This window comes from Chroicocephalus ridibundus, chromosome 3 (genome assembly GCF_963924245.1).
Source record: "Chroicocephalus ridibundus chromosome 3, bChrRid1.1, whole genome shotgun sequence".
Taxonomy (NCBI): Eukaryota; Metazoa; Chordata; class Aves; order Charadriiformes; family Laridae; genus Chroicocephalus; species Chroicocephalus ridibundus.
In genome coordinates this window covers 105,483,137-105,771,494 of record NC_086286.1, presented here as the reverse complement: position 1 = coordinate 105,771,494, position 288,358 = coordinate 105,483,137, and positions in this window count along the sequence as shown.

The following is a 288,358-nucleotide window of genomic DNA, read 5'->3' as shown; positions in this document are numbered from 1 at the left end:
AATTTCAGCACAATGCAGGATAATCAAAAGCCTTTCTGTTCATAACTGTATTGCTTAAGACCATTTTCTCATTCTCATTGCATTTCAATGTGGCTTGCACTGAAAATAACAAATATTACCCAGGAGAGATCAACAGGTCTTTCATACTAAATTAAAATAAAGTTTAATAAAATATTAATACCCAAAGCTAAGTGAGAGAAAAATTTTTATAGTTCATTTAGTGCTTTCAAAAAATTAAGAATTTCTATAAAAAATTGTGATTCTGTATCAGTCAAGAGTTCACTTTGATTACCAGGTAACAAGACCAGCAAAAAAGAGCTGAAGACTTTCAGCTAAGGGGTTAATTTTAAACATACACATAGATACACATAGCAGTTTATACTTAGAAAGATACAAGGAAAAAGCAAAACCCCCAAACCTTTCATTCGCTTTAAAGAAAGTGTCAACGTCTACTATGTTTCAGCTAGCATCCTTATCCTTAACATGTTTTTACTAGTACAAGTGTGGTGGATTGATCCTGGCTGGATGCCAGGTACCCACCAAAGTATCTCTATCATTTTTCCAACTCAACTGGTCGAGGGAGAGAAAATATAACAAAAGGCTTGTGGGTCAAAATAGGGACAGGGAGAGATCACTCGCCAATTATTGTCACAGGCAGAACAGGCTCAACCTGGGGAAATTAGTTTAATTTATTACCAATCAAGCCAGAGTAAGATAATGAGAAATAAACCCAAATCTCAAAATACCTTCCCCCCACTCCTCCCTTCTTCCTGGGCTTAACTTGACTCACAATTTTCTCTCCCTCTTCCCCCTGAGAGGCACAGAGGGACGGGGAATGGGGGTTGAGGTTAGTTCACATGTCGTTTCTGACGCTCCTTCCTCCTCAGGGGAAGGACTGCTCACACTCCTCCCCTGCTCCAGTGTGGGATCCCTCCCATGGGAGACAGTTCTCCATTAACTTCTCTAACACGAATCCTTCCCACAGGCTGCAGTTCTTCACAAACTGCTCCAGCGTGGGTACTTTCCAAGGGGTGCAGTCCTTCAGGAACAGACTGCTCCAGCGTGGGTCTTCCACGGGGTCACAAGTCCTGCCAGCAAACCTTCTCCAGCATGGGCTTCCCACAAAGGCACAGCCTCCTTCGGCCATCCACCTTCTCCGGCACTGGGTCCTCCATGGGCTGCAGGTGGCTCTCTGCTCCACCACCAACCTCCATGGGCTGCAGGAGGACAGCCTGCCTCACCATGGTCTTCACCAGGGGCTGCAGGGGAATCTCTGCTCCAGCACCTGGAGCACCTCCTCCCCCTCCTTCTTCACTGACCTTGGTGTCTGCAGAGTTGTTTCTCTCATATTCTCACTCCTCTCTCCGGCTGCAATTGCAACTTTCCCCCCTTCTTAAATATGCTATCACAGAGGTTATACCACTGCCTCTGATTGACTTGTCCTTTGCCAGTGACAGGTTTGACTTGAAGATGGCTGGCATTGGCTCTATCAGATACAGGGAAAGGTTTTAACATCTTCTCACAGAAGCTACCCCTGTAGACCCCCAGCTACCAAAACCTTGCCACGCAAACTCAATACATTCCAACCCTTGCCTCTGAATCGCATATTTAAGAATTACCATTAAAATCCACATTCATCATACAATCTTCACAAACTTCATTCACATCAACAAACAAGAATTCCCCACACCAAAATCAAAAGAACAGCACATCAGGAGCAAGAAGACAAACAATATTCCAATAAACTAGTTCTGCCGGGCACAGGTTAATTCTCCATATGGCTAACTCAGATGTCTGTGCAGTGTTCCTGGATGAACAGTTTTGGAGATCAGAGGCAAGTACTCGAATATCCTGAGACAGAGGCAGGCAAGTCTAGCCTCGTTTGCTAGTTCAGTGTCGGTGCCTGTGGCAGAGCTGATAGGGAGTGAGGAGGATCCCTGATGAAAGGGCGGCAGTTACGCAGCCAGACTTCATGAAGCATGGGATATCGCCTTTAAAAATGTCACTGTGGGTAAAATTCAAATTAAAATGGCAGTCCAAATGGAACATGGCCAAACTTAAATCACAGTACACTGTAATTTTAGCATAAGATAATTGCATGACACTGGGGTTGCTTGTATGCAAAATTTTTAGTGCACACAGCATTCACCTAGGAAGGGAAATGCACCCCTCAAATTGGCTGAAGAAATGTGGATCCCGTTGTTGTGATTCCAAATCACAAGATTGCCATTTATTTTGGGAGAAGGATAGTTTCTATGCTTTTTTTTTTTGATGCTGTATATATGCATACAAGAATCTTCTGGCCGGGAGGAGGGCAAGAAAGATGAAATGACCAAAAATGTATTCCTGTGTAATAATGAACTATACTTTTTATATAAAAAATTCACCCTTGGGTGGAGGGGCACCACAAAGAATCCTCAAGGACATATCCCTTGTCTTTTCTCCTTCATTTCAATCTCTGTAGAACTCTGCAAGTATGTCCACATGAAGTAATAGAAAATTCAAGTAATAGAAAATTATCTTGCTCATACAATTATTTCCAAGCTAGTTTCATTCAACTTTAACTCAGGTGTCTCTGCATAGTACTCTGATGTACCTTATTGCTAAGAACTGGGGCGTCCTGTCTCCAGATAACAGGACCTTTCTCCTCCAAGGCTGGGGACCTGGACTCCCGTTCCAGTCTTTCTCACCATTGATCCTTTAACCAGTGCTCTAAAGAGTGACGTTCAGTGAAATGTTTCTCTTATGCAAATAACATTTGCAGACAATATCTATGTCAGTCAATGTTTTCGAGAGGCCCTTCCTTTGTTACTATGGAAGAAGCTAAGCTTGCACTCTCATATACTACCTCCCAGTGTAAATATATTACTATGTTAACCATTGTTACCAAATTAGGTCAACAGACCAACCTCATTGTATTTGTACGACTACCTTACCTATGTTTCATACTGTTTGTTTTAAGGATTGTAATTAGATCTAGAATTCAATAAATCCATTTACTGTATTACTTAGTATTATTTCAGCTCAGATTTTTACATTAGCCCATAGCAATTGGCCATATCCATATTTATCAATTTTTGTTCTCTTTTAGGTTCTGAACAAAATTGGAACAGGTACCAGAAGCAGCGCTGAAAAAAACATGTCCCCATAAATTGTCTTCCTTATCATGCTAAAATAATTCAACTAATATGGTGCCAAGGTTGATACAGGAAGTTATGGAGCATCTCAGTAAAGTTGGACTTCAGTCCCATTTTTTTCCTCTGATGATTATAGAAGTATTTCCCTCTAGTGGGTCTTTTTGCATGAGATGCTACAGCTGCATCATGTCTAACTAGAAATAATTATTGAGACAAGAAGATTGCACTGAAAAACTAGGTCAGAAATGAGATGACTACAAATATGGTCACAGTTGGATTTCTACATATTGGTTATATAACCGAGATGTTTTTGGGGAAGATTTTCAAAGAAACTGGAAGAAACTGCTTCAGACAGGGGCTGGAAACCTGGTTGTGGGAAAGATGAGAATGCCAAATATCTGCAGTTTAATCTTGTCTCTACCTATCAGAAACTTAACCTGGTGTTGGTGAGGGATATATCTAGCCCCAAAATCTGGGCATAATAAATGATACACGCAAATATCCTTGTGTACATGTATCCTTGTGTATGTACATGCATACACACAGAGCCATGTAGAGAAGATTTTCTGGGAAAGGGAGGTTTGGATCACTTACAAGAGTGCAGAAAGGAAAATAGCGGGGATTAGTCTCACAGGGAGGAAAGAACTGGAAATTTTTCCAGAGCGTAAGGGTAGAAGAGCAAATGCTGCATCTCCTGAAGCCTTAACCCCTCATTTCTCTGTTCATTATACAAGAGCATACATATTGTTTGAACCATATACTCTGAAACAGATGCTCAACTGGAGGACAAATAGGCTTCTACAACAGCACTGCAGAAGATAGAACAAGGTCAATATTTAATGCCTTCAGGAATTAATTGCTGAACTCATTTGCAGTATAAATGATTTCCTGTGATGTTGGTCCTTTGATCTTTCCCTATCCACTACAAATTAAGGCTCAACAAATTTCAGTTCTTAGGAGTATGTCTACCCTTTGTCATTCACCCTGTTTTCGTTCCACTTCCATTCATAAGGAAAAAGTAAAATGTCTCTCCAGAGACACTGACTCTTCAGGTGAGGTTTCACCCAATGCCTTTTACACCAAAAACATCAGACTAATTTGCTTGGGCACACAAACAGAGAGATGAAGACATATATAAAACAAACCAGTTAGCACAGTTACCCAACATTAGTCAGAAAGCCTCTCAGCTTCAATTAGTGGAATTTTATAATGTATTGCACAGTGTGAAACACTTATTATATCACATCCAAAATGGACAAAAAGCTGACTTTTTGTAAATTTTAAACAAATTGCATGAAGTACATACTGAGTATGTGGTTTACAGACTATTAGATAACAAAGAAAATCTGGCTATTAGTACATAACAAATTCACAGTAAGGGTGAAAGTGTATCAATGTTTAATGAGAAATTGCTGTTATAACCTGTGTTTTTACTGATGCTCCTCACAGTTAAGCAACAGCGCACCAACTACATTACTAAGTGATATGTGAAGGGCCACAGCCTGATTGCACTGGCCTCAGTTAAAGACTGGGTAATCAATTCCAAATTCCAATGGTTCATGTAGACATCATAAGCCAGGAATTGCATTGCTCCAATATGATACCACAACCTTAAAGGGTAGAATCAAATGTAGTTTTGAAAACAGGTAGCATGCTTAGCAACATAAATAAAATAACACACTTCTGATTTGACAGAAAAGCACACTTGAACTTAACACACCGAGAATCGGACACACGGAGTACAGGTTTAGCTTAGCATTTTTCTTTTTTATGGTAAATAATTCAGTGGTAAGAAAGCCTCAGAATTTTAGAGCTGCTGATGATTAGGAAACCATTTAGTCTCATTTTTGCAGAAAGACAAAGTTTTGGGCTTAATTTTCCCAGGATTTTTGAAAATATAAATTTATAATCGCAGAAAATTCAACAATGCAGGTCCGTTTTTGCTCAGTTTTTGGTGTCACATTTATTGAGTATCTGATGCCCAGAAACACAGTTTATTCGGGCATATGCCAGTAAATTGTGTATCATAATGCTTTAATTAATCGATTAACTTAATGAAGGGACCTGTAGGTATAAAATTTATTTATTCATGTATAAGTACTTTTATGATGAAAGGCTTTGATAAAAATGGAAGAGAAAGGGAAAACTGATATAGTATATATTTTGGATTAGAAGTAACAGATTAAACTTAACAGGAGCTGTAAAAAACTCATGCTCTATACTTCATACTCTAGGAATGGTGGGAGTTGTTTTCAATCGCTGTATCGATATAAGCAGCAGAACAACTTGGAAATGGGTTAACATCTGTCATTCACCCTTGTTTTATTTAGAGACTGGTCTTAAGCCAGTCCTAAAAATTTATGTCTTTCATAAGACCCATCAGGTTTAACTACCTCTTGCTGTGATTCATGAAACGCTTGCTTTCTGCTGTTCTTTTAAAGAATAAAATGATTTTGACTTACTGCTTGTTTACGCTGTGTCTTTCCTCGATGTAATTCCTGTATGAATTACAGATAGGTAAAGCCAGGAAAACATAGTGCTGTATTTTGTCCACTGTATTGAATAAATGGACACATGTTAGGTTTGAGAAAGCAGCGCAGTTCTGATGTAAATTTCTAGACTTGGCACTGGGAATAAGACTGTACAGGCAAGAAGAGAATCACATATTCATCTTTCTCACTGAACAGCAGGAAAGAAGTATGTCACAGGAACAATACCAGCAGCTGCTTGAAACTTTAAAATTATATGTGGAAAAATAAAAACATGCAGAATGCTAATTGCTTCAAAACCTTGTTTAAAACAGTAAGAATGTTGACTTTTTCAATCTAACCACTCCAGTTGGGCTACAGTTGTTGGTAATAGGTCAGCTGTGAAAATTTTAGGAACCAAATTTATAACAGAAAACAAAAAAAGGGAGGTTGTAATCAAATAGGAGTCTATTTGAAGACATATTTAAATGTTTTAATGCATCTTACATTAAGATTTACAGTGCAATGCCACTTAAAAAAATCCAACCGAATGAATTGTTGCGGCATGTGTCTTCCCCCCACCACCAATGCCCAATTAAAAGTAACTTGATCCTGGATAAGTTTTGCGACATTCAGGAGATGCTGCATCATTCAGACAAAAAACTAATTCAGTAAGCTATGCCTGGTTTGGACCCGAGCTTTGAGAAAAAACAATAGTTTGTTCATATTTTTCAGATCCATATGTAGTGCTACACCATAAGGAAAGCTTAAAGAAGCTATATCTACAAAAGTAGTGTAATTAAATATGTTCTGGTAAGCATTACTGAAATGGCATCTTTGGAATTATAATGCTAATCACTGTAAAAGTTTACTTTAGAGCAATTTTGCAAAAGAACCAAATCCCATATTTACCTAATCTTCTATTTAAACTTTGCAGAAATAACTAGAATCTACTACTTAATTATCATTGAGCTATTCCCCATCTTAGCTGTCCTACTGTAAAGCTTTAATATTTTCTTACAAAAATGAAGTTGACCCTTTTTAATAAGCTTCTTTTCAAAGATCAAATATATCTGTTATATTTTCTCAATTTCTCTGATTCTGCTACCCGTGCTTAAGTACATATGAATGATAAATTCTGTTTATTTTATATTGATTTTGACACTGAAAGAGTCCCACCTTTCTTTATCTTAAAACATTCAGAAAGCTCTGCTTATTTCTGTTTCTCCCAATATGCACAGCCTTATTATTTCAATAGTACAATATTTTCAGGCTGATCGTGCCATTCAGTTTAGATATGTTCTATCTAATGTGTAAATCCTTCTCTTCAGTTTGCTTAGAGGCAGAGAAAAAACAATAAAACTGTGCTCCTTTATAAGTTTTCTTTTAACTCAGATGGCACAGAAAAGTAGCTATAATCTCAATTTTTTTTAAGGACTGTCTACTATTTTATTCTCATTCTACATAGAGGACATCAACTGCAATTATCCATACTTAATATACTTTAATTCATTCCAAGTTTTCTTTTGTAACAAACAAAATGAGTCCTTCAAAATGGAAAGTGAGGCATGGAATAGGTGGCAGTGTACATAATAGTTCTACTGTCCCATCACACACTGTCAGCTTCACTTGCAACCTACCCATCTTGCGGATCCTTTGTGGATGCTTCGGAAACAGCTTTCTCGGATCCAGGCTTTACCAGGGGTGGCAGCAGCACCATGAGGCCAACTAGATCCTGGGGAAAGCAAAGCAGAGGTTTGAGCTATGCCATGTGTCCCTCTTTTCCGGCATTCGCTGAAGTGTGGATGAGGCAGATGAGTTAAGGTGTTTGTAAAGAGCTGAAGTGCAAAGGGATAGCTCTGGGACAGCTTTCATGCTGTGATGTATTTCTGCTGATATGCAGGATGGATATGACTCATTCGCCCCAACAGACTCAAAGCTTTCCTAGAATAGACATTGACCTCTCTGGTCCCAGACAGGTCAGGTACTTTTAGGCTACTTTCTGAAACATACAGAAATATAGCCTTAAAAAACAAACAAGCAAAATATCCCAAATCTTGCAGATTCCCTCCTACCCCTTCCCAAGGACAGATGTTTAACCTGCTTGATGTACAAAGCCATGTGCAGTAGTTGTGGTAGAGATATTGAGTGCCAGCTAGGAAATTTATTTCACAAAGCTTATTGATTTCCGCAGACAAATCTCTTGAAATACCTTAGTCTCTACAAATCATACTGGCTCTGGGAATTTCTGGCTTTAGGTTATAGTCCCATGCAATCTAAAAATCCCAGTCCTATTTAGGGGAGGTTCTGCAGCAAAACACATTCATTCAATTTGAAGTTAACAGAGGTAATCTTAAATCCCTTAACTGAAGTGAAACCATTCCTGATTTATACAAGTACAAATGAAATAAGAATCAAACTTTAAATAATGAATAAATAATAAAATAATTTAATAATTATTCATCAGAGAAGTAAGGAATATGTTAAAAGGAGAAAAAGTCCAGCCATGTAAAGTACATGGCAACTTTGTGAAAAATAACCTGCCCCTGAGTCTAAATAGCATAGGTGAAAAGACAAGCTCTTGTGTGCTTGGAAAGAACATATTCTGTCCTCTCGATCTTGCTCTGATCTGTCAATTTCAGAAGTTTTATGTCCTCACTCATTCTGAAGGTATTATACACTGTATAGAGATTGGTGACAGGTGGTGTCCCACAGGGTCCATATTGGAACCAGTACTGTTCAATATCTTCATCAATGGCAAAGACAGTAGGATCGAGTGCACCCTCAGCAATTTTGTGGACGACACCAAGCTGAGTGGTGCTGTTGACATGCCTGAGGGACGAGAAGACAACCAGAGGAACCTGGACAAGCTCAAGAAATGGCCTCATGTGAACATCGTAGGGTTCAACAAGACCAAGTGCAGGGTCCTGCACCTGGGTTGGGGCAACCCCCGGTATCAATACAGGCTGGGGGATGAAGGGATTGAGAACAGCACTGCTGAGAAGGACTTGGGGGTACTGATTGAGGAAAAACAGGATACAAGCCAACAATGTGTGCTTGCAGCCCAGAAGGCCAACGGTATCCTGGGCTGCATCAAAAGAAGCATGGCCAGCAGGCTGAGGGAGGTGATTCTGCCCCTCTACTCCGCTCTTGTGAGACCCCACCTGGAGTACTGCATCCAGCTCTGGAGCCCTCAGCACAAAAAAGACATGGACTTGTTGGAGCAAATCCAGAGGAGGGACAGAAAAATGTCCAGAGGGCTGAAACATCCCTCCTATGTGAACAGGCTGAGAGAGTTGGGGTTATTCAGCCTGGAGAAGAAAACCTTAATGTGTTATTTCTGTACATAAATAGGACTTACAAGAAAGATGGGGACAAACTTTTTAGCAGGGCCTGTTATGCTATGACAAAGGCTAATGGTTTTAAACTAAAAGGCGCTAGATTTAGACTAGATATAAGGAAGAAAGATTTTAAATGAGGGTGGTGAAACACTGGCACAGGTTGCCCAGGGAGGTGGTAGATGCTCCATCCCTGCAAACATTCAAGGTCAGGTTGGACAGACTCTTAGCAACTTGATTTAGTTGAAGGTGTCACTGTGTGTGTGGGAGGGAGACTAGGTGACATTTAAAGGTCCCTTCCAACCCAAACTATTCTGTTCTACGATCTGTATTATATAGGTCCACAAAAATCCAAATCATTATAAAGAGATAATTTATAAAAAAATCCATCACTCTCTAGCTTTTAGTCACAGATCATCCACTTTCAAGCTTTGCTATCCATATTGTTATATTTTTGCATTGAATGAAATTAATTACTGGTGGTAAAGTGAAAAATTACATAGTAACCTATAAGAAGGCGTCTTTTAAAAGAGGGTGAAGACTTTTCTTTGTTTTACATATGACATAACTGTGGATTTAAACTTCTGTGTCTAAACCCATCTGAATGGAACATGAGGGTTTACAGCACCAAATACACCAGATGTATGGATTGTCTGCAGTTTCCCAATAGGCACTGACAAAGTTTGACTGAGGGCAAAACTGGCAGATGGCAGGGGACAAGTAAAGATCTCTTTGTGAAATTGAAAGAATTGGGAAAAGTGAGAATATATATTGGGTTTTGCCATATTATTTATAAAATAATGTTTTAACTTCATCAGAACATCTGTCAACTGGGAATACACTGTTACAAGAGCCATCAAATGAGTTCCCCAAATACTGACTAGAATTATGTCTCTCTTTGTGAAATATTCATCGTTGGGTAGAAGTTCAGGAACTCACCTTTGATCCACTAGCATAATACCTTTGAGGCTTTATATTGACTTGCAGGAGAACTGGAAACAGATTTATTATTTAAATGTGTATTTAACACAAGTAATGATTCATCTTATAAAGAGAATTTCAAACTAAATATTACGGTATACGAAAATACCTCGCAAACAAAGACCTTTTCTGTTGATCAGTAGATGGCAAGCTTGCTACATCCAACTTTCTGAAAATGTTCTGCCAGCATTTACAATACAACTGTTATGTTGTATTATTATTTCTGACATATATAAAGTCATAGTATTTAATTTGTTTAATAAATGATTTTTGTGTAAGATTCTCTATATAGATGATATATCTTTTAAAAATAATCTAAGGAAAAAAATTATAATTGATATTACATGTGCTTACTTCCCTCAGCTAGTTTTTATCTTAGATGACTACATGCTTTAAATCTTTAAGGTTTTAATTTTTGTTTGCAAAAATACCTATTTTATTGATGCTAAGGTATCTCTCAGTGTTTGTACAGTTTCTGTATTTTAGCATTTGTCTTTCTATCAGAAGCTTTTCCCGCAGCTCTTTATAGGTATTGCAATACACAGCTAGTAATCAGGATTATTTTTAATACTTATGACTGTAAACCACAAAATAGCAATAGGAATATGTTTGGTTTATTGTATATCTGCAATCATTCTTTTATGTTCTAGGCATCTATCTTATTTAATAGTGTACTGATCATATTTTTATAGTCAGGGATTGTTAGGTAGATGTAATGTGGCTAAAGGGAGAAAACTAAATAAATAAAGTAGATAATATGAATATAAGAGAGTGCAAGGAGAATTAAATTCTTAAAGAAATGAATAAACAGGATTAAGGGAGATGACAAGCAGACAGAGAAATCACAATTTTTAATTGTCTGGGGCCAAATTGTACATCGAGTTAGTTCTTCCCATACTCTTCAATAGGTAGTCTTGTTTGCTGTCTTGAATATTACAAAATGAGTGTGAGGAATCTGTATTGACTGTAAGTGACAGAAATTGTTTTCTAATATTAGCAGGGGGTTGTTGCAAGGTTGGCACTGAAGTTCATTTACACAGCTTTAGGAACAGAGCGATACATTGCTACTACCGGACCTTGGGACTTCATGTAGCTCTGCAGGAGGGAACTAAACGCTGGTTTTTTGGATTTGAGCTTTTTTTGGCTTGGTTTGTTTATGTGTCTGTGTGTGTTTTGTTGTGTTTGTTTTGTTTGGCTTTTTTAAAGGAGAAATTTCAGTAAATATTTAATACAAAAAAATTTAAACCAATTGCTTTAGGGTGATAGGAAAACAGTAAAAAAATATTACTTTCAATAATAGTATCATCTAAGTCATAAAGGCTTATTTCAGGTACGTATTATGAACAAGGATGAAGAATGGAAAACAGTATGGAAGTCAAGGGCTAAACATCTCAATGGCCATGGAAGGGAAAGTGGGGTTTCTGCTGTTTTTCTTATTAGGTCCTGCAAACCAGTGAAGTTGTCCTTGTGCATTTAGTCCTAGAGATAACTGAGCCTAAAGGGGAGACCAAATCATTCTGACTAACGAGCTTATTTACAAACAGACATGTTTCACAGAAGTTTTTTAAAACCAAGACAAACACTTGTTTGCATTGAAAATATGGGATGAATTTTAATATATTATGTTGATTCTTTGGCTGAAGTAAGCTAAAGCTGTTAACTTTATTGTTGCAAAACTGATTGCATTCTCACTCTTTCACTACAAGGTATGTCTGCTAGCCCATCTTTTGTGGTTAACACAGTCTGAGATGACAGAATCTCCATTTTTTTGATAGGTACCTCATCAACGAGGTGGGCATCAACCACACATCTAATCTATGGGCCCAATAAGTGGGCAAACACAGAATAATATTTTTCATCATAGTATGAAATGTATTTATTATAGTATTAAAAAGTCAGGGAACTGAAAAATAGTAAAGTACAAGGAAAACAGAACAATATACATACACACATGCAAACAGGTTTGAAATTCCATAAGGTCTGAACATAAAAGAGACTTCACAATAAAAAGCTACAAGTTATAGCTTGTTAATACGCCTTCACAGTAGATCTGAAAGTTTTTTTGTGGTTTGTTTTTTTTTTCCCCCAAGTGTGCTCTTTTACAATGCAACATTAAAAAAATTTCCATGGTATTGCAGCTGTACTATAGCAGTAATCAGTATATCAGAGAGAAATTATCACTTCTACTGCAGAGGTGGAAATAGAATAATAGCCTCAGTGACCTTTTGTAGGTCTTTCTTGTTACTTTCTAGTTACTCTTCTTCACTGAAACAGGGTTGTCTATTCTTTCTTTATTTTACATAAAACAAATACAAGCAGAAATTAAAAGGCATTGGTTTCCTATCAGTACATACCCATAGTATACAATGTGCAGAAATATGTTTAATAATAATCTATTTTATATCCATTTTTTCCTTATGAAATGCAAACACTTAACAGTGAAGTTCCATACCTGATATACAAGCAATTTGCAAAAAACACAGAAGTTTTCCGTCAAAGCCTTCTGCTAAACACAAACAAAAATTTTTATAAAGGTCATAACGATCATGATATAATTTTGAAAACCACACACACAACAAACAACAGATCGATTCTTAGAAGAGGATTATGTAAAATAAGCAAATTTGTTCACATAGACACACAAATACAGTTTCTAAGATGAAAATTTTAGAAGTTTAATTCTATGTAGTTTTTTTCCATGCCCTAACATATGTAAGGTCCACTGGGGACGAATTGCTGATTAGTTTATATTTGTTTACCTCCAGTAATTTCTGTGTAGTTTCAGACTTCTTCTGACCCATGCTAATAAATGAAAGCTATTTTGTATAACACAATTAGGCAAGACTGGGAAATGTTTCATAGGATAAATTTAGAAAAAATAGTCATTTTCAGATATATTTTTGAATTTTAGTTGCTATAGTAACAACAGATTTCTTCTTTGCTGTACATTTCTTTACCGTATACTCAGAGCTCTACGTGACAAAACAACAATTTTACAGTCTACAATTTAGTCTCAAGAAAAAGATTTTCCCCCTCTGGGAGAACATGATTAGACTGGAGCTTACAGAGCTGCTAAAAGTTTGGGGTCTGTCAGCATTTCTGACTTAATTTCAGGGGTTTATGACCTACTTGTAAAACTTCTTTATGGAAGGAAGCTTAGCAGAGTTGTCTGCTTCTGGAAACATTCTTTAGTGGTTTTAATCAAAATTTTTAAAATCCATTTCACAGCTTAATTTATAGGCAAATTAAAAAATAGTAGACTAGAGTAGTGACTTCTGATATCAGTTGTACTAGCTCGTAACTTCATTTTTTTTTGTGTGTGTGAATGAGATAAAAAGCTGATGGAGTGAACAAGAAGGACAGCATCAATAAAACAAAGGAACTGATGGAACTGAGCTGGTGAAAACTGAATAACTTCCTCTGAGCATCACAAATCTTTTCAAATCTTCACATATATATTATAGCACACCTACCTATTTGGGTAACAATGTCAACGGTACATACTAGTATATATAATATATATTATATTAAGCTGTAAGAGTTTAAGATTTGTTTTCAAAAGTAAATCAGACATTTAGTTCTTTCACGCGTAAGTAGGTTCTTGTTTCTTATTCAAATTATTAGCGGGTTAGTGCTAAAATACATATGAACATTTGGGCTGAAGATACATATAAACACTTAACAGTACACACAAAGGTTCAGAATTTCCACTGACACTGATGACAACACATGATCTCATCTGGTTTGGTGCATCTGAAATTTTAACCACATCTATTTGCATTGCTAAGAGTACAGATGTTTTCCAAATCCATCCTAACAGGCCAACCACTCGTATTCAATTTGATGTCTGAAATTTTTTAGCACTAATAAATTGTTTAAATCCGGGAAATCAGTCTAGATAAACCAAAGCTAATATGACCAAAGCTAAATATGACCAAATCTAAATATGACATCTCCAGAATTGAAGCACAAGGATGGGCGCTCCTACATGATCAGCTGCACTCCTTTGGGAGTGCAACATTTTGGGCTGAGACGAGCAACAGGCTGCTACAAGGGGTGGTTCCCCTAAAGTAGTAAAAGTTATCTAAATATAATGTGAGCATATCTTAAATTCTTAAATCACTTCTAAACCCTAGAAAATATACTTTTCATTCTCAACTCTTATTTTCTTTGTAAAGAGAAAGGATATGCTTACATAAACAGACTTACTCTGGTGGTTAATTTTTCAATTTAAGAATGATTTCATTAAGAGATTAAGTGTTTTTGAAGAAAACCTCGGGGTCTACAAGCAGTCGGCTCATATGACATACATTTCTTACTACAGACTCTTCTCTACCAACAGTGGTAATTCAAAAGGGAGAAAGACTTCTTCTGTAGCCTGTTTTACACTATATCTGGGTATTAGGGAAAATCTTTTTCTATACACAGCTAAATCCAAAGCAATTTCTGACTGACAAGACTTTACACAAACTAAATATGTTACCCTACTTCTATAAACTGAAGGTAGAATATGACCTCAACCTCTAAAATCTGGTCTACAGAGAGTCTCTGTCCTGCTTTTTTATTGGAAAACAAAAACAGGAGTCTGAATAACACAGCATCTCAAGTGACTACCACTTTTGAGCAGGTATTTAGTCACACCTATTGAGGGTTCAAACCCCTCAAGAGTGGCAAAGTCTAACAGTAAAAAAGTACTGACGTTAGTCAGAGATGGCAGCACAAGATCAGTCAGGAGCATATATCTTCACAGCTGCACTCAGTGAGTCCTTTACCTGGATCATGGCTCCTAGGCACACTAATAGCAAAAATAGTAGCTTGTGCTCAGATGTGTTAAGCATATGCATAGTGGGGAAAAAAAAAAAAAAAAGCTAGCAAATTGAAAATTTGGTAGCAGGAGTTATTCTGTGTGATATTCATGTTATTTCTCTCATCGAAATATTCTGTTTTCAATGAGGTTTTTAGAGTTCACACTTCAGTGAAGTGAAAGGGACATAGGAGATATGAGTTTCCTGCTTTGCTACTGTTGTTTGAATAGGAGGCTATTCATTAGTGCTTTACTAATGGTTGTGATGGCTGTGTCTTTGCAGTGGAAAAGGTCATCCTATTATAAAAACAGCAGGCACAGCATTTCCTGAACAGCATTGCACACAGCCAAATCTACCATCAGAGGACTCACCAATTTTTTCCATCTGCTGTTTTCTTCTTTTTTTATGAAATCCTGACTTTTTTGCATTATTGTGTTAGAAGTTTCAACCAGACATATACAAACTCTAAAACCTTGTTCCTGTTGAGACCCCCTGATCAGATCAGTAGAGGGAACATGCAGGAATTTCACAATAATAAACCTTTGATCTGAGTGCTGATGGACACTATCAGCTGCTTATGATAATTTTTAATGGATGCAAGCGCTGCTTGCTTAGCACAGTTTCAAGCACCCTTGTGCTGCTTTGATATGCCAAGGAAGAGATGGGGTCAAGTCACAGTAATTTGCCTCTAGCTTGATTAAAGGGCTGCAGAGACATGACTTCATCTGATATAGCTCAGGAACCCTCTGAGACCCAAACACTCTCACAGGAGAGAGAAGGGCACAAAACCACTTCCTCTCCATCTTCATAAATAATACAGGTTGCATTCTTCCTAATTCTACTGCCGCATGAAGGCCATCACGAGCTAGTTCTTTGAAAGCACCGTAATATATGTAGAATATGAGCAATTAAATGTAATTTAAGTTATCTGGAAACCTTGATTCAATGTTTCTCTATTCTTTTCTTACAGTTATTTTTTTTCTAGTTTGATTAAGAAATGGAATTTACTATAGGAAGAGAACTGTAGAAAAGATACACAACGCTAGTCACAGAAAACAAAAGATAGGAAGGAAAACATTTTTCCTCATTCCTATAAAACATCCCTGTAAGATAGTTTGGTTATTGACCATTGCCCTTAAGGCAGTGTTCTAGTCTGGAATGTGAAGGTGAAAAAAACATCTGGGGGTTCTCTGTCAGTGACTTCAGTCTTTCAGCATCACATTTTCTCAGCTTTCCTTTTTCTTTTCTTTTTTATTTTTTTCCCTTGTGAATGCCAGCTTCAATAACTAAATTGCCCTTATGCTTCTAGAGACAATTTAAGGTTTTACCTGGTCACAGATTAACAACATCAGTGGAAATTTTGCAGTCCAAAGGGTAGCCTTGATTACAGTAGGGCAGGCTCACCAGAGGTTAATATCAATAGCTATGCTGCATAAATGCACGTGAGGTCACCATTTAGCCTGGAGAATCTCAAACCTAGTGTAACATTCCAATAGCATAAACCAGAAATCATCAAATAATATTGCACTGTTAGAAAACTTCAGTAAGCTGAGATTCTAGTCTCATATGCCTGACAGGTGGTAAGAGAAGAAAAGAAGCTGACCCCAGGCTATGTTTGCTGAAATGACAGTTAGGAAAAAAAGAAGCCTACTTTTAGAGGAAAAGAAAAATCATAATAAATTGTAAATCCAACCAATGACATACAGCATATTTTGAATAAAACAATTAACCTTTGAAGTCGCTGTCAAGGAATGTCTGTTTCACTCACCTCAGGCTAAGAGAATGGCCTTCCTTCACTCATCCAGTACCTTGCAGGTTGCAACACAGCCACCCACATTACAATTTTTGTTCTTCAAGGAAAGGCTCTCCCATACTTCTTAGTTGGGAACAGGTAGTGGCAATGAGATGTACAGGATGAGAAATCAATGTTGTGGAATAGTGGACTTGTTCCAAGCAGATTTCTTGCAAGTGAAGCTAACTGTAGTGTAAAAAGTCCCTAGGTCCTACAGAGAAGGATGGGAGCTATGAGATGGGTAAAGTATTAGTCTAGGAAATTTGTGCTCAGCGGAACTGGGTTTTTGAAGGACCGTGGTGGCATGGTCTAAATGGCACAAATATAGGCCAATGCTGGTGGACTTTCTGTGTTTAGAAAAGCCCCTATAACTGGTTTAAAACAAACTTGTAGAGAAAGCAAAGCCTCCAGAATTGTGCAGACCCACCATTGTGAATATTTCCTCATGTTATCATTTCCTACATGAGGACCACTTTGAGGGCTCTAAATGCATAAGTGATTCATTCAACAACTTGAAGAATTTTTAGTACTGAAAAACAGCATTGAAGATCCTCACAAAAATGATCTTATGTTAATTCTATCAAACATGTCTAAACTAGTGTGCTCTAATGGTACATACACTGCACAAGCGCTTGGAGGAAAAGGGTCTGTAGCTAGCTCTGACATCAATTCATGACAAGGCAGTGACTTTTTCTTTCCGTGCTCCACAATCAAATGAAAATTTTTATGCTGTTGAGACCACAACATGGTGACAGACTTCTTCTAATTTGATAAATTTTCTTATCAAAGGATCATATGTAATGAGGAAAATGATGAATTCTGGAGTCTGTCAGTGTTTGCAGATGGTCCAGATTCACCTATCAGATGATGACCCAGACAGCTGCAGAAAATGATTCTCCATAAGTATGGAGGAAGAAATTATACAGAAATATTTTTTGTCAGTAGCATGAAATTTATATGTACAGGAGTCACTCTGAAGATATAACTATACCCCAGATGTTTCACCTTTCAGCATTATTCTGTCCTCCTCCCAAGCGATTTGATTTCCTGCAGTACTTCATTGATCTGTTTAAATAAACTTTCTAGTCTCTACAAGAGCTGGAAAAGAGTTTGCGTTCCTCCAATAGAAATAGACCTTTTGTGGTAGGAAAAAAAACCACCCTAGTTTATTTCTTACAAAGGCTACAGAACTTGAATTTGAAAATCCCGTTGGCCTGATGCTCCCACTTTTGTGAAGGTCAGACTTCATCTCTTACCTTGGGTTGTATTTGCTTCCCTACATTGGGGTGTTACACAATAGTTTGTTGGAGAGTTCTTGCCTATCAAGCCAGAGATTTCATCTACATCTTCCGATTTCTCAGTGCTGCCCTGTGTGTTGTCCAGTACTTCTTAAGCGGGCAACATTTAGTCAGTCCTTTGAATATAGGACTTCTTTTACCACCGGCTAACAAAACAAGAAATCTTCTATTTCTTGTTTTGTTGTATCATAAGTTTTCATTCTTATCTATACTGCAGCCCCTCTAAAACAAAGGAGTGTAAAGCATCCATACAGCTTAAACTTTTTTAGTCTTAAGAGTACAGAACTCCTGCAAATTAGGAACAGAAGGTGTATAGCACCTCACTCTAACCTGCTCACATAATTCACTGTTCTGTTTTCAAAACATTTACCAAATAACTGTGTGCTATTCTAAAGCTTGGTTCCAACTTCCCCAGTAGCATTTTCATTAATTTTTTTTATTATTATTCTTAATGAAAGGAAACATGTTCATGATGTTTTTAATGAATATATTCTGTTTGAGACCAACCACATTTAATGGACCAGTTTCCCCACAGAACTTAGACAGAAGTGGGGTTATTGCCTTCCAATTTTGAACCATCATAGAGCACTGGTACAACCTAGACATCAAACTGATCAGACCACTGTGCATTTAAGGTTCCTCATAGCTACCATTTACAGTGCAGGGAATTTATGATCCAAAAGAAGAGTATCAAATGATTTTTGGTTTTGTTGTTTTGATGGCTCAAAGGCAGAATACCTCTTCTCCTTGACTACCTAAAGAGCTTTATTTTTCCTTCCAGCTAAATCTAAACTGATACAGAATCTGGACAATCCATCTTATTCCATTCATTTAAAATGTTATGCTGATCTAAAAGGTAGGCATACAGTAATGGCTTGAATTAGTAAACTCCTGAAGGCTAAATTCCACATTTTACCACTATGTAGCATATAGCATAGCTATAATAATCTATATTATTCTTTAATGAAATTTGTGTACCTGACGGAAAATCCATTGAAGAAACTGATATTAATCCTACTAGAATGGGTCTAACATAGAGTATAAAACTTTTAAATAGTGCTGAAAGAATACACTTTAAAAAGTGACATCTCTAAATAGGTAAACAAACAAATGTCTGAAATCAAAAATTGTGTTTGTTTCCAAATAGAGGAAGGCTGCAGGAAATGAGAAAAAGCAGAAAAGAAAATGCTTATAAATATCAGGGGAAAGCAATACCTCATTCTGTATAACAGTGACCTCTTACTCTTTCTGAAGAGATTATCTGTAGCAACAGGATAATTGTTTTAGTAGAGCTTACTACTATTTAGCAAAGAATGGCCCTTAACAAAATGAAAACAATGTATAAAATATGAAAGTAAAATTCAGTTATTGGTTAGGGGGCAGGAAGAGAAAAGTAATGTGATGGTACCACAAACCATGTTTCATAGTGCAATTCAAACATTATTATTAAGTAAATGGTTATTTATCACAAACCATGAGTTCACCTGACTACCGTGTACATTGAAGAGCTAGTATGTCACTACATGTGGAACTAACCACTCAGCTAAAGCCATGGCATTTAATAGTATGTCAGAAGCTTAGGCTCAGATCTTTAGGGAAAAGTTCTCTGTTCTTTGTATAAACATGAGTCGGTGTCCTATTTTTGCTGCTGTTTCCTCTTAGCACTTTATCCTAAACCATATTAACCCAGTATATATCTGTGATGTGAGAGTAATGTAGCAGTATTGTAATTAGCTATAGTAATTAAAATTCAGCATTTCGCAGAAATGGTTGACCGTGTTTTGCATACTGTACATTTTATTCTTTACTTGTTATTTCAGCCAGCTATTTGACACACACTAAATTTCCCTGCAAAAGCATTTTCTCTTTGCAGATTGAAAGATAGAAGGTTTTATAAAAGGCTGTCAGCGTTGAAAGCTCAGTAGATGTAGGGAACTGCTAATTGTATAATATGGTGCTGCAAAGCTAGTTAATTTCCTTAATGAATGCCATAAAGTACTTTTCAAAAAGGATCAAAACAGGAAATCATGTTGAGTGACCCTTATTTGGAAATCACTTCTGAGGCAAACAGGAAATATATGTACAGACTTGGTATCTGACTCTTCAAATGCTGACGTTCACCCCCAGCTTTCTGCAAGTCCACTGGCAGAGAAAGGGAAGTTCCACTGACAGGAGAAGTAATGGCTGTGTTACTCCATGTGAAGTATGGTTACAGCAGAGTGATGCACCCTGCCCATGGTAGTCTTGAGGCACCTGTGGAAGGATGAATATTTGCACCCCAATACTTCATTACTTACAGGCCTGGGGGGCTGCAATGGAGTCCTGGGCTGTGCATAGTTTGGGTGAGACCCTGAAGGGGCTGTATGGGGACAGTCATGCCCATTACTGTTCTCAGGGACCTGACAGCGTACATCCTGAGACCTCCACCTCTTACATTAGCTCTCTTCAAAGAAAAGACTTAAGTCTACCATTTCCACCAGAACGATAATTTAAAAAACATATAGTATGAGGAAGTTTCAGATGCTGAGTTCCTATTTAACAAAGTGCCTAAGTTTCCTCGTTCCATGCATGGAGAACTTGACTGCCTAACTCTGTATACAAACACTGGAGCCAGAGAGGAAACTTTAAGACATTTGCAATTAAAATATAACAATGACACTTTGGGATCTTGTAATTATGCCAAAAGGACGTAAATCTTCTAATTATTATAAAAATGCTTCTCCAGTCTATAGACTTAGTTACTGGCTTCGGGATCTGATATACAGACACATATTTTTGGGGGGGAAGGAAAGTAGTTATTAGAAATCTAATCTAATACAAAGGAACCATTTATTCAATGGCATATCAAAATATGTTATTTTTATTCTCAGGATAATAATTTCTTATTTAGTTGTACTATACATGTACCCTTTCATAACAGTTATTCACAATATATGTTCATGAAATACAAGATATCCCTATTGTATTGGTATTGAAAATAATCTACAAGTAAACAGAGCTGAAAATACTCTAACAGAGTATTATTCTCTGTATTATGTCAAAATACTGGGATTTTTTTTTAAGTTAAATATTAACCTATAAATTAGTGCAACAAATAAAGTAGAGCAAAATTATAAGTTAAAAGTCCTTTTGATTGCCTTCTCATTACCCCAACATGTGCCTTTTTCCCCCCAGCATAATTAATGGGTAGGCTTTTACCCCAATTCTCTGTCTTGCTCTTCGCCTAGCCTCATTGCATTCTAAAATTCATCAGAACCATGACTGGAAGCGGAAGGAAGCTGGTGGCGATGGTCAAAGTTCATCAGCGAGTCACAGAACTTTACTGAGCTGTTGAAATGCCTACAAAGGTAAATGAAGTTGCATATCAAATACAAACTTTGCTTTTTTTATATCTTCAAATAATGAAAGAAAAAATCATCAGCCAAATCAGAGGATTTACCTTTTGAGACAACTCAAATGTAATTACTCATCTAGAGAAAAAAAAGAAAAGCTGTACAAATTATATTTTGAGGGTAAGTCATTGAAATCATGGAACATAAGGATTTGGGTTTTTTCTTATGAAAATCATTGTTAATACTTAAAGCAAAAGAATAACTATTTTGGATGGATTATATATAACTGTAGGAAAATCACACCCACAATGTAAGCATTCCTGAGTTATTTTGCACTTGGTAGACTCATATGTTTTATTTTATAACCTGACAGTAGCACACTGACAGTAAACTCCTAAGAAGGTTCAAAGGTAAGCTTAAGTATCATTCAACATATTTTTTCCAACATGCCAGAATTACACAAACATTTTAGTCTAATAACAGTTTAGTGTCATTGTAAAATCTATGTTTTATGATAATGCGCATTTCACGCTCCCTTTCTGTCATAAAAAATTGAATGAATATAACTCTCTAGTGGTCAGTAGATTTGCTGAAAACCCATTTAGAAAAAGAAATTTAAGTGGTCTCGCTATAGTATTTCATTAAATACTACCTAATTACCCGAGTGTTTTCTTTTCTTTTGAATATCCGCTATTTCATTTTCTAATATAATTAAAGATGATTCAGAATGTAGTAAAGGATACGGGAATTTTGTGAGGTAAAATAAAATCTGGTGAAACTCAACTGAATTCAAGATTTAGGTCAGGGGTGAATTTGGATTAATAGATTGACTAGATAAAGCAACTGAAGCAAATGTTCTCCAAAAATATAAATGTGCCATACAGAAGAGGAGAAAGCTAGTTCTTCTGCTCCTGAAACCCAGGGACTCCACAATAAGAGACAAGGAAACATTGCAGCAGACATGAGGGAGCGCCTTCCCCATCAACTTTTCTCCCACTGTCCCTCATTAGTAAGAGGTCCCAACGTTTATTTTACATCACAAAACATAAAGTATAATATTTCTTTTAGATGGTTATTAGCAGTGACTGTAACCCCTAAAAATAACCACCCTTCTTAGATTCTTACTATGTTTAAGTTCTGTGGATTTTAAGTGCTAACATATCCACTGTCAATAATCATCTTTGAACTGCTGTTGCATTACACATTTCCTTTTTTTTTTTTTTTTAAAGGTGTGACCCATGGAGAGGTCAGCGCAATACACCTCATAGTGGCTAAATCCTTGTCTTCATGAAAACAAATGCATTGTGTTCCCTAAACTGTTCTTTAGTCTCTTACATACAATCCGTCCATGCATACACCTTTTCTTCGCTCTTGGTTACTGCCTTTCTCAAATCAAAAGCCTTGGCAGTAAGCTCTATGCTTCCTTCAGATACAGCGTTTTCAGGACCTTTTTTCACCAGTGACGTCACCATTTGCTCATACTGTTATGGCATCAGAATTGTGACACATGAATGTTTCATATTCTTACGCCATTAGCGCTGCAGATGTTATTTTTCCTATTCTTCAGTACTTAATTATGGCAATCTGAGGAACTCCTTAAGTTTTTGGAACTCCTATTTATGAGTGTTAGCTGTTAGTGGAGCTAAAGTGTAAACAAGAAGCAAAGGTATGTTCAAAATCATTCAAATGACACTATTCTGTGAGGGCATGGAATACTCCTGGTAATGGATGATATGGAACTTGCAAAGCCACGTGTGCTGGAATGGGTAGCACTGTTTTTTTGCAAGTGAGTGGCCGACAGCAGCTGGAACATTAGGGAACTGGAAGAAGGGTTATATAATCAATTAAGTTTCAATTGACTATATCTCAAGGAGTTCACAATTAAACGCCACAAAAAGCTACAGAAGTCAGCTGTGGGGAAGTTGATGAAATTGTATTAGACTTCCAGTGGGTTCTGAAGACCCTTTTTTCATTTGCATTTTGCTTGAATATTTGTGGATGTGATCCAGAATAGGAAAAAAAGAACCTGAAAAACAAACTGCTACACTCCCTCAGTTGTGTAAGGGTTCGTGAGAGGTTATAACAGATGACATCCCTAGAAGGACTTATTCGGCAGTAAGGTTTCGCAAGTTCAGTCATGAAACTAATGTCTGAACAAAATATTTTTTAAAAAATCATCTGCAGAGAGCAAAACTTTTCCTCTGAGATTTGATTAAATGCCCAAAATCTCAGCTGTTTTCAGACACAAACCTACTATAGTCTCATATAGGTTCTGATTTTAATAGGAAAAGCTCACAAACCTTTAAAAGTCATCCTTATCTAAGTAAGAGTTCTACAGAGGGGAGCCAAAATCTATGTTTTTGGTATCTCAGAAACAATGTTTTACAAGTACTGAAGGGAGGGGAGGGCGTGGGGGCAGAGAAGAGAGTAGAAAGGCAGAAAGCAAGTAATTTAGCTCTTTCTTATACTTTTCTCACTCCATTTAAAACTTGTTGTTAGGTTAGGTCCTTGTTTGAAAATGTCTTGATTCAAGCATGTCTCATCTCTGGCTGAAAACATTGTTATAGATTCTCAAAAACAGAATTTGCAAAAGAAATCAGTTGTTTAATTATAGTGTTTGCATCTTGAGTTATGGGTTCCTGTCCAGATTGCCTCATTTGCCTGACAAGTTTTAGCCTCCCTTCCTATCTCTTATTGCATCTAACGTAGTTTGGCACTGGGAATACTTTGTAGATAGCCCGCAGAAATAACATTTCTTCCCATTACCCAGATGGGTTATTCAGTAAGTATAGCACAAGTGACCTTGTCACTCCTGTATTTTCAAATGCTCTTTTCATCTGAGCATGAATCAAAAGTCTCTCTATTCTTCCAAATATAATCACAGAATCACAGAAACTTCAGAGTTGGAAGGGACCTCTAGAGATCATCTAGTCCAACTCCCCTGCTAAAGCAGGATTGCCCAGAGCACATCCCTCAGGACTGCACCCAGGAGGGTCTTGAAAATCTCCAGAGAAGGGGACTCCACAACCTCCCTGGGCAGCCTGTTCCAGTGCTCTGTCACCCTCACCGTAAAGAAGATAAAGATAAAGATAATAAAGATATCTTTGTCTTAGATTCTGAGCACAATTCAGACAATAATAAGAGAAACATATTTTGATTATTTATTCCAGAATCCAAGTTCAGAATTCGAACTAATGCCTATCTAAGACCAATAAGTTTCAGTGAAGTACTGCAATGGGAACTAGATTTAACAATATTTCAGTAGAAGCACTTCCACCTGGTAGTCACAAGTGATTACGTCTCAGATAAATTCTCTTAAAAGAAATATAGAAAAAAAAAGTAGTAAATTTTTAGTGACGTTTGAAAAATTTTTATCCTAGACAAAATGGAAAATTTTAAACTGGTAAATTAGGTACTTTGAAGTAAACACACAAGAGCTATTAATCAAACCAAATACATTTTCTAAAGGAATTTAAATATCTATATCATATGTATATGATATTACTGATATATTTTATTTGTATTAGAGTAGCATTCCAAGGAAGCTTAAGTGTGAAAATGTCGTCGTACTACATGATCAACAAACATATAGTAGAAGATGACCCCCAAATTTAATTTCTTTTCTTCTTGTAGTATGCATAAGATCCTTCCAATAGTTTTGTTTGAAAACCTTAGGTGGGATCCTCTGAAGAATGTAATATACTGACTACAGGTATACATCTATATCTGAGCAATCTGAATAGACTCCCTTTACTCTCTAGAGAGAAAAGATGTTTTCCACTACATGATTTATCTCAGTCTACAGTTAACACCTAAAATAGGTCCGTTCAAATCTGCCCTGAATATGTCTGTTTCTCTCCACTGACTATAAAACAAATCCAGGCTGAGTAATTCAAAAGCATATGCACACCTTTTAGGCAGTTAAGTGAAATGAATCCCATACCTTTAGTCAGATTTAAGGTAATTAGGCAGATGATGTCTCTGGTGCATCAGCTGTGCTTAATCTTGCTGTGGTAATCTAAAGTGTAGCCCCTCCTGTCTGTTTCAGATTTTTGCCTTTACGATGTAATCTGCAGAAGGGAATGTCTGCTCACCCCCTGCTGCTCTGTCAGCGGTGCAGGAATAATTTCCCTTTGCCAATTCCACAGCCCAAGACCACCCCAGCCATTTGACTTGCAACCGTGCAAATAAAGGGTACCTTGTCTGCTGAAGATTAATAATTAAGACTTTTTCTTTGTTGTTTTTCATACTGGAAATCAGCATTCTCCGTGTGATCTGGCAGATTTTACTGTTGTTACCACTGATACCATATTCCATTTTAAATTTCTAAAACCGAGAGGCTATAAGGAGGTATTTATAAGTAAGCACATAATGGTACTGTAGCTCAGGCCTCTCTGCTACCCGGTCAGAGGTATTTTACTATGATGTGTGACATTTTTCCCTGAGTATTTTCTGAAGAAATAAGAGCCAAGAGAAATTTAGTGATACGTTTCCAACATTTACATTAATATTGTAATGATGCTTTATATTTTACAGTCTGGAGTACTTTAGGTTTAAAACCAACGGAACTGCACTGATAAGGCAGATGTGCTGTCACTGCAAGGGCAGGCCAGGTTCATTGGTACTTACTAAAGGAATTACACTGGCTGACAAACAAAAATATGCATCGGATTAATCAGGATGGTGTTATTCACTTTCTTTATGTTAAGGAATATTTTTAAGTACATCTGATAAGAAATTGAACTGGGTCCCAACCAGTGAAATATTGTCAGAATTTCAACATCTCTTACTGGACTGCTTGGAGTCGTATGAATTATTTGTCCTTTACTTATTTAAGACTATCTTTTCCCTTTTTCAGTATCTTTTAAATTTTCAGACATAGACTATAAGGATGCATCTTACTCAGCTTAAGTATAGACTGTTCCCTTATGTTCTCTGAACTGTTTTGCAGCTAATTTTATGAAAGTCTTTCATCCCTTCCCAATATACCGCTGTATATTGGTTGTAATTCACTTTTATTAGAAACTTTGGCAGTAAATTGTGCCTCTCGGGTCTGGCATTCTTTTTTAGGACTCCCTGCAACAGTCACTTCATGGGTTTTTTTATATTCCTTATTAGCATTAATTCAGTACTGACCAGTTGGGCCCCTCCAGAAGCACTTGGCTGTCACTGTACTAGAACCTACATAAGTAGGTAAATATGGACATGTTTGGCTATGCATTGTCTATTTCAGTGAGCTCTCCCCAGACAAAGACTGGTGTGGTTCAGGAGGATAATACAGATCACAGCCACCTTCTAGCCAGCAACATAGACAAAACTTTTCTCTGGGAAGAAAGTGTTTAACAGCATAGATAAAGAGTCACGAGCCAGAGAAAGAGCTTAAGTTTTCATGGCATTGATAAATTAACCTGATACTCTGTTATGGATATGGAGACAGTGGTTTCCACATGATGATGCTATGGCACTGCTGGATGTGAACTGAATCACTGAGGAACCTGAAGAAACGCTCTGGGACTACATTATGCAGATGAAGAGATAAGTTAGTGTGAAGAAAAGCAAGATCTGATAACGATTATTTTTCTGGGATTCTGTACTACCTTAAAGTACATCTTCTGCTAGCTGCTTTGTGTTGAGTCATACCTCAGCTTGGACCCAAGTTGTCTGTCCTCTCTGGCTTGGCTAACTTGTTCAACGATAATTCACAGTTGACTATACTTTGTAGTAATATACCTGGTTTTAATATTTGAAAGAAAGCTCTTCAATATAGCACTGCAAGAACAGGGTGTTTAATGACAAATCAGTGCACATGTGATTTTGTGTGATTTGCCAGACATGCATTTATAACATCCCTACTAATTTAATGCACTACATTGTCACCTATTTACAATAGATTGACACGCAGTAAAGCAGAGGATACCAACTGCTTGCTTCTACCTAATAGCCCTGTCACAAACAGGGACATTAAAAAAAAACATACCCTCTAGAAGGGCGTATTTTTCCTGCTGCATTCTGTATTACACTATAATTTCAGGAAGACATATTTCAGTTTACAGGGTTGAACACTGACTACTTTTAATACAGTGTTTATTTACAATATTATAAATAGTGTGAAGTACTATAGAAAACTCATTCAACCAATACAATACAAAGCATATATTTTATGTACCTCTTGAGTCAGCTACGGTAAAATAAGATTCGTAGGCCAGGATTCCTCTGACCAAATGTGCATATACGTTATCCAGAGATCTCCTCTGTGTAAATTGCACTAGGCCAGGTCTGTAGTCAAGGGAGAAAGCTAGGCATTTCTAATGTGTGATTTATAGGAGCCATACAAAAAGTGTCCTTTAAAGTGCGATGAATCTTACAGAAGTGCTTTGTTCTAACCACAGAGGGCAGAAGCAGTTTAGATAACCACCTCAAATACAAACAAATCAGATTAGAGACCCTTAGATTTCAACAGATGAAACCTGCACATTATTTTGTATTCAGTTCTGTGCACTGGCTTCCATTTCGCTGGGCACAAAATGAAAATATTTAAGATTTTAAATTCTGCTCAAAACAATTAATACATTGATTTTAAAATATAAATAAAAAGCAAAGAATGTCACGCAATAAAAGCACATTGGGTGGTTACACAAGGCAGGACAGTAGGGTCTAGACTGGCAGTAGAAGGGGAAGGAAAGGGAAGCATGGGAGAATGTGGTATTTAAGAATGAGTTACTCTACACTGTGTTCCATCAAATATGTTTGTACCTGACAGGAAAAGCATTGCATCACGGCTGTAATTTTTAATGCATGTTTGTGTGTGATGCTATACAGTATTGAAGACAGTTCATTATGAAAACATGAACAACAACAACCGCTGTAGTTTGAAGATCATTTTGTTGACAAGTAAATCATTTTAGTAGTCTAAGCTTTTCTTTTTGGAATTATAAAAGCATAATCAGAGCTGTTCAACACATTACAAATGAGACAAATTGCCTGCAAAAAGACATGCAATGATTGTTTATTTGACAGGGAGGTATTGGAAACAAGAAAGGCCAAAAGAAACTTAGGGGATAATTTAGGTGTGCAGGCAGAGCGCAAAACCAGATAATCTTTAATTCATCTGTGATGATTCTCAACAGTATAGTTAAGTGAACTCCTTTTTGGTATTGATTTTAAGACATGCATGATTTCTCTAAGGAGCAAGAAACTTTGTAACGTAATCTAAAGTTTGTAGAGGAAAAGTCAAACTTCTAATTCTAAATGTATCTAAATAAGTGTATCTAAATAAGGCATCGTATTAATATTCCAGAAACTTTCTTTGACACATATTTATTGCATATATAATTGATCCAAGGAGCCTTGCAACTCTAAAAGATGCACAGACCAAAGGACAGATCCAGTACATAATTTAAGTCATTAGGTGGCCACATTCCAAACAATGCATGTGGAGAGTTACATTGTTCAGAATGAGATCCACAATAAACAGTAATTGACAACTGTAGAGGTAACTGGACTTTATAAAGAGACACTGAGTACGAATATCTTGATTCTCATCCTCTAACATATCTTGTTCTTGTATATCTAGCTAACTGCCAGGAGGCACTACTTCCTTCAATTGATGTAGTTAAAAGCAGGGAGTAGTGGTTAAATTATTTCCTTAAAATGAGGACCAAAAGGGTAATTCTTGTGTTTTTAAATTCATCTTTTGCAGGCTTTTGTTTCTTAAACTCACCTTCTCAATACTTATCTCACCACATGGATGGTTTTTTGCACTGAACTTCACAATTCTCAAAAGGCTGCCCAAATCATAAATCTCTAGAGTTTGAGGGTAAAAGCGGACTGAGAGGGTAGAATAAAAGGGAATTTGGACTTGTAGTTTTCTCCTTTTTATGCTATTTCATATCGGAGAATATGATTAATAATCCGCTGGACCAAAGGCAAGAACAGAAAACTTTAACCTTGTGATTAGGACCTAATGTGGGATTCCAGACTTAATTTTTTCTTCAATCATTTTTGGTATATGCTGCATTTAACAGCTGCTGCATCAAGTGCTCCAGCTTACCTCTAAGGTAACTATCCAAATCAAAAATCCTAGTGTAACTCGAATTTCCTCGTGCAAAATAGAACACTCTTCACAGGAGAGTTGAATAAACGAATCACATTTTCTTTTATGTCAGAATAACTGCTCCTGCAAATATGTGAGATTAGCAGACATATATCTGAAATTTCATGAGACTTTAACATTTCCGTTTTGGTAAGCAAGCTAGAAAAACATTATTTAGATGAAATAACCTTATACTGGGTACAAAGTCCATAAGTATGGAGTGAAGGCACAAGTCAGGATGAACCTAGATTATCCTCCTATCCTCCAAAAAATTTCATATTAGAGCTGTGCCTTTACTGATGGCTCTGTGTGCTGCATATTTCTCTGAGCTGTACTCTACAAGTTCTTTAGAAAGTCTGACAGTAGCATTGAAGGAACAGACAAGAACAGCATGATATGTGTAAGGTTCATGAAAAACAAGGCTTTTCCCAGTGTAGCACCTGGGAACGATATAGCAGTTAAATAAATTTTATAAAAGTAATGTAAAATTTCAGTGTTGGCATTATGAGTTTAGTAATCTAAACATTGTACAAGGTGAAGTTTTAATTTGTTGGAATAAATCTAAATAGTGTATACATTAGTTACAGTGTTGTCCTGGTTTGAGGTAAAACAGAACCAACTTTCTGCTCAGTAACTTTACTTCTTAGCAAGGCCTCTTCTAACTCTGAAATTAACAGCATATTGTGCAGAAAACTGTTCTCAGAGTGATAAGACCAATGTTTACAGTCAGTGCCAAGGAATGGTACACAGAGAGGCTCTTGCTTATACTTACTGCTATAACAACCAACATCAGCTAATTTTGTTATTTTGCCCATTGGAGGGTCAGAAACGGAAAAGTGTAGAGGCATCCCACCTGCAGGGAGGAGCGGTCAGGACAGGTGACCTAAAATTGACCAACAGGGGTATTCCATCCTATCTGCATCATGCTCAGTATAAAAGCTAAGGGATCAAAGGGTCAGCTTTTTTTCTTCGGTGGCTAGTGTCAGACAAGGACTCTGTCTGTTCATCTGCCTTTGATCCCGATCCATGCGTTTCTAACTCCAGCTTTGGAACCTAGTTCCCACCTGCCACTGAGTCCAGTCTGGGACTTCCCCAGTGCCTGCCAGTGATGTCATCCTTGGAACTTGATACAGTTTTGTATATATTGCATCTGTTTCGTTATTTCCGTTTTATTTTACTATTAATATTTCATTCAAGTAATTTAGTTCCTCCTAAACTTGTAAATCTCTTTCTCCCTCCTTCTCGTCTCCGTGTGCGAGAGGTGGGGGGAGAGCATCTGTTGCCATTCTTTGGCCAATTTGGCCAAAGCCATGAGAAGTGTGCTATAAACTCCAAGAATAATCTGCCGTTTCATAGCTACCAAAAACATTTGTATAACTGAACAAGAATTTAGCTTTTTTTCTAACTTAACTATAGGTTGCATTCAATGCTATAGAATTTAAGTCTTTCTGGTCTTGCAGTAGGCCCTATGGCTAACATCTGCACCATGTTTAGCCTGTCAGTCTCACATGCGTAAGTCTTTTTTTTGTAAGATTTTTTTTTGTTATTGGTGGCTATTTTTATATATTTGTCTATGTATTTAAGTTAGACAGAGTTGATGAAATGTGTCTTGTACTTGGAGAAGCAAAGATGTATCCTGAAGAAATGTAGTTTTTAATTATGGACAGATCTTGCAAATAGTCTGTCTTCTAGATTTTTTACTATTTTGTTTGAAAACTTCTGTTGTGCCAGAAGACGACAGTATCAGCGTCAGTCTTTACTTCAAAACCACAGAAAGTCCTTGACTGTGCTAATCCCCAAACAGTGAAGATGAAATTGAGATAAAGAATTTGACTAAAAATTCTGGTCCAGAAAGTGATTTGACAGAAGGTTTCAGGAATCTATTGTCTCCTGTATTGTTGAAGAAATGCTCTGCTACATTCCAGCCCAGCTACAGTTTTTCAAAGCATTGTGCATGATAAAGAATATTAAATAAAATTGAGCATTTGCTATATAAGAATTACTCTGCAAAACATTGATGGGACAAAAACAATTTTAAGTGCTACTGAGTTGGATTTAATGTTTTGTCCCAGTGCAAATCTAGATTTCATTGTAGTTGGAATATTAGCTTTAATTATATGTAATGTTAACTCTAGCTTAATGCGTCGTATGCTTTTAAGAAACTAAAAGCTTGTTTCTGGGCAGTAGTTGCCTACAGTCAAAATATCCAAGGCAGATGTTTTCCCTTTCATCTAGACTGCTGAGTGCTTAAAAGAAAATTGTATCCTGTTCTGGGCAGGAGAGATCCTAGTTATTCATGACTCTCTTCTAATAACAAGATCTTTGAGTCAGACTTGCATCTTTTAGGCAGTGAATCTTGCAAGTGTTCAATATATCTTGATTAATGAATGTTCTGAGCTCTGGAAATGCAGGTGAGTTGTTGCTTACTGGATATAAATAGAATGGATCCATGATGTTCGAGAAGATAATAATTCCCATCGCGTTCAGCTCAGCCTTCAGTTCTGTTGCAGACTGTAGGCAGTCAGGATTGATGAAGCAATATACACCTCTCTGTAGCTCTCTGGAGTTGGATTTGGCTGCTCTAATGGAAGAGATGAGGAAAATTCTCTTAGCCTGCAGAACAGTTTTGGTGTGAACTTTGACAAATTCATTATAATTCTTATTGCCCTTATTAGCTTCCAGATTTTTTCTAGCAGTACTTGAGCTTTCACCTCTCCCTCTTTATCCTGCCTACGGTGTCATAATAGTGCATGCTGCTGTGTATGCTATCAACAAAATGGGGTAGATGGAGGCAAAACTTGTAAATGAAGGAGGCTAGTGCATAATTATAATGATTGATTGGATTGTCAGGTCTTCATCCAGTGAGTGAAATTTTTGAATCTGAGACCAAATTTTGATGGGATTGGACTACTGGCTTGTTAAGAGTCCTTCAGAAGTCATTTGACTAAACTAGTAGAAACTGATGGAGCCTCAACTATGGAGTTGGCTCAGATTCATTGTTCTTTCTTGAGAGCTCAGGGTTTTGTTTTGGCTCAACAACCCAAAAAAGTCTATGGCTTTAGTGTCCTTGATTTTGACATTTGGGTTCAAACTCAGCCCACTGGCTTAACCATAAATGATGTCTAGAAATCCTAATGAGGTAAAGGAAGAGATGGCTTTAATGTTTTCCTTCGCACGACCTTGCCACTTTTAGATTCTCTTTAGAAAAAAAACTGTAGTATTTCCACACAAGTTTATGGCCATAAAGCTGTATGTGTGGTTATACTGAATGCAGAATAAGGAAAGATACACAATTTAAATATAGATAACTTTTGTGTTCATTACTACACTGCAACAGATAAAATGTCAGTAACAATAACAAACAAACAAAAAAAGATAAAACAGCTATCACAAAGATTTTTGACCAATGAAAAGCCATTCATATGTGCTAACTGTAAGCCATTGTAAGTTTAGTTCATTTTTTTCCTTTAGAGACAATGTTGCCAATCCCATTTTGCACTTATACACATTTCCTAGTTATTAAAAAAGAATATATGTATGCAAATTATATTCTTCCCAGTTGGCAGGATACAATGCATAATGTATTATCAGCTTAGCATTCAATTAATACCATCATTTACAACCCATTGGAAATAGACAATGCTAACAAGTTATTATGTGTTGAAGTAACAACAAACTGCCTGAGGTGTAACTGAAAATGAAACAATGTGTTAAAAAATACTTACCAGCATTCTGTAAATAAGCATGATGTAGAAAACAATTGCTTTGAAATGGAAAGTAGTCAAGTAGTCCAAACATTCTAAGATTTGGTGAACATAACTGTTCCAGAATTTACCGGAAGCTGGTGTTCAAGACCAGATCCTTCTTCCAGTATAGCGTTATGCCATCTTTACTGAAGACATTGCTAAAGCAGGGTCAGTCTCTAACCAGAACAATCTTGGTATTGGCTCAATGATACACCATGCAAGAAAGTCTATGGCTTTAATGTCCCTGATTTTTGAAGTCTGGGATCAAGCTCAGCCCACTGCCTCAACCGTAAATGATATGTAGAAATCCTAATGAGGCAAAGGAAGAGATGGACTTGGTGTTTTTCTTCTCATGTCCTCGCCATTAGTAGTGTTTCTTTACAATTTGTTAGGATGTTACCAGAATTAGCCATGATTATAAATCAAAATCTCAAATAATCTTACTAATTTTGTAGTGGCATTACAGACTGGAATCTGTTTAGAGGTTTGTAAAGATATATTGGAAATTTCTTGATCACCTTGTTTTTTCAATGAAGACGATTACATCATTGTGTTTATATAATTTATTTTATGCTTTATAATTTATATACCTTTTCAAAAGTTGCACTTTCAAACAACTTGTATGTTAATAATACAATAGACTCCAGGTGACTCTAATCCATTAATTAATATGCTTGGAAGAAAGAGAAAAGGAGTGGATCAGCAGGCAAGAAAGTACAGGTAATTGTTCAAAAGAACAAACAAACTTAAGGTGTTGGCTCAGCTTCAATCTTGATTGCACAAGATAGAACATATTGAGCAGGCTCCAGCCTTGGTTTACCTATGCAACTATATAAGAGATGAGCTATAGAACTATTTAAGTCAAGTCAGGAACATAAATAGTTGTAATTAAAGCTCCTATAAATCATTACAAAGAAGGATAAAGAGAAAACAGAGATCCATTGCTTAATGACAAAGGTGAACTAATGATTCATGATATAAGGAAGACTGAAGCAATTGTGACTGTTAGCTAACTTGATAGGGCATAAAGGAACAACAAAATAACAGAAACACAGGTCCAAATAGGAAACTAATAAATTAAAGAATGCTTACTTAATTTAAATATTCTAAGTCAGTATGACCAGTTTAAATTCACCTTAAAGTTTTGAAAGAACTATCTGAAACAATTTGATGTATTAATGATTTTAAAAAATGCAGGGAGGATTTACAAGGTTATACAATGTAGGAAAATTTTAAAGAAAAAAAGGCATACCAAGGAAGTATAAATTAGTAGGTGATTTGCAGTATAAGGGAAGGTACTGGAATATATTCTTAAGTAATGAATTTATAAGAATTACATAAGAAAAATCCAAAATGGATAAACAGAGAATAAATTATATCATACCAATCCAATTCTTCTAGTTGACAGAGTTGCTAGCCTTGTATATGTGAAAGAAACATTAGATGTGATATGTCTTGACACAGCTTTTGAGATAAACTATTCTCTTATTCTCAAGAGCAAACTAAGAAGCCATGGTCCAGATAGAATTAGAAATAAATTTAAAACTTTAGTAAAGACTACTTACCAATAACTCAATGTCAAACTGGGAGGGTATTTTAAACAAAATCCCACTGGGACTTTTCCTGAGTACTGTTCAATAATTTCACTAACGACTTGGATGATGGAGTACACAGCACACTTCTATAGTCTTGCTACAACATCTCCTTGTGAAGCAAAGCAGCATGAGAATTCAGTATCAATACAAATAAGTTCTGTAAAGGCAAGTTTATGTTCTACACTTAGAGCAGAAAATTTTCAAAGTATAAATGCAAAGTAGTGCTTAAATGGCTAAGCAGTCATACTATAGTAAAAAAGTGATCTGAAGTTATAGTGGGCCACAAATTGAAGAGGTATCAGCAATTTGATGCCAATAAAAAAGGTAGACAAAATTCTGAAATGTATTAGCAAGAATGTCATAAATAAGGCATGAGATAATTATTCTACTCATTTTGATACTGAAAAAGGCTTGAGGAGAGTCTGATAACCACTTTGGGGCAAAATACTTTAAGAAAGGTGTAAAACAAATTGGAAAGCCCAGGGAGAGTGACAAAAGTACTTTATCATTTTAATTTTCAGCAAGAGTGATTTAGGTGTCATGAAAAATGTTTTAATTCCAAAGACAGTAATGCACTGGAATATTTTACCTACATAGAAGTTGTAAAGTACCTTTTGCTGAAGATTTTCAGAGACATATCTGTGGGTCAGGGGTCTACTGAACATAGTCTGAAAAGGTGACAATGAAGAAGAAAACCTCTTGAGGGTTCTGTATTTCCATGATTCTACAATATTTTTACTTACTGTCATCTTCCCCCTACTTCTGAAATGTCCATGCTTCAGTGATGTTTTCTAGTGTTTAAAAACTTTATAGAGTTTTTTGATGACATCTGCTTTAGATTTTCATCATGTCTATGATATTCTGTATAACGTAGGACATAAAGCTACACCAGTGATTCCTATATGATACGTACTTTGTTTCTAAAATTTATTTGAATAATAATGCCATCAGCAGGTTGATTTTATGCATTTAACCAATACTTTACACCACTTCTATTCTGTACACCAATGCACCTCCATCAAGGCCACCTCCAGCCTTTTGAGCTACTTCAAGTGTATCTGATTTATATAATGAAGAAGTACAAAATAATGCTACATCATAGACTGGTCTAAAGCTCCAGACAGAGAACAAGTAGTCTCAAGTTAGAGACAGGTTCAAAATACTGTCTCAAACAGTTCTTCTGAAATAAGACCATTACCTTTAAAAGTGTTTCTCAGCTTTCTAGTGTGAATGAAGGTCTGCTCTGTTTTAACCTGGGCCAGGAGGAACTCCCTGTAGGAGGAGAAGCAATCTAATTGACTGAGGAATAATTTGAGATACTATAGGGTGAGGCAGAAGCATCTACAGCCATGTTACAAGAGGATTTAGTTGAAGCAAAGTTTGAGAGTCTGGTAAGAACTGGGCAGAGTTCATTGCAAACCAAAAAGTTGCAAACTTGACTGAAACAAATGTTGGATGCCACAACCCACCAGAAAGGGAAAGAAAAAAAAAAAAAGAGGGCAATTGTTTATGATTCTTTTTGTTTGATCCTTGTCTAGTTATTTTGAGTTTTCAATCAAGAGATACCTAAGAAAAAGAATGGGAGTACATGACATGTTGCATCCACTGAAACCTCATATTCTCCCAACTGTTTTTGGTCAGGCAATTTCCTGACCTGTTATCATTTGTGTATTTAGCAACCACCATTGGATGTCTCTTTCGTGTTCTTACCAAGTCACTCTCTGAATCCTTATTTAAAAATGCTATTTAAAATTATTCTAGTTTATATTCTAATAAAATCTAGGGGGTTTTATGAGCTCAAAGACCTTTTAGTTTTATTTTTGGTGGCATAAATTTCACCATCACAAATTATCATGACATTTTCATGGTCCTGTGCACTAAGCAAAGGAAATATAGCCAGAGACAGTTAAGTATCAAGTAAGAAAAGTAGACACTCATAACGGTGACAACTGGAAATTCATAGCTATTACAGATGAAGATGGGGTCATCTGAACTATCTAAACTATCTTTTCACTAGTGAAAGATTGTCCGTGATATTATATTTTCTATTATTATGTGTGGGCTTATTCTAAAGAACAGAGTATTTCATTTTCCTACCACATCTTGTGTCTTTTTCCTTATTGTAATGGACTTCCTAAGAGGTTGTTGATTACTAGTCCAAAGCTGTATAATTTTAATCATTGGCATATTTCTTGCTTACTTCTCTAAGTCCCTGAGAACCCTCAATCTACGAAAAAAATTAATTTGGGGTATAGCACTTTTCTATTTACTTTCCCACAGGCTAAAACTGGAGAGAAAGACTAAGAGAAAAAGGAATTTAAACACCCCAACTTCTTTACGTTGTGGTTTATTTTCATTTATTTTGTTTTCTGCATAGAAGGAAATAAAAAATACATGAAATAGGATGGTTAAGGGAATATGGTTATGTGGTGGGACACTGAACACAATCTTCTGAATTTGCTTCATTTTTGTGACAAATAATTACTGAACAGTAACATCTGTTTGGCTGTGAATGCAATAAAGGTAATCTTGCTCAAAATTATATCAAGATGAATTAAAATCAGGCACATGCTTATTGAAGGACATTTTGAAAGTTGAGTGTTTTGTTGAACTTTTTTTTTTTTTCTCATTGGGTTGAGCTCAAAGGGCAATAATAAATTTGTCTTGGACAGAGTGACATGCAGTTCAGCCCTGCCATCCACTACTGTGAACATGACACTGCTAGAGGAGGAAACTTGGTATTGAGATCATCTTATGCTGACATACAGCAAGTAGATAATGGTCTTTCTGCTGCCTGATGGAGTTTGGGATTAAGAAGACAATTAGTTTGTGGAAGCTTGGTCATGATGAAGCAGATGTGGTTTTAAGTGGGCTTGAGGAAGCCATGCATAATAAACTGAAATTGGTAGCAAAGCTTTTCTGTTAAATAAAAGTGGGGCCCTAAGGGGTCTCTGGGACCATTAGCTGGATGACAGTGAATAATATGCAATGGTAGCATAGTATATGCACTAGAATGTGTATACAAGTATGAAATATTCACAACATAGAAGTAAATATGCTGATTGAATTAGCATCATAAGACCTCTTATTTTAGCCACTGCACTAGGATGGAGGCCAGGAAATGCAGTGAGAATAACAGACTTTTGGAAAACGTGATCTGTAGGGAAAGAGTGAAACATTGTTTGTCCTGCTGAAAGGAAGTCTGGCTAGGTCACAGTGATAGAAAAGGTAGCTACAAAGAGGAAGGAACTAACCTGTTTTCATGTCCACTGCTAACAGAAGGAAAAGAAAGAAGACAAAAAATATAAAACTGTTAGTTTTCATTATTTAAGGCTTTTAAGAACAGGTTAAGACAAGTACCTGTCCAGATTCATGTAAGCATGGTCATTTCTACCGGAAAATTAAAGGATGGACTAGCTGACTTTTTGAAGTATTCTGTTCCTCCCAGACATATTTGTCCATGATTTCTAAGGATATATCTGCCTCTTAAATGACAACATTTACCTGCTTTTTGTTCCAAAATTGGTTATCTAGGCCTCCTGTTGTACACCTGCCAGTGGAAGAGACATTTTCATCTACTGTAGTACGTGAGTCTATAAAAACAAAATGGTTTTTCTGTATATCCCTGAAAACCCAATAAAGGAATGACAATGTATTTGTACATGCACTCTACTCTAAAATCTTAATGAATTTTCATGGATTAAGGTGTAAATTTCACAGCTAGGATTTTTTCACCTAGGAAAGGTCCAGCAAAACTGACTTTGATAATTCTTCACTTATTTATTAGCACATACATGACCCAAATAACATAACATTTTCTCCTCAAATTTCCTTATAGCAATAAATATTTTGCTAAAAGTAGAGAATACATTTCACTAACTGGAGGTGGATTCTTCAAAATAAATCACAGTATGTGCTCTTGAGGAGACAGCCCTACAAGAATGTAGTTTTAGTACTCTTAATCTAAAAGTACTCTTAATCTAAAAAATCTTTAGTACTTATTTCTCTGTACTTTTGAGGTATGTTCCATTTAATAAAGATGAGTTAGGAATAATATTTCTATGCAGTCCATTACTGAATTTTGTAGCCACAGTTCTGCATATTATGAACGCATCATAAATTCCCTTTATCTTCTTTTATCATCAATAATTCTAGTCTATTTTTACGCTAATTTGATATGACATGAGACACTTTCATTGAAATTATATTCATACACCATCAAAAAGACCAGGTGGTCTTCTAATTGTCTCTTTATTCCTCTAGAGGGAAGGCCTTTTTTGAAAAGTTATGCACATATCCAGGCAATGTGAGAAAACCCTTTGCAACAGGATGCTTTATTGGTACATCTTAAGTAGCCAGTCTATGATTCTATTTGCTTTAAAAATATTCTTTCCATTTAAAAAATTGATCCTTTGACCACGCTCATTAATATTTTCTTTATACTCTGAACGGAATTTCATTCTGTCTTAATCATATCACTGCTTGGGAATGATGGCTTTGCTGAGACCATCTGTTCAATCTTTTGCTAAAGTTATAATTTCATTGGCAGCATCTCTGAATGATAGTGCCTAATATGAATGTGTAGTGGACTCAACAACAAAAAATTATCCAAATGATGTAGTTTTGATTTTTAATCTGATTTGAACACCTTATACTTTGGGTTATTATCCTAAATTGCACAAAGGCCAAGTGAGATATCATGTATTGCTTAAAATTAATTTCAAAAAACTCAATCTTGTTCATGAAAAATTGTTGACAGAGAAGTCAAAGCAATTTTAAAGGTAATATTTAAGCAGAACTGTTTAGTTTTTTTCAGTCGTCCTTCATGACATGTAGTGAACATGCATGCACTTACACAAACAAACTTCTATGTCATCTTTTCAAGAAATTAAATGGTTTGCTCCACTGCTAACCTTTCATTTCTGAAAGTTTGGGTAACAAATTCTTTCTGACTGGTGTCTTGCTCTTGTTTTGAAGCCAATGTGGCCCACTCCTTATCGTAATGCCAAGAGCATTTTTAAATTTGAACTGAAATTCTAGATGAAACTAGTGTAGGTGTTTCAGAATTCCTCAGCAATGAAACAGATGAGTAGGCTATATGACTTGGCTTTCAGGATGACTAACTCTGGACTGAAGAAGAATGGGACAGACAGGACAGACCAACATGAGAAGAGAACCGCGTGCTGTTTCTGATCCATAGATAAAAGAGAGAAACCAGACCAAATGTGAGCAGCAGTGTCACTACAGACTTCACAACACATATTATTCAGCTGTTTTGCTGCTGTGAGAGGTATTAGCATAGTCAGCATGGTTAAAGCACAACATCCACAAACTGATATATGGTACAGTACATGGATGAAATAATTCTCTTCTCTATCCTTCTTTTCTATCAATTTTACATTACGTTATTTAACTATAGATTTAACTTTTTTTTGAGGCCTTTTCTAAGCAGACACCATAATGTAAGTAATTTCCTAGTTTCATGCAGATGCACGCTTAATGCAGGATTTTTTTCTGTAGAGACAGTTTCTTCTCAAATCCTCTAAGTTTTGCCTCTGCAGCCTCCTTAAAATGAAAGAGTAATGAGTATCATCACTCAAAATAATGCAAATTTTATATAAAATTATTACTGTAATTTTAATCAGAATTACAAAAGCAAAACAGAGTTCTTTTATTCTAGAAATGATATAGAAACACATTATTTTTTGTTGTTTAAAAAAGAGAAAAAGAAAGAAAAGGGAAGAAATAGAGAATGAGATTGAGAAGGGTTAGAGGGTGGGAGGAAGAAAGTAAAGAAGGAAGGAAGGAAGAGACTGTTCAGCTTTCTTTCATTGTAATGGATAACTTATTTTTTTCCCATCATATTCTAAAATTTTTTTAGTATTAATATCTAAAATAAGAGGAAAACAGATTTGGTTATTCCATATAACAAGTACCAGAATGATATGTAACAGTATATTCATTACATAAACATCAGAATTCGTCACAGTTTTTCAAAAGGAGTTAAACATTTAATTAAATTTTCATTATAGTTGACAAGGCACAGACTTTGAGAACTTAATGTAATATGTGATATTCTAATTACTATTGCAATAGCAATGAATTATACATGTAACTGTATTTCAGGTGGCTGTTTCCTACTGCTATACTTATAATCCATGTAGTAGCATTTGTATTACATAAGAAGAACTTGTACTGTTAACCTGGTGTGTTTTATATAAAAGGAAGATATTACTGAGTGGTAAAAGCGTAGTACTGACCACTAAGAAAACATACCGTACATCATGTGCTTTACCCTAGGATAATTAAGCTCAATATGTGCCTCTTTCTTGAGATAACACATAAGAATATACAAAACTTTTGGACCAGGAAAAGACCATCTGAACTAGCTTTACTACTTCTTATGTATATATCTTGTTTAGTGCTAATTGCATTATTTATTGTAAAACTTTTGTTTAGAATATATATTCTGCCTTCTTGTCCATAAAGAGATCTCAATCTTTACAAATATATACATTGTATCATAGAATCATAGAATGGTTAGAGTTGGAAGAGACCTTAAAATCATCTACTTCCAACCCCACTGCCACAGGCAGGGACACCTCCCACTAGACCAGGCTGCTCAAAGCCCCATCCAGCCTGGCCTTGAACACTTCCAGGGATGGGGCAGCCACAGCTTCTCTGGGCAACCTGTTCCAGTGCCTCACCGCCCTCACAGTAAAGAATTTCTTCCTGATATCTAATCTAAATCTCCCCTCTTTCAGTTTAAAACTGTTACCCCTCATCCTATTGCTCTACTACCTGATAAAGAGTCCCTCCCCATCTTTCCTGTAGGCCCCTTTAAGTACTAGAAGGCTGCTATAAGGTTATGTGAAGATGTTTAATGGTGTATTTTAATCTACAGGTTAGTCACTAACTATCTGTTAAGACAAAAAAAAAAAAAAAAGAGAGACAGCTTCTGAAAATACTTACCTGTAGAAAGGCCACTTCAGAAAAGAGCATCTTTTGCTCATGAGAACATCACCTTAGCCAGATTCCATCACAGTCTCCAATTTGTGGAGACCTGAAATAGGTCCATCTGGTTGGGACTCTCAGAAGCCCTGTCAGAGAAGAAAATTCAATGGTATACCTCTGCAAATAGATAACAAATATGATTTTGACTACTATTAACAATGTGAGAATCAGGTAGAAGAGATAAACAGGCAGCCAAGCAAATGATTCGTGCCTTGAAGGTACAAGTACAGAGTGCAGCTGCTACTTCGTAACAGAGCTGGTTCACATGGGACAGTAGGGAATGGAATTGCAGCTTCTTGTAATCAATGCAATGCAGTTTCTTGAATTTATATTCCTATGAGAGCTGTGAAGAATTTATTTTTAAAGTAAAACTTTAAAATATGTAACAAAAAGCGTAATTCTCAAAATAAATAAGACCAATCTTTACCACATGAATTAAAAACTGTTGTAAACTGCACAGGAGAGTTATTCTACTCTGTTTGGATAGAAGAGGGTGGTGCATTTTCACACAGTTTGAGATAAACCTAGTGCTGGAAAGGCCCCAACCCATCCACATTTTCACAAACTTGGAGCAGCGATGAATCAGTGCTGACCTTGGATCAGCTACCTCCCCTCTAACTGACACCAGTCCTCCAGCCTTTCCTGATACGCAACACATTGCAAAAGAACCACAACTGGCACCAAAGCAATGATTGCAGACAAATTCCCAGGCTTCTTACTTGTTAAATGTCAACAGTAGGACAGGTGCTGTCCTTCAGATGGTATGAGAACAAATACTGCAGTTATGAGAGCACGTTCTGATCACAAGATTTGAATTATTTGAATGTTATTTGAACAAAATAAAGCAAGCAAAAATACTCCAAACTTTTAACAGTGAAATATTAAATTAAATTAAACAGATGAAATACCTTTTGCAGTTGTAATTTTGTCCCTAGTACAATGTTCCAATGATTTTGGTTAAAAATTTGCTCATTGTTTCTAACCTTAACTAGTTCAGCCTCCTTTTCCAACCTTTTTTCCATAGATTAAAATGTGTCTAAGACAGCAGTGGAAGAATGGATCTGGCAAAAATCCAGTCCTTGGTAATCTGACTAATTTCCTGGATGCAGATAACACTGGAGGTGAAGACATCTCAGAAACCTTATGCATTGACATCGGAGAACCTGCAAGACTCACCTCTGCTGCTAATTCTCAGCATACAATGAGAACCCACCTTTAATGCTTCATAAAGGACACATCCAGCTAGAACAGGACTGAAGCCACGTGCCAGACTGCCCTGTACACCAAAGAGAGAGCATGTGCTGCACGCAACTACGCTGCTTAAAGAAGGAACCATGTCTTTACAGTCATCTTAGCCTTTCTCCACCATTTTAAGTTCTTCAGGCTCACATAGGCTACAGTTTATCCCTTTGCATTTGTCCTGCTTTGAGGTAAAACAGAATGAGTTTTCTTTTCAGTAATTTTACTTAGCAGCTAAACCTCTTCTAACTAACTGAACTCTTTGAAAGCAACGGTGTATTTTTCAGATAGTAGTCTGCTTCCAGAGTGATAAAGCCTTGTTTGTAATTAATACCAAGGAATGGTATGCAGAGAGGCTCTTGATTATACTTATTGCTATAACAACCAAGGTCAGCTAACTCTGTTATTTGCCCCATTGGAGGCTCAGAAGCGGAAAAGAGTAGAGGGGTCTCACCTGTGGGGAGGAGTAGACAGGACAAAACTAACCAACCAGCGGGGTATTCCATCCTATCTGCCTCATGCTCAGTATACAAGATGAGAGATCAAAGGCGTCACTCTCTTTCTTCAATGGCCAGTGTCTGAGGAGGACTCTGTCTGTTCGTCTGCCTTTGATGCCAATCCATGTGTTCCTGAATAGAGATCTGGAATCCAGTTCCTATCCATCACTGACTCCAGTTTGGGACTTTCCCAGTGCCTGCCGATGACATGATCGTCATCCTGGGAGCTTGATACACTTTTGTATATATTTCATTATTTTCTTATTAATATTATTATATTTTCTTTTTATTATTTTATTATTAATATTTAATTAAAGTAGCTTAGTTTCTTTTAAACACATAAATCTGTACTTCTCTCATTCTTCTCTCACTTGGGGGAGAAGTTAGAGAGCACCTGTCATCTGTTTTAGTGGCCAGGCCAGCCCAAACCATGACAGCACTACACATAAACAACTAGTTTTATATACAGACTGAAGTTGAATCTGACTGAAAATACTTTCTTATTGATTCCTACTAATTGTCCAAGACAGGAGGGAAACTTTCTTGTTTATTTGAACCAAATACATTTTGACCTGCTTTTCCAATGCTCTTTGCAACACATTATTCTGAGTAGCATATTTTTGGTCCTACATCACATTTCTCCCTAGATATTTTTTTTTAGAAGAAAAAAAATGTCTAGTGGAAAACAAAATTCCTCTTTTCAAAATAATTTAGTTTGTTACCTAGTAAAATATAAATGATTGGCAGAGATGGTATAATCCCATCGTCATTTACAAAGTAACTGAGTTTGCTGGTCTATTATATAGCTTTGCTACTCTTGTATGCTTTTTAAACTGTCTGTGAGAGTAATTGGTAGACAGAATGTTATGGAATGATAACCTCTACATATACTTGAAAATCCTGTTAGAAACAATATGATAGATGACAGAGTCCTTGAATTCTGTTTCTGCCTATTAGTCTATACTACTGACCCTTTCCTAGTTAGTTCTTTTCATACTCCAGGGAGAAAATCAATATTTATCACGTTCCACATGAAATCTAATGTAAACAAGACCTTGGAAATGATAGCTCTTTGTGCCTTACACATTTCTTAATATCTGAAAACTGCATTTAGGGGAAAATAGCCGCCAGAGATTTAAACTTACTTGCATAAGTAATTTTGAGGTAGTTTTCTTTAGCCTGTGAGTTTATTACCATTAGAGCAATGTGAAGATTAGTTAGTTATCTTTGCAGGTGCTCACACAGAGGTTTTCTTTGAATCAGAGATAAGTTACTTCACACACATAGATTTCCAGTTGAGCTTAAAGTCTGTTTGAAACCCAGTTCTCCAAGGCTAATGAGAACAAGTCATTTTCAGATTTAGTTTCATGAGTGCCTGGAAAGGACTATGTGGTAGAATAATCCAGTTCTTTAGGACAGAACTGTTGCAGTATATGTTACCTTGGTTTCTCTAAAGAATTTGATTTTGTATTATATCCGTGTGTGTCTAAATTATATTCCATTCTTAGTGCTTCCATTAGCCACCAAGTGGCTAGGGAAAAAGAAAAAGCTGTGTTGATCAATTACTTGGTTCTGATTTTTGTTCATATTTGTTTATTTTTCAGTCTTTCTTTGACAGAATGGAAATTAACAGCTAGACTAAGATATCAAGTTGGAAAACTGTACTCTTCTCTACTGAATTGTCTTGCTTTGGGTTAAGTAGATCACGACCATACATGTGGTTAGTAAGGAATTCTTTCCTAGGTCAAAATGGCAGGTTTTTTACTTCTGTCTTTTTTGACGGTCTTTTCCTTATAGCCTCAGAACTCATTCATTTCCATTTCCTATTTGGAAATGTCACATCACTAAATCTCTTTTACTATAGGGACCTCCTGAGACAATTGTAACTTTGATGCTTTCAATCCCCTTTGTTTGGAAATCTGGTACCAGCACTGCACACCAATGTCTATAATTAAATCCTACCTCAGGTGTTTCTTAATAAAAGTCAATGGAATTTAGTCTTCTGCATTTTTTTAAAAAATAGGAATTAGCTTCCAAATATACATTAAATTTTTTACCTGTAATAAATCGCCTACCTAGTGTTGTACTTTGCAATCCCAACCTCTTATCTGAAGCTTGTTTCATTATGCATGAATTGAGACGATTCTCCTTTGTTTTGGCATTTAAAAGTTAATATTGTACATAGTTTTATGAATACACATTAATCTATCTGGGGTTTTTTTTTAAAAAAAAAGTAGTTAAGAAAAAAATTAGACTAGGCAAAAGTTTTTTTGATTAGAGTAGAGATTATACCTATTCTGAAATACGATACTTACAAATACCCCAGATGCAGAGGTAGGTAGCTCAGGAAGACCACAAAATGAGATGGAAAATAGTAACAGTTTGAGAATACTAGTTGCCATGAATTTAAAAATTCCCAGCTCCACAAAGAGTACAGAAGACATCTGTCATTGCTAGGCGATAGACAGAAAGGTTATTTTTAAAAGTTGAAATCATACTTGGCAGAAAAAACGGCTCAGAAAAAAATCAATTCCAGATAAATATAGAAACTCCTCAAATGAATATTTAGGGAAAGATTACTAATAGATAAGTCCCTTATCTAATTATTAAAGCTTACTCTATGAAGGATTTTAGACATGTCTTTAGAAGATCTGCTAAAGGGATTCCATATACATCCTGGACAGTGTATTTCATAAATTGTCCTTACTTGTTCTTCAGTTCCAAATATTTGGGCTGATGGCAGCTCTATCCACATTTCTGACAATGTTAAGAGCTTGCACACAACAATTAGATTATGGTCTTTTACTACAATCAATTAGTTGTGGTAATCAATTTGTCAAGGATGATGCTTTTTAACACCTACTCCTCAGCATTACCTAACCATCCATCTACGTGGCTGGGTTTCCTCTACTTACAACAGTTCAACAGTCAAGTCAACGAATTGTTTGTGCATTGCTTTTTAAAATAAGCAAATATTGTTGTAAATAAGGAAACATCTGAGGCTTTTAAAATTATTATTTTCTGGTTTAACAAACTTAAATTGTCATAATTCAGGATTTGAACGAGAGTTACGCAATATTTTATGTAGGGAATTCTTGGGATCCATCACAGTCATCATCTCCATTTGGGAGTGTTAAAAAAAGTCATAATCTTTTTCTAAGGTAATGCATCATTTACAGCAATTTCTGGTTTCCTGTGAAACACATTAGATTTGTGTTTGTGACAGGTTAAAATGGATTCCATCAGTTTTCTGATATGACAAATAAATCCTCTTGATGCTTCTTTATATTTTGTTTTGTAATTTCCAACACACGGAACCTGCCCTTTATTTATTTATTTTTAACTTCTCCTTTTACTATCACTGTTCTAGTGCCCTGAATGGACTTATAACTTGAATGATGGCAAACAATTTTTATGTGTTTTTAAATTCAGATAAAAATTGTTGATGTGGTACTTCATTTCCTTAAAAGAAACTTAATTTTACAAAAATCAGCTATCAGAACAGTTGTTCTTATCAGAACAGTTGGCACTTAATATATGTTATTTATTGATATTTGAACTTACATTGATTAGGTTGAAAGGGTGTTGTCCTTGTGGTCTTATTTTGAGGTTAAATGGAATAAGACATTTGATTTTTGCATCAATTTTTGCTATGAATTTTCCCTATCCTTACACTAATTCCATTTCTTTACACAATGTATTTTACTTCTTTTTGCATCAGAGTTGAAGAAACTTTACAATTATGTTATCATTGCCACAGATTCTGTCAGAATGATATCACATATTATTGGAGGTGCCAATTTAAATGTAAAAAATCTTCACACCTCTAAATTTGTTGTCATAAGTATTGTACTTATTTTTCATCTAATATTCCACAAAAAAAAAAAAGACCACAAGTACTTTCTGACAGCATCTTATTCCTTTATTTTGAGAATAACGTTTTTTTAAAATTAGTTTAGTCTTTCAATGAGCTATTAAATCGTCATGCTAAGCAATTCATATAAGCAGTCCCTAGCTGTTCAATATTAATTGTGCAAATCTATTGTCAAAGTCTTCCTATAACTTTTTACTGCATTTGACTGATAATATTTATGTGTGTTCTGAGTTTGTGTGAACAAGCAAAGCAAAAGGGCTCCTCTCTGGAAGCAGGGAGGAGAAGGTACTCTCTCTCGGGCTGCTATTGGGCTGCTAAAGGAGGAGAACATGCCAGAGGCTGCAGAGGGGCAGAGAGTAGGCAGCCACAGCACAGACATACTAGCAATATGCACATCCTAACCCCCACAAGAGACTATGCAAAGTTCATCACATAATAGAAGGTCATTGAACTGAATGGAAGCAATGATTCACCGAGAAGAATACAATAGGCAGGAGAACATTTGTTTATAAATCATTTTTCTTTACATCCATGACCCTTTGAACTTTGTCTATTTTTAAATTTAACATTTCTAATTTATAATGTAAAAAATCTTACTTTTGGTTTTTAGGATTTTGTTATGAAGTCCAAGGCAGATCCATCACAGATATTTCACTAACCAAGATCCTGTTACAAAGCTGTTTTACTCTTTTTGACTCAAGACATTATGACCTAAAGATCTATTTTTAATTGCATTATAATATTTATTTTCTTCTAAGGGGATTTCTTGAAAGGAAATTAAATTTGATTGAGACAACAGTAGAGTTTTCATATCTGACATATGTGACCACTGAGAAAATAAGCATAGCGGTAGGTGAAGATTAACCTCCTATGGCTCAAGGCTGATTGTACTGTCCCTGGTAAATGAAACTTCATCTTTTTGATTCGTATCTGTCACAGATTTCAATTGTTGATTCAGATATCATATAGTGTATCTGTGACAGACACGAACAATAGTGTCGCACTCATCACAGCAGTTTGACAACTCATCATTCTGGAAAACAAGAAGAAGAAAGAGAATCTTTGCTTTTTAGGATTAAAAGGAGGGGGGATTAATTTCCCCTGAAAAGAACCAAGTTGCAGGAAGCATCAAGTAATACCTTTGATTCCTATTGTTTTTTCTTATTTTGTGGATTGCAATCCTTGTGAGGGATTCAAAATCTTGAATAGTTCTAGTATTTTTGATACAGCCTGTTTCTTCAAATTTTTTCTCTATAACATTGAGATGATAGTCCTATCCTTTCTAGGTTACTGTGGTACCAAATTAATTAACACAGATTTTAAATTATTTATGTTTAAGGAGTGAATGCTTTCACAACATCAACAACCAGAGTTGCAGCTCCTTATTTTTTATTATGTCTACTGCACTATCGTGATATTTTTCATGATTTCCTAAACGATTTTTACATTTCAACTTTATTTGACACATTGTATCCATTGACTGTAGGTATTAAAATCCTCCATTCAACTAAAAATCAACACACAGACTTGCTACCTAAAGTAATTTCTGTTCTGTCTCTGTACCCAGTTTGCTTTGTAATCAATGCACAATGAGGGAATCTGCATTACTAGAGTCTCTCATGGACTCTTAGTCTGGCATACATGAACAGTTTCACATATGAATCAAATATGATATCTCTCCTACAGTCCTTCTGAGGCCTTAGGATTTCTCTCAAGCTCTTCTGGTCCAACAGAATTTGTTTAACAACATTGACCACCAAAGTCAGTGAACTGTAATGGTTTTGAAGTAAGTATTGCCTATTAAATTCTTGTTTTCCATATTTTCATTTTGTAGGAGTAGAAGCAAATACTGTGCTTTTCACCATAAAGGGACACAGACTGGTCATAGTACCCTGATAATCTGTGGCTTTACTGAGACTGAAAATTCTGAAACTCCTAGTTCTTTAGGCTTTTACAGATAAAATGACATTTGCATTAACAACATAAATTGCCAAGTTTGCCATAGCATTCATAATTTGGTCAAGGACCAATTGCCTGTCTTCACCTATGTTTAGTTACCCAGTGACAAATATTGCTGTTAAAATGTTCCCTGGTGTAATCTACTCTACCTGTTCTTTCCCACAGTTTTCTTCACTTTCTGAATGTATATTCAACTCAGAATAAACTGTTATTTTCTGGTCCTGACTTTTGTCTTTTCCTTAGAAGATGGTTTCATCCATTTCCTTATGTCTTGGATCGTGATTTTCCTCTGTGTTCTCTTCCAGTTCTAGATGCCTTCAGAAATATCAACAGATGTTTCAACAGAAACAAAACCAACAACAGAATATTTCAGTTGTACCATGTAGTCCAACTACCTGACCACTTCAGGGCTGACCAAAAGTTAAAGCATATTATTAAGGGCATTGTCCAAATACCTCTTAAACACTGACAGGCTTGGGGCATCAATCAACTCTCTAGGAAGCCTGTTCCAGTGTTTGACCACCCACTCATTAAAGAAATGCCTCCTAATGTCATGTCTAAACCTCCTCTGATGAATCTTTGAACCATTCCCACGTGTCAGCTAACAGTATTAGCATTCATCTCCAGTATTAGCATTAACTGCTGCTAATGGTCTTTTAAAAAAATTTGTATGACAGTCTAATTAATAGCAGTATATAAAAATAAGATCATTGTATAGTAGTTGTACTGAAAAATAGTTCCTAATATCTCCACAGCTGCTTCTCATAGGTGTGAAGGCTCTCAGTCAATTTTTGCTTCACATTCAGCATATTGGAATAAGGTTTTCTCCTTTGGTGAGGCAGTCAAATTTGTTATGGTATTGTACAGGAAATATCCATCAACCTTCATCATCCTCATTTTTTCCTTTGCTGTTATTGGAAAAAGAATAGGGGAAAAAATCAATTTTGTGATCACCATTTGGGAATCACAGAATCACAAAATCACAGAATTGTAGGGGTTGGAAGCTAACGTACCATTTCTCTTACAGAATGAGGAGTTCCTTTCTTCAGCATTCATAGGAAATACCTCCCTGTTTTAACTGATTAGTTACATTTGTTTGACTGTTTAACTTACATCGTTCTCTGTACAGTTGCTCATATATCTTCGATTCTTTCTCTACCAAGTTCCTGTTCAAGTTGTTAATATTTCTTTCATAACTTGTTTTCCTTATGTCTGTAAATGAAGAGAGAATAAGATCTTGCAGCACACTAAGTTATTTTCATTTATGATTGTCTTCAGTACTCTAGTGATGATACAGTTCTGCCTCAGTCTAGTTGGGATTATGGAACTAGGCTTTTTTAAAAGAGTTGGACTGTTGACTGTTTACTGCTGGACTAATTTAGCAGCATCACCTACAGGTTTTCTTTCTTGCTTTCTGGACTATTTCCTACAAACATTCTTCAAAGCATCTTTGTCTGAGTTCCACTGCTGAAGAATATATACTTATGTATCTCCTGGAGGTTTCTTCCCACTTCCTATAGTATGTGACACCTTCCATATTTAAAGTTAATATTGTATTGCGCAGTACTCAACTCAGATGTGCGTTGTGAAAAATAAATGTCACTAAATCCTCTCAAAAAACATAACTCAGGCTACTGGGTAAAGTTTAGACTTGAATTTCATAGATGAGACAGATACACAACTTTATAGAAAGCACATTCAGGTCAGTGATTATAAATAGCCAAAATTGGGGTCATTTATAATTCATCATGACGATATAAATCAGCATAATGATTCATATGCACATTTCCCAGATTTTCAACATCTGTTGCTTAATATTTCATGATCATTAGTCAGCATGGCTCATCAGTTGGGTTTCCAGCATTTACTGTAGCTGATTGGTCAAATAAATAACTTTGTTTACTCCGTTCAATTTGGCGCATTGCTTTGACCACTATGAAAAAGCAAACATATGCTTTGTTTTAGTATTCAGTTTAGCGTAATGGAATAATTCTTGCTTTGGACAAGGTACTTACCAAGTTACAGTATTCCTTTAAATGGCCTTGAATTCATTTACCATTGTTTCATCTAGAACTTTATGACCTAAAATGGGCTTCTGCTGACTCTCTGTGGAAGTTCTCTCTCAAAATGTAATTTAATTAGAGATGGCTTTCCAGCGGGATAAAGTATGTTGCCTTTTGCCTTTATAGCAGGCACCTCAAAACCCTGAAATCTCTTGTCTATGTATTTTTTAGGACTTTTAAGTTTTCTTCTTGGGTGACATTTGTATCAACTTCAAGTGAAGCTGGTATGCAGATGTCTCCAAGGTTTCTTGTACAACTGTAACAAATGGGATAGGCTTTGAACTGTGTGAAACCACCACTGTAAGGCAGGGCAAATGATGAGCTTAACACAGTATCTCAGATCTTGATACTTCTGTGTAGGTGCATTGAGACAGACAAACACTCTGAAATGAAAATTAAATAATATGTCATTCCAGATTTAATTTTTTTGTGATATTTAAATTTTGATTCTTAAATGTAGAATCACAGAATAATAGAACCATTTAGGTTGGAAAAGACCCTTAAGGTCATTGAGTACAACTGTAAACCTAACACTGTCAAGTCCACCAAATCTCTAATACTACTTTCTGCATTATATAGATCAGAGTGAAAAGCAAACATCATATTAACAGGCTTTTGAGGTTTCCAACCACTTTTCATCCTCCAAAGTCTTTACTGAATTTAGCTAACTTCTCTCTAGTCTCAGGTATTTTTTATCTTCATTTCTGCCACAGTATGATTGTTCTGATTGTTATCCATAGCAACATTCACCATAACAGCTACCATTTTCCCCAAAGGGATAAGTGTACATTAGATTTCTCTAAAGATCAGTTCTAGGTTGGATCTGTCTTTCACCACTGCACAACTGACTGAGTTTCTAAGATCAGTGGCTACATTCTTCAAATTTAGCAAAACTAACAAAATATATCTGAGGTTGCATTTACTGTAATGGGAAATTCCCACTCAATTCTATTCCTTTATAAAACATAAATGTTCTTTGATAATAATGAAGATGGCTAAAAATTGCCATCCTCAAACCTAAATATGAAAAGATCGCTGACTTGTAAAGGTCATAAGATAGTTCTATTAGGGAACATATAGAGTTACTTATTGTTTATTCAAAGTCTAACCTCATATTTATGGTGTGTAAAAGCAAAACAAAATCAATTAAAATATGAAGAAAGCAGCACCTACTCATATCTGAAAATTTCAGCAGGGAATTTTAAAGCTTTTATTATTTTCGTTGTACAGCACAATAAGACTTGGTTTGAGCTGTAGTTTTTCGTTTTTTTCTCTCATTTGTGACTCCTCATTTCTCAGTAAATGAACAGACACACATTATTATGCTAGGTCCTTTGTATTATTTGGACCCTAAAATGAATTGCTTTAATCTCTAAAAAGAAGTAATAAAGTATTGCTATTACTTAATATTTAGAAAGAGGCAGAATCTGCTTTGTATTTTACAGAGGTAAACTCCTCTTGACAATGTGAGTATAATTAATCAGTCACAGAAAATTAAGCACTTGGATCACTGTCATACAGTGATTTTTAATGGAAGTCACTAAGAAACCAGTTATTTTTTTTGTAGAAAATGAAAAATAATGTATAGCTATTTTAATCTTGTGATTATATTCTAGTTTTGCCTTTAAAAAAGAGAGAAAAATTCTGCTAAAAATACTAAATCTTAATAGTGACCTGGTATTTAAATGAAAAATGGAAAAATGTTTTAATAAATTTTAGAAGAGGAAGTATATTTCTTGGTGGAACAATGTGTTTTGTGAGAATACGTTCAAGAATATTTCATAAACTTCTAGCAATTTCGCTGGCATATGTCCTGGTATGAACTGCATATATTCATAGTTTGGGAAGCATACTATAGAAATATTGCGGTCCTGTATGCAGTTCTACTGGTTTAACTGAACTTCTTGTGACTTAGGGATCCACTTATGCTACTGTAACTTAAATTTTGGGAACTGGTTCACTAGTATCTGTGATGTAATCTGAAAGCAAAATATGGTTTAATTATCCACAGACCCTCTGTTCAGTTTATCTCCCAAAAGAAAGGAATAGTACAGCCACTTTCTCCACCTCACCAAGGTCCATAAATCAATAAAATCAAGACTATTTAGCAAAATATAATCCACTTTGCAGTGATACTTAATTTTCTTATATATTTTAACCAATTTTAAGACATGTTCACATGTACAGTTTTAGCTGTTACCATAAGAGCCCCAAAACTATCACCATCTCCTTATACCTAGTACCTGCTTGATTTTTCTCCCAAATGAATGCTGTACCAAACTGTCGTAAAAATTTATTATGTGATTGCTCTGAAACTGTTGTAGTCAGAATGAACAGAATGGGTTAGCTCTAACATTATGCCTTCACCGCCACATTATTACTGAAATGTTTGAGAGGCCTCAGAATCATAATAGAGATGGCAGAGTGAAAAGGGCAGATGCAACAAGCAGGAAGGGAGTGAAAAAGGCAGAAGTCAAGTCCTTTGCAGCCAACTGAAAACCAAGGCCAACTAGAAGAGATGTTGAAGTTGTAAATGTCAGTCCCAGGTGTACCATGAACTGATGCACCAAAAAGCATAGATTTTATTCTCACCTTGGAGTCATGTTCAGAAAAAAATGAGGTTTTTTTCCTCATTCGGGCATTTTTTCTTTTTACACTTTTAATTCCTGACTTGGAATCCTGAGCTAGTTATTGGCTTCCAGAGCTGAGAGCAAATAAAAATGGACATGTACTCAGTAGGTTGTAATATATGACTATGGAGAAAATGTTTCTGTGAGTAATGAATTCCCTTTTCTCCCAGTCTGACAGGAAAATCTGCTCTATAAACCTTTGTTCCTCAGCCTGCCAGTAGCTGAGACAGTAAATATCTGTCAAAGACAAAGTATCTGAAACTAATTGCACATAACTCTAAATCTTTGTTTTCTCCACAACACATTTAAATTTGTACCTTAAAAAAAAAAACTCCAACCTTTTCCCCAACCTGTATGCTTTACTGCAGAGCAGAAAGGATATCTTAGAAGCTGTCAGTTCTAGCTCTCTAAAATATATACAAACATACTATTTGATAATATAGAAACTTTAGAAATAAACACCACCCCTGTTCCAGAAAGTCTGGCTAGGGAAAATACACAGCAGTTGTGAACATAAGAATATAACAGCTCTTACTTAAAGTTTCATTTTTCTCATTAAGAAATAAATTTATTTGGGAAGGAGAGAGATATAGATGTTATTGGATGTTTTCCTTATCCCACAATAATTGTATTTTTTTCCAAATCATATCTATAGTACAAACAGGGGATTTTTACTTTGTTCAAATATGAGACAGTGGTCACCGCTGTAAGGCAAAAACCTTGTTTGGGAAATTTTAAGTCCTGAGTTGGACTCAAAGGTATTCTGTACCCTGTCTGCAACAGAAGATAAAGGAACAAAGGCAGCTCTTGGGCTAGACAAAACAAGAATTACCAAGTAGAAAAAGAAGTCATTACCTCCAGATGTATCTTGCGTCATTCTTACTCAAAATCTGAAATTCGGTTTGTGGCTTAGAAAAGCTATTTACAAATTGGAAAGCGTTCACAAAAGATGTGCAGGAATTATTTGAAGTCTTGCAGATCTACCTTACAGAAAAAGCTAAAAGGAGTCCAAACCACTCAGCTTGAATATATGTTATTAATTGGTAGCTTGATCACAATCTGTAATTACCTGCTTAGGAAGATTTCTGATATTAGACAGAACTTTAACCTATCACACAAAAGAACAGCAATATAAATGGGATGGAATATAGCTTAAAACCCTACCTCAGTTTAAAAATAAAGTGTGTATTTTAAATCATGAAGATATGTAAGCACTTGCTAGTAATGGGGTATATTCTCCATCACACAAAGTCTTTATATTCATCCTTCTAAAAGTTGGTCTCAAAAAGAAGTTATGGATGCAGGAATTATTGCTCAGAAAAGTTTTGCCTGTGTTATGCAGCAAGTCAGCCTCAATGATCGTGTGCTCATTTAGGCTTCAAACATTTTGAGGTTCAAACATAAAAGGAGGTAAAGTGACATTTCTTTTTTTCACTTTTAATTTATTACTAAAGGACTGTCTTTTAGCACACTACTTTACCATTTTTTCCTCCTGTATTTTTTCCTTCTGTCTCAACCATAAAAACTACTTTGCTTTGACAAAAAACTGGTAATGAGGATCTAATGTGGAAATTAGAAAAATCACAAATTACTTCAGCAAATGTGAGCGATTAATTCAATGGAAAGCATATAAAGAAGCTGGAGCGAAAATGTTTTAGTCCTTTCTTAATTTACACATATTCCACTTTTCCAAAACGTAAATGAGAATATCAACTTACCTCTACGGCGTCATCACAGCAGACTCCAGATGGCTTATAATAACTTTAGCATTAGTATGGCTGCTACCTCCCATACCACTAGCTACTCAAAAAAACTGAAGTTTTATATTCGTTAGTAATTCTTTTCATAGGTAATACAGACATTATAAAGCCCTTCTTCTGCATCTTTCTCTATTAAATTTTCGTAAATGACTGATCATTCTAGCTTTTTTCTGTAACGCAAATACAATCTCACTGCCATTTCAATGGCATTTAGGATGTATTTGTGCTATCACAGAAATATCAAGTTGACCTTTCCATATGGTATTTCAAGTATATCTCAGATTTCTCTTACACAGTTTTAGACTTTGTTAGGCACAAGGGCTATGCTTACGACTAACCACATGTTAATTAATTGTGTTGGTATATATTGCTCACAGATTCAGCTCGTATTTTTATTGCTTAGTAGCATTCCTTATCCAAGAATGTATCTTTAAATATGGACAGGGCTGGCGAACGTTATAGCTCTTTTGCTTAAGAGCAGGCATTAAAAGAATTACCAACCTGCAAGATGAGGCTGAAGTAAGACTTCAGATAGGCAGTGTGATTGTTTTTATGTGTATGCAATCACTGAAGAATTGGGATTATTTTTAATTAAGCTGTACCTCTGTAATAAATAAAATAGAGTTGGAGTAAGCATTCAAACACTGGGCCACAAGTATCCATCTCTCTTTTCTTTGATTCCTGTAGTGTTTGCAAAATTTGTATTTTGGGCATATTAATGCATACATGTGCATAAATAAATTGATTGCATATCTAATTCTTGTCACTATTTTTTTCCTTTTAATGCAAGCAATCTCAATCTGCAATGGAAGCACGTTAGCTCTTTGGGATATAATAGGAGTTCAGAAGACCAGGCTGTTCTAAAATTAGTCTGTATCAATAATGATTTAAAAGCCAAATTTGACTGAGTAGAATACCGTTCACATTCCCTTTGACAGGTGGGATGAACAGTGGTAAAGCCACAGAGCAATACTACAAAAGCCTGTAAGCATAGCAAAGGTAAGTGTGTTAATTTTCCTCCAGAAAATTATTTTATTTTGAAATAATATTTTAAAGATTCAAATGAAAAGATTATTTTTTTTCCTCCATCAACAGAGTGCATTTTAATGCAAAATCATCTTAATATTTAGGTATTAAAACCAGATAGGTCTGACTGATTTTCTGATACTTTCACTCACATGTGAAAATAAGTAGAATCAAGTTGTATAGTTTATATAAAATACTTGGTTTTTTCCTGTCCATTGGGCTGTTGATTTCTGTCTAGTATTAATACCTCTAAGGAAGGATCCTTTTTCCTCTTTCTGTCTTCTTTTGGGAGTTTCAGTAAGTGAGCTTTTCACTTATCTGAAAATTTTTTAAACGGATTCCTAATACAAAATAGAAAATGCATCTATAAATAATGGAAGGAGGTAGATCATTGATTTACAACAAAATAAATGACAGTACTAGATGTATATTGACTCCTAGATTTGTAATTGGGTCTATTAATAATAGATGTTAGTATTAGATTAAGGATGGGTTATATAAATAATGCAAACATGTATTAGAAGAAAGTGCAATAAAACTTAGAACTGGAATTTCCACATATGTAGAAGTCACGAATCTGCAGAACTGGGGATAAGACTGCCAGGGAATTTGTGAAGTTGCAGAGCAGACACACCTGAAAGTCTCATTTTAGACTTTGCATTTTCTGTGCCTTTCTGCTCATAAGACTAACTGTGTGATTATTCTACTCTAATTTTTATTTGACTGAATTTTCATTTGCTATTAAATTATCAGTGAACAGTCAACAACATGGCACCTTAAAAGCTCACACTGATGATACCGTATGGTGCAGGGGTCTCTATACCTTTCAAAACCTGGCCCTTATGCACAACTTAAGATTCCTGGCATAAAAGCTGTTAGCTGAAACTGTTTTGCCTTGAGTTGGATTGGGGAGTGCTGCCTAATTCTGAATGTGCTGCAAGGATGTTTCTCCAGATTAAAAAAAATAATTCTCATTTTCACCTGTGTTCCATATTCTGTTGTGTCTACCTTCCAGACCTTCTTTGATTCACATCAGTTCCTTGTCTCTATGTAGTTTCTTGCTATAGCCCTATGGTATGTACTCCTCACTCTTGTGGAGCGAACAGTTCTCATACAGGAGGGAGAGGCAACGGAATCATCAAAGGAATTACGTCCTCTTGCTTCTATGCTGGACTCCAGTTCTTTATTCTTTGAAAACAAAGATAAGATGTTATTGAAAGAAAAGGGTTTGTTTGTGGTTTTCCAATTTTGTTTGGTTGTGCTTTGGTTTGGTTGGGTTTTTTTCATTTTTTCTAGGGGGAAGAAGGAGGTATCTTAATCTTGTATCCGTGCTCCTGCTACTACTGTGATTGTTTTCTTCTCAAATTTTTTTGCCTATTCCTGGACAGACCCTACTTTGTCATGGATATTCCTACAAGTTTGCTACAAGAAAATGTTGTTGGTCTTTTTTGATGATGAAATATGGCAATGAATGTAAAAAGGAAACCAAAACCCGATTTTCCCAAAGTTACTTCTCATCTCCTTCCTATTTTTCCTGTGCTCTAAATATTCAGTAGAACACCTGGATGAATTGTTGAAGCTTCTAAATGTAATAACTTTGAGAGATTTGAAGCAAACTTTTTGTACACAGGCTTATGAATACCATATTATAGTGCATAGTGTCCTCAGTAACCCCATAGATAAAAAACACAAAAGAATTACAGGTCACTTTTGTATTCACTCTGGAAAATTTTGCCTTTATACATGAAATTGAGTTTTGGAGATATCCTGTTGTTGTGGTTTAACTCCAGCTGGCAGCTAGGACCACGCAGATGCTCGCTCAATTCTACCCCTCCTTTTCTCCCCAAAAGGTAGGGAGAAGAGGGAGAAAGGGAGGGGAAAGGAAAAAACCACAACCAAACTCATGAGCTGAGATAAAGATAGTTTAATAGAACAATAACAGAAAAGGAAAAGAATAAATAAAATAATAATAATAGTAGTAAAAGAATATACAAGATAAAGTAATACAATACAACCTGTTAAATTGGTTGCCCAGCTCATCCCAAGCAGTGATCATGGACTCCCATCCCCCAGACAACCCAACCCCCATTTAGGTACTAAGCATGATGTCTATAACATGGAATATTTTGTTTGCCAGATTGTTCTGTCTATGCTCCCTCTCAGCTTCTATGGGAAGCTTAAAAAAGTCCTTGACCAATATAAATATCACCTGGGAACAACTAAAATAATTTGCATTACTGACATTCCTTTCATGCCAAATCTGAAACACAGCAGCCACTAGAAAGAAAATTAACTCTATCGTAGCTGAAACTAGGACACCTGTGAACTATAATGCACATTGAAACATTTGAAAGGATCCTTCAGTTATATCTTTTACCTTATTTTACTCTTCAGAAGATGAAACGAGCACTTCAAGGTGATGCAATCTATTCCTTATTAGCAGTAAACAACCTCAAAAAGCCTGGAAGAGGGCTAATCTAGGCAAGACTTCAGGAAAAAAGAAGTGTAGAAAGACGTTCCAAGTTGCAAACTGTGGAGAAATACCTGAATAAATAAAATAGCACTTATTTCATAAATTGAGTCCATTTCATAGACTTATTTTTTTTCATGTTTCTTTTTCATAATCTCAGGGCTCTTGAGACTGTCTAAAGGAAAAATCAGTATGTTATGGTGGACTGGGTTCCTTTCACTGATTCAAACACAGCAACTGTGCTTCCCCTTCCTATGTTTTCCAGTACATTTTTGTTTTGTACAATTACATCATCATTCCCTGTTTTCCTTGCCCTTTCCTAAGATTTTCCCCCACTATTTTTTTCTTTCTTATCACTTCTTTCCCCCCCCCGCTCTGTTTCTTCTTGCCTTCTATATTTCTTCTTGAAGAAGGTGTGTAAAACACATTCACTAACTGATACTGATGCCTTTCTGTTGCTGAATTTTCATTTACTTTGTAAGAACAAAGAACAAGGAGGTAATCAAATAAAAAAGAGCCATTCAAGTGACAGATGCTGTAAGGAACAAAAGAATAGAAAACAAACATATATAATTGGGGTGGGACCTCTTGTTCTTTCCCCACCTTTTGTTCTACAAATCCAAATCTAGGATCAAAGTCTGCCCTGCCAATGTAACCCACCTGAAATGAGTTAGATTTCTTTGGCAGACACCATAGTAAGACAAGAATCAGAAGTTGAGTATTTAAAAGGTTGTTAAAGAACACTAATTGTCAACTTTGTAAAAACAGTGAGACTTGACAAAACAATCCTCTTGAAACCAGAAGGAGTGGAAAGAGGAGATACTAGTTGCTAAGAAAATAAACCTGTAGAAATACAGAGCACTTAGCAAAAAAGTGTGAAATATCTGAACCAGTAAAATCAAGTAATTACATTTAACAGCTAGTCATCCCCTGAAGGCCAGCATGTGGCCTGAACGTAAATGCAGAGCAGGTGGCAGAGTAGAGAGTGTAGCCCATGTGGTAACTTAAAGGAGAGCTCTCCTGCATGTTGTGCCTACAAGATATATACCATTCACTCATGCAGAGACACCTGAACTAACAATGAATGATTTAGCTGAGCTACCAGAAAAAGCACTAACTTTCCATTCAGAATAATTAGGACTGATGGAAAAGAAGGCACACTCACCTGCGCAGAATAGCAAATAGTGGAACACTCCCATATAGCAGCTTTAAACATGGACATTTTTTTTTCTTCTCCTACACATATGCATTTATTTTTATTTCCTTGGTGTATAAGCATGGTCTTCTGATGAAGAACACAATGTAAGACTCCATCTATACAGCAGGGAAGAAAGTCAGTCCAATTGTTTTAGTTATGAGAAACCTGCATCCAAAACATTACTTCAGAAGCTAGCTTTAGATTGTTAGAGGATGAGGAAAATCAGTCTATTTCCCCTGATTATTTAATATTCCCATATACGAAATCAGGGCTGTTAAAAAATACCGGGAAAATATACCAATATGGAAGTAACTAAGTTTAAGAGGGTATTCTAGTAGTATTATTGACATAGAGATTTCTGCCAGGAAAGACAGAAATTATATTCACTCAGCAAAAAACATTCACCAAACATCGATAGCATTTTGTTCTACTCTGACATGAATCAGAAATAGCATACATATACCTGTGAAGTTAGTTGCATCATTTTCTTAAAACATAGAATCCATTAGAGGTGCATTGTTTTTTATTTCAGAAGTTTGTGTTGGAGTTGTTTAAAATTGTGCGCTCGTTCTTAAAAATAAGCACTACACTTTCAGATGACAATAAGGCATGAACTATGGTACACACTTGCTAAACTCTTGAAATTCAGAGTAGTCACATATTAATGCACTTTGTGCATAATCCTCTTCATGCGAGGGAAGAAAAACACAGTTGTTTATTTCTTTCCTTCCCAATAATGCAGGTATAAAACTTTCAGCCTAGGAGATACAGAACATTGTCCTTAATGAAACTACATTGGTTCCTGTGCAGTTATTTCCAATTCACACAAGAATAAGTGAGATCAGACTGGGATTTTTAGAATACTTACTTATACTTTGCACATCTATAACAGAAGCAGCAACAGTGTCCTCATAATGAAAGTTGCAATGAGACTAGCACTTTAAGTAGGATATATTTACACAGTCTGAAATATTCATGTTTCTGATTGGAACATGACAAGACTATAATGGAGTTTAACATACCAGTGAAAGATTAGATTAAATAAAGCTGGAGGTAGCCATAAACATCATTCCCTAATTCAAGAGCAATGCAAATAGGAAAGTAAGATTTTTGTCACCTTTGTTTAGGAGTTTATATTAAGAGTTAAGACAAGGCTTTTGAATGGCTAGGTCTTCCAGGTGTGAATGATATTCAGCTTTATGTGCTCACACTTATTAAAATATGTCACCTGATGTCACAGTAATGTCTGCCAACCTGAAACAAAGTATAATGAGATGGATGTATAATGAATACTGATGATTGTAAACTGTATATAAATAGTTTACTAGATTAATTAAGTGGACATATATTTTGTGACACTCCCTTGTTCGTAAAAGTATTGTAAGTAAAATTTATATTTTTACCACGGATGTGCTTGTTAGTAAAACTGTCCTCTGCAGATTATGAAGTAATTCAGTTCAGTGTGAGTAACTCAGCTTTAGTAATTAATATAAAAGTGTTATCTGTCTATGCCGTGGCATAGATGCTGCTCTCTGAGACAGGTCAGGAATAATGACACAGGCTGATGATAAGGCTTCAAAATAGTTCTCAAGGAACCTCAAGGAATAAGGCTACCCACTGTGGTGGTGTGGCTATTGCTGTTACAGCTAGATGCTATCTGTTCCCTAGATTATATGTACAGGGACTAACCGGCTGATATGTGAACTTCAAGCCTTAACTGACGTCACACTTTGGCCTCTACCTTTTATGTTTTTCTTTTCATTTTTTTGTACTAACTTCAGAGCAAAAAACCCAGAATTCTGGCCATCTGTCTGGGATTTCCAAATGGCTAGTGGTCCAGTTAGGGTGGAAACTGTCAGTCTTTCAGACCACACTACTGATGGTCCAGAAATACAAGATGAGTGGCTCCAAGCTAAATCAACAGTAGTCCATTTGTGAAGATTCACTCTGTATGAGTCAAATGCATCCAGAACATACTGACCATGTATGTGCTTGATCTGCTCACTGGCAGCAAAACAGGCATCAAGACATCTGAGTTTCTACCTGGGTTCAGATCCACCAAGCAGCACACACAAGAGAAGTCCAATATACCTAGACATGACAGACTCAAAGTATGGAGTTGCAATCAGTCTGATGTGTCCAGAACTGTTATGACATACTGTGCTTTACACAGATCAATTGTTTGGTAAGGTCTGCAAAAGCAGCCTTAAGTTTGAAAGTTACCAGATGGCACTATGGCGGGGTCCTGCTCCTTAAGAACAGACCAGTCAGCCACTTGCAGAAATCTGGCCTGCTTTTTTAATTTCAGAATATTGTCAGGTCTGTCGTTACACCTAGTAGGGCCCTGCAAAAGTCTATCTAGGACTAAAGTAATGGACTAGGAGTGGTACTAACCATTTCTTCATTTGAATATCCCTCTGATCATCTCCGAGGCAGCTAACATTTCTTAGGGTTATATTTTTATGCAAATAACAATTTACCTTTAGAAAACTGTATAGCCATAAGGTATGTAAATACTGTCAAATTTAAGTACCATAGCATACTCAAGTTTTCCAGTGCACTGTATTTCCTCCTTTCCTATTCAATAGCAGGTTTCTACTTATTCTGAAACTAATTCCATCTGCTTTAGTTCTTACTCTTGTTTTTCATATTGTATTTTCTACTGAGGATTCAGTATTTCATGTATGTTCAGATATCCTCCAGATATTGTGTGTATTTCACTCCTTGTCTCTCTCTTCCACCATTTATTTCTTCTGAGTCCTCACTATTCCTCTTTGGCTATGCTTTTTCTGTTTTGTGGATCATGAGCCAAAAAGCAGATTAAGCTAATGTGTAAGCGAAATCATATCTGATCTGGTGGCCTTCTACAATGGAATGACTGCATTGGTAAATAAGAGAAGAGCAACTGATGTCATCTATCTGGACTTCAGCAAGGCCTTTGATATGGTACCTCACAATGTTCTTGCTGCTAAACTGGAGAGATGTGGGTTTGATAGGTAAAATTTTAGATGGATAAGGAATTGACAGTCTACGGCTCAATGTCCAAATGGAAACCAGCAGAGGGTGGTGTACTTCAAGGGTCCATACGGGGACCAATACTATTTAATATCTTCATTAACAACATATGTAGTGGGATACTACATATCCCACTACAAGTGGGATACAACTACTACAACCCTCAGCAAGTTTACAGGTGACACCAAGCTGAGTGGTGAGGTTGATATATGCTAGAAGGAAGGGATGCCATCCAGAGGAACCTTGACAGGCTTGAGCAGTTGGCCCAGGTGAACCTCATGAAGTTCAACAAGGCCAAGTGCAATATCCTACACCTGGGTTGGGGCAATCCTCAATATCATAGAATCATAGAATCATAGAATTGTTGAGGTTGGAAGGGACCTTTAAGATCATCGAGTCCAACCTTTAACCTACCCTGACAAAAGCCACTTCTAAACCATGTCCCTCAGTGCCCCATCTACCCTTTTTTTAAACACCTCCAGAGATGGTGAATCCACCACCTCCCTGGGCAGCCTATTCCAATGTTTAATAACCCTTTCAGTGAAAAAATGTCTCCTAATATCTAATCTAAACCTCCCCTGACGTAACTTGAACCCGTTTCCCCTTGTCCTATCACTTGTCACCAGGGAGAAGAGGTCAGCCCCCATCTCTCTACAACCTCCTTTCAGGTAGTTGTAGAGGGTGATAAGGTCTCCCCTCAGCCTCCTCTTTTCCAGGCTAAACAACCCTAGCTCCCTCAGTCGTTCTTCATAAGGTTTGTCCTCCAGGCCCCTCACCAGCTTTGTAGCCCTTCTCTGGACACGCTCCAACACCTCAATGTCCCTCTTGTAGCGAGGGGCCCAAAACTGAACACAGTACTCGAGGTGGGGCCTCACCAGTGCCGAGTACAGGGGGATGATCACTTCCCTAGTCCGGCTCACCACACTATTCCTGATACAGGCTAGGATGCTGTTGGCCTTCTTGGCCACCTGGGCACACTGCTGGCTCATATTCAGCCGGCTGTCAACCAACACTCCCAAGTCCTTTTCTGTCGAGCTGCTTTCAAGCCACTCTGCCCCAATCCTGTAGCGCTGCATGGGGTTGTTGTGACCCAAGTGCAGGACCCGGCACTTGGCCTTGTTGAACCTCATACCATTGGTCTCAGCCCATCGGTCCAGCCTGTCCAGATCCCTCTGCAGAGCCAACCTACCCTCAAGCAGATCAACACGCCCGCCCAGTTTAGTGTCATCTGCGAACTTACTGAGGGTGCATTCAATCCCTTCATCCTGATCATTGATAAAGATATTAAAGAGAACCGGCCCCAGCACCGAACCCTGGGGGACACCACTTGTGACTGGACACCAACTGGATTTAACTCCATTTACCACCACTCTCTGGGCACGGCCATCCAGCCAGTTTTTTACCCAGCGAAGAGTACACCTGTCCAGGCCATGAGCAGCCAGTTTCTCCAGGAGAATGCTGTGGGAAACAGTGACAAAAGCTTTGCAAAAATCCAAGTAGATAACATCCACAGCTTTTCCCTCATCCACTAAGTGGGTCACCTTATCATAGAAGGATATTAGGTTTGATAGGCATGACCTGCCCTTCACAAACCCATGCTGACTGGGCCTGATCACCCTGTTCTCCGGCATGTGCCGTGTAATGGCACTGAGGAGGATCTGTTCCATGACCTTCCCAGGCACCGAGGTCAGACTGACTGGCCTGTAGTTCCCCGGGTCCTCCTTCCGGCCCTTCTTGTGGATGGGTGTCACATTTGCTAACCTCCAGTCAGCTGGGACCTCCCCGGTTGTCCAGGACTGCTCATAAATGATACCAAGTGGCCTGGCGAGCACCTCCGCCAGCTCTTTCAATACCCTTGGGTGGATCCCATCCGGCCCCATAGATTTGTGCACCTCCAGGTGCTGAAGCAGGTCCCTCACCATTTCCCTTTGGATTAGAGGGGCTTCATTCTGCTCCCCATCCCTGTCTTCTAGTTCAGGGGTCTGGGTGCTCAGGGAACAACTGGTCCTACTGCTGAAGACTGAGGCAAAGACTTCATTAAGTACCTCAGCCTTTTCCTCATCCTTGGTCACTATGTTGCCGGCCCCATCTACTAGAGGACAGAGATAATCCTTAGTCCTCTTCCTATTGCTAATATATTTATAGAAGCTTTTTTTGTTGTCCTTGACAACAGAAGCCAGGTTTAGCTCCAGCTGGGCTTTGGCCCTCCTGATTTTTTCCCTACATAGCTTAACTACCTCTTTGTAGTCGTCTTGAGTGGCCTGCCCTTCCTTCCAGAGGCCATAGATCCTCTTTTTTTCCCGAAGTTGCAACACTAGCTCCCTGTTTAGCCAGGCCGGCCTTTTTCCCCGACGGCTTGTCTTCTGGCACATGGGGACAGCCTGCTCCTGCGCCTTTAAGACTTCCTTCTTGAAAATCATCCAGGCTTCCTGGGCTCCTTTGCCCTGGAGGACTGCCTCCCAGGGGACTTTGTCAACCAGGCTCCTGAAAAGCCCAAAGTCCGCCCTCCGGAAGTCCAAGGTAGCAGTTCTGCTGACAAAAAACTTCATATAACATATTATGGGGGCTCGTCCGGGATACAGACTGGGTGATGAGTTGTTTGAGAACAAATTGAATTGCTGGATGTGAGCCAGCAATTTGTGCTTGCAGTCCATGAAAACCAATCTTATCCTGTGCTGTGTAAAAAGAAGTGTGAACAGCAGGCTGAAGGAGACGATTGACTCTCATAAGACTCCACCTGGAGTACTGCATCCTGCTCTGGGGCCCCCAGCATAAGAAAGGTATGGCCTTTTAGAGCAGGTCCAGGGGATGGCCACAAAAATGATGACAGGGCTGCAACACCGCTCCTCTAAAGAAAGGCTGAGAGTTGGTGTTGTTCAACCCAGAGAATAAAAGGCTCTGGGCAGACCTTATTGTGTCCTTTCAATATATAAAGTGGGCTTATAAGACAAAGAATTTTTACCAAAGCCTGTAATGATAGGACAAGAGACAACAGTTTTAAACTGAATGAGGGTCGACTTAGATTGGATATGAGGAAGAAATCTTTTGTAATGAGGTTAGTGAGACACCAGAAGAAGACTCCCTGAGAAGCTGTGGATACCCCATCATTTACAGTGTTCAAGGTCTGGTTGGATGGGGCTTTGAGAAACCGGATCTACTGGAAGATGTCCCTGCCCATGGCAGAGGAGTTGGACTAGATGATCTTTGAAGGTCCCTTCCAACCCAAACTCTTCTATGATTCTTTGATTCTATTAAATTATTATATATTGTTTTTATTTTATTGACATTAATATGAAATCTGTCTCTCAATCTCTATGTGCTATAGTAACTTAGTAAAAGGATCTCCATCCTCACAGTTATCTTGTTATAACCACAGCAATGCCAACTATCTAAGCTCACCATTAAATAATTCTTGATGTTTCAGAGTAGCCCCAAGGCATTAGGCATCTAAATCCTATTTAATTTAATGAGATATGCATGCCTAAAATCTTCAGTATTATTTAAAATCCCCACTTGAGAAAAAATTTGGGTTTTCTTAAAACCACAGCTCACCAGGTTCAGACCTTCACAATGTCCCAGAGAACCAGATGTGGAAGCAGAACTTCAGTGTCATAAGCCCCTTATATAATCGGATCACATACACAGGTCACATTCTCAAGGCTGATGATGCTCAGGTGATAAAACTGAGGAAAAAGGTTACAAGGCGACTAAAACAAAAGCCTAAATTATGTCTGCCTAAAGTCATAGAGAAACAGAAGCAGAACTCATGAGTTTCACTCCAGTGTTATTAATGGCAGGACACCCAAATATGTGCTTAAGCATCTTCTGTAAGACACACAGAAAACACAAAGTTACAAGATACGTTTAAATTTTACACATGAGAGAAGTGTGTGGTGTTCCTATTGAATCAAATAGTAGTTGCACCTCCGACTACAACAAGGAGGTAACGCTACTTTTGCATGATAAACCTTGAATGTGTACACACATATAAAGCATCAGTATGAAAGGCGCTGAATAAAATAAATGTAATAGCCCAAGAAATCAAACAATATGAAAGAATTCCAAAGCGAAAGCTCAGAGAATGTTTATAGTCTTCTGCTCATAGCTGAGAATGCCAAATTTTGATGCACACTTTCAGCTTTAACAAATGAAAGATTGATATTGTGAAGCTGATTGTTATTCTAGTCACCATTGTCCTTGTTGATTTTAGCTAGAACTCTCTTCTGCTGTCAAGATCAGTTTATATTCAAGTGTGTCATAGTATCTAGTGACAAATGCAGACAGCACTGAGATATGGTCAGTATAATTTGCAAGCAGTGACCTTGATTAAAGATTTGTCAGACTGTCTACTTACTTATTAAATTCCTTTTCTAGTCCCGTTTCAAGTTAAAATAATATTAAGAATGGTTAATCCAACAAGTAACATTTTTATGGGTATGATGTATATGCCCTTAGATTAGATTGATTTTAGTTTACATAGTACTGTGAATTTCTCTGCCTAAATCAGTAGCAAAATAGCCCGGATTGAATTGTTCTAGTTCTTCCCTACAGCCTTCTTTTTCAAGTATCCTGTATGTTTATGAAAGACTCAGGATCGACACAACTGTGAAATGAAATCTACTATTTATTTTCCGGACATAAAAAATAGAAGTTGGGCAGTGACAGTCAAAGTCTCTGCACACAAGCCAGGCACTGTCTTAACTTTCTCTCCAAGGGGCCAGCTCTGCAACTGCAAGTGTGTTTACCCTCCAACTCATTTACTCTTTGGGTCTTTTCGTGGAACCTGCCAACTAGGTTGTCAGTTCCCTGTTGTCTCTTACTGTAATGTTGACACCTCTGCATCAAACAAGGCATGAGTCATTCATTTAGTATGTTAATTTACAAGTATCATTTGTCAAATCTGAAACACCTGTATTCCAAGTTATGCTTCATACATCTAAATGAAGTAGTTATAGTATCTTTATTAAACTTTGCATTGTATTTTGTATATAAATACATATACATAACTACAGGCTGCCCAGAGAGGTGGTGGAGTTCCCGTGCGCGTTCCTGTGCAACCTGCTGTAGGTGACCCTGCTCTGGCAGGAGGTTGGACTAGATGATCTCCAGAGGTCCCTTCCAACCCCTACCAATCTGTGATTCTGTTATTCTGTGATTACATATATGCAATACATATACACATACATATATCCATAATAGATATATACATGTATGTATACATATATCTAACATATATAGCCAAGTAGTGTTAATGAAAATAAATGCTAATTGTTTGTATAGAAAATTCCTTGTGCAAAACTGAGCATAAACAATATAATACACACAGCAGCCATCACGTTTTCATTGTGGTTTATGTGGTCCTGTAGAGGATGCTTTATTTGTGAATTTATTCATTACTAGGATAAGGCAGAGCAAATAGATAAGGGTATAGTCCTGGACATGTATCATGTTACATTTGAACTGCAAAGCAGCACTGCTCTATGTGTCATATTTTCAAAAAATAAATTTACTACATAAAGAAATGTTATTCAAAGTTTGCAAATACTAGGTCAGATCCCAAAATGTATAAATCAGTGAAGCAGTGATGGAACTCCAATGACTTTTGCCAATTATTACTTATACCATCTAACTTACTTATACCAGTAAGTCTATAACTTACTAAATCTAAAAACCCAAATGATTTTGCTATATACGTCCATTTAAATATGCATGGTTCAGCTAACATTATAATACATTTTCTTGTTACCCTTTCACTTCACACCACTTAGCTGGCAATAATAGATTAAAGGATGACTGTAGAGAAAGTCACTAGACCAAATGACTCAAACAGTGATCAAGTGTTTAATTTAAAAGTTAGAGTCCGTTTACAAAAAAGGATACGGGAAAGAAGCATTTTTCATGGAATGTTTGATTGGTGAAATACAGTATTTTGTATAATATCTTTAGTAAAGCCTACATTCTAAACAAGGAACCAAAATCACTTCAGACAGGCATTGCATTAAGAATATGAGGGGGGGAGAAATTAAGATGCAGACGCAAAGGAGAAAATATTTTTACTGTGGCTTTTCAACAAAGGTGAGTTGTTGGTAGGATTGATAGTTAAAGACAGGTTCGTAAAAGCGAGAAACTATTTAACATAACTGAAAAGGAGAAAAGGTCTAATACATCATGTGATGAATGGCTATCATCACAACAGAAACACATACCCAAATTGTTTCATAATTTATGGCCCTTGTCTTAAGTAAGACAGAATTTGTTCCTCCCTTCCTTACATATGCTAAAGCAATTAACTTTGGAGTTACCTATGAGTTACTTAGGTAACTTGTATCATCAAAGAGATCTGTTCAATAAGTTTTGTAGAGTTCTTCATAGCATATTTTGAAGGAGAGGGGTGAGAGATAACAAAAATGTTATTGGAGTAGAGCTGTCAAAACCTATGAAAACAGTAGATGTGGGCTCCATTTTCTTCAGGATCACTATGGTAAATTCTCTTTCATCTATATGTTAAATGATGACTTCATCACCTCCATAGTGCCTGTTATCTCCTCTTCACTTAGCTCCACACGATGTAGGACCCACAAAGAAGATAGCCTGCCATCTGAAGCACGTAGGGAATACAACCATCCTCGTCCTTACTCTAGTTTTACAGATCCTTCTCAGTCACAAGCATGCAGCCCATATGCACAGTTGTTTTGCTGATTTTTATGTTTTTCTCTCTCTCTTAGAAGAGCTATGTAATAGAAGCCAGTGCAACTCTTTAGAAATAGTTTCCTCCAATCAGTCTTGGCTTCTCCTGTATATTTTGTGAACAAAGAAGCTGGTGGATGATAAATTCAAACACTAATAAGCAGACCTAGACAGCCAAACTGTACTAAGATCTAGAGAGCATGCACTGAAACACTCTCTGAGAAATGCTTCCTTTACTAACATGATAAGGACTCTCTGTTCAGCTAGTTCCAGTAATACTTTTTTGGCAATCTACAATTATTACAGACACCTTTAAGTGTGAAATTGTGGCTTTCAGACTTCCAGTTTGACATGTCTAGTTTCCCTACAGCTTAAACACCCTATGAATGTAATAAAGTATATGAGCTAAAATTCAATGAAAATTACTCTATAAAGGCGCCCAGGCTAAAATACTGCCCTTCGCTTTGTAAAGGCATTAGATGTACATACCCTGGTGTCTTTTTCCAGAATTTGTGTTTCACTGCATTTCTGTTTATTACTTTAGATATTATTTGCACAGAGGGACGTTATCTTTTCAGGGGAAGATGGAGTGAATCCTGCATGAAGAATGAATGAATTACTTTCATTTTAGTTTGATAGAGTCTATGGAGATTCAGGATATTGTCTATGATGGATATATCCAAGGAAATAATTTGCAGCTGTGGTAGTGCATGAAAGGTCATGATTCAGGACAAAAACTAAAAACAAAATGCCACACTAGCTTGAATGAAGTGTAGTGAAAAGAAACAAAGAAAGAAGTTCCAGGTCTGAATGATGACAAATGCTATTACTTCTCGAGACAATGTGATGGCAGAATGTCATATTCATTGGCTTTACCTTCTTTAAAGTTTTACTAATTCTGACTGCTGTTGTGTCGTATGGAGCTGCACATAAAGTCTTCCATGGAAAACTGAAAATATGTATAGTTTTGTTTCTTTTCTCCATCTAATTAATAAACACAGCTTTATATAGATATTGATGCATATTTCAAATTACTTTAAAATAATGTACTTGGTGGTTGATATTTTTTCTCATGTATTGGTACCAATCAAAATGAAGAAAACAGTGGCTTTCACTCTTCCTGGTATTTTAGTTTTCAACACCGAAGGCTACCTTTCCAGTTGTAGACTCTTTATTTTACCTAATTCTTACTATGTAAGCAAAGTGCAATGAATACATATCGGGTTTTTAGTGAGCATTGTAGCAGTCCCATAAACACCCATTTCTGAGCCATTCAAGATATGTTTAGGAGACTGAAAGCATACAGGCTGCTCCAAACAAAATGGTGTGAAAAGGATTCAAACGAAGATTGTGGACTCTGAATCTAAAACATGCTAAATCAGGTAGGACCCGAGAAACCTTGCACAAACCTACCTGCTACTACAAGAAGCAAATACACTTTATAGTGTGGAACTCTTAGATTAACAGCATGGAACTCTTAGAGTAACAACTTTTGCACTGCTGTGGGAGTCCAGGGTTTCAAAACCCTCTGCGGGGCTGGGCTGCCTCTGCTCAAGACCAGCTCTGATGCGGTGCAGCCATGCAACATGTAATCAGGCTGCTGTGAACAGACCTGTAGGAAGCTTTGTCAGCTCCTCCTTCACCCAAGAGCTGTACTTAAGCTCAGGCCTCACCCTTGATCCCTGTGCTACGGGAGTCATAGTCTGTTCTATGTGGGAGTCATGCTTGTGCTTGGCCACATACCCCACTGGTCCTCATCCTGACCCATTGACTTGTCTTCCTGGCTTGACCTTGGACCTGTCTCATCTCTGTGGACTTGCCTGGCAATCACTGGACTGCGTCTGACCCGTGATACCGTCACTGCTCTGTTCTCCTTGCTGGCTGAATCAGCAAGGTCATGGCCCTGCCAGCCTTGCTGCCGCTCTCTCCTCTCTTCTCACCTTCCCTTGAGTATCAGTCCAGTCTTGCTGCTGTTGGACACAGTGCCTGACACCATGAGTTACAATTGAATTAACATTTCACTGTTCATTATTATTGGCATCTGTCGTTTACAAGTCATGTACCAACCCAACTCTATTTGTCAGAAAAGAGAAGTTTGTGTAATATGTTGGCAATACAGGTAGGACTACACGAGGAAAAGCTCTTATCTCTGCCACAGTATACATTTTTAGCTCTGTATGGCAGCAATCATATGAAGATGGGCTATATACTGTTTTCTTCAACGTCAGAGCAAATACACCTTATTTCCACACTGTGAAATTGCCCTAGTGATACACGCGTGACATTTCATTTCTGGAATATCATCTACCTGGCTAGTTTCAGCTGGTACATCACATTGGCCTCACATTCCTGGAGCTGCATTTTTGGCAGCTATAAGCGGAAATTGTACTTGGATATAAGAAGGTGAGTAGCGTGTCTGATTGTATATGTGTGCAGATACACCTGCATTCTGGACTACTTAATCAAAAATGTTCAAGAGGATTTCATTTGGACGTTGGACCATGTATGTATCAATAGTAACCAGGAAAACCTGCATGCTTTGGGTTTTGTTTGTTAGTGCCCCTTGATCACGCCTTGTATCAGTGTAATTCATTACATTTGAGTAGATGGAGACTGAGCTGTATACTTAGGTGAAAAAGTGCTGTACCTGCCCTCTTGACATAGAATCATAGAATCATAGAGTGGTTCGGGTTGAAAGGGACATTAAAGATCATGTAGTTCCAACCCCCTGCATGGGCAGGGACACCTCCTACTAGACCAGGTTGCTCAAAGCTCCATCCAGCTTGGCCTTGAACGCTTCCGAGGATGGGGCCTCCACAACTTGGCAACCTGTTCCAGTGCCTCACCACCCTCACAGTAAAGAATTTCTTCTTGATATCTAATCTAAATCTCCCCTCTTTCAGTTTAAAACTGTTACCTCTCGTCCTATCGCTCCACTCCCTGATAAAGAGTCCCTCCCCAGCTTTCCTGTAGGCCCCCTTTAGGTATGCTAGATCATGCTTCCTATGAAACATTATGAATTATAAGTATTTCTTAAGATCACAGGGGTCTGGACAGTTAGATAAGCTAAGAATGCTTATATATTTATCAATATCAAATTGACCCTTCTAGTCTCTATGCTTGTCCAGCATACACTACTAAGGGGTTTTTTGCTATTTATTTTTCTTCTGGTATATTTTGCTACTAATAAACTGTATATTTTGTGTCTCTACCATGTCCATCAGTTAGATAACATAGTGAGAAAGGTGTGTTTAGAATAAATTTCAATTCAAAAATTAGTGTAGAATTTTCAAATTATTCTCCTTGTACTGACTTTGCTGTTATGAAATAGTAACAGGCAAATAGCCACATTTCCATAGGATATTACTGTTTTGAAAGTAGCTATCATCTTTCTGTGTGCTTTATTCTGTAGAGTAACATCTGCTTACCTCCTAGAACATGTCACTCTTGTACCAAAACCCAGCTGTTATGTAGCTCTCCTTACAGCAGATTTTAGATGTTTTTTTATTTTCCTTAAAAAGATTTAGGGATTAAAAGATATCTGGCCAAATTATAATCGTTATGTAGTTTTCTCTCTCTTACACATCTCAGATCTTCATTGGACAGCTGCCCAGATGCAAGCAAGCAAACAAACAAACAAACAAAATTCATTATATTGGCAATAAACATCTTGTAATCTGAATAATAAATCAAAAAGGCAGAGCTGATATGAATAGATAGAGTGCATTATTTACTTACCATAATGCCGTACTTCTAATGGATCTGCAAAGACTAAACAGAGCAGCATGAACAGGTGGTATTAAATATTAACCTTGACGAATACTGTCTGCAGCGGGAAAACCAACAGCAGCTTTTACTCTGAACTTTTTTTCTCAGAAGTGATATCTGAAGTTAGATCGCAGAAATAGCATATGTCATGTCTTGTCATGTGATCAGACTCAAGTCATTGCATGTCCATATTTCTGCATTACAAAAAAAATAACGAAAAAGCAACAGATTAGATATAACTGCTTTTTTAAAGTCATGTGCTGATGCTATGTTTTTACACTTTAATTTTTGAAATATAATTCAGCAGAACCATTAACATAACAAGCAGGAGTTATCATGCCTTTCCCTCACCAAGTAACAAGCAGCCTTTCTCAGTCAGGGCTGGTGGTATTTTGAAAAAAAAAAAACCCAAACCCACAACTGAATCCATCAAACCAGAGAGGAAGTATTCTTTTAGAGCCAATAGGAGAAATCAACTACTGGCCTTGAAGTCCCAGTTTTTTAGAAGATAAACAGTACTAGCAAATCATCCCAGATGCCTTGATTGGAATTGGTTCAATGTCATCACAGTCTAGCAAAGAATGGAATTTACCTCCTCTATAAGGGAGACAGTCTGCACAATGTTTCAAATGTAACCCAGTGTTAAATTACTGTTGTATTCTTTAGCTAGCACTGCAAATAAGGCTGGAAAAAAAAATAAATCCCTAATAATGCTAAAATCTAGGCTTCTCAATTTAGACCAAATTTATCTGAGACTCAAAATCTCCTGTGTTTCATTTTAGCTTGAGCAGAAAATGAAATAGAGAGTTGGAGCAAAGTCTTTACAGTTACAGTTGAGGAACAGGAGTGAGAAAACAGAATAACCAGGCATCAGGCAACCAGGCAAACAGCAAACATATGGATAAGTTACTGGTGAATGTTTTCTATAGGCCAGGAGCAAGGGTCAGACATCCTTATTCATAAAGTTGAATCTTCTTGCAGGCATCTAATGTAAATGACTGTACAATCCTCCTGTCTTGCTTTATGGATATGGGAGTAATTATATATATTTTGTCTACATAATGTTGCACTGCAGGTGTATTCCAAATATACAATACTTAAAGCTTGACAGCCTACAGGCGCTGCTGTCTAATGCATTATCTTCTATTCTGCTCTGCCTCCCAGAAAAGATACTGCTTTCAACATATACATTTCTTACCCTATGGCTTTCATTATAATTTGAAAAACTCTTCTTCAGGCTGAATTGATTCTTTGTGCTACAGCACCCAGTTACATGAAGTTTTCATGTAACGTACAGTTACATGATTTTCCCCACAGTGACTCAGGAGTTTCTCAAAGACAACTCTTCCACCTCTTCAGATCACTGAAACTCAGCTACACAGAAAAAAAACCCAAACACCTCCCCCCACCCCCAGTTTTTTTTAAAATACCTTTCCTTTTTTTTTTTTTAAATAGAATTTGAAATGCTGAGTTAAGGGCTAAGTATAATAGAGAGAGAATGAGGAACTGTAGAATCCAGTAGGCAGAGACCTCTGTGTGTGTGCCAACTTGTCAGGCATAAGATGTTCAGCAAAGAGGGATAAGCAAAATGTTATTGCTTTCACAGAGTATGTACGTATCTACTGCCTTGAAACATGTTAATGAGGATTCTCAACTTTAAAACACCTGACTCTGTGTACTCAGCGGACTTGTAATAGCACACCTACCAGCTGGCTCAGTTTGTTATATTAAAGAAACAGAACAAGACAGAGAAAAGACAAGAACGCTGTTGACGTGGTTGAACTGTGGAACAATCCTGTGGGATGAAAGAGTCTTTCCTTCTGATCTCTACTTCATGGATTTATTATAGATTTTGCATTAAAGAAGGTGCGGGGGGAACGGGGACTGGATAAAATGCATAAAGTTGGGGATGGAGAGGACCCAGAAAGCAGATTGTCTGGTCCCTGTGCTGAGTTGTAACCACTGGGTTACTAGATCAAAGGAACGTGTGATTGGGCTGGATGATTTTCAATCATAAATGTGGTTGTTCTGCTTTCTGCTCAGAACACTGCAGCGGGGCTGGCTTGCAAGCATTACAGCTGCATCATACTCCAGGAGGCAGACGTGAGGGAGTGTGAACAACATTAAGTTCTACTAGGCATCAGTTAAACTCACAGCAATTCTGGATATCCATGTTTGAACAAAACTTAGGTGTTAAGACAACTCTATAGGCAGTATTTTAGGTATCTGTGTCCTCTCAGATCAATGTGGAGACAAGTGAATTTGTATTAAAATATAATGTAGGTTGTACTTTAATCACTACTGTGGCTTTATATGACTGGTTCAACGTCTTTTAAACAGTAATGTAAGTGTAGTATAAGATAGCATTATCCTGATGCAGTAGGACAGAAATACCTTAGTCAGCTGAAATAATTCCCAATGAAGTCTTTACTAGTAGTGCCTGGAATTTCAGAGGGATGGTAGCATCTTTGTTGCATCAAAGCCTTTAAAAAGGTAAATTAACAGTTTCACAACTATATAATCCAATAATTATTGCAAACTATTGCAAACTATTATCCCTTATAAATGTTTTTTTCTTTTTCCGTAGCCCAGACACATACCCATAAGATGGAACTGAGTACATCAAAATGGAATACATTACCAATAGCAAAAGGATTATTCAATATGATCAATATTGTGGCATGAAACTCCGGGGCAGAGCATTTTGAATTTGATCCTGTAGTCTTACTCCCTGCAAAACATGCATTGACTTCAAAGGTGGTTTTGCTTGAGGAAGGACTGCTAAAAATCAAGCTCTTGAAAAGGAAATATAAATGGCATATAATTCAACATGCAATGAAGGTTTTTTTCTTTTTAAGGTTCAGAAAACAGAAATGGTAATGGTGTTACCAACACCTTAGGCTACGTCCTCTTTCTGTTACTACAGGCAATATCGGAGGGCAGAGGAAACAGTGTTTATACTAAAATTCTGGTATGGCATCAGCAATAATATTCTGTAATAGAAGAGAGAGAACTGCATGTGCAAATGTCTTAGGTATGTTTGAATCAATCTGAAGAAAGATATCCAAACTATACTGTGAATAAGTATTAGTGATGAAGAAAAAAAAAAAAACACAAGTCAAAAATTCTTCAATTTATTGGTCTTCTACAGAATCAGGTAAGTTATGCTTTTCCCCACAATGATGACGGAAAATAGAGGGAAAGAACCAAATAATATTTGTAAATACTGCATGGTCAGGTCTCCAAAACACTTCATTAAAACTACATGAAGGTTATTATAAATGCAATTGTTGAAGAGGCAGCTTATACTTAATAAAAGAAGTTTAAATACAGATATTGGCAGACAGTCAGTTATTGTTTGGCTGCTTGTATGAGAACAGCTCTTGAAGGATCTCCTTAAGTTCCCATGGCTTCTGACCACACTTATAAGATGCACTCATGCTTGCAGATATTCAGTGCTCTAAGTGGAACAGTGGGAGACAAGCCTGAATCATATTCCTTATTTAATTTGAAGCAGGAGCTGACAGTAACCTTTTACATATACCTTCTTGAGAAGCAAGCACTGAAGCCTAAAGTTCTTTTAGCTTTAGTGACAGCTTTTTGGTATGTCTTAACAGTACCCCTCATGCTATGCTAATGCACAGCTTGACAAAGGGTCTACAGCTTAAATGTGATGGTTTTTTCAGTCTTGTTGGTACAGTTTTCTATTCATCAACTGAATAGTAGAGTGTTTGCTAAATTTTTTTTCTCCTATTGTCCAGAGCTGCTACAGACTAGTTCAGATGCTGGCATTTTCTTCAAGATGCTAGCAGATTGATGGTAGTTTTCATTAGGATCCCAAAGGAAAACACAAGTGTTACAAACATGTAAATTCATTAAGATTTTCTTTTTTGATTACTTGCAATTATAAGCTGCAGACTTTGCTGTGCTGCTAAAAGATAGGAACTCTAAAAGTTCTTAAAGAGACATGAAAGGAACTGGAAACATAACCAAAATAAAATTGTACTATTACACCAGAAGTAATATTTTCTGGCGTTAGCTAACAACAGAAAAAAATTTCTTATATTCATTCCCTGTATTTCTTTTTGTTTGTGAGATTAACCACCACCATTAGCGAAAATATAGTCTCCTCAAATTAAAAATATTTTTCAGACAAAAACACTGTAAACAAAATATTTAAATATTTAGAAATAATCCAGATATAACACTTCCATATTCTAGCTAATTCTTTTGCCTTTCTATTCGTTTTGTTAATTTTCCCGCCCCTTTCTCTTAAAGAATATATTTGAACACAACATTTTTGATGCTATTATATTGTTCTGGGTACTTCATTGCCAATCTTATAACAATGAACAGATTATTGTGAATCATTAGGAAAGTTTAGAAACATCTTTAATACAGTACAGGAGCACATAGGTTTAGAAATCATGCCAGCGTTTGATAGAGTCCGAATAATCTGCTTTAAGAATTCACTGTTAATTTATAGTGTTTCTGTTTCAACTATATGTCCTGTGCCAAAACCAATAAAAAAAACCAATGGAAATTGTATTTATTTCTTGTCTTCAGCAATGCTGTAGACAACAGGATGGAATGCAACCTCCCCACATTTGAAGATAAGACCAAATTGCTGTGAATGACTTGTACACTGGAAGAGGGCTGACATCCACAGGTACCTCAAAAGTCTGGAGAAATGGAGCAACAAGAACTTAATACAGTTCAACAATGACAAATATGAAGTCTTACACTATGGACCTCATGCAACATCGTAGGCTGGAAACAGACTCATTAGGCAGCAGCTCTGTGGAAAGTGTCCTGATGGAGAATAAGCTGAATATCAGTGCTAATGCACCCTTACCTTGAAGGCTAACAACTTATTGGCTGCATTAGCAAAAGCATAGCCAAGGGACGTGCTTATTCCCCTGTGCTGCACTCTTTAGGCTGGATGTGGAATACTTTGTCTAATTTGAAGACTCTTAGCACAAGAAAGACAAATCAACTGGAGTGAGTCCAGTGGAGAGCTGCCAGGATGGTCAGGGTCCTGGAGCACCTGACACATGAGTAGAGGCTGTGGGAAATGGACTTGATCAGCCTGCAGAAGGCTAAAGAGAAATTTAGTTACAGTCTTCAACTATATAATTGATAATAGGGGAGAAGATGGAGCCAGACTCTTCTCAGTGATGTGGAGCAAAATAAGAAGACATAACTGTCATAGGCAAAGGAAAATCCTTTGACAGCAAAGGAAATTCCTTTGTAATGTGTGAGGTCAAGCACTGGAACAGAGTGTGAAGAGATGTGCCATCTCCATTCCTGAAAATTTTCAAAACTTAGCTAGGCATGTCCCTGAGAAATCTGATTCAGCTTTGAAGGTAACCATGCTTTGAGTAAGGAGTTGGACCAGACAGCCTCCAGAGCTTCCCTTCAAACTGAAGATATCCTATGATTCTGTTATTTAGAAAACTATTTAATGCTAGATAGGTTGTAAAAGAAGGACCAAAGTAGAAAAAGAAAGTTCATAGATTTAGTAAGACTGGAAGAATCATTCAATCAGCTTGTCTGACTGTCTATTCTTAATTACCACAGTGAAATATATTTCACTCAGTAACAGTCACTTTACCAATAACTTGTCATTAACTAAAGCATTTTTTGTACTTGGCAGTAGCATACCTTTGTGGTAAATACAACAGAGGCATTTCAAGAAAAATCCACACTGGTGAGTGGATGCACTGTAAACAATTGATAAATTGATAAAAGCTTTGCAAAACAAACAAAAAAAAATGCAGGGAATATTTAACCCATTATTTTGCTTTCCACTTTGGTCTTTTCAAAGGATTTTTCCATTTCACCTCTTTCCATTTGATTGGAAAAAAGAGTGAGTTTCCATTGTACTGCGTGTAATCAAAAAGAGTAAAATATTGGAAGTAGGGATAATTTAGACGTCCAGACTACGGTGCAGTATCTGTGTTCTGTAATTCATTATATCTGCTATAATCATGCTATTTTCTCATGTATTTTGCAGTGGCCTCAGTTCTATAAGAAAATGTGTATCTATTCCTTCCATATCTTCATAATTACTCCACAGTTTTCTTCACATTTATGTCAAGGTGAAGCAGCTGTGCTACATCAAAGGGCACATGAAATTTTTAAGGAAAATATTACTTTCCAACCTCTTACTTACTTTCCTACTAATGCTTGTAAAACATACAGTAAATGTGTGTTGATTTTCCACATACTTTTTGAAGATTACATCATCTTTTACTGTCTTTCAAAACTTTTTATGTATATTACTATTTGCAGGAATCATTACTAATAGTACTAATGAAAATTATTGCTTCTATGTTTGCTGGATGGGAATCTAAGGGATAAACAGGACTGACATCACAGACTTATTAAAAAATTTAAGAAACATACGATAAGTGAGTTGTAACATGTAAGCAAGATTAAATAAATTCTGTTATGATATCATTAAATGTACTAAGGGGAAAAATATATTTGGAAGGAAAAGATGAAGGAAAAGGCAGGAAATGAAGCAGATCAGAAAAGAAATTTAATTTCTGAGTTTCCTGGCACTAGGCAGTTTATATGTAAAAATCTATGTTCCGTTAACAATCTTTTGCACTGTAATGTCTTATGCTGTTTTATGGTTATGAAAGAGAGAGAAGAGAATGACAGAATGAGCACAGCCAAGTTTTGCCTATATGACAGTATTACTTTTCTGTGTTAATTCTAGCAGCTTAAACTGTGTTTGAACTCTTGAGGGTGGACAAGTAAGGGAATGGGTTGTTAAACTTAGGATTTACATCATAAGCTACAAAATATATGCATTTTAAATTAGCTAATGATGTAAGCACAATTAATCAAATGAAATCCCCTGAGATAATTTGTGAAGTCTAAATCAAAGGGAGTGTTTGAACTGAATGATTTATACTGGAGGTATGATTGCTCTTGTTTAACTTATTGTTGGTCATTAGTGAGAGGAAGTCATTAATGACTGGAAAGGCAAACGGTTTCTATGGTACCTGGTAGGAATATTTCCTGCCTTTTCGGTTTTCATCTCTCCACCTTGAATTATTTTTATAGTCGTGATCTTTTTTTAATTATAAAATCATACTAAATTGCTAGAAATTACTGCACAACAAGCGGAAGGGAGATTCTCACTCTACTGCTATGGCAGCATACAGATGCTTTTATTCACATCAAGTTTAGGTCCTACTTTGATGAATTTCCACTGCACTAAAGCATCCATTAAAATATTAATTAAATGCACAGTGGGAAGTCTTGGCTTGACTTTAGGCATGAGCAACCATAATTCCTTATGGCTAACTCCCAGACTTTATCAGTTATGATAAATTAAATTTACAGTAATAGGTCAACAAAGGGAAGTCCGATGCATAAGCCACAGGACAAATTTGTGTTCCTCTTTTTCTGCAGCTCAGGAGACATGTAGGTTGCCAAGAGGAGGAAGTTCTTGGCAGTTATCAGAGTTGTTAAAGAACAGGTTAAAGACGCAATGGATCTGTAATCCAGGCTTAAACTTCTAGGGTGTAGGATATCAAGAAAACTCTACACTATCATTTTCCAACACAGCATTGACATTTAATGTACATGAGGTATTTGTGGCACAATATTCTGTTCATAGTTTTCTGCTGTGTTCATCAACAAAAATATTAGTTGCATAATTTACTTCAGTTATTCATGATGTATCTCTCCTATTAAGTCATAACTGTATTTTTGACCAGTGTTAATGAGAAAGAAACAGAGAAGGCTGAAAGCTTTCCTGCTGTTATCATCAGCTGGCAGCCTTCTAACAGAAATACTCATTTCACAAGGTGCTGATTTAAAATAAATTAACATTGAAAGATCTTCCTCACAGGAAATCTAGGGGAAAATCCTGAAACTCTAATACAGGGAACAGGATGCCCTTTTTTGCTTCCTCCCTCATGTATGATTAGAGAACTGTGACTTTCCAGTAAAGGCTGGGGACCAGCTGTGGTACGACAAAGGACTGACAGAAGCCATTGAGTCTTGTGGGGCAAAAATGAAAACCTGATTTGGCAGAAAAAGAAGATTTCTAATAAAGCTTTACATGAGAGCTGATCAGAAGCTATCAAGAAATTTACACCACAAGGAAAATGTAATTTTTGAAGAAGAAACATGAAAATTAGATGAAATGCAGATGTTACATGGAGGCTTCAGGTATGTATGTGCCCATACAGACGATGTCATGATGGACGTAGGCCTTAACTATTGTAATTGGTTAAAGTAGTAATTGGGAGCAGCTGCCAGGGAACATTCACTGAGTTAATAAAGCTGTTAATAAAACCAAATTACACTACCTTTCTGTATCTTGTCTCTCGTTGCGTATGTCCAGAAAGTTGCATGCTATAGAGCGAGACTGGCAATTAAGTTATATTTATATAGTGTCTTTATATTTTTACAGTCTTTTTATACTTATCAGAACAGTACTCAGGTTTTTTTTCAGTGAGAATATATATATACACATATGTACTTAAATACATATATGCGTATTTACCTGTCTATAAGAGTTTAGGCACTACTATGTTCTGAACACGTTGCACAAAAGTATTCTTCTAAGTGTTTACTGTTTGGAGATTAAAGAGTAACAACTATTTCATATATATCTTTGATGTTTTCTTATTCTAATAAAAATGCATACATACAGTCATGACTTTGTGTAGGAAATACACATAGATCTATGAACTCCATGTAAATTATTGTTCCTCTGCTCTTTGCTTTGATTGCCTCTAACATGTAACTTTAATAAATTTTCTCAACAAAGAGATGATCGAAATTACCTTTCTCAAAGCTTATGTCAGTATACTTTTCTCTATGAATAACAACCTACAGAGTACAGGAGGTTAAGAATAATCAGATTCATTTTTCCTTGTCTTCCCAGGCCCTCTCATCAGTTTAGCTTCCAAGAATTTTACTTGCTTAGCTTGTTCAGGCATTCAGTTAAACCTTCGCTGTGAAGACTTTGTTTCCTTTTCCAGGAATGATTGATATTTTAGACTCATAGTCTGGATTTCCCCTTTAGGGCACTTTTTAATTCGATATTGGGCTACTATTGCCTTCAGCTCTTCCGAGTCTGCCACCTCGCTGACATTATGATTTGCTGTTGTCTAGTGTTCCTGCCTGTGACTGATACCGTTATAGTTAACATCCTGGGTTGGTACATAACAGCAACTCTTACGCATGCCCATTTCTTCTCTTTCTTTCTTTATTTTTATGATTATTATTCCTCTGAACATGCATTTAAATTTCAAAGGTTTCTGCTCATCTGTTAGGCAGAATCCCACTGCTTACTGCTGAATTTTTCTTTACCTATATGTTTACTGCAACAGCATGGTTTATTCTTTCATTACCTAATTTGATTCTGCCTCGCGATTTGACATGTTCTATCATTAATATAAGCCCACGTCTGAATTCCAATTGCTCGTCACTGCCTATGGGTACCAGTATACCAGCTGGGTGGATGACTTTGTTGATTCTGCGTAGCTAAGAGTATGAGATATTTCGTATACTACTCCCACTTGGTGGGAATCAACAGTTGATTTGGCAGGCAAAGGAGAAATCTAGTAATAAACTTTTACTTGACAGCTGTTCAGAAGCTATCAAGGAATCTTATACCGCAGGATGAAGAAATATTTTTTGAAGCAGAAACCTGACAACTAGGTGAAATGCAGCTACGCTACATGGAGTTTTCAGATGAGTTTGTCTTCACTGCCAACAAAAATTTATTTATAGAATATCAGGGCCCCAAACAGCCCCTACTTACAAAGGGAGACTGTCTGGCTGCGTGAATGCATGATGCGATATGGAATCCAAGCTACTTAAAAAGGGAGGTGTTACTACCCCCATAGCCCTTCAATAAATAGCAGACATTTCATTTTAAACAAGTTTAAAATACAAGCTAAACCTCCTTTTTTTTCATAAGTAATTCTACAGCAGTTATGTAGCGTGTTACAGCCTCAACAGCATATCATCTCAACAGCAAACCTAACCCAGACTTTATTTTATAGATTAGCACAAACTAAGCTTTGAGACATATGCAGATACTGGTTTAAAGTATGACACGTACATATGCCTGTACAATCCTTTCTCCCTCTCTTCCTTCCTTCCTACCTGAAATCCATTGCTGACCGAAGTGTTTACACACAGTCTCCAACCCTACAAACCCTGTGCAGACGCTGACCTTCCTTGCTGGACAGCAATTCCTGTGATCAGTGTACTTGGTTTTAGCCAGCCGCAGTAGCCTCTTCCCCTTCGTCAAGAGGGGCATGATAATGCCCAGGTATGGGGAAATAAATGTATGCTGACTGTCTTTGCCTTATACTTTGCAAAACTTCAAAACTTTTTTCAGGTCTAGGAGCATGATCCAGAATTCAGTAAAAAAAGTCCTAGGTTGCACTGAAATTCTAGTTATTCTGGTGTCCATAGGGTTGACAAGCTTTGATTCTTTTCTCTGCTAATGGGAAGGAAAGAGATCTTATCTTGGGTGTGGTCCTGGTGAATTAATTTGTACTGTCAGAAAAAAATGCTGTGTTCTTCTCCAGTGAAATAAAGAAAATTGTATTAGACATAATACAGTAAAAAAAGTACCCCAAAATACCTCAAAATCTTCCATGCATTTTTTGCGCTTTGATTCGTGAAGTTTCCAGCCACATATTTCTAAGCCAAAACGTGTATCAGTATATTTAAGATCAGCTGTACTACATTATACACAGTTCATATGTAACATATAGTGTTTATGTTCATACATAGCAATGATGAAAATGATGCTTTGCTAAAATAAGATGTATTAGACACAAAAGATCCAATTTTTTACCTCTTGCACATTAATGCAAATTCCAGATACTTTCAGCAATTTGAATAGATATAAATCCATAGAAAGGAACTTTAGAATCTGTTGCTTAATCCATATACTGAAACTGTGTGCATTTGTGATGTGTGCTTGTGCCTACAGGTCTAAAGCATATGGAGTAATCCTACAGCCTCTGCAGCCTTCATTTGTTGGAGGAGTCTGAAGTTTTCCATGAGGAAGTCTAGTGATATATTGCTAAATTCCAGGTGACTTATGACATTAATATATGCGTCTTCTTACTTCAGAAACAGGTTTTTTTCTGCAGGATTCTTGAGAGACTTTTCAGTCTGAGAAGTAAGAATTGGATAGGACTGTATGTCACTGACAGAACCAGATAGAAAGTAGTAATAAGACAAACAGCATTTTAATTTTTACCAGACTGAAATTGAAACTGTCAATTTATTGCATTTCAAGATTTATAATCGAGACAAGCACACTTGAAAACAGTTTATATTATGCCCTACAGAATTCAGCTTAAAAAAAATAATGCTATCACATTATAATTTCTAGTGACATTTAATTACAAGAGTCAGACTGTTGTGTATTGATCACAGGCTTTGCATAGCTCAGATACCATTTTGTTGAAGTTTTTTCTTATTTCTAGTATTAATTTCTTGCAGAGATAATTATATGTTTTGCCACTAGAAAAATCCTTCTTTTGACGGTTTAGATAAACACAAGTATTAAATAGCATCATAGAATAATTTGTAAAAGTTATGCCATTGTTTCTCCTCTCATTTCCAGTGGCAACCAGGAAATAATGAGAGTGGAAATCCAAAGAGGTTATCTAACCCATTCTCTTTCCCTAAGTTAGGTTGAGCCATTACCATTAGGACTCTGTCTAACCTGATCCTACAAATCCACAGTGAGATGTCACAGGCTACTTAGAAGACTCCTCCTTCATAACTCACTATCCCTTTAGAACGGTTTTCCTAATGTTTAAACTTAACCTTATTTTTACAGCGTAAATCCATTACTTTTGCCCACCTCACCCATGGGAACATTGCAAGTCTTAATTTGGAACCATTTCTTGCCTCTCCTCATTGGTCAACGCCTCTACCATTTTCTTCTGCTTAAAATACTGACAGAAACGTAGGACTCAGTTCAGTACTTTACACATATATACCTCATGCTAAGTGCCCTATAGTATCCTAACTGGCCTTCAGCTACAGAAGAAGCACACAGCTTGCGTAATATCTGCAGACCATGTACATGGTGTTTGGCTGTCACAAAGCGTTCAACTGGCATTATCTGTCAAGGCATGGGCAATTGAACTGAACCCCTTAAGTAGCCTAACAAGGTGCCTTTCCCTGAATTTGACTTTTTTGTCCACAAAACTAATGAAGCACTACCTTGTGCCTTCACCTCACACTGATTTTATGCTGTAGGACATTGAATTGCTGGAAGAGAGCAGTCTAGCTCAATTTATTTTCCAGATGGGCTTAAGATACTTTCTCACCAATAAGAACACTGCATCCTCTGAAGATTGCAGCATCAGGAAATGACATAACCTGAAGGAATCCTGTCACTTTGTGTGACACCTGGTTGCATTAAACAAGCTTTCCCAGTAGGCTGAAAAGCACAAGGCTGATTTATGTTTGGCTAGAAGAGATGGAGAAAGCAAAAAAGTATGAGTGAGTTGTAATTTCTGTGTTCAAATCCAATAATCTGAAGATTTTTATCCTATCACTCTTTCAGAAACTACTCCACACTTACAAGTGCGCAGTGCCATACCTGTTCTTTAGTCATAAACAGTAAATAATGTTGTGAATTTCCAGTGTGAGCATTTCTTTAAAGTGAGAAAAGATCAGAATTTTAATAAAGCTGACACTTTTGCAGACGGCTTTTAGATCACATCATTTTAATTCAGGATGTAATTTCTGATTCACTAGTAAACAGAGAAAAGATTAAAAGCATTTTAAAAAGGATGATAAAGCTCTGAAAAAAATATTCTTTTTCAAATCTTAAATTCAAGTTATTCTTGGAATTAAGTTATTTTCCCTCAAATATACAGAAGTAATCTACATTTATTTATTTTCTTGAAAGCATTTATTAAATTTCTTAGTAATGCTTCTTTAGCTCTATACGATTGAAGAAATTATACATTATTTTCTTTGTTTTTAAGCTGAAAGGAAAAGATCTAAAGAAAAAGAAGCTTCAGAACATGGACAAATAACAAAAGTATTTAGTTCAAAGGAATATACATATATATATACACACATGTATATATTTAACTTTATCTTAATACAGTTCATTTGTGTTTCTATATCATATTAACTACAAAGCAGGTTTTGATCATTTATGACTGCTGAGGTTAATGCATTTAGTTAAAGCTAAGAATTCATTTTCATAGCAGAATGTGACTATTCAGGCATATCTTTTGTTCATTTTACATTTGTTTTAGTGTATCTGAAGTTTTTAGTGTAGCTTCTGAAAGTTAATATGTCTGCTCTCCATTACAGAATGGAGATTGATTGATTGAAAGGCAAGGGAAAATAAAGTAGAAAGTAATCCTTTAAATGACTATCTGAATTTTATGAAGCTCCATTCCACCATTCTGGTGGAATAGTATAAACTGGATCTTAATGGACAAGGTTGAGGGTGAAATGGATTTCATACAGTGCATGAAGAACTACTGAGGGGTTTTCTCCACAAAACTTAGTAGCTCAAATTTTGTTTCAGAACAGGTAACACAGAGGCTGAAAGCATACATTTCTGAAATCATGGCAAAGTTTCTGCCCTGGAATAAGCCAAAGAGAATAGTTGGAAATGTTTGTTTTTCTGCTAATGTTCTGTCATAATTAATGTTTGCACCATGTTTTGAAGAGGAAAACCACAACACAAGGTATTAAGACTGTCTTTGCCAGAATGTGAAATTTCTGTTATACCACCTTTCTCTATTACCGAGGTCATAACTCAGCTGACTAGAATTTTGGCCAGACCACTGGATTCTGATCTCTGCTAGACCTGAGATGCAGATGACCTTTTAAGAGCAACCAATGTGAGACTTTCTCACAGCATGATAAGAAGCAACCCACATCCCTGTCTATCCTACAGTGACCTAAAGCCTTTTGTTGTTATGCACGTGCTAAGTGAATTAGATTCACTGGCTAATCCAAAGTGTTGTCTGTTCAATAGTAATGTAAAATGAACAGTAATTAAGCACATTCTAATCTCATTTGATAACTCCCGCAAGTTTTCTCCCTAAGAACAGTTTTGTGTTGACAACATAAAATGAAAAGTTGCACATGGATAATTTTTGATCGAGAAATTGAAGAGAAACTTTTAATTCTTTAGGGTCTGGTTCTAACACACTTATTCATATTGAATAGTTCCTTAAACTGTAAATAAGCTCAGTAGGACACTTATGCCCCCATTTAATTTTAAAATCAATACCCATGTACATTTTAAAAGCAATTAGTGAGCAGTAGTTTGTGATTGATTATTAAAAGGCAAGGGAAAATAAAGTAGAAAGTAATTCTTTAACTGACTATCTGAATTTTGTTAAAACTCCAATCATTACTTATCATAAGATTTTCTTATTGCAGAGGAAAAGAAAAGATTAAAGTGCTGCTCTTTTGCTGTCTTAGAGAATTAGAACACTGGGGAAACAGGGAAATTACGATAAACATAATAAAAAAAAAGAAAGAGGGTAAGAAGGAAAGAGATAGAAAGAACTAATTTTTAAATAACATTGTTAGTTCATTACCTGTACAAATAAAGAGTTACTAATGTATATTATAACGTGAGCACAGGATTAAGACTAACATGTAATGAGTTTCTGAGCTATAGCATCGTTTGTAGACATGATTTACATCTTCAAATTAAGCAGACCTCTTTGGTGAAATTCATTCTCTTTGCAGAAAGTCTGAACATTTGCTCTGAATGTGAATAGGCTACGTATTCAAACTTCATAGGTATACAAACTTCTCTAAATTTCTACTTGTTTATAACTTCAGTTTATAACTGAAATAGTGGTGTGTGATACAGCCACGGTGTTCCTGAACTCCTTCCACATTACTCTCTCCATCTAATTTATCTAAGGTTATCAGTATTATCTTTCTTGTGTTTAACTGGAGTATTTACACATCGCACAACAACTTCACCACTTTTTTCACTTAGCATATAGGTAAACCCCAACTTATATGGGAGCCTACTTTTCTGTAAAACAGGACCAACAGCTGTTTAAAATTCATCTCACATCAGTTATGTAAGCAGACAAGACAGGATCTTAAAGGTCTAAAAATAAAATAAATTAGCTTGCCTTTTTTCATGCTTTTCCAGGTTGAGTTCAGCTTTTACTACTACTTTATCAGTTCAACTCCTCCACCTTTTGAAATAACACTAACCCTACAATTACATTTCTATGCCCTGACTCCTCAAACACTATCTTCCTCTCACCTTCCATTATTTGTCTTCAAAACCATGAAACTCTAGCTGCCAGGGCTCTAAGAGCAGCATCAGTCTGCCAGCTCTCTCTTTCCTTCCCAAGAGTTTCATCTGTGCTCAAGGTCAGCTTAATATGATACGGCTGCGTAACCTGGGATCAGACTGTGGGGGAGACAACTGTGTGAGAGCTGTATAAGCCCTGTCTAGGGCCTCCTCACCTCCCTTGGGAGGCACGGTTAAGCTCAAACTGTCGCCCTTATTCTTTCTCTGTGTTTCTATGGTCTGTGTGTTTCTATGCCTGGACAAGTACCTTGCTGATTTTGTAATTTTGACTTGCTGCTTTGACTTCCCAGTTTGTTCTCAGACCTACCTTACTATTATGGACTTGCCTGGCTATTATTGGGCTATGCCTCATTCATGTTGCTGTGTCTAGACATGCTTAACTTTGCTCAGGCGCTGTGGGACTGCATCCTTCGGTGGTGAAGACACTGCTCCTGCCTCCCTCATTGTGACCCTTTGCTCCCAGTTGGCCTTCCTTGAGAAGCAGTCTGTCCTTGCTGCTCCCTGACACTACCATGCCTACATTTCTCCAGTGTGATGCCTTAACTCTCCGCTCTGCTGTTGTAAATTCCAACAGCACCTCTCTCCTTCACTTCTGCTATCATTTTGTCATTGTTTTGTTGTCATCATCTCTTTATCTTGCACTTTTCCCCCCTCTCTACTAATGCCCTGTATTTCATTGCCTAGTTTGAGATTTACCTGGACAAGTATGACATAGACATGTTTCACTTCTTCTAGCCGTAGAGCAAGACTCACAAATCTGATTCCAAATCTGAGGATGTATTTAATGACAGGAAAAACATCTTGGTGCACAATTTAATTAATCTGTAACTTCTTAAAGTCAATATTAACACAGCAATACTATGATACCTTCTAATAGGCAAGATATAGTAATCGGGATTTACACTACTGGAAATAGCTCTGCAAAGTACTAACTAGCAGAAAATGTGTACAGAAAGCTTAGGTTCATAGCTCTGTGAAAGATTACTTTGCAATGTATTTGACTTACAAAAATGCTTCTAGTGTGAAGAAAAAGTAGAAAAGTAGAAATCAGCTGCAACGGATAGTTGCAAGGGTGTTTTCTTTTTTTCTTTTTTAAGGATATTTGTTGCAAAATTTTGAAGATTCAAATATTTTTACAGGAAATGGGAGAATGGGAAAAAAAAACCAACAAAACCAACAAACTTGTAAAAGAGAGCACAGCTTTTTCTATGGCTGTCAAGAATTTTGAGGTAGTGTATAATTAGATAGTGACAAGTATCCTAGGCAGATACTTAGCCACGTATTTGCTCAAATCCTTGCTGTTTTCTGCATGCATCCAAAAATCAAGTGTTGCAATGATGAATGTGGCAAAGACTAATTTTTAGGTAGCAGACCCCCCATAGTTGAAATCAAGACCTTAATTAAATATCTAAACTACACGGGAGAAATTGGCTCTCTCAAATCTGTGTTTACAGTGCTGGGTGCGTGCACAGGCAAAGATGTATATCTTGCCTGTTGAATATTGATTTAATGTAATATGATTTTAGGAGACACTGAGATTTAATTTGGAGAAAACTCTTTCAGTGGGCACTAAAGGTCTGTTTTGTATAACTAGTATGCTAAGTTATCTTTAAATTTTTTTTTTTTTAAATGGGCATAGTGTTAAAGTTTTAAACAACGAATTACTAGGTAGAACACTTATCTGTGATGTAGATCTGCTGACAATTCTGCCTTCTTGTGGGATTGAAAAGCGACAGTCTCATTTTCTTGAAGTTTTTTCATCTTTAGGTTACATATTATAGTAAGGATATAGATTTTGACTGAATTTGTTCTACTTTGTATGAAAAAACTGAAAACTAATTTGGTCAGAGAAGGAGCACAAGGCTGAACATGACAGTGTCTAGTAGCTACAGTGATCCCCTGAAAGATGGGAACAAGACGGTCCAATTTGTGTTCCACAGCCTGATTACAAATCTTGTGTGAATAGGTCTTTGTGCAAAATACACGTCCAGTTTTGTGCATAGGAGTCAGCATCCATTATGCAGTCCAGTCACTTCCCTGGCCACCAGTATAGGGAATGACAGAGTCAATCCATCCAGCTTTAGTCATGAACACCTGCTGAGTTGTTCAGTCTGTAAGATCCGTGTAGGCGACATAATGTTTTAGAGAGTTCAGCAGCAAAACTGCCTGATCACGTGTAGGCATTCACACCTGTAATGCAACATACCCTTTTCTCAGTTGTGTAAACATGATACTGAAGCCACACTGGAAATCACCTTGAGGAACTAATCTTATTTTCATAAATAAAGGAGCAATAGGCTGTGCAGGAACAAGTGACTAGTCTTTATAGGAGGGACTTTATAGGAATGGGACTCTGCAAGGCTGTTTTGCTGCTGAAGTCCCTTGGGTCATTATATCATGGTTCGAGATGCTTCAGGTACAAACACAAGTGAAAATTCAGGTTCCTGGGCAACCTTAACTATGAAAGATAAGAGGATTACAGGATTTGAGTCCTTTCAGGTTGCAAAAAGTGGGATTTTGAACACTGGTGTCTTGGGTTTAGGATCCACGTTTTAATTTGGTTCACCAGAAATGCAATTTAACTCAAAAAACTAGAACTTCTCAGAAGCTTGATATACCAAGCTTCATTCAGGTTTTCCCTTAGTGTGAAGTACTTATTCTAAAGTTAGAGAACTGGTAAGATTTTGCTAAAGATTATATTTGGAATCTTTTGTTAGTTGCAGTAACACCAAACCTCATTAACAGGTCTTGGAATTTGGTAATTCCTATAGGTTTCAAAAACAGAAAAATAATTTTCTTCTTTTTTTGTAAACTCCCCATTCTTCTGCTTTTTTATCCTTCAATTCTCCTGCAAACCTTTATTCAGTAAGCATTCCAACATGGCATGAAAAGATATTTAGATATGCTCATCTTTCAATTTTCTAATGGAATCCTTGACCTCCTGCCATTACAATTACAAATTGAAGGAAATGGTTATGATTAATTGTAACTGGTCATAGTTTTTGAAATATGGTTGACTATCTAACAAATAAATGACGCAGGAAACATGTTGCTGTTTAGTCTAAATGGAAAAAAAAGTATGCAGAAATTAACGCTTAAGCAGTCTTAGTACAGTAGTGATAATGATTATGTTACTTGTAGTATGAACTGATAGGTTCTGATTATACTATGAAACTCTTCTAAACGGTGTATCTGAGGATCACCTGGAACAGCTCTAGGGGTACCTGGGGTGGGGGCTGCATCTCTGAGTGGGGCATTCAGGCACCCATGCCTGCCCTGAGGCCTCTGGGCTCCTTTGTGCTCATGGAAATGAGCCTTTAATTACCTAACCTTTCACTGTGTACCTGTCAACATGGTCACAAACTGGTGACCTGGTGAAATTACTCATCAAAGCTAGGGTTGCAGGAAACCATATTTAGCATGAGCTTAGTTAACAAACACTTAAAATGTCCTTAGTGGTTGAAACTAAATGTCCATTCAGCTTAAAAATTCTAGTGTCATCATCAACTTCAGTAAATAATAAAAATATAGGAAAGAATATAAAAATACAGTATAAACAGAGTATATCTTCCTTTTTTTGGGGAGAACCAGAGGTCGCGCTCGGACCATGATATGAATGGATGTTGTTTACCTAGACTTCAGTAAAGCCTTTGACACCCTTTCCCACAGCATTCTCCTGGAGAAACTGGCTGCTCATGGCCTGGATGGGTGTACTCCTTGCTGGGTAAAAAACCGGCTGGATGGCTGGGCCCAAAGAGTGGTGGTGGAGTAAAACCCAGTTGGCAGCAGGTCACAAGTGGTGTTCCCCAGGACTTAGTACTGGGGCCAGTTCTGTTTAATATCTTTATCAATGACCTGGATGAGGGGATCAAGTGCACCCCTCAGTAAGTTTGCAGGCAACACCAAGTTGGGCAGGAGTGTTGGTCTGCCTGAGGGTAGGATGGCTCTAAAGAGGGACCTGGACAGGCTGGATCGATGGGCCAAGGCCGACTGTATGAGGTTCAACAAGGCCAAATGCCAGGTCCTGCACTTGGGTCACAACAACCCCATGCAGTGTTACAGGCTTGGGGAAGAGTGGCTGGAGAGCTGCCCAGCAGAAAGGACCTGGAAGTGTTGTTAGATGGCTGCCTGAATACGAGCCAGCAGTGTGCTGAGGTGGCTAAGGCGGCCCAACAGCAGTCCAGCCTGTATCAGGAACAGTGGCCAGTATGACTAAGGAAGTGATTGTCCTGCTGTACTGAGCACTGGTGAGGTCCCGCCTTGAGTACCGTGTCCAGTTTTGGGCCCCTCACTACAAGAAAGACATTGAGGTGCTGGAGCAGGGTACCGAAGCTGGTGAAGGGTCCACAGCACCAGTCTCATGAGGAGCAGCTGAGGGAACTGGGATTGTTTAGCCTAGAGAAAAGGAGGCTGAAGGGAGACCTTATCGCTCTCTACAGCTACCTGAAAGGAGGCTGTAGAGAGGTGGGGGTCTGTGTCTTTTCCTAGGTAACAAGTGATAGGATGAGAAGAAATGGCCTCAAGTTTTAAACTTTCTACCCACTCAATTTACTGGATGCCCCATAGCTGTTATAAACAGATGTCATATTTGCCCTTGCTTACATCTTTGCCAGGCTAGGGTGAGTAACTCGAGTTCTGCACCATCTTTCTTCACATTTCTGACCATATTTCGTACCCATATTTAATTTCTCTTTCCCTTTTGTTGCGTGAGAACTGAACTACAGAAAATATTGCATGAGTGAATGCATTAAGGGTCAATGCACTGGTTTAAAGATGTTTTCTGTTTTATGGCTCCCCCTTTGACCAGGTCAAGAGAGTAATTTGGTCTCTGTGCCAGTTTTATAACAGCTATGTTTTAAAGCAAACAACAGAGGAATCTGATACAACATGTTTCCTGGTGGTAGCATAAATAATTGAACTGACATTGACGAACTTATTTCATATATGTTATAAATCAGTTGGATAAAGTTCACAATTGCCTTCTTACAATTATGTGTGGGTATATTAGATAGCTGTAACTCTTTTGTCTTTAAGTATTACGAATAGCAGCAGACCTAGTGACAACTGAGAGCACTGCCTTTGAATCCCTAAATTTCTAGGAGAAAACGATTCAGCTTCTCTTGAATTTTGTCTCCATTGGTGTAGCTGACAGGTCTTCATAATGAATACTTTTGTATGCTTTGTACTTTTATTCTTTATTCTTATTTGTAATATATAATGTATATAACACACACATCAAAAAATTTTCTGCATACATTTAATATTTCTAAATATACATATTGTACTGTATTAACATACAGCTATAATTATACATATTAATGTACACACAAGTATACATTTTTTAACATTTTGGAGTTGACAAGTCCGACCATAACATATATTATAAAAAGATACATTTTTAATAATAAACCAAAATCCAGATGTGTCAGTTTTTCAGAGCTACAGTGTCTTTGTTTAATCAGTTTACAAGGGTCCGTACTAAGCAGCAGTTACTATGGAAACCTGAAAAGACTGGAACTCAAATAAATGTGTTGCTTAATAGTATGATGCTGAAGACTGATATTCAAAGTGACAAACGTGGTGTCTAGTGATCAAGAGAACCATCTAAATTAAAGACAAAGCAATCGGCAAAAAATAATCTTCACTTCCCCCTTCTGCCCCCCCAACAAAGCAGAAGGACCAAAGGAATAACTGAAAAGCTGCGTCTTATAGGGAGGAATAATATTGTGCTCTCAGTAAAGAAAAACAAATCGCTAACAATATCCCATAGGGTATTTGGACATCATGTAGCTGTGAGAAAGGAAATGTTCAGCATGCAAAATGTGGACAGAGCTCTTGGAGAAGAGTTGCAATGACAGTATTGTATGAAGGGAGAAAGAATTTAACATGTCTATACATTCACCACCAGAGATACTAAAATAGCTTGTCCTTTAATGCCAGATGTTCAGGACTGGCACTTGACTCTATGGCTCTATTTCAGTTGACACTGAGTATGCAGCTGCTTGATTTCTTCCATGATTAGCTAAGGCTGAGGCTTAAAGGGGGCTACCTGTCAGAAACGCCATCCAGATAGCAAGAAATAGTGATGGCAGGTTGCAGTGAATGCACAAGGCGATTTGAAGAAGTGACACAGGCTCACTTGACTGAAGGAGCAGAATGATATTATTACCTGCATGTGTCATCTAGGTCTCTTATGCCTTTCATTACTTTGTGTACCTGAACAGCTCTGCTGCAATACATAAAAAGGTGTAATTTTAAAATAAAACAAAACAAAACGTAAGCAACCTGTTATTTTATTCCTTTATCGAGTGAGATTCTGGAATTTTGAGCTTACTGAATATTTCCATTTTCTATTGTTCTTGTTTCTGTAGAAATAAATAAATAATATTGCCCACTTTCTCCTATGTAGGACAAACTCTCTTTGAACAGAAAAGAAAAAAAACCAAACTACTTTAATTCCTCTACCTCTAAAGGAAAATGTTGGGGATTCTGCTTTCCTAAGCCATAAATGTCAGAAATCCCCTAGGAAAATTTGAGAGGATTATCTAGCATGTATAAAAAGTTTACAAAGCCACACAAGTTTGATAATAATTTCATAAATAGATTTAACTCTTATGGTCCCAGGTACAAGGTGCTGCTTCAGAATTGTTCAATTTATAACTCAGTTGAACTAGATCTTCAGCATCCCTCAGCACTTGAATTCTTTTTTCTGTTGATACTCTTGCAGCTATTTAATAAGATATACTTTTTTGCATTGGACTACTGGATTTCTGCCTGGGGCATTGTTTTATTATTATGTAGGGTCTAAACATTAAGACATAATTGCTTTATTCTGATCCTTCACCAGAAATGATCCCTCTCTCTTTTTCTTCTCTATTTTATTATGTCAAATCATTCCAGCTGGGAATGCAAATGGTTCTCCAAAGTTAAAAAGAAAAGAGATTCAGATAAACAAACAGGAGAAGACATTTTTATAGCTTGTGATTTTGATGTTAGCTCATTGTTTCATTGCAAATAACCCTGAAAAGACATAATTCTTTTTGTGAATAACAGAGTGAAGAATGTTAGAAAGACGAATCCTACCCACTGATCTTAATATGGCATTTCAAATCTATAAAGGTGACTCCTCAAAGACTGTCATGTTTGACAGATGAGGGATATAGTTTAGGAAAATTTCACCTCTCAATTGTGTATGAAATTAAATTTACATTCAAATTAATCTGCACAGGTACTGTATCCATTATCTGCCATCATTATCCATTTAGCCTTCTTGTAACTTTGACATGAGAAACAGTCCTACTTTGTAATTCATCATTGTTGGGACAAAACCTGCAGCTTTGTTCTCCATCTGTATTAAACTTGAATTTTGAAGATCTAATCCCCTGGGATTCCATTTTGCCCTATTTTGTACTTTCTTTATCTTTTAAATGTCCATTTCTATATCATTTCACCTAAACAAGCTAGAATTAAGAGTGGTAATCCCAAAAAAAATCACAGCAGGGACTGATTTATACACACTGTAGACCTCATCCAGTATATTTAACATGTTTATTATTCTGTCTTATTGTGAAAAAAAAAACAGCATATGTTTTATTGTATCTTGTAATCCACCTTCAATGGCTCACTATACGTCCACTACTAAAACTTACTATTTTTTCTATTATAAGTAGCAAGTAGGAGGGAAAATGCTTGAGTGTGAAAAGAAAAAAAAAGGATATTCCTTATAAAACTGATCCCTCATCACTCACAGGATACTCAATTATCTGCCTGGTTTGTGACAACGTAAGTCAAATCATTGCAGAAATAACAGTGAGATAATTCCCATTGCTTGCAATTTACTAATTCAGCTAAATACGGCAACTTTTTTGCTTCTACATATCTTATTCTGACCCACCGGCTCTTATTCTTGATTATACTTCGTTCTGATCATAAGATCAAGCTGTCCATCACGACAGGTGAATGCTTTTAGTAATACATCTAAGCAGAGGGAAGGATTCTTTTTTTCTCCTGTTGCAAACATTCCTTTCTAAAATACGTGAACAGAAAACATTGTATATGTTACTGAAACAAGTCAAATGTTTCATGTTACTAGCCTGTTAATGAGATAATGTTTCTTATTAGAGAGAGATAATATTTTTGTAATTAATTTTGTTCTTGAACCATACTGACTTTTGCCAAATTTCTGGCATATGTGTCATCAACATAATCTTTTCAGGCATTGACTAACGCAGAAATGGAAACTTTTATTTCTTAAGGTGATGAGCTAAAGAATGATTCTGTCAACTCTTCCAGCCTATTTCTTTGAATAAACTTGCAAAATCCTTTTACCTGAATCAGTAGAAACAAGTAAAATTAAGTGAATTCATAAGAAATGAAAATTTCTCTTGAAAAAAAAAAAAGAAAAGAGAACATTGATATTTATTAAATTTCTTTTAATAAAAATTCACTTTTTGGTCAATAAAGGTTAAATAACAGAACTATGAGTACATTTAAATATCTGACAACAGAGCACAGTCATTATAGATGTTGTACATAAAATAACAAGGTGATACAATGGAATGGTTAATGTGATTATAGAAACCAAACATTTTTAGGATGCACTACAATAAGTAGGACAAAATAAAAAAAAAATCAAAAATATGAAGGAATAAAACCGTATTCACACTTTTGTTTTGAAACTACAAAAGAACCTAAGTGAAATGAGGGGAGGAAGAGTGGCCTCCATTTTAGGAAGAAAAATGAGCAAAAACTTAGAATCATGATATAAGCCTGCCATGAGTCTCTCAATATCTAATTTAACAGGAAATGTAATTTTAAAATCTAACCCAAAATATATTTATAGATACTTTTTCAAGAGCACTGAAAAAGAGCAAGAACTTCTGCAAGTAGCCTGTGCAGAAGACAGAAGTAACTTCTGCAGAATACAGGTTAATTTTCAAACATCTTAAGCAGCATGCAGGAGAGCCGATTTAAAAAAAAAAAAAAAAAAAGATATACTAGTCCAAAAGCCTGAACCTACTATTTAAACTAAAACAACTTTTCAGAACAAAAGGAAAAAAAACATCTTGAGAAGAAAAGTAATGTATGTGTGTAGCATAGCAAGAAAAAACACTGTACCAACCCACACAATTTCAATACAGTTGGAAAATAAATGTACAAAAGTTTTAAGGAAGAAAACACAGTATAAAAGTTGGACTTGAACTGAGAATTTTTCATCTAAAATAGTTTTGTTTTCTCATACATTTAAAATGATCAATGGAAATTTCATGTCATAAACTTTCATGAGTATCCATTCATATAGAAGTTTTATAGCCATGCTATTGTGAAAGCAGAACGTGAAACATTTTACTGAAAAATATCACAAATTCCAATCCAAGACCACAGGGGTTGTATAGAAAACCAAGGTTCTCTTGGAAAAGATCTGTATCTGTGGTATAGGTTCACAGATGAAATAATACAACTGCAGGTCTACAGGGGTAATCTTTTATTGGGGCCCTTGATCTTGTCATGTCATTACGGGTTCTTACAAAAAAAGGGGTTATGCTGTTCAGTGTGTGAATAAGCAAAACAGGATTGAAGTCCACCCACCCGTATAAAGAAAAATTTATAAAATAAATATTAGAAATTTTGTTATACAAAACAAATTATCCAACATTGCACTGAACATGCATCATTCAAAATTTTGCCACTTACGATATCCTGTACTCAGTGAGATATTAAAATTAATTTTAAGTTATGGTTGTGCATTTTCAGATTTCCACATTCCATATTCATGCATCTGCCAAGAATTAAAACATTATGCATCTTATAAAACAGATATCACAGAAAATTTTATATCGGTAGTAAATACATTTCAAATAATATTGTATAATATGTACTTTATAAAATATATTTTCAAACCATCTTCTTGAGAATGAAGAACAGGAACATTTTGGTATTGAGAATTTGTTCATGCTGTCAGCTGTTTCAGCAGTGCTTACCTAGAGGTGGTTTTAAAATTTCATTTTTATTGAAAATTAGACAGTTTTATACTTACCAATTAAGCTTTTAAAATAATAATGAAAATGTAAAGATGCTGCAAATAAGTCATATTTAAGCATTCTGCCTGTATGAATATTCTTCAATACAATTATGTTTAATTTCAACTTTCCTTTTTAAAAGATCATGGTAGCTATTTTGCAGGTGTGAAATATGATGTCCCAGTCACGACAACTGCTAAAGGCTTTTTTAATATTCACACACGCACTTCTTGGGTGCATTTAGAAACACATCTTGCAGCTTTGCAACCAGGACCTCAAAATACAGTTATATGCAAACAAGTAAAATTTCATTCCTACATGGAATTCAAGTGAATATAGCTGAGTCCACACTGAAGCTCACTCTTATACATCCAATTGCAGTGGTATAGTCTGGACACTCTCTTGCATGTTTTCTCCATAAACAGACTCAGTAAGGACCCTATGCCAAGGACATTTGCATAGAAATTTCAACACAGCAATGACCAAATGAGTCTCTGTATTATACAGATAAAAAGTATGTCCATTCATTTAAGATATTTTAATAATTAGATTTATTCACACACATCATTTCTAGAGTATTTTCTGGTAGGTTTTGATACCACAGGGATAAGACGTAAGATAATAATCTTTTATTCTGTTAGTTGCTTATCCTTCTTTACAACACTGCTTTCTGTTCTCTCACATTTATTTTAACACTCAATTAATGCTTAAGTTTTAATAAGTCATTGCTTAATTCAATGACTGTCTGACATGCATGTAACATATGCAAGCATGGGACTTCTGTTCCTCCCATTGTGTCTCCTCACTAAAGCTAGATTTTCTCCGAAATAACTGAGTGGATCACATTACTTTATCTGAAAAAGTATTTGGTTCAGAAAAAAGATAATCAAAATATCAAACATCAAATCAAAGAATAAAATTATCAAGAAAGTTAAAACATCACTGTAAAAAATGCAAGTATGTGCAAACTCACATCTATTCTGATTCTCGAAATAAATTGAAAATCTTTATCTAACGTCAAATTCTGAAAATGGTGCTTCTCATTCTGGCTTTTTACTGTCTTCTTCAGAGGTTGATGAAGTTCAGATACATTTTCTATTTAAATATGGAAAAATCACTGAGAAACCAAATAAATATTGCTTATAATTTTATTTCGATGCTTTTAAATAAATATTGATCACCACTTCTTCGGATAACAGTAGCTGTCCAACAGTAGTCTAAGTAGCTTCATAATAGACAGGTAATTGCACTTCTAGCATTGGAAAAAGTCTTAACCCCAAATTAGTCTAGCAAATGGAACTTGGATGTACTTAAGAGTGAACAGCAAAAGCACTGTCTTCAAAAGAGCAAAGGGTCATCAGAGAAATATACTGTATTTTATTTTAATCTTACTAAAACAAAATTCACTCATTTTAGTGCTAGGTACATTAATTTTGTACAAGATAGATAGCAAAATTATCAGTAATATACCATAGTGGTGAGTCCAAGAACTTTCAGGGTAATAGCTATGAAAGAATGAGTGGCACTGAGCCGTGTATTATCCACTTGTGGTGTGGAAAGAGCATAACTTCTGTGCAACAATGTGACTTAGCACAGCTCAGCCCTTGAGTACAAATTCTCGTTGGAGGCTGCTCAGCCCAAGAGGTTTTTGAGGAGTTATGTCCTAGAAGCGGTCAGCTTACCTACCTTCCTTCAGCAAAAGCTGGAAATAGTATTATTGTTATACAAATACATAATGGAAATAAACTGCAAAGGGAAAGAGTGTTCATGTTGCTGGAAGAATAAAAAAAGACCAAAGAAGAATTAATATAAACTGAAATAGAAGGTGGAAATGAAAAGTTTTGAATCATATGTTTGAAAGTAATGAACCCTGCCAGGAGCCATAAGCTTTAAAAATAAAACCAAACTGAGAAAACCATAGAAACATCTTAAATAACACTTCTATAGAGCTTCATCATCCTATAAAAGAGACCAATCTAGTTTTCTGTGACAGGAAAGGGCCAGAGCTGACCACCCTGGAGGATTTTATAATCCTTTGTTTTTCTGAAATACAATGTAAATCTCAAAGTGGGAGAGAGACCAAACACTAAGTACCACACAAACATGGCATTTCACTCCCCTAGAAGGTATTTTCTATAGCTATGTACCTCTAAGCAATAAGAGTGTCTAAATCACATACTTTGACACTGTTAAAGTACTTGAAAGAGGAAAAGTTAGCGAGAATGAAACACGAGATGTGCTGTATGAAGGTCCAGAAGGGCTGACTTGCTGATTCTTCTCTCCACTACAGTGCACATGAAAATTTAAGTGCCTGTGTACAGTACAGTGAGAAGTAAGCCATTGGAATGATCACTCTCCAAGATCTCTTCAAATATAACAAAGAAAAATCATAGGAAAATGCTGAAGACAAGGACATACTTTCAATCACAGTAAGTACTAGTACTATTATCCCTCTGCTGAGCAAAGATTCACAGTTCTGAATCCTCTGAAATAGTCATCTATGCTGTTCTTTTGATAAACTAAGCCATCTCTCCATTTTTGCAAAGGCAGTAGATTAGAGCCTCTGACACGAAAGTGAGAAAGACGTACCCTGGGATTCAGTTGCTTAAATATAAGCATCTTTTGCCATTTGGTTTATCTCACCAGCTCCTCAGCTTCTTCTCCAGGAGAATATGCATATCCTATAAAGCCTGTGACATACCAGACAGAGGTATGTGAATATCTCAGATAGCCTGGAGCATCTCCAAGGACTCCAGATGCCTACTTTAGGCACCTGAAATCCCATACATAGAATTTCCTGCCCTCTCCATGGAAATTTAAGCCAGCATCTCTCAACTCCAGTAACATGCCCTTGAAATCAATTTAGAACATGAACAGCAAGAGCAGGGAAAATGAGACAGAATGAAGTATCACCACAGCACGGGAAGGGCAGTAACTGCCCCGAGGACGTGAACCAGGCTTTGTTGATGGCAGTAGCAGGCTCCAGTGACAGCACGGTGACCATCAGACAAGTGAAGGTAGTGAGTCAGATCTGTTTCTCTGCAGCAAGTCCAACCAGGAACAGCAGAAGATGGGACGAGACACAAACACACACACACACACACACACACAAAACCCTACAGCATAGCTCAGGCAGGGACCAAGGGCCACAGGCTGAGATGAATTGAGGCTCCGGAACCCATGGGCAAAGGGTAGGGGAAGGCGCCAGGGGAGGCTGGTAAGGGACATTAGAGTTTATTAGTGTCCTCAATGGGCACTAGTTGACATCTTCTGTGTACATGAGCAGAGACAGAGACTCTCCACTCTCCTTTCTGCAGCCATGCCCATGTACACAGGGAAATCGGGTTTGGTTAGACCACCAGTGGAGGCATGGCTCTCGAGTTTTAAGACATTCAGTGGAGGAAGAGAGAATTCAATTATACTTCTAGAAAAGTTCAGGAAGAGAAAAACATTCATGTAAAGATGAGATTAATTGTTTTTGAATGGACAGAAACTTCTCCAAGCCAGGCAATTCTCCTTTCACAGTAAATTGATGGATCTGGTTCTAATGCACGAAGCTGAAACAGCTTTTTACTTTTCACATAATTAAGGAGAATGACAAAGAAGCAGCAACTAACTATGGAGAGATTTATATGTTTCACCTGTGAATAGCAAGTTATTCTCTACATTATTTTGTGAAGTATCAATATTTTTATTTTGAAGATAGAAATGCAGCAGTGCATAAAGGTTAAGGTCAACTTTTGAAACTTAGTGGATTGCTATCCACTTGGGCCATGGAAGGTCACACGATGTGTCACTGACAGAACTGGAGTGATGCCTGGGTTTCCTAAATTCCAGTCATGTCCTCCAGCCACTGGTTCACGTTTAATTTTTTATAGTATTTAAATGATCATGTAAGATGTAGTTTGCTGTTTATGCTTATTCTCTTTCTTTTTTTTTTAATCTGAGACACACAAACTTTAAAAAGCACACAGCGTTTATACGCTTATATATACACTTGAATATATACATTTGCAGTAGTTCTTACATTAGCAGAAGAGCAAGCTGAAAAGAGCTTTTACTGCAAGAAATATTTAAGTACTGTAGAAATGGATCTTACCGCACACTGGGAAGATAAATTTCCTGAACTTAAGGAAACTCACTAGTAAGATGATCATTGCACACAAAACATACAGCCTTTAAGATATAGATATTGTCATAGTCACTATGAAAACTAGTCATTCAGGTAAAACTGTAAAAACAGTAGTGATGACAAGCTAATTTAAATAATTATTTTTTAATTTAACAATGAACAAAATTGTGATATTGAAAGTAATGCATCAAGTGAGTATAGAATTAGCCACCACTAGGACTTCTGTGTTTGCTAAAATACTTGCGATGAGAGCAAGTTAAAATGGCAAGGAAGGAACACAGTAAGATTAAGAACAGTTCTCTTTTTTCTTCCCCTACCTCTCTTGAGAATGTGAAAGGATAGTGAAAAAGAAACGTGTTCAAAAATAGCTCAAAAGAAATATGACATGAATATTTTCTTACTGAATGACGCATGACAAGATAATGGAGCTAGAATACCATCAAGCCCAGGATTCACTGTCAACTAGAGCTCATTGTAACTTACAAAATTTCACTTTGCTGTGACTATAGGGAATAAGTTTTCCTGATCTTATGAGAACACAGAGAACTTCACAGACAGCACAGGAAAAAACCACCCCTCTGTTACTGTCAATATATGAAAATATAGATAGGGACTAAATAAACTGAATTTGGCTTCTCTATTATTCACAGGGGGATAGCTTCAAGGTAAATTGATATTTACTGGGATTTTTTCTTGATTTCCACAACAACTGGACATATTAATGTTAAACTGCCTTTAACATTCTAAGGTAATTGGAAGTTTCTCAATTTTGATGATTTAGTGTCAGATTTGCACATTTCTGGATTGCTTGTTAATAACACTGTGAACAAGTTCACACATGGGTAGGCAATCACATTTGAAAAGAGCACCAGGAAATTAAGAAAAGCCCACTAGAACTGACTTGCTGATGAGCACGCTGTAAACACATTGCCTTGTATCCCAGAGTGCATGACTCTCAGGCCATTGCTTGCTAAGACTGTGTACCGGGGAATGACAGGCCTGCAAAAGTACTGGGATATTTTTCATTGATCTGTTGGGGAAGATCAGCCTCTGTACTTGAGATTAGTCACTGTCCCAGGGAACAGCCTTATAAGAACTTCCATGGGACACCAAGGTCCATGCCACCATTTATATCTCAGAACTGTAAGAACAATTTATTATTTTCATTTTCCTTCTGTGTATCAACAGTGACAGTGGTATCAAATACCAATGGCACAGATATACCAGAGCTATATTCGGCAAAAGAAAACATTTTTGTTCAGCACGGACCATAGTGGCAAGTGCACACAGACATGGAGTCAAAAAAAGGCTTAGGTGGTATGTGAAGAATTCTCATAATGATTATAGCGAGTAGCCAGGTATGGTATGCAGCAGCAGATTGCGGAAAAGACTGATGACTTGTTGGAGAACGTCTTCCAACAATGTGTAGGGAAGGGAATAGAGGACTGGGGAGGCAATACCGATGGAGACACTATAGGAGAGTGTTGAAATGCAAAATGAGAGTACCAAGTAACACTGAGATGCAGGTACATGGAAGAGCCAATACTTTTACTTCTACTACAGAGCTGACAGTTAGTGCAGGTCTGAAAAGATCAAAATTAACTTGAAAATTATACTCAACATTAATAAGCTACCAGCCTGCACTTTAGTCCTGATGGTAGAAGTTTATGTGGTAAGAATGGTCTCTGTTCATGTAGACTATGTCTACATCAATAAAATAAAACATTCAAGGACCATTCTCTTTCCTTGAGACCTTGTGGCATGGCATGGCTTGTGTGCACACAGCTGAACACTCTCACCATGCAGAACAGGTAGTCTGCATCCACATAGACAATTGGGGACCGTCCCTGGCACATGCTTCCTCCTGAGCCATGCCTGGATAGTGCCCAGAAAAGTTAGCTGGCCCAATCCAAAAGAGAACAGGGAATGTGCTAACAATTTTACAGTATAAATGACTGTAGGTCTGTTGCGGATGAGAGATGCACTTCACTCATAGAGAGAAGCAGCAATACATTTATTGATATAAAACAGGGATTTAACAAAGTTTGATAGTAAATGTGACAGTGTTTTAACAAGATCCAAGATGGCAAGGCAGACTCAGTTACTTACTGCATAGAGGACATGGTCAGACAGAACTGTCAGGGGGACTGTCCTGTTGAGTCAAGGTTTCAGAAAGGACTCCCTTGCTTTCTAAACCCCTCAGAGCAGAGTCTAGGTGAGTCTGGACCCAATCCTAGTCCAAGACTTGGTCAACGCTTTATGTACAAAGGATTATATACGCACAATCAATTCTTTATATTGCTTAGCTAAGATTTCAAAGTTTAGCATGCTATTAGTCACTTACTGAGGATCTGTTGCAGCAAGGAATCTCTGAATCTCAAGAAGTAACCTTGAGCAGGTGTCCCTACTCAAGGAGAGATCCTGGTATGCAGCCCACTGCCATTCAGGAGAGCTCAAAGGGCTGTTGGGCTGTTCACTATTTATGGGTGTAAAATAGAGGTCCAGTCCTCTAAAATGTAGTCATATTTGCATATTGACCACAGTACCACTATTGCTCAAGTTAGCCCTTGGCAATTGTGTTGTTATTTGTCTCCCAGAAACCAAGCAGAGCCCCAGACGCCACCATCACAACTAGATGTACCCATTATGACCACCACGGGTGGTCATCATTTGGGCAGGGTTACAGGAGATAAAGATCAGGTTGGCACCTGGGGAGGGTGAGCACAGTGTCACAAGGTCACTGGTCAGATGCATGCCCTTATCTGTTTCATTATCTAGCCATCAGAATGAAAACAGAATGTAGTTTAGGATTAGCTTTCAATGGGGATTTGACCTGACAGAACCAAACACATTTGGAGATTATAGTCCCTTTAAAATGAATGCAAGCACCAAACCTGGCTCACTGAAATTGGTGAGACAATTTCTTTAAGAAGAACGTTGTAGTTATCAAAGGCAATCCAGCTGTCAGTTCTTTCCAATGCCTGCTAGCAAATATAGTACTAATTTATGATATGTTACTGTCTATTTTGTGAATATAATGCACAACTCTCACAATGCTCAGGCGAATTCAGATTTTTCTCTCTGACCACAGAGAACACTGGCTCACTCTGCAGTATTAAACAAGTTTCCAGTACAATCAGTACTGTGAGATTTGTAAATCAGTATGCTAGGCATTATAAATGTCCTGGTTGCAACGCAAGATTTCACTTGTGTATTTTCTCTTTCATGCCCTTCATGTGACTGTTAATACTCAGACAAATTGCTCATCCAGCAGCAGACATACTCCTGAATTAGAACCAGACGGAGTCCGCAATCACTCAGTACAGTGCAATACCTCTGATTGTTTTGCTTCCTTTCTAAAAGGGCCTCATCTGTAACAAATCTGGCCAATTCCATGTATTCCCAGTGGGAGCAATTAAGACATCTCATCATCAAAGTTTGACTTCTTTGGAACTGGGTTCAGTGGGATGATACTAAGCTCCCAAATCTTCTTGAAAGAGTTTTGTGGCATACGGAACATTAATTTGTTATATTTGGCTGTTTGCTACTCAGCAGCTGCAGCTGTTCGCTATGGTGTTCATTACTGTCAGTTCTGATTCCTCTTTTCAAGTTCATCACATTGTCTCTGAGTGTCTACCAAATTTGGCCTAACAGAGTGCATATTAGTATTCTGGTGGTCTAAGCTACCCAGGTGATGAACAGTAAAATACTAATCCGATATATCTGACAAGTATTTTCCAATGTGACCCTCAGGACTACAAGATTGAAAGCAGAGCATGATTTAGAACTGTAAACTCTTGTATACAAGTATTGCACAAATGATGAAAAGCATGGATTATGACCATGCCTTAGGTGATGCAGTATCTTCTTTCACATAGTTACTGCTTGTTGTAAATATCAGTAATAGATTATTTGCTGTTTCCATCTAAAATTACACTGCATCGTTATCATAAATGAGGGAAAATCTAATAACTCCAGGTCACAAAATCTGCCTTGGATCTGAAACACTAAAGCAGCTTTAATAACCACCACGTTGTAATATACACAGGCAGGATGTAGGCTTTTTATATGACAGTAGTGTACTAAAGGAAAAGCATTCACAATAGCCTGTCCCTGGACAAGTCATTATCAGGTATCAAAAAAATTCAAACAAAACAGTGACAATCCCATAGCTACAGTTGCTGCTCTTTAAAACTTCTTGAAGAATTAAGTAAATGTTTAAAGTGAAAGACTCTGTCCAATTCCTTTGCAGGTAGGAGCATCACTCGACCGGTAATCTTTCCCTAAAGATTATGAAGACATAGAGTGTTTATCCATTTCCAAGGAAAGTTAGTGAGATGACACAGGGTCAGTTGAGAGTCATAGTACAAGTTGACCAGAACATTCAAAAATTGTCCAAATTATTTATATTTTGCTGGCAGTTGAGCTCTGCTGTCTAAACAGCTCAAGAGGATGTAAAAAAAATGAGATTAAATCTCTTAGCTTGTTGATCATGTTGAAAAAAATAGGACAGGTGACAGGGGCTGTGCACCTACTATGGGAGAAGGAAGAATGGTTTCCAAGAGTAGATGTAAGATGATGGGCCAGTATATAACGGCAGTGGTTTCAAAACTTATCATTTCATTGCAAATATGTATGCAAGTATATGTTGAAGAACAACCCCAAATTACCGTTAAAGAGGACTTGCTATGATGCTTAGGAAACGGAAATGCTACGTGACATGATTTAAAGGAAACTCTGAATGTCAGCAGGTGGGAGTTTGATTGTGCCTGCAGAACTACTTATAACAGAACTTTTTACCACAGAAATTATAAGAACATATATGTTCTTATGACCAACGTAAATCAGAACAAAAGCATATTTTGAAAGGATCTTGCCACTAGCAATATGCAGATTTGTATTCTGTGAACTCATCCAGGTTCACTGTACCTCACGTGAAATTTACCATACAGTACACCTTCAGTCAAGAAGCTCCATAGTTTCTTGATATATTAAGGACCATTTCTTTAACTTTTTCTGATCTGGGTTCTTATTAACTTTGTCTGATACCTTCTAGGTCTCATATGAAAAGGGTGAACAATCAATCCCAAACCATCCTCTCCATGTCATTCATGATTTGACACATTCATATCTGTCATATTTTTACTAGTGTATCATAAATATGTTTTCTATCACATCTCCACCTAAACTATCCCTTTTCCTAAATTCCAAGAAAAATCACTACCCTGTGTGGTCATACTCTTTGCAGGAGTAATTCCGTGCCCTTGTTCCCCTTCATAACTTGCCCATGAACCTGTTTTGGTTCTTTCCCCATTCAGCCACATGTTTTACTATTCAGTAATAGGGTTGTTAGAACAGCTAGACCTTATGTCAAAAATCCTGGTCTCGGTGCAAGTGAAATTCTCAGCACAGTTCCTTCAATAAAGCTTTTAGCCTGAATGAACAGAGCAGAATTAGATTTTGAAGTATTTGGAGAAGGAAATTCATTTCTCTTTAGTAAAGAAAAAACATGGAAAATGGAGCCATGAGGGGTTTTTTTCCCACACTAGTCATGTATGCTTGATTCTGTTGTACATATAACTAAGGTTTTAAAAGACTAATAAAAAAATTAATTGGTCTTATCTAAACATAAAGAAAATGTGTTTATTTCATTTATGGTTACTAGGCTAAGACTTAAAAATTAATAATCTTGCTACTAATTTTGATCCAATGCACACTATTTAAGTTAAATACAAATCATATAAGATATTTTTATTATAAAATTCAGATTTTTCTATATAGAAATTAAAGCTCATTTTGAGATGAATACTGGGCATATTTTCCTTTTAAGGATAACCATTTTCCTTCTCTCTTCCTTTGTTTTAAGGAACATCACATATTTCATCTGTGTGTCCCGTCAGCAAGGGAAGGGTTGAAATGGATAGGGTGCACACAAAGATTTCTTTTGATGGGATGGAATCTTGTTGAAGACACCTAGCCTTTGGCTCTTCTGACAATTTTCTCAGGAGAAAATTTCATATTTCCCCATTCTACATCAAAAACAAGGGTTGTGGCCAACTCAAATCAGTTCATCACTCTGGTTCATTATGGGACAAATAATTTTACCAACATGGAGAAGATGGCATAGAGCTATAGGCTGTAAAGGTTAGCAGAATGAGGGGAAAGAAAACCAACGTAAGCCAGCTTTCTAGACAGGAGAAATATATGCAAAGTCACAGCCTTAGAAACTAACCACAAGGCTCAAAAAAGAGAAAAGTGTTTTCATTTCAGGTTGTCTTGAGACTAGAGTGAATTACACAACTAAAATAAACATTTTGAAAGTTCAAGACTTTTTATGTAAAACTGCGAAGCAAATCAGAGCTTCTGTTTTTTGCATTTGTAAGCTGGGTAAGTGAATGTTAAACACAGGAAGAAACTAACATACTTCACAGGGTACACAGAATAAATGCTTGCCATATATTGCCTCTAATAAGTTTTACTTCTAAGGATGTCTGAGTACTATTTACAGGGCAGAGTTTTGAAACCAGGTGATCATCCATCAGTGTCTTGAATTTCTCCCAAGAAACCTTATTAAAGCTTTCTGAAAAATTTTATTCAGGCTTAACACTCAGCAAACAGATAACTGTGGTCCTTAGGAACTTTGCTGTGTTTTATTTTTGTATTTTTTGAGAAGATTGCAGAAGGACTGCTGGCTGGTGGAAATGGGCCTTTAAAGTTTGGAGGAGAACTAAGTGTGAGTTTCAGAGAAGAACTGAGGTGGGAACTGAGGCTTTATCAAAAATCATCTTGGATCCTACAACGAGACTTCTGCTTGAATACTGAGAAATCTGGTCAGTGACAAAGAGATGGAAATCAGTAAAACAAGATGTAAGGGCATTCATTCCCAAGGGAGACTTCTGAAGGATCAACTCTCATCTGTATTAGCTAAAGACTGTTTTATTTCTCCAGGCTGACTTGTGTACCAGACCTCATGTCATACAACAATAATATATATAGCAGCTTCAAACCAAGAGGTTTTTGGATTTGTTTTGGGGTGTTTTTTGGGTTTTTTTGGTTGGGTTTTTTTTTGTTTGTTTTTAAAAAGTGTTGTGCAGAAATAACTACATCAACCCTGCAATGCCAAAAGGCAAATTTGGAAAGTAGCTAGCAGTTAGTCTATCTGCATAAATTGCAGAATGTATTACTGCACATAGTCAAACTCATGTCTAAAAGTTATTTTATTTTGCAACACGGACACTTTGAGGCCCAGACATCAACAGGTAAGTATGCAGTACAGTGCATAGCTATTTAACACTGAATTTAACAAACGCTTATGTTAATATGAGTGTATTGTCATTTTGTTAATACGATCGTATTGGTTACATCTTTACTCTGAAAATGGCAGTGGCTGTGATGTTTGTGGAAGCATTCCTGGTAAAACAATAGAGATCCAGTAAAGACTGAGCAGACACATGGTTTTATATGGGTGAGTAAACATAGTAATGGCTGTCCAAACATGCTGCAGTTTATGAGGAAGAAGTTTCTCATTGCTTATGATAGACTTGCAGCTGTAAGACAGAATGCAACCAGGGCAAAACAAAACAAAAATTATTTTAACGTGGGGTCTAGGAATACGAGGAATACGAGAATGTTTTTTAGATAAGAAATGTGGAAACACGAAAAAGAAAAAGCAGACTGCAGTACTGCAGTGGAAGCAACAAATGAGTATCATTGCATTACCCATAGTCATTCACACAGATAATTTGATTATAACAGCAAATTGAGTAATGTTGCTTTCCAGAATTCACTCTTAGCTGAAGTGAAACCTCTTGGTAACACTAAAGCTTTATGTGTCGCTAGCAGTTTACTACATTTTCTTTCAACTGAAGAGACAATTAAGTCTCAGTCATAAAAGGGCATATTTTTTTATATGGCACTAATACCTCAAAACACAGAAATTCCAAAATGTTTCAAAGTCATTTGTTACTGTACAGTCATAGGACAGAAATCCATTTTCTACCTGATAGTTTTCAAAATAGAAATGAAAATTATTATAGAAATACCTGAGAAAGTAAAAAGATCCCAAAAACAAATGATATGAAATTTAATTATATCACTTGCAGAAGATAATGCTGTGCTTGCTACTAAATGTAAAATTAGTGATTTTCTTCTAGCTAATTTCCCCAACTTTTTATAGACTGTATCAAAGAGCAAAATATACTACTGATAATTCACCGTTTTACCTTGAAGACTGTGTAAAAAATATTATAAATCTTTGTCCTTTTCTGCAAAAAGCATTTATAATTTCTCATTATTTCATTTCTCCATCTTTGAACATAAAGGAGTACTGAAGTATGTTCCTAAAAGATGAATGCTTATACCCTGTTAAAACATCTAAAAATGTGGTTTTTCAGCAGATCGGCATTACTTCTGAATATCAGATGAGGAATATAAAATGAAAATTTTTAATTTCTCTGAGAATAGCAAATGGTGGCAACAGCTTCAAAGACTGAATATTGTGACTATTTTTCCTAAGTCTTTTGCAGGACTCAAAATGTTTGTTCTTTGTATTTTTTTTTATCATTTTGTGATATACAATTAAAGTCAAATAAAGGAGAGTAGAAGATTTTTATACGTACTAGGCTTTATAAAATAATTTCCCTGAAGGGTGTGTTGCAACAAAGAATTGTTAATCAAATTTTATAGTAATAAATGTACCTCTTCTCCTAGGGTAGCAGAAGAAATGAAAGGGAATTTCATTCGGTGTTGTGTTTTATTTTTCAAAAAATCTGATATCTCATCTTTATTGCGGTAAACAAAAATTACAATAATGTAATTCAGCCACCCTAACAAAATCCATCAATATTTTGAATACTCTAGCATTAAGAATTATAAAATAAATACTTAAGTACTAAGTGAAGTCTTGAAACTTGACAAAAAGACGGATAAGGATATGTTTGTATAAGAAATGCTGTGAACTGGGAGATGCGTTCATGTTTCCACAGTCTTATACGAGGAAAAGTTCTACCTTCAGAATCCAGTTGTTGATAATAGTGGCATTGATTACTTCTGAGGTAGTGGTGGAAAGAGCATTTTCTTTGTCAAAGTTTAAAAAACTTGCTAACTATTGATTCTGTTAAAGCTGAGTTTCACATTAATCTGGAGTCACACAAATTGATTAAAAAATGTTTCTATTGAAATGCATTAAAACTGATAATAAATACAGTTGAAAACAATTTATTCATGTATATAACTGAATGTAAATTTAACAACACCAGAAATGCATAGAAGAAAAAGTAGTATGTGACACAAAGGGTAAAGGTGTCTTATTAAAATGCACTTAAATTACAGCATTTTCCTTATTTTACAAGTCTTATTTCAGCTAAGCTTGCCCTTAGCTAAGGGAAGTCAAAGCAGTGGATAAACATAGTAAAATCTTGTAAAATGGGAGATAAAAACAGTGTTACGGCACAAAGACTGCCTGAAAAAGGAACTAAGATACACCATCTATAAGGACTCCTCACATCTGTGATTGCTGGGGTAGGGAGGAGTGCAGTCACAACAGAAGTTGTCCATCAGTACAGTGCTTTCTCAAGTGCAAGTGGAAGCCAGAGAACTGACAGAAAACTGAGAATATGCTAACATCTGAAAATGCTAAAAATAACAACATTTGAGGTTTTTTTTCACTTCAGTTTTTGAGAAAAAGGAACATGGAGAAACTTGGCCCTGATACTAGGAGCTACTTGACATAAGTTAATGAACTGTGGGTGTTGTTGATACAAGAAATTTAGCACAATTCCCATAGTATTATAATATTTTATTATTATGTCTATTGAAAATTTACTGAGGTAGAATTCCTCAGGCTATTTGCTAGCATTGCTTTGAGTGACTAACAAAGTGCAAGGTTAAACTGCAATAACAATAACCACAATAATAAGATCATAAGTAGTGATATAAATGTAAATGAGTATTTCCAATATTCTGTAAGAAAAAGGTAGTGTTTAATTCATTCGTGCTCCAGTCTTTGCTGGAGACAGCTGACACACTGCTGTTAGCTTATATCTCCATTTCTGTCTAGTAGACCTGTGACTGTGTGGTAATAATTTCAGACTAACTAGTTAGAGATGAACCTACCAAAGTCACAAATATTCAGTTAGGTCTCCTTCAACCTACAGTTACCTAGGGAAATAACTCAACTTGACGAGCACCTTGAATTTAATGCTGTGGTATTGCTAAACTACTTTTTTACTCATGCCAAGGCGATCAGAGGCACTTTATTAACCCAAAAGGAGAGCTACACAGTAAAATTTAAAGTCTGTACTAGCAAGAAAACATTAAAAAAAGAAAAGACTTCTTCTTAAAGGCCCAGGAGCAGGCTGTGCCCAAGTGTCACAAGTCTAAAGGGCAGGGAAAATGGCCAGTCTGGATGAATAAGGAACTTCTGATGGGATTTAGGAATAAAAGGAGGGTTTACAACCTTTGGAAAAAGGGACAGGCAACTCAGGAGGAGTACAGAGATCTCGTTAGGTTATACAGAGAGAAAATCAGGAAGGCAAAAGCCCAGCTGGAGCTCAACTTGGCCACTAACATTCAGGACAACAAAAAAAGTTTTTATAAATACATCAACAAAAAGAAAGCCAGGGAGAACCTCCATCCCTTACTGGATGCTGGGGGGAAAGTTGCAACCAATGATGAGGAGAAGGCTGAGATAGTGAATGCCTACTTTGCCTCCAATAGTCAGACCAGCTATCCCCAGGGTGCTCAGCCTCCTAAGCTGGGAGATAAGGATGGAGAGCAGAACAACCCACCCATAATCCAGGAGGAAGTAGTCAATGATCTGCTTCTGCACCTAGACGCACACAAGTCTATGGGGCCGGATGGGATTCAGCCAAGACTGCTCAGGGAGCTGGCGGGAGAGCTCACCAAGCCTCTTTCCATCATTTATCAACAATCTTGGTCAACAGGGGAGGTACCAGATGACTGGAGGGTGGCTAATGTGACGCCCATCTAGAATAAGGGTCGGAAGGAGGATCCGGGAAACTACAGGCCTGTCAGCCTGACCTCGGTACCAGGAAAGATCATGGAGAGGATCATCTTGAGTGAGCTCTCACGGCAAATGCAGGGCAGCCGAGGGTTCAGGGCCAGCCAGCATGGGTTTAGGAAGGGGAGGTCCTGCTTAACCAACCTGATCTCTTTCTGTGACCATGTGACCCGCCTTCTGGATGCGGGGAAGGCTGTGGACATTGTCTATCTGGACTTCGGTAAGGCCTTTGACACCGTCCCCCACAGCATTCTCCTGGAGAAGCTGGTGAATCATGGCATAGACAAGTGTACTCTTCACTGGGTAAAAAAACTGGCTGGATGGCCGTGCCCAGAGAGTTGTGATTAATGGGGTGACATCCTCTTGGCGGCCGGTCACCAGTGGTGTCCCTCAGGGCTCAGTTTTTGGGCCGGTTTTGTTCAATATCTTTATCACTGATCTGGATGAGGGGGTTGAGTGCAGCCTCAGTAAGTTTGCAGATGACACCAAACTAGGTGGGAGTGTTGATCTGCTTGAGGGTAGGAAGGCTTTACAGAGGGACCTGGACAGGCTGGATTGATGGGCCAAGGCCAACTGTATGAGGTTTAATAAGGCCAAGTGCCAGGTCCTGCATTTTGGTCACAACAACCCCAAGCAACGCTACAGGCTTGGGGAAGAGTGGCTGGAAAGCTGCCCAGCAGAAAAGGATCTGGGGGTGCTGGTGGACGGCCAGCTTAACATGAGCCAGCAGTGTGCCCAGGTGGCCAAGAAGGCAAACAGCATTCTGGCTTGTATCAGGAATAGCGTGGCCAGCAGGAGTAGGGAAGTGATCGTGCCTCTGTACTCGGCACTGGTGAGGCCTCACCTCGAGTCCTGTGTTCAGTTCTGGGCCCCTCTGTACAAGAGGGACATTGAGGTGCTGGAGCATTTCCAGAGGAGAGCTACCAGGCTGGTGAGGGGTCTGGAGACCAGGTCATATGAGGAGAGGCTGAGGGAGCTGGGCATGTTTAGCTTGGAGAAGAGGAGGCTGAGGGGAGACCTCATTGCCCTCTACAACTACCTGAAAGGAGGTTGGAGAGAGGTGGGTGTTGGCCTCTTCTCCCAGGTGAATAATGACAGGACCAGAAGAAATGGTCTGAAGTTGCGGCAGAGGAGGTTTAGATTAGATATTAGGAAGAATTACTTTACTGAAAGAGTGGTCAGGCACTGGAACAGCCTGCCCAGGGAGGTGGTTGAGTCACCATCCCTAGAGGTATTTAAGAAACATCTAGATTTGGCACTTCAGGGCATGCTCTAGTGGCAGAGATTGTAGGTTGTTTGTTTGTGGTGTTTTGTGGTGGTTGTTTCTTTTCATTTTTGTTTTTGGTTTTTGTGTGTGTGTGTATGTTTGGACTCGATGATCTCAAAGGTCCTTTCCAACCATGAAGATTCTATGATTCTATAATCACAGAATTTCTCAGGTTGGAAGGGGCCTGTGGGTCACCTATGCCAAGTTGGCCAGGACTGCGTTCAGTCATGTTTTGAGTGTCTCCAACGATGGAGACTCAACAACCTTACTAGGCAAACTGTTTCCAGTGCTCAACCACCCTCACAGTGAAAAAAAAATAGGCTTTTTTTCTATTCAGATGGAATTTCATGTGCTTTAATTTGTATCCATTGTATCCATATCCTCTTGTCCCATCAGTGGGCACTACTGAGAAGAGTCAGGGTCTCTTTTCCTTATTCCCTGCTGTCCTGGTTCCGGTGGGGATAGGGTTAATTTTCCCTGGTATTCCATGCCGTGTGAGCCACGCCCACCCTGGGCTGCCGGGGGAGGGGGCAGGAAGTTGCTGCTTAAAAGCGGGCTGGGGCGTCCCGGGTCCGGCCGGTTGGCGAGCGGAGCGGCGGGGAGCGGCGGTTCCGTAATCGCGTTTGTATATTCCCCTATCCGTGTTGTTGTTGTTGTTGTTGTTGTTTGCCTGTTCCCTTTGCTGTTCTGTTAAACTGCCTTTGTCCCAACCCAAGAGTCTTGCCTTTTCTTACGATCCTTCCTGTATTAGGAAGGCACGTGCGAGCGGCACGTGGTTCTTTGTTGCCATCTGAGGCTAAACCACGACACCTGCCATCTGGAATTTGTACACATTGATAAGATCTCCCAAGCCTTCTTTTCTCCAGGCTAAACAGTCCCAGCTCGGTCAGCCTCTCCTCATGTCACCAATGCTCTACTCCCTTAGTCATCTTTGGGGCCCTTTGCTGGATTTGTTTAGTATGTCCATACCTTTCTTATACATTCTTTCCCCACTTATATCTTACTTTATTTCCTGTAGCAAAGTTTTGCTGCCTGGTTGTCCTTTAGAATCCTTCTAGGAATGATTCATTTCTGATTCCAGGCAGCAGAGACACAGTGGAAAGTTGGGAAAATTGTCCAAATAGGCATGGCCAGCTCTTTGCTTGAGGCCTGAAATCAGTAATTAAGTTTCCTGAACCCTACAGGGACACTCAGAGGAGATAAGGCCATTACAGGGAATGTAAATTAATTCTCCAAGTTGTTCATCATAGAAGAAACTGTTGAGGTTCTCAAGCATGACATTTTTGGGAGGTACTGGGGAGGTTAGTATATGACTTAGCAGAGGATCTGGCTGAAATAAAAGTTACTGTGGAAGTGTTGTGGTACAAAAGACTGATCAAACAGTAAGAATTCAGTAGGACCAAAGATAGTTTTGAACCTCTCGCTTTAAAATTCCCTTTATGTCTGAAAATTGGAGGACAACAAATGTGACACTAATCTTAAGAAAAGCCTGAGGTCTACAGCAAAGTAACTAGAGGCTTGTAAAGACTAGTGGACACCTGCATAAATTCAACTCATATTTGGGAAAAGCTACCAAGGTTTCTGTGATAGGAAGTCCTGCTTCAGAAAATTCTTGAAGCTCTTTAAAGAGGTCAATAAACATGTGGATATGGATGATAGGAGTCTCTCATGAGGCAGACTGTGATAGTAGTGAGATCAGATAGACTATGATAGTAGTGAGATCATGAGATAGACTAGATGAGATAGTAGTCTCTCATCAAGTGCTTTAAGAAAATTAAACAGCCATAGGAAAGGAGAAACCAGAAAAAAAGGAATATCATAGTTGTCATAACATTGCATCTGCATTCACTGGCATGCTTATGGCACCACTGCTTATCTTTCTACCTTCTTTAGAGGGAAGGAACTGCCCCTCCATGTGTCTTTAATCCACATTTCAGAAGTACTGAAGTTTTTATAATTTAAAAAGGACTTTCACTAAGAGACAGAAAAGATGCATGCAGAAATCAGCGAAACCCACAATGTATGATACTTATTCTAGGACATTATTTTTTATTTATAAGGCGAGAAAAAAAAAGTCAAGTAAGCTGGAAAAATGCATAAAGCAGGAATCACACAAAAAGTTTTAGGTTTCTGATAATTTCCAGCTGAAAAGTACTTTTTAATCTTCTCTTTCAGGTATATAGTGAGACATTTTTATTTCAGGCAAAGGGGTTCTAGGTGAAGATAACTTCTTTGCTAGTGACAAATATTCTGGGCACGTTGGCTATTCAAAGCAGAGGTGATCAAAAAGTGATCAAACTAGATAGAGACTGCATAGCTTTTAAAAAGTAATTGTGTCATTACCATGCAAATCCTTGCAATTTTGTCACTTAGTTGAACCACTCAGCCAATTAGATTGGTAGGAAATATATAAGTATTGAGAAACAGCTATACAGTGATTTTGTAAAAAACAGTAATACAGCATAGAGGCTAACATACTCGGGAAAGCCAGCGATGCTAAGAATCTGTACCCAAAAAGTAACAGAAAGACTGATGCAGCTCAGTTTCAGAATATTTAAAACGAATCATTAGTATGACGTGCAGAGTTAATAATTAGTGAGATAAAGCCCCCTCTTTTCTACTGGTTTTGCCTCTTTTTTTTTTTTTCCGCCCTTCAAAATTGAAAGATTGTCTGAAGAGTGAATGGTAGTTTAAAGATTTATCCCAATTCTGTTTGAAGTGTATGCTTGAGTAGGGTGTTTAAGCACCATGTACATGGAGCCAAATACTGCAAGGTATCTGTGATGGAATTCATCTCACCTAACTGTAGACATCTGCAGTGTAGGCATCTACACCTGAACTATTTGGATACTCCTTACAGTCAATAAAGGGAAATAGGCCCTTTTAAGACACAATTTTATCTGATCTAATTTAGGCATCCACATCAAGGTGAGAGGAATTGACTTCCCAAGGTTACTGTTTCATTTGCACAGATGATAAAGAGTTTGCTGGTGAACACACAGTACACCCTAATGCACACCTGGTTTGGGGATGATACAGACACTTGGTCCCCCAGCAGCCGGCGCCAGACACAAAGGCTAGTTGACACAGTTAGTTGAGATATACATGGCTATATTGTAAATATCTGAAGTGAGGTGGTTAATTAATCCCCTTATTTACTTTGTAACTGTTAAAGGACGTTAAGAGCATGGCCACCACCTCCAGCAAACCTGACACAGGACTCCCTCCTGCCCGGCCACTGGACTCCAGTCCTGGTGTCCTGAGGTCTCTGCCTAGGCTGAGGGACACGGCTCTTGCTTTCCCATTTGCAGGTTCATCCAGTAGGAAAGCTGAGCACGCATCACAGAGACACAAACACGCAGAGGACAGTGGCATGGCCGGTCATACAGATGGTCACAGAGAAGGCACTGCATCAATAGCACCTACCTATAGGACTCACACCAGACATAAGCACGGACAGTCAAGTCCCTTCCTCCTCTTGGGCTGGCAGAGACTGAAGATCACTAGTGCAGGCACACATATGACACACTCTAGGTTCACAAGTACACATACAGTTGTGGAACCCACAAGTATGGCCACAGCCCCTCTGTAGGCCCAGTACCCTTGCCCAGACCCTCCTACCCACCCCAAAGGTCCTCTACTCGCAGTCTGGTCCAGCTTGGTGCTCACTGCAAACAGACATATATACTCACACACTTGTCCCATGGGCACCAGACACCCAAGGGTCCCCCTGATTACCACCAGCGACCCTCTGTCCACCTGATATCCCTGTCCACACTTAGTGTCTCCTACTTGCTGGTGAATCCAGCTAGAGTTTACTGGTGAATACACACCACACCCCCACGCACACCCAGTTTAGGAGTGATACAGATACTCGCTTCCCTGGCAGCTAGAATCAGGCACATGGGCTGTGGCCCATAGTCCCACTCCACTGGTGCTGAGCACCTCGCTCATGCTGCTCTCTCCCAGGAGATGGTTTTTGGGACACACACACAATTCCCCCACAGTGGCTGGAGGTTAAAGGCTCCCACACACTCCTGTCACTGGCACCGGCACCCCACTAACTCCTGTAGCTGACACCACAGGCCAGGGGCACCTACACCCCCAGTCTGAGTCCAGTAGCTGGCACCCAGTCCATGCACACTATTCCCCCCAGTAGTTGCCACTCACTCCTTGCAACACTCACGCACACAGAGGGTGAGATTATACAGCAAGAGATAACTAAGGAAGATTTAATAAGAAGACAGGACAGACTGCAGTGACCAAGGACAGTGCTCAGTTAGACAAGCATACTGACCAGCTCTATTTTACATGCAACTAGTCCCTTTTATACCCTATTCTGATTGTTCTCCTCTTTGTTCCTTGCCCTGCACATTGGCTTTACCTTGGCTCTCATGATACCCCTCCTGGAGTGCTGCGTCCAGCGCTGGAGCCCCCAACATAAGAAGTATGTGGACCCGATGAAGCGAGTCCAGAGGAGGGCCACAAAGATGACAAAGTGCTGGAGCAACTCTCCTATGAAGATGCAGGCTGAGAGAGTTGGGGTTGTTCAGCCTGGAGAACACTCCAGGGAGGCCTTATTGCAGCCTTCCAGGACCTAAAGGGGGCCTACAGAAAAGCTCGGGAAGGAATCTTTATCAGGGAGTGTAGTGATAGGACAAGGGGTAATGGTTTTAAACTGAAAGAGGGTAGGTTTAGATTATAAATTAGGAAAAAGTTCTTTACTGTGAGGGTGGTGAGGCACTGGAACAGGTTGCCCAGAGAAGTTGTGGAGGTGTTCAAGGCCAGGTTGGATGGGGCTTGGAGCAACCTGGTCTAGTGGGAGGTGTCGCTGGCAATGGCAGGGGGGTTGGAACTAGATGATCTTTAAGGTCCCTTCTAACCTGAACCATTCTATGATTCTATAGTGTCACTGACCCCATCTCTAACAGCCTGCACCCTCAGGTTTCCATCCTTATGAATTGCAATGTCCAGGTTTGCCTGCAGTTTTTGATTGCCCCTAAATTCATACGGCTGACCAGGTTTGTTTCTTGTCTTTGTTTCTGATATGTTTGTCTGGTAGGTTTGTGTCTCTATGCATATTTAGTTTATGGCTTCCACCTTTTCCTCAATATGCTATTTGAGGGAGTCCTTCATCAGACAATCCTAATGAAATAAAAATTCCCATATTCCACGTACACTTGTCAGTAACCAGGTTTGGTTCTCATTACTACCTCCTTTATTTGTCTATCAATCAGATTTGTGTTTCTATATATTCTTGTTTATGGCTCCTTGACCAGATACCCTTAAAGAAGCAGACACTCTCTCCTTCCACATACCCTTACACTAATATTATGATTAGTTAAATCATTTGATTCCAACATGTCTTGCATGATGTCATTCAATAAAACTGGGAAAAATCAAACAGCTTACTAGCATTTACTACTACACAGCGATAAAATTTGAAAACCATTGTACTTAACAGTATGCTTCAAATTCTATATGGTTTCATATTTTGTATGATTAGGCTGAAGTAGAGCCTGAAGTTTTGAGAGCCACTCAACACTTATTAAGGAACTCCCTTTGCAGTATCTGCTCCTCTATGGCAAGAAAGAATCAGAGATTTCAACGTTTTAAGGTACATAGTTTAGATAGAATTATGGTTTCCTTGGCATTATGCATCTTTCAGCACCAGTCAAAAAACTGACAGAAGCAGATAGAAATACAATCTGCAAAAATGTGACCATGTTGTGGTTTGGGCTGGGTTAGCCAATGACAAGACAACTGGCGCTTTCCCCAACCTCTCGCTCCAAGGTGAGGAAGAAGAGAGATAGAGTTACAAGTTTAGAAAAAAAACATAAACTACTCTAATGAAAAAAAAAAATAAAATAAAAAAAAGGATATAATGAAACAGATACAAGGTAAATAAATATATACAAAACCAGATCAAGTTCCTAGGAGTATGGCAGGCACTGGGAAAGTTCCAGACTGAACTCAGTGACAAATGGGAACTAGAACACACTGACTGGAATCAAAAGGCAGATGAGCTGACAGGGCCCTCCTCAGACATCAGTCATTGAAGAAAGAGAGCCATTGAAGAAGATCCAAAAAAGAAGCACCCTTGGGAAAGGGTCCCTGGAGAGCAGCCAACCTGACCCCTTTGATCCCTCAGCCTTTAGACTGTGCATGGCAGATGGGATGGAACACCCGATTGGTCACTTTGGGTCACCTGACCTGTCCACAGATGTAACTCTTCCACAGGGTAAACGACCAAGTCAGCGGACCCTGGTTGCCATGGCAACAAGTGTGAGCAAGAGCCTTTTGCAATGAACAGAAAGTTGGCTCTGCTCCACCCCAAACCGGGACAGACCATCCCCATTCAATGACCCATTGGAACGACGGTGTTACCAGGAACTGCGAGGCATATGCTTTCCCATACATGTATGGAACATGGGACGCATATGTCCCATACACATACGTAACGTATGTGTTCCATACAGGGAAACGTACAGATGTAGTGCACAGTAACCTATAGGTTTTTACGTCTGGAAAATTTAATGATGGATGATAATAGTCTTCTTATGGAAAGATGAGCATATGAGACTTCATAGAGATTTGTGTAAGAATATTTTAAAGAACATATCACGTCCAATAAATATTTTTTCCCACTTGTTAACATTGCTGTGCTTGTCTTTTTATGTTTAATCCTTTCTTTGTTTCAAAATAATACTTTATGGTTATTACATAGTGAAGGCTGATTAAAGCTGTTCATGATAAACAAGGGGCAGAGCCAATGACCTGTAATACATTTCAATTCCCTCAGCTGTAATCCATCAGTTCCTATTAGCAGTATTTGGATATCTTCTGAATGAGTATGTGGATACATGTAATTACAGGTTTTGATAGTGAAGAAATATTTTCAAAGGCAATATATGAAATGCCAGCCAAAGACTGTAGAATACTAACATAATATTTCTTTATTTTCAGGAACTTTTGCGCTGGTTCTCATTGGGATAGCACATTTTTATTACACAAAAAATCTGTAGTGAGTGTAGTCCTTAAAACTTCGAGATAGTTCACAGCTTAAGGATACTTTCTAAACACAGAAAACTATCTTAGAAGAAGGAACTGAAGTAAAAACTCAGTGGTCCTCATACATTTGGTAAGGGAAAAGTGCTGCTGGAAAATCATAGCAATGTTAAAATGAGGCAACCCTGTGGGAGAAACACAAAGCAAACCAAACAAGAAAAAATAAAAACAAGGAAACCCACACATAATGTATTATTTTTAAAACAGGTATTTTACAGAAGAGAGAACTAATTACTTCTGGACAGCCTGGATTCCAAAATCAGTAGGCAACCTACTTCATATGAACCTGCTTAAAAGTCGCAAAGATGTGAAAGAGCGTAAGAACTTCAGAGGAGCTGATCTGGTTTATTCTCTTACTGATGCTGGATCATGAGTCCAGAGTATTAGTGCAAAGGTCACTAACCCATATCTGGAGTGAGCTTTCGGGAGAGATGACTTTTTGTCACATTAATGATCCACATTTTCTTATAGTTATCAATTCTGTGAAAATACATTATTTAAATCATTAAAGCCTCAAACAGACTTTGAGCCAAATTAGCTTCAAATAGCATAAGCAATATGAGAATGAGTATCTTTGCCTCTAAAGGTACACTCACACTTTGTGTTATTCTTGGATGTGATTCTATGTTTTAAGTTTTTATCTGACATTTTGTGAAATTTTAGATTTCCCAGTCTGGGCACTCCACCGGCTTCCAAACTCCCCAGCTGTCCTAGGGTCAGTGGTCGGACTGTGTTGGCTCTGGGACCATTCTTAACTTGCCTCTGTCTGTGTCTTTCCACTTTCTCCCTTGTAGTGGCACTAACAGTCCCATGGTTCTTTGCTTAATCAGATCTGTATATTAATCTTTCTGAAAATTAAATCCACAGAAGTGCTTGTTCTTCAGCTAAATTCTGTGCAGCTCCCCCCACTGAGCTTGAGGAGGGCAGGATCACTTCTTGCAACAAGATGGTTGTACACTGTGGGCAGGGAGAAGTGGGACTTCCTTTTTCAGCAGCAGCAGCCAAAACCCAGTTTTGAAACTGATCCATTTCACAGCATTCTTTGTACACTGTGATGCTTGCAGAAATGATGGAGCTGTGGAGAGAGAAGCCAGAAACAGCTGGAAATGAGGTGCCAGTGTCTGTGAGGAGCTGGTGTCCAACACCTGATACAGATCATATAATTACAGTGGTATATTTTGAGGCAACAAAATGAATTCTACCCCAAGTGCATTGCTTGCTCTCAATAATGTGCGATAAGAACTAAACAGTATTCCTGCTCAAAATGAAATGTCAAGAATTGAACAGAATGTGAAGAGATGGCAACTCATTGTATGAAAATTACTCAGTTAATGCAATTAACCACTAATATTAAATGCACAGGTTAGCATGGAGAAGTTTTCACTGCTTTTGCTTTGACAGGTAAGTTCTAAAGATGATACAAAATAGTATGTAAAATAATCAACATTGAATTCTATTTTATGTCATAAAGTGAGAATAAACTACACAGCCAAAAATGCATATTTTAATTTGTAATAGTTAGCCCACACTTTAAAAACACTGATTTAAAAATCCTCATTGGTATCTACCATTAACTATACATTCTTTGAAAACAAGCAAATGATTTGTTTATTTTTATACATTTGTGACAATAAAATACTTAAAACTATTAAAATCAAATAATTTCCTCAAATTTATTTTGTATTGTATATTTAGAGGCAGGAGTAGTGTTGAGAGATTGACAACACACTTCACCTTATACAGGGAGAGGTAATTATCCCTTGTCGATTAGACACTAAATCACCGAGCTACAAGCAGCTGGTGATGCATAACCATCATTATAATTTCAGACTGTTGTACCATTTCTCCTAGTTTTATTTAGCAGTTTTAAAGGCAGGATAAGATATTTTTATGGCAGGAAATTTAGCGAACATGTGGAAATAAAAAAAAAAAAGGTAGAAGAAAGAGTACTATAATTTTAAACTGGGATGATGGTTATGCACCACCAGCTGTTTATAGTTCAGTGATTGAGAATCTAATTGACAAGGAATAATTATTGCCTCTCTAAACAGGGTGAAGAGTGCTTTTGCTGTGATAAGGTTGGAGAATGGCCATATGAGGAAGGACCAAAATGTTTGACAGAAATAATTTTGTCTTTTCCTTCTGTTTAATAACTTTAACATTTGAGGCTAAATTCTGTTCTGGATTGTATCTGTATATCTCCACTGATGTCAGTGGGTTTGCCTTTGCGTAATGGAATTTGGAAAAGTGAAGTGACTTTGTGTGGATAATTGAAGCAGACTGCTACACTCGCAATGTGTTTGCATGGTGGTCTCGCGTCCCAATCAGATGCAGACCTTATTCTGTAACTATGTTTAAACCAGAGAAATTCTGCATAAGTCAATACAAAGACAGAAAGACCTACGACATTATGTGCCACTCTTTTCCCTTTGTCTAACTGAAGAGTTTCTGGTTGATATTTGACAACAAATCTCTCAAGAAAGCCAGGCTGCCGTGAAAGGAAAATATCACTGAATCATCTGACAGAACAATTTGAATAGTCATTGAACAAAGGTCCTAGGAGCATTTAAATATTTGACTAGATATGTCATTTGGGAATGACATGAAAACCTAACTGAAAAAATTCCTGTGACAGTAAGGCAAAATACCTTAAAAGTAATTTGGGATACTAGTAGAAAAATGGCATATTTCATACAGGCCTGCTACCCAGTCCTGCAAAAGCTACATAACAGTATTTCATACTATCCTTGTGTATATCTGCCTTCCCTTTGAAAAATTTTACCGTGGGTGAAAGGTATGAAAACATTAAATTTCTACAGTCTTCATAGAAGTATATGGCCAGGTGAGGATAAAGACCTCTACAGTGATGTTTTTATAGTTTGTCAGAGATTTTACTTGAAAGGCATCACTATATGATAGAGTGACTAATTTCAGTTTGGCTTATTTTCAAATTATTATTTCTTATGATTTAATCCTATCACAGAGTAATAATCCCCCTGTTGCCTGGTGTATACAGCAGTCAAATAGGTGAGCGCATTACCTGTAATATGCTACTGTTCTTTCATTGATAATTTAATCAGTATTTATCAGTCAGCCCTTAGTCCTTGTTTTGTAAACCTTTTCCTACATAACTGAATCACCCTTGCCCTTCTATAGACAAGTTTTCTTGACCTACAGGTTTTTTCTTCCATTTCCTCTTGTTGCATTCAAAACTGTGCATATAGAGCAATACTCCTGGCTTTAATATTCAGTGTGTAGCCTCGTACTCCTCCACATAGTACTGGAACCTTAGACCAATTTACTATCAGTCAGTTAGATATCTTTTTTGACATCACTGCATTCCAGTTATTTGCTTCCCATTGATTAAGTGTCCAGGATTTTTTTCTCTCTTTGGTTTATCACATTTTTCAAGCAACCAGTTTTTTATCAAGTTCAAAACATGTTCTTACCTTCAAAACCAGAGTGCAGAATAGTTAAATATGTCTGAAACTCTGAAAAGCAGCTAGAATGAGCGACTTGCATTTTCTGCAGTAAAGGTAAAAGTCCACCTCTACCTCTGCAAGGAAAGGTGCTTCCTTGGAGATCAAAGGAAATAAGAGACTAATTTCTTCAGGAAGCCACATGGTTTTCAGCTGCAAGTGTAGCATACATACTTGTGAGCTTGCTTTCATTAATATATACAGCACCACGTGCTATATGCAACAACTATATGCAACAACCTTAAACTATATGTAACCATATCCATAACTGTATATATGGAAAAATAAATCCTTACTAAAATAAAACCTGATGCAAAGTCCTCTTTCTGAGGAAAGGATGAAAGAACGTCTAACATACAAGACAATAGTCATGCCATTTTATTCACTAATAGCAAGCATTTAGAGTGTAGTCTAAGAACCTATGCAGACTCTTTGCAGTTATCGTAAGTATTCTTTATCATAATTATCTCACTGTTTCCAAGCTTCAGGCCACATGATAAATTCTAAATAAGAGAGATCAGTGACCTAATGCTCAGTCATTTGAATTCTCTGATGAAGTAGCAATTGCTTATCTCATCACAGTTTAATCTCTAAAGGATTATTAGGAAAAAGGACTATGTGATGAAAAGTAATAAAGTGAAGCCATTAACTCTCTTAGTTATCTAAGCAGTTGTATCATCAGTTATAGAACTATTTAAAATTTTCAGCCAAGAGCTAGATCCCTAGCTAAATCCAGGAGGTCCTGGATACAGCTGAGGAGGGACGATGAATGCAGCTCTGGGGTGAGATTCAAAGCTACGTTCCACAGACTACTTGGCTTATGAACTGTAAAGAATAGTGCAGACTGAAAGTGTTGTGGTCAACGCAAACTGCTAGATTAATAAACTGAAGAAGATCTGATCTTCTGCATAATATCTGGTATTTAATCAAGAAGCAGAGACAAATATGTTTCGAGTCCATTTTCAAGCTGTAGCAATTTAAATGCATTCTCCCACTTCCCAGGAGCACATTCTGATCACTCAGTTAGTAGCTAAAAAGAGAACGGTGGTCCTTCCAACATCTGTCTTAAAATATGGAGCCCTTCTCTGTAGTGAATTTCAGAATTTTCTATGCTGTGTGTCTCAGGTGACTGGAAGCATCAGACATTTCATCCTTATCCAGGAAATCTGAGCTTTCTGTTTTCATTCACATACTCCTACTTACTAGAAGAGACCATCGACAGACACCACAGACTGAGGTAACTTTTTGGTCATCTTTCAAAGATCCTTTTTCAAACCATGGTTTAAGTCTATCATTGCTGAGTTCTGCAACTGTTACTGCAATATTTTACAGTTAACTTAATTCACTAGATATTTTTTTGTAAAATGAGGCTACAGGTAGGATATTGTGCAATTGCATATAAATAAGATTTCTAAACGTTTTTTTTTAAAATAAATCAATTACATTGAAAACTGAAGTCATTCTACTTTCACCTTCATAAGACATTTCTATTCTTCTTAGATAAAGTGTGAAATCTTAATCCGCATTTTTGGGTTACTTAGTTATTTGTTGATTTTGCTTTCAGAATACATTTGTAGAGAACAGGTAACTTTTCTGGCTTTCTTTTGCCTTCTAGCTGACAAGGCTGCAAGGTCATACATTGATTCAGGATGTTAGCTGTCACATCCTTACTTTGTTACCCTAATGAAGAATCTGGTGGATGGTGATTCTGACCCAGTTGCAAGATGTTGATGTTTCTTTAAGACATTTTCTACATTATTCTTTTGGGAAATCATTCCTTTTATGTTTGGACAGTCTATGGTTCACTGCAAAATTCCTGCATGAAATCAAAGGACCTATCAAAATGAAGACGACCTACTGAGATAAATTTATTAAATATATATTTTTTCACAAGACATCTCTTTGAGGTTTTGTCATCCTTTCCCATTTGCATTATAAAAAACATCAAGCACACAGCATTATAAGTAAAACCTTTAAAAGGTAATCAGATGGGTATTGCAGAAATCACCATTTTAGTTCCTATTCAGAAAACATAATAAAAGTGCATTGAGGAGGAACACTAAAGCTGAAGAAAATAAAAGGGAGAAGAAAAAACAGAAAACATAATAATTTTGTTGTCTCCTAAGCCAGAATGAATTTCACAAAAAGATGTACTTCTTTGAATGCAAAAGCAGAACCCTCTGAACCCTGCTGGGGGAACACAGAAAGGTGTCAAACTGACTAACCTACTTTGCCACCCGTGATAAAAACAGACAGAAGAAGCGCACAACTGGCTGCCATTGCTGCCCTTTACATCTCTACACTCCCTCAAAAACAGTTCATTCCTCACACTGTGAAACTCGTACTCCATACCCCAGAGAGTTTCACTGAACAATGGTGATGGTCTCAACCAAGCTCTGTTGTTTCCAACTTCATAGCTTATTAAGCCCCCAGAGGACCCAATCATCTTTGCTCAGATTTACAATCCCTCACATCCCACCCTTTCTGAATGGAAATTATTTTACAAGTCAATAAAAGATTCAGTCATGTAAAATCTGCATCGAATATGGGAAACAACTCTCAATCACTCACCCTAATGTTATGTGCTTTATTGTGTAACTGGATTTCCTGAAATTCTATTAAAGCTGTTTAGTAACTTTAAATTTGCCTAGAATTGCAAGTCTTTGTGTAATAAGATCTTCATCAGTGTTGTCAAGGCTGGGTCAGTAGGCTAGTTCACACCTGAGCTTAACCGAATTCAGAAACATCATGAATGATCAGACTAACTTCCCAACAGAGTCCAATCTTTTTCATCTTAGGAGGGTTGTTCAGGAAAAGGAACTGATCAAACTATAGCTCAATATTCAGTGCAATTATAAGAGACGTGCACAGTTTGTGGATTTCAGAGTGATTTTTCTTCCGTTCTTTTACAATCTGAGTTTCTAAATTCCTCTGTGCATCAGAGGAAGCCAGTGAAAAGTTGAAAAAGAATATCTGAACCTAGCCAATGAGGGTGGCAGTCACTTTATTTCATTTTATCTATTATTAGGCCTTTACTCAGCACTTTACTACAGATAGCAGAGAGAAAGAGAAAAAAGAGAGATCTAGATAGCTAGTCATCCCATTATCTTAGACACTTAATGATGGATGGCTTAGGAGGGGATCCTTGTTGGATGTGATCATATTCCTCTTTTGGCTGTAGAAAAAACCTAGATAACTAGCTTTAACTAGATTCACAACTTCTAGATACCAACCATCATCCTTATGAATCCCATTCCCAATGTCTGTGAAACATAGTCATTCTTACTGGGGACTTACTTTCAGCCTGTCCAGATTAGCTCCTATTCCCGTGCCTATGAGCTTTATTCATTCCTGTTTCTTTTTCCCATATTATGTCTTATTTACAGAGAGCATTTTTTGCCCTTTTGAAGCCTTATCGTGCTATTTAAAAATAAATAAATAAATCCTGAAAGTGTTATTTAATAGCAAATATAGAAACAATCATTAAAGCAGTCACATTCCTTGCACAATTGACTAGTGGCAGTCACATCACTTTGCCACTACTCTGAAAGTTTCATTAGTTTAAAACCATCAATATTTTCATGGACTGTGAGAGTCTTTCTTGTTTGTTGATCTAAAATACACTCTAAAATGCCAAAAGTCTGCTGATTACTTCAGCCTAGCATGGTACAGATATGTGAACAGTGAATTAAAACTGTCAAACTATATCCTAAAATCAGTACTGTAAATGAAAGAAGTAATTACATCTAACATTTAAGGACAATAAAAGAGACAACTTTTGTGATTAGAGCCTGGGAGCCTGATGAGAAGATTAAGGAGTACACCATGGAGGGCAGATTTAAAAATTGTAGTACCTGGTAAAGAATACTGAATCATCTCCATTGCCCCGACTCAAAACTGTCATCATGACTTTACAAAAATCATCAGCCATTTTGTATTTTTCCCAGTCTGCTATTATTTCCATGAGCTGCACATATTGAGAAATATTGTAAAATTTCTTTTCCAAATAAATGGAACAAGGAATGTCTACTAGATGTCAACAAAATAGCCCTAGCAATAGACTGAAAAGGAAAACATTATAAGTTTGTCTTCCAGAAGGGCTTCCAAGAAACAGGAAAAAAAAAAAGCAAAAATCAATCAAACAAAAATGTTTTGTTTTGTGAAGGAAAAGCATAGTAAAGTGAAATAATTAACTAGAGTTGTCCGTTTGAGGTCTGAAAGTAAATCAGCTTTGTTGTACACACCAATGTAATAGCTGAAGGTTTATGGTACCAACTGACTTGGTACTTTCTCATAAATAACAGCCTCCATTCATTATCCCTCTATAAAACTGTCATAAAACCGGTATGCCATTCATATTTTGTAGCTTTCCTACATAAACCATTAAGGTTACAATTGAAAAACAATGCTCATAATGTATAAGATGCAATATGTTGGCGAATGCTTTACTTTTAAATATGTTTATTAAAACTAGCTATTTTATTATGAAAGACATTTTGTTAAGTTTGAAAGATTGCTAGAACAATGAGATGTATGTAGAAAATGCTCTTGTAAAAAATGAAATCGTAAGTATTCAAGATTTAGGGTTAATTCTCTAGATACACCCGGTTTTCTAGCTGAAGTCAATGAGGTGGCAAGGAAGGCTATGAAATTGTTATGATACGTTGATACTAAAGTTGACTTGAGGTATTTTGGGTTTTAATTTACAGATACTACACAAAATATAAACATCAAATAAAAAGGATTTAGCCCTAAATTGTTAGTATAACAAAGCAACTGAAAGGTATTGTCTTGATTTTTACTGTCTTCTGGAATCATGTGGAAAAATAATCCTAAACCTTTTCTGTAGTTTGCTGTATGCAGGAATACTGAGCAGTCAGGTTTTTCTCATATTTAATCAGTTTAATTTAGCATAGTTGTAGTCAGTATCACTATATATATTTTATGTTTATTAAGCAATACGACACAAAAATTCCATACAGCCATTATGCTACCTTATTTTAAACATAGACATGTAAGTTTAAGGGGAAAGACATGAACTTTTAAATATTTTTTTTCTCGACTTTTACAGAAATATTTTGAGATCATTCAGGAATCAACTTTATTCACTCCAGTTTTTCTTCCATTAATCCATAATGATTTTATAACCATAACGGAAGTCATCTTTGGTTTGGTTTTTTTTTTAATAATATGTTGTCACCTGTGTAAGTAACTTGTCTCAGAAATCCTCTCAATGCATGAAAAATTGTTTTTCTAAAAATACAAATGTATTAGACATAGATACAAAAATAAGTGTATTACCTTTTTTACTACTAAAACATAAAATAAGACTTGGTCTATGGCTTGCATTCTCAGAAAAGCAAAGCAAACACCAAGATGTAGTCTTGGATAAAACAAGCATTTAGCACAAAAGAAGGGTACTCAGCATGATAGCTTCAGTTTCCTTACTTGAAATTGGATATGTTAGGAATTTGCCATAACGTTGGGAAAATTAAGACTATTTTTAAAGCTTTTTACAACTCCAGTAATGGAGTCACAACAATGGAATCACAGGTAGCTATGGTTTTTGCCCTGTCAATCTACTTCTGAAGTCACTAGTCATGGAGGCAAAGAATACCCAACAAACATATCTCCAGTTTTTCATAGGAACGTGAGAGTAAAAGATTTAAGATTAGATTAAGAATTCAACCTAACATTCAGCACATCTCACCTCTTTTTAATTTTCGATTGAAATAGAAAATCAGAAATTTAATCAGAAATAATTTCTGATTAGCAATATCTCCGTTTCCAAAATAAATGTTTGGATGAGAAAAATATGCATAGTGGCATCTGATACCACTTGGAAATATAAAAGTGCCTTGGAATTGTACAAAGTGAAAATTGTATCTATTAGTCTAGCTTTTAAATAATACTTGATTTGCAAGGATATTACAAATTAACACAGATAACACCTGTTCCTCTTCTCAGGTCTGTATAAACAAATCTGTAAGTGTAATGAAATGAGGATCATTTGCTCCTTAATGTATGATCTTATATGTGGATTTTTTATATGACCATTAATCTCTGTAACTGGATACTGTAGTCAAAGGAAAAGGGAGAGAGAAGTACACCTTTGTTTTCTCCACAGGTCTACAAAACTTGGCTTCAGTTTCCATGGTTTAAGCAAATATGGTTAAAATACTTTAATTTAACAGTTGTTTGAGTTACTAAGTATTCTTTTTAGTTTCATATTTGAACTAAAACCCCAAATGATACAACCAACACCTCTTTGTTGGGTTTGGTCTGCTTTTTAAATGGCATCACAAGCTGATGAAAAATGGCTCAGATCAAATGACACATAATCTTATAATTTGCCAGGGGAAAATTTTAAGAAAGCCTCTGACCTTTTATTAAATCTGCAATTGGGAAAGATGGCATTCAAAACACTAGAAAATAAACACTACAGAACTCTTATTTCTATCCACAGCATTCTAAAATACTGCTTAAAGTACAAAATGGGTAAATGAATGCATACAATATTTTGCTTGGTTGCTGACTTCAAAGCACTTATTCACATATGTTCAAGTTTTTGGGGACTTCACTATTAGTGTGATTGACACGATAGAAAGAAAAACAAAGAAAAAGATTTATGACTCCTCCTTATACAATGGGGTTTCTGGCCAGACGTATCAATTTTTTTCCAAACCCGCATTTTTCTTTGTCTCTTTGTCTTTCTATTTCTTCTGTGAGCGTTAGAATAATCGAACTGCAGCAAAGATAGCAGCCTAGAAATCTCAGAGTGCCTGTCACTACCCTGAAATCTTGCAGTATCCCTACAGTTCATCCAATTAGGACTGGTTTTTTTCAGAGCATGTTCTGAGACTCTGACCCCTGATATACAAGCTCAATTTGCAATAAAAGGCTGGAAATCTTGGAATGTTCTTGTGAATTGAACAACTCCATAAAAATTACATTGCCACAGCTGTTAGTTGTCTGACCTTCTTTCTAGTATGTCATATTTATTTTATATGCCAGAACCAAATCTAAGGCAGACATTTTTTGTCATGGGTCTCATTGTCAGGACCTGGCAAAATATCTGCTTAGAATTTTTCTGTCAGTTATGTTCTCTGCATTTAAAAGTGAATATATTTGTGACAGAATACTTTCTTCATTTTCAATATTTATTCAAGCAACAGAAAAACAGGCTTTGAAGTGAATTGAAATCCACCACAGCTTCTCCTGAGCTGCTAAGTAAGCTGTATTCTTTAGGAAAATGCTTGCCCAAGCCAGCTAGGGAATGCTACAGAAATAAGCAGTAAGAGTGGATGCTTTTGTTACATTGTAAATGCCACGATAGCAGTAAACAACTATAATTTCTGAATACAATTAAAAAAAAAAAAGGGGGATGGTAAAAAAATAAAAATTATTCTGATAAAAATTCATTATGAATTGGATTTTTGCCTGCTTTATATTCTGCAATATTGAATATATAGATCTTAAAGGAAAAAAAGGTCTCTTTTATCATCCTTTAAAGTTTCTTTGAGATTGGTACAATTCCACAAAACATTTCCAATCTTTCAATATTTTTAGACAGGAAAATCATCACCTAAAAAGTCTCTGGCTCTGGCAAACTCTGGAATATAGTGGCATATTTTCTGTCTAGACCAGACAAGCTTCTTAAAGGAGGGATTAAAACTACCCTCAGACTTGATGAACTTGATGAAGGAAGATCTGTGTTGTGTGGAAAAGGTTGTTTTGTTGGTTTTTTTCTGCTTAGTCATCTAAATTCTCTGTGGCAATCTTACAGTATCAGGATTTTTATTTCCCGTCCTGGTACCTTGACATATATTTCTTTCCTGAAATATACAAGAATGTACTGCAAATCAGGTCAGGAAATTACAGGGAAATAATGTTGAGAACAGGAATAGAAATTGTTTAGTTCACTGAGACACCCATTCCCCAAAGAGAGTTATTTTAAAATGAGTTTTAATTATTCATTCTAAAGCAGCCATCCAGTTCCTGAATGTAGCCATAAAATATTCAAAACTTGGTATGAGGAATGACAAATGAAAGTCTGGTACTGTACTTTCAAAAGTGCTTGTCTAATTTCAGAGTTGTTACCAAAAATGTTTTTCACTAGTCATTCTGAGATATAAGAAATGATGTGTGTCAGCTATAATGGAATTATAAGAGGAGTCTTAAGTCCTAACAATTTAAATATGAAGTTACTAATTCAATTTCTACCTGAATGTAATCCTCTGTTATGCACAGAAGACAGTAAATACGTATGTGCCATTCTGAGCATATATAATTTAATTTCTTTGCCTACGACATTACTATATCAGCCGTCTACATCCTCTAAAATTTCTGATGGTCTTATTTTCCCCCATCTCTGGGCTTTCCATGAGATTATTGCACTTTGCTGGTGCCATAGCGTTTGTCAGATGGCACATGGATTGCAATCATGCAGTCCTTTTGTCCAACAGTGATCTGAAATTCCTGAGCATGAAAGGAGAAGGGTTGTGAAATCCAAATAAATACCTTATTTTGAGCATGGGGTGTGGAATTTGGCTTTTTTTCTAATGACAAAACAGTTAAGATATTTAATTATTACTGATTTAGGCACAGATACTAAAGACATCTTTTCGTCTTCATTTTGGTGAAATTATAAAGCAGGAAGAACCAAAACGTCAAGACAGTCCTTGTCACTGGTATCAAGAACAATTTTATTAAAAGCTACCGGATATTTGATTTTGTCTGAAAGCAAACATTGTATCTATGCGTTAACATGAAAACAGATATCTTTAATCTTGGCTGATGCTGATGCAGGAGGAAGAACAGAAAAAAAAACTGTTACAAGTTCAACTATTCCTTTTATTGTTTGCTTCCAGAGAGCTGTTGACCACTAAACTACACTGATCATGATAATTCATAGGTTCCAAGAAAATATCAAATAAACTCAAATATATATAGTATGGTTTTATACAGCATATTATATATATATTTATAAATAATATACATATGAAGTGCTGGAAGGAAGGGATTTGCTGAGACATGATCAGCTGCCTCTGCATGTGTTGTTCAGCGCATGGAATAAGAACAGAAAATGTCTCTTAATTCCTGCATTGACTTACTGTGTTTTGGTAAAAGATTAATGATAGTACCCAGGAAAACTCAAGTGTTGCTATTGGTGTGGGCATCTGGGGACAGAATTTTTTAGGAAAGGATATTCTTACCAATACACATCACTAAATGGAAGAGATGCAGGAAAAGTATGACTATGCATCCCGGTAGTGACTTTCAAGCATATTTTAAAATAAATTAATATAGGTAAAAAGGCATGTCCAAAAACATAAATAATGGATGTTTGCTGTGTCTCATAAATCTCTTAATCAGTTAAACTAATTGAAAAAGTATCCAAGGAATGCTGGGTAATGCCTTTCCATCTAATACTGATAATGTGAGAGGATTTGTTATGGAGAAATATATCATCATGTTGATTTCCAGATATCACTGTAGAGAGCTGAAGTTTTAATACATTGTTGTCAAAATAAATTTTGATATTAGGATTTAATATTGCTTCACTTGATGTGGAGAATAATTTTTAGGAAAATATTCAATGGAATACAAACTTACATTATTAAAATTTATTTGAAATGAGATAAACACCATGTAAAAACATCCTCTCACTTCTGGAACCATTTTTTGTCACAGCATTTTCTAAGGACTGAGACTTAGTTCATATGACTCTGTATTGTTTTTACAACAGATATCTATATAGCTATAACTTTTGACTACTTTGAAGCATCCTTTTTTTGCCCAAAGAAAGACTATTCTTTGTGAACAGTTCATCAGCTTTATCCTGAAATTGCCAAGGCTCTTTTTTTAATTTTCAGTTTTACCTTTTTCCCCAACTGTTTCTTCCTGTTTCTCATGTCTCCCTTGACTTTAGGGAAAACATACATTCTGATGCAATAGTCCTTTTTTAATTTTTCTTCACCAATGTTTCTGGTAGAAAAAGAATTTTGGATAGCAATATCCCATCATTCTAGTTTACTCTACAAAAATATTAATGGTAAAAAGTATGTCAGGTTGGTTATATACTAAACTTTCAAATTATTTTTGCTTTTTTCCTCTCTATTCCAGCGTTTGATTTTTAAATTATTTTTATTTTTTAATATATAGGCATATCAAATATTCAGTAGATTGGGCCATTAATTTTCTTCTTTCTTCATTTATGATTCTATTCCCATTTCTGTGGCCCAGGACTAATAGAGGTCATCCCTTTGACCACACCAATGGTCACACTAGTGAATAAAATAGAATTCACTATGGGCTGCTTCCCTTCATACCTAAGCTAAGGGTTGAGAGGTGATGTTCTAACACCTCTTCTTCTTTGTGAATCAGATGGACTCATTTCAGCATGAATACCGTTGATAGTCTTTTGTTGATTCCTGTAAAAAATTACATCTTTCCTGTTTTCTTAGGGAGATGGTCTAATGAACTACAGCTGTGCATCAGTACATTGTGTCATCTATGGTTTTGGCCCAGTTATTTTCCTTGTGGCATTATCAATTGATACTTCATATCTCAGATAGCTGTACAATTTTTTAGAGTCTTCTAAAACCAGCCCATCCTTTTTTTCCTTGTTTAGTTTCAGAGAAAAAGGTGCTGATTATATTTGTGAGTTAAAGAGTCATCATAAGCAGTATGGTCAATATAATTGTCAGAAAATAATCTTGGAAATAAAAAATATTCTTTTTTATAACATTAAACTGGATTCATTTCATTACAAATCTTCACAGCTTCACTTATACCTAGGACCTTCTTATCTTTCAAATCTTCAGCTTTTTCTGGTGCTCTGCAATAAGTACACTACAAACATTCAGGAAATGTTGTACTCAAACAAGTCTTTTTCTTCTGCTCTTTAGATGTAATCACAATATTTGTTGGGCATGCAGGGTAGATTACCTCATGTAACTTTATGCATATGCATATGTCTGGATTGCTCAAACCCATGAAATGGTCAATTAATCCATGTTGCAGCCATTCATTCTATAATAGATTGCATCTCACCCTGAGATGCCTCTCTCTATATAGACAGTAGAGAGAATTTGCATGATTGTCATAGATTAAATATTTGATTTTAGACAGCTAAATTTGGTAAGATGTATCCAATATTGCTGCCTGGAAGAAAGCTAACTATTACATTCAAACCCCAATGGAAAAATTGCCATTAACACAGCTTCAACTACTTGTTGCCATTCAGCTCTTATCTAAATCAGTTTCTTGAGTAATATCTATACTTTTGGTTATCAGACCAAACCATATACTTTCAAATTCCCTGGGTTTTAAGAGATTCTAGACCGCCTTTACCTCTGGGCCTTTACAGAATATTGATACATGAAAATCAGTATCTGAAACTGTTTCATCAACATTAATCTTCCTTAGGATTAAGCTCTTCCCTCTGTAGAACTTTTGGCCTAAGATCAGTGCAGAAGGACATTTCTGTACTTTCCACAGAACCGGTTAGCTAGTCAACCCTCCACTCAAAAAGGGCCTAACTTTAAATCAATCATCTCATACATAAGCATCCATATTCACAATTTATTGTGGTTGCTGTGGATCACAGTGTATTACTTTGAAGAGAAATCAAAGCTAAACCCAAGCTTTTGGAATTTATACATTTTACGTTTATTACAAAGTAGTTAGGTTGCTATGCATAACGATCAATGCCTACCACATGCGAGAAAGGCTAAGTTTCAGTAAGTTTCTGTTCTTATAGTAAAATAAAATCCTTTCTGACCTTCCTTCTCCAGCTGAACTATCTTTTTCTCATGGCCTTCTATGTTGAGAAGGGCTGTCATTGAAGGCAGTCTGTGAAACTGTCCTGCATCCCTACTACCTATTCCTGCACTGAGGTTGTTTAATCTCCCACCATACCCATTCCTGGAGGTAATCAGCAGCTGCACAGTCATTAAGAGTCAGTGCCTTTCCTAATACTAACTACATTTTCTGAACAGAACAAGACTATTCCGTTTTGATGATTCCTGGATGACTTTATTTATTTTACCAGCCATCATCTACTTTTACTACAAAATAGAGATCCTAATCTGTACTGAAGGCTACTATCATAAAGGATAGTTAATAAACCAAAAAGGAATCCATGGGCTGACACATATTCCCCAGACCATCGTGACTTTGTTTTCCTTTTGGTAATCCAAATCAAATATGGGAAAGCTTTAGGCAGTTACAAAAATCAGAACCTTTTGAACAGAACCTACGGACTAACAACAGTATTTCAAAAGAGGAGAAAAGGGCCCCTAAGAATTTTTTGTTTGTTTGTTTTGTTTTGAAGATTCATTTTGTTCAATAATTTGTGACATAGCACCTTTCAGAAACTGGAAATACACTACTGTTGGGACACCTGCTTTCTGCAGAAGGTTTCTGGAGTAAATTATTTTTTAAAAAGTGGAATTTTCCCATTTTACAGATGAGAGAAGTTGCTGGCAAAGTAGAAAACTTTAGCAACAACACAGCATGAAGAAAAGTCCTAAGAGAATGAAATATGCTAGGAATACTGATACATGGCATACTTGGCATCACTAAAATGGATTTATTTAATCCAGGTACTAATTGTTTTAATCATAACTGAATTCAAAGAGATGATCTGATCTAATAAATTAACTCTTTTGTATTTCTAGTTACTGATTTTATCTAGTTTTAAAGTCTTATCTATGCAGCAGGAGCTCCTACTAGAAAAGCAGTTTTCAATAATACAGAATATGTAGCATATTAACATTTGATGCCTCTGTTGTATTTCTGGCATACTTTTTTTCTCACAGTCTATTTATACAGACTTAAAAAAAAATCAAAAGCCATTCCCACAATGGAATCCTTAGAGGTGGAAATCAGCAGAGTTACCAATTATTGTGGAATAGCAATAGTTTCTACCAGATCAGAATCTGGTGCCTTTTGTCTAAAAGCAGGATTCTCAGAAAGGGAAGTCAGATGCATTTCAGAAAGAATAGGAGACTAAATCAGATTCTGAATGTCTGATATGCTGTGTTTAAAAGATCACTGTTTTTATTCCGTACATGTAAAATACTGTAACATTGTCACGACTATATAAAAATGTGGATTGTTATGTTTTCTAATTAATTACATAATCAGCCTTTGGGTAGGTACCCCTGACACTGTTGTAAGCATAGAATTTTGGTACAGCAATAAAGTTTGCTTCACACTGTGGACATGAATCTGATGAAGAGCAAGACTGTATAAGTAAAAACCTCTAGAAGGAAACATGAATGATCACTAGCTTATGTTTTTTAAATATTTCTTCTCAAGAGTGATTTATTTTTTTTAAAAAATACCTCCTCTGTCAAAAGAATATTTAGTCTTATTCTGTATTTTCTGTTATGAAAACTAGTTTTTAAATTTACCTGTATTTATGATCAATTTTAATAGACATTTAGGGGTTTTAAAAGCTGTTATAATTTTGCTTTGCCATTAACACTGGCAAGATTTGCAAGGATAAATAATTTCCCTGAAATAAAGTCAATCATGGATAGACACTTGCTGTTGACTACAATAAAAGAGGGACAGAGACCAGTGTTCTGATTCAAACCACTTTATAAAAGCTATTAAATTTACTGCTGAAACTCTAGCAAACCTGATCAGCCTTTACTGAAATAGTTTTCCCTGAAGGGTGCTCAACCATCCATTAATCACCATTTATGTGGATATAGATAAGTCACTCATGGACATGCAGAGAGTAAGTTTTTGATCAAGTGTGTTATTGATTTCACCATCGCATTATAACTCTATACAACTCAAATCTACTGACTGATATTATTTCAGCTTTTTTTTTATGTCATTATGTAGTCAAAACATTCAGTTATCTCACTAGAATTCATATGTTCAGATATTTTAGATAAGAAAGGGATTATGAAATAGTAATAAGCTTCTATATTTCCAAATTTTTTTCTGATTCACAGAAACATCTTTAAGAAGGAAATTATTGTCGTAGGGAAATAAAAAAGGGAAAAGAGTATCTTAGTATGTTTAAATCCTCCAGATATGCAGAATTATAACTTGTATATTACAACATAAATAATGAGATTCACTTGAAATCATACTGACATATTTCTGTATTTAAAAGAGTCACTCTAAGTCTTTCTTGAAATGTATATTTTACACTAAGTTTTTTATATTTGTTGGAATGTCAAAATTTCTTTACTTTGTTCCCATGTAGTCTCTTAGGATGTTCTTTTCCATCTTAGAGTTCAATTTTACATCAGGACATTTTTCAAAAAAGCTAAATTTTGTGCCATCTGTTGAGATTTCACATTTAAGTTGATTGACAATACAATGAATTGTCCAGACTTGCATACTCTGGCAATGACAAGAGGAAAAAAATCTTTTCCTTTCTATCTCTTTCTGTGGTGAATCTTCCACTGCCTAAGCTTTCTTTGTGCAATGCAGTATTTGGTACATTCATGCTTTACGCTCTTATCTGTTCTTTCTATAGAGAAACCGTTGTCATTGTCAGACATTTACTTCTTTTGGAACATCTTCCTCATGCGAGTATGATTAAAATCAAACAAAAAAAACTCTTTTGTGACTGTGAATTTGGGGGAGTGTCTAATGATTTTTTTATGCCAATTCTGCCTGTGCAAAGCTGCACAAAAGTAGTGAAAACAAGTTCTCTCTGCGTTATGGATGTGCTGTTTGCTAACTATTTTACTTATTCTACCTTTTGTTGCTGTTGCTGATGTTGAAGAGTAACAGAATTATTACATCTGTTTATTAAATAAGGATAAACCCAAACTCTACTTGTAAATATATGACCATATTTCTGTATCTGACTAGATGTACCCCGTATTCATCATTAAAGTACAGATTTAGCTAGATCTGAGCTAATGCCACTCTTTGTCTTCATAAACTATGAGGTTTAGTGGTTTTTTTTTAATGGAGCGCAAATGTTCTTTCTGATTCCTGGATAAAAGTTCCTTGGCAAATTCACCTAACACTTGGTTATTTTGCTTCAGTCTCTAAGAGTGACTGTCTTTAAGCTCAGTTAAAGTTTTGCAGAGTTGAAAGAGAACTTCCAGGCAATCTTATTTCCTTGCCTATACCGCTGGCAATACGAAGTGTAAATGGGGCACTCAGGGAATCATATAGTGAGCATTTAAACTAATTAAAATGTGATGAAGACTGTTTTGAAGATCTCAATTTGTGGTTTATATTGCAGTGGAAAATCTTAAAGCTGTTTTACGTAAGAGTAGCTCACAGGTCTGATGTGGTAAATTTCCTCTTTATCCAACAACTACATTTTTTTTTTAAAATGTTGTGAGAATGTTATCTGTTAATCTGTTAATAGCTTTCTGTGGGGAGGGGGGGAAAAAAACAACCAACCAAAATTAGTGATAAATTAACTTAGATTAGGGTCCTGAAAGCACCCTCTGGTCTGGAAACACTGGGCAATATGCCTATGAGCATCCACAAGAGTCAAAACCCTCAGCGTACCACTTCAAGAAACATGAAACTGTGTAGTTGTGCACAGCATAAAAGGCTTCCAGCTAAAACCCACAAGTTTGGTGTTTTTTTCAAGTTAGTCCTGTTATTTATTTTGCAGAAGAAGGGAAAGATACTTTAGGGAAGAAAAGAAATGGAAGGAGGAAGGAAGGAAGGGAGGAAGGGAGGAAGGAAGGAAGGAAGGAAGGAAGGAAGGAAGGAAGGAAGGAAGGAAGGAAGGAAGGAAGGAAGGAAGGAAGGAAGGAAGGAAGGAAGGAAGGAAGGAAAGGAAGGAAGGAAGGAAAGGAAGGAAGGAAGGAAGGAAGGAAGGAAGGAAGGAAGGAAGGAAGGAAGGAAGGAAGGAAGGAAGGAAGGAAGGAAGGAAGGAAGGAAGGAAGGAAGGAAGGAAGGAAGGAAGGAAGGAAGGAAGGAAGGAAGGAAGGAAGGAAGGAAGGAAGGAGCAAGATAGATACCCCATACACTTATGGAGTAGATATAAGATAATGAGAAGTCTTCCAATTCCTCCATTTCACAAAAAAAACCAATCAACCTCCAATTTTATTTTCTTCATAGAAAAGATATAATTTTTGGCACTTTGGGCTCCCTTCTACAGCATTCCACCAATTATCAAGACCTTTTAGGAGAAACAGTCATTTTAGTTTATCCTGAAAATTTGTCCACTGCATGGTGAAAGGACTAGAGGGCATGACTTACAAGGGGGAGATAACCTCAAACCTAGTTGAGGACACTAGGTTTGTTCATCTTAAAGAAAAGGAGACTGACGGATGACTGTGTTCCTAGGATGTGAGGAAATGTGTCAGGGGAAGTTGAGATTGGATAAATTCTTCAGTGAGAAGATGGTCAAGCACTGGACAAGCTCCCCAGGGATTGGTCATAGACCCAAGTCTGCCAGTGTTCATGAAGTATTTGGACAATGCTTGTAGACCAATGGTTTAACTTTTGGGCTGCCCTGTTGGACTCAGGAGTTGGACTGAATGATCCTCATGGGTCCCTTCCAGCTGAGGATATTATATAATTCTATGATGTTTAATTTGACCTTACCATTGTCATGAAGTGACTTATTCACTTAAATTTGGATTTTCTTACATGTATCTCCTCCTAGTCAATTTTTATACCTGGCAAGGGATATGCATGCTTGGCTTAGTGTGGTGAACTGGGTTTTTTTTAAGATCTAGATTATTTTTTTTCCATGGAGAGTATTAAATTATTTATTTTATTGCATTGCAATTCCTATTTCTTTTACAGTCACAGAAAAGAGAATAAAGTCAGTGAGGGGAACTTTCCTTTCATGCATTGCTTACTTGTAGGGATCTGAACACTCAATAATTCAGTGTAAAAATACAAACAGCCAAAATCAGCTGTTTCTTTTTCTTTTTTGTGTCTGTAAACATACCTAAACTTTTACATTTGCTTGAATCGTACATTGAAGCTTCAAATGACAACTGCAAAGTACCTAGAACCTTCTAGTACCAATCTTCCTAGATTGTTTGGTGTATGGACATTATATCTTCACTTATTCTGAGGAAAAAGCTCTTTAGAAAATAGATTCAGGTAAACTTAAAAAAAACTTAAAATATCTGCACTGAAAAACTCTAGATGTCACTCAGAAAATCTGTATATCTTGAGTATGTTATGTTTAACTTAACTGCAAAATAAGCTCACTCTTGGTGCTTCAGTACAGCCAGCGATGCTAAGAATCAGAGCTGAGATGCCCAGAACAAGAAGGGGATTTAAAATATTTTCCTCCCTCCTTGTATGGAGGCTCTGGTTATTTTTTCCTGTTGTCATATATTCACCTGTCCATATTTGATCAAAGAAAGATGGACCACATTAAAATCAAAATGCAGTTTTTCCCCCATTAAATCAACAGTCTGACTGAAGCCAATAAGTGTGTTGATATCCTTTAATTTCTGTCACTTCCCTGACTTCTCATTCCCTTGTTTACCTTTTAAACTCTCTTACTTTAATTAAATTACCTTCCTCCAGAGCTATTTGCTCTCATTCACAGTGTTAAATCATATTAATCCTTTTGCATACAGCTTCATATCATGCTATTCCAGAAGCCACCTTTCTCAGATTACTCAAGGCCTCTAATTCACCTATTTTCTGAATGTTGTGCCATCGAACTCAAATGGCAGTGAAGGTACTCTGAGTATGGTTGCTGCTTAGCTGTCAAGGCATTCATTTTTGTAGCGAACCAGACTAGACAAGCATGCAATTTTAAATACTTTTCTATCCCAAGGTTATTACAAAATACATGATGTATTTAAAGAATTGAAGAAATGTTGCTTTCTTGCTTGTTGCAAATACCCGTCTCTGATGAATTTAAATAGTTTCATTGGTACTTTTTTCCATAAGTGAAAAAATTATTTAAAAAAAAATCTGTTTGTGACTTTTGGACTAATGTTACACTTTTATTTTCTGTGCTCCAGTAATTTTTACTGTTATCTAAAACACTACTTTTATCTTTTGTTTTCTATAAGTTTATTGCTCTTTCATTTTTCTACCGCAAAGTAGGTCTTTGCAACTTATGAACCGAAAATTTGCAAACACTTATGAAATTATTTTATAACAAAAGTTTACAAAAAGGAAATAAAAATAAAACAAAAAGTGCTTAAGACCCCAAACTTTGGAAGTACACTTGATCTCCTGTCTCTGATGTAGTCTACTCATAAAGAAAAGCAATGAACAGCAACAACATTGATTTTCAGTCATCATCTCCACCGTGCTACTATTACTATAGACAATAAACTGGGGTTTCTCAGGAATTGTTTTTTTTTTTCCTCCAGTGCAGGTATTACTTGATTTTTCGAGCACAATAAACCTCTTTGTGTGTGTAGGGTGGGGAGGGCGTGGGGACATTCTGTTGCTACCTCTCACTCTGCAGTTCCTTCTCACTTCTCCTCCTGTATGTTTGAACTCTAGGACTCTATCAGTCATCAGGAAGGCTGTTAAGCTTTCTTTCTCATATGCTCCAGAAGCTCATATGCTTCTATCACTGCCGATTTAAACACGCAGTTTTTCTACACAATGATCTCTTGTGATTTCTTTATACCAGCAATTTAAATACCTTAAGGTTAGGTGAAAAAAAAATGTATTTAGGATGAGAGCCTAACAGTTGAAAGAAACTAGCAGTGGGCTAGCATATTAGTTTGCTACTCATCTGGGGAAAGAGATAACTGAGCTTCAGCTATCTAACTTATGGGAGAAGAACCTAGCCCTGGCCAGAGAGAACAGAGGGCACTGATATGAAATTCCTGCTTGCAGCAATAGCTGTCAGTTATCTAAGCTGTTAAAGAGCATAATCAGCACTGTCTGTATGTTTATGAGATGCTATATTGGGCTCTGAGCTACTTTAGCATTTTAAAAAAATGGATCTGTACTTAACTAAACAGAAATATTTGAAGCGTTCTGTCTTAATTATTGTCTCATAAATCATAGAAGGTTAGGTTGAAAGGAAGCTGTGAAGATCCAGTGGTCCTACCCCACTCCAGAGCAAGGAGTTACTTTGAAGTTACATCCAATTTCAAAGTCAGATAGTGTTGTTCGGGATCATATAAAGCCATCTGTTAACGTCTCCATGGACAGAGATTCCACAAACTCATTGAGCAACTTGTTCAAGTGTTTGATCATGCTAATGGTGAAAAAAATTACTTCTAACATCTAATTGGAATTTGCCTTGTTCCAGCTTGTAGCCGTTGCTTCATGACCTTTCACTCTGAACTTCCAGGAGGAGTCTGGATCCATCTTCCCTGTATCATCCCATTAGGCAGTCGAAGTGTACTTTGACCTAATTCTGCAGTCACTCTTGATGTGCTCTGGGTCTTCTTTGGCAGTATCATTGGTGTCACATAGCAAATAAAGAGTAATAGTTTGAAAGCCAGATAAATCTTGGCAATGCCTCTGCAAACATTCTGGATCTGAACTCCTGGCAGGCAATAAACCTCCTGAGACAGATAATATGGTTGACAGATGGATGTCTGTCCACTGTCTTCCATTGTTTCCTGTTGGTGCTGACAGGTGGATCAGGATCAAGCAGCTCGGATGCTACGCTGAGGAGATTTGTTCCTTTTCAGCTGTTGCCAGCACCTGATACCTATTCTGTTAACACACACTTGCAAGTGGAGGAGGAGTCTTCCTCTTCTTACTGATTTTGGGACTGTCCATCCTAAGCAAGTGTTTGAGTGCAGTCTCTAATTGTTCCTTGCTGTATGGAATATGGCTTTCTTTCTTTTTTTCCTCTCCAAGGTGCACTCCAAAGAACCTTTCCACTTTCTGTTTGCTCTTTCTCATATTACAGTGTCTGCTTGCTTAACCTCATTTCTCCTTTACCCGACAGCTCAGGGCCTGAGCATACACATCTCCCTTCTGGTGGTCCATCTGGGTTAGGTCTCCAGCAAACCGGGACCTGGGAGTGTCCTTTGTGACACATCATCACTTTCCCACAGTGACAGGGCAGAACAGAGGTCCCATGACTCCAGAGGTCCCATGAACTCTCAGACAGAGCTTTTGGACCCCTTCACATTCCCTTTCACACTTACTGCCAAATCCCTGTACCATTCTCACTGCTACTTCTGCTCAGTGAGAGGTGCTCAGGCACTCCCACCTGCTGGGGAGCCCATTTCCCTCCAGTCAGAAAACAGCTGAAATTAGTCAAAGGTATACGCACTTCTTAATGAGAAAACAGCAGAGGCACGTCTTCCTTCAAGAAGACGTCCGTCCTTCCTTCATCCGTCTTCAAATGGCTATTTCTCAGTTGCTGTTACAGAAACTCACCCTTCAGCTTGATCTTTTCAATATTCAATCCTTTTAAAGTAATAATCTCACCTTTTCTCTAATGTCAGCTCTTTAAAACTTCATGATTCTGTAAAATAAAAACATATAGGCCAACCAGACAACATGGTTGAAGTCCCATCTTTAGTCCCCATATTCCTCCAGAATTAACTCAATATTAGGTATTCACAGTTGCCAAGCAATTCTTCTATTAATCAAAAAAAAAATATATATTTTTGACCTATTTCTTGCAGCCAGAGCGTGGCACAGTCCCTTCTGCACTTATCTTTTATATTTCACTTACATATCAGGCAATTATTTTTTTCCTTATCCCCCTCAGAGTATTATGAGTTTGGTAGTAGTTTCCATCAGAGTTGCATTTCCCACATAGATTTCTAGATCTTTACCATTTAATATATATATGAATATTGTATTTTAAATGAACTTATTATGTATGAATATTGTATTTTAAATGAACTTAGTTATACTGCCCTGCTAGCTGGGGTGAGTGTCTCTCCTGTGCTGAGTTCCACACAGCAGCAAGAGAGAAGTAGCATGTCAAAAATCAGTTCTTATCTCTTTGAACATTTTCCCTGGTTAGTCACACTCCCGTTTGGCAGCTCTCAGTGATGCGAAGATCATACAGCAAGTAACTGCTACGTGGTTCACTTGCGAGGCTGCAGTCGCCTCACTCAGGGCACACAGTGACAAAGGTGCTTTATCAGGTATTAACTCCTTTGGAGCACGCGAGCAGCAGATTCAATAAATGTATTGCATTCTTTTACCTAAAATCATTAATTTTAATAATCACCAGTGTAGTACATGGAGACATAGGCACGAATCCTCACACCCTCAGCAGTGGTATATTAATTTAAGAATTCTAAAGGACATTCGCAGTTTCAATTCAAAATTAGAAATTCAAGCATGCTTTAGAAGTGCTTGTGAAAATGTATATTTCAATTTAATTTGCAATAAAGCTATTTTTACATAGGAGTCAGACAACCGCACGTTCTCATGCTGTTTTAGACTTCCTGTTCAAAGATGTATTTAAATTATATTTTGCATATCTTTTTGAACAACCATTATGCAGTATTCATCATTGACAGAAGGTATATCAGAAATGCTGCAGCTTTTAAATGAGTGTCAATATTTTCCTTATATATCTCAACTGATCTTTGGGTTTTGTTTAGATTTTAGCAGTAATTTTGTTGCTGCCTGAAGTTTTGGGTTTTTTTTATCATGTCAGAAGACAAGCCTATGTATCTGATGCAAGTTAAGACAGATGTTATTTGCATCTCAGAAATCAGTATTAAATATATTTCAATAGTGTGTATTGCTGAACATGGCAGCAGTTCAATGTAAAATAGTACATTGTTGTGATTAAGTGCCAAAAAGCAATCCTAACCTCACCATAAGGTTATATTTTCAAAATCAGCAGAGCTAATGGGGGAACTTCTTTGTGTTAATGGAAAATGTATGCCTTTGCATGGACCACTCCAAACTTTTATCTGGACCAGTGGTTTCCAAAATGTCTGAAGAATCCCTTGCAATCCTTGCAATGTAAAATAATAATGACAATAACAATAACAGAACCAATAAGAACAACAATAGCAAGTAAAAAGGTGTAGTTCTAAGATGCTGCTTCATGTTTCAGTGTTCTTTGTCTTACAACCAAGCACAAAAATCAGTTCAAATCAGTTCTCCTCAAGACTTCACAGAGTATTTAGATCAATTTTCTTTCCCATAAATATTGTTTGTCTGATTCTGGAAGACACGAGTGATGTTTTGCATTCTTACATATGTACAGCAGTAATTGGTTTCTAACACCTACTTTTAGAGTTTGCTGTATTGGTATAATACAGACATTTGCTGTATTCAGTAGCTGCATATGTGTTACCTGTCTGAATTTTTTTTCCAAGGTTGGCCAAACGGTAAAGAAAAGTCTCGTTTTTCTAGGGTTAGGCCAATCATTTAAATTCACAGATTAAATGTTCAAATGTGACACCCATCCATAAGAAGGGCCAGAAGGTGGATCTGGGGAATTAGAGGCCTGTCAGTCTGACCTCGGTGCCCGGGAAGGTTATGGAACAAATCATCTCAAGTGGCACCTACAGGACAACCAGGTGATCAGGCCCAGTCAGCATGAGTTTATGAAAAGCAGGTCCTTCTTGACTAACCTGATCTCCTTCTATTACAAGGTGACCCGCTTGTTGGATGAGGGAAAGACTGTGGATGTCATTTACCTGGACTTCAGTAAAGCCTTTGACACCCTTTCCCACAGCATTCTCCTGGAGAAACTGGCTGCTCATGGCTTGAATGGGCGTACACGTCTCTGGGTATAAAATTGGCTGGATGGCTGGGCCCAAAGAGTGGTGGCAAATGCAGTTAAAGTCGGTAGGCAGCCAGTCACAAGTGGTGTTCCGCAGGGCTCAGTTTTGGGGCCAGTTCTGTTTAATATCTTTATCAATGACCTGGATGAGGGTATCAAGTGCACCCTCAGTAAGTTTGCAGATGACATCAAGTTGGTGAGAGTGTTGGTCTGCCTGAGGGTAGGATGGCTCTAACGAGGGATCTGGACAGGCTGGATCAATGTGCCAAGGCTGATGATATGAGGTTCAACAAGACCAAATGCCAGGTCCTGCACTTGGGTCACAACAACCCCATGCAGTGCTACAGGCCTGGGGAAGAGTGGCTGGAAAGCTGCCTGGCAGAAAAGGGCCTGGGGGTGTTGGTCAACCGCCAGATGAATATGAGCCAGCAGTGTGCTGAGGTGGCCAAGAAGGCCCAACAGCATGCTGGCCTGTATCAGCAATAGTGTGGCCAGCAGGAATAGGGAAGTGATTGTCCTGCTGAACTTCAGCACTGTTGTGGCTGCACCTTGAGTACCTTGTTCAGTTTTGGGACCCTCACTACAAGAAAGACATTGAGATTCTGGAGCGTGTCCAAAGAAGGGCAACGAAGCTGGTGAAGGGTCTAGAGCACAAGCCTCATGAGGAGCAGCTGAGGGAGCTGGGGTTGTTTAGTCTGGAGGAAAGGAGGCTGGGGGAGACCTTATCGCTCTCTACAACTACCTGAAAGGAGGCTGTAGCGAGGTGGATGTCAGCCTCTTCTCCCAAATAATAGGCAATAGGACAAGAGGATATGGCCTCAAGTTGCATCAGGGGAGGTTTAGACTGGATATTAGGAACAATTTTTTCGCTGAAAAGGTTATCAAGCATTGATTGGAACAGGCTGTCCAGGGGTTGAATCACCATCCCCGGAGGTATTTAAAAGATGTGTAGACGTGGTGCTTAGGGACATGGTTTAGTGGTCGTTTTGGCAGTGTTAGGTTAATGGTTGGACAATTCTATGATTCTATGATTCTGAACTATCTACTCTGTATTCAGGAAGCAGGGGTAAAATCTCTTGGAATATTTCACTAAATAGTATTTTTTTAATTGGCTTGTGAATGTGTTATGTATTGTTCAGTTATTTTTATTTTTACAAGAAGTTACATCAATGCCTCACCTTGGATATTTGTTGTGCTGGGAGTAGTTCCTCCCAGCACATGGTGGTCTTTCTTCTTGGCATTAGGCAGGATGTATTCAGCACCCTGGGAGTACCTAGAATACCAATAATCTTGAACTTCCAAATGGTTCATCTGACACCTATCTGTTATCCAGTAAACATAATTTCATCTTTTTTTATAAAACTAGAAGTTAAATTTGCAAGTTTTTCCCTGGTAGACTTTTTCTAGTTTTAATCTTTCATTTGTCCATTTAATTTCCTAAGTGACATACTATATTATGTCAACCGAGTCACATCATAGTTTGTTACATCACTTTACAATAGTTAATGCATTTTGGCAGGTGTAACCCTTTGGGCCCATCAGTCACTGAATGATGTTCTTTATAAATTTCTTTATTATTCTGTGCATGGTATGCCTCTTCTTGTAATGAAAGCAAAATGGTATGTGATCAAAAAGTAAACACACTGAAAAGAGGGCAAACAGTAAGTGACTGAAAAAGTTGTGGAATAATTGAAGAGGTTTGTCACTGAAGGAGAATGCATTTCCACAATAAAACTGTTAAAATTTCTGTCATTCCTGTGATAGCTGTTTGCTATTATATTTCAAATATTCAAGTGACCAAATTATATTCTGAATCAATTTAGATTTAAGATATTGGTAATGAATATTTCAAGCGAAATTTTAAAATGAGAGCATGGCCTCATACATAAAGATAATCAAAGCCAAAGACATTGTAGTCTTTCACTTAGTGTCAAAGGTGTTACAGGAAAATAGACAATCTACCTCTACACATCTCTTGAGAACATACAGTTGTTCTTAAATGATAGTCATGAAGATTAAAGGTTTTAACTGCCACCTGCCATCCAAAGCAGATAATGAACTAATTCCTCAGAATTTGGATGCTAATATTCAAAAAGTTTTGTTGTAGTTCAGAAGTCCTAAGGAACAGGAAGAAAGTTAAAATTATATTAGCACTTTAAAGATGGATAATAGAGATCAGAAGCGGATTATTAGAATGACTGATAGTGGTAGGTTGACCCCCGCCAGCAACTAAGCACTCACAAGCCACTTGTTCACTCTTCCCCAGCAGGATGGTGGAGAGAATTGGAAGGGAAAAAGTGAGAAAAATTTGTGGGTAAGGGTAAAATATGAAGAAAAAAAAAGTGATACAAAGGCAATCCTTCACCACCTCCCTCCAGAAGAATGATGCACAGCCAGTCTCCAAACACAGGCTACTTTGAAAAACTACACCCCTGCCTCGTTTTATAGCTAAGCATGATGTCATATGGTATGGAATAGCTCTTTAGTCATGTCGGATCAACTGTCCTGGGTGTATCCCCTACCAACTTTTACCTGCTCCCAGCCTATTCACTTGCAGGGGCAGAGTGAGAGATAGAGAAGGTCTTGATGCTGTGCAAGCATTGCTCAGCAATAGTCAAGGCAATGGTGTATTATCAACACAGATCTAAAAAACAACATCAAAGGGGCTGCTATGAAGAAAATTAACTCTATCTCAACCAGACCCAGTACATTGATACAGCATTCAATCAATACGAAATAATAAAGCATATGCTGGTCAATATGGTCCTATCAAACGTAGTAAACATTCGAAAAAGTGCATCAGAAGGCAACACACTCCTTTCTCGTAAAAACATCATGTACCCTCAGGATGAAGTAGAGGTAACTAAAGAAGGACAATGACAAAGTCCTATACAGCAAGCAAAGGGCATATTTTTAATATAGCCAGATAAATGTAAAGTTACACAATAGGGAACAAGAACATTAATGAGTGATCAATCCACAGCAGATTATTTGTCCAAAAGTAGGCAACCAATTTGAGCCATATGTCAGATGGGACTTAAGTAATTCTTCTATATTCAAACAGGTGAAAATGAAGTAAGCGAGTACGTTGTATGGTCATCGATGTGGATTCCCACAGTCCAGGAAAGGGATGGATACATTTGAATAGGTTCAAAATAAAAATATAGGATGCTTAAAAATTGGCAAATTTGTCATAAATCAAAGGACTGAAGAGATCATCCTTTTTTACCTTATTATAGAGAAGGTATAGGCAAGTTCTGATTGTTGATTAGAGCTGCCTGCAATATTCCAGGTAACTGTGCGGATAAGAGAGCAGACAGAATAATAGAACTTGCACCAAATGTCAGAACTGATTTTTTATGTTATTAACATCTTGAAATTTTCAGTGAATCTCAATTCTGAAATGGCCGCCTACGTATAATTGGAAAATGGACAATATTTTATTGAATTTTGTTTTGGGACTAAAATGCTGACTAAAGAATCTTACTGTGAGATTTGCAAAATGGCAATCATATATTTGTACTCACTATGGTATATTAACGCAGGCAGAATAATGTGGGGGCTATGTCACAATCATTGTTTGGTACAGTCCTGTACCGTATACTACAACACAGTATCTTCTAAATTTTGCATGTGTTTAGAGACACAATATTTGTCTATCCCTGTGCTCTGCAGTAGAAAATCAGCCAGATTTCCAGACCACACTGTTTTTCCAGATACTGTAATTGACATTTCCTATTTTCAAGAGTTGTCCTTTCACAATAAATGATACAGGGCAGTATGATTGGCTCAGACTGACATGATATATCTGTCTGCAATGTGTCAACTGAAAAGATACATGCAAAATAATGCATTTTTGTAAAATACGGCTTGGTGGGCACCTGGCAGCCCTCCAAGTTTAACTCACCACAGCGCATCAAGTGTTTTCATCACTGTATTTGCACCAGTCTGGGCCACAACTTTCACAGGGCCAAGATTTAAAATTTAATGTAGCCAAGAGCTCATTTAATGTAGCCAAGAGCTCATTGAAGAGCTTCTTCAAGTAAAGGAAGTACAAGGTCAAACAGCTTTCAGAGATATTTTTTTTAATGTAACTTTCAGCATCAGCTGAAAAATTATTAAATGATTTGGCTAATTTACATCAAGCTACCATCTATAAGCAGTTACTTAAATAAGAATGTTGATTTTCTGTCCAACCAGGTTTTAAAATGGTTTTATTTTAATTATATATATATAATGCAAAAGATTGAGCATTTCTCCGATTATCTCACTTTCCTTTTCTCCTTATCTTTATAGTTAGGTATCATTACATAGAAATTTCCAATAGCTCATAACATCATACTAAAGGTTAAAAGTGGGGAAAGGCAAAGTCATCATATTTTACTTGAATAAAACTTTGACCAAACTACTTGAAAGAGAAATCTTCCTTATTGATTTGAGTTATTTTGATATCCACATTGCTTTGTGCAAATTACTTGACAGGAACACATCTTGTACAAGATCTTGTACAATTATTCTAATGCTAATGTACTAAGTTTTCTCTTTTAATTTTAGCCTAGATTAAAAAAGAAACTCTTCCACTGAATTTCTCAAAAATTATCTTTAATCTTCAGCTGTTCTCTACATTCCTTGGAAAGTACTTGCCCCTGCCATGCTCATGAAGAAATAATATATTGCCACATTTGTTTCATTGTCTTCTTAAAGACATAGAAATCATATCTTGTTCATATCTACTTCTGTAGCTGTTATCTGAAATCAAAAAAGAGAAAAAAATGTAGTAGCTGAAGGGGTAGAAAAAAAAAGTCAAACCAAATAAAATCTAGATGTGGACTACAGCATTATCATAGATAAATAGTGCAATAAAATGTAATAAATGAGGAGGTTTTATAGTTTAAGTTACACAATTGAAAATCTGGAGATTTCAGTGACTCCTGTGCACTTTCTCTAACAAAAACATCAGATTTGAGATTAAAACAATTTTAGGTGAATATTTAAATAACAGGTATCACCAAAGCAGTTATATCAGACATATTCTAATCCAGTTCTTAGAAATGTATGTAAGTGAAAAGAGAAACCAAGGTGTAATTTGAAATGAATGCAAAGATGCCTTTTCAAAGCAAAGTATTACCTTAACTTTTCTAAATCAAGTTATCAGCTCAAGCAGTTTTAGTATTTATTTCCTCACAGGCTACAGGAGTTATTTCATGTAGTTGAAAGGGCAAATGTGGGTAAAACATAACAATTTCTCATGCTATTTCTCCCAGACTGTAAAAGCTTCTCTGAACTGTCATGAAGTTACAAATAGTACCGCTTAGGCTTTCTTGACAACAAGTACTATAAAAAAAAAGATTAAGATTTGCTTTATGGTCCCAGATACCTCTTTCAGACATCATAATCTCAAAGTGATGATGTAACATGAAACAAAGACCCAGAAATCAAATTTGTTAGCTTATCTTGATCCTAAGCCCATAATATTGTGTTTTAAAAACACATTTTTGCCTGGGTAGAAGAACCTGAACATCTAACCATACTAAGAAAAAGGGGTGAAAATAATCTAAAAAGAAGCTAAAAAGAAATGGGAACTGTGTCTGTAGACATTTATTTGAACCTAATGCTACTTCATAAGAAGGTGCTATTTTGCTTTTCTGTCTCGCTGTAATGTGAAATTTCGTTCTTTTATTTCCTTTCCCATTTCCTTTAATGGTATATTTTCCTTTAGCAAAAAAAAGCAGGCTTTGCTTGCTCTATTTCCTCAACTCTGCCAGAAAGAAAGCTTATTTTCATTTCAGGTAACTTTGGTTGTTTTGGGTGTTTTTTGTTTTGTGATGGTTTTGCTTGTTTTGTGGGGTTTTTGTGTGGGTTTTTTTGGAGACCTTTGTGTTGTTTTGTTTTTGGTTTTTTTTTCCCAGGTACACCTATTTACATTTAAGACTTCGTACTTTTCAGACTTAACCATTCTGTGCGAACATGAGGTATGACTGCCTGACTTCCTACTTACAGTATTTTATGTGACATCAGTTTCCGCCTGCATTGCTTCAGGCATATATCACTTACACCAAAAGGGTGTCTCAAGCATCCAGTCATTAGAAATGTTAAAATCATAACACCATCTCACTGGTAGTTCCCATTATCTCAACAGCCGTCCGGTTTTCTATGCTGACATCACCACTATTTTAGTTGAGATTTAGTAAAAAGAAGGCTATGCTAACTTATAGATATCAGCACACAATTGCTAAACCTGTTAACCCCTAGTATATGTAACATCTTGTGAATGTAAAGAAATAATAAGGTTATGGGAAGTAAATGATCATTAAAAGCTCTTTGAGACCATTACATTTTGTCATTTGTAAGATAAAACTAACACATGGTATCCAAATTTTTTTACTGTGTAATACATTTTAGTGTGTTTAGCTGTGTAAAATAATTCTAGGAGTAATTTTCCAAATTAAGAAAGGATGAGTCCTAAATATAGTCTAGTTGTTGTCCCAAAGCGGGTTCATTTACCTGGTATGCAGACGCACAGTTTTCAGATGCAGAAGTGTACATTAACTTTAAATTAAACTAGACCTTTTTAATATAAAAACTTTAATGGTACTGGGAAGGAAAATAATTTCTCCATCAAATTCAGGTGCTTCTGTGGATTTATAACAGTAAACGTTACATGGACATAAGTACTTTCAAACTGGATCACAATTTTCTGCCCAGTTCAGAATTCTGACTGGACAGTCATGGCCAGTATACTAGGTGTTTAGAATAAAATTATGAGGAAGAAGATGAGAAAAAAAATTTGATCCTTTCTCTGCTATTTTCTCTAAGTTTCTGGGAATCAGCACATCACATACTTCCAGAGATGGAGGTTGCATATAGGTCATTGCTTTTGACCCTACCAACTTAATTAATTTCTTAGTGCCTTCTTTAACCTCTTTATACTTATAGACTTCTTATTATACTGTGACAATTTTTGACCCAAGTTCTTTTCATATTGTGTTGAAAAATATTGCCCTTTGTTTTAAGCCTGCTACTTGACAATTTCTTATTGGGATCACTAAGACTTGTCTTGCTGGTTTGGTTTTTTTCTTTTTCCTCAGCTTTTTCCTTGCTATTCTTTATTATATAGCTTTCTACCTATAAAATACTTTTGTCACTGCCTCATTTAATCTCTTCCCACAAAGAAGCTGTTCCATATCTGTGATCATCTCATTATTCCTCTTTTTACTTTTTCTAGTTCTTTGATATCCTTTTTGAAATAGAGCTCGGTGCATACAGGGTTTAAGAAATATTTTAAATTTCAGTAACAATATCTGCCATTAGGAGCACAGGAAAGTGTACTTTTAGAACAGAAAGCATGATTATTTTCTTACTTTACCTTGTTTCACAAAGGTGTCACTGCAGTGAGTCACAACAGTTGTTCCTTGTTTACAGAACTGCTAAAGAAGAATCATAACTACAATATTGGTTTTGACAATGTTTATTTGCAGTACCTCCAGCTATATTCTCTTTTACAAGCCCATGGCTTTTCTGTAGTGAAAAGAGCACCCATGCATCCTTGAAAGCTGAGGAATGTTATAGAAAAGGCTGTGATATCTCTTCCATTTGAAATATCTGTTACAACTAATCTTCACAGAAGCACATACTGCAGATTTAAAAGTAGTATTTAGGTTTTTTTCTAAAAAAAATAAAATAGGTCTATTGGGAACAACTACAAGGACTTGAAATGTAGGAAAAAAACACCCTTAGCTGAGCCTGTAAGCAAAAAGCCTGGTGTCTATTCATATTGTGAGTAGATTCTGTTGTAATTTTAAAACCTTTCATTGTTTCCAAATTCACATTAATGTGTTCAGAATTAAGTTTGTTGAACAGCTGGCTTAAGAAAGGGTAGTCACCACATGAACTGCAGAACAAGAGACACCTTGACTTAACAGTGAACTTTTGCGTGTGCTTAAAAGCAAAAAACGAAGCATGCCAGCTACAGGAAGGCATCCAAATAGCTACCAAGGACTACAAGAATCTTGCTTGGGCATGCAGAGATGCAGCAAGGAAGGCTAAGGCTCAGCTAGAACTGAAAGCAGCCAAAGATGTTCAAGTACAGTGAGAAAAGGTTCTTCAGATACATGAGCAGTAAGCAGAAGCACAAAGAAGACATAGTCCCGTTACTAAACAGGACAGGGAAACTAGTCCCCAATACTGTTCACAAGGCAGAGGTTCTCAGTAGGTTCTTTGCCTCTGCCTTTACCAGCGTAGCTGGACCCCAGGCCACAAGATCAGGTAGCTACAACAATGCATGTATAGACCCACCACTATTGGAAGAAGGACCGGTCTGCAGCTTCTTGTAAGGGTTCAACCCACATAAATCTATGAGCCCATACAGAATCTACCCCAGGGTGTTAAGAGAAGTGGCTGACATTGTTACAAGGCCACTGTCTACGATTTTTGAAAAGTCATATAGATCCGGGGATGTCCCTGATAACTGGAAAAGGCCAAATGTCATACCCATCTACAAGAAGGGCCCAAAAGAGGACCCAGGAAACTACAGGCCCATTAGTCTTACTTCAGTCCCTGGGAAAGTAATGGAATGAGTCCTGCTGGAAAATAATTCTAACCAAATGAAGCAGATGATAGGGAATAACCCACATGGATTTACCAAGGCTAAGTCATGCCAGACTAACCTGATCACCTTCTACAACTAAGTAACATCTTTTGTTGACATGGAGAGAGCCATGGATGTTGTTTACCTGGACTTGAGCTAAGTGTTTGACACTGTTTCCCACAGCCTTCTCCTGGACAAACTGGCAAAATACAGACTGGATGGGTGGTCTGTCAGATGGGCAGGAAATTGGCTCACAAGTAGTACTCAGAGCATGGTGATCAATGGTTTTACTCAGGTTGGCAGCTTGACACAAGTGGGGTCCCCCAGGAATTGACAATGGACCCCATGCTGTTTCAACATCATCTATTGGACAACAAACTGAACATGAGTCAGCAGTGCACCACTGCGACATCAAGGCAAATCAGACCCTGGGCTGCATCCAGAGGGGCATTACTAGCAGAGATACAGACGTGATCATCCCACTCTACTCAACACTTGTCAGGCCACACCTGGACCACTGTGTCCAGCTCTCATCCCCACAATTCAAGAAAGACACAGACAGACTGGAGAGGGTCCAGAGGAGGGCCACAAAGATGATCAAAAGGCTGGAGATCCTTCCCTATGAGGAAAGACTGAAAGAGTTTGGTCTTTTCTCCCTGAAGAAGAAAAGACTCAGAGGAGACCTCATCAAAGGGTTCTAGCAGTTAAAGGATAGCTACAAAGAGGAAGGAGGCTCTCCACAGGGAGCCACATGGAGTAGACAAGGGACAATGAGTACAAGTTGCACCAAGAGAGGTCTCATGTCAACATACGAAAGATATTTTTTACAGTGAGAAAAATCACTCACTGGAACAATCTCCCCAGGGACATGGTAGAGTCCCCATCACTGCAGGTTTTCAAGATACAATTGACAGAGTGCTGGACAATCTCATCTAGGATCCTGCTTCCACAAAAGGTTTAACCAGATGATCTTTCAAGATCCCTTCCAACCTGGGTAATTCTAAGATTCTATAAACTGTAGAATTTAAAACACTTGAACATCTCTTATGTTGTACCAATAAAAGCCTCAATTTTATATACTAGAAAAACATGATTCATATCCTTTTTCCAAATATAAAACATTTCCTCTCCAAAAGATTCAAAGGACATGAAAGCATAGACTCAGATTCAGGCATGACATGCTTGTGATATAAGTAAAAAACCAGCTACCTCTATAACAACAATTGTAGAAAGGAAATTCTTGGTCGAGTACTTCAGGGCAAATCTCAGGAATATTAAAAGGTATCCTGAAATATACTTACAGATCCTTTTTAGAACCTCACATAAAAAAAATATCTCTCTCTCTAATCCTCTCATTTAGTACAAGTAGTATCCAATAGCCTTCTAAAAATATTAAAACACAAAAATTCCCTGTTTTGCAGATTTCATTTTCACAATCAAATTTAAAAACAAAAAGCAAATATTTGCTTTACTATTTGAAGATGTGACCTACTCCACTACAATATTAACTCAGGTGTGATAAAAACTGTAGTCAAACAATGGGATTATCTCTATTGACTGTACACATCTAATCTCCATTAATACCATTGTGGGTATGGAAACTGCATTCAGCTAGAACTGATCATTTATCTGCAAACTTTTAGGATGTCAGGTTAATGCTTATGGGATAACCTAGCATCTTCATTCTAATTTTCCTACTAGTAGAAAACCACTGCTTTTGATGCTGCACATCTTGTCAAGAGCAGACAATGTGAGGGAATATTTACTTTGCTAAACTACTAGGTTGGAAGAGCTAGTAATGCTTACATTTTAGAGTTCAGTGAAAAAATGAAGGGAAAACATGTCTGAGTGACAGGACTGAAGAGCAGAGCACAGTGAATGTGTGAACTTTCTAGCTTTTGCCTTTTTATTTTCATATTGCTTGAGATATCTGCCAGAACATACTGTTATTAAACACAGAGAGCATTACCATAATCACATAATCACAATCATATAACACCCCAAGCAGAAAAAGGACTAATTTCCTCAATAATCATCATCCCCTTGATCTATTCTACAGACAGAATGCTGTTTTCTAACACTGTCTGGTTCTCAAATCAAGAATTTAACTTAGCATAACTTACCTAGAGGGCTATCTGTATGTTCAGTGAAACCCATAATCTTGAAGCATAACGTCCTCCATAGTTTTTCTAATTTCCTTTTACTTTAAACTTTTGTCATAATTCCAGATGTGGAAAAAAGGTCTTTTATTGCTAGCATTAGCATAATATCTCTTTCAACAGGTTCTAGACTGAACTCTCCAGACAGTACTGTATTATAAATAATAATAACAGAAAGCATTGGAAAAAAAACAAAGAAACATAAGCACTTCATGCTTCTATTTAATTAGTCTTTAAATAGTTGATCATTACATATCTTAAATTACATTACTAATTTCATAAGTTCATATAACTTTAAGAACTTTATTTTGAGGATTTTTATGCATAACTCAGCAATATCTTATTGACAAAAATAAGACTCTAAAACTAAACCAACTTACTTTCAGAAACTCCCAAACTTTGTACAATGCATTTGGATCAAAAATTTGCAGCTCAAATCCACCTCCAATTAAAACAAAAAGATCAGCCAAAATAGATATTTCATATATGACTTCCTCTGTACATTTAAATTATTTAAGTAGCACTTGGAAACTGTAGTTCTAAATTTGTGGATGGTCTCTTTTAGAATGGTGCATCAATGTGCAGAAATGCCCAAAGTGCCAAAGGCTTCCCCTTAAAGCCAGTTATGACAGTGACTTTCTAGGTGTGCCTTACTTCCTAAAGAGCAGGAAAGAGCCACTCGCATCTATATTTGATATAAACAAGAACAAGGAGGCTATAAGGAGAGAAAAGCAAACTATGACATCTTATCTGTGAAGCTTATATCAATTTACATGAGGAAGATATAAATAGGGGTAATATTATACATTTTGAAATAAAATTATAAATTTAATTGATTTCATTAATAAACTTAATTAATAAACTTAATTATTCTCAAAATGTAAGCAAAAATATCCTGAAATTATTTAAGATTTGGGGAACTTAGTTCTCTCCATTTTGTAGGAAATATTCACAGAATTTCATTTGTATTGAATGCTGTGTGAGCTGAATGTCAAGAGTCAAATATTGGATATCGGTAAAACACATTATTAATCAAACGCTTGAAAAACTCATTCTGTAGACAGCTTAAGCAGTGTTTCAGTGGTTTGCAAATATTTCAAGGTATGTGTGAAACTGCTGAAAATGGCTGAATTCATCTCCAGAGTGGCATGAATGAAAGGGCTTTAAACTGGAAACTTTAGAAAGGTTTACTTTAAATTTAATTTAAAAATACAGTTTAGGTTAAGCATATTGTTAGCAAATACATGTCTGCTTTTACACAGCAAACACCAATCAACAATAACGCATCTGAATTTTCTGTGAAAATAAAATATTAATCTATTGCTGGCTTTACACATTCATGTTCTACATGTTTCATTAAAGAAAGCAATGACATTTTTCCTACAGAAATTGCTTCCATGATAATACTAAGTTACAGAATTTATTGTCTCAAAACACAGTAGCATAGACTAACATTTTATCTTTTACTCGCATTCTAAAAGTCAAGCATAAAATATTTTGTTGTGATTCTTCATTACATTTTTCAATTCAAGTATGGTTCTGTTGCACTGGTGAGGATCATATTTTGACTAGAACAAAAATACATAAAAATGGAATACGATGAGAATTGAAAACTCTTTACTTAAACTTTGGTCATGTCTTTTTAGGTGGAACACACTTGCTCTTTTCAAAGCCATATTTCAGCAATAGTATCCCCAGGTAGCCACCCTCCTTCCCAATTTCTGCTGATTTTTTATCCCGGCAAAAACTGTACAAGACATTCATATTTGGGGATCAATGTAAAATGCTGTGAAGCTGATGACTTCACTTATTTTTTACATTGTGTCTCCCATTGAGTGAGTAATGAGAATGACAGGGCAAGAAAGTGAAAATAACTGAGACTGGATTTTTCAGAGCAGTTTTGCAGCAGGCCAGAAGTATAAAGGAGAGACTTTCAGAAGACTGATTCCCCATATACTTGGGGTAAACAAGTGACCAAAACAGCAGCTCTTCTCCCACACTCTGTTTGCCTGTCTTCCAGATCTCATTCTTCCTGGTTTTCATCTCAAAGCTGTGCTATTTCTTTTCAGTTCTTCTCTGCCACTCATTTCTTTTTCTTCTAGTTTAATAACTTCTATTCTGTAAATCCGTTTCCTTGAAATGCATCTCTTCTTTGCAGGCTCCTCCTAGGTCCTTTGTTTAATCATGCTATTTTTCTCTTCTATCCTCTTATTTTCATTGTTGCCTTGGTACTTTCTTGTCTTTCTCCACTCCCTCCTTCCTCTGGTATTACATGCACTGCTATTCCTTTTCAGTGTTTTCATCTCAATTTCACTATTTGGTCTCTGTCTACCTATGATAAAGACTCACAATACAGAAAAGGAAGAGAAGGCGCCTTACTGATTACTCAGAAAACATAGAAGGGATACCTTAATGCTGGCACAGCTCAAAGCATGCAGCCAAAAAGCTCTCTGCTGCCTCACGTCCCACTGAACTATTAGAGGAAGGACCCGCTTCATACCTCTTGTAAGCTCTGGCTGTCTCTTCTGTCCTCAACCTGTTCCAACAGTAAGCTCTTTAATGCACTTTAGAGGTAACAGCTCAAAAGTACTTTGTCACAGCAGTAGATGATGTATGTTATGAATTGATTAGAAAAGAAGTGTATGTTCTTATTCAGGTCATTTTATAGGGACCACATAACTTCATGGGTTGCATTTTCAAAGAAAACTGAACATTGCTAGAAATAAATTTACAGTTATTTTGCACTCATGATATATCTGTCATGCTGCATGGACATGTATTGTAAGCATAAAGTTGGAAAGCATGGAGATTAAATTTGGTCTAATGGAACCTGACAGACACTGAAAAGGTCTGTACCTGTCCTTCATGCTTCAAATTTGGGGCCTTCAATATAACTCCAAAAAGAAACAGGAAATTTGTTGAAATTCAGCTGCTGTGTTATCAATATATTAATAATCTCCCCTGAATTATGTGCATTAGTGTCTGGTCCATTTATAATCTACTCAGATGGAAGTCTTCTAGGAAGTGTCTTCTGATGTTGAGAAGATAGAAAACTTGTGATGAATAGCTATCACGAGGGAAAAGCCAGACTATAAACTGCACGCAGTTATAGCAACAACAAAGACAACTAGATGACGATGTGGTGGTTAGTTAGAAATAAGCCAGCATTTTAAAAAATAGCTCTCTTTGAACATGTTCACATTTTGATGATTATGGCAATAAATCCTGAAGGACTGTACCCTGTGGAAAGGACCCATGCTGAACCAGTTCACAAAGAACTGCAGCCTGTGGGAAGGACACATGTTGGTAAAGTTCATGAGGGACTGTATCACGTTGGTTGGACGCCACAGAAGAGCAAGGGAAGAGCATGAGGACGAAGGAGCATCAGATGTAAAGCGTTATGAACTGACTCCAGCCCCCATTCTTTATCCCCCTGTGCTGCGCAGGGGGAGGAGGTAGAAGAGCTGGGAGTGAAGTTGGGCCTGTGAAGATGGTAGAAGGGTGATGGGAAGATATTTGTAGATTTGTTCTTATTTCTTATTATCCTATTCTGTTATTAATTGGCAATAGATTAAATCAATTTATAGATTAAGTTCATTTCCCTAAATCGAGTCTGTTTTGACAGTGACAGTAATTGCTGAGTGATCTCCCTCGCCCACGAGCTTTTAGTTGTATTTTCTCCCACCACATAAACATATGGATATTAAATAGAAGAAACGTGTACCGATGATCTTGTTACAGGAATTCTTATCTCCATCCTTAAAGCTTAAGGCAAGAGAAATGTTACCATCATTTTAACCCAGTCTTCATTTTATAAGACATTTCCCAGTTGCTGGACAGTCTTGCTACATCTTTCAAATAACTACATGCATGGAGGGAGTCTCTAAAATATGAAGGAAAACTTTTAATGCAGTCAAGCTTATCAACAGTATCACTCTCAAAAGACAAATTTGTAGTTTCAGTTTCCAATGAGCAGATATAATTAAGATAAAAAAAGAAGATGAAGTGAACAAACATATTTAAACTTCTGTAATGAGACATCTAGTAAATCTGGTTTCCCCCCCCTCCTTGTACAGCAAATCCATTGAGTAGAGTACATCATCTTCTTTTAGGCACTCACTGAAGGACAAAGTTAATGAGATAGTACAAAGAGGCTTTGGACAGATTGGAGGAGAATTGTTTGCTCAAAAAATTCAGTTGTGTTTTATCAGGTGAGAATCAACCACTGGTTTTCATACATGTTGATAAAACTAAAATCAAATATAGCATTCTGAATGTTGCCTTTTTATGATAGTAACCCATGATCTGTTGAAGGAAAATTGCTTCCTTGCACTGTCTGTTACTTTTTGTATAAAAATGACACACTGAAATGTATTATAAGAGTAGTAGTAGAGAAATTAAACTTTAAATGTATCTCTGACCCTTTGAAGAAGCCTCTCTTTTTCTTTTTAATGTTCCGTTTCAGAAGTTCAGATCAATGTAATTTTCACCCTTTAAGACAGCAATTATGATACTTAGCCAATTTATATAATTTTTCATCATACATCAGTAATTAATCCTACCAGCATTCTGTGACAGAGTTTTAAGTATTATCACCAACATTTATCAGTGAAGGTAACAATTAAATATTCAGACAAAGCTTTATTTCATAGCTTAACAATCTTGTATTCTTCATTGTTGCTGATTTTATGTAGCTTGTAGTACCATTGCTGTGGTCAAAGCATACGTGCAACAAATGGCTACTCTATCTTCCATTCTAGTGAAAACGGTTTATACTGCCTGCAGCATCATGAAGAAAGATTCAAGATAAGAATGTATTGCACATTGCTTGTATTATGTAGACTGACAATTTCCACTAGAAGATGAATATTTTAAAACTACAACTAAGAAAAGTAGAAAATGAACCTTTCTTCTTTCTTAGAAGTCTCAAATTTTAGAAATGCTTGCTATAATATTCTGAGATGCTGCTAAGTGTGATCGTATTCCAGGGAATGTAAAGATACGCGAATTTCATTTTAGCGATCAGTTCAGGAGGAGCTGGAATTATGTTACGTGCTGTTGAGTTACATTGAAAATTTTTCTGCTTTTTTGTGGGGGAAAGTTACTGTATCCAGTAAAGGGATTTGCATGATTGTTTTTCAGTCATGGTAATTACATCCTATAGGCAGCTGCAGATTGATGAAGTGATTCTTAGATGTGTTCGCGCATCTACTGCAAGGGTTGGCAAAAAATGTTTTGTTTTTTGAAAGCAAATATTTTTACCAAAAATATTGACTAAAAAAATATTGACATTTCTGCTTTTTCTAGTTTGAATTTGAGATGTGGTCACACTCAGAAACATCTGCAATTTGATTTGATATCAATAATAATTAGCAGAACTAATTGGAACTAATTTTTTGGTCATAAATATGGACTTGTTGAAAAGAGTAAGGTATCAGTTATAAATGGCAAATTATCTTGTGATCAATGCACTTTTTGAAATCATAGGACATGAAGTTTAAGCGCTATAGCTGAGAAGAGAATGGCAAACTTCTAAGCTATGAAGTGTTCTGTTTGAAATTTGAAAGTTGTATGACGTGTGCCCACTGCTGCTTAAAATAGATAAAGCTAATTGTTCTAAAATGAGATATGATTTAGCCCAGGGGCCTATAAAGTGATTATGTTTGCATCCTTTGCGAGGAAAAAAAAATCAGCAAGCAAACAAAACAAAAACCACCAAAATAAAACAATGCTAAAAAAACCCAAAAACCAACAAACCCCACACCAAAAAACAAACAACACAACCCCCAGATCTTTGATATCTAAAACTGAATCCCTAAAACTCTTCAATACTCTTAACTTTACTCCTATGCATTTGTCTTCATCAGTAAAACAGTATAAATTATTGTAATTAGTCTTATAAATATTGCACCTTGTAGCCAGGTAACAAACAGAATTTACTTAAAATTTCCTAGGCCTCTAATGTTACTATGAGGAGCACCACAAAAAATTCCAGAAGAAAAATATAACGGAGAAGATGCTTACTTACTGTTTGAATTAAGAAATATTTTTCATTCAGAGGTTTCTTCCGAAACTTTTAACAAGTGTTTGGATTATCTTGAAATTCATTTTTAGGCACAGAACTGTATCACAAGCATACATTTTGGCGCTAAATACGATGTATTTTATGAAGTCTGTAATTTTTTCCTTTCACTATTTTTGTTCACACAGTGTCAAACCATGTCCTTGATCCTCCTACCACTGATCTAAGTTTTTACTACAAGGACTACATAGTGATTTTTAGTAATTCAGGGCTAAGTTTGGAAAAAGTGGATGGGCCTAAATCTTATTAAATGACCAAAACCAACCAACCAACCAACCATCTATTGCTGTAATTAAATAAAGACACAGAAGCCAAGCCAATCAGGTATTCCAGGAAAAAAGAAACAAAACAAAAAAAATCTGAAAGTACCCACATTCCCCAACCTATCTCCACAGCTGCTCCCATTTTCCTTCCATCTGAGCAGGCCAAGAGTTTTCATCAAGTTTTTCTTTTCCTTAGAATTTTCACTTATTCAGAACTCAAACAGATAGCATCAAGTGAAAAAGATCATGGACTCATAGAATCTTCATGGTTGGAAGGGACCTTTGAGATCATCAAGTCCAACCATACACACACACAAAAAAAACCCCTACAATCTCTGTCACTAGAACATGCCCTGAAGTGTCAAATCTAGATGTTTCTTAAATACCTCTAGGGATGGTGACTCAACCACCTCCCTGGGCAGGCTGTTCCAGTGCCTGATCACTCTTTCAGTAAAGGAATTCTTCCTAATACCTAATCTAAATCTCCCCTGCCGCAGCTTCAGACCATTTCCTCTGGTCCTGTCCTTATTCACCTGGGAGAAGAGGCCAACACCCACCTCTCTACAGCCTCCTTTCAGGTAGTTGTAGAGGGCAATGAGGTCTCCCCTCAGCCTCCTCTTCTCCAAGCTAAACATGCCCAGCTCCCTCAGCCTCTCCTCATATAACTTGGTCTCCAGACCCCTCACCAGCCTGGTAGCTCTCCTCTGGAAATGCTCCAGCACTTCAATGTCCCTCTTGTACAGAGGGGCCCAGAACTGAACACAGGACTCGAGGTGAGGCCTCACCAGTGCCGAGTACAGAGGCATGATCGCTTCCCTGCTCCTGCTGGCCATGCTATTCCTGATACAAGCCAGAATGCTGTTTGCCCTCTTGGCCACCTGGGCACACTGCTGGCTCATGTTAAACTGGCCGTCCACCAGCACCCCCAGGTCCTTTTCTGCTGGGCAGCTTTCCAGCCACTCTTCCCCAAGCCTGTGGCGTTGCTTGGGGTTGTTGTGACCAAAATGCAGGACCCGGCACTTGGCCTGATTAAGCCTCATACAGTTGGCCTTGGCCCATCGATCCAGCCTGTCCAGGTCCCTCTGTAGAGCCTTCCTGCCCTCAAGCAGATCAACACTCCCACCTAGTTTGGTGTCATCTGCAAACTTACTGAGGCTGCACTCAACCCCCTCATCCAGATCATCAATAAAGATGATGAATAAAAAAGACCAACAAAACTGGCCCAAAAACTGAGCCCTGAGGGACACCACTGGTGACCGGCCACCAAGAGGATGTCACCCCATTAATCACAACTCTCTGGGCACGGCCATCCAGCCAGTTTTTTACCCAGTGAAGAGTGCACTTGTCTATGCCATGATTCACCAGCTTCTCCAGGAGAATGCTGTGGGGGACAGTGTCAAAGGCCTTACCAAAGTCCAGATAGACAATGTCCACAGCCTTCCCCGCATCCAGAAGGCAGGTCACATGGTCATAGAAAGAGATCAGGTTGGTTAAGCAGGACCTCCCCTTCCTAAACCCACGCTGGCTGGCCCTGATCCCTCGGCTGCCCTGCACTTGCTGTGAGAGCTCACTCAAGATGATCCTCTCCATGATTTTTCCTGGTACTGAGGTCAGGCTGACAGGTCTGTAGTTCCCCAGATCCTCCTTCCGACCCTTCTCGTAGATGGGCGTCACATTAGCCACCCTCCAGTCATCTGGTACCTCCCCTGTTGACCAGGATTGTTGATAAATGATGGAGAGAGGCTTGGTGAGCTCTCCCGCCGGCTCCCTGAGTACTCTTGGGTGAATCCCATCCGGCCCCATAGACTTGTGTGCGTCTAGGTGCAGAAGGAGATCATTGACTACTTCCTCCTGGATTATGGGTGGGCTGTTCTGCTCTCCATCCTTATCTTCCAGCTCAGGAGGCTGAGCACCCTGGGCATAGCTGGTCTGACTATTGAAGACGGAGGCAAAGTAGGCATTAAGTATCTCAGCCTTCTCCTCATCATTGGTTGCAACTTTCCCCCCAGCATCGAGTAAGGGATGGAGATTCTCCCTGTCTCTCTTTTTGATGCCCCATCTCATGGTGAATACGAAGTGCCCAAAATATCATTGATAGAAGTGTTTGAATTGAACTGCCATACATTTAGAGATATAAGGAGATTAATAAAAATTTTCACGGTTTCAAACAGTTCACAATTATAAAACCTGAAAAATCATTTCATTACAGATGGTTGAAATATATTCATTAGTCTCACAAAGTTCACCTAGGTCTATGCGTATCTTTGAGATGACAAGAATTAAGACACTGACTGTCTGTCTTTGCATTTCTCTGAGGGAATTGGAATTCAGAAGTTTTTGTCACATTTATCCTTGCTTAAATTAATATATTCTCTCTGTTATTCAGGAAAGGTACTGTAGGCTCTCAAGATTTATTTTTTTAGTCAATATGAAAAATACATTATGTTCTATTATGCCCTAGATGGGGATTTGTTCAGAGTACTCTGTTCTAATTCTTAATCAACTAACCTGAAGAAACTGGGAGGAAATCTGTTCTGGGTTAATTAATTCTGGATGCATTTACTCAAAATATATAACAGCACACACTGAAAATCAATTATCTAACAGTCAGTCCCCATTGTTATCACATTTAAAATAAAGAGTGTAAAACAGTGAAGATCTCACAGAAACAAAATTTATAATCCCTCTCTCGAAAAATACATCCCTCCCTGCAATGTAAGCAACACTATGGGAGCTCCTACCCCTCTTAGTATCTTGATGAATAGAATACATGATTAACTTGTGTGTTGGTTAATATTTCTGTCTTGCTGGAGCTAATTCTTATTCCCCCTCAATTTGAGATGTCAGAAATGAATTTAGTGCTGCCCTTGAATATTATCTCAATTATGGGATTGAAATAAGTTAAACTAACCTCACGAATGTAAATGTTTTAGACAGAAGTTTTCATGAGAAGCAATACAGGAACACTGCAACACGCAGACATGCTACTAAGACGCTGCTTTAATTTCTGGTACTAATTACTTGATAGAGATTTTAATATATGTTTAATATATTTATATTTAATGTATGTTTTCTCCAATCATATAAGCAGAGTCAGTGTTTAACAGCTACTTTTTTATGTGCCTGACTTTTCTATATACCTGACTAAAGTAGTTAAGCTGTTAGGATAATTACATTTAGACAAGCAGAAGTTGTGATAAGACCATGTGTCACAAAACACATGAGCAGAGATCGATTAGTCATTTCTTTCCATAAGTATATTTTTGACCATTATAAGAAATCGTAATCAGCAGGTTCAAACCAAACCAACCCCCTCCCAACAACAACTTTTTCAAACAAAGCACAAAAGAGGGGAACTCATTGCCACATTATCTTGTGGAAAGTAAAATATGTATATGAATTACAAGCCAACAATTAGTCACAATCATTCACAGAGCACTGATCTGGATTAAATCAAGTTTGAATAATTCTCCCGTTATGTGTTATTGTGCAGTTCTGTGAATACGCATACTGGTGGCTGGGAGTTAGAAGGTAGAACAAGCAGGAAAGGATGCGGATGGCGGGACAGACTCTTCAAGTCTTTACCTCACTGTGATACACGCACCTACTGACCCACTATTGGCTGTTGTCTGAGACATGATACTGGGCAGGAAGGACCTATGTTCTTACCCATTATGGGCCGTTCTTGCTTTCCAACATGATGTACATGATTGGTTAGAAGTGAACCTGAACTCTTGGATAGACTACAAAATTATTAAATGTACACTCCATGACCTTTTAATTTTAATGATTTTTCTTTGAGAATCCTTCCATTTTATCACCACTCATTTGGTACTCTCAGATATACTAACTTCGGTGCAGTTACATTCTATTTATGCACTGTATCTAAAAAAAGAATTATGTCCAATATACTTTTTAAAGTAATTGAGATCTCTGAGTTTTACTGGGCCTATGTTTATAAAGTAACAACTGTTTTCAGAAATTATTCACTAGCCTATACAGTACTTTCTATCTATGTTTCTTTAGCATTAATGGAAGCAGGAATAAGTAAAATCTCTGTGCTTAGTTCAGCCTTTAGGTCACCGTGAAAAAAGACTGGTATTTAAAAAAAAAAAAAATAATCTTACAGATTCCTCCTTCTGTCCATACATAATTTTTCCACCCAAGAACAGCCAGTGAGCAAGACCTGCATCTACTGAGACACTGCAGTTATTTAGCACTTTCACAATTCAGGTTCACTTAGCTTTGTTTTAAGGAAAATTTCTTCGGTGTATGTCAGAAAAATCTCTATAAAAATTCAATGAAACCCAATGGACTTGGTTCATTTTCCACTAAGGGTAGTTTTGAATTTTTTATATTCTATTGGCTTCAGTTGAGTCACTTCCTACTTACATTGCCACGTCCTAAGCCAGAATTCAGTCTGCTATGTCTTCAAAAGAAAAATTGAAAAAGTCTGTTCATAAGATATTTTCCTGCCAGAGTGACTGATAGAACATGCTGCCAAATATTTTAGTAGGGGTTGTTTTGTTTGGGTTTTTTTTACCAGATTAGTTTGTATAGCATATGGCTGTGTACAGAAAGAGTAACACACACCATGTCTTTGAACTCAGAAGAAACCAAGAATCCTGAGACACTGGAAAACAGCACACTTAAGACCAAATGAAAGCAATTCCAGAAAACAGAGGAATGATAAACATAAAATGCTCCTTTAAAAATAATGTGAAAATATCAGTAGAGGAGTATATTTTTCTGAGTGGTTCTCAAAGGTACTAGATACCTTGTTTTGTTGCTGGTTTTGAAGGAAAGCCTTGTCTTTGCTTTGACAGCTTTCCAGCTTGAAAAAATAATATGTAGCTTTGATGTTTTTGAAATACTTTGCAGTATCTGCTATCACTGTGAAGGATAACTCAGCTTAACAGCAAACATTTGTTCCATACTTTCAGGAAACAAGCATTGTCACAGAGGAAGAATGCTTGTAGAGCACCTGCAATAATTTTTAACTGTAGAGATGCAAAACATCACATTAGCTCAGGCTAGCCGCCCTCAGGATTTGAAGTTGCTAAAAGGCATCCGTATTCAAAGTGACACAGCTGAAACAGCTGCACCATGATGATCAGCATAAAGAAGAACTAAGAACATCTGGTCTACTTGCTGAAATAATTTTCAGCTCCACTGTTGAATTCCTTTTGTCTGATCTATATATTTCATGTTTTTTTATCTTGGAATCTGACATCACTGATGACAAACTCCTATAGTGTGACAGTCTCTGCTATCAGAAACAGAACTAGGTCTCTGTGGAGCTGGGCTGTGACAGCTGGTTCAGCATGCTCCAGTGTTGTGAACACCTGACTTCAGAAAAATCATGTCTATTATGTCAGCAAGAGCAGAAGGTCTGACTGTACAACTTCTCACTTCTGATTGTAGTTCTGGCTAGTAGTTACCAACCTATATGTAAAGACCTGCTCTATTGTTAAAGGAGGCCTCTGTCTTCATGGTTGACAGGAGCCTGAGATCTCAAGCTGATGGAGGTGCTTTCCGACTACCTTGGGCAAGGTACCTAGGTGTAGGAGAAAATGCAATAGTCCTCTGGAAGAGGATCAGCAGTCTTGACACATCGGGCCTGTGAGTCTCATCCTTTCTTCCAAGGTAGCTCTGAAAATTATTGGTACCACTATATTTATGCAGTTTAGTCCAGTTTTGTGTGTAAGGTGTTCTCTGAGAGACCTTTCCAGATGGATCCCTTAGGGGAATTTGTTAGAGTGATGCCAAGTTTCTAGATCTCCTCAGATGTGGGGAAATGGACACCTAACTGACAAACCTATTAGGAAGGATTTTGTAGCTCAGCAGTGGAGGCAGAATGGACCTGGTGTTCTTCAGGTCATAAACCTGGAGCCAAGAGCCAAAAAGTCAATGAAATAAATTTCCTAACAAATCTCGTGCGTGGGTGGTAGAGGGGCAGAGCAGGCTTCTGTCTAGCTTCCTACTGAGTTAGTACCTAGAGAATGCCAGCAGCTGGAGACGAAAACAAGAACTGGAAAGTTAATTCAGAAATTGGTGAAGTACAGGGTAAATGTAGGTGGTGTTTGAGGCTGTATGAAACTTTCAGAGTCAGTGGTCTGAAGGTGATGACATACTGCACTGGTTGGGGAGGTGTTGTTGTAGGCAACTGCTATAGACAGCCTAATGAAAAACAGGAACTGAACTTCACATCTTTGACAAGGGCGAGATGGAGAGTCCAGGAAACTGCAGGATGTCAAGTCTCATCTCAGTCCTTTGGAAGATTATGGAGCAAAATGGAACAAATTTCATAGAAAGCTATTTCCTATCACATGAAGGACAAGAAAATATTTGGAGATAATCAATATGGATTTAACAATGGAAAATCATACCTGACCAACCTGTTAGCCCTGTTAGTCCCATTTTTGTAGATTGGGATACAGTTTATTTCATAATAAAATCTTGAGAGTTTAGTTTAGTACATTCCTATAGCAATGATCTAAAATGCTGGGTAGGTTTTTGCTGCCTCCTATTCTCTTCTGGTATTTTGAGCTTTCTTATGTAATTTGGTGAAAAGAGCTTGGAAATACTTTTGTCGTCATACTGCTGTGACCAGCAGACATTCAGAAAGCCATTCCGAGCAGGTCACTCATTCCATGAATGTCTGTGGTTACAGCAGTTGCACTGGACTCAGATGATTCCCTCCTTTTCTGTGTTCCAGTTAACAGGAATTTGACACAAGTTAGTGGGGCAATGTGAGTATATGAGGATTGCAAGTCACTATTGATCTTTTATTTGTGAATGAAATGGTCAATTTCATAGTCATAACTTTTGGCAGATACCTGGACTACATCTACTGCACAAATTGAAACCATTTGTTATGTCCATCATTCTGCCAGTTTTACATTCTAATTCTACCAGATCCTAAGCCAAGATGGGCAGATCTCTAGTATAAGTCTCTTATATCAAGCTGTGAATTATTTTGGGTAAGGAAAGCCTTTTTCAGTCTGCATTTCTACAGGTAATAAATAGGACCTTTATTTAAGGTTGGACGTATTAGAGTCTAAGATAAAAAAAACAAATGACATGGGGTCCTATTGATAGCCAATATAGTTTAGCCTCATATCATAACAGTACAATGAAGATTATTGTATTCTTCAGAAAAGTGTACCTCTAAAATGCCTGTTTGAGTACAACCCAAGGTACTCTCTAATAAGTATAAGGCACAGAAGTATTATCAAATACAGATATTTCTCTTTAGCTTTTTTATTAGACAGTTTTAAGACTCTTATTTACTCTCCAACAATTACAGTGTGTTGATCTCATTTATGTTACTAAAATGGATTATAAAAATTCTAAGACAAAATTTATGAAATTTTAGCAATTTTTCTTAAGGGGGTCCTGAGAATAGACATCTTTGAAGGCTACAGTTATCCAAGAACACATAACTTCAGGTAGAAAACAGTAATCAAAAGACTTAAGTTTCACAACTAAAACTGAAAAACTTCATCTTGCAGTATTTCCTATTCTATTTAGAAAACTGCCTTATAGATCAGGTTCACTTCAGCTTTGGAAACAACAAAAAAAAAACATTTCCCACTTAAACGGAAAATAAATTCTACTATTGTGTGGGCTGGGTTTCTTTTTCTCTTTTTCATTTTTTTCCTGGCAGTCTCTATGACAGACTAATGCTGTTCTGAAAAAGCATCTGAAGGTCATGTGCTTTCGCTATGCAGCAGGCTCATCTATTCACCAAAAAAGCTAGAAAAGCGGTTTGAAGCCTGCATAATTTATGCAGGTCAAGGCTAGACAGGATAGGAAAGGAGAGTTTTAACTAATGAGATTATTACTAATGAGCTCATTATGCAGATCTTTCCCTTTGCAGAACATTGCTCCTGATTCTTGAAATTCTCAGCTACGCATGCGTGCATGTATTTGTACACACATGCACACACAGATGTCTTATGTAGGTTAGAAAATGGCTTTGATGCATGTTGGCTTATATTTTTAACCGTTATATGTCTGATTCTCCTTGGTCTTGTGTATATATCTATTTACATGTCTTAAGTCCTTCATACTTTAACACCTTTTTTATTATTTCTTTCCTTTTCTGTGGTTTTTTTTCCTTCTTTTTTTTTATCAAAAGTAAACAATTTTTTTCTATTTTTATTTCAGTAGGGGCAGTGTGAACTCTCTGTGATACATCCCAGGGTATCAGTCTCCAGTAAGCCTGGCTATATAGCTATAACAGGAGCAACCTTTTAACTGATCTTCTATTTACTGGGAAATAGTTTTACCAAAGTTAATTTAAAAACAGATTCTTTTTCTTTTATATAAAATTATATCCTTTCTGCACCATTCTGTCTGAGAGCTAAAAGTCTGAAAGGAACACATTTTCCTTCTGAAGGTCTTCAGTAGACTCTCTCCCCATCGGGTACACAGGCAAGATAGTCATTCACTGACGAAGTAAAGATTTAGTAAGTGAAACAGGCTAGATTCTAGCTCCCTGTGGCTGCCTGAAATGCCTCTTCAGTCAGCAGGTGATCTTGCAGCAGCAGCAGTTTTTTACTCTGCTGGTTACACTGAGCGGTTCCAATTAAGGAGGAGGATTATCCCCTGCATGGGAGCTGGCAACGGCTCTAATGTCAGAATTGTCGGGCTAGTCACACACAAAAAAATAATTGCAAAGATGAAAAGCACTGGCCTGATTGCACTCCAGCCAAGAAAAAGTAAATGGCTACCTAGGGTAACTAGCAAAAGCATCTCTGACAACAGGAGGTTGGCATGGAAGATAGTTGGCATGTCTTTTAAATGTATGCCTGGGTATGTCCCTTCACATGATGATGCTGTGGTTTCTGCTCAGAAGTATCTAAGAACCACTCCTTGTACAGACTCCGCAGCAGAGGAAGGAGCAGTCTTGCCCATTGTGCCCAGTCTCTTTCTTTACTTCCCTAAACACAGTAAAACACAGTAGTCATTCGGCCTGATTTCAGATGCTCAGTTAAGATATCTGCCCATTCTTAGATGTTTACCTAATCGATGGTTCACAAATGCGAGGTTCTTCAAAGGGCAACTCAACCTTCTTATAATTGGAGTTGCTTAATATTTGAATCGCTGTTTGAAAACATCTGTCTCCGATAACTATTGAAAGACTGAAAGTTAGATGCCTTGATGACTGAAACTGGCAGGGTGAGTTCAGGTCTAACTGGATTTTTGTTGCTAACATAAAGTTAATGATCTATTACACCATTAACTTGGCCTTGCAGAAATCATATGAGGATACATCAAGCATACGGACTACAGACAAAAATTAGAAATAAATTTTAAAGTTTTACAACATAATCTAAACAGTTTCTTAACCCTAAAAAACATCATTCTAATTTTTCTTTTTCTATTTAGCTATACAGGGAGACAAAACTAACTGGAAGTACCCTGTGCCTCACCACACCATGCCAGGCTATATCTAATTTTATGCATTGCCCCAGTTCCTCAAAGAAACAATATTAATCACATTGAAATCAGTGGGAGTTCATGTTTTTAGAAGGTAAAATTTAATTTATATAAATGGAAATCTGAAGAGCCTGTTGATATTACAGATTGACTACTTTATAGTGTGCAATTCAAATCTGGATGGGACGGGCAATTTATTAATTAGATAAAAATGAGAAATTTTAGCTTTTTCATTGTGTTCGATATACATTACTTACCTTATTTATCAGAGAGTTTGTTTCCATAATGGCTGCCAGAAATCTTTTACTCATCTTCTACTGTTGAGTTCTTTCAGTTTATGAAGTGAAGATAAATCTAAAATACTTCCCTTTGGGACAAATTGCTGCTACAACATATACATTAGTTTGATGCCTCTGTAGCAGGGGTCCTTTATTTCTGTCCAGTCTTTCCTGCTGCATATATTTGATGTGCAGCACATAGGTAAGCAATTTCATAGAACAGGTAAGATTAATTGTTATGAAAAGATATATAGGTATTTAAGTCTGGTGTGTCCTTACCACGTCGTATCTATTACACTTTGACACATCATTGCTGCTACAGCTCGGAACAATATTTACACTTTTCATAGTCTCCACTAAACGTGTTTAGTGTTGACAGATCTTTCAGCCTCATCCAAACTAGGCCCAAGCAGGTCTGTCAAACTGAATTGCACCCAGTCATTTCCAAGAATGCAAGTTCTTTATCTCCTGGTGTTCAACAGCTGATCCAGAGGCCAAAGTTAGCCTAAAATATCGTTCCCATTCTTTTCTCCATGAGAAACTTCATTTTAGATGCCCTAGAATATCTCAGAAATTCAGATGTACTAGAAAATTTGGAGTTCACGGCTACAAAAACTTTTGTATCTATATCTATATCTATATCTAATCTACATCTATATCTATCTATATCTATCTATCTATATCTTTCTGTTGTGGCTGAGAGAGTTTTTCAAATATTTAGCAAAAGGTCTTTCCTGTTCTGCACAGAACTACAAATACTTTTTGCCACCCAAAATGACATTTCTAGTTCCCCAAAACAATAGAAGTGTCTAAAGGCACTGGTCAAATTCTTGTTGTCTGATCAGTTCCCAAATTGCCACAGATCAGGTGGTTTTGTTGCTTAAATTGAATATGCAGCCAACAGTTGTTAAACGGATATCAGATCCTTGTATTTGTATTTCTGAGAAAGTTAAAAGTAAGACTTCTTATGAAACAAGGATGTGATTCTATCTATAAGATTTTACAATTGAGTCTTCAAGGGCTGCCTCTAAACATGACCTTGAACATATGGGGATTCTTTCTGTGCATAAATGTGTGCAGAAGATGCATTCAGCCATACAGCCATACCACAGTCTTGACAAAACAAAACAAACAGAAAAACCTCTCTTACGAACAGTGCATGTGGACGTATTCATGTGTTTTTGTCTGACTCACACTTGATATAGTTCTGGCTGAAATTCTTGTCTATTCTGTGCTTACTGTTACAGAACAGATACACAAAAGATGTTCTGAAAACAAAACAAGACAAAAAGTCAACGAGAAGTTGGGAACATCTCCACCTTGAGGAACACCAGTAAAATTTACTCATTATAAAGTTTTGTCTGGAGAGTTTTATTGAAGTTCTCCTTTTGAAAATCCCTCATCTCTTCACTAACATCTGGCTTTAGCACTCACAATATGATCTGATAACCTAGACTGATTGACTGTTATGGACCTGGTCTTGAATGATGTTGAGGTGAACGGCAAGTTTCTGTATTTGTGCTGTTAACAGACAGAATCACTAAGAGAGTTTTCAGACAAGACTGGGAAGAAAAATAAGCCTTACTTTACTGCATGACCCAAACCCCAGAATTATATAGGAGGAAAGAACAATTATAGATAAGTAAAAGAAATCAATATGTAGTTTTTGTTTGGTTTTCACAGGATGGCAATGTCCACTGTGGGAGAATGGAATGTGCAATTGCTAGTGTAGTCTACAGATGACTTTTTGATGGGGAAGAAGGTTATTTTGATGCCAGTTTGAAAGACTTAAAGGTTATTGTAGCACTGCTCAAATAAGGTCCCTCTAAAAGTGGGAAAGGAAAAGCTGAACCAGATGAGGCACAGCAGTTGTGTCAAAACAACCATCTCTCATTCTTCAAAATGCTTAAAAAAGATTCTTCACTTTTCCCTTTTTAGCAGGCGGTAACTGATCAGAACTATTAACAGATTATCAACAACAGAAGCTGTGAAGCTGCTGCACTGATTACACAGCAAGCACCATTAGGAAATAGAAAATCCTAAGCAGCAAAAGTTATAAATTAAAGTCAAAGTCAACCACGGTATGAGGACATGATACTCCAATGACTTTTTATAAACATTGCTCAGCTCATCAATGAGCTGCTACCAAATACCAATCAGCTACCAAATTCCAATCAAAATTCTTTAAAAAGCAATGAAAGCACTTGAGGCAAAGAAACTATTTTAAATTTTGCTCTGACAATAAATAAACTTGCACAAGATTTTGGAACTCTAACCAGTGGTATGCAAGCAGAAAATTATTTAGCCCTGAAGTGATCCTAAAACTAGTTATATCGTTCACAAACATTTTCTGGGTTTCACTGTTGCAGTTTCAAATGTTTGATTACATTAAAAGCGGATTTTGTTAGTTGAAGCAAAAAGTATTCAAAACAACCTATGTATATAATGGTACTGCTTTTCTTTCATGTGAAGAAATATATTTTTAAAAGGGTAAACAGTTTTGTGTTTCTGTAACCAAATGTATTGATGTACATGTATCCTATAAGCATTTGTATGGTTACCTAATGAATGAATTCATTACAGCCCACAATTTCCACATTAAACATTGCCCTAGATATTCTGTCAGAATCATCTTTCAGTGATCTTAGCTGAAGAGGAGGATATAATGTAAGCGAAAAGTAAAACAAACATTCACAGGTAGCTTTCTTTACGTGAGTAGCTCTTTTAAACTCCAAAGGACTAGTGACCATACATAATTATGTGCATGTATTTGCAGTTACAAATTCCTGTCTTTAGACAGGAGAGGAATGTCATTGTAGTTGGCCTGGCACTGGAAAATGTTTCATGTTCCTAATTAAGCAAACCTCCCTAAGAGTTTTCAAAGGATACAGACCTGAAAGAAGTGGGGGGTGGGAGGTGGTGAGGAGGAGGAGGACTAGAATGTATGGGAGAGCTCAGTTCCCTTTTTGCAAAGCACGACTGTGTGCGTAGAAATGCCGGTCTGTTCTGACAGTTTGTAACCATAGCAACTCCTGCAGAACCAAGAGATGAAAACAGAATTTTAGGGGTCTCCTTTCACCAGACCACTGCAGTAGAAAATGGGCAAAAGGGAGAAAGAAAGACTCTAGAGACTTCCTGTCCCAGGAAGTTCACAATGTAAATTTCAGGAGTTACTCTTTCCCATCCTCCTCTACTGAGTCCTTAAAAGGTTATTTAATTATTTATTTTTTAAGAAAGGAGCTTTATTCCAAAATAATATAATTAAAATATTTGGGTGGAGGACATAAGGTTAGAGGGTAGAAGAACCTTCATTAAAGCATTTAATTACATACAGAATTTATGCATAAGGAACGTTTTATTCCTTTCTAAAATATATATAGCCAATTAAATGGTAGGGAACGAATTTTTTTTTCAGCCATGAGATGCAAACAATATTAATAAATGCTTTTTTTTTTCCTGTAGAGCAAGCAGTCTTCAGAATTAAAATAAGTACTGCAGTTTGCTGTCTTCTACTTGTGTGCATAGGGTCCTTCAGTTCAAACATTTTGGAGGATATATTTTTATAGGGAATTGCATTTAATAAGCTGATTTTGTGAGCACTTATTCCTCAGTCAATTTTCTGGAAGGTCTTGTACTTTTTTGTTCAAGGTCTTGCAGCTAAAAACTCCCAAAGGGAGGGGAAAAAAGTTTTGTTTATCAAAATATTTCGCAGTTTTCGTAGAAATGGTGAATGTCAGCTCCCAGTCAGCTCTGTGCCATGCTATTGGGTTCTTTGACTATCCAGCCAAAGCACACACGGCATACATATCTAATCACAGAATCCCAGAATGGCTGAGGTTAGAAACTACATCTTGAGATCATCTGGTACAACTCCCCTGCTCAAGCAGGGTCACCTATGTTAAGTTGGCCAAGACTGTGTCCAGTCAGGTTTTTAATATCTCCAAAGGGTGGAAACTCCACAGCCTCCCTGGGCATTCTGTTCCATTCTTTGACCACCCCTTAACAAGATGTCCCTCTTGACCCTTCTCTTATCCATGCTGAACAGCCCCAGCTCTCTCAGCCTCTCCTCATATGATTGGTGCTCCAATCCCTTAATCATCTTTTTGGCCCTGGTTGGACTTGTTCCAGTATGCCTGTGTCTTTCTTGCACTGGGGAGCACAGCACTCCAAGTGTGTCACCAGGGCTGAGTAGAGGTGAAAGATCACCTCGCTCAATTTGCTGACAATGGCAACGCTCCTCCTAATGCAGCCCAGGATGCCTCTGGCCTTCTTTGTCACCAGGGTGTACTACTTGCTGTCCAGCAGGATCCCCAAGGTTCTTCTCTGCAGAATTGCTCTCTAGCCAGTTGGCCCCAGTGTGTACCGGTGCCTTGAGTTATTCCTACTCAGATGCAGGACTTCACTGCAGGACCTTGTTGAGCTTCATGAGATTCTTCTTGCCTCAATTCTCCAGACTGTTAAGGTCTCTCTGAATGGCAGCACACCCATCTGGTGTATCAGCCACTCCTCACAGTTTTGTATCATTTACTAATTTGCTGAGGGTGCACTCTGTCCTAGAGTCCAGCTCCTTAACAAAAATGTTATACAGTATTGGCCCAGTATCAAACCCAGTAAGTTGCCTACAACCGAACTCTGTGCCACTGATCACAACGCTCTGGGTCTGGCAGTTCAGTCAGTTTGCGATTCACCTCACTGTGCACTTACCTAAACTGTACTTTGTCATCTTGTCTATGAAGATGTTATGGGACACGGTGTCCAAAGCCTTCCGAGATAAAAAACATTCACTGCTCTTCCCTCACCTACCAACCTAGCCACCTCATTGTAGAAGGATATAATGTTGGTTAAGCATGATTTGCTTTCATAAATCCATGGCAGCTGCTCCTAATCACTTTCTAGTCCTTCATGTGTCTAGAGACAGTTTCCAAGAATAATTGCTCCATCAACTTCCCAGGTGTGGCTAACTAGCCTGCAGTTCCCCAGATCCTCCTTTTTGTCCTTCCTCAAGATAGGAGTGACATTTGCTGTCTTTCAGTTATCAGAAACTTCTCCCAATCACTATGACCTTTTAAAGATAATTCACAGTGACATTGCAGTGATATCAGACACCTCTCTCAGCAAGCCATTAGGGCCCATGGATTTACGCATGTCCAGTTTATGTAAGTGCTCCTGAACTTGGTCCTTCTTCACTGAGGATAAGACTTCCTTGCTTGAGACTTTCACGGAATCACAGAATTTCAGAGTTGGAAGGGACCTCAGGAGATCATCTAGTCCAGCTCCCCCGCAAGATTGCCTAGAGCACATTATTGAGGACTGCATCCAGACGGGTCTTGAAAGTCTCCAGACAAAGGGACCTCCCTGGGCAGCCTGTTCCAGTGCTCTGTCACCCTCACCGTAAAGAAGTTTTTTCTCATATTTGATCAGAACTTCCTGTGTTCCAACTTGTGCCCGTTACCCCTCGTCCTGTTACTGGGAACGACTGAAAAGAGTCTGGCTCCATCCTCCTTAAACCCACCCTTTAGATACTTGTAAACATTAATAAGGTCTCCCCTCAGCCTTCTCTTCTCCAGGCTAGAGAGTCACATTTCCTCATAAGGGAGATGCTCCAGTCCCTCAGTCATCTTTGTTGCCCTGCGCTGGTCTCTCTCCAGTAGTTCCCTGTCCCTCTTGAACTGGGGAGCCCAGAGCTGGACACCATATTCCAGTTGTGGCCTCACCAGTGCAGAGCTGAGGGGCAGAATGACCTCCCTTGGCCTGCTGGCCACACTCTTCCTATGCAGCCCAGAATTCCGCTGGCCTTCTTGGCAACAAGGGCTGGGACTCCTGAATGCTGGTCTTACCAGTAAAGACTGAGACAAAGGCAGCATTCAGTATCTTAGCCTTCTCCACTTCATTCGCCATGGAATCCCCTGCCTCATTCAGTGGCAGGCCCACATTTTCCCTAGTCTTTATTCTGTTTATGTACCTGTAGAGTTCTTTTTTGTTGCCCTTCACATCCCTTACCAGATCTGACCCCAGGTGGACCTTGGCTTTCCTAACTTAATCCTTCAATGACTGGACAGCATCTCTTTACTCCTCCTTGGTCACCTGTCTCTACTTCCATCTGTTGTATACTTCCTTTTTGAGCCTGAGTTCAGTTAGGAGTTTCTTGCTCATCCATACGTGTTTCCTGATGCTTTTGCTTGATTTCCTGCTTTCTGTGAGGGACCTTTCTTGAGTTTGGAGGATATAATCATGTACTTAATTAAAATGCTGAGACATTTGCAGATGATTACTTGGCCTTTATAGCGACAGGTGATAGACTTAGGGCAGGGTAGACATGACATCCCTGCATCAAAGCCGTTTCCGTTCACCGATGTCACATACCACATTAATATGCATTGAGACTCATAAATAGGAACCCAAACTATACAGTGCTCTCTTTCCCTGTTCCATATGTAACTTAAAATTCACATTAGTAGTAATGAAGTTTTTCTGGGTATTACTTAGCTGTTATGTTTGTGCCTGGCTTTCTTGAAAAATATAATTTGATTATGTTATTCAATTGGAGATGGGAAAAAAAAATTAGGCAGTATATGAAAATTATTGATTCTGATTAATAAACATAATGAAAATCTGAAATATCCACTGTCATGCATTTTCAGAAGAGTGCAGGACAAGTCTCAAAATGAGGAAATAAAGAAAAATCATTGAAAATTCTTTCCGTTTCCATCAAATAAAGGTAATTTCAAGCAACTGTAGTCCATGCATATGTTTTCTACACGGAGAGAGTGAGGCTGAGTAATCTATTGAGTAATCTATTTAAATTAATTATTTGACAAATAATTTGTTCTGTTCTGGACAGAAATTTGAAATGTAAAGTATGCAAACCATAAGTGCTAAAAGAAAAAAAAAATAAAATCCAAAGTACATGCAGCAGTATCTCAGTTTTTTCCCATGTTTTTAGAACTCTCGTGGAGTAATGGCTTTAAGCTAAAACACAGGGCAAAAAAAATATACTAGATTTTGTCTAACAGATAAATAAACATTTCTTCAGTTGCCTTTTAATTTTGAATCAAAATACAATATTTCATGGCTAGATCCTATGTAAAAAAAATCTTCAGTTTTGCAAACTTTTGCAGCCAGAGTAGCATACAAATCATGGGTGAGATGAGTTGTATTTGTTGGTACACCAGATTCTCTTCTTTCTGCTTTATCAGCTGCCACCCAGGGGTTCTCTTCTCATTTTCCACTATTCACTTTTTTAATATTTTTTTCAAAACAAAACCCCCACATTTGGTTTATAGCATTCCCTTACTTTGTCTTTCCCCAATCCCTCTCTCTCTTACCTGACAGCTCAAACAAGCTTACATTTATAAAGGAAGTATGGCTCATTTTTATTCTCCTGAGCTGAATATGTATGAAATACAAGTAATATTTTGCCAGGCATTAAATAGAACATTTTTTAGGTCTTTTACTTACGTAAGATTTATACTGAAAATGCTGATAGTTAAATATAATAATTAATGTTTTGTAAACCTTCATAAATATTACAACTTATTTGAATTTTCACCATACAAATACAAAGTTACAACCTGCCATTCAGGGCATAAAGTATTTTAACTCTATAGTTCAGGTTCAACTACTTAAAATGTCACAGACTATGCTTATGCTTAAGGAATGCATACATATATAAAACATTTCAAGCAGAAAAAAGCAAAATCTAGACAACTGTAATCTAAAATATCACACGTCTTCCAATTGCTGATTCTGGAGTTTGTTACAAAATTGAAATTTCAAGAAAAAAAACACCATTGAGAAATCTGAAATTCTTCCAGGACAAATTTGGCTTCTCTGCAAACTTGAAAGTCATAGCTATATACTACAGTCAATAGAAATTTACCAGCCTTGAGGCTTCATAGAATCATAGAATCATTAAGGTTGGGAAAGACCTTTAAGATCATCAAGTCCAACTGTTAACCTAGCACTGCCAAGTCCACCACTAAACCATGTCCCTATACGTCCCCATATGTCTTTTACATACATCCAGGGATGGTGATTCAACCCCTGGGCAGCCTGTTCCAATGCTCGATAACCCTTTCAGTGAAAAATTGTTCCTAATATCCAATATAAACCTCCCCTGGTATAACTTGAGGCCATTTCCTCTTGTCCTATTGCTAGTTACTTGGAAGAAGGGACCGACCCCCACCTAACTACAACTTCCTTTCAGGTAGTTTTAGAGAGCGGTAAGGTCTCCCTTCAGCCTCCTTTTCTCTAGGCTAAGCAATCCCATTCCCTCAGACGCTCCTCATCAGACTTGTGCTCTAGACCCTTCACCAGCTTCGCTGCCCTTCTTTGGACACCCTCCAGAACCTCAATGTCTTTTTTGTAATGAGAGCCCCAAAACTGAACACAGTATTCGAGGTGTGGTCTCACCAGTGCCGAGTACAGGGGGACTATCACTTCCCTGGTCCTGCTGGCTACACTATCCCCGATACAGGCCAGGATGCCATTGTCCTTCTTGGACACCTGGGCACACTGCTGGCTCATATTCAGCTGGCTGCCGACCAACACCCCCAGGCCCTTTTCTGCTGGGCAGCTTTACAGACACTCTTCCCCAGGCCTCCACCATTGCATGGGGTTGTTGTGACCCAAGTGCAGGACCTGGCATTTGGCCTTGTTGAACCTCATACCACTGGCCTCAGTCCATTGATCCAGCCTGTCCAGATTCATCTGGAGAGCCTTCCCTCACTCAAGCAGGTCGACACACACAATTTGGTGTCATCTGCAAATTTACTGAGGGTGCACTCAGTGCCCTCGTCCAGATCATTGACAGAACTGGCCCCAGTACTGAGCCCTGCGTAACACCACTTGTGTTCCGCAGCACCACAGGCTTCCTACTGGATTTAACTCCATTCACCAAAATTGTTTTGGCCCAGCCATCCAGACAGTTTTTTACCCAGTGAAGAGCACACCGAACCAGGCCATGAGCAGCCAGTTTTTCCAGGAGAATGCTGTGGTAAACGGTGTCAAAGGCTTTACTACTCCTAGTCATTTTTTCACAAATTTTGCTTTGGATTTTCAGATGGGCCCTATTTAAGATAAAAATGTGAAGTTTGGGTAATACCTGCACAGAACAATGAATACGCAAATTTTCTGCCAAGTGTTCCATTTGCTTGGCTGAACTTACACAGATATACTTCTCTCAGGACCCAAATTAGCTCTGGACTCTGCAATATAGATTCATCCCTAAATGTTGATTGGAACAGAAGAAAACATTTGTAGAAAATGGAAATGACACTGCAATGAATTTTTCAGCTCTAAAGATGAGAGGAGGATCATTATGATTGTGTCTCCTAAGGAAAGTGACAGCAAGAGAGATAATAGGGACTTTGTTTCATTTGCTGTATACATTTCAGTGTATTTTCTCTACATTCACACTTACATTTTCTTTTGTATTTTTTTCAACAAAACCAATACAAAAATATCACTATAAACTGCCATTTAATGTCTGAAAGATCACGGCCCTTCTGTGGGATAAAAGATTCCTTTATTTTTCATTTAAAACTATAAGGACGTGAACCTGGGTTCCATTACAGAGCAGTCTAATTAAATGTATTTGGAAAGGTACAAATACACTGGCATAACAGACACCATAAAGCTTTGGCTTGAATGCCGAAAACAAAGCTGACAAGCCGTAAACATTTCTTTTAAATAGCCAACTCTGTTTCTTTATCGGAATCTGAACCTAGCCAGCTTTTTATGAGATTTGGGGTTCCACTGTCAGGTGACCATACAGCTCCACCTTCCTCAAGATATTTGCATTTTCTCAATAGTTGTTCAATCTAAAGGAAGAAAAGAGAATCACAGATGTGTCAGTGACTGTGTTCTGAATGGAACAACTAATGTGTCAAGAGTCTACTACGTGCCAGCACTATACTCTCATTTACTCCAGTGCCAAGGACTGCTCTTGAAACTCACTGCCTGACACATTAGAAATGTACCTTGTACCAGCTTGCTGTACTGCTCAAATGGTGAGAATAACTCTTGACCCTGGGAATAGGTACATTGTAGTACCCTACTAGAGAGCAAACACTGGTTTAGAATATCTGTAACTACTGGAGCAATGGGGACAGCAGAAGGTGTATATGAGGGAGAGAACTAACTCCACATCACAGCAAAGGCTCTGGTTGTATGATTTCAATCACTCAGGAGTGGTTAATTGCCACATATCTTTATTGCATAGTAATACTAACTGGCAAGAATGTCAGTAGTCTTAACCTTAATGATGTTATTTGGTTTACATCTTCATTTTTGTGCCAATAACCAGAGGTCACAAAAGGTCTTATCTCCCCACCATGCACCTTTACAATTCGCTCTCATGGTTGCGCATGCAATACCGGCATTGCCTTCATCAATATCCAGGTTTCTCTGCAGGATAAGCAGAGCCATACCATCTGTTCTACTTGTCTAAATATAGTAGCTCGAGGGGAATGTACAGCTGCTCATTTATCAAATTCTACAAGTACCTGTAAAACAAAATGTTTTGTCTGGCTGAAATCCCTGTCTCCAGCTCTAGAGATTTTTTTACTTAAATAGTATTGAATAGTGTAAATAAATGGGCTCAACAAGTCATACTTCAGCCATCGAGAGTTTAGGGACTTATTAGAAAAGTAGGATTAGACAATTAATAAGTTCCTAGTGTGTACGTTCAAGCCAAGAACAGTACCATCTATCCCCATTACACACTTATTTTTCAACTGGAAAATATACTCAGGAACTGCTCCGCAACCTGAACAAAATATTTACAATTTTCTTTTTTGACAGGAAGCGGTATTTTCTCATTTTGTCTCATCAGCTCTCTCGCACTGCAAATGACATGATGATAATGAATCACATTATTTGCACTGCACTGACTTGACTTGACTAAGTAATGGAAGCACAGCTATTCTTAAGAAACCTGAAAGTAGTGAATCTTGGATGTTACTGGGAAAAGAAACAGGCAATTACTGTCATTTGGCAGCTGAGCTTTGCATTGAACAAGTAATATGAACGGGGAATGCCTAAATCTGAGGCTGCAAACTATTTCTTAAAAAAAAAACCCAACTACAACCAAAAAAACCCCACATAAATTAAACATTTACATTTATGGCAAAGGAGGAAAAATAGAGAAAGCAAAAGGAGAGCGCTAAACTTGAGACATTTGTGAATATAGTGGGCACTGAGAACTCACACTGACTTCGTCAACTGCAGTGGCACCCAGAAAAATCAGGCTAATTCATCTTTACATAGCAGAAGCTAAGAGAATAGAATGTGGTTTTTATGAGAAAATACACTGATATAAATCTAACTGGAATAAAAGCACAACACTAGAGGACTGAATTATTCAAGCACATATGAGAATTTTCAGGATGAAAGAACAAATAAAGTTTAAAAAAAAAGTTTAAAAAAAGATTTCTATATCACTGGAAAATACTATTGCTAAGAAAGCTCACGTGCAGACACACAGTTATCACAGTCCAGGTGTTATACAGAAACCTGTTGCGCATGAGTTACATATGAATTCTTCATTTTCATGCTTAGTGTACACACACATGCTAACTGCAAAATGGAGAGGAATAGGAAATTTCTGAGTAGCCAGGTGCACTTGCAAGCCAAATGAGAAAAAAGGACATTTTCCTCTCTCAGAATACGTCATGTTCCTCTGAGCCCAGATCTCAGAAGAGAATCCTACTATTTGGAGTGCAGACCATGAGAAGCTTAGCCCCTTTTGTTTCAACTAGCACTTCAGCTATCAAAAGACAGTGCCAAAGCTTCTCAAGCAAGCTGCTGGAAATACTGTTGTACCAGTTGTTGAACCACACAGGTTGAAAGGGTCTGCAGGGAGGCTTTAACCTGGGAGACTTCATAACTGAAGACTGAGGCAAAGGCAGCAGAGCACCTGAGTCTTGTCTGAGTTTGCTGTTGCTGAATCACCCACCCCACCTGGCAATGGTCCCACATTTTCAGAGTTAAGTTTTTCTTAGTAATGTAGCAGTAGAAGCTTTTTTATTGTCCTTGATGTCCCTTGCATGTAACAACTCAAGTTGAGTTTGAGTTTTTCTTTTCCTAACGCCAACCCTACATGCCTGGCTAGTATTTCTAAATTCCTCCTTTTGTTACCTGTCCCTGCTTCCACTTCCTGCATACTTCATATCTAAGTGGAGCATTTTCATAGCTTATGGAATTCAGAAAAGTAAGTTTGACCAGTTGTGAAGGTGTGAAGGCAGACAGTTTTAATGACTACATCAAAACTGAAGCAGCATTCCCCAACTGGTCTGTTACAAACTGATTTTTTTGGCACTGACATCATTTTTTCACATGGGCTGTCATAGGTGATAGAGAAGCTGATAAGAATATTTGCATGGTGTCCTGGTTTCAGCTGGGACAGAGTTAATTTTTTTCCTAGTAGCTGCTGTATTTTGGATTTAGTTTGAGGATAATGTTGATAACACATATTGGTTTAGTTGTTGCTAAGTGATGTTTATATCTGTCAAGAACATTTTCCGCTTCCTATAGAAGCTGAGAGGGAGCATAGACAGGACAAGCTGGCCAAAGGAATGGTCCCTACATTGACATCATGCTCAGGATATAAATGGGGGTTGACTGGGAGGCAGGAATCCGTGGTCACTGCTTGGGACCGCCTGGGCACCCATTCATCAGGTGGTGAGAGTGATTTGTGTTGTATGATTTTATTTTGTATATTCTTTTACCATTGTTATTTTTATTATTATTACTATTATTGCTGCTGCTGCTGTTGTTATTATTATTATTTTCCTCTTCCATTACTGTTCTATTAAACTGTCTTTATCTCAACCCAAGAGGGTTTTTCCCCCCTCTCCTTTTTTCCCCTCTTTTCCACACCCTACAGGAAGGGGAGGGAGTGAGTGGCTGTGAGGTTAAACCATGACACATGTTTAGTATGATATTAGATTCAGACATGCATTCCAGATCATATGGATCACACACACTATTAAGAACATTACGGATTTTCCCTTTATAGAATGGAAACAGAAAAAAAAAGACTTCTGTAAAGTTCATTTTTGGAGGAACTTAAGAGAAGTTAATTAATGTTGTGTATGTTCATCATAAAAAAAATCATTATAGAATAGAAATCACCTTATTTGCATTTGGAGTGAAAAAAGAAAATTGCTGAGTTAGAAATTTGCTGAATATCAGACTGGATTTATTATTGTTTTATTAGACACCTACACATACATATTTTAATAATCACTATTTTCATACAATCTGGATCTGATATAAATTTCCCATTTATGTAAACGATACATTAGATATCATAATGTATTAATCAAATATGGATTAAGAAATACTTAGTGAATGAATACTTGAAGTAGATAAAGTAAAACATCATGTCTATTATGTTGATTTCTTGCAGAGGCTCCAGGGCAACGGTTATTAACATCTCAGTATCCTATTACCCATGCGAGTTAAAAAAATGAAAGTATGAATATGGACCGTGGGATGGAGTTAGTCTCATTCTATTTCTGTGTTTTGAGACTTGGTTGAATAAACAGCATTCATTTCAACAATAATGAACTGTAACTTATGCCTTAATTTCTGTTGATATCAACTTGTAAATTTCTGCAATAATTTCAGAGTGATTATTCACCTGGGGAAGTTTAGCAAAGTATCAAGTGTCTCACTGATCATTTCTAAGCAGATTGGCTACAGCATACACTCAAATTTGACAGTATTATATTTTAAATAAACTTAATGATCTAAGTAAATAAAATCAGAGGTAACATTCAAAAAAATTTTCCACATCAATCTGTTTAGCCTGTACTATGACAAACACAGAATGAGCTCCTACTAAGTCTATAAGGTTTCCCCTTCCACTCATTTACTAGACAAAGTGCCTCCTCCATGAATAATACGTAAAGCAGTTATAACCTTCATAAGCAGGAAAGCAAATCACCCATCAAACACTTCAGATAGATACATATTTATTAAAGATTTCACCTGATGAGTTTGTGGAGCTTATTTGGTAAGAAAAAATAATTTCCATTTAAAATTTGCTACTCTCTTTTGTGGATGGTAGGTCTGTATCCAAGATGAAGCAGACAGCAGAGGTAACGATTTATGAAATGTTGCTCATACTCTACTGTGTGTTTAAGATGCTGCAAGTGGAGAGCACAAGTCTTTGTCTGTTTGTCTATCTGTCTGTCTATCTATCTACCTACCTATCTATATCACTTACTGAATTTTAAAGTCTACAAAGCAATTATATTCACAGAAACAAGCTTGCTTTATCTTAGAACAGTATTTGGACTGGCAAATGTGTCAGCTGTAGCAGATAAAGGAGAACTCAAGCTGATGCCAAGATGGGAGGCAGGAGTCCAATGTATCTTTGCTTGTAGCAAAGAGCCTTCTAAATTGTGGTAGCCTTGCACAGACTAAATGGCAGCAGATCAGTCCACAATGCCTCAGATTTTGTATTCCGTTGTATTTTTACATATAGATGACATCTGTATAGTATCATCAAAAATAATGTTCAGAAAACGCTCACATATGTATATTTTGGTAGTTAGATTTAAGTCATATGCCCATTGCATATGTTGTTTATGCTTGTTTCTACTTTTAGTGGAAGTAAATGCCCTAGAATTTGTGAACTACAGAACTGAGTATACCTGTGGCACTTGCAAATTCCCTGGGAAACAGAAGTGGTTGTTTTGTTTAACTCTCTGTTTTGCATGATCCTTGTGTTAAATTGTGTAGATTTGCATCTGCTTATGCTGTATTATGTGATTTGTTGAAAATAGATTTAACCTAACACCTCACATATATTCGTCTAGTGAAAATATATGAGAAAGGACATAAAAACAAAAAATGAGAAAATATATGCATTTTGAAACTGCTGATTACAAAGGCCTGACTATTACCACCAAAATTACCAAGCAAAAAACTGTGTAACCAGAGGTAACCAGCCTGGGAATTCCATCACTGCAGACAGTGCATCATACACAAACATAGGTTGTTCTTCGCTATCAGCAATAATGCTGATTCCAAGCATTTTAAAGATAAACCTTATGTCAGATACCTCATAATTTGTGGTGTAATTATCTTTATAGAGAAACAAAGGGCCTTCCACATGTCTAATAGCTTTCTCTAGTTTAGTAGGAATATGTCAAGTGCTATAAGCAACACAGAGAAGAATCACTTTCGTCAGCTGTGAAAATTGATATAACTGGTATAACTCACATGTCCACACCTTATTGAAGAGACAATGGATTGCATACATTTTTGAAGAGGATGTGGTTGGGTATCAGAGTAGACTGCTATCTGTTTATATTTCTGTGGCAGCTGCACTGTGGATTAGATGGGCTCTTCTGCAAGGAGCGTCACGGTGCACGGTTGTTCACTGAGGTGGTGCATTCAGCCAGGAACTTCTTGAGCATGGAGCAGAGGGAGCTGAAGGGTAACATCGGACTGCAGGGTGCTTGACCTTTTATAGCAGGCTGTAAGAGAGATACTAGGATTTATAGAAAATACTAGAAATATATATAGAAAACTAGAAAAAATTTATAGAAAAAATTTATAGAAAACTAGAAAATACTAGATTTATTTGTAAACATTAAATTTCAAATTTAATGTAAAATATTTCAATTTGCTGTATTTACAGATCTATCATGCTCTAAAACATTTTTTTTTACTCTGATAAAATCTGACTTTAAAGATTGCAAGCCTTCAATGTTTCCTTCGATTTAATGTGGTCCAGCACTGCACTATCCATCACTGTCATCTGGGAAAGTTAGGCTAGAAAAACTCATATAAATACACATACCCACCACTCACTCACCAGTCCCACACATGGCTCTTTAAAACTCTGATTTGCTCAACCCAGTAATAGATTAAAAGACAATATTTTACATGTAATTGTTAAATTGCAGCAGCAAAGTGCGGTGAATGGCAAACAAAAAAGCAGCACTCTCTTCTCTAGGGAAGGTGACGGGGGGGTATTGCAAAGGTGATGAGGGACCTGCTGGCATTTACGTAACAACTTTGATCAGCTCAGCATCCTTAGCCCAGAGAAGCAATGTGGAAGGAATCCTTCCCAATCCCATTCAAGTAGGATCTTTAAATGCCTTTATGCCTTCTTGTTATCCTCTCTGTTTTTACAACATGGGGGATGTTTCATGTATTTTGGACATGCACTCTTTGTTCCCCTTATTGTGCACTAAACTTGGTTCAACGCTGCTCTCGGGATTAAATTCCTATAGTGACAAGCAACAGATCATTTTCAGCTTATGCTTATACATTTGGAGGCCTCTGGTACCATCCTTTGTTAAGGCCTCTGCTGTCATACTATGGGTGTCTTTGTTACATCAGAATCTTTTTTACTCTATTAAAAAAAAAAAAATAAGAAAAACAGATGAGACAAACAAGTCTCCCTTCATGCTGGCTCTTACCAGCGTCCCATTACATCAACTGGGCAGTATATTAACATACTAAATTGCTATATTTTGACTTAATACATATTTTTTTCGGCCAGCTCACTAGAAACCACACAGCTTACAACTTGCAACTTTTTCTTTTCCATTGTGGGACAAGACTTGTTCGATGATGGTTAGGAAGATCTTGGTGGTACTATATCATAGTACTACTATGGCATAAGAGAGGCTGAGGGAAGGAACATACATCTCATGAGCTACACGTTTTCTGCTCATGATGTGCTTTGAGCCTGGTTGTAGCTCAGCTTGTCTCCAACAGGCTTAAGAAGAACCTACCTTGAGATAAAAACATGGTGGGATGGGCTGTGACATGCTTGGCCTTACCCATGCCTTACCTCTTCCAGCTGCTTAGACTGATACAAGCGCTCTATGTATACTTGAACTTTTCCTGGTGATAGAGGTTGAGATTCTGACCTGGTCTGAATGAATGCTTAAAGGGTATGAACTACAGTCAAGTCTGTATTCCAAAACAAATACAGATCCCATCTTCAGCTAACAAAAAGATGTATGCTGAGTCTGCTCAAGTATTGTGGCTAAACTGTTGACTGCTGCACATTCTAATGCTCCACAGACTCCATTTTCTGTGAGTACTCTGGTTAGTAAAGGAACAAGAGCTCCATATTTCCTCCTGGTTCCCCAGGCACTTTGTGTTCCAGCTGGTATGTGACAAACAACACTGAAGAAATGCAAACTGCTTTTTGAAAATAGACTTAAAGGACTTTACATAACACACCTTTTTGAGGTGTTTCCCTTTTGTCTGCTCTCAGACAGAACGTCTCAGAACACCTCATCTGCCTGATACAGCTGAGTACCTGAAGACAACACTCCAGAGGAAAGCACCTTAGCCTGCAGCATTTTAAACAAGTTCAGGCTCTAGATTACATAAAAGCAGGAAGGCATGCAGTCATTTACACAGCCAGACAGATGGCACTTCACAGAGAGAGCTCTTGCACACCTACAAATCAGGGATAAAGACCTTCGAGTGTCTATAATAGTCAAAAAATATTAGGCTGATTGATGTCATGTAAAGGACAAATATATCAAAACTGCAGAGGTTTTTGATAAACTCAGCTTGACGTTGCAGAATGGCTGACGCCCATTCTCCTATGCTGCTATGAATGTCTTTTGACTGTAATTAACATATAACTCATACAAGCATTTTCTTTCTTGTGTTGCCACAGAATCATTGTTATTTCCAAACATATATGAAAAGGCTGAGACATCATGTTTACTTCCTCAATAGATATGACACCAACTGTGAGATTTATTTTATTTATTTATTAAAAATCTGATGGTATAATAGGCAGAAGATGCTAAAATACTTGCAATAATCAGTTTTCTGAACGGATTTTTGGTGCTTCAGCAGCACATTATAAATTATAAAATAGCAAACATTAATTTTGTGTTTGTTCAGTCAAAAATAATGCTATGCACAGGAATTTTATCCCTGGTGTTATGGCAATATTTTATCCTTTCCTTAATACTGCATACATTTCTGATTTTGTTAGCATTATCATCCTGGTTTGGGGTGGAGCAAAGCCAACTTTCTGTTCAGTGACAGGCTCTTGCTCACACTCATTGCTGTGGGAACCAGGTTCAGCTGACTTGGGTGTCTACCCCTTGGAGAGGTGGCACCTGTGGGGAGGCATGGACAGGTCAGGTGACCCCAAACTGACCAATCAGGTGTTCCCTCCCATCTGCCACGCTCAGTATAAAAGCTGAGGGACCAAAGGGCTTTTCTCCTGTGGTTGTTCTTGGGTGGCTGTCTCTTCTCAGTGGCTGATGTCTGAGGAAGACCCCATCTGCTCATCTCCCTTTGATCCCCATTGGTGTGTTCTGGAATCCGGTTCCCATTTGTCACTGAATCCAGTCTGGAACTTCCCCGGTGCCTGCTGGTGACATCTCCCTGGGAGCTTGATATAGTTTTGTATATATTTGTATGTATTGTATCTATTTCATTATTTCTTTTTAGTTTATTATTAGTATTTCAAGGAGAGGAAGAAGAGAGATAAAGAGATTTATGAGTTCAGAAAAAACTAAACTACTTTAATGAAAACTCCCCAATACAGTGGTTGCTGCAGCCAAGGCTTTCACTAACCGAGATACTGCAAAGCATGTTTTTCTTGGTTTGTGAGTAGCAAGTCCAGCAGTGCCTCATTCCTGGTTGGCATGTCTAACATTTGTATGAGGAAGCAGTCCTCTGTGCATTCCAGGAACTTGAGGGATGACATGTGAGCTGCTGTATTGTTCTTCCAACAAATGTCTGGTAGTTTTAGTTGCCCACAAGCACCAGCTTCTGTTGACCCAAATACTGCTTCATTGGCTTTATTGTCTTGGTTTGGAGGTTGGTAGCAGACACCTACTGTAAGATTCCCCTTGGAGACTATCTTGACCCAAAGGCTTATACACTGTTTCACACAATTTACTGCATATGTATAGCATTTTTCCATTTTCTCTTATATTAATTGATAGTTTCTGGTTTACATCTCAAGCTAAGTATCCCTATCCTGTTTCAGTTTACTTAGATTTTATTTCTGTTGTGTTATACTATTTGCTTTTATGACTGATGTGACTATTCCTATGTGAATGTTTATAAAAATAAAGATGAGAATTACAAAAGTCACAGTAACAAAAACCTAAATTTGCACATTGAAAGAAATTGTAATAGTCAAAGAGGACAACTGAATTATTGTCAATGAGAATAATAAAAAGTCTGATTAAATAAAAAAGGGCTAAGCTGAAACCATGTATCATATATCGGAGAAATAGGGGAGAAAAATCAATGCACCTAAAGTGATATGTTAAAAAAACTTCCCCCGAATGTACTTTCAATAAAATATTGAGCAGCTGAGCTTTTTAATCTGTTGTTCTTTTATGAAGTCTTAAAAGTGTCTTCATGGGAAAATCTGGCAGTAAACCTCAGTCCTTTCAATCTCCACTCACTCAACCATCTCAATTGTTTGATCTTTAGCATCAAACATTCTGAATAAATGTTTCTATTCATACTATATTGCTGTCTTCATTGGCTTTGGCAAGATCTTGGACATAATCTAGAGTGTAAAAATTGGCTGCATAATGTTACAAACATTTTTATGTGCTTTCTTTCTCTACCTTTTTGTTTTCTTCTTCCCTATCTCTGTCTCTTTTGCCTTTGATAAAGAAAGCCAGTTTAGTGAACCAAGACTATCTTTATCACAGTGCTGCTGTGAGCCACAGGGCAAGAGCAGCTACAAAGCAGTCTCTTAAATAGCCTGATGTTTCTATGAGTTTGGAGGGTCTTAAAGGAGCAGCTCAGACTGCCTGTTGTGCATGCCGTTCTTTTCTCCAGCCTTTTGTGTAATTTGTCTTGTTCCATCTTGAGTGAAGGAAGATTTGACTTCAGCAAGGACAGCAATAAAAACAGCTTTTGACCTTCTCAGTTAACCATTGGGTAGAATTGATTCTGCCTCAGGGCAGGAACTAGATGACCTTTTGCGACCTGTATTGTAAGATTTTCTACTATAACATTTTCTCATTTTCACAAAAAGAGAAGTTATTACCATCTTTATTACCGTCTAAAAGACTGTCAAATGAGAAGCTTTCTCTAGAAAAACTCTTAACAGCTAAGTTAAATTAAATAAGGGATATTGCAAAATGAAAGCCTTACTGAACACTGATAATTTTAAATACTTTAATGAATTCTTGTTGTAGGTGTCTAAGAAAATTGTGCAGGCTTTTAATGGTGACTCTAAATAGGAAATGAAGCAGATCAATATATTACTACCTGAAACACAAAACCACTCTGAATTCCTTTGTGTTCTACAACGACCTTGCAAGGACTTGCAAACCTGGTTTTGGGACTCATGTCAGAAGAAGGTCCTTGCTCTCATCCTAACAAACAGGTAGAAGAAACAAAATGAGCAGGTACTGGTATCACAGACAACCGCTGAAGTTAAGGCCTTTTTTTTTTATCATTCTGTTTAAAGTTTATGTAGAGTTTGAGACAAAATAATTGCTTAACTATGAATCAATAAAAATACAATTAATGTCCCCTGAGTGGCTCTGTTCAGGAAACCCTCAGCTCAAGCCTGCGTTAGCAGGTTTATATGCAAATAATGCTGGGTAAACATATATGCTCATATTCTGGAAATAATGTTTTTCATGTATATGGTATGAAATGATCAAAGTAAAATTCCAGATTTGAACTGTTTGATGGAACTTGTGGAAATTTTCCACTGAAGATACGGTGTATAACAAAAAATTGAATGAACTGTAATGAAGTTTTTACGTGGCACATTGCAATACAAAAATCTGTGTAACTGGGGGGACCAGAGATGGCAATAGTCATAAAAAGCAACAGCAGACTTATTAATCCAGGAAAAGCACCCATGCTAACCATGTTTACTTTACACCAAAATAGTCTTGTGTAAAGAATCTCAACAGTAAATGGAGGCTGGTGGTAGTGAGAAAGGAAGAAAGGAGCTGGACCTGCATTTGTTATTCTGGGAATTTCTTGACTTTGGAATGTAAACTGGGAACCTAAAGGGAAAGGAAAGGTACCTTAAGGTTCAAAGATATTTGTTCAAGGATGGCAACGCTGAGATCTGTGGAAATTGAGGCAAGGGACTGCCCTATAAAAACATTAGAGTGGGTATTTCACTTATATATATTGCAGATTCACTGGTTTTATGCTTTTCTAAATTTTTGCAGTGTTTGCCTTCCATTTCATAAAAATTTTGCCTTATAAACAGATTATTCATTTTGAATATGCCTATTGTGTTTTTCCCACATATCCTAGGTGGTTGTGCAAACTGATTAGGTTCTACCATTCAAAAAATAATAGTAATAATCCTCCGATCCTAGATATTTAACCCAGCTCTATAGCTTTGTTATTCACTTTTTAGATGTCCTAACTATTTCTAAACAAATAAATGCACACAGAATAAAGAGCCCTGATCTGCAATCAAGTGCCAAATCAATAGAGAGATACTACCCCAGTAAAGTGTAGCTGCATTCACAGAGAATTTGCTGCTTAGGATTCCAAACTAGTAAGCCTGGAGTTACTTGCATTGTGAATACTGAAAGGAGAAAGATCCATTCTTTTCTTGAATTTCTTAGAAGTTCACTTTATATCTGGAATTTTATTTTAAGTCCAATTTAAATCCCATGCATAATATCTAATTCCTAAACACTGCATCATTCTGGCTCAAAATAATTAAAATTCACTTGAACTTTCATTCTCAGGTCATAAAGATAAAAATATTTTTCAAGATTTTGTACAAACTGACTGAAGTTTTTATACAAGGGTTTGGAACATATTCATGACACAGGTCAAACTGTTTTTCTTCTGTAAAATGCATGCTGAAATTTTTGAATGATCAGTATACATGCATACGAAATATTTCAGAAAGATTTCTTGTTTCCTATTTGCTCTCCTCTTCACTGTTATCAGTGTGGGGTTTTTTAGCCATGCCTGATTTTTCAATGAAGAGTTGGGTTTTCTATCTATAGTACTAGAAAGTTGTTTTCATTTTTTCCCCTGAAATTGGAAGAATCTGGATTCAGAAGTATGAAAAAATATAGTTATTTAAAAAAAAATAAAAAATGCTTAATTTTACATTTCTTACTGGATGAAGTCTCAACAATGCTTGCAAGAAGGAAAAGGGTACTTAATTTAAATACACATAATTATCTCTTAGAGAAGTTTTATTTATTTAATCACATTATATGGTTCCACTTGTTAGACCACACCCAGAATATTGTATTCAGTTTTGGACTTCCATTAGTGGAAAGATGAGGATTTGGATAAATTGTAGTGAGTTCAGAGACTGACACCAGGATGGTGGTGGCTCTTCTGTGAAAAGTAGAGTGAGCTGGCCTTGTTCAGCCTGAGCAGAGGGGGCTTCAGGGACACCTAACAGCCATCTGCCCATGCCTATGGGGAGGTTACTGAAAAGGCAGAGCCAGGCTCTCCACAGAGGTACATGATAGGAAGATGAAGGACAGTGGCCACATGTTGAAATACAAGAGGTTAAAATTAAATATAAGGAATAGTTTACTCACCAAGACAACATCCTTGGAAGTTTCAAGACCCTCCTGGATAAATCCCTAAGGAACATACTTTGAGCAAGAGGCTGGATCAGAGCCTTTAAGACTTCCTAAGGTCTCTTCCAACCTGAATTATTCTATGATTCCATGACTCAGCAGTACCCGTTGTGACTGCAGCTGGACAGGCTGGATCAATGGACTGAGGCCAATGGTATGAGGTTCAACAAGGCCAAATGCCAGGTCCTGCACTTGGGTCACAACAACCCCATGCAATGGTGGAGGCCTGGGGAAGAGTGTCTGTAAAGCTGCCCAGCAGAAAAGGGCCTGGGGGTGTTGGTCGGCAGCCAGCTGAATATGAGCCAGCAGTGTGCCCAGGTGTCCAAGAAGGACAATGGCATCCTGGCCTGTATCGGGGATAGTGTGGCCAGCAGGACCAGGGAAGTGATAGTCCACCTGTACTCGGCACTGGTGAGACCACACCTCGAATACTGTGTTCAGTTTTGGGGCTCTCATTACAAAAAAGACATTGAGGTTCTGGAGGGTGTCCAAAGAAGGGCAATGAAGCTGGTGAAGGGTCTAGAGCACAAGTCTGATGAGGAGCGTCTGAGGGAATGGGATTGCTTAGCCTAGAGAAAAGGAGGCTGAAGGGAGACCTTACCGCTCTCTAAAACTACCTGAAAAGAAGTTGTAGAGCAGTGAGGGTTGGTCTCTTCTTCCATGTAACAAGCAATAGGACAAGAGGAAATGGCCTCAAGTTATACCAGGGGAGGTTTAGACTGGATATTAGGAAAAATTTCTTTGCCAAAAGGGTTCACAAGTATGGGAACAGGCAGCCCAAGGAAGTGGTTGAGTCACCATCCCTGGATGTATTTAAAAAATGTGTAGATGTGGCACTGAGGGATATGGTTTAGTGGTTGGACTTGATAATCTTAAGTCTTTTCCAACCTAAATGATTCTATGATTTTCTCTGCTGAAGAAAATCTCCTTTCTTTTTATATATTTTAAGGAATTTCTCGCTTGAGGTCTTCAGTGACTGCAGTCACTTTTAATTTTAATATTATTTTAATCTATCAATATGTAGGATAAAAATGGTGGTTTTTTATTTATATATTAAATATCTTGTGGGAGTTTTATATCTAGGTTGTGAGAAAAATGAAAGACTATTCTGACACTGTTCTTTTCACCAAAAAGAGAATTATTTTTTGTTTTAACAATTTTATTTAAAGAAAAGCTCTAAGGGAATGAATCCTAAAGTGCATCTATATTAACCCAGACTGTCTTCCTCATTTAAGGCAAACTCTCTCTAGGGAAAGCTGGATACCCATGGGAATGTTGTCCTTCTAGAATGAAACTGAAATGAGAGTATGAATTAACATACATCGTGCATAATTGTCTGAGGGTGGAAAGTGTATGCATTGTTTGAGAATGGGCTAAGTGTTAAAGCCTTGTGTAGTGTAGAAGTCAAATGAGATACAGGCCCTTTGGGGGATCCTTTTGGAGCGGGTTATCCTTTGAGATCCCAACGAGAGCTTCTTGGAACAATTCAGAACTGCCCTGCTATAGAGCAAGCTAAAAATTAAGTGGCATGGAAGATAAATGGACCAATACTACAAAGATTCAATAGTTCCATCTCTTCATTCCAGCTGTGATAGAGAGACAGAAACAAATTGTACACTTGTACAAATGATACAAGAAGAAAGTGACGAATTCAGTTAACAATGTAATATTAAGCTATAATTTGACAATCATAACATCATTATGAAGCTGTTCATAAGAATAGCAGCCTTGCAGTAAATTAAATATGATTCAGCAATCATGAACTGATTCAGTTGATGTTAAACTGCTAGATGACAGACAAAAATAAATCTATAAATAATCCTGGGGATTTTCAAAAGTCAAACTTTGGCATGCTGGGCAAATAAATTATTTAGGCTGATTGATTTGGGAAAATTAAAGATTGGAATTCAAAGAAGACCTGGAGGAACTCTTATTTACTTTTAAGTAAAATGTGCCAACACAGAGCATCTATGTAAAGAGAAAACTAAATACTTCTATGAAAGGCTTTTTAAATATGAATAATCATGTGAAAAAGGATTTAATAAGAAGAATGGAGACAAAAGGAAGGGGTAAAAGGGATTCATTAAGAAGGATACTAAAAGAATGGGGAAAAGGGATTCATTAGGAGAAAGACAGTGTTTCAGACGTTAAAGAGGTAAAGACTAAATACTTTGAAGGCCTTACCCAAGCATTAGAAACTAAAACATAAATTATTTTTTTTACACGCTAATCTTTATACATTATTCTTTACATAAAGAGGGGAAGCTAGAAAAGAAGGAGGCTTCTGTATACCTTAATTAGAAGGCAGCAAAGAAGATCTAGAAATGGCCAAAATTTTTAATTAATCCTACCCTTGGTGGTTTTGTTTGGGGTGTTTTTTGTGTTGTGTTTTTTGTTTTTGTTTTTAATTTGAGGGTCATTTTGAGGGTAATATACATTATCTACTGCAAATAAGAAGATCGTGATACCAATTACATTATGAAAGTTAGAAGCACAATTGTTATTTCTAAGTGTGAAACAATTAAAGAGTTTGATAACATCTATTCAAATCAACTGAATGAATCAGCACATGGCATTGCAAATCTAGTAGAAGCCATTTAAAATTTATCTGTAAATCCAGTAGTAGTAAATTTGGAGAAGAAAAAAATGCAGTATCAAGATAAAAAAGCAATGGGGAAAGAACGTGATCCAAGCAGCTAGTTTGATTATAATGCTATGCAAAGCATTACAGCATATTTTGAATAAGAACTAATTAGGGGCATAGAGGTAAATGGAACTTACATTACTACATGGTTTTATCTCATACAGATTGTGTCAGCCTAACTTAACATCTTTTTAGATAAATGGCTTCCTAGAGAGGCTAATAAAATAAAGCTACTCTATTCAGATTTAAGCTAAGCATTTGATAAGATATCTTGAAGGAAAATTAGTATGGAACATGGTGATGACAGTGATTAACACGAGGTGTGGAAGAAGTTTGTTGGGAGGGAGACTGTCCCCAGCTATACTCAGATAGTTAGACAGGCTGGAGAAAAATCAGTACAGATACCTCTCAAGCACCAGTGTTGGGAATAATCATATATACTATATTTGTTTATGACATTGAGATGAAAACTATGTATATGCTTGAGTAATGTCTAAGCAATGCGTTGTTGACACTGCACCAAGAGGATGTGATCATCCTAAGGAGAGAAATCATACAAATGGAATGCAATTTTATTACAAAGTTCAGAGGCATAGTTTCAAGAATTAATAATAAATATTTGCTACAAAAAGGACTTTGTCAATCTGATATGATGAAATGGGTAAAAATATCTGGGTATATTTGTTGGAGTTGAGTATGAACTGCCAGAGTGATGGAGCTATGAAACGAGGCTACTGCTATTGTAGGATGCATCGAGTGATGCACTCTTCTAAGAGAAAGGAGAACGTAAATACAAACACAAGGCATCAGCAAGGCCTCATCTGGAATACTGTGTACATCTCTAATCACTTCTCTCAGGAATGATTAATTTAAAATGGATCAGATTCAGAGAAGAGAGATGACTAAAGGAATGGAATATTTATCTTACAAAGAAAAGATTAAGGAGAGCTCTGTTTGTCTAGCCTAGCTGGGGGAGGTTAAGAGAGGATATAATGACTTTTTATAACTACATTGAGAAGGGATATATCAAGGCAAGAAAATTCCTTTAATTTTAAGAATAATATCAGTACATGATAAATGGCTAGGAATAAGTTTAGACTGGATTTATATAAGGTTTCAGATCATCTGTCAAGTGAACTTCTGAAATAGCCATCTGAATATCTTTGTGAGGCAAAGAATCAAAATTACTTTAAAGTGCAGTTTGCTAAGCCTAGAGAGGCATCTGCAAAAAAATTCCCAGAGACCAGAATACTTTCTGAAATTGTGTTTTGCTGCCTCTGTGCAGTTTGAAAAGATAGTGGAATGAGGCTGGGGTTTTTTATTGTTATTTTGGAAGGGTTTTTGAAAGCCATGTGAGTTGTATTGCATTACATAGAGTTTACTATCCGAATCAGTTGCCTTTTTACACTCTGGATTAAACTGATTATCCAGCCTGGCGTCAGAACATAAATTTTTTCCAAGATTGGATAGTCAAGACTAGTAAGGATTCCTTCATTCATTCTTGAGCATTGGGTAAGATCTTTACATAAAACCATTATGAATTTTATTTCATAAATACCTGAACTGACCTAGATCAGCCTTGATCTTTCCTCTTCCTGTATCTCACTGGAGATGTAGGGTTTCATGGTCTTCTATTGTATGTGCTACATTATATAAGGTATTGAGGCTTTTTCTTTTTGGGGGGGGCGGGGGGGGTTGCTGTGTGGTGTAGGTTTTGTGGGCCCTTGCACACTCAGCATCTAAGGTATATTCATTTTACCTAACTTTAAGTGTCTTCAGCTCCAAGAAACTCAATTGTGACTGTCTTATAGTCAGTAGATAGAAACAGGGACCTCCATACAGTGTTTTATATGATTTAATTTATCCATATAGCTACCTTTTAGACAATTTGAGAAAAAAGTTTCTTCCTTTATTATTTTATGTTTGAAATTTCAGAAGACAGGATTGAATGACCCAGGAGGTCCTCTCCACGCTTATTTGTGCTGCATTCATAAGTGATGGAACATTTAACTTTCTCTTTGTTTCAGAAGAGTAGAAAGAACTTAAGTATTAGCTTGCATAGCATGGTATAAGAGATTATGGAGGTGGACAATGTTGGGCAAGTCTCTAGTGTTGTAGTAAAAGGAGAAAAGCAGAGTACTTGGAGTATCTGTCGCAATTTCTTGTGCTGTGTACTGGTCTTATTTTTAACTTTGTACTGTCAGAAAACTTTATCACATGACCATTTACTTCTTTTTCCATGGTCCTTTTAATTGGTTATGTAGTATAAAAACGTTAGAAGAGAAAGGAGGGCTGCCTGGAATACTAGAAAGCAAGACTTTTCTGATTGGGCTGTATACTTGACTTTTTTGTTATCTTTCCCTATGTAGTAACTTTTCTGTCCATTCAGTATTTTCAGCTCATGGTTCAAAGATTTGAAATTTCTAGGAATATTATGAAAATCAGGAGCTGGACACGATAAAGATACAAATCAGTGTCTCAAGTTTGCAAAAGTCAATTGTAACTCAACCTCTTACCTGTTTCATGAGACAGCCTCCAGCTGACAAAATCCTTTCTTATCAATCTGTTTATCAATAGCTTTCAATATACGTTGCTTGTTATATTTCTGTGTTACTGGTTCTGGCTGGGATGAAGTTAAACTTCTTCATGTTAACCTGTATGGTGCTGTGCTTTGCATTTGTGGCTAAAACAGTGTTGATAACACACCAATATTTTGGCTACTGCTGAATAGTGCTTGCACAGCATCATGACCTCTTCTGCCCTCCCATCCACCGGCTCCCAGAGTCAGTAAGGTGGAGGTGACCAAGAGGTCGGAAGTGAACATAGTCAAGACAGCTGACCCAAAAGGGACATTCAATATGATACGATGTCACACTCAGCAATAAAAAACTCAGGGAAATGAGGACGAAGCAGGGGCATTAATGGTTATGGCCTTTGTCTTACCAAGCAACTTGGAGGCCCCACTTCCAGTGGTTGGACATCTGCCTGTTGATAGTCAGTAGTGAATTAATTTCTCTTCTTGTTTTGCTTGTGAGCACTGCTTTTGCTTTTATTATGAAATTGTCATTACCATGCGTTTCACCTTCCTTCCATGTTTCTCCCCATCCACAGGCAGAGGGGAGTGAGCAAAAGGCAGGATGGGTGTTTGATCTGCTCACCAGGATCAATCCACCATATTCTGTAACTGAATGCATTACTCTGAATCAACTACAGCTTGAAATCAACCATGTAAAAGGATGTGTGAACTGGAGACATGGGGGAAAGAGCAAACTGCCAACAAGAGAGAGAGGTGAGAATACTGGATGAGAGCATATCAATTCCCTGTTGATAAACAGAACTGCTTCAGATATTCAAATGTTATTAAATAAATAAGCAATAAATAAATTACTTATTTATCTTCCCAGTGGAAAATGTTTTTGATAAGTTGCTGAATTTGGCCCCTAACAAATTCTGTCAAACAGGACAACTTCAAGAAAACAGGGAAAACCAGATCCTATTTTCAGTTACGCTTGTAGTTATTAACAGGACTGATATCAAAATCTGATCTGAAGTCTTTACATTAATCAAAATTTTAATAGATGCAATCTCCAAAATTGTAGGAACATATAATTGTTTTCCAGTTCATTTAATGAACATTTGCATTTCGAAAAACAGGCAGCGGGTTCATCAGGTATGCAGGTCATTAGCAGGTACGTCAAAATACTTCTAAACAACTGAGATATTTTCATTAATCATGTTTATTTCCATCTTTCAATGCTACAGAAAAAAGTGTGGTTTTGTAGAAGAAAAGCACACCACGAATATTTATTTTCTTGAAAAGGATGAGTCTCCCTATGTTCCCTGAAGCCAGGGAACATAGAAGCCAGAGAGAAGATATTTTGAAACTTAGATAATACTTATCTGCTAAGAAATCAAGAACAAGTGGACGCATTTTGTCACAAACCAAAGAGATTCTAAAAGAAAGCCATCATCACTGGGAAAGATGTTTCCTGTTACAGCATATTCTTCAGGGAGGGGATGACATTACCATGAGTATGGACTTATAGACTATTTCTTATAGAAATTAACAATTTCCTTCTAAGATAATAAGATATAACCACATATGAAAATTGAAAATATAGGATTACAGTGTTACGCATTGCAAAATATCATCTTTTTAGGCACGGCAACTTCACAGTACTCCACTGTGTGTGGAAGAATTGAACCTTATTTTCCACTGTCTTGTCTTTGGAGATTAATCAAACCATGTATATCCTTTTAAGTAGTTTGAGCTGCGTGAATTATCTTTTGGTTTGTAGCTAATTCATTCAGCTGTATAAATACAAAATAATGCAATTCAGTAGAACTGCAGTGAATGTTTGTGATCATCAGTAACCAAGGACTTATGAACACAAATACATCAAGAATCAAAAGAATGCTCTAAAGTCATCCATTAATTTTCCAGAGTTGCACTTACTTGAACAGCAATCTGGATATTATTTGGCAGCAGCAAATTATTATCAACTCTTTTGTTAAGCTTCCAATTAAATAAAGTGATCCTTATAATATACTGCAAATTAAATGTTAGCAAAAGTATGTTAAGTCTCTATTATTTTTAGTTCCCACTTATGCAGAACAGCTGGTTCCCAGACTCTTTACACAGAGCCCCAGAGGAATCCAAATCTGCACAGCGCTATTTCACCGTCTTCCCCAGCTAAAATGAGGTTGAGCCTGTTCTTTGATCTAACTGCAAGCGGAGGGCCAAAGAAAACCGACAACATTTTGGGGAAAATCTGTTTAGCTAATTCATGATACTTGTTCTTGGTATCTCTTTAAATGTAAAAAAAAAAAATAATCTTTCTTTCCTGGTGAGGAAAAGAAGGAGTGGAAAAGATGGTGGGTGGCCTTTCAACAGTCTGAGGGCTGAGGTCAGAACCAGAGACCAGTGGGAACCATCAGGCGCCTTCTGCTTTTGGCCCGCTTTGTCTCCTGACTGAAATGACATCTAAAGGCAGAGCGAGCTGGGGGAGGAGGGGAGGGAGAGGAAAAGGCAGACGGCGTATTTACAAACATTTATCTACTACCTCAAAATTGTAATCTATCTTGTGATAAACATGTTGTATTTTTCAGCCTTCATGTATGTATTAGGCGTAGGTGGCACAGAGTTGGCAGCAGAGGGCCAGGGCAGAGGGCTGAGGGGCGGCCTCTGTGAGGAGAGGCCGGGGCTGCCCCGGGCCGGACACAGCCGGTTCCAGCCGGCGCCGACCCACCCCCCGCAGGGCCCGGCTGAGCCCCGCAGACACAGTGAGGGCACCTCGGAAGAAAGCACATCTAAGAAAGGATAAAAAGCTGCATGACAGTGAGGAGTGATGAAAAAATGCGTGAGAAACAGCCCCATGAGCACGAAGATGAGAGAAGAGGGAGGGGGAGGAGGTGCTCCAGGCGCTGGAGGGGTTGTCCACAGGTAGAGGAACTGGGAATGCAGGAGTGAAGTTGAGCTGGGAAGAAGGGGGAGGGGGAGGCGTTGTTTTAATCTTTTTGTCTTTTTTTCTCACCATCCGTATCTATTTTTAATTAAGTTCATTTCTCCCAGCTTGAGTCTGTCTTGACAGTAAAAATAATTGATAAGTGATCTCCCTGTCTTTATCTCGACCCATGAATTTTTTCCATCTTACTTTCTCCCTCTGTCCTGTTGAGAACAGGGAATGAGAGAGTGACTGGGTGAGACTTACACCTTTACATTTAAACCACCAGAGTGTATGAAAATAAATCCATTATACATGGGATTTGGAAAGAAGAGGGCGTAAGTAATTTTAGGCCTGCATATTATCATTCTGTAAAACTATATTTTTGTTTAATATTTAAAATCTTTATTGGATATAACAAGGAGATGCATTTCACTGGAGAGTTATAATCACATTGCACAGACACTTCTAGAGTGACAGGAGTGGTCTGCTGCAAGGATCCTTGCACCAGCGTCTTCAGCTGGCTTGGGGGAGATTCCCTGAAATGCAGTTTGGTTTTTATAATCCTGCTGGCCCGCGGTCCTGTGTGACCCTTCCAACATGTGCACGATCCCTTTCTGTTAGTTATATTAAACTATGTAGAAACCATGTATCATGACATTATCATAAATCTTAATTTTTCTGAGATTTGAAGCAGTATGGGAGGAAAAAAAGGCCCTTTTAACACTGATTTACAGAAATGCTATATTTATACTTAGCTAGTTGTGTGTAGAATTTAGCTTTTTATTTTAAAAACAGATTTAGACTCACTTTAAGCTCCCAATTTACTGGGAAGCATTACATCTGAATATTTTTATACCTAACATATGCCTTTTTACAGAATGAAAATACCATTTTGCCTTGTTCGGTAAACATAAGTCCATATTTATTCATGACATTCCCTAGCTAATATTTTTCACCTGATAGGGATATTAAAGTTTTGTTACATTTTATAGCTACCCTACTCTTTCATCTGGTTCAAAACCAGCTTTAATGAGGGAAAATAAGTCCTATTTGTAGTGTAATGATAGAAAGTTTTATGATACTCTCTGCGCTTACTCTTCACTGTAATGAGGTGATTCTTAAATGTGGAATAATGTGTCTTTATTTCCATCAGATGTTGAGGATGAATTTTTCTGAAAAGCAAAGCTAGTCTTGTGTAAAGTTGTAAGTTTATGAAGCTAGCTTTGTATTTGATTATACATATATTTATATGTAATAATGCTTTTCTGCTTGTTGCTTAGGATATTTTCCACTCATTTGAAAAAAAATAGTTGAGAAATGTTTTTGCAAATCCATGTTACATATTAAAGTGCTCAGAGTATTATTTCTCTGAATAATTTAAAAGATTATTGAAAAGTGATCCTCTTATCACTAATAACAAATTTCCCTTTTGTGAATCATTAGTAATTCAGATCTGACAGTTAGTGGAACATAGGTATTTAAATTGATGCAAATAATTTAATTTATTCTCACTTAATAAACATCTAATTCATTAAAGACCAAACAGCTTGATAATTTTCAGCTAAATCTATCTGAAAGGGATTTTATTTGTTAGAAAGGCTTTGTAATGCCCTGAATAACAGCCATGCAGAAGGTAGCTGTCAAGTCACATAAAACTTGCTTTGGCATCTACACTTGAAAGTAAAAATAAATATTAGGTTTATTAGAAGCTGTAGCCTACTTGCTATTGAATAAGAATATGAAAAAAACTTTTATTAGACACTAAAATGATACACTACTTGGGAGATACAGAAAACAAAAATTATGATGAAAACACAGTCTTCAAATTTCTAAGATCTCACAGAGATTAGCAGAACATTTGTGCTGCAAGCTACAATTAAATTAGTTGCCTGTGCCCACAGAACCTCTTGGGGTTACAGCATATGCTTCTGCACAGAATTTGCTCTCCCATTTCACTGTCTTGATCTTTCCACTTTCCAAACGTATTTATAGGAAATTATTTCATTCTGAGGTCATCATAACTGAATCACCTAATTTTTTATTTATTTTCTACTTACCAGAGTTTAAGCATCCTTTTTTTTTTTTTCCACAGAAGGCCCATCTCAAAAACCTGTTCTTACCCAGAACTAAAAATATACTGGGAAGTTACGGAAATTGTGTTTCTGAAAAAGTCTAGGATTGGCCCACTTCAAAACATTCTGCAGAGTTGTAGAAATCTATTTGCGCTACTGCCCCTTAACCCTAACAGGGAAGAGATTAACAGCTTCATATCTGGTTCATATAAAGTTTCAGCAATGCAAATTTATGCCTGCAGATGCATCGTGAAGTTCCTTAAAAGCAGGAAGACAATGGAAATTTCCAGTAGTGCCTGATCCCTTCCTTACAGTGCAGTAACAGCTTAGATGAGATGTGAAGATGCCTGCAGAGCTTTTAGGGCTGCAAGGTAGCTAGGGTTTTAGCTTTTGTTTTAGTTTGGTTTTTCCTTTCTCAGTACTCCTGGCAGCAGGTGAAGTAATTTTTTCCAATACTATAAAATTAACTTCACGTAATAGTGAATATACTTAGTTTAAAGGCACGGATAGCTCTCATCTACAGATTCCCAAAGCTCATATCCTATAAGTGATAACAGGTGGCAGAATCTCATCTTTAAGAAATGATGGTCATCTCTGGGGAGCTCTGTAAGAGATGCGTGTGCAACAATGTGAATGCTCAAAATCCATTAAAGTAAATGAAAAATCTCACAAGGCACAGTTGACATCAGTGGGTTTTGTACATAACAGGTAGAGAGAAATCTTTATTGGATGTAAAACATGTGGCTTGAGGAGAGCTCTGACATTTCTTAGCTGTTGAGGATTTGTACAATAATGTTCAAAGGGACTTTTGTTCAAAGAAGTAGCCACTAGTAAAAGATCAGGTTTTATTCAGCGAGACCTCTAATAATGGAATACTATAACTTTCCCTCAGTTTAAACTGAATATGGCATTCACAATCCTTTTTCTCTTTCTGTGTTTTCTTACGTGTTTTATGTGTAAGCTGTCTTTTTTCTACTTGTCCTGATTTTAAAAAGCATGTAGACACCAAGAAAGGCTGTATTTCTGAAAGTAAATAGTTTTTAAAACTCTAAATGCTGGTTTTACAAGTACATCCTACAAATATCCTGTCTTGCAGTGCTGGGGAAGGCATTTAAAATGAGATGAGATACTCAGAGCAAAAATATTCCCAGCTCTGCACAGCATGGAGGTGGAAATAACACACATTTCTCCAAAGGCATTGCTGGGAGCATGAAAGCCAAAGCAACAGTCACCTCTCTACAAGAACATCAGTACAGTTTATATGCACCATCAAATAGTTCTTTACTGAAAAATCTGTAAGAAATCCCTGAAGTCTGAATAAAGTCTTAAGTGATTCTGATCACAATCACCAGTGACCAGTGATGTTGGAGGAGGAAAGGGAAGATGATCATATTATGGGAACCATGAGCAAGGACAACAACAAAACATGGAAAGGTCAAACTGCTACATTCTTTTCAACACTCCCAGGGAAGTAGTTTACTTCAAAAAAAAAAAAAAAAAAAAAGCTGTGGGAGACGAGGTGAATGAGGGATTGAAAGCCCAAACCAAAGGATGCAATCATCCCTTCTATGGGTTGCTGAGAAAAAAGCTAAGACACAGCTCAATTCATAGCCTGTAGGGCTCCTATGCTGAAGATAGTCTAAGACAAGACAAAGTCAGTAAGAGAAATTAATTTGTTAAACAAATGACACTGAGTTTAGGGACAACATAGGTAAGGCCTGTTTTCTTACCTGTCTTCACTTTCGCTTATGAATAAAGATATTTTATAGGGAAAAAAAAAGGACTAAAAAAAGGATTGAATCACAAGCTAAACACTGCTACAAGCTATTCTTGCAAGCTTTGCAACCACTGTAGCTGTATTGTCTTGCTTTCTTCATGTTTTCTTTCCTCTTCGATCTCTCCTCTCCTGGATGATGTTTATATCATCCTGACAACGCTTAGACTGAGTGGCGAGATTGGAATGGAATGTCAGACTATACCCCTGCTATTGAATTTCTGAAACAATTTTAAGAGTCAACAGAAAGTCATAGATCAGTAGTGGGTAATCTTTCAGAAATGCAAGTATTTAGTGAAAATGTTTACATTTTAAATTCTGCTGCTTCACAAATCAAAATTTTGTGCTATAGAGGAAAACTGAGATCCATCAGTAATTAGACAAATGTAGAATGAACACGCTTTAGGTGTAAAATCAAGTATTAGAGCTTATTGTTTAATTAAAATCTGAATAGTCCGCTTACTAGATTGTTTTTGCTCTCTCTCTTTCTATGGCATTTGAAAATGTAGAACACTGACCACCCATATTCTGTCCCTTGTTTTGAAATTTCTAGTTCCTGTTTATAAAATTATTCTGAAAAGTTAATTAATTTTAATAGCTTTAAAAAAAAAAAGTGAAAGATGGTTGAAAAGCCAAAAAATTTAAAATTATTTTCAATCCATTGGTTGACATGTTCAAAAAATTCTAAAATCAGCCAGTGCTGATTTCTTTACATAATCTTGTCCTTACATATTAAGTGGCACATATAAATACCTACAAAACTACATGAATTTTCTACAACATAATTTTTAGAACATGTCCTGAGTAATCAACACATTATATTTTTTATTAGTATTTAAGAATTTGCTTTAAAAGCTAATGTGATTAATCTGTAGAATGGAGAGATGGGAGGTTTTTTTTAAGGATACCATTTTCCTTTAGAAATTTTGCGTACTTCCTTAAACAGTTAATATCATGAACAGTCTGGCCTTAGAAGATATAAGATAAAAAAGAAACAAGAAGTTGTCAAATTGTCATTGCCTAAACTGCAGATCTAAAAAGATTTCATGTAATTGCTGCACAGTATTGTTTACTTTTAAAAGCATCATAACAGTCTGTTTCATACGGCTCATTCACTTGAAAAGAAAATGTGTCTTCTCAAGCTGTAAAATGTCCAGTCTGCTGTAAGACTGTATTTTGTGTGCACTCAAAATTCCCATTAGCATGATTAAATCAGGACTATAGAAGAATCATTATGCTTGTCTCTGTCCTGAAGTACTAAGGAGTTAATAGTCTTGACTCACAGTAAATCTGTAACGTAAGTCTGGGATACATCTGACCAAACTACAGCTATTCAAAGTTGGACAGCTAGTCTGAGATAGTCTTCTAGGCTTTCTTTATCACCTCTGGAATAGCCTCTCTCCTTTGGGCATTTCATCTCATCTTATATTAAGCACCAAAAGCTGTGCAGAAAGACTATGTGTGACTAGTTTAGACTTGGACATCTTACTTTTTACACAGATGGTGTTGGGTAGGTCACGTCTACAGTGGTTTTAGGCTTCCTTATCTGGATTTTTTAAGAACACTTTTTAAAAGATAATAATGGGAAAATTAAGAATATGAATAAGTAATAATTTTAAATATTAATAGAGTGGCAGCCTTTTAGTAATGTAATGGTACTTTGTATTATTAGCATAAATTTGGGATTTAAAAATATGCCTATGTCGTTCTGGCTTTTTTGAGGGCGTAATTGGAAATTGTTGCTTGGGTTATATTTTGTTTCTTATAGGGTGTGACGCTCCCTTTTGTACCACTCTAAACATAAATATGAATTTGCTTGCCAAAGCATTCAACAGGATTACATCAACTTGCTTAGGAGGGAACCAAGAATAGCTTTTGAGCAACGAGAAATTTTAAGTGATGATATTTTTCACAACCAAGAGAAAAGTTCAAATAAATGCAGTACCAGAAGGCAGACAAAAATACAGAGTTCTTCCACCAAAATCTTTGTTAGTGTTTGTGTCTCATGTAAAGAACTTCTCAGGAAAATCTGTGCTAGCGGAATAATGCATCTCTGCCTGTGTTTAATCTGGGAATACTATCTGAAGGCTCCCCCCCTATAGCTGAATTATCTTTTGAACTGTCTCAGAAGTGACTCTTTACATCTATTACTCTATTTAATCACCCCAGTCCTACCAAGTATACAGAAAAATTTAACTAGATTCTTAGGAAGAAGTCGAAATACGAAGGAACACTAAAGAAAACGGTGTAAGGGAAAATGGTGTAAAGGATTGGTTTCAATATTGCTATTTAAATGTTTACTGAATAACTATGCATTCTGAATTTTCTCTGTGTCCTTTGTAGGTGAAAATAACTGACAAAACTGATTAATCAGCTAGTGATTCTTGGATAGTTTTCTGTTACAGAACTGAATAACCCAGAACGGACACTTTTGTTCATAAAGCAAATTTCTGTGAACAGTGTCCTTTGAGGATCAGATCTGATTTGTCCCCTGCTTGGCCTTCTCTTCATATTCGTTAAAGAGACCTGAAAAGAGAGAATGTTTCAGTTGCTTCAACACATATTGGAAGACACTTCAACATCCTCAGTTATTTATAAATAAAAGTTTCCAGGGTGAAAGTTTGGAAATGGCAAGAGAAAAGTGCATTAAGATAAGCTTCAAAGAAGCAAGAACCATGACAGAATAAGAAACCCTATAAAGTTTATCTTGACCTTCAGGGCAGCTTCTAATCCTCACCTAGACATGTGTTTTTGTTCAGCATCTCCCATTTTTGTTCAACCATTCCATTACAAAAAAGCAGACCTGTTTGAAACCGAATGTTCAGAAATTAATTTGCTTTGCATTTATATCTCAGTGGCATTGTTTTTGTCAGCTGAATATCAGCAGAGAAAATTGGAAGAAGAGGGGACAAGGGCAAATGAAAAGAGAATGCTAAAATCTTTCAACTGTTTTACACCTTCTTCAATTAATTGTATGGTTAAACAATCACTCCTGCTAAATTACATGTATACTGCTTATCAGTTAGTACTCATGAATAATTAATATTCCCTATAAGTCATGCTTTTAATTGTCAGGGACACTTCCTTAAATTTTAAAACTTGGATTAAAATGTGGTTTGTGTGACTGTCTGGATGCCAATATCTAATACTGTGCACATTACAGTGACCCTGAACTCTGCAGTCTCCGAGAGTTTCTCCAAGGCACTCTTTGCATAGACTTGGGTTGATCATGACAGGTCCCTTAAGGTCATCTTTACCCAGGTTTATATCAATATTGTCAGGTCATTTGGTCATGGTGGCAGCAGGGCAGTATATGAGTTTACTTTACTGGTGCCTGCATTACCCACTGTGTAAAAACATCATGCCGTTAAATCAAAATAGTTGGACCAGCATGGTCCTGTCTATTGCTTTACTTCAGTCCTTCAAATAGTGATGCTTCTTCTTTTCTCCCTGCACTCAGATGACACATTTCTAGCCGTGGTTCTCAGTGGCAAACAGCAAATGTCTTGCCCTGTGGTATATCCTGAAAGAAGTATATACATAGATTTGCACAGCAGAGTCTGGCCACTGGGCTGTTGCAGAAGCACAGCAATTTCTTTAGGATATTGTGGGTTGCAAAACTCCTCGGATTGGGTAACTCCAATGGAAAGACCAATTACTCTAAAACATTGCAGAGATTAAGTGTGAGGTAATATGTCCGATCAGGTCAGGTGAAGGATTCTCAGGACCTTGAACTACAAAGCAGCATCCCTGATTCTGGGGCTATTACAGCCAAATGCTTAGATCTTTCTTCTAGCAGAGAGGTGATGATGAGCCACTTACTTAGGTCTTTTTGTTAGTCAGTAGGATAAGAGACTTTTGAAATTCCTTCAACAAATGACAGGACTGGATTGTTGCCCAAAAGAACTGCTTCAGATCTTCAGAGTGAACCTGACCAGGTTTTCTTTTTTTCTGTCTGATCATGTTTATTAATGGCAGTTATAACCAGACATTGTGACACCGAAAACGTCAGTGTGTATGGGATAAAATTAACACAAAACTGTGTACCCTCACAAGCTCTTTACAAATGTTTGTAAATTCCCAGTTCTTGTCCAGAACTGCAGTAACCCTATTGTCTAAGGCAGTTATAACAGGAATACATTGCCCTAGAAATGCTTTGGATGCACTTCATGAAAGTTTTGGTAAACCCATAGACTTTTACGTAGGTTAAAGATATGGTGACATGTATATGCTTATTAAGTGTTTATTAGGACAAAATTTAAAAGGCAGTGACATGTGCTAGGATAGTTTTGTCTTGCCTGTATTATCCCAGGCTTCCAGCCATGTAGTGGTCATAGTCATACTATTTACAAGTGTGAACCTTAATTCAAGTTATTCCAAGGCTTGTGTCTGAATTTCTCTGCCAGAAACTTTTCCAGTCTTGTATCTTAATGAAGTATACAAGCTAGTAGGAAGGCAAAATGGATAATCAGGGGGCTAACATGAGTTCAAGCCTAGCTAATATGAAAGAAAGTCCCCAGAGAAGGTAGGAAAACCCGTACACAAATCTCTTTTATCATGGCTGCACTGGTAACTGGAACTGTCTCATCATTTTATAATGAAAGTAACTGCTATAAAAACATATCACAAGAAAAATAAAGTTATCCATATGAAGGCATAGAAAAACTCTGGCACGGACATCATGCCAGTGTAAGCAATTGAGTTATTAGCACAAGCTAGAAATGGCTTTGCTATATCTCATTGTTAACTTGAGGAAGGAATGAAATTCATAAAAAAATGTAATTCTGTATTGTTTATCTAAATTGGGATGTAACATAGTGACAACAGATCAAGAGATGATGGAAGTATTAGCATTATAGCAAAAGTATAATCTACTGAGACTTTTAACTTGCTTCCTTCATAGAATCCTATTGGACATTTTGAAGGCAATAGAATTAAGGTTTAAGTAGAGAACAGTAGTTCAAAGAGAATAAGGAAATCAGTGCTGAGGAATCAAGACAGACGTATTTAGAAAAAGGCTAGAAATTTAACTTTTCTGGACATATCCTGATCTGCTTAAACCTGTACAAATATATACATGTATAATCTATAAATATTTCTTTAAATAACCGAAAGAGACTGACTTTCTTTTACTAGTGGCATATGACAGTGAAACCAGGTACAATACCATTATATATATTTATAACCTTATTACTTCTATATTTAATTGTAAAAAACTATTAAACCTTTGATTTTAATAAAAATTCTTTATATGCTGTAAAGTACACTTGAACTCCAGTTTTGTAGAAGGAAGATCAAATGCACGTTACAGTTTTATGAAAGCAGTGTAGCTAACAGAATTTAGCTGATCCCAGGGACATCAGATATCCTTGTTCAGGTGCTAAAATCTTCCTCCAAAACACTTCTTTATGGAAGGAATTGTGCTGAAGATCTAATTCTGTTTTTACTTCCTAACTAATCAATATTGTCTCATCTCATTTCTTTCCTGAAACTAAAAAAAAAATAATAAAAATCTGATGGGTTGTGGGTAATTGCAATGGGCAAGGCAATGGTCTACTGATATATTGCTCAAATAATAAATAAATAAAGCAGGATAGCAATGAATATCAGTACATTAGATGTGCTTTGCACAGTAGCAACAATGCCAGAGAGAAGTTGAAGTTTTAAAAACTTAAAACTGCTCTGAATAGTCCATGAAGAGCAAGTCAGCTATTATAAATTTAAGGAATAATTTCTTTCGAAAGGGACCCTAAGAGGTCATTTCATCCAATCCCTTGCTTGAGACAGGACCTATCTGATTGCTCAGCGTCTTCAACATAGTCGAAGAAAACCTCCCAAGAGGTTTCACAGTAGCCCTGGGCAAACTGTTCCAGTATTTGAACAGCCACATTGTGATTTATTTATTTTTCTAAAATCTAATTGGAATTTTTATTGACATAACTGTCCACTGTCTATTGTCCTTTCACTGTGCACATGTGGAGGCTAGCTCGGTCCTTTCTATAACAATTTATTTGACTGCTGAAGACATCAGTAAGACACTCCCATAGTCTTTTTTTTTTCCCTAAAGACTGAATTAATCCAGATCTCTCAGCATGTCTTACTACATTATACTCTCCACTTTCATAATAATTTTGTTGGCTGAACTCCCTCCACTTTACCAATAATTTTCTTGCACTGCAGCACCCAAAACTGTATTTTAATCCTGCACTTAAATCCACTGCAATGAATGAGTATACACTCTGAGGATCCTGGTTGCGCCATTTCATAATCATGCATATTTTGCTCTGAGAATTAAAACAGGACGAGTAGTATTCTTCCTTTATCGTGTATCAGTTATTTCTAGTGTAAGTAGAGCTTACCCTTAAAACTTCTGAAGCTGAAAATAAGTTATGTAAATAAATAACACAGGAATGTCAGGAATATCCATGTGTTGATATTTTTGTTATTTTCTGAACACATATTTCTTAATGTTTGCTAATTGCATTTAACACAAGCTGCAAATATAATACAAATATTTTTAAAACATAAACCATGTGTTTTATAGCCAGAACTCCTTCATAATCTGTGCCCCACCTTCTGAGGTACCTAAATGCAGCTAAAAGGCTAAATATCTGCTCCTGTAACTTTTGACAAATCAGATAAATCCAAAACAAATATGGTTTTGGATATTTTCAGAAATTTTTCTGAGACAAAGATTTGTCCCTGTATTGTCTGCCCTTTCTTCGTGAGAATCCTGGAAGGCTTAATATGAAGGGTAACTAACCCAATCTCAAATAATACAGCAAAGAAGTGAATTCTAAGGATTTTCCTGGAACTTTCTGAGTACTAACATTTACTTCATCAACTCAGAACTGATCATGGAAATCCTTCTTTTTTATTATTTTTTGTTTTTCAGGTAAACACGGGGACAGAGAGATAAGCACCTTGAACACTATCACACCCGATGAGAACTTTAATAACTTATAAACTTGTAGGTGAACTTCACCTGCAAGCCCTTTGGTATCTAGTATGTCTTGGGGAACAGCTTGCATACACCATATTTGATGGATTAGCATCAGCATTGTATAATTTGAAGTAGCTTTCTTCTTTGGTGGCAGTAATTTACTGTAACTACACACACGTGTAGTAAATGATGGAACCTCCAATAGGAAAGTGCAGATCAAAAGATAAGCCTGTATTTCATTTAACTTACCCTGATGCATTCAAAAAGAAGGCACTGATATGTTTAGATCTATATTAGCTGCTTAGTAACAGCCATGTATTCAGTTGCACATGTGTTTGTAAGACAAGAATAATTAATACAACCTGGTTAAAAACCAAAAAAGCTTAGGGGAATAGAGAAGCGTATGCTGATTCCATTTTACACAGGTTGGAAAGAAACACTTTTGATGTTTAGGAAAGTTTCCCTTTTTATCCATCTCTCCTTATTCTACCAAGTCCACTGAAAATTAATTTTTTTAAAAAACAATTTTCATTTAACATTGTCTTTCTAGTATTAAATTTTTTTCAGTAAATTTTCCCAGTGATTTTTCCCAGTTTTCATAACCCTCACTCATCAGAAGCTTCTATGACCTTTAGCTGGATGAAAGATCTCTAAAAATGATAAACAATTGTTTTGTGATCCTCAAAGGGCACCAAAAGAAAAATATGGGCAGCCCACTTGGGCAGTCCGCTCACTTCATATGAGACTGTTCAGATTCAAAAAGAGATCATGGTTAGTGTTTCTAACAACAGCTATAAATCTAAGAGAATTAGTATATAGATGTCTTCATCCATCACAAGTGAGAAATCAGTTGTCAGCACAGTCAGTGCTGTTTCCTTAGTGTAACTTGATCTAATGCCACATCACTTAAGGTCAAGGAAATTTGAAGGCTGCTCTGCAAACAACTGTGCTTACTTTCTCCAGAATTGCTGAATTGCGAAACTTGAGACTACTCCTGAAAAGATGGGCACATAAAGAGCTGGCAGTGGGGAAGAATTTATTTGTTTGTCTGTTTGTTTGTCTACTTGTTACTTACTTATTTGCGGGAAAACTATAACCATTGTATCTGTAAAGGAAGGCAAACGTACTAAAGTTTGAAATGTCAAATAGCAGAAGATCTTATGGTTGCTAGTAGTCTGGAATATTCATACTTGAAATTTTCTGTTGTTCAGACAATTTAAGATTTCACCCTTAGCCTACCCTGTTGCTATTTCTCTGAATATTTCAAAAATATCTGACCTTTACATGGATGTCGCCTAATCTTCATTCATACTGGCGTACACTCTTTCCCAAGTGCAATGTATTTTACTTTGCTTTTCTGATTTAATACATTTATTTCTAGTATGTTCTTGGGATACTAAAGATCTCATTAGAGCCACTTCTCAGATGATCTTTGAGCTTGTTGTCAAAATAATTAATTACTATGCTTAATTAGCATCTCACCTTAGAGGAGTTTGCTCTCTTTTACTCCTAGCTTTTCCTAAAATCTCTTTGATGAGGAACTAGAGTTCAGATGTCAAATAAAAGATGCAGTCCAGCCACTTGAGAAATATGAAAATATTTTATCCAGATTTCAGGATTTAGAAATCTATTTTTTTTCATTCCTACATCTTTATTGCCTTAATTCACCTATTTTCTGTCTAAGGGTTACTTGCAGAATTATGACCATAATATTAAGGTATTAGATTTAATATTCCCCTTTTTGATGTTCCTTCAGAACTGCCTATATGACAGGGTATGCTTCAAATCTCTAATCATCATAGGAATCTAGTTTTGAAAAGGAAAAAATAAATATTGCATCCAAATACCAAATTACATAACATCCAGAAAAATATTTATATTTAATGCCATTTTTCTTTGCTATAACACATTTTTTGATAACATGGTACTTTTATTAATATTCTTACCACATTCCTAGTATTAATGCACTGAAGTTGTTTGAAAACCTGTTACTACAGAAGAGTTTCTTATTGATGGTAGTGAGTCCTGTATCCATTTTCTGACTCTGAAGCTGTGGAAGATGTTTCTCCTGCCACATGATTGTAATACAAGGAGAGCTGTCCCTAATCCAACATGCAAAACTCTATTTCTTTAATGCTAGGCTTTCAGGAAATAGAGTTGAAGTAAAATTTTGCTTCTTACATGTAATATATGTCCCCTTCAATTTGGAAGTTTCACTTAAGTGTCATGCACTTACAGAAAAAAAGAACAACAGGAATAAATTTATGGCTTTCATAGATTTCCAGGTTATCAGACATCAACATAAAGTGTATCTCTCTGTTTTTCAGTCTCAGTAATTGGGCTATCTTGCTCATGTCAGAGTGAGTCCTTAATTAAACTTGGGAGAACTCTACTTCTTTGCTTTCTCCCATGTTCAGGAATTGAGTTATACTCGTTAAATAATAGTGTTGTTCTTGAATTTTCTTCATGATGTACACTTTCCAGGCATCATGATCAAAAAAAAAATTTCAGCTTTCTTCAGAGAAGACACAGAGATAAAAATGGAAGTGTGAAAAGGATTTCTGAATAGATGTGTAACTATGTTTCACTGTATGAGTTTTGATTAAATTTTCTTGGCTAGTCTGAGAATGACAATTGCAGGTTTGCTTATTCAAGGTAGAGATCTGAGATAGAAAGATATTGAGCTGGTTTATGATAATGTTTTTTATTAATTCAATAAGCAGTGTAGTGGGGCTTTGTGCATAAGAGCAGGGGTACCTGATGACATTAGACCATGAACAAAAATAATGTATTGATTGGACAGAAGTTAAAAAGAGTACATTATATTTCTTTCGGATTTCTTTCTGGTCTTATCTTGGAATATCCCACTAGATACTATGCAATGAAGAAACCATATTTTAAATACAGTAAAGGAATTGACCTGTCTCTCAGTAGCCAATATTCTATCCAAATTGGTGAGGGAGTTGTTTCCCTGACAAGTTGGCTAAATCATTTCATTAATAAAGATGCTAAATATCCTCATCAAACGGGTTTCCAAATCTAATCTGAGCTCTGGGAATGCAGTGGAAGCAGCACAGCTAGACTCAGACCCTATTTATCCAGGATGACTCTAGATGATTTAAAATTGATTTAAAGCTCAGTACATAGGCCCAGCTTGGAATTAATTTCAACAAAAGCTTTTAGTATTTGTTTAATTAAACCAGTTGAACTCCCAGATTCTTTGGAGTACTGTGTCGCTTTGAACAATGACATGACCTTGTTGTGCTGATAAAGGACTGTCTGATGGTGGTTTCATATCACGCTTCTCATCTAACATGCTTTGCAGTTTCCACAAACTGTGAGGAATACAACAGATTTTGGCGCTAGTTTGTTTTATAAGATGAAGTCTACCCAAAAGCCCCACCCAAAAAAATGAGACTTTGACTAGATCTGCCCAGCTCTAACTGACTAGCTTAACCTAGTATGAGCTGGAAAACAAAGCAATAAACAAACTGCAGACTTTTCTAACATATTTGAGGTAGGAGATCAGAGGGTAATAGAAACCCAGTGATGGTCACTGATTAATGATAGCAGTTATGGCTTAAGCCAGTGAGCTGATATTAAAAATAAAACAACAAACAGTTGAAAGGCAGGAGCACAGGGGAACACATGCAGGTGTGTCTGGCGCCATGGGTAAGGCTGAGCCCAAGGGGGAGCTGTGTGGCATAGAAGCCCAGACACCAACCAGGGCTTGGCACGTTGACCCTGGAGCAAGAATCCTGTTCCTCTGGTCTGTGGTGCTGCTCTAAACTGGTCCACAGGTCTGCCACAGAGCAGAAATCTTAGAATAAACATCAAAAATCACATATTATACCTATTCTCTTTAGCAAATACAGTTTAGATCATAGATAACTGATTAGTGTGGTCTGTTCTTGCAGCCACCCCACCTAAATACTGTGACAGCTTGGAATCACTCTTGAGGTATGGAGGGAGGGAAAGACAAAAGGGAAAAAAACAGCTTCTTTTAATTACTGTATAAAACCAAAACCTGTGAAAATAACACTAATGAAAATTCAGCACAGGAAACTTTATGTCAGACTGTAACACCTGTTATGACAAAAGTGCACACATTACTAAACAGAACTCCAGCCTACTTTGTTCTAAAACTACAGTGATTATTACTGACATGAATAATTCACTTTGTTTAAAATAAAAATGAGTGTTTACTTAGATGTGTCACTTTTGTATCTTTAAAAATAGTGTTTATTGGGGAAAACCAGCAAACAGTTCTAATTTTACCTTTTTTTGATAGGTATATGACTAATCTCAGTTAGAATTTACAGGCTTACTATTAAGTAATATTTTATTTTTACCTATTCTGAACATTTAATTCAACACATATTCTCTTTTTTACCCCCCCTCTCTCTTTTTTCCTATGTTAGAAGTTTAGCCTTTGGGTAACATAAAGTAAGTAATTACTTTTTGTTAAAATGCTGCAAGAACATAGCTCTGAGGTTATGAAACAGACTTCATTAGTAGCGTATGTCTTCAATTTTTGCTATTATTTTTTGTGCCCTGAAAGACCTTGAAAAATGAAACTAAGCACTAATGGACCTGAAATAATACTTCTAACTTTAGCATAGAATCTTGTATGGGTTATGTTATAAATAAGAAATAGTTTGTCTTTCACATAAGTAAATAGCAAAAGTTTTACAAATGAAATATACTTGATTTGGTGCTATTTAACTGTGATTTTATTTGATGGCAGAAAAAGAATCCACACTGTTCCATCGTTAGTAACAGTTTCCAATGAAACACTACAAAGAAACTTTTAACATTTAATTGTGAAATTATTTTAGATCTTTCTAGGGAGGGAAGAAATTATTTAATACAATTGCTACAATTATATATGGCTAGAAAGTCTAAGTAATTCATTTCTGTTCGAAGTTCTTTTTCTGCTGATAGTAAATAGAAAATTTGGAAGCTAGTATAATATATTTGTGGTGGGTTGACCTTGGCTGGACACCAGATGCCCACCAGGGGTGCCCATAAGGACAGGGAGATCACTCACCAACTACCATCACAGGCAATACACACTCAACTCAGAGAAATTAACTTAATTTATTGCCAATCAAATCAGAACAGGGTAATGAGAAATAAAACCAAACATTAAAACACCTTACCCGCAAACCCTCCCTTCTTCCCGGGCTCAACTTCAGTCCTGAATTCTCTACCTCCTCCACCCAAGCAGCACAGGTGAATGGGAAGGGGGGTTGCGGTCAGTTCATCACACGTTCTCTGCCACTCCTTCTTCCTCGCAGTCTTCCCCTGCTCCAGTGTGGGGTACCACCCGTGGGAGACAATCGTCCATGAACTTCTGCAACATGAGGCTTTCCCACAGGTTTCAGTTCTTCATGAACTGCTCCAGCATGGGTCCATTCCACAGGGCGCAGTCCTTCAGGAACAGAATGCTCCAGCATAGGCTCCTATCCATGGGTACCCAGGTCCTGCCAGGAGCTTGCTCCAGTGTGGGCTCTCTTCAGGCGCATCCACCTGCTTCAATCCAGGGTCCTGCATGGACTGCAGAAAGACAGCCTCCCTCACCGTGGTCTTCACACGGCCTGCAGGGGAATCTCTGTTCCGGTGCCTAGACCATCTACTCCCTGTCCTTCACTGACCTTGGTGTCTGCAGAGTTGTTTCTCTCACATATTCTCACTCCTCTCTCCTGCCTGCTGTTGCGCAGCAGTCTTTTCTCCTTAAGTATGTTATCACAGAGGTGCTATCACCATCACTAATGGGCTCTGTCTTGGCCAGCAGCGGGTCTGTCTGGAGCTAGCTGGCATTAGCTTTATCAGACATAGGAGAAGCTTCTGGCATTTTCTCACAGAAGCCACCCCTGCAGCCCCCCCACTACCAAAACCTTGCCATGCAAACACAATACAATATTTAAAAAATTAAACTTCGCCTTATTGGGATAGATAACAAACATTGCTTAGTACTTTTTTTGGTCACAGAACGTTTCTACTGGGTTATCAAACTAAGGGCTTTTCAAAGCAATGGAGGAAAGCATCTTGCTACACATTCAGTTCCTCCTGCTTTCTAATCAAATTTGTAGATCAGCATTGGTATTTAAAATTTAGTGCAAATATTAGTTCAGAATTAAAATGTCTGCTAGAAAAGAGTAGTCCACAGATAACTTCAAACATGCTTTTCTTTTTAATCAGTGCAACATGTGCAGGTAGGGAAGTCCAGAATTTCAGAGTCTGAATTATTCAATAACTGAACAGAGGCCAGTTTTTTAAAACTTTTATTCCCATTGATACGAAAGCACACCAAAATAATAAAAAAAAGGGATTTCCCTTCTCTATCCACATTCCTTTTGTTCAAGAATACACGTTAGCTCTCAAGAACACTGTATTTCCATCATTATGAAACAATAGCAGCAACTTCATTATTAAAACTGATGCTACCTTTCTATGTGGTACTCAGTTTCATGTAATTTGATTAGGACATTATCTTGTTTATTGATTTAATTTTTTTTACATTTTAAGCTATATTTACATGCATTTTACATGCATGACAAAGAAATATTAATGCTAAGAAATTGAGCATTTCATGTTGGTCTATAAGATGCTGGTCTCAGACAAGTCCAAAGGCTCATCTAGTTCAAAAAAAATAGTTTTTCAGGTACTGAATTTCACGTGAAAGGCAAACAGCCCCTCTGCTTTTCAGCTACAGATGGATTTCTGAATAGACTTTAAATGGTAGTCTTTGACCATTTTTAAGCCTAATGACTTAGGTCCTGAACATCTAAAACTAGATCCCCCAATTTCTAAATGTTACAAATAAGAAAAGGCACAATAATGTCCCCACTGAGATACCTTCAGCTCTGGAATTGACTGTTGTTCAGTACATCCCAGGCAAATGACAAGACATATGTTGTCATAAGATTTCTTTTAGTATTTTTTTTTTGTGGCAGCATGAGAATGACAGATAAAACCAGGATTTGGTGACTGATTTTAATGTTATAACATTAAAAAACAAATCCCAAAAATCTTCAAAAAAACCCCAAAAAACAACATCAAGATCATGTAGTCCGCCTGTTGCCACATCTATGCCTAAGAACTTCTGACCCATTGTCAAAATTCTTAAGTTTCTCAAAGACCTACGAAGTCTCAAAGGGAAATAAATACCTGAAAGTCTGGTGCAAATCGATGGCTTATGAGCAGAGATACATATATTGATCCCCCCAGCAAGGAGAGACGGGGGAATCTCAGCTGTTAGACCTCAGCATCAGAGAGGCTCCCTGGTGTACCTTCTGCCCTGCCAGCACTCCCACAGCAATTCCTGCGCTGCCTGATATCAGACAATAATTGGGACTTTTGTAATGAGAGGTGGGGAGGAGTAAAGGACAGATGAGGTGGAGTGACATTAAGCATCAATGGGTAGGAAGATTCCTTCGATACCTGAAGGCATAAAGGCATACCTTTTTTTCCCCGTTACGTAATACGTAACTGTAGAATTAGGGCTAAATAAGCAGGTTATGGAAACTGCAGGGGTTTAGCAGCAGGGAGGAGGGCTGCAGGAGGGAGGTTTTCTGAGCATGTGGGCAGCAGGGTCATGACTACCTATTAGTGAGGAAAAGTAACTTCTTTCAGTTCCCAGCTTGTCTGGGCCAGCGGTGATGAAGAAATGCTGCCCTAACTGTGGCTAGAGGGTCAAATGGTTCATCTGTTAGTCTCTGTGTACTCTTTCTCACCCCATGTCATGCAATTAGCACCTCTATCTGTTGTCCAAAACAGATTCTTATTTTGCCTGTGCTTAAAGCCAACCCCAGATGCAGGTACGGTTGGATACCCTGTTACAATTTTGTATTCAAATTGTTTCACAGTGGGTTTAAAGAGTGGATGGATTAAAAAAATGATTTTCTGTCATATAAAAAGAGGAGAATGTGCTGGGAAGAGTGAGAAGATGTTGTAGTCTACTGACTTACTAAGCTATGTTTAAACTTGGAAACAATCTAAATACGGATCGGAATTCTTGGAAATGTTATTACTGTAAGAATGATTAAAATCAAATTTATAGTTGCATATTCTGTGAACAGCAGAGCCCCTCCTCAAATTAAAATTTAAGGCATCTTTGATGTACAAATATTGGGGCAACTTTTGACATACATTCTACCCTAGGTTTTACACCCAATGTAAAAAGTTTATTTAAGAGTAAAAAATTCAGACATGTTTTGAAGAATGTTTTTTGCTTTATCAGGATAAAAGTTGTTACATAGATATATATGCATGTATGTACATATGTGCCCTTCTCTTCCTTTCTCTTTCCATATAGCTAGAAAAGTGAAATGGAACACGGTGCCTGAATTGCACAACTTTTGATTTTCATTAAGTTGTGAATGCATGCTTGTCTTGGGTGAACTGGGGGATGTTCTTTGCTTGAACATACCTATATTTAATTGCTCATTATATTTTTATTCTAATACTTAAAATGTCTATTGCATTCATATGATCATAAGGGAATTCTCCTGTGGATGATTTAATACCAGTTAATTTGCAAGGAAGCTAAGGTCTTTGCAACCTAGTAGTAGGTACATGTTCCTGATTCTTGTCTCAGGCTCTGTGAGGTTAAAGAAATTTCAATCAAGGCTTACTAACAGGGATTTTAAATTAAATGTTTCTTTTATTGTGTTCAATTCTACGTCATAGGAGTTAGTCTAAATCCATTATTCCATCTCACACATTTCTAAAGCTAACCTAAAAGCAAAAATCCAAAATTCTAGGTAGTTTTAGGAACAGTAAAACTAAGTGAAGCCTGTGAAGCCCATATTATATTGCTAGTGGTTTAACCATAACCATCTCAGCTAATTGCTCTTTTTTTTCTTCCCCACATCAATGTCTGCAGTTACCTGCCATCACCTTTTGCATTATTTTAATACTTCCAGCTCTCTCTACTTTGCTAAGACTTGCAAGCTAGGGAAAAACATATGTTTATTGTCAAGACATCTGCTGCCGTTTGATTAGTTTGTGAACCTAAAGAACCCTCTCTTTCAGCTGCTGGAGATGAAACAATTGTTTTTAGGAGAGCTAGGTGAAGAATTTCCATAACCTTTGTATCAGATATTATATTGGGCAGATCTCCTATGATTCGTCTACTAAGTTTAGCAGAAACTGACCAATGATTTAAAGTCGACAGAAGTGAAAATGATAGAAATAGAGACTGCGTGATCACATTACTTGTTTCCATAGAAACCCAGCTAAAAATTAGAAGCTCTAAAATATTTTGTATTTAATCAAGAAAAATAAGAACCCAATAAGAACCCAAATAACTGCACCTATACAAACAGGGAAAAACAATCAGAGAAAACAATATCCAAGCAAAAATGTTTGCTTGGACATTATCAATGAGACATGGCTGCAATGGAATCATAGTATCAGGAATGCTTCATGCAATAACTCTGAACCTCTCATGTGACCAATCAGGATAACTCTGTAGAGTCTTTAAAAATATATAAATAAAATTGGTGATTTTATAATGGTGCGTGCTTCTTTTTTCAGCTGTCAGTTTTTCAGCTGCAGATTTTTTTAGGTTGTAGACGAAAAACATTTGAAAATGATAGTACTTTTTTTTTTTCTTTTGATTTTGGAAGATGAGTTTTGCAAAATATATTTAAGACGTTCTTGAAAATAGATGAATTATTTAATTTGCATTTTCATTTCTGGTTGTCAGAAATAGCATTTAAGTAATCTTACCCAAAACCAACAGTGTTGTCAATCTGTTCTCTATTACAAGTTCTTAAAAATATATATCAGTCTATCTATAGGAGTGGAATAAAATCTGTTGCCCATCTGATCATCTTCTTGTCTACTTCTAGTATTAAATTTACCTTACTCATCCAAATAATTTTCTAGAAGTAGGAAACAGGCATTCAAAGCAACTTAAACTCATCAACTGCAATTTGATCAAATTGGTCTTGCAATCAAGCCTCACTGACAGTTACCAGACGATCTTTCATTGACTTGCTCTTACGGCCAAGTGCATGATCGTTTATTAATATGATGACTTCATTATGCTGAAAGCAAGTTAATATTTTCCTAGTAAGCTCTGCAAAGAAGGCTTAAGATAGCTAATGGCTTCCAGGTGATTATTGCAAGAACATTACAACCTTGCCTTGACCAAGAGTTGAGTGACCAAACATCATGAGCTGTGGCAGACAGGACAACATGAAGAAGAGCTGAACTGGATGAGCCACGGTAGAGACTCTGGACCAACAACTGACAGGAGAACCACACTTGAGATTGCTGGAAAGGTGCAGTGTGATATCACCGTGTCTGACCTGGTTGATGACCTGTGCCACAACCCCCCAAGGATGGAGACTGGGGGAAACCACATACAAGGAGAAAGCCCACATCAGAGCTGAGCTGCTGGCCACAGTCTGACACTGAGCATGGCTGAGATGACTGCTGTGTTTCCTCAGGGCTGTGCCAACGCACTGAAATGGTGCCAAGGCTGTCTCAGCTAACTTCCACTCTGTGTGGATGTGTGTGTGTGTGTTTTGCAATGAGGAGGTACCGGTTGTTTTGGGGTCTCAGCAAGAAAAGCACCGATACTCAAGGCTGGTTATCTGTTTTATTGTCTAAAGGACAGAAATTGTAGAAAAGATGGTAGCAATCTTATGTCCCTCCTGATGCTGGGAACTGTGGCTGTTGCAGTGTTGGACAAGACCCTGCTTGTGGAGCATGGCATGCTGCGCGGAGTGTCCATCTATGGTGGAGTTGGCCAGCCTCACTGTTTCTCACATCTTTATAGTACTCTTGCAAGTGGACAAAGCTCAGTCTTTTACCTCTACAATACTAAAGAGTCTATGCAGTACATTGAGGTTCACTTTGGGCATTATGCTTTTACACATGTCCATAGGAACAAGCTCTTACAGGACATAGTTAAAGGCAATGCATGCTGGCATGACAGTAATTGCTCAGGTTATACAGCAGTCACTCGAACACTAACACATAAGTTTCTACAGCCAAGGCCTATGATTATATTCTGCTTATATTCTGCTTGAAATCACAAACTACTCATTAAAATCTCTTCCTCAGCGCCCCACTACAGTGTGCGTGTCTGCGTGCTTCTTTGTGTGCGTGCATGTATGCCAAGCTATTCCTGACACAGCCTGTCCCTTGCTTGGTCCGCTTCATAAATTGATCTTAATAGTGTCCATGGGTGGGTGTTCCTTTTTGCCACATGGCATTAAGTTTTGCAGAATATTTCAAACTAGAATGCCACTGTAGGATGACACTTAGACCTGATATCTAGAGTTTTAGTAGTGATTAAATAAACTCCTATAGCAACAGGTTTACAGTTTGCTGCATTTGCAGTATGTTGAAGAGACATGTAGCACTCTAATAAAGTATCTCTCTCTTTTTATTTTCTCTTTATACTTCAGATTTTTTAATACAACTTTGCCTAGAATTTATTTGATCAGTTAGTTGATTAGTTGTTTTTTGAGAACTAACATAAAAGCCAGAACTGGGGATTTCATGAAAACACAGATTGCCAGAATCAAAGCTTTGTAAGACTGCCATAGTTTGTAGTACCTCTTCTGTGATCTTGGAGGAAACCCAAGCACAGATGTAGACTGAAGGTTGTGTTCACAGTACTTCAAAGATCCATATATATCTGTTAGACCATACTTCGTAAAGTGACACTAAAAATAGTGTCACAACTCGGGATGAAGACATTCTCCCTCACTTTTCCTGTCTTGATAACTGAAACATGAATAGATATGTCGATGATACACATAAAGCTTAAAAAATTATTAAGTTGAAGTTTCTCCAAGTTCTAAGTTTCTTTTAGTGCTAAGGGTAATGGTAGAAATTATATCCAGAGGTATTTTATAAGTGGAATTTTACTTCACAAATTTGTCTAATTATAATGGAAAGAACTTTTATTACACCTCTCGTCTCTTGACATATGACTTACGATTCTAATGTCTATCCTTCCTTGAAGTTTAAACGAGTGTGTGTTCACTGATCCACAATGCCACTTGAGACAAAATGTTACCCACATAATTCTGCTGTACTGGCTGTGAGCATTGCAACAGCCGTTCCATAAAACCTGAAGTGAGCAAACTGTTGTGTCTTTTAGACAGATCACCTGAGACACTAAAAATAATTTTTAAAAAAGTCCAAAGCCCCTTTACCATTTTCCTATAGAATATCCTATTTTCAAGTTTAATTGTCCAAGTATCTTCCCTATTTCTAATTATTCCCCACTTTTTCACTTTGATTTATTTACAGCTTCTGAGTGTCCTTTTGGTTTTTTTTTCTTTTTGAGCTATACAAATCTTAAATATTATGACGCAGTAATAAACAGGGGTGCAGAGAAGAGTCAGACCTAGAAGACTGAAAAAATACCTTTGCTCTATTATTTATAAGGTATACTTTAGCAGTTCAGCAGCCCAAAGGGGTAGAAAAAGAAATGTGTAATTTCAAATTGAAATAATCTGCGCTGAAACAGCCTTAGGCATTCTGATTTAAAATTAGGGTTTTTTGCAGTCCAATGTCTCTCTCTCCATATGTACACCTGGAACTACAGCCAGCTGCAGAGTTTTGCAGTGGTAACTTCATTATGTAGCAGAAAATGAACGAAGGGTGTTAATGGCCTCTGAGTGCCATCTCTTGCTATGGACAGATAAGGTATACGTTCTATTTTCACTCAATATCACAAAAAACCAGTCTAGGTTCTAATAGTCAACTGAACCCCTGAGTTATTACATGGAAGAGAAAAATAACAACATTCCTTGACTTTTCCATGCTACTCTCTATTTGATAGACGTGTGTCATGCCATCTGTTTATTGTTTCTTTTCCAGATTGAAAAGTTCTATTTTTTTAGTCATTTTACATTTAGAAGCCTTGATATTTGGTTCTGTGTCTCTTTCAGTTCTACCTTACTGTTTTTGAGATGGAGCTCCAAAGTACTGACATTCTTGAAAGGTGAGTATGCCCTGTATTTACTGTGGTGCTGTAAGGGTGGGTTTAGCTTTTTATTCTGTTCCTTTTCTAATATTCCAAGCATTTAGCTTGTTTTTTTTTTGATTACTGACAGGTGAGTACTGAGCTAATACAAGTATGGACATGCACAATCCATTCCAAATAATACCTGGATCTTCTTCCTGTTAAGAAGAAGGAATTAATCCTTTTTATGCTATAGATAGGCAAATGTTGCACTGTAAATCAGATAATGCATAAACAGGGGAAACGATCAGAGATATGCTGCAAAGCCTCCTGGTTTGGTGTCTGGAATCTATAAAACTGAACTGTGCTCAAGGACTCTTGAAAAATATGCAAATGAAAAGCTGTTTATATACTGGGTGTAAAAGAAGTTGGTAATATGTCTTTAAATTATTGGTAGATTCTTTTACTATGATTACTTCACCATTTCTTAGATCTAAAATACTCTTAGCTGAGTTGTATATATATCAGATTAAAAGTTACATATGTCATTTACTCAGTAAAATTTATTATTTCTTTACTTCAAAATACAATTGTTAAGCCAATGCCAAAGAACATAACACTGATGATAAAATGGACTCCTATAAAATATTGGAAAATAGAGAGTGATTAAAGCCTAGCAAAAAACATAAGGAAAAAACATCATGTAGCTACTGGGACTGTGAGTAAATTGCTTGTTTAAAAAAGAAAAAAGGTTAATGTCTAACTTGGGGGAAATGGAATTGTTTGATAGCTCAATAGAGAACTGACCCACCTGTATCTCAGGCTTCAAACAATATGAACTAACTAAATTGCAAAAAAAGCTTTGTGGTTTTAGTGAGCATAATGGTGGTTAACCTTTTTAAGCTGTTGCATAAGCCAAAAGTTTCTATTAAACCAGCAGAGAAAATGTTTACATAGATTGTGGAAACTGCACAAAATCACCTAGTCCCTCAACTGCTGGTGACTTCGGACTGTTTCCACTTTTATAATTTTTTTTGAAGTGGTTGAATTAAGAAAATTAACAGAGCATTGCCAGTTCAGAGAGCTTAAACGATGCATTAAGGGACCAGTTAGTGCGTGTATGTACAAAAAGAAACAACCTAAAAGTGGTTATTAACTGAGGGTAATTTAACCCTACCACATGCCCTAGAATTTCTGTATCAATGAAGACAGCTACTAATGATGCCAGGGAGATGCATCTATATTATGGAATCTGTGCAACAAGCAGGAAGCAGTACAAGGACAGTATGCTCAGATGCCGTGAGCGTCCCTTGTTGTCTCATGATGCAAGTAATTGTCAGTCAGTGGGGGCAAAATACTATTAAAGGTACAGTAATGTGAGGCAGAAGAAAAGCAGGTTATTTCAAAACCGTAAGCAATCTACAAGGTTACAGAATGATATGTGTAAATTCATGAGTTCGCAAATTAAGATTGCATCAAACTGAGAATGATGTGATATAATATACATTTTATTTGTTTAGTTTAGATGATAAACGACATGTTTAAATTCTTTTACAATTTAAGAAATAAGACTTAAATTGGAACTTAATAGAAGGCTAGCTATTAATTGTAATTCACCACAGGTTTATCAGACACAAAACTATCCACGGAAACCGGGATTTAAACTGTTTATTGAACTGCTGTCTGATTTTATTAGATAGAAGTGGTACAGAGCAGGTCATAGCCAAGACAAAACATAAACCAGTTTCTAAGCACAAACTGCATAGCATGTTTTTCACTAGTAATGTATACCAAAATTACCAAGCAGAGAGAAGTACTGTATGCTTGATGTTGGTTGATGTAACTTCATCTGTTAATCTGCCTTTTTGGTTAGTAAGGAGGAAAAAAGGCTCCTCCAGAGAAGATTTAAAATGTATCTGTGCTATCCTGTTGGCTTGTCTTTTTTTTTGTGCACCATCCTCTTAGCCATCTAACTGTCCACATTTGATGTTGTCCTGGTTTGAGGTAAAACAAACAATTTTCTGTTCAGTAATTTTACTTTTTAGCTGAGCCTCTTCTAACTAACTGAACTTTCTGAAATTAACAGTATATTGCTCAGACACTGTTTGGTCCCAGAGAGATAAGAACTGATTGTTTCTAATTTATGCCAAGGAATGGTATGCAGAGAGGCTCCTTCTTATACTTATTGCTAGAACAACCAAGGTCAGCTAAATTAATTATTTGCCCTGTTGGAGTGTTGGAAGCAGAAAAGCGTTGAGGGGTTGTACCTGTGGGGAGGAGTGGACAGGACAGATGAACCAAAACTGAACAATAGGGTATTTCATCCCATCTGCATTATGCTCAGTATAAAAGCTGCAGGATCAAAGGGTCAGCTCTCTTTTTTCAATATCCGGCCTGGACATTTAAATGGAATTTCAATGTCCTTTTAACCTAGGCTCAAATCTAGGGTGAGCAAAGCAGTTGTCTAGCCAGAATAGTTTAGTTATTATTAAATAGTTTAGTTATGCCTCGATTCCTTGCATTATTTCTGCTATGTCCTGTAAAGTAGAAAATTTAAATAAATCCAGAATTGGTAATGGAAACCTTGGTCATGAAAGGTATGCAGTTATCTAAGATTTGACTTCACATAGCGCTCCCAGAAGCCATACCATATTTAGCACTCCTGGTTATTTGAGTTCACTGTAATTATATGACTTCTTCATACCCTTATAAAAAAGACCTTTTTCTATCATGGAACGAATTTCAGAACAAAGCAAAACAAATTGTATGGAAAATTCCTGAAGAAGTTAATATAAAAAATTGCAATAATTAAGTGAAGAGAGGCCTAAACCTGTCTTCCTGCAATCACAGGAAAATGTCCTTGCCTTTGAATTACCAGTTATTTTTTGCTACATAATGCTATCTTGAACCTAAGAAAAATGTCCTGTAGAAAGCTGTATTAAAACTGATACACATGGCTTCCAAAGGAAAATATTACAAATCGGCTCCACTTGTAAATGGAAAAAAAATTCCAAAATGGGGCATAAACCATGTCAGCCTCCTTATTGGAAGTTAAAAGCGGAATTACTGTCACCAGAGTATTTTGGTGAAAGCCTCAGTGCAAGATGCATCCTTTGTTTTTTAGAAGAGTTCCCTGCTTATTCTATAAATGTCTGTGAGGAAAGTAAATGTTCTGTGCAGTCTTTTTTTAGGAATGGCTCCCTTCATCGATGAGATTTGTAGCTCTAGATATGAGAATTCTGTAGTCACTAAGGTTTTCAGGAACAGGTTTATATGTGTTTGGCGAAAGCTGTTGAATTGTTTGCTTTTTCCTTTCTGTCTGAGAAAGACTTGGTCATTTATAATAAAAAATAAGGTTGCAACAAAGGGATAAAAATTTCTGTGATAGCTCTATTCCTATAATTCACTAATCTATGTAAATGGCACTATGAAGAATAGCAGGGTTTAACATGGGATCTTTAACTAGGATCTTTGATGGTGTAAATCCACAACTCAATAGACTTATGCAGATTTATACCATTTGAGGTTATTGCCCATAGACTACTGGAGGACATTTGCTGGCACATACAGATACCTTCATTTCACAGTTAAATTAACTTTGCAATTATCAGGATCTGACTCATTCCCTAAAAAGCCCTAATGATACCTATGCTGCTGATTTAAAAGATATCACATAATCAGATGCTGGCTATTTTTAAAAGAAATAACTATTCTTTCTTTATGGTGGGAAGAGTTTTAATTTTCAGGTATCAGTATAGGCTCCAAGTGCTCAAGACCTCAGGAAATAAGGCAATATATCAATGAAATATGTCAATAAACATATATACTGGAGTATTAGAGCAATGAAGCAAGCAATTAACATTTCTAACACACTTTTTCACTCTGGAAGTTCAATCTGTAAAAATGTACCTAATATTGCATTTTATTATTTGAGAAATGGTGTGTTCTTATGCCCACATAAATGTAAAAAGAAGAGCTCTTCTACATGGAAGATATGATTGCAATCCAATAATTCACAGAATCACAGAATCTTAGTGGTTGGAAGGGACCTCTGAGATCATCGAGTCCAACCACAAAAAAACAAACAAACAAACAAAAAAAAACCACACCCACCTACTAAACTCCACACCCACAACCCCACACATAACACCCCACCACAAACAATAATCTTGGGCACTAGAGCATGCCCTGAAGAGCCATGTCTACACATTTCTTAAATACCTCCAGGGATGGTGACTCCACCACCTCCCTGGGCAGGCTGTTCCAGTGCCTGACCACTCTTTCAGTAAAGGAATTCTTCCTAATATCTAATCTAAATCTCCCTTGCCGCAGCTTCATACCATTTCCTCTGGTCCTGTCGTTATTCCCTTGGGAGAAGAGGCCAACCCCTGCCTCTCTACAGTTTCCTTTCAGGTAGTTGTAGAGGGCAATGAGGTCTCCCCTCAGCCTCCTCTTCTCCAAACTTAACATGCCCAGCTCCCTCAGCCTCTCCTCATAGGACTTGTTCTCCAGACCCCTCACCAGCTTGGTGGCTCTCCTCTGGACATGCTCCAGCACTTCAATGTCTTTCCTGTAGTGAGTGGGCCCACCAGTCAATCTCTCTTTCACACTCCCTGATGCTCCTCAGCCTCTATACTTCATCCTTCAGCTGGGCCACCAGGTTAAGCAGATCATTCACCTATTCACATCTTATACAGGTGTTGTCTCCACTACCCTCCATTGCCAGCGCCAGGCTCCGGCACTCTCTGCACCCAGAGGCCTGCACGCCCATATGTTTGCGTGGGGCCTCGGTCTGGGTGCCCACAGCTTTCCTAAACATAGCCTTCGATCTGGTAGCAACCATAGCTGAGTCCCCAGGAGCGACTGACCTTACCATGTACGCCAGTAGAGGCACTGGGCCCGGCCGGTACACACACCAGCTCTGGTTGCTCCCTCTGTGCTCTGTGGCCAGGGACTAGTCCCTGCCCTCCCTGATGCCTTTTATCCCCTGGAGGCGGGATAAACCGGGGGTGGTGGTGGCTCCGCACAGGCTCGCTCAGCAGCACCGCCCCCCAGCTGACAGCCTCCAGGACAAGCAGAGGCCTTGTCCCGGCTTCAAAAAAAGCCCCAAAAAGAGCTTCTCGTTGGCCTTTTTCGCTACAGATCCCTTCCCCAGTGCAGTCTTACCTGCCCTGAAGCCGGTCTCCGTGGCAATTCGCCAACTTACGTTTAATCATACTAATGTTTTTGACCAAAAAAACCCTCAGATAAGCTAAGAAGGTTATCGGGAGTGGTTAACACGGATTCACCAAGGGGAAATCATGCTTGACCAATCTGGTAGCCTTCTATGATGGCAGGACTGGCTGGGTAGATGAAGGGAGAGCAGTGGATGTTGTCTACCTCGGCTTTAGCAAGGCTTTTAACGCTGTCTCACATAACATCCTCATAGGCAAGCTTAGGAAGTGTGGGTTAGATGAGTGGACAATGAGGTGGATTGAGAAGTGGTTGAATAGCAGAGCTCAGAGGGTTGTGATCAGCGGCGCAGAGTCTAGTTCGAGGCCTGTAACTAGCGGTGTTCCCCAGGGGTCACTACTGGTCCGGTCTTGTTCAACATATTCATCAGTGACCTGTATGAGGGGACAGAGCGTACCCTCAGCAAGTTCGTTGATGATACAAAATAGGGAGGAGTGGCTGACATACCAGAAGGCTGTGTTGCCATACAGTGAGACATGGACAAGCTAGAGAGTTGGGCAGTGAGGAACCTAATAAAGTTCAAGGGCAAGTGTAGGGTCCTGTACCTGGGGAGAAATAACCCTATGCACCAGTACAGGATAGGAGTTGTCCTGCTGGAAAGCAGCTCTGCAGAGAGGGACCTGGGAGTCCCGGTGGGCAACAAGTTGGCCATTAAGCAGCAATGTGCTCTTTTGGCCAAGATGCCTAATGGTCTCCTGGGGTGCATTAAAAAGAGTGTGGACAGCAGGTCAAGGGAGGTCATCCTCCCCCTCTACTCTGCCCTGGTGAAGTCACATCTGGAGTACTGTGTCCAGTTCTGGGCTTCCCAGTGCAAGAAAGACAGAACTACTGGAGAGAGTCCAGCGGAGGGCTACAAAGATGATCAAGGGAACGGAGCATCTCTTTTATGAGGAAAGGCTGAGAAACCTGGGTCTGTTTAGCCTGGAGAAGACGGAGAGGGGATCTCATCAATGCTTATGAATATCTAAAGGGTGGGTGTAAGAGGGTGGGGTCAGACTCTTTTCAGTGGTGCACAGCAACAGGACAAGGGGCAATGGGCACAAACTGGAACACAGGAAATTCCATCTGAAGATGAGAAACAACTTCTTTGCTTTGAGGGTGACAGAGCACTGGCACAGGCTGCCCAGAGAAGCTGTGGAATCTCCTTCTCTGGAGGTATTCAAAACCCTCCTGGACACGATCCTGTGCAACCTGCTCTAAGTGAAGCTGCGTTAGCAGTGGGGTTGGAGTAGATGATTTCTAAAGGTCCCTTCCAAACCCTGCCATTCTGTGATTCAGTGGTTCTGTGACTGTGTTCTATTCAAAGCTTGAATCTATCATCTGAATGGCTTGCCTTGCCTTTGCCTTGCCTTTGCTTTGCCTTGCCTTTTTTCTCTTCTCTTCTCTTCTCTTCTCTTCTCTTCTCTTCTCTTCTCTTCTCTTCTCTTCTCTTCTCTTCTCTTCTCTTCTCTTCTCTTCTCTTCTCTTCTCTTCTCTTCTCTTCTCTTCTCTTCTCTTTTCTCTTCTCTTCTCTTCTCTTCTCTTCTCTTCTCTTCTCTTCTCTTCCTTTTCTCTTTTCTTTTTCTTTTCTTTTCTTTTCTTTTCTTTTCTTTTCTTTTCTTTTCTTTTCTTTTCTTTTCTTTTCTTTTCTTTTCTTTTCTTTTCTTTTCTTTTCTTTTCTTTTCTTTTCTTTTCTTTTCTTTTCTTTTCTTTTCTTTTCTTTTCTTTTCTTTTCTTTTTTCTTTTTCTTTTCAATGTAGTTCTTTTCTGGAAGTTACATCTAGTAATTATGACAATCATCTCAGTCATTGAATCATATGATAATGAAATAATTTCTGTAATCTTAGTACCTTATGTTCAACCACTTTAATTAGTCACTTTCAAGTGCACTGTTGATCAAATTACCCTTATTTTATTTGAGTAACAAAATGTTCTTTATCACATTCTAGCATTTTTGATGATGCATTGTGGCATTTGTAGATCTCTTATTCTGGCTACTAGTTCACAAGTGTCCCTGAAAAAGAAGCAACTATAAACACTAAAGCTAATAATGTAATAAACCAGACACAAATATAAGGAGATACAGAGCTACAGATACATAGCTGTTTTAAATGTTAACCAGACCATAAGCACTGTGGAATACCTGGATTCCTTGAAAGCAGTCTATAATTTAGTACAGAATCGCATCTCATATCAAAGTACAAAGTTATTATCAATTTACCTTATTATTGTATAATGAAAATTTCTACATTGAATTACTCTGATAGCTGTTAATTCAGCTGTTAATCTGAATATAATTAAAATTGTATTCTTTGAACAGAAGTTTTAACTGGTTTTGTAGATTGCTTAGCTAAACATTGATTTTTTGTTTGTTCTATCTTCTCTATCAAAATCTACTTTCATACCACTGGATAAGAAAGTGCTTTGTTTTCTGTGATTCAATAAGAAGCACAGTTCAGAGCCCTGTATAAGAGCAAGAGTGGTGTTAGCAGCTTTAATAAAAAGTCTAAATCACCACTTAGATGTACTGAATCTGTACTATAACATGAACACATTAATAGCTAGAAAATAAAGGTTTGTGAGAAGAATTGTTATCTGTACATCAATTTTGTCCCATGGTTTAGCAGTCCTAGCAATACCCAGTTTGAAGCCAGAAATTACTCAGTCTTGCTTTGTTCAGCAGTCTGGGTGCAGCTACACCAGTAAACTGCACAGGGGCAAGGCACATCCATGGTTTTGGCCTGTGCCTGCTAATACTCATCCAGATAACACCCAGTTACAGTTAAGGATATCAAAAGCCAGGGACCACCCCAAATAAGCAGTATGAATGAAACTGTCCTGTATTTGCAGAGAGAGAGATTAGATATCTGGATGAAATTCCTGCTGCACAGTTTGCTATCAGGGCCAGAGAGTGATCCCTGGCAGTGTTTATCGCTAAAGACAACACTTTTTCTGCTTCACATCCAATGACTATGTATGGATATAGTGCTACAGCGCTAGCTGAATGAAGGGCATATTTGGGAGTCTGGCTGAAATACATACAGATATTAGAAAGGCTGGGTAGACATAAATTGTGAGATCCATGTCACCTAACATGTTTAATTTCCCTTTGGTCACTGGTTTGCAGCAGTCCCCGTAACGCGTCTGAGTTTCCTGCCCTGTCAAAGAAAAGTGGTAGTCTTTCATCTGAGAGATGTTCCTTTTTCCCCAGCCGGGGTACAAAACTTAGGCGAGTTGGACCTCATGCAGTATTTTCAGTAATAGATATAGAAGGGAGCTGTCTGGTTGCTTGTATGACCTACCTCTGAGCACTGTCTGACTTTTTATAAATTATTAAACATTCATTCTCACATCGCTTCTGTGAGTAAAGGAGATATCTTCCATTTACAGGGGTATAACTGAGATGCAGAAAGATTAAATAGACTAGTCTGAAAGCCTGCTAAAGGCTGCTGTTGATTTGAATGAGAATTAGATCAGGCCATTTGTGAATTAACTTCCTGAGTGAATGTGAAAATCTGTCTAAATCTATTTATAGAGCCAATACTATAACCTAGGCATGTCCCTTAATTTCTGTATTGCTATACTTTCCTAGGAAAAAAAAAAACAACTTAATTTTTTTAAATGCCCTGCTATCTTTCAAAGAAAAAAAGAATAAATATATATATGCAATAAAATATACATTGGAAAAGATGTTCAGTTTAACTGGAAAAAAATTTAAAATATATAAGCAAACCCAGTTATATTTTTTGAGAGTAATGCAACTTTAGTTGAAGTGGCTATTTAGTATTTTGATATCAGTTATATATTATTTCAACAAACTAAGAGGTTATGAAAAATCATGCAAGTTAAAAATTAAATTATATCTGCAGAAGAAATGCTGAAGTATGTATCTTGATCATTCTTGTGAGTCAGATTACTTTAATATGTTAACAATAATCCTTTAAAATTCTGAATTCATAAGTTGCTCCAAAGCAGAGAAAAAAAGGAAAGGGATTTTATATTCATTTTATAGGAAATCTGTTGCATCTTTTCTTCTTCATATAAATTACAGCAGTCTCAAAATCCAGAGATCATTGTAAAGCCCTGAAGGCATCCCAAAGGAAAAGATGACAGAATTTTTTGTATATTTTAAAGCTATAAATTACACAGAAACATAATATGAATTTCTTAGGAATTTTGGGGGGGGGATATGAAGACCAGCTTTGATGTTTCTAACATTACGTGACCCAATTTAGTAGCACAGTTGACAAGTATTTCAGTGACTCTAGAGACTCTTTCTAGAGAAAGAATGCAGAACTGAGCACTAACGATTACTTGTATAAGATTGTGCAGGCTTCAAATGCAAAAATAGATCATATTTCTGTGAAAAACTATTCCTGGTGAAAAATAGTTCTTATTATAGAAATAATGGAAATATGGTATGATAGAAGTAGATGGGTGTGCAAACAACATCAGAGTGGATGAATTCTTTCAAGTCAGAGTAAGGCTAAATAATTCATTATTTAGTATATGACTCAGTAGATTAAAATTTCTTTATAGGGTGGAAAGACTATTGCCTCCAGAAATGACGCAATAGTGTCTGTGATTTATTTATAAATATTATACCTTATTCTAATATCTCAGTGAAACTTTTTAAGATATTGTTATTGTTTCAGCAGTAATTTTTAATGAAGTTAACATCAATAGACAATTTGTATTTCAGACTGTTAATGAGTTCCAAGAGATACTTACCGTAGTAACAAGATTCCAGGTGTTATAAGGGTCAATCACTCCTCAGAAATAGTTTCTGATTTTACTGTCCTGTAGCTGAAATCCTTTCACCCCATATTTAGGTGTTGCTAGTGGCATGGTTAGAAGAAGGTACCGAGGGAACAGACCTGAGGGCTGATGAGGCCTTGCCGTTACAGATATGCGTAACTTATTAATTTTATATCTGCATTATAGTCAGTCCCTTATATCAACAGCAGACATTGTTCATTGCTGCCAGCTGTTAAGCTGAATCAGGTACACCATTATACGAAGTTCGTTTTGAAATTTTGGAGCTGATGTTGCAATAGTTTCCAAATTAGGAAAAGCTGTCTTTTCTGACCCATTAAGCTTGCTGGAAGTTTACCTGGCAAGTGACACATGAACTGAGGATGTCAAGTGTATTTCATCCAAACAGTAATAAATTTCTTATTAACTGGGAGCCTGAAGTAAGTAAATAACACAGTAAGGGTGACAAGATAAAATGTAATTGTGAAAAAGTTACTTTTATGGAACAATCAGTTTCATAAGGTAATTTATAGTAATCCATGTTAATAAAACCAGACTCTGCAATTGAAGGAAAAAAAAAAACCCTGCAATATCAGAAGAGTACAAATACAATATGATTTTTACTTAGGAAAAAAGCTACGGATTGGTCATTTTAGACCAGCATGTGCAGTATTTAACATGTTTTATTCCATGTCATGCCTAAGATCTTACTAGGGGATCAGGCTGTTGAAATATTTATGGTCACTTACTGTATCTTTTTGGCACGTGGAGAGATATTCACACTCTTAGCTAAATTCAGAGATACATAAATAAAACTCACTCATTAGGAGTTACCTCCTACATTTAATGGGCTAGTTAGCAACTCTTCCCTCCCACAGATGGCTTTTTGGTACTTTTGTCGAGAAATTCATCTTTCACTGTATCAGATTTTAAAAACAATCAATAAAATTTGTTTCTGCTCTACTAAAGCGAAATACGTTTATATATACCGTATAAGCCTGCAACTTTGGAAAAATGCATGATGCAAACGTATACAAAGTATGTATAACTTGTTACTGGCTCTTAAAACCAATGAAAAGGGCAATGAATCACTGTCTGACGATGGCTATACTGCCTTAACAGGTAGTGTTTAAACACCTGAAATTGTTCTGAATGAGATTAGATGATATTATAGAAAGTTTTTACTCCAATTAGATTGCAACTCTAAACACAATAACTTCAGGTTTCTACAATAGCAAGGTTAATCTTTTTTATGTGTAACTTGGGCGAAGCACTCAATCTCTGTTTGTCATTGTCCTTTATCTCTAAGCCTGGACTAATACTTCTTTACTTTCTGAGCATGTCACAAATAAGTATATATTGAGGTGTTCTAAGGATAAAGGTGCTGCAAATGCCTAAAATAGGTTTTATTTCTTCAGGAAAAGAGTTACGCATTTTTCATTCCAAGATATCCCATTTTAATGAAATTCACTACTAGGATGTTATTTTTTTGTGTGTGTGTTAGAAAAATGTATATCTGAGTGCCACAAGGAAATTTTTGTGTTTTCCTTGTGATGTACCTGGTGGTAGCAAACTAATGACTGAGTAGACTATGACACTGAGGCACAGGAGAGTTGGCTTCTCATCGTGGTCTAGCTTTCCAAGTGATCTCTGGGAAGCCATGCTCCTCTTACAGCTTCATTTTCAAAATCTGCAATATATTGATAACCACTTTCTTAAGCAGATAAAGTGATTGATTTAAAGAATAAAACATATCAAGTGTTTGTTTAGTTTATCATAAGAATTAGAAATGTCCGCTACTTCCTCCACAGTCTCATCCTGGAATAACTTATTCATTATTTACAGACTATTATCATTTGAATATATCAATTCTTAAAAGAAGGCGAGGAGAGATATTGCTAAATTTTCTAACTGCTGCTTTCCAGAAAGCTTTGCTACAGAGTATTCCTCATTTATACAGAGAGCATGTTTTATTGATTAAAATATGTTTAAAAATGTATTACGTTGGGTTTATATAATGATAAAATTAAGCATGACTTTTTAGTAGAATTACTCCTCTTCCTGATTGTTAGGGATGGTTACAAAGCTGTAACATAAACTGCTCCACAAGGTTTTAGGGAAAGATTATGTACGCAGTGGCAATTTTGGTATTACGATGGCAGTGCACCAAAAAACCAGCAAACCCTTGGCTAAACTTGAGTACAGAGACTCAATGTAGCAGGGGAAGCCTCAGCCCACCAGAGACTGGGCTTTCTGGAGACTTCACCCCATCATCCTCAGAGACTTATGGACAACTGTGGGCAGCTGTGCTTTTACTGTTTTTTCAGTCTGTCTTGCCCTGCACAGCACTGTGGATACGATCGTGGAGGAACATAGCTTTGTATGCAGTGCTCCATGAGTTTACATAGTCTTAGAATGCAATCCTCCTCCAGCCTGAGAGCGCACTGTCCCAGTTCTTTGGCATCCATGGATCATAAGGTAGAAATTGTCCCACACTTTCCACTCAGATTTTAGAATACACTGGTTATATTTTTCAATACCAGGCCAGACGATAAACTATTCATACTTTACCTCTTTAAGAACTTATTTCAGCCCTCAGTTTCTGTAGATATTGTTGTGCACTATTTAACATAATAGAAAAGAATAGATAGATGCATTTAAAAATCTGGTTCTTTCACAATAGAACTGACTCATAAAAGTATTATGCCTTTTTTATGATGGGTGTATTTTATGATGTGATTGGCCATAAAATGTGTCATAAAATGTGTTTTAAAATACGAATTTATAACTGAAGTGCTGATCCTGTTTCTTTTAGACAAATTATGCTCAAGAAAATATGTTATTAGTAAATGAATGCTCTGGATTGTTTGCACAAACTTTGTCATTGTCTGGACCACATTTTCATTTAAAATTCTTCTAATTGAGCCATTTTACCTCCTGCTTGCCATTGCTCAAATTGTAAATGGGTAGTAAAGCAATCCGATCTTATCCTTGAAAGACATGCAGCAATTGCTTAAATGTAAAGTGAAATTAGGAAAAAGTTAAGCGCAAGTTAAGTGCATTATTAGCTGCCTTCAAAAAAGACATTGAGATGCTGCAGCGGGTCTGGAGAATAAATCTTCCTGCTGAAGGCAAGTAGTGAATGAATTCCTTGGTTTGCTTTCCTTGAGTGCACAGTGTTTGCTTTACCTATTAAACTGCTTTTATCTCAACCCATGAGTTTTCTCACTTTTACTCTTCTGATTCACTCCCCATCCCACTGTGGGGGGAGTGAACGAGTGGCTGTGTGGGGCTGAGCTGCCGGCTGAGGTTATACCATGACAAGGGACCTGAGGATCTGGGAAGTCTGGATAGTTCAATTGCCTGAAACCAGCTACAGAAGGGCTTTGTGTGTGTGTGTGTGTGAACCCTAGTGAACCCCAGTCCTCATTAGCTACAGAGAAGGAAGATAGTTAGGTCATCTGCGATGCTCTCGCTTACGTGAGTAGTTTGTGTTTATCTGGGTGTTGGTAGAGGCACTGCTCTCTGTCTGTCTTGATCTGTGTGGTTGGCCATGTTAGTACTGTGCATGCCTGCCTGTGTCCCTGGCTACTGGCCAGACTAGGGACATGGCATGGGAACATCCTCACATGCATGGTGCTGGGACTGGACAAATCCCGTGCGTCCTGAAGCCCACTGCTTTCATCTACCTCATCACATGGTTCACCTGACCATTTTACACTTTGTGAACTTAGAAAGACTAAGCTACCTAGAAAAGGCAGATAATATAATTTGGTCAGATAATTCTTTTTCACCATCTTACGTAGTGAGAACCTCTTATCGTTAGTCCTACAATTACTAATTGACAAGCAGCAAAGGCAACAACTTTTGCCCTGGTCTCCTTGGCAGCTCTTTGCAACTGCTGTGCATCTTGGCATGTCTGTGCAGGACCTTCTTTATCAGAGTCAGTATCAGTATGTTTTGACTGTGCTATTTTTATTGTCTCCATGTGTTGAGATCTTGTTCCCTAAACAATCTAGTGTTTCTCAGGTAGGCTGAGATGTCTATGGCCACCTTTATTAACTGAAGGCTTCTCTCTAATGGATTCAACTGACTTAATTTTTCCAATGAATTATATATGGGCATAAAACCCTCATTTGAAATTCGCAGAAGATTCTACTTTTCAGTCACTCTCCCTGTCTAATGTATATAATAAGATATGATTTTGGCTTTAAATTATTTCAGTGTGAGGATATTTATGAGGTCTCTTCCTCCTTCCTTGCATGAGGCATACTTTATCTAAATGGGAGCAGTGATGTGGTCTGTGTCCTTCATCAGGCTGCATATTGTCATGAATCTTAGAAGCCTGAGAATTTGCCATAAAAATGTAGTTGAACTTGGTTAATTACTTGAAAAATATTGGAGTATGCACAAATACACAGAAATAACATGCTCGAATAAGTCTCAGTTCCTGAGGAAATCAGGATAAAATGGCTTCACGGGACATTCTCACTTCTACTCCTTCCCTGTTATTTGTTTCCTATCAACAGAATCAACTGGCTGGAACAGCCGTTGCAGAGTAGCTCCAAGGTAGTTTTTCTTTCATGTTTTCCCCCTTAAGAGGCATGTGCCAAGCCCTTTTCTGATACTTTGCATTTCCACAAGGAGCTCATTACACACCACACTGGGGAAAGCTTCCAAGATTTACTTTCGCATTTTTTATTTATCCATGGTTGTGGGTTTTTTTCTGAATTCACAGGTTGACTTTAAGCATTTCAGTCAAACTCTTTAGATTTGAGTGCTGAAATTCCAGCACTTTGATAAAAATGGCCTTACTTTCTGAGCTAATGAGTTCCCACTGAAGCCAGTGGAAACTCTTGTTACTCACTGCTTCTAAAAACCCACCACTTTAATACAAGTGTTTAAATTAGGATCAGAGGAAGGATTCTTAAAGGTACGTAAGGGACAAAGTAAAAATCCCATTGCAAGTTACTGAGCCTGGTGAGCTTTAGCAATTTAGTTTCCTTTGAAATTCCCACTTTCAGTAATGTAAAATTAGAGCCACACTTTTTAAAGTGAGGCTTCTGCCATTTCAAGATTTTGGAAATAATTTCTTTCCACCTAAAAGAGTATGATGAAATAGAAACAGGAAAAGGATAAAATGAAAATAAATACTATGGTGATGACGAAATATATAAACATTTAGACAGAAAACTATTACAAAAGTAATTTTCTTTGTAGGTACCAATAGCAATGAAAAACTGAGCTCTATTTAAGTAAATTCCATATGGAATTTTAATGTTCTTAAAACAGATTTTTAAGCTTGAAACAGCTTTTAACCGTCCTAAATCTGAGGAGAGAGTTTAATCTGTGTCTACGCATTTCTGAGAGCATTCTGTAATCTCTAAATAGAGCTCCTATATTTGGGGTTTGTGTCATCATCACTGTTCATAAAAAAAGTGATTATAGCTTTATTTTGAAAGGTACCTGATCCTATCAGAGTGAATTAGGGCCAATCTGAGATCAGGGTCCCTTGGAGCATGTAAGGGGTTACTTTTCCTAATTCCTGTGCCTTGTTAAGGCAGTAGATAGTCACACTACTGTTCAAACATTGTGTTTCTGGGCTCGTGCAGAAAGTTAGTGCTGTAAGGAATTTTTAAAGGTTTCATTAGCAAGGGTATTCAAATTTGTATCAAGTGAAGTGGTAGCTGAATAGCAGAAGCATGGTTAAGATAAGATGCACAGGAAAACGGAGAGGGCAAAAAAAGAAAGGACTGAATCATGTTATTGGGCACTTTGAATCTGCTCAACTCCTTTATTTATTTATATCTTATCCCTATACCACTTCCAACTGTTTTCTTTAAAGATGGATTTGGTGGGTTTTGTTTCAGAGAAAAAATTATTCAAAATCTTGTTAATATTTAAAGGAAATTTTCTCTCAATTATAATAATTCCAGCCTGGACCACTAACAGCAATTAAAAGCCCTCTCTTTACAGAGGCTGGCTGTGTAAAAATTACTTGCAGTGCTAGCACATTTTCTATCCAGACTTATCACAGTTTGCAAATTGTTAACAGCATTAAAAAAGCAGCCAAGAAGTGAACAGGAACAGAATTTAAACAACCTTTTCTCCTTCCTTGGTTTGGCTTAGGCGTGCAGTTATAGTGAATGTGCTTGTATTACTACCAGCTATTCTGTGACAGAAGCTTCCATTTTCTAAGGCTGTTAACCGGAGTATTTCCAAGTACAGCCAGTTGATATATATTTTAAAATTAAAATAAAAAAGAAAATATACTAAAAAACCCTAGGACTCTGGCAAATTGAGTGGTTAGGGTAATTTACTATTCTATGATGTTCAACAGCTGCATCACATAAAGCATTCCTCATCCCACTGGCAGAGGAATAACCACGGGAAGTTGTTCATCAAGAAAGGTCATTCTCACCTTCTAGGAACGTGTTCTGCTAAACTGCTAATGGCAATGACTGGCCCTAAATGAAACCTCTCTCTGTCAGCCTTATGACATTTTGTAATTTGTTAAATATAATATTTTTCAAATGACTGAGTTTTAAGGTTAATAAAGTTTGAAATACTCCCAGTAACTTGCTGTATGTGCAACAGTCTTCTGGGGGGGGGGGAAAAACAAACAGAAAAAGATAAAAATAGTATTAAATTTGCAAGGCATAAAATACGTGCATAAAATGATTAGAAAAAAAATGCACTCTTCCGAACACATATTTATGCACATATGTTGTACACAGATTCTTCTGTATTCACACAGCATTACCGATCCTTACCTGACAATCAAATATTGATGTGTTCATTCTCATTCTGAATAAGTACTTTGGAAAATAATTTCATTTTGCCAGAAATAAATGACACTCTTGTGATAGGTGCTCTCACAACGTGATGAGATAGGTCATGCAAGCGTGGCCTAATTGTCATGGTGAATTTAGGGTGGGGTGGCTGAGGGACCAGACCATACCACTCAGTGATATGAAATCTAACATTCATGGGTATAGCGGGTGAACAGTGATTTCTAGTCAAAGATTTATCTTCTGCAATACAAACACACTTTTGCAAGCTGTTGAACACCTGTGGATGTGTTCCCGCTGTTTATCCATTTATTGCTTTTTAACTTTGATTGCCTGTCAATGGCCTCACTCGTCCAAAGCAAGCCCACACCAATCTCTTTCACCTTCTTCATATCTAAAGCAAACTGGGGATTTTTACCTGGGTTGCTATCCCCTTCTGGCCTCCTGCCCCAAATATGTTGCAAGGATGTAAAGTGAAGAGTGCCTCTGGGCTTCATTGTTTTTTTCCTGAGTGCCAGCAATTATAATGGGGCAGATGTAGTCCGGATCTTTGGGGCAAATCTTCTGTATAACTATTACCTGTTCTGCTTTGTTATTACAGCATCAGATAGAGTTGGATTCATTTTGTGACACCATAGGCTAGAAGTTCCCTTGTTGGCTACTCATGGCAGAAGTGCTGCACTCTAATTCCTGGGGGACAGAAATAACCCTAACCTTACTAGATGAGATGCTGCACAACAATACCTGTTTGAGATTGGACATGAGCAGGTTATAATTCCCTCTTTTTTTCCTGTATATCACTACTTGTACAAGCACAATTATGATTCAGAGAGAAATTAACACTTTTCCAAGAGGCTGAGTTGATTTAAGCTGTCAGCTTTTTAAAACCATAGATTAGTGCAGAAGGTTTTTTTCAGTTTAGCTCAAAAACATAAATGGAAAAGATGAGGGGCCAGTACTCATCTATTGCTTAAGAGTGACTTGTCTAAAATGTAAGTGAAAAAGACTTTGACTTCAGTTCCCTCCTTAGCTAAAAGTGTGTTGTATCTGATCCAGTCTTTTGCATGGAAGTCTTTGCTTACCCATCCCAGAGTTTATTTCACTGACTGCTTAACTAAAACCAGTCTATGTTTCATTTGCTTTATTTGGATCATTAATAATTACATGCTTGGCTGAAGAGCGGTTCTCCATCTCTGCTCAAGACCAGTGCCTTGTCCAAATATTTTTTAGTCAGGTGAGTAAAGCACTCATCTGAGAAGCAAAGAATATGCCGTTTAGCTTTCTAAGGCTAAGGTTGGAGTTCAGTATTGGCTAGCTACTCCTTGGGTGAGTTAAGTCTTTGGTCTAATTGCAAAATGTTGTTCGAGCAGCTCCTCCTGCAGCTATCATGGCTTGAAAGCATTAAAACATTCGGACGATCGATTACTTTATGTTCAGCATGTAATCTTTCTGAATCACTATTCATAGTCATTAATCACTCTTCATCACTACATCCTTCCCATATGTCATATAAGAAGTCTAAGTATCTAAATTATGTGCTCTGAATCACACTCCTGGGGCCAGGTAACTATTTTTTTCAACACTGTGGTGTCTACATTGGAAATGCTTAAGTGGGTTTTCTGTATCTCATGTGGATACTTATGTCAAACGTTTGGTCACGAATTACAGCCCTAAGAGTTCAACTGAGTATTCGCTTAAATCCAAAAGCTCATATGAAATAAGATGCTTAGCAACAATCTGAGTATGCAAGTTTCTGAAGACTACTGAAGACCTCTATATTGGAAAAGTCGTTGCTTAATATTTCACAAAGGCTTTCTAGCACCTAGTGCAAAGGCTTAAGTCCTAAAAGATTCCAACAAAGGTCACAATTATATGTGAATCTATTTCATTTTTTTAATTACTGCTGGACATCCACCAAAGAACTAGGCAACTTTACAACAAATTACAAGCTGTATTACCAGTCTATCAAACACAGGAAACAAATATATTCCAATAGTTTGCCCAAACTGACCCACCAAAAACTAATTGCAAACACAGAGCTCATAATTATGCATTTGCCATTTTTACCACAGAATAATGGCATAGACTACAAAATGTACTACTAGCATTTCATTTCTTAGGACACTGGTGCTACAAATGCTCACTACGCTTGCATCCATGGAGCTTTGATGTTCACGGAATCTTTTGAGCATGTAATTGGTAGAGTTCAGTGATTCACAGCTTTCTAATTCAGCTGGTATTTTGTCAAGTTATTAGCCAGCTGCTGTTCATTGAAGCAGATGTTATGAACCATGCCTAAAATTGTCAAGGTTACAGTTAGTACAAAGAATGCTCTATCCCTCTCCTGTCGGGGTTTGTAACAAAACTTCTACTGACGTCATCAGAAGACCCAGCTTCAGAAACTGGGTGTTGTTCAACCTTATCCCCCATTATTTTATATTGTTCACGAATCTCATGGCCAACTTTCTTTCTTGTTCTCTTAGTGCAGTTTGTATTTTATTTGCCAGCTCTTAGCTTCTAATCTTTCATGCTGATTACTGCACTTGAAAACATCCGTCAGTAAGTATTTTTCAGCTCTTCACCTGTGCTTCTTTTACTTGCTCTGACATAAAACTGAATAATCAGTAGGGGCTATTTTTTTCTGCCTTTTGCAATGATCATTCTGCATATCTCAAAAGCAATAATAGAACAAGCCACAGCATACTAGTTCAGAACAATGGACCTGTTGAAGCCCAGATATTGCTACCTCTTTGGGGCACTAAATAAGATTTGTCTTTAGTAGTTTCTGTTCATTGTAAATCACAGAGTGTGGCTGTACATCTACTGTATAGAGTGCGACTGGGATGGAAAAACATGCAGTATTATTTCACTAAAAGCTGACATGATCACTCCAATATATGACTTATATTTCCTCATACTTACTATAAAAACATATTAGAAAATGACAATGTACAAGATAGATAGCAAGAGCTGAGTTTAAGAATTGTAACATTAAAAATTTAAACGAACCACATTTTACCTGTAATTTTTTCTTTCAGCATCAGTTATTATTCTTTCTCTTTTCTTATGGTACAATATGAATGTGAATGGTAAGTGAATTTAAGTGAAAAAAGATGCATTTTCTGTATCTAGGGCTTGCCTAATCATAAGTTCATGTGATCTACAACTGCATATATAGTTGCTGCCAAAAGACTGAAAATGGTTACCCCTTATAACCCCTGCATTGATTTCAGCATTTCATTAAGTAGAGTTTGAATTTGGTTCTGTGCTCTACTTTGCATATAGAATATGAATAAATATTTGAGACCTACCATTAGGCTATTAAGTACCTTTACAACACAGTAATTTATTGATATTCTTTGTAATCCTGTTTTACTCTTAATCTTCTCATTATTACTATTTACTTATTTTTCTTTTAGGTCATTTGACAAAACCAGGACAGTCTCCCTGCATAAAAAGCCTTGCTTGTTTTTTTCCTTTGTATGCTTATGTTTTCAATAGGCAACGATTCATATAGCTAACTTGTCATTTGCACATAACTAGGCATGATCAGTTCACATACTAATTGCATTCAAATGTGAGGTGTGCTATTGTGATTACTCTTTTCCATAGGCAATTTAGAAAATCATAAAATGGATTTATGCTACTTGTAATGCCACAAAATGACCTTCTGCTATGTATTCTCAGGCAGTCAAAATACAAAAGGGATCTAGCTCTTGAAGTCCTGGATGAATGAGACAGAATAAACATGACCTCTTTGTAACTGATCATTTTGATGTTTAATATGCAAAAGGAAGTCAATCATAATACATTTTAAATTAAACTTTGAAGAAGTCATAAATTTATGTTCTAAAAATCTCTACAATAATTTTTGGTATGAGGCTTGATCTAAAGTTAGTTCCTATTGTCAGATGAAGTCAAGGCAAAAACTCAACAGATAATAAACCCTTGATTTCAAATGTAGGAATCTATACGTAAAATGCTTGGTGGAAAAGAAAATGGATGTTTTGTATTTGGAGTGAAACCAGGAGAAGGAACAGGAGTTCGTGTATATGCAGAGAGACTGATGGCAGCTAAAATTTACTGAAGCCATTTGAAATAACCAAATACAGGCATATTGGTTTCTTTGTGTCAGAAACAGTAATGTGTCTTATAAAACTTCTTGGAGAATCCTGTGCCACAATTGTTGCTAGTGGGCGTATATCAAAAATTACTTAAAAGGTACAAATTCTGAAGAGAAATACAATATTGCCCTTCCATATTCTGCAACTAGTATTGAAAGAAAATCTCTCCTAATGCATTTTACCTATGCATGGATTTTGCTTTCTGTATACTAGATTTAATTATAAAACTATGAACAATTTTAAATATACTATTTATTTTGAAATCCCATAGATACATTTTTTAGTAGCAGTTAAAAATTTAGTTACATAACTTGTTTATGAAAGCATCTGATTGCCAAAAAACTACTTTGGTGTTTGTTATGAAATTTCGATCATTATGAAAAAGTAACATAAGATATTTATTTAGATAAATTACAGATTACTATTTCTTTTTTTAGTACCCTAAACAAAGTCATATAACCAACATTTATTTGTTGTTTAAAAGTAGTATGAAACTAGTGGTAGTATGCAACTAGTGGTAGTATGAAAAATGTCCTCAAGCAATGAATATTATTATTCAAAATGATTAAAATGGAAATAAGCATTATTTTCTAGCCTTTTAAAGTTGTAATATCAATATGTTAACTCATAGGTATGCACAAAGAGAGCTAGCCATTTTCATTGCTAACTACCTTACTCTTTTCTTCCATATTGAAAGCAATTCTGCATGTTGAACCCTCAAAAGTATAGAATCATGGCATCATAGAATCTAGAATCATAGAATAGTTTGGGTTGGAAGGGACCTTAAAGATCACCTAGTTCCAACCTCCCTGCCAGGGGAAGGGACATCTTTCACTAGAGCAGGTTGCTCAAAGCCCCATCCAACCCGACCTTCAACACTTCCAATGATGGGGCATCCACATCTTCTCTGGTCAACCTGTTCCAGGGTCTCACCACCCTCATCATAAAAAATTTCTTCCTTATGTCCAATCTAAATCTACCCTCTTTCAGTTTAAAATTGTTGTCCCTTGTCCTGTCACTACAGGCCTTGTTAAAAAAGCCTTTATCTGGTTTTCTTATAAGCCCCCTTTTGTATACTGAAGGGCCATATAAAGGTCTCCCTGGAGCCTTCTCTTCCCCAGGCTGAACAACCCCCAACTCTCTCAGTCTTTCCTCATACAAGAGGTGCTCTAGTCCTCTGATCATTTCATGGCCCTCCTATGGACTGGCTCTAACAGGTCCATGTCTTTCTTATGCTGGGGGCCCCAGAGCTGGACACAGTACTCCAGGTGGGGTTTCACCAGCATGGAGTAGAGGAGCAGAATCACCCCTCTCGACCTGCTGGCTGCACTTGTTTTTATGCAGCCCAGGATACAGTTAGCTTTCTTGGGTTGCAAGTGAACATTGCCAGCTCACGTCCAATTTTTCATCCACCAGTATCCACTAGTCCTTCTCCACAGGGCTGCTCTACTCCTATCATAGAATCATAGAATTGTCTAGGTTGGAAGGGACCTTTCAGATCATCAAGTCCAACCATTAACCTAACACTGCCAAAAACCACCACTAAATCATGTCCCTAAGCACCACATCTACATGTCTTTTAAATACCTGCAGCGATGGTGACTCAACCACTTCCCCAGGTAGTCTATTCCAATGTTTGATAACCCTTTCAGTAAAGAATTTTTTCCTAATATCCATTGTAAAGTTCCCCTGGTGCAACTTGAGACCATTTCCTCTTGTCCTATTGCTTGTTACTTGGGAGAAGAGACTGAACCCCACCTCGCTACAACCTCCTTTCAAGTAGGTCCTTTCCTGCTGGGCAGCTTTAGAGCCACTTTTCCCCAAGTCTGTAGCGTTACATGGGGTTGTCATGACCTAAGTGCAGGACCTGGCACTTGGCCTTGTTGAACTTCATACCATATTAGCACATCCTCTAGTCTGTGCTGGGGATTGCTCTGACCAAGGTGCAGGATGTTGCATTTGGACATCTTGACCTTCGTGAAGCTTCTCAAGCCTGTCTAGCCTCTCGATGGTGTCTCTTCCCTCTAGCATATCAACTGCACCACTTAGTTTTGTGTCATCTGCAAACTTGCTGAGGATGCACCAAATCCCCCTATGTCATTGATGAAGACACTGCTCATTTCTGATTTCCTTTTGGACATTGAGCCATTGACTGTAACTCTGGATGCAGCCACCCAGCCAATCCGTTATCCATTTAATAGTCCATCCATCAAATCCATATGTCTCCCATTTAGAGGTAAGATTGCTGTGGGTGACTGTATCAAAGGCCTTACAGAAGTCCAGTTAGATGACATCAGTTGCTCTTCTATTGTCCACTGATGGAGTTACTCCATTGTAGAAAGAAACTTGGTTAGTCAGGCATGATTTGTCCTTGTTGAAACCATGTTGGCTGGCTCTAATCATCTCCTTCTCTTTCATATGCTTTGATGTGTGTTCCATATACTTTCACATGTCTTCCAAGAGGACCTGTTCCGTGCCTCCGTGGGCATGGAGGTGAGGCTGACCAGTCAGTAGTTCCCAGGGTTCTCCATTTTACCCTTTTCCAAAATGGGTATGATACTCCCTTTTCTATAGTTACTGGGGACTTTGCCTGACTGCTGTGACTTTTCAAATATGATGGAGAGTGGCTTAGCAACTACATCTGCCAATTCTCTCAAAATCCTGGTATGCATCTCATCAGGTCCCATGGACTTGTGTATGTTCAGGTTCCTCAGGTGGTCTCAAACATGATCTTCTCTTATGATGGGAGGTAGTTGGTTTCCCCAGCCTTGAGGTTCAGGAACTTGAGAGATGTGGGAAGAGTGATTGCTAGTGAAAACTGAGGTAAAGAAATTGTTAAGTACCTCAGCCTTCTCCATATCATTAGTCTCCTGTTTTATTTCTCAGGAGGATTACGTTTTCAGTACGTAGTCAGGCAGTTGGACTAGGTGATTGTTGTAGATCCCTTCCCACTGAAATATTCTATTCTATTCCATTCTATTCTATTCTATTCTATTCTATTCTATTCTATTCTATTCTATTCTATTCTATTCTATTCTATTCTATTCTATTCTATTCTATTCTAATTTTCTGTCCAATGTGCCGGTAAATGCCCTTCTTATTACTCTTTACCTTCCTTATCAAATTCTGTTCCAACTGTGCCTTAGCGTTCCACTGTTAATGCATTTCCTTCTTGCACTTTAGTTCAACCAGGAGGTCCTTCCTCAGCCATGCTGGTCTCCTGCCTTCCTTGCCCGATTTCTTACACATGGTAATCTCTTGTAAGCTCTTGTGCTCTAAGAAAGATTTCCTTAAAGAACTGCCTGCTCTGTTCAGCTCCTTTATCCCTAAGGGCAGTATTCCCAGGGGGTCCCATCCGCAAATTCCTTAAACAACTGAAAATTCAGAAATTCAGGGTCTTGACTCTGCTCTTTACCTGGCCCATATCTCTCAAGATCATGAACTCCAACAGAACACGATCACTGCAGCCCAGGCTACCACCAATCATGACTTTTCAAATTAGTTCATCTGTGTTGGTAAGTAACAGGTCCAGTAACACTTCTCCTCTCACCGGGCTGTCTGTCGCTTGGATCAAGAAGTTATTCCTGATGCTCTCAGAGAGTCTCCTGGACTGCTTGCAGCTTGCTGTGCTGCTTTTCCAGAAGATGTCAGGGTGACAGACATTTTCCCAGCAGGATCAGAGTCTGTGAGCATGGTGCTTCCTGTAGTTGAAGTAAGAATGCTTCGTCAACATCCTCCTCTTGATCAGGTAAACTGTAGTAAACACCAACCACCAGATTTCCTTGGTTGGCTTGGCCTCTAATTTTCACCTGTAAGTTCTCAACCTGTTCATCACTGTCTTTCAAAGATAGCTCTATGCAATCAATCCTTTTTTTTTTTTTTACATAGAAGGGAACCCCTCCCGCAGTCTGTCCTTCTTTGCCTGTTCCTTCTGAACAGTTTATAGTCATGAATTGCAGCAATCCAGTCATGTGATTCATCCCACCAGGCTTCAGTGATAGTGGTTATATCCTAGCTTTCTAGCTGCACAAAGGCTTCCAGCTCCTCCTGTTTTTTATCCATGCTATGTGCATTGGTACAGAGACATTTCAGCTGGGTTGTTGACCGTGTCACCACACCCTAATTCCTTTGAGGCATTTCAGAGGTGTTTCCCTGTTGGTTCAAAGCCCCGTTCCCTCCCCCAGTAAGTCTAGTTTAAATCTCTCCTTAGAAGCCTGGCTGACTTGCTGGTGAAGACACTCTTGCACCACTAGTACACTACTGCTTCCTAGTTTTTTGAAATACAGTGCAGTAAATCATTATATCCTTAATTTCTCTTTATAGCACAATGTTAAAAGGTTCTAAATACATTTTCCCTACACACTGATAAAAATGAACTTCACAGAACATTTATTCTATTTGCCAGATGGCCAGTTGCATCCATCTATGAAAGGCATGAACTCCTTTATCTGGAAAAGTTTTACTGACTAGTTTTAAACTCATAGCTCCATCTGTGGTGGTGGTGTCCTTATTGTGTGGTTTTCCATGCTGAACAATAAACGAAAGATGCACATTTGAGTAGATTCTGTAAAACTTGTATAGGAATTGACAGCTACAGGTTTGAACAGATCCAATTGCAGTTTACTTTTATTTTGATTTTCATGAATAAGAGATCTGTATGAAAAAGTTAATTAAATTAAATTAATCTTAATAAATATTTGCAGTGAATCACAAGTGTTTTGGCCACTACACATTATAAAAAGTTAAACAATAAAAGATGGCCATTGCAGAAAATATATTGTACTAAATATTAGCAAATAAACTGTTGCTTTTTTGACTAATAGCACAATTAATTTTGTCAGTCATTTGAAGACTTAGTGAAAAAAGGCTTTCCTAATTTTAACAAAACATCTTTTTAATAGATTTTCTGTCATTAAGTATGTTTTTGTTAATCTCCATCATGCACGGTAGTACTATAATTAGGATATTTTACATGACATGGCTGGAATGTTAATCAACAGCATTTGTCAAAAAAGCACCAAGGAAGTTTTCAAGGTTTTATAGAATCTTTCCTTTGATTTTTTTTCTCTCTTTTTGTGCATGAAAAGTTGATCTCATTAGATGAAGTACTCATAACTGCTGAAAAGAATATTCAATTGGTAGAATTATTTTAATCTAAATTTATATATATATTCATTCTCTATTTGAATAGAAAGTAATTTTAGTTTAACTGAACACTGACATGTAGATATTAAAAAAAAGTATTTTATTTTCAGGTGTTCCAACATAAATGCAAATAATATATCATATTTCTTCTATCTATAGGCTCTTTTGCCTTCCTTGAATTGTTGGAGTTTATTCAATACGCAAGTTAAAGCCAGTGCTCCATATCTTCAATGCAGAACTTCTTGCCTTTAATGCAAAACTTCTAATGCCATAATATGTAGGCTTCTCTTCTGCAACAGTGCTGATTATTTATGTTCCATGCCTGATCTCAATGTTTTAAATTAACAAATGTTCTGTTAGATGATCTGAAAAAAACGGATCCTGAGAGTTTCACATTGTTGTGGGTTAACTCCAGTAAGCAGCTAAGCAACACACAGCTGCTCGCTCACTCTCCCCCACCCTGACCTCCAGTGGGATGGGGAAGGAGAAAAGGAAGATTTAAAGCAAGAAAACTCATGGGTGGGGATCAAAATAGTTTAATAAGCAAAGGAAAAGTGGAAGAAGAGAGAAGACAAAATAAAATAAGTGATGCAAACACAATCACTCATCACCTCCCACAGGTAGGCTGATGCCCATCCAGTTCCCATGTGAAAGATACCTAACCTTCCTAAACATACTCTCCTGCATTTTACTACCAAATATGACATTACATGGCACTTCATATCTCTTTTGGCTAATCTGGGTTATCTGCATGCTTGAGTTCCCTCCCAACCTCTTGCGCACTCCCAATCTATTCACTGGGGGGCAGAGTGAGAAACAGATGGCCTTGACGCTCTGCAAATCCTGTTCAGGAAGAGCTAAAACACTGGTGGGTTATCAGCATTGTTCTGGTCACAAATCCAAAACACAGCACCATATGAACTGCTATGAAGAAAATTTAACTCCATCCCAGCCAAATCCACTAAACACATGTGGGATATATTCTAAATAAAACCTGGATTCCCTTTCAGTAACCAGTGAGTTATGACAATTTACACTAAAGGTTTTTGCCTGAACAAGACCTGTAAGATTCAAATATTAGTTATTCAGCAGGGAAGGGACAGATTACTGCAGTGATAAGGTGATATCTAACAATCTTCCTTTGACAGCCAGCCTCCCAAAACAAATCTACCTGACTAACGCAGGTAGAAGTTTAATGGCCCAGGGTCCAGAACATATCTTGCAAGTTTAACACACCGTTTCATTAATGGGTGCACCTGACCTGAGTCTGAAACTGTTAATTAGCCTCCTGTTTGAAGGCTTGATAATACAAATAGCTGAACAACATGGAAGCAGGCATCAAAAGTTAATGCATCCTGGTTGAGAAGCAGACACTTTCTGTGGATATCTCCGAATTTCTAGTATTTTATGTTTGACAGTGTTGTTGCTGAGTCTCAACCAGATGGAATTTGCTTGTTGCGTGGATCCAGAAGGGTACTGACACACAGCAGTAATGGGAGAGAGTTTCATGTATGCGAGGTGATTGCATAAATGAAACAGACTTTCTATCATTTAATCCAGTCCTGTGTTAACACAGTCCTCAGATAAAACAGTCCTTTTCCTGAATTTACTAAGGTCCACCTTAAAAATAATTTTCTTATTACTATTGCAGTGAATAAAAAAACGGCGCAGAAATAGATTTCTTTAACAGTTAAAGGTCTTCTAATTTTCATCTAGATAGAATCCTTGGTTTGTAAATGAAGCCATTGGCGTGTAATTGAAATATTTTTTCTAACTTTTTTATGTTTACACTGATGTGTTCATCAAGAATAGTCAGATTCATCTGTTCTTTTTGCCAACCTACAAAAAAAGAAAGAAATCATTAAATATCTGTTTTATTTTGGTATTCATTTTAATGGCCCTTCTCTTCATCTATTCCTGTGTCAGGTACTTCTGTGGTATGCTTTCTGAACACAGATTATGAAGGCAATGCAAACATGGAACAGAATTTTGAATGGTATTCCAAGGCAAGGTCTCCTAAAGGTCATGACACAGTGATTGTTATGTTTTCCTGACTCCCTGCCCAGCCGGCAGCTAAGTACCACACAGCCACTCGCTCATTTCCCCCAGTGGGAGGGGAGAGGGAGTCAGAAGGGTAAAAGTGAAAAAACTCATGGGCTGGGATAAAAACAGTTGGGTTTTTTTTGTTTGTTTTATTATTAATAACAACAACAATAATGATGATGTAATGAAAAGGAAAATAACAAAGAGAGAGAAATAAAACCCAAGAAAGGCAAGTGATGTAAATTAAAATAATTGCTCACCACAACTGACCAATGCCCAGCCAGTCCCCAAGCAGCAGCACCCTGGCCAAGCTCCCCCTAGCCTTTATTGCTGAGCGTGATGTTATATGGTATGGAATGTCCCTTTGGTCAGTTGGGGTCAGCCATCCCAGCCTTGTCCCCTCCCAACTCCTTGTGCACCCCCAGCCTACTCACCGGTGGGGTGGGGTGAAAAGCAGAAAAGGCCTTGGTGCTGTGTAAGCACTGCTCAGCAATAATGAAAACACCTGTGTGTTATCAACACTATTTTCAGCACAAATCCAAAACATAGCCCCATGCCAGCCCCATATCCCAGCCAAAACAGCACACCTTGAAAGACCTTTCACGTTATACTGTAACACTGCATTTTTTCTTGTCACAGCTATATGGCAGAAACATCCCACAGCCACTCAGTGATGGATTAGTGCTCCCAAGTCCTTCTCACCTCAGCAGCTTCCAGAGCTGGTGAACTCCATAAGAGCTAAAGGGTTTTTTTAGCAGTCTGAATGTAAATTAATTTTCACTTTGCCAATATTGGTCAGCTCTCTGGTAACTGCTAGAGTGCCTCTGTGGACAAAACTGACAGCCAGCCACCGGCATTTTCCACAGTTATTAGACTTGGGAGGCTTAAGTCAGTTTAGGGCATGCATGAGAAAAGGATAGCTTCTTCTAGGAAATAGAGTAGGTTTTTTATTAATGCTGAAATATCGCTTATGGGCCAAAGATTACAACTATGAGGCAGACTTACCATGGCATTGAATATCAGTAGTTGCCTCAAAGCAGGTAAAATAATAGATATTTTTGTGGCAATTACTCAAGTACCTGTAAACTGATATGTTCTACTATCAGTAGAACTGATATGTTCTGGATGGAAGGTAAATGGGAACTTCTACAAAGATGCCACCACAGATCGGTATTGGTGGTTTGACTGTCAGTTAAAATATCTGGAAACATTTAGAATGGCTGAAAAGAGTTTTTGGTTATGAACATAGCAATACTGTACAGCAAAATTCTGTTAACCTCCACTTTTAGCATAGTGAAGTTAGCAAGAAGAAAGTAGATAAAAGTAGCATTGCACTGGTACCACGTACACAGGAACTTCCAGATATAAGGAATAATAAATTATGGACAAAGTATTTATAATAAAGGAATCCCAAAGATACTCTCCATAAAGAAAGCCTAGTAACACTTTCTGCTACCTAATGGAAATCCTCAAATCCTCAAACTATGTCAAAGTCAGAATAGTTTAATAAATTTTTTTTGTCTTTTAAAAAAAAAAATCAGATGGCATATCCATATAACACAATCAAGGAAGATTGTTCATTTCACAGTAACCCTACAGAGTATTTAATACTTCTAAAAGCAAACACTTTAAAATCTGCAAGATCATCTTTATCACACTTTTGAAAGAGCTAGACAAGGCGAACTCTATCCAGAATATGTTAATATGTAGGTGTGTTTCAGTATTAAAATTAGTTACTGTTGTAATAATCAATTTGCACAGATTCGTGTGTCTATATATCTTCTCTCTTAGGCATATAACTAGATCAACAAGTGGAAAGTCTATCGGGGAATGAATGCATTCTGTTTTGGTGTGTCAAGTACTGACCTGAACTAGCTACATCTGTGAACAATGTTATCACTAGGCAAAAAATTCAAGGTAGAAAGTGGACACCTAAAAGAGACATGGTGCACAATATAGAAGTTTACCCATTTGACAGCAAAGTTTGACTTAAATAATTGAGTCCCTTCCACACGAATTGATTTGTCCTGCTTCCACAATTAGAATATATTCAGAGTACTGGTCCTAATCTATAATTTACTTTTGTGTTGTTGTAGCTATCTCAGAGACTAAGAGTTTTGCAGATCATACTGGCATTGCTACAGTAAAGTTTAAAACAAAACCCCATCTGCTCTCTAGTATAAAACATTCCTATCAGTAGTTGACTTTGCAGCTCTGTATGGAAGGAAAACAAATAAAACCCTGTCTGCTCTCTAGTATAAAACATTCCTATCAGTAGTTGACTTTGCAGCTCTGTATGGAAGGAAAACAAATAAACTATCCATGTGACAGATGAGTTAATGACGCTATCTTTTTGATAAAACTTCTATAGATACTTCTCTATAAAGATTAGGAAAAATATTATGATACTGTAATATTAACCTGAAGGACAATGATATAAGAGAAGTCTACTATTTTGGTGGTTTTATATTATGCTGATAGATGCACAACCAAGATGACTGTGCAATATGACATGTTATCAATAACCATGATTTCCAATTAAAAACAATCAAGCTATATGCTCCCATTTTCAATTTAAATATCTTGCAACTGCAGACAGCTGGGTTAGCAATGGTTATAAGCAAAATATTAACATTTAAGCAAAATATGTCATCCTGAATGTCATTTACCATTACAAAGTATGCATAATGATTTCTACTACAAAAAATACTCTGTATGCTTCTAAACTGCCATTCTCTCCCAAACAAACATAACAGAAAACAGAGCATTAATCTCCAATAAATGGCTATTCCCTAATTAGAACAACAGCTGCAAGTCACCAGACTTTAGACTACGATATTCTCGCTGTATATTATGCAACACTTAAAGTTGTAATGAAAGCATATAGAATACATTAGGAATACTCACTGTAGTCAATAATAATATAAAAATAATATGTAATAATAATATACATACTAGTGTATAATAATATAAAAACTTCATATGTCAAAGCACTAATTGATTAACTAAATTGATAAATCAGCTGTGGTTGATTTAAATGTATGTATTATATCTGATATTTTAGGAATGCAATATCCTTGTTTCTACATTGATAAATGTGACCACTAGAAGCAAGATTTTTCCTGTTTATAAGCCTGAAGTACTTTGTTGGTACATGAAAAGCAAATCTATGACACAATGGCCAATACATGTAATGTTGCCCATTGTAGGTGTGTTTCAGTTTTAAAATTTGTTATTGTTGTAATAACATTATGTTTTCAGAGTGTAAAACAGAATGGACAACAGCCTGAGTTAAATATAGTCAGCTTACTGTTTTAAAGTACCAGCAATCAAGCAACCAAAATTGTTCACCATGATTGCTGTTTGCAAAAGAATCATACAAAAATTAATTACTTTTTTCGAATATTTATATAAGATTGACATCTTACCACCCTCCTGGGAGCTGAATCGCAGTCAGGCTGAATTATGTTCTAGCCTTAAATTTGTTTTCTGTGTGCTTCTAATTCTATTCCTTTTCCTTCACTTCAGCCTGAGCATCCGCGTTTACGAAGCAGTATGTTGCTTATAATGTTTTTAATGATATTCAGAGTGCTATCAACATGAGTATAATTCTGTTACAGTAATTTTACCCAAAGAGTTAGAGCCTTTTCCACTGTTGTCAGGTTGTTCTTAAATGATACTGAAGCTGATTAACTATTTAAAGCATCTCTAAAAATGGATCTCCAGAACTGTGTTTGATGTTCCTGATTTTCAGAAAATAAAATGTAAGTTCCTGAATCGCGTGATGCAGATTGGTGGGCTAGAACTTCCTAAATGTTCATCTTTATGTTATTTCTCTAGAAGAAAATAAAACAGATGGTTATGGATCAAGCTAAATCAGTAATTTTATTTTAATTTTAGGTAAGACAAAATAGCTTGACATTTCCTCAAGGCATTTTCACAAACATAGTCCAACCCAAGCTAAATATCTCAGGTATTATTGATGTATTAAGTCAGGTTTCATTCTCTTAAACTCCAAATAATGCTACAGAAAAATTACTAAAATTTCAGTCAAAATAAATAATTCCTTGAAGCAATTCATTGATACTGCTCTTATTATTTTAAATATATGGGATCTTGGCTGTGCTTTGCAGGACTCCAGGGTTAAATACTGGCAAAATAATTACGGTTATTAACTGTGGCTACTTTTTAATAGCACACTTTTTAATAGCTACTTTTTAATAGCGAAAAGGAAAATAAAAATACAAAAGAAACAGAGCTTGAGGAGTAAGAAGTGGTTACTTCTGTTAGAGATTATCTTTGTGTTGTGAAGGACTTTCCTGGCAGTTACACCATGAAGAATATATCTACTCTGAGTAACTGAAGTACTTTATTTACAAGAGCAATGGTTGTAGTGTTTACTAGATCAGTAAAATAATTAAATAATTGATAATGAAAAGTATTTAAGACTTAGTGAATCCTGTCTGTTAGAAAATAATATTAATTAAAAAACATTGGAAAAACTTAACCCTGTTATATTTGTTGTATGAAATCAAAGTATTTTTTGTATGAAATCAAAGTATTAATATTCAACATGTGATTTTGAGAAAAACAATGAAATGAGCATTAATATCTTACATCTAAATCAAATTCTGCTCTGTCTTTATATTCACTGTAATTTACCACATTCTTTTTCTTCAGGAACATATAATGTAAATAAAAATAAGGAGAAAAAGCTGCTAGCTTCCTCAATTACAACAGCATTTCAATGACGGACTAGCAGTATTCCAAGAAAAAAACAAGCTAACGTCTTCAGAGGCAAACGGAGAAATCCATGGCTTTTTTTCACTAGCATATGCAGACTTGCTGGTGATGATGTAATTTGCTCTATTGTTATTTTGTTTTCTGTTACTCTGAACCATCATATTGATGCTTGCTTTAATGGAAAGTAAGACAAACTGTTGTGGCAGATGCACCTGCCCTGGTGAAGACCTGACAAAGACCTAACAACACTCAACAACAGCCCACGAAAACTTCCCACCATGGCTCTTGTCATGGTGGTAGTCAGCACACATGCATTTTGGTCAAAATGTGCGAAAGCTGAGGTCCTCAGGCAGTGAGGGGGCTACATGACCATATTTGACCACAGATCAGATTTAACTAGGGTATAAACAGAGCCCTGTTGGAGAACTATTTGAATCAGCTCTCCTTAGAGCAGTGGGTCTGCAGCCAGGGACTCTCCCCTTGGGTCATGACACCAGCCAAGGAAAATCCTTGTGGTTTAGAGCCCTCCCTTGTTAGGTGAGTGATTGCGCATTTTGGGTCATTGGCCATAAAACTTAATAATTCTTGTCGGTTGTGTAGTATTAACTCTTGAACGACATTCTGAACCTGTGGATTGTAAATGTTTATCGGAGTCTCAAAGTGGTTTCAGTTAGAGTAAAACTTAGTTTGATTTTGTTACCATCTTGTAAAAATAAATCCTGGTTTTAGTTTGTTAGTCGCTCATTCAAAAAAATAAATTCTTTAATTCAGAGTCCCTAACTTAAAAAAAACTTCAAAAATTATCATTTGTTCAATTGTTTGTATTCTCAAAACTGATTAAATATATTCCATATTACAAAAAAAATTATAAAATTATTATTAAAGTTAGTATTATTGAAAAAAGTCAAATGTCATACACATGTCTTCAGCAAGGTCAAGAAGGAGGATCTGGAGAAGTACAATCTTAATCAGCCTCTTGGGAGCCATTACTGGGAACATAAAGGACAAGAGGACACATACAAGCTCACTGGGAACAGCCAGCATGGATTTACCAAAGGCAAATTATGCCTGGCCAGCTTGACTGCCAGCTGTAATGAGACAGATGACTTTGTGGGTAAATGGAGAGCAGTGGATGTTGTATACTTTGACAGCAAGGCTTTTGATACTGTCTCCCATAGTATCCTTGTAGTCAACCTGGTGTCTTATGGACTGGGTAAGTGGCCAATAAGGTAGATAGAAAATTGGTGGGGCCATAAGATGCAAAGGGATTTGATTAACGATACCAATTCCAACTGGTGGTTGGTTTCTAGTGGCATTGCTCAGGGATTGTTACTAAGGCAAACACAGTTTAATAACCTTGTTGATGTGACAGATTGCATACTCATCAATTTAGCAGGCAATGCCACACTAGGGGGAGCAATTAACATGGTGCTATTCAAAAGATCCTCAACAAGCTGGAGAAATGTGCTGGCAGAAAGTTCGTGAGTGTCAATAAAAGAAAATGCGGTCTTTAATCTGGAATGAAATAATTCAGTGCAACAGGACAGATTGGGTGCTGTCTGGATAGCAAGAAGCTTTACAGAAAACGGTCTGGCAGCTAGTGTGAACACCAAATTGAAGGCGAGTCAGCCATATGCCCTTGCAAAGAAGAAAGCCCACCACATACTCTGTCAGCAGGAGAGTAGCTAGACAGTTGTAGAAAGTGATTCTCTCTCTTGATTCAGTATTTGTGACAAAGTATTTGAAAAGCTATGCCTTGTTTAGGCTCCTTATTACCAGAAAGACCTGGATAAAATGGAATTAATTCAGCTGAGGTTTATCAAGATGATTAGGTTTCTGGTGCATGTGCCACGTGAGGAGATGCTGAGGAAATTTAGTTTGTTCAGCCTTAGGAAAAAGTAAGCTAAGGAGAGACCTTACTGATGTCTACAACTTTATAATGGTATAGAGAAGATGGAGCCAAACTCTCTTGAAAGCACATAGTGATGACAAGAAGCAACAGACACAAGTTGCAACACAGGAAATTTTGATTACATATAAGGGAAAACTTTTTCAGCATGATGGTGGTCAGAGTTTCACAGAGGAGTTGGGGAAATCTCCATCCTTGGAGATGCTCAGAACGTGGGACACAGCCCTGAGCAACCTGCTTTATTTGGACCTGCTTTGAGAAGGTATATGACATATTATGCATTCTTTCTGAAACAGCTACAGAAATAAATTAATATACTGAGAAGTGCGTATTTGGCTTATTTTTATGATTTAAATTGCAAAGTAATTTCTCTACAAAAAAATTTATTTTCAACTCTGGAAATTTTAGTCACAAAATACACACATATGAATACACAAAACATCTATTTCGTTATTATTAGAAAAAAATGTGATTAAAGCCTAACCTGGTGGAATTTTCTATAACTAAATTGTCCTTGCCAAATTAATAGATCAGGTTTTGTTTAATTTTTAGAAGGCAGTAACAATGATTCCAAGGTAAAGTTTAATTAAAAAAAACAAAAACAAAAAACAACACCTCAGGATATAAGAATTCAGCAAATCATAACTTACCAGTATTAAATTTCACATTTTTTTTGGTGAGACTAAATATTTCAGAGCAGACATTTTTAGAGAAAAATTGAAAATATTTATATCAGTTATTAGGAACATATATTTTTATACAACGCATTAAATGAAATGAAAAAATTAGATCTTACTTTCTATTAGTATGCCATTATTGGCCACACCATTTAGACTTTCTGCTTTGCTTTGAAATAGCAATGTCTTTACATATAAAAGTTTGGAAAACTGAGATGTAATTGATTTTATAAATACTTACAGTTTGAAATTACTATGTGATTAAGGTTACTAACATTTTGAAAGCAATGAATTTTAAAGGGATGATTTCCTAAAAAAACCTTCCACTTCTGTTGAACTTAGACTTTGACTTTTGAAGCAATGAAAAAGCTTCAGTAAAAGCTGTGGGAGGTACAACATTCTTTTTATCAACTTGGCCATCTAAAGAGTCATTGCAATAATCTAGGATTCTAAGTTACTGAGATTGTTTGAAAGAGGTAATAGAGTTTATGGTTCAGTTGGGTGTAATTTGTTAACGCAACTCATGTATTGTACATATGAAAAAGACACAGCTCGTCATAATTGTATATTAAATATACTGCATGATTTTATTATGACTGGTAAATTCATGCGAGAGGGCCAACTTTATATTGTTCAGTCATGAAGTAGGGTGGGAGCATTGCAAATTGTCAGATACAAAAAAAGAAACCTAGTTCTACAGTAGTTTATTCTGGTCATTGTCACCTGGGATTTACTGTGTATTATTTATTTGTGTCTGCAGTATTTTAATCCTTGGCTGTGGGAGTTGTGATTTCCCATTGCAATATGCTAATGCTTTATGTGCTAGCGATAATGGCAAGACTGTAGATCTGGAGTGCTAAGTTAACTGTCTTCCTTCTCAGATCGATCCGGGATTTAAGACCTACTACCTCAGTGTAGTACAAAGTAGCACTGAACGATATGTAAGAAAGGTTTTGGCTCTGAAATTATTTCCTTGCTCAGTGGGGGTAAAACTCTGCTCTGCAAGGAGGAGATAGTTTAATGACTTCTTTACCATGTTAGACTTAATCAGATTTTATCAACTCTGATAAACTACTATGTACAACAGTGCAAGATGAGTAAGGTCTGGCAACGAGCATTAAATTGAACATGTTTTATCCTTCACTTAATCCTAAATCATCCAGCAGTAAATATGGCAGCCCTTTCTTCTATCATTAATCAAACCCTTAGTTTGTCTTAAGAGATGTACTTTTATCAGTATGACATCATTCTATTTTATTACAAACAGCGAGCAAAGAAAGAACAAGGTTAAAGCTAATACAGAGTAGTTTTCAGTGTTAGAGGCCTATGCCAAGATAACTTTTTAACCAGTAGACGCTGTAAAACTCACTTCCAGCTTATCCCTCACTTGTGATGCGACCTGGACAATAAGTGTTTTCCATAAGTTTCTTCTGTGACTTAGAAATAAAATAGGGTAAAAGAGCTTACTTTTCTTTACCAAAGTTTGAGAATATGGATGAAAACCAAAGTTTAAAAGCAAAAGACCCATTATCAGTAGTAGAAGTTCTAATGTCTAAAATGTCCTAGTCTGTAGGTAGAAGAATTCCAAACAAAAGATAAAGCTGGAAAAATATTATCTCTATTTTAACTTGTAACGTGAAATTTTATTAATTTATTTTCTTCTAGAAAGGATCAAATGTGTCCATCTTTTTAATAATGAGAAATATGTAGCAAGAAGTGGGATTATCTGAAGTCTCAAATAATGTTTGCTGAGTACTGTAGTGTTCCTTTGACATAGGTAATTAGTCAATTGCCTGTATGATGCTAAAAATGCTACTTCATATAGCATCCATAGTTACTAGTCTATATCTGAATTTTAGCCTCAGTAAACTAAATTAAGCTTTTGTAGTACAGGGAAGAGTTAAATAAAGGTGAAGAAATCCCATCTGGGGACAGCTGAGGCACTACTGTACATAAACTTTTCCCCTCTTTTCCTACCTTGGACAACTTCGTTCTTCATCAGGGATTTATATAAAACTTTCTGCTGATCTTCACTCAATTGCAGAGCAATCCACTGAAGAAATTTAATAAAAGATCCAAAACCCCCAGCTACTATTTTTTTTTTTCTTTTCAATGTATTTTGCTGATTCACATTTCATCATTGCACTCTATTGGGACTTACTGCTCCTGAAAAAACCTATATCTGCAAAATTAAAACACTTGCTTTGGATTAGTTCCAATACACTTCCACTTGATAAGAAGGAGGTTGGGCTTTTTTGGTTTTGCTTTTGTGTTGTTTTTTTTTGTTTGTTGCTGGAAAAAACCAAACCCAAGTATTCTACTGTCCTGTCTTTTAAAATAGAAGTGAGTGCATTTGTTTTCTCTTCCTATATTATTATCATAACTGTGTTCAACTCTTCTTTGGCACTCTGTGCACTGGAGCTTGTTCTTAATATCACATTAGTTTCTTCTGGGTTAAATCTTTAAAGCAACCTTCCTTACATGAAGATGTAAGATGCCATGGCAGGAATATATTGCTGACCGAGCAAAAATGGATTTTTTCAGGTGATGGCCAAAGGTCTAGCAACAAGTAAAACCAAAATCAACCTTATTGAGAATTTTTTCTATCCTAACTTGCACTTTTGTTTTCTCTCTCATTTGTTTAATCAACTATTTTCCACTGCTTCTTTGATAATTTCAGTCTCTCAGTTCCCTCTGGGTGACTTTTTAATTTCCTCATGCCTTTCTTATGAGACAAAATTAGAATATAAAGTTCTTTGTGTTCTTCACTTATTGCTTGGAGACTTGTTAGCTTTTTTTACTACACCTTATGTAAACACGAAATATCATGTGATGTATTTTTATACTCTTTATTGTATCTCAAGTTATGTGGAGAACAATTCTGCCTTTGTTTTTTAAGTCTGGACTTACAGTTCATTTGTGCTAATGGTTAGGCTCCCACCGGACTTTAATGTTTGTATCAAGGCAGTGGCAGATAACGTTAATCTACTAGCATCGTAGTATAAAAGTTATTCCATAGTTAAAATCGGAACTTTACTTTACGTGTCCCCTTGAGAGAGCAGAAAAGATTTTTAATGAGGTTATGGACTAATAAAGTGTTAACTGAAGCTACATCAGCAAGTAATTTCTAAAGAAATGAAGAATCTATTAGAATATTTAAAAATGCATAAGCATGAGGGAAAAATATGTATATTAGTGGGTTCATAGCCCTGATCACTTGCTAAATATAGAAACATTATCTTTTTTTTCAGTCTCCTGGCATTTATGAGATTTTCTGTAGCCTCTTCCTTTAGCACTTAGGTATTTTTTTAAATTAGTCACTCCTGATGTTCACAGTCTATTGAGGCTTACAGTTCAGACGTATAGCCTATGAAAAGTAATTCAGATCCCTGAATGAAAAGTGTATGTATGAGTTGCCATTTCAAATTATAGTTTTTGATCTTAGATGACTGCTTGCCACTGAGATATCAAGCATAACTATTCTGTTCTGTAAGCTTTCGGAGTTTCAGAAGAATATCACCATTTGTTCTTTAGTCATAATTAAAAGAAGCAAATACCTCTGTCGTTTAAGAGCTCTTAAATTCCTGAGTTTGCTTAAACAGAGCATTTGCTAACAAGCCATCATCTACATGTGTCTTAATAACAACCTACTTGCTCTGTATTTATCTCCATGCAACATTCTGTTTCCTTTCTTTCTCATGTTATTTTCTTCTCCTGCAGTGTCATATTATCCTTTTTCATATCTGAAAATAAAATATACAGATTTGAATATAATATTCACAATTTGAATACAATAATTCACAAAGAAGATTCTCAGATGTTATCAAGTGCTATATCTTGATTTATCAAATCTATTGAATAACTTTATTTTCTCGAATTTCTGGTTGCTGTTTTCGTCTGAAGGGCCATGTCTTTTATGAAGGAAAATTCATATTTGACATTAGTTTATGTTTGTATTTAACTTCTTATAGCTGAACCTGTGTTTGGGGTTCAGTTCAGAAGATATCTGCTGGTGGTGTATGTGATATCTGGAATCTCTTGTCTCTCAATATGGTTTAGTACTAACAGATTTATCCAGCACTTCCACCTAATTATACTAGACCTGTCTGAGTCCTGACTAATTGTTTGTGTGATATTAATATCTGAATGGTGAAGAATTTTTACGAAGATAAATCCCACTAAGGCTGACATTTTATTAACTAGTTCTAGAAACCTGTTGTATATTGCTTCTTCTCTGGCAAAGTTAATTACCTTTGATAAATAATACAATACTAAAATCCTTGAATGTAAACACTTCAGGCGTTACAATACATTACTTTGAATTTATAGTTTGATCAACATTTACACTTGTTAACAAGTTTTATTTGTATTTTCCGCTTAGTATCATCCTGTAAAGTTCTATGATCAACAGGAGCTCACGAGATGTTAAAAAATGCTTTTATTATCCTAGATGTTAACTATAACAATACAATATTTTCCCAGCCTATGCTGTTCTGAAGTTATTCTCGATATCTAATGTTGCTTTCAGACTTTTGTTGACTAAACATTTTTATCTTCTCATTTCACTTAGCGGTTCTGACCCTTGATTACCTGTAAAATTATACCCTGGAGATATTTTTTTTTTATGGGTTACCCGTAAGGCCATTAAAAGATGCTACCTCAAGTTATTTTTCTCATTTACTTTTATTTATGTCTCTAATTATTTCCTACTTGAAGAAATTGCCAACTTCATGATTTTTTTTTGAGTTCATATATATTTGAAACAACTGGATTAGGTTCATGACCCCTGTTTGGTAAATTAGATTGTTATTTATATCCAGGGAACTTCATCATTTTAGTCCTTTGTCCAAACTGACAAAGCATATGTTTGATACTGATTTTAACCCTGTATGAATTATAAACTGTCTCTGGTAATGCAGTAAAAAGCACAGAGAAGAGCATTAGCACAGCATGTATTATTTTATACAGTATGTATAAAGTGTTGTGCCCGAAGTGTCTACATGAGACAACTATAGTAAATATTCAAGAGAGTAGGACCTACATAATCAATGAAATGATGGATGCAACAATCAGACTCAGTCTTTTTCAACAAGTAGCCCCCCAAATGAAGAAACTGCTGTTCAGAAAAGCTATATGGATGGCACTCCACTATTGGATATTCACCAAGCTGAGGAACATAGGGCCTGTGGATTCACCCACATGTGCTGTACCTCAGCATCAGCCAAAACCACTTTATTGCCTTTATATAAAATCAATGACATTTAAACAGCTTCTGCAGAGATACTAAGGTGTGCAATGGTGGAAACTGAGAGTAATACACGGCCCTCTAAATCCATTTCAGCCTCTAGTAATATGATAGAATAAATCTATTTTGGTTAAAACCAAAGTAAGATGGTTGAAGTTTATGTTTGCCTCCAGTAAATCCTCTGTTTGTTGTGGCTAAAGCGATCCTTTAAGACTGCTCTTAGAAATCTCTTCATTGGAAATTTTAACCAGTCCCTTAAAAAAATCTGCTTCAGGAGTTCTAAATTCCTTTAGCCTTTATCATACTCTTTACTCCTTTTCAGAAACGCACTAAAGATTTTTAGTTATGTAGTACTCAGCTAAATCAATGTTATTACCCATACATCAATCTGTCCCTGTCGTTTTGGCTGATTTCTCTGTGCTGATTACTGTTTATGCATCTCTCAGTGCAATAGCAGCTGTTAATTTTACTGACACATCCACTGTTCTTTCTTACTCATTATATCATTGATGAGGAACTCATGTTTTAAATTCAGTCCCTTTGTTTGCTCAGGAAGATTAGATGCATTTTCTTTAAAAAATTGGAGATTTTATAAAATAATTGTGCTAAAGAAATTCTGTCATCAGAACAGGTAATATATTCTGTCTTGATATTGGCAATCTGTGTAAAATGAATTATTTACTTATGATTATTTTCCAGAGGTCGTGTTAAATTTTTCTCTAGTAAGCCTCACTGCTCAATACCTCACCTTGTCTAACTTTACATAGGTGAGATGGATTAGCACAATCTAAGCTCAGAGTCTATAAAGTATCACTTAAGAAAGATTAAAACCATTCTCTTCTGATAAAATCAGGCAGATCTTAAAAACTTTCAACGTACTACTGCATTCAGAACCATCACTTCCAATAAACAAAGCTCAATGAAAAAATTCATAACTGTACATAGCCATACTGTGTTTTACATTACATTAAAATCAGCCTTAAGGACTAGTCTGCATCTCTATTTGCTGTTACAGTAGAATACAGAAAAATATGGAATGAAAAATGTATCATTTATTGAGAAAGTTAGTGTAAACTGTGTCTCCATAGGAAATATATGATGTACCTTGAAAACCTAATTTTCAAAATGTCAAAGAGGCTGGAATTCCACCTAAAATTTGTGATGAGTTCTCGTATACAGTCACTATCTTACAGAGAAAGAAAATAAAAAATATAATTGATGAAGACTAGCTATGAGTAACATGGTAATGGATTTCAGACATGATAAAGAATAAATTCATGTAATATGAGTGAGCGAGATAAAAAGAACAAAATGTGGTTTTGTAACATAATTCACATTTCACAAATTAATTAATATCCATTTTAATATCTCATACTCTGCATTCACAGACAAGATGATTATACAATAAGGTTTTGAATGCTTGCTATTAGCTTCCCCACTTTTAGTACTCTTTCCCCATTTCTAATATGAATACTAATACTATATACTACTAATATGAATAATAATCCTACTACCACTTCTGATATTACGTATTTTCAGAAAAGTACATTTAGTCAACAGAGGGTTTATTTCAGATCACATAACTGACATAGAAACTTAAATTTAAAATTTAAACAACAAATTAACCATTAAACAGTTCTTAAAAGCGAATAAAAGTTTACTGAATATCTCTGCAATTTTTACCTATCTTCCTGAGGTTCCAACTGTGTTTCTCACTGATGTGCTTATAATCAGGTTCAATTTGACCTTATAAATATATTTCAGAAATTGTTCTCTGCAATGAAATTAATAAACTTCCACTATTCCGTTGACTGTTTCTACATCTGCTGGGTGAATAAGAAATTTGAAGCGAAGTTTCATTTGGACATGTAAAGAAATTAAGAGATTTTAAAAAAAGAAGTATTCCTCTCCATGAAATGTGTGCAAATGCTTATGGGAGAAGGCAGGCTACTCTATAGTACTATTTTATTAAAGATACAGAACAAAGAATTAAACAGTTTTTATCCCTGCTTTTTCCCGATGAAATACAAAATCAGAAGAAACGAACTCCTGTCTGTGGTTTTGCATGTGCTTAAGTATGATGTACATAATCAAACTTCATTTTTTAAAAAAATTAATTACATACTGAGACATGCACAAAGACTACCAGAAGCATGCAAAGTGAAGTACAGAGAAACAGAATTATTATTCTCTGCATATTCAAATTAGGTATTTTTCTTATTCATCTTCACTATGGTAGATGGATACCTGTTCTGTATTTAGTGGCATGGTCTCATTTCTTAGCACAGATGAATTTTTAGACACTGTCGTCTAAACTCATAAAAAAACCTGACCCACAGCAAGTTCTAAGCAATGTGCCTGCTCATGGTCACCCACTGGAAGTGTAGAAGGCGGCAATTCTGATTCCTAGATCTTTATTTTAACTTTTGGTAAAGATAACAACAACATTGACAGCCACAACAACAATATAACACTAACATAATTAATAATAACAGTAAATATAAATAATGCATTCAAGCTTCAGATGGAAAACTCCTTTCTGCAAATATGCATGACATTCTTATGACTCCTCTTCAAATAGGTCAATGAATGAGTGAATGTCTGCATTATGAAAGGCAACCACACGTCTGCAGAATTCCAAAAACACTACAACACTAGCGATGAATCTCAACACTTAAATCCACCCTATCAGCTCCCAAGCTATCCATAGAAACTTTGAAAGTTAGAAATTTTGGCATGATTAATGAAGCTATAAGCCATGACTTTGTGAAAGACAAATTATGGGCATGATAGAACAGATGTAAATTAGAATTGATTCAATGAGAGGAAATGAAAGCTGACATGGGCATGTGTTGGCAAAGGCCACAGTTTAGACAAAGTAATATTTTATTAAAAGTCCAAAGCCAAAAGTAATGTCTCGGTTTAAAAAATAAAAAATAAAAAAAATTAAAAAAAAAAACACAAAAACAAAGCTGAAAAATCTTGCAACGATTACTGTCAAGCAAAAGAAAAACAAACCAAATTTAATCTTTTAATAAAATCTTCCTTCTATTGGTAATAGTCATAGGAAGCAATTCCTCCTGTTCTGAAATTTCCCTTTAGACATTCAAATCAATTCTGACTTAGGCTTTCTTTCCCCTAGAACAGGCTAAAGAGTTTCTTAATATTTACAGATTCCATGTCATCTGAATGAAGACATAAGCATGGAAACTCTTACTTTGTAGATCACCTCCACAATATCTGTAGGAACCAGTCTCAGGCTGCAAATTGAAAAGGTCCAGACACCCAGGAATTAGGGCCAAAATAAGGCCAACTTCCCAATAGCCTTGTATAAAATGAAGTTTTCTGTAAAGTGTAGTCCCATCTCAGTTTTCAGTTAATTTGGCTTACAGAAATCTTTGTCTAAGGAAAAATATTTTTTAAGATAAGTCCACATTCATATATGGCACATTTAAAAGTGATGAGAAAATGGACCACAGATGATGTACCGAATCACTCAGAAAAAGTCTCTGTTAACAAAAGTGGTACTCCTATGTTATGAAATTTCCTACAGCCAACAAAACCAAAGTAGTATTTTCCTACAGAGCCAATGAAAGCTGTTGTCCTAGTAATTTAGACATGTCTACAATGCATCGAGCTTCCCATCCATTCTCCTGCTTTCACAGCTCCCAGTGGCTGCGTATTTACTTAATCTTTCCTTTTTCCTGTATCTGGGTTTTCTCTCCAGATTGTTCTTTGCATCATCCTTCCCGTGATGGCGTCTTACCACCTCCAAGGAGAACGCTGCCTGGTTGGCTAGTGCACAGACAGGCTGCACTCACACAGCATTTTCTAGTGGCATCTTTCAAAAATAAGCAAATCTACCAACAGTTATTATCACAAATAATGAAACTTCATTCTCTACATTAATTTTGTAAGGCTGCAAACAAGAACACCGTTTTAAACAGTGGCTGCAGTCCTTCGGGATAAACCTGCTCCTGCACGGGTTCCTCCAGAAGCTGCAGGGGAAGCTCTGCTTGGGCGCGTCTCCCTCCTTTTTCTCTCACCTTCCTGTCTGCAGGGCTTTTTCTCCACTTCCTTTTCCTCACTTGTCCTCATTTTGCCCTTTCTTAAATACCTTTCCCTCGAGGTGCCCCCACCGTGGCTGCAGGGCTCATCCCTGCCCCGCAGTGGGTCAGTTGGGGTTGGAACCGGCTGGAACCGGCTGTGTCCGGCCCGGGGCAGCCCCGGCCTCTCCTCACAGAGGCCGCCCCGCAGCCACCCCTCTGACAACACATTTAGAAAGGTATGTTTTATTATAATTTTGGAGGAACTGCAACCTATTTACAATAGCCAGCGTTATTAGCAAGTAATGCATTGTCATTGTGGTGTTGCCCTAATATTATATTACCAAAATTATTTTTCTAGTGATGAAATAGTGTAATGCATCAGTAAAATGCTGTGAGGATACGTTTATCTTTAATATAGCATCCACTGTCATAAACAGGTTCTGAGGGTTCAAGTTTAAACAGAAATAATTGATAGAATAATACAAAGAAGTTATTTTATATATGTATTTCATTTAAATGAGTTTATATTGATTCATTTAAGTAAAGCATTTGGAAGACAACATATTTGTATGCAAGGGGATATTGCCTTCATAACTGAGAGCAATAATGATTCAGATTTTAACAGCTGCATGGAAATGTATGCTTGTATTAAAGCACATGAAAGAAATTCTTTCAGTGGAGCAGCTACAGAAAAAAAAAACGAAATTGAAGAAAAAGTACCAAAAGCTCAAAGGCTTCTCATTAATGAAAGTTTTAGGAAATTACATCTCCTGAGATACAATAGCTGAACTTTATTTGTATACATACATATACAGGTGCATACACACAAGTTTTGATAAAACAAAATTCTGTGTATGTGTGTGCACTTGTGTGTGTGACAATAGCATTCATATTTTAGAATTTATAAACCCTTCCATTTCATTTTTATAGCTGTCAGTGTTTTAGTTTTTAGCATGCAGTTTGTTAGATTGATTCTCAGGCTGGGAAAGAACATTTTGCAAGGATTCAGCAGAGTAATCTGCTCAGTTTTCAAGAGCAAAATACATCTTCCTTCCATATAAAAAATTTTATAACTTTTCTGAACAGCACTGGAGACTGAACAGAAAGTGATCAAGATAGGAAATGTGACAGGAAAATATCCCTTAAGTAAACAAAGGTCTGTTGCGGAACAGATGAAAACCAGTTATGTCTTTCTAGAAGTTATAGCTGCTTTAAGAGTATACACAGACTGTGTTTTATAGTCTGTGTTTTGGTTTATCATCCAACATTCTGTTTAATTTCTTCCAAATATATTGGTAAAGTTAGGAAGGACAGAAAACTGTCGAATTAGGAGAGGCATTTTTTATGTTGATTCTATTAACAAACCCCTTGCAAAGTATGTAGCAGATTATACTGATAACACCCTTTTTTGTATATGTCAATGGTTATCCACTGCCTGAGAATGGTGGATATTTAACAAAGAAAGTCCCATTAAAAGAAGCCATCTGTATGATAATATAGACACATATATGTTCATTTGCGTATGAACTAATCAGAAAATCCTAATGTCCCAACTGTTAACCTTTCAAACACAAGAGCTGTTTTTTCCTTTTTCATGGTAAAAGTCAATGCTCTGACATTATAATGTGATAGAAAATATAGCAACTCACATATTCATATTATATCTCAAGAAGCTCTTTGTATTAATAAAATGAAAGTCGTGGAAGAAAAGAATAGCCCCAAAAAGTTATCCAGTCTATCATTCCAACCCAAGCCAGGATCAGTCCGAAGAGGCAGTTGTCTAACCTTCAGATTCCAGTCTTGCCAGATAATTCAGTGCTTCTGAACACCCAGCATTACGGAGGTTAATAATTCTATCTGAATCTTTTGTACAGTGATTTAGCTGTATTCATTGTATGAGGACCATTATTATGCCATCTCCAGACAAAACGGTTCTAAGTTCTACTTACCGAAAAAAATGTTTTTTCATTTTTTTTCTCTTAGGTCATGTTTTTAGATCCCTGTTCATTCTCACAGTTTCTGCAGTATCTCTCCAATTTGTACACCGCTTTCTTAACTGCCAAACTGACCTCTTTGTACACCTCTTTCTTAACCCAAACTGACCACAGTACCCCAGCTAAAACCTTAATAATGTTGAAAAGACTTGGAGTTATTCACATTTCATGTAAGTTATACTGATATTTAAATATATCAGAAGATATTTGCCTTTTACACAGGGCATGACATTGGTAGCTTGTGTTCAGCTTGTGATCTATTCCCTCCAGATCCATATCAGAAGAACAGCTGCCTACCCAGTTGTTCCCCATCATTCGTTCAATTGACCATTACTGTCTTAAGAAAAATACCTTGCATTTGCCCCTTATTAATTCCATCCTATTCTTGAAAAGATCATCTGAGAATGAAGTAGAACATTTATTTTTTTACAATTTGTGTGACATTCAGTTTGGTTGCCATGTGGAAGATGAGATTTTACAATCTATTTATGCCTGCAAAGCAAGAATGTGGGTCATAATAACATAAAGTACAAACACAAGGTTAAAGCAGTTAAGGAAATGGGAAATAAATGCTACAGAAATAAAGGACAGATATAAGTAGTAAGTCTGTACCACCCTGAATTCTATGTGGAAAATATATCAATGATAAACACTTTTTATACCAATTCAAAAAATAATTTAATAATTAAATGAATAATGTAGTGTAAACATGCAGTCAAGTTGTTATAACAGATTTTGGAAGTTATATGATCTCAAAAGATATAAGCTGGGCAGCAGCATGGAACACATCTTCCCAGGGCAGAGGTGGCACATGGCAGTAAGTGAAGAGGAACTGAAAAGGCAGAAGAGGCAGATCCAGGGCCCAAACTTCAAACGAAGCCAAAGACAAGGGAGCTCACATTTCAATTTTAAACCATCATATATGTACAAATGAGGCTCTGCCATGGAGAACTGATTCTATTCTTGCCTTTGATATTCTGACATCTGTAGGCTGGACTCTCAAGCACTGGCCATTGAGCATGTAGCATGCATTTTCCAAATAAAGCATAATACTGGTGATACGTTCCTTTGCTCCTGGCTTTGCACAGACTCAGTCTTCAACAAAAAAACAACAACATCTTCAGCATTGTTTAAAGTCTACCGGTCATAGAAGGATACTAATCAGATATAAACCAGAACTACTTAAGCCTTCTGTGAAGTTGGGATGGTTTATTTTGGTAAACGAGCTCCACCAGAAAATTTCCCTCCACTGGGGTGAGTCTCCTCTTGCCATTTAAACTCACCTTATATTCAGAATTTCCTAATGGTGCATTGCATGTGACAGCATTAGAGTTAGAATCATAGAATCATAGGATCTTCATGGTTGGAAAGGACCTTTGAGATCATCGAGTCCAACCATACACACAAAAAACCCCAAGCCCTACAATCTCTGTCACTAGAGCATGCCCTGAAGTGCCAAACCTACACGTTTCTTAAAAACCTCTAGGGATGGTGACTCAACCACCTCCCTGGGCAGGCTGTTCCAGTGCCTGACCACTCTTTCAGTAAAGGAATTCTTCCTAATGTCTAATCTAAACCTCCCCTGCCGCAGCTTCAGACCATTTCCTCTGGTCCTGTCCTTATTCACCTGGGAGAAGAGGCCAACACCCACCTCCCTACAGCCTCCTTTCAGGTAGTTGTAGAGGGCAATGAGGTCTCCCCTCAGCCTCCTCTTCTCCAAGCTAAACATGCCCAGTTCCCTCAGCCTCTCCTCATATGACCTGGTCTCCAGACCCCTCACCAGCTTGGTAGCTCTCCTCTGGACACGCTCCAGCACTTCAATGTCCCTCTTGTACAGAGGGGCCCAGAACTGAACACAGGACTCGAGGTGAGGCCTCACCAGTGCCGAGTACAGAGGCATGATCGCTTCCCTACTCCTGCTGGCCACGCTATTCCTGATACAAGCCAGAATGCTCTTGGCCTTCTTGGCCACCTGGGCACACTGCTGGCTCATGTTAAGCTGGCCGTCCACCAGCACCCCCAGGTCCTTTTCTGCTGGGCAGCTTTCCAGCCACTCTTCCCCAAGCCTGTAGCGTTGCTTGGGGTTGTGAGTTGAGGACAGACTGACCATCTCTAGGGTGGCAAAAGTATTCTGGATAAAATTACTTGCTGCACATCAAACTGTTAATTTTTTTTTTTTGTTCAGAGGGTTTGAATTGGAGTGAGGCAGACTGGATGACACGGTAGGTCCTGATCCATTCTTTTGTGAACCATCTGTTGGTATTTTACAAAACAGGAAGGTGCCAGGCTACAGAGTCCAGCTGGTAGCCTTCAAACACCATCCTTCCTAGCTGCACAGTGGTCAAACAGAGAAGGCCTTGACACTGTGCAAGCACTGCTCAGCAATACCCAAAACACTGGTCTGTTGTCAACACCATCTTTCCAAAACACAGCACCATGCGGCTGCGACGAGAAATGTTAACCCCATCTTAGCTGGAGCCAGTACAATTCCCCACCAAAATCTGTATAAAATAGATGAGGCATGAGCAAGCATCTAAACTGTGTCTTTTCAGGGGAGTTTAGATGCAAGACTGACTGACTGCAGTATCACAAGGAGTCTTAAGTAGCTAATAATTGTCAGAGAATCAGTTAAAGAAAAACACCTCCGAAACAAATGCTATAAAGTCTATCTCGGCACCCCTTTAGTTTTATCTGCATAGTTGCATGTCTGCCAGCCCAAATAACCTTTTTGCTCATGAAAAGCCCCACAAGTGGCTTTCTCGTTTCTTTTATTTTATTTCTTTTTTTTTTGATTGACTTTGCAAATAATCTTCAGAAGTGCACAGCTCATTCAAATGGACGTTGACTTTAGTACTTATGGTTTTGATCTGCAGACTCCAACGTATTTACCATACGGACCTAACTACTTTCAGTGATGTTACAGGTGGCGCATTAACTTTGTGAGGTAGTTATACGATTACATATATCCTGAGGATGGCAAGAAAGAAGGCTACTAATTGTATCAGCTCATTAAGTCTGTTTTAAAATAGGTGACACTAGATATTCTGAAAGAAAAGATGTGTTCTAATTATTTCTTCTATGGTCTGTTCTACTGTCATAATTACCCGGGGACCAAGGAGAATACTGACAAAATTTACATTACCTAAGAAAAGTCAATGAAAATAAATAGCTTTTGCTCTGCTGTTCTCAACTGAAAACAGAAGTAAAAAAAATTGAAGGCCATGACAAAACAATGCAACTTTTTTACCAAGTTCCATATATGAGTCTAATTTTTATGTCTAAATAATGTAATAACTTTAACTGCAAAATTTACAATTTAGATACAGAACTAATCTGAAAAAAAATGAGACTTGTGCTGACCTCAAAGACTTATTAAAAGTAATGCAAGGATAATAACATAAAGGAAAGCTGATCCTAGGTTTCTTTGAGGTGCTGGAGCAGGTCCAGAGAAGGGCAACAAAGCTGGTGAGGGGTCTGGAGAACAAGTCTTACGAGGAGGGGCTGAGGGAGCTGGGGGTGTTTAGCCTGGAGAAAAGGAGGCTGAGGGGAGACCTTATCGCTCTCTACAACTACCTGAAAGGAGGCTGTAACGAGGTGGGGGTCGGTCTCTTCTCCCAAGCAACAGGCAATAGGACAAGAGGAAATGGCCTCAAGTTATACCAGGGAAGGTTTAGACTGGATATGAGGGGAAATTTTTACACTGAAAGGGTTATTAAGCATTGGAAGAGGCTGCCCAGGGAAGTGGTTGAGGCACCATCCCTGGAGGTATTTAAAAGGCGGCTACACATAGTGCTTAGAGATAGGGGTTAGTGATGGTTTTTGTCAGAATTAGGTTGATGGTTGGACTAGATGATCTGGAAGGTCCCTTCCAACCTAGGCAATTCTATGATTCTGTGATTCTAGACAGGTTCAGAAATTTTGAAGGTTAGTGTACAACTTGCTTGCAATTAATCATAACAGTGAGCTTTAATAGCTTTTATATTACAACATAAACTAATTGCAGAGATGTCCTTTCAGCTGCCTGTGACCATATTCTGATTTGTGCTGATTCATAAACTCTCATGACTATAGAGCAAATAGGGTATGTTATACCTCAACCGGAGTTTATCTTCTTTTATTAGATACAAGACATACAAATGTTTTTAGATGGAATTCTGTAATTCACCTAACCAAAGTAATAACTTAAATCACACAAATGTTCCCAGGAAGTTAGTAAAAAGGCTACCTTCATGCAAAATATTGTTCTTTAGTCCCTCAAAAAGCCTTGTAAATTCTATAAAATTGTGACTAAAGTGAAAGCGAAAGAAAAATGGCAAATACTAAACAGGAGTACCTATAACACATTAGAAAAAAAATGTTATTGGTAGTTCTTTGAACTGAAGAGCAGATACAGAAAGACACAACTCTGAAAAATTTTTACAGAAATGTTTTCTTCAAAAAATGCAACAGAATATTTATTTTTATAGCATTTTTAACAGAATAACTACAAAACCAAGTAATTTGGATTTTGATTTGTTCAGTAATGTCCCATTATATAGTTTTAAGTCCATTAATGTTGTATAGAATTTAACCTTGTAGTTATCTCCATACATTTGTAGTGAGCCAAAATACTATGAGACATAATAAATACTTAAAAGTATTTCATTACATATTTATTACAACATTTTCATTATTTTCTATTGCATATATATTCTATAATGTGTTTAACTAAAAGTGAGGATAGAGAAATAACAACAAAAATATTTTTAAAAGACATTTCAATGTTTCTGATTTTTAAAAAATCTCTTCTAATGACATTAAAATTTCTTTACTGATTAACAAAAATATTTTTTTATCTTTAAGAGTTATATTCTGCAAATACATCTCCTGTTAATGGGGGTCTTCTGTTAATAATGGATTAATTTCAAAGTGTATAGCAGGAAAAATGGTGGTGAGGGGGAAGGGTAAAGGGAAGGGGAGGGGAAGGCAGGGGAGGAAAGTTATATTGTTTGTAATAAATAAAATAAACAAGTTTCCCATTTCAGTCCATTGTCTTAGGTATTAATATGGCCAAACATGTGAGTACACTGTCATGAAGTTCTTCCCCACTACCAATTAGTATCTTTTTATTTGCAATGAATATTCAGTTTCATAATTTATAAATAATAAAATAAAATCTGTCTCACTAAGGACTTTAAAAGGTGAGATTAGTCAAAGATGTCAGCTCTGCCTTTTGTTTTTTAAACTGTATCCAGCCTCCAGCAGCAAGTTATAGTGTAAATACATAGAAATCATTGCACTGATTAAACAAAATTTATCCATTAATATCATTATATAAGAGAGTCTTAATACTGGAGGAATATTATAGCTCGCATCCAGTGTTTCAGAACAGAAGTCTAGGTCCTATTCAAGCAGTCAACAGGTGCCATTTTAGGGGGTCCCTTCCTTCTTGCCTTTAATATAGCATTTCAGGACAAGATGTTTCACTTGGGGTTTTTTCTTTTTCTATATATTACCTTAAACTATGTTCTTCCTATGTAAATCCATGCAACAGCTTATTTTTTCATTATAATTTTCAGTGTGAATTGCTTCTGGTGATTGTGAAACCACAGATTGTGTAAGGCATAGCGTGCTCAGGACAGGATTGTACAGCGTCATCATATGTTCTTAAGGACAGTAGGTGTGATTCCTTTTTTAATTCACTTTCAGAAGTAGTTCTATCTCGATTGAAATTGTACCTCTTCATCATGGGTATAGAGACTTAACTCAGTATCTGTCTTCCCTTGAGACTTGCAGTGACGGTTTGTAGTTTATTGGAACACTGACTCAGTTAGCAGAGGACTTGATTTCTTTTAAAATCCTTGTTTTCTTCTAAAGAAATTTGAATAGTTAGAATCCTTATTTCATATGTTGGAAAATATGTTTAAGATTATAGAGAGCAAAATGCAGAAGGCTATAGCAGGGAAGAGCCTGCCAAGGATAAAGATTGCTGAAATACAGAACTATAATATCTTTCATTAACTCCACACAAGGGCAATGGGAGGACAGCACTGCCCAAACATGCCATTCAGAAATGAGATATAACTCAGGAAGAATATATAGATAAAAATCCCCAGAACAGGATTTCTGTGACCAGTGGTAGTGAAGATAAGATGCTAAAATTGTGGATAAAAATTTATACTGCTACAAGTGGCTCAAATAACCCACAATCAAAACTGTCAGGTATATACATCACTCCTTTTCTTCAACAGCTATAACAATTTTAACCTTTAAAGCATCTTTAAAAGTTTCCATAGTACCCCCCAATTCTCAGTCAATGTCTTTCCCTCAAATTCAAAGAAATATTACATATTTACCCATGTGCCCTAATAGAATTCTTATCTCTTCTAAAAAACTAAACTAAACAAAAGCAGATGGCCTTAAAGAGATCTATCTGTGCTTAATTGGTTTGTTTTCTGATCCTTGTTAAGTTTGCCCATTTTTCACTCCTCTTAATATTGCATCATTGTGCCAAAACCATGAAGAACTTGATTAATTTTCTAAAGGGTCCAAGAAAGTTATTAATCTTTCTCAAACTCATCCATGGAAAAAATATCTCTATTGGGACAATCCATTCTATCCTAAGAATGAAGCCTTAAATAGATAAGAGGAAATGGGATCAAACAAACAGTATAGAAAATGCACCTGAATTTTAGAAGGTTAGAGTTAGATCCTAGGTTCATAAGATAATTCAGAGTGGAAAGAACATCAGAAGGTTTATAGTATAAATTCCTGTCCAAAGGGCAACCTGCTCCACTGCTTGACTTTATAAGGCGTTCCTTACACACAATCTGAACCACTCTTGTTTTAGCTTATATTCATTGTCTCATGTCTTCCCACTATGCAGTCCTGTGAAAAGCCTGGCAAGTCGCCCTGATAATGTCCACCTAGGCACTGGGAGTCTGCTCTTGGGTCCCCCTGAAGCTGCCCTTTCTCCAGGATGAAAAAGCCCAGCTCTCTCATCTTTGCCTCAGAGGGCAAGTGTTCCAGGCCTGATCATCTTAGTGGGCTCTGCTGAACTTGTTCAAGTTTTTTTTATTTCTTTTTTGTATTGTGAGGGTGGAGGAGGAAGGGCCTGAAATAGAGCAGAATATTCCACTTGTGGGCAGAGACAAGGAAAGGGAAATAATCACTTCTCTTCATCTTGACAACACCAAGCTGAGTGGTGAGGTTGACATGCCTAAGGGATGGGATGCCATCCAGAGGGACCTGGACAGGCTTGAGAAGTGGGCCTGTGTGAACTTCATGAGGTTCAACAAGGCCAAGTGCAAGATCCTGCACCTGGGTCGGGGCAATACAGCCTGGGGGATGAAGGGATTGAGAGCAGCCCTGCCAAGAAGGACTTGGGGGTACTGGTGGGTGAAAAGCTGGACATGAGCCGACAATGTGCACTTGCAGCTCAGAAGGCCAACCGTATCCTGGGCTGCATCAAAAGAAGCGTGGCCAGCAGGTCAAGGGAGGTGATTCCGTCCCTCTGCCTGAGACCCCACCTGCAGTACTGCGTCCAGCTCTGGGGCTGCCAGCATAAGAAGGACATGGACCTGTTGGAGCGGGTCCATAGGAGGGCCACAAAAATGATCAGAGGGATGGAACACCCCTGCTGTGAGGACAGGCTGAGAGACTTGGGGTCGTTCAGCCTGGAGAAGAGAAGGCTCCGGGGAGACCTTACTGTGGCCTTTCAGTACTTAAAGGGGGCCTACAGGAAAGATGGGGACAAAGTTTTAGCAGGGCCTGTTATGATAGGACGAGGAGTAATGGTTTTAAACTAAAAAAGGGAAGATTTAGACTAGATATAAGGAAGAAATATTTTACAGTGAGGGTGGTGAAACACTGGAACATGTTGCCCAGAGAGGTGGTAGACGCATCATCCCTGGAAACATTCAAGGTCAGGTTGGATGATGCTTTAAGCAACATAATCGTTGGAACTAGATGATCTTCAAAGGTCCCTTCCAACACAAACTCTTCTATGACTCTAGGCTTCTGAAAAAACAGATACGCCCAATATCAAACAGTGTTCAAGAGAGTCTGCAAAATCTAGGTAATACTACCGGATGTTATTTTTACTTATGCATTGTGTGAAGAAGTTGCTCTTTTTCTTTGGTTTGAATCTGCAAACTGGTGGTTTTATTTGATACATCCTTTCTTTTACTTAATAGACACAGATGTTGTCTGTTGACGTTAGTATCCAGGATATTAAAAACTTCTGTCATATCCATCCCTGCTCTGTACTTGTCTCTTTTCCAGACTAGCAGTCCTGATTATATCTCAACACTTCTCATGAAAACGAAGCCATACCTTTGACCACATGTGAGGTCTCCTTGTTTTCAGTTTCTACTATATCTCTCTTGAGCTGGGATTCCAGAATTACATTGGGTATTTTAGGTGCATTTACACTGTGAATTAATAGTGATAATGATGTCTTTCTTATTCCTATTTAAACATCTAGCCTGCTTAGATTCTCACCTGCAACTAAAGGCACCAACATATTTTGCAAATCTTGTCTTTAAGTACCTAACTCTCTCTGAAATTTAGATTATGCAATGTAAAAATCAATTTTGAGAATAGAATGAAAAATACTAACTAATTACAAAAATGTTTGCTTACCATGCCTAGGTGTCAGAAATAAAGCATTATATATCAACTTGCTTATTTGAAGAAATCCAGGCACAGAGAGTTAGGGGTGTCCATTTATAGTGCACTTTCTGAAATTAGCTTTCTGTAAAGATATTCAGTGTGCCCTCGTTGTGAAACATTTCTCTCAATTCTCAAAGTAGAGTCATGCAGAGGAATTCTTACTTCACAGTAAAGTATCCACACAGGGAATTATTGAGAAATAACATGTATATTGTAAACAAACACTTTAGCATACTGAGCATTTGCCTCCTGATGTTGGCAGCCCCTTTGATACCTGAACAATATGGTAGACAAAGAATAAACACTCTTGCTAATTCTAAACAGAATATCTCATAAGCCACTGCTGCGGTCATAGGTGTCTGGTCCGGAGGTGTAGCATTTTCACAAAGACAGTTTCTGGTAAAATCTTCATGACGTTTTTTAGCAAGTCCTTGACTCCTTATATAGCCTTTTTTGACAAACCCAGCATAAGGCTTAATGTGTCTCTGGACATGCATGTTCCCCTGTAGTTAATTAGCAATTGAATAACAGAATTTGGGGATCTAAGCTCTGTATTTAGATGCGTGAACTGATACTGGCTATATTTAGTCCTCCTCTTAATAATTTTTGTGAAAGAAAGCCTTGTTCTCAACTACTGAATATGAATTGTGACCAGCAATTTCAAACTGTTGATTTATTTTTTCCCCTTTAGAAAATTATTACTGTGCCAACAAGAAAGACATTAACTGGAATGATCTCAAATTGTTTTTTAATAATTTATTGAAAGCATTTCTTAAAATACGTAAAATACTTTATAGGCAAGTATAAGCAGCCAAATTTTAGGAACTGTAAGTTAGTAAGTGAACAAAAAGCTCCTAAGAGTTATACGCTTCCTTTCATACATAAACACATTGTCTTAAAACTTACTTATTTTTATCTGGCTGATAATATGTTTTTCTTAACAAGTTTCTCTACTTGTTAAGAAAATTTTAAAAGTGTGCAGGACCTCATTTTGTATGTCAAGAAATGCTTCCTGAATGAGATTGAATGGCATTATTTTGTCCTGACTTTGGGAAGTCTTCAAACCTTCCTGAAATCAGATTCATAAATTACAAATTATATGAACTTGAATAAGAAAAAAAAAAAATGAAAAAAAAAAAAGCTAAAGGGCTTAGCAGCCAAAATAATATGAACATTTCCTGGAAGATTTTTGGCATTACACAGAATAAGAGTTTCAAGGGGTAAAATTTCTCTTTCATCACTTCTGTACAGCCATCTCATTGCACTGCACTTAATCATTAACACTCCAATAAACAACAAGGATCATAGGAAACTGTGATCATCTGAAAAAATCAAGGTCAAATTTGTTCCTTTAGGATCTGAACTGAAACTTCCTATTTAGTCCAAAAGGAAACATTTCGTTTCCACACATTTTTAAGAAAAGCGAATGCTCACATTCACCAATCAGCCAGAATGGGAGATCTGTGTTCAATTCAATCTTTTTTCTAAATGAATTTAAGCTATTCAGTTCATGAAAGGAACAGACTAGATGCTATTTTGTTTAATTTGTTTGCTCTGTTTTGATACTTTTCTACTTTGAAAGCCTGATTAACTAAAACAAAGTCTAAAATATAGCTGTACCATATATTGGAAATGCTATTTACCTACCAAGCTAGAGAATCAGTCCCATGACTGACTTTCTGCTTCCATAACAAGGAAACTTTTTAATAAAAACTGAAGGAGATGTAGCAAAGAGTCCTAGAGAGATGTAAAACAAAATCTTCTATGAATTATTAAGTAAAACACTCTTTTCAGAAATGGAAAAATGAGTTGAACCCCTTTGATGCAGAGACATATGGGAAGGCCTTCCTTTGTTTTCATGAATCCCAGTGTTTTTGCTTCCAATTGAAATAATTTTGTGGATGCAAAACAGATTTACACACAGTTCTCAGGATGACAAAAATAATTTTGTTGATAAATTAAAAGTTTACAAAAAAAGCTCTTAATATAGTAAAATCCTATATTGGCAGGCAACCACAATACTGCATAGGGTGTTTGAATTCTCAATAATTTTGCTGGAGTTGTTCACTACCCTTGCACCAGCCAGTCATGCCAAGAAATGCTAAATAAAACACAGTCTTCACCCCAGCCCTGTTTCCTTCACTTATTGTGGTTTCTTGTATTCTGATGATATACCATATTCTCTTCAAGCATAACTTGTGCTTTCTTACCCATCACACTGATCACATATGTATTTAAATCCTGTTGTTCTCAGTTATCAATATTTTTAAAATTAGAATACTTCAACATCTTGAGGATCTTGTTCTTTTCTTTCCTCCTTCTTTCCTTCCTCCATTCCTTCCTTTCCCATACTGTTCCTTCTCCAAACCCTTACCATTTCCATGTCCCTCAGCATGTAGCTTTCCCATCCTCCCCCATCCAAATACCATCTTGCAAGCACTTTAGTTTTAGCCACAACTGACCTCACCTGGCAGATTAAGTAGCACCAGTAATCAGCACTTCTCCCTTCCTGCCAACAAATCCTCACCTTTGATCAAGCAGCCTAGGAAATGAGAAAGGGCATGAGAACATAGAAAAGAAAGCTAAGGCCTGCTTACGCCACTGTTGTACATTTCTGTAACAGTAAATTATAATATGTAATTATATAGTGTACAAGTTCTGAAGTATTTAAAATATTCTTGTATCAAAGGTGTATTCAAAATTGTAAACATTGAAAGACTATTTCCAGCAAAGTGATACGATACTTCTTTGGTATTGATGTCGTACTGGTAGTACAAATTGTTTCAGTGGAAACCTTCTTCACCATTTTTTGAAGGAAATTCTCCATTAGTGATTTCACATCAAAATTAGATATCTATGAAATACATTAGTTTGTTTTTTAACTGCCTTTTTACATTCTTCTACCCAGAAGTCTTGAACTGGAATTTCTGTTCATAGTAATACAACCTCACAGCTCCACATGAAATAACTTATTTCATCTTTCTGATGATATTTATCAGATTTTTTTTTCTTATTTTCTTGTCTTTCAGTTGCACAAATTATGTCATAGAAGGCTGTTTCTGTTACTTTGTAGGATGCACTGTCATCTTTAAACA